The 285,631-nt window shown below is 47.5% G+C and overlaps 5 protein-coding genes, 1 long non-coding RNA gene and 1 other non-coding gene across 52 annotated transcripts in view; 6 read left to right on the top strand and 1 right to left on the bottom strand.

The window, feature by feature from the left end:
• Positions 1-38,613: 38,613 nt before the first annotated feature.
• GRHL3 (grainyhead like transcription factor 3) lies at positions 38,614-74,731 on the top strand. 2 transcript variants are annotated; one of them, XM_021095540.2, is made up of 16 exons: positions 38,614-38,756; positions 51,023-51,209; positions 54,190-54,251; positions 56,262-56,607; positions 56,861-56,934; positions 57,398-57,551; positions 57,773-57,884; positions 59,266-59,360; positions 61,917-62,075; positions 62,796-62,874; positions 63,007-63,140; positions 64,988-65,022; positions 66,264-66,352; positions 67,147-67,232; positions 69,651-69,715; positions 73,828-74,731. In XM_021095540.2, exons 1-16 carry the CDS (start codon positions 38,740-38,742, stop codon positions 73,940-73,942), a joined length of 1,809 nt encoding a protein of 602 aa, XP_020951199.1. In that variant the 5' UTR covers positions 38,614-38,739; the 3' UTR covers positions 73,943-74,731. The 2 variants fall into 2 exon arrangements, with proteins under 2 accessions (XP_020951199.1, XP_003127753.4); XM_003127705.7 differs by lacking the exon at positions 38,614-38,756 and adding an exon at positions 41,249-41,454.
• Positions 74,732-77,184: 2,453 nt separating this feature from the next.
• On the bottom strand, positions 77,185-136,155 carry STPG1 (sperm tail PG-rich repeat containing 1). 32 transcript variants are annotated; one of them, XM_021095548.2, is made up of 10 exons: positions 135,894-136,155; positions 127,542-127,682; positions 116,004-116,122; positions 105,595-105,696; positions 100,163-100,333; positions 96,170-96,229; positions 94,345-94,453; positions 89,470-89,635; positions 80,157-80,347; positions 77,185-78,284 (listed from the first exon to the last, which is right to left on the bottom strand). In XM_021095548.2, exons 2-10 carry the CDS (start codon positions 127,612-127,614, stop codon positions 78,208-78,210), a joined length of 1,068 nt encoding a protein of 355 aa, XP_020951207.2. In that variant the 5' UTR covers positions 127,615-127,682; positions 135,894-136,155; the 3' UTR covers positions 77,185-78,207. The 32 variants fall into 32 exon arrangements, 26 of the variants coding, with proteins under 26 accessions (XP_020951207.2, XP_084819483.1, XP_084819472.1 ...); XM_084963357.1 differs by having other exon boundaries at positions 105,527-105,696; XM_084963346.1 differs by lacking the exon at positions 135,894-136,155 and adding an exon at positions 134,366-134,414.
• Positions 136,156-136,319: 164 nt separating this feature from the next.
• NIPAL3 (NIPA like domain containing 3) lies at positions 136,320-191,062 on the top strand. Of its 8 annotated transcripts, none has more exons than XM_005665096.4 (13): positions 136,320-136,422; positions 139,916-140,246; positions 156,150-156,218; positions 158,006-158,177; positions 162,046-162,105; positions 166,215-166,360; positions 170,493-170,589; positions 172,761-172,896; positions 174,815-174,903; positions 177,972-178,035; positions 181,092-181,186; positions 182,650-182,681; positions 186,583-191,062. In XM_005665096.4, exons 2-12 carry the CDS (start codon positions 140,154-140,156, stop codon positions 182,664-182,666), a joined length of 1,038 nt encoding a protein of 345 aa, XP_005665153.1. In that variant the 5' UTR covers positions 136,320-136,422; positions 139,916-140,153; the 3' UTR covers positions 182,667-182,681; positions 186,583-191,062. The 8 variants fall into 8 exon arrangements, 6 of the variants coding, with proteins under 6 accessions (XP_005665153.1, XP_020951200.1, XP_003127748.3 ...); XM_021095541.2 differs by having other exon boundaries at positions 139,916-140,219; XM_003127700.7 differs by lacking the exon at positions 182,650-182,681.
• On the top strand, positions 145,741-149,297 carry LOC146402605 (uncharacterized). Its single transcript, XR_014807318.1, has 2 exons — positions 145,741-146,517; positions 147,286-149,297. It is a non-coding gene; the product is annotated as an uncharacterized LOC146402605 (long non-coding RNA).
• A 19,970-nt stretch (positions 191,063-211,032) lies between the features above and the next one.
• On the top strand, positions 211,033-251,168 carry RCAN3 (RCAN family member 3). 4 transcript variants are annotated; one of them, XM_021095555.2, is made up of 5 exons: positions 211,033-211,285; positions 220,872-221,123; positions 245,624-245,797; positions 247,408-247,579; positions 249,114-251,168. In XM_021095555.2, the coding sequence occupies exons 2-5, from the start codon at positions 220,875-220,877 to the stop codon at positions 249,296-249,298; spliced, it is 780 nt and encodes a 259-aa protein (XP_020951214.1). In that variant the 5' UTR covers positions 211,033-211,285; positions 220,872-220,874; the 3' UTR covers positions 249,299-251,168. The 4 variants fall into 4 exon arrangements, with proteins under 4 accessions (XP_020951214.1, XP_084819503.1, XP_020951212.1 ...); XM_084963377.1 differs by having other exon boundaries at positions 250,608-251,168; XM_021095553.2 differs by having other exon boundaries at positions 220,875-221,123.
• On the top strand, positions 237,624-237,729 carry LOC146402606 (U6 spliceosomal RNA). The gene has a single exon (XR_014808788.1). It is a non-coding gene; the product is annotated as a U6 spliceosomal RNA (small nuclear RNA).
• A 16,832-nt stretch (positions 251,169-268,000) lies between the features above and the next one.
• The window catches only part of NCMAP (non-compact myelin associated protein), a 40,838-nt gene continuing 23,207 nt past the window's right edge, over positions 268,001-285,631 (top strand). Inside the window, exon 1 of one of the 4 annotated variants that reach the window (XM_005665097.4) lies at positions 268,001-268,061. The gene's annotated coding sequence lies outside the window, so the exon portion shown is untranslated. Of the gene's footprint in view, positions 268,062-282,808; positions 282,955-283,041; positions 283,245-285,631 lie in introns of those variants that run through there. The other 3 variants (XM_003127704.5, XM_013999054.3, XM_084963379.1) reach the window with 3 other exon arrangements.

Consider the following 285,631-nt stretch of genomic DNA (forward strand, 5'->3'; position numbering starts at 1 on the left):
TTCCTCACATCTGCTGGCTGACTTCATAATTAAGTCTAAATCCATCAGGACTCACCGCGCCCATGCCCCCTGGATTCCTGCCCTTGGTTCCTTCACGTCCACACTTGCCCCCCACCTCCCACATCACCTAGTCCTCACCGAGCAGCCACAGTCATTTTTTTTTTCAAATGGCTAAAATCTGATCTCGACACCTAAAATCCAAACCCCTCTCCACGATTTGCAAAATCTGTACCTATCTTTCCACCTGTATCTTCATCTCTCACTTGCCTCCAGCCACACTTGGCTTCTTGCTCTTCTTAAAACAGCCCAAACTTATCCTCACTTCAGGACCTTTGCACTTGCTATTTCCTCTGCTGGATCCAGTCCTAAGCTGGAGCATTCTCCTCACTCAAGCCTCAGTGCAAATGTCACCTTCGTCATGGAAGACTTTTATGGCCACCTTTTCAAATGTTACCCCAACATACTACATTGTTTTCTTTACAGCAGTACCAGAAATGAACTTTTTAATTTATTTTAATTTTGTGGTCTTATGGCCTGATCACTCCAGTGAGAAAGAGACCTTGTCAATTTGTTCATGTCTATATTTTCAGTGCCTAGAAAGCACCTGGAAAATATCGATGGCTCTCATACATATACGGCTGAACAAATCAAGGCATTGTTACTGTGGTCGTTGTTAATATATTCAATATCTGTGGCAGGTCAGAGTAAGAGGTGGGTTTTAAAGCAGTATGTCAGGATTCGCCTTTCTCGAAAATCTCATTTCCCGAAGCTTTACACACACAGGCACAGCTGTACATTTGCAAATGTAAATGTAAGCATCCGCAAAAGGATGCAACACAAAGTTAAATTTTTGTTTATAGTCAAGAAGCACTTATTTTAAAATCAGAAATAACCCATGAGACAATTTCCATTTTGAAAAAAGCAATGTTAAAAAACTCTTTTATTGGAGTTCCCACCATGGCTCAGTGGAAACGAATCTGACTAGTATCCACGAGGACGCAGATTCGATCCCTGGCTTTGCTCAGTGGGTGAAGGATCTGGCGTTGCCGTGAGCTGTGGTGTAGGTCACAGACACAGCTCGGATCTGGTGTTGTTGTGGCTGTGGCATAGGCTGGCGGCTATAGCTCCGATTGGACCCCTAGCCTGGGAACCTCCATATGCCTCGGGTGCAGCCTGAAAAAGAACCCCCCTCCCCCAAAAAACCATTTCTTCCTTTTTTTTTTAACAAAGAGGGCAACCAAGAGGACAATGGGAAGACTGGGAGTTCCCTGGTGGCTCAGTGGGTTAAAGATCTGGCATTGTCACTGGTGTGGCTTGGGGTGCTGCTGTGATGTGGATTTGATCCCTGGCCCGGGTGCTTCTGCATGCCACGGGCACAGACAAACAAAACAGAAAACCTGGGCTTAAAATGTGAACGTCACACTTCATTTCCAAATTTCTGACCACCGAGGGCATGCTGAGCTACCCCGAAACAGCCTGTGTGCTGACCCCTAGAGACCCAGTCTCTCCCGGGGTTCGGCTCTAGGAGGAATAAAACATGGGAATCTTGAGATAAGGGGCATTGTGCAACTTGGTGAATGACATCCTCAGCTTCTCCGGTGATACCAACACAGTCTTTAGTGGCTGTTTGTCACATCCACCCTCTATAAAAACCAAAGCAGACCATCCTATCACAAGATATTTTTGCGTGTAGCAAAGCTAAAGTAACTTGGGTCCATTGCCTAATACGTGGCACTCTCAGACACGCCTCCCATGCTTACGGCAGCATCTTGCCAGGCTGTGTTCCAAGCACTTTATATGCATTAACTGCTTTAATCCTCGTAGTAACACCATGAGGTAGATACTGTTACACAGCTATATCATCCTCACCCCCACTTTACTGAAAAGTTCAGCAACATGCCTAAGCTTGCCCAGCTAGCAAATGGTATAGCTGGAGTTTGAACCCAGATGGGCTGGCTCTGGCTCCCTGTGTTCTGATCACTAAGCAACATCGTGCCCACTCCCCCACGCTAGGGGCTTCTGGAGCAGTTACACCTCCCTTTCAACTCACAGCAATTCCTTCTCTTTTTGTCCACCCAGACATTCTGATGCTCGATGGCTTTAATTGTTCTAGCCAGCTCGATCTCATATGGTGCTGTTCTTTATGGAAGCACGGCTGAAGATGGCTGGTACAGGAGGACGGGATGCTAGGAGTAGGAGTTTGGGGGCGGGGGGCAGACTGTCAAGGGTTTGAACTCTGGTCCTGGCAGTTTGAGCTGGGTAACGGGTTATTTAATGGCTCTGCACCTCAGTTGCCTCATCTAGAGAATGGGAGAACTCACACTTAGCTCTTATTGGCGTTGTGGGGATTCAGGGAGATTATCGGTGTGAAGGAGCTTGTTCTAATACCCAGCTCTATGGCATGAGAGAAGGACTCGTTCGCTGGGAGCCGAGTCCAGCATCCATGCACTTATCCAGCGTTCTCTTCCATGGGCAATAATCATAATGCTGATTTCATGAGTAGTTCTAGTGAGTAAACACAGTAACGGAGACACAGTGCTTCGTGTGCTTCCTGGTACGTCCTCTATACTTTACAAATGTTAAGGTACCCTCCTTGTCATCAGCATGGTGCTAGCCTAACAAGATGGGTAAACGTAGGGGCTCTCCAGAGTCACCCCACCTGGATTCTGGGCCAAATGACATCACATTTCGGAGCTCCTGTCTCATCTGAGAAATGGGATAATAAGAGTAGCAAACTGAGGATGTGTGTAACGCTTTGGCTCGCTGCTGTGCAATTAAGCCCTTAACTACTACACTGTCTAATGTAGGTTTACCCAGTGCCCACTTGGCCCTAAGCACCCGTTCCTTTAGGGCAGGAGTTGGGCTGTTTCTCCATTGGATGGTCTTTGGCTTGTAGACCACCTGGGTGGTGGCTGTCACACACTGCACTACAGAAGGAGCGGCTGTCCCCAGGAAAGCTAGCCTGGCCCCTGGCCGAGGGGGCGGGGGAAGAATCTGGCTTGAAGCTCAGCAATGAGCACATCCTGGTGATCCTGTGCTTGGCAGACGCTGCTGGAAAGCGGAGGCCCACCTTCAGGGCTGGGTCCTGGCCTGAGGCCCAGAGGAAGCCCTTGGTCTTGCCGGCGCCCTGAGTGCACACCGGCTTTATGCCCGAACAGAGCCTCCTTTGTGCAGGGACAGCGGCAGGTAGCTACTCCTGGGTGGCAAGTTATTCACCAAAGGGCAGCTGTGGCTGTAGTAACTGGAGCATCGCTGGGCTGAGCCAGCGGGGCTATAGGGCTAGTCTCTGGGCGCAGGCACCTCAGGGACCTTTACTACATTAAGGGGGGACCCCAGGGCCTTGAAGCTCGGGCTCCTCCACCCCAAGACGTCTGGTCCTCCCACGAAGCCCGAGTAGAGATGAGCCAGAAGCAGCACAGGGTCAGGTTACTGCCATTATCGCCACCGTGGGGTGGGGAAACTTCGAGGCGGGCAAGGTCCTCAGAAACCCCCTGAGGTCCTCAAGCTAGCAAGTCTCTAGTTGATCTAGTTGCCATAGCAACTTGACCAGGCAGGGATTCCTATCTCCCCTTAGATGATGAGGAGATGAGGCTCAGCGAGGTTGAGGTTGAGTGGTCCAAGGTTATCTAGCTGATCCAAAGCCCTTCTTCCCACCCTGCCCAGCGGTGTTGAAAGAAGAGGAAGAGGAAGACTGCCCAAGCCACTGGTTCATTCCACTGAACGTTTGGTGAGCATTTTCTATGTGACAGGTGCTGGGCCAAGAAATGTATGTGCATTGTCTCGCTCGCTCCCAACATCTCCCCTTCTTTGATGGGTATATTATCATGCCTCTAGCAGATGAGAAAACTGAGACTCAAGGGGGTTATTTGTCCCAGGGCACACAGCTAGTAAGTGGCAGAAGCACAATTTGGATGCAAATTACTCTGTCCCCAAAGCTGGGATCTTTCCTTTCCATTTTACTACACTCTCCCATGGGCTATAGCACCTGGGAGGATACATTTCAGAGTCAGGGATGGTGTTTCCCGATGGCCCAGTGGTTAGGGTCTGGCTTTGTCACTGTGGTGGCCCGGGTTCGATCCCTGGACGGGGAACGCCGCATGCTGCAGGCACAACCGAAACAAAAACAAAATGAAGTAAACAAACAAACAGAAAACATTAGTTGAGATGGTGGTAGGGTGGGGGCTGCTGAGGAAGAGGGTAAGAAATAAAGGCCAGAGGAAGCATGATAAATGGTGACTTATTGCTATACGTTGATTGAAGCATCTTGGTAAATTGCAAGTATTTTTTAAAAACCCACTTTGGGCCACTCCTGTGACATGCAGAAGTTCCCAGGCCAGGCATCAAACCCGCACCACAGCAATGACCCCAGTCACAGCAGCTTATGGGAGAAAATGTGAAGAAAAAATGAATCAATATATGCATATGAAAAAATAGAAAGTAAAAGCCTCTCCTCTCCCTCCTTATAATCCCGCTAGTGAAAGACAGTCCCTTTGATGCACAGGCTCCCAGATCTTGTTCCCATATATATAGAGCCATAGTATAAGTTTAGTAACCCAAGGGTCGGAGGGTTCTGGTTCCAGTCCTGACATTGCCATGTAAAACCGTGTGACCATGGGCAAGTGAACTAGCCTTATGGCTCCCTGTTTTAAAAATCTTAGGTAGTTGTTTCTGTAGGACTGTTCAAATGTCTCCTGGACCCTAAAGCTCCTCAGCCCTGCATAGAAAAAGGAGAGTAGGGAGTTTCCGTCGTAGCACAGCAGAAACGAATCCGACTATGAACCATGAGGTTGCAGGTTCGATCCCTGGCCTCGCTCAGTGGGTTAAGGATCTGGCATTGCCATGAACCGTGGTGTAGGTCACAGACGTGGCTTGGATCCCGCGTTGCTGTGGCTGTGGTGTAGGCCAGCATCTGCAATTCCAGTTATGACCCCTAGCCTGGGAACTTCCATATGCCGCATCTGTGGCCCTAAAAAAAAGAAAAGGAAAAGGAAAAGCAAAGTGAATGGAAACCTGTTCTTGAAGCTGGGGAGTGGCCTGAGCCCCTTGAACCAGACTTCCCTGAACTGCTTCCCCCAGATCTTTGCACCAAGGGCGAGGCTGGGGCCCCGAGGACTGTAGCAGGTGGAATGGATTCAGCAGGGCAAATGGGGAACTGCACAGATTGCCTATGCAGATGGGTGGCTCCTGCCAAATCACCCAATTCTCCCCCAGGTGGGTGTGGTTACCTGGGGAAGGTGGGGGCCTGGGCCTCAGGTACCACTTGGAGGCCCCAATCATAGTCACCCTGTCCCCGTGGAGGAGCATGTGGCATGCCACCACTTGGAGCTTCCTCGAAAACAACTCACCTTCTCCAACCTAGGGACTCAAGCTGTGCTTGTCACTGAAGGACAGAGGACAGATCCTTGGACGGTTTTTTGTTTGTTCATTTAAGATTTATTAAGCTATTGTGGATTCACAAGGTTGTATGGACTTTTAAATAAATGTGGTCAGTGAGCAACCCTCCCCTCATTTAGGTCTTTGCCAGGAGTTGCCAAATGTCACCGTCAGTTGACTCTCCCAGGAGCCCGGTCACATTGGTGTGTTCATGACCTCTCCCAGCTGACCTGAATCCACAACACAAGGAAAGTCAATGGTGTACTTAATTAAACTAAAATCACAAGACATGCTCTGTTTTGTCTGGAGACTCTACAGAGCTGCTTCCTCCAGGAAGAGGGAACCGGGCCACCTGTTTGGTTTCGTCACTGTCCTCTCCGCACCTGGCCTACTACTTGCCTTGGGACTCGCTTCAGAATAGGCGGATCAGATAGGCCAGCATCCAAGGACGAAGCAGGCTGGGAAAAGTGTTGGAATCCCAGGATCACCTTCCCGATAACCTTGGAAAGCAGATTCTCCTATTTTTCATTCACAGGATGAGTTTCCTCCCCAGAAACTTCACGAACCCTCAGACTTTCTGAACATTTTGCACAGGCAGATAGGACTGGTCTTTTGGGGGTTGGGGGACTCAGGTGCAGTCTCCAGGAAAAGCCCACACGCTTAGAATGCAGCTAGGAACCCCAGGGAAGGTTGTATAACCTCCTCAGGTCTCAGTTTCCTCATCTGCGAAATAAGTTTCCTCGAGGGGCATTGCAGGGTGGCAGTGACGTGACATGGTGCTCGCTTCTGGCCTTTGCACATGCTGTTCCCTCTCCCTGAGACACAGTTCCCCTCCACCCACCCCAGCCCAATCCCTCCAGCTGACTGACACCAACAATCCTTCTGGCCAGAGCTAAATGTGATTTCTACAGAAAACACCCACAGGCACCTGGCAAAGATTCCCCATAGTTCTTCCGACTTTTCCTCCCCAGCATCATCACAGCTGTGATTTAACAAACTCTGTTGCTTAAGTCACGCCCACCCACCTCCTTCGCCCAGACTGGGTGCCCCACAGAGGAGGGGCGGGTCTGCACGACTCAGTCCCCCTTCCCTGATCCCTTCAGAACCACAGCCTGTAGATCTGAAACCTCCAACACCCGCCTGAGGCCCTTAGGCTTGCACCTTGCAGGATAAAATCTGGGCCAGGGCCAAGGAGACAGAAACCTCCAAGTTCACCCTGGGGTGCCTCGTGGCTCTGAGCTCCCCTAGAACTTGGGGTTCAGTTGGTTCCCTGATCCTGTGGTCAGATGAGGGGTGGGCAGGCCCAGGCAGGCCAGTTCTGAAGCCCAGGCCGCTGGGGCGGGCAAACCCTGGGCCTCGCCCTGTACCCAGCACGCACACAGGCTGCTACACGCCTGCAGTTACACCTCAAGTCCATTTTGAAAGGAAGGGAGCCGCCTGATGGAGAGAGTGGTGCCATCAGGCTCCTGCAAGGAAAATACACAGACTCATGGGGTACCAAGCACACAAGGCGCACACACACTCCACTCAGAGAAAACTCTGGGGCCAGGCCTAGCCCTCTGCCGTGGCTTTTCCTGGGCCCAAATATCTCTCCCTCTTGGGTTATAAGCCAACAAGGGTGGGGATCCGGATTAGCATAATCTAGGTTGCAGGGGCCTGGTTGTCTGTGAGCCCTGGGGAGTCACACTGGGAAAAAGAATAACGCCAGCAGCAGCAGCCCCACGGAAGCTGCCTTTTATCAGAGACTTACTGTGTGCCAGGGGCTGAGCAAGGATCTGCGGACACGGCAATGAACAAAAGAGGTGAGGAGCTCTGTCCTTGTGCAGCTATGGTGGGGAAGACAGCTGATAAATGAAATAAGGAACTCCTATAGCAGGATAGAAGGTGACAGGTGCTCTGGAGGAAAACCAGACAGGAGAGAAATGTGGTGCTGGGCAGGGGACCCTGATTCTAAACAGTGTGATCAGGAAAGGCCTCCATGAGAATATTCCTTTTTTTTTTTTTTTTTTTTTTTTTTTTTTTTTTTTTTTTTTAGGGTCGCATCTATGGCATATAGAAGCTCCCAAGCTACGGGTCCAATGGGAGCTGTAGCTGCCACGCTATGCCATAGGCACAGCAATGCAATATCCGAGCCACATCTGCGACCTCCATCAGAGCTCATGGCCACACCAGATCCATAACCCACTAAGCGAGGCCAGGCATGAACCTGCATCCTCACGGAGAGGAGGTCAGGTTCTTAACACACTGAGCCACAACGGGAATGCCTCATGCAACCTTCTTAACAAGCTCTTGAAATTTATTACAATTGTGTCCTCATTTCATGAATGAGGGAACCGAAGCTCAGACGGAAAAAGGACTTGCTCAGGAGCTCTCAGTCTGTGAGGGCAGAGCTGGGATTGGAACCCAGGCATCCCTGATGTCAAAGGCCTAAGCTGCCCTGAGATCCTGCCTCCCAGTCCCAAGGTCCCAGCCTGCCAGGCCCCTGGGAGTGCAGGCCTGCAGGACCTGGAGCTGTGTTCAAAATTCCTGCTGCCAGGTTACCTGAAGGGGGCCTGGCACTCCTGCCACACATGTGTCTCCAAGTCAGACCTGTTTGGACTGGACAGCCCGGCCCCTGAAAAAGGTCTTTTGTGCTTTCTCAAAGGGCCTCCCAAGAGGGTTAAACGCCCTCACATTAGTGCTAATTTGGGGCTGACTTTCCTATTCAGCCAGTGACAAAGCCCGGTGTTTGCACAAGGGCCTGAGGAATGGGACCACACGCAGGGCCAGGGAGCCAGTTCCAGGCCCGCCAGCTCTCAGCCCTGCCCTCCCAGGCACCTGCTTCTCTCTGGCTCTAGCTCTAGCCCCCATCTGAACAAGGCTTTAGCCCATCACTCCCATGAAAACCCTCTGTGGAGAAAAAGAAGCCCCATCCACAAAAGAGCCCCTTGGACTCTGATTCAGTTCCGAACCCCCATTGGTGTGAACCAAAAATGTTTATAATAATGAAACATGCAAACCACCTAGATGTCCATCAAAGGGGGAAATGGTTAAATAAATGCGAGAACATGCACACGGCAGATGTTTCAGAAGAGTGAGGCGGGTCTGAGTGCACAGAAACACAGAAGATGCCTCACCTGCTATTATGTCAAGAAAGAAAACTGCAGGAGTTCCCGGCATGCTCAGTGGTAATGAATCCAACTAGTACCCAAGAGGATGCCCGTTCAATCCCTGGCTTTGCTCAGTGGGTTCAGGATCCGGCTTTGCTGTGAGCTGTGGTGTAAGTCGCAGGTGTGGCTCAGATCCTGCATTGCTATGGTGGCTGTGGTGTAGGCTGGCAGCTGCAACTCTGATTTGACCCCTAGCCTGAGAACTTCCGTATGCCACAGGTGTGGCCCTAAAAGCAAAAATGAAAGAAAGAAAGAAAGAAAGAAAGAAAGAAAGAAAGAAAGAAAGAAAGAAAGAAAGAAAGAAGGAAAGAAAGAAAGAAAGAAAGAGAGAAAGAAAGAAAGAAAGAAAGAAAGAAAGAAAGAAAGAAAGGAAGGAAGGAAGGAAGGAAGGAAGGAAGGAAGGAAGGAAGGAAGGAAGGGGAAAGGAAGAAAAAAAAAAAGAAAGACTTAGAAAACTGCAAAATAATCTATGTAGTAGGCTCTCATTTAGGCTAATTAAAAAATAGCCCCAAGTAGATACACATGTCTTTTGATATGATTGTAAACACACAGGAGTCTAGTGAAGAAGATTTAAAGATTTCTGACCATTGCATTTTGGTCAGTAAAATAATAAAAATATGCTATAAATGTTTAAAAATAAAGAATGGCTGAAAAGAATCCATCAAACTATGTATGGGGAAAGAACAATTGGCTGGGGAAACAAAAGCAGGCTTTCAATGTTTTGTTGTATTTTCTTCTGAATTATTATGGAAAATTTTAAATAATGGAGATATATATATATATATGTATTTATGCATGGGTGTACTTTTTTTTTTGGTCCTTTTAGGGCTGCGCCTGCGGCATACACAGGTTCCTAGGCTAGGGGTCAAGTCGGAGCAGTAGCCACCAGCCACAGCCACAGCAACAAGGGATCCGAAACGTGTCTGCGACCTACACCACAGCTCACAGCAATATGGAATCCTTAACCCACTGAGTGAGGCCAGGGATCGAACCTTCGTCCTGGAAGCTAGTCAGATAGCTCCTCTGAGAGAAATACTTTTAATGAAGAATTTGCATTTTGCTACACACAGCCAATTCTCATTATTTGTGGTAGTTCCTAGCATATCATCTCAAACCAGCGAATTGAATTGAATGAGCCAATTCTGAATTGCAGATCCTACAGGAAATACAGAGTTAAGTTCCTGCGAGCCTCTGCTCACAACGTTTTCCGCCGCTGATCCATGACTTTGTTTTATGTGTTTCTGTTTAAATGCATCTTACTGAATATAAATTGTTGACTCACTAACATCGACCCCACAGCTCCCAGGCGTGACTCTTGGTGGAGTGGTACTTCTGACACACATGTGCTCTCTGTAAGCCCCGTCATGACCGGATGGCACTTCAACACTTGGGGGCCACTTGAAACACTGAAATCACCAAGAAAAGGGACAAACATGTAAGAAGCATGGCACTAAATAGAGCACGACAAGGACCTGCATTTCCAGCAGAGTCACTGATACGAAGGCAGAGCCTCAGCCGGGAATGTGCTGCTAGGGGACTCAGAGTTTTTGCTGCTCCATGAATGTCCCAGGATGGCCATGAAAGTGCCTTGAGTATTGATTTGGCAAAGAAAACAGCAAGTAGGCAAATTCACAAAAATAGCATCTGGGAATAATGTGGATTGACTATATACTTCAGCCTCCCTCTCACACTCAGGATCATTCTCATCCTGGGTTTTCTTTTTTTTTCCCCTGTGCCCAGAGCATACAGAAGTTCCAGCACAAGGAAGCAAACCTGCACCCCAGCAGTGACCTGAGCCACAGCAGTGATAACAATGCCGGATCCTTAACCCACTAAGCCACCAGGGAACACCCTGGCTTTGAAGGTTCAGTTTGGCTTCCTGCAAACTCCCTGGAACCCACACCAGACCACTGGCAGGCTGTGTGATGGACATCCAAGCTCAGTTCCCTCTCATGTGCAGAGCAGAGAATCTGTACAGCACCTAGCACAGTGCCTGACATGTAGCAGGTGCTTTAAAACCATCGCCATCATCACCATTGCCCCGTGACTTTGCCTCTGGGCATTGGGATTTCTACTGAGGTTTGGGGGAGGGCTCTTTGCACCAGCGCTCCAGGCTGGCATCCTTTTCTCGTACTCTTCTTTTTTTTTTTTTTTTTTTTTTAAAGGGCTGCATGTGTGGCATATGCAAGTTCCTAGGCTAGGGCTGGAATCAGAGCTGCAGCTGCCAGCCTATGCCAGCCACAGCAATGCCAGATCCAGGCTGTGTCTTCAACCCACACCACAGCTCATGGCAACACCAGGTCTTTAACCCACTGAGTGAGGCAAAGGATTGAACCAATGTCCTTGTGGATACTTAGCGGGTTAGCTACCACTAAGCCACAGTAGGAAACCCTTTTTCACATACTCTTTGTCCCATCTTCTCCCTTCCTACAAAAGCAGACCACAATCAGAACACTGGAAAATTGAAGCCAATCAAATTACTTCCTGGAGTTCCCATCATGGCTCAGTGGTTAATGAATCCAACGAGCAACCATGAGGTTGCAGGTTTGATTCCTGGCCGTGCTCAACGGGTTAAGGATCCAGCATTGCTGTGAGCTGTGGTGCAGGTCGCAGACGCAGCTCAGGTCCTGAGTTGCTGTGGCTGTGGTGACGGCCGGCGGCTAGAGCACCTATTAGACCCCTAGTCTGGGAACCTCCATATGCCATGGGAGCGGCCCTAGAAAAAGGCAAAAAGACAAAAAAAAAAAAAAAAGTTACTTCCTAACACCAGGCCGAATAAGAACTTCTCTCCTTTGGAAGGATAGCCCTCTCCTCTCCCCTCCCATCCTCTCAGCTATGGCCCTGGGGCTCTGCTCTCTCCTTGGGATTCCCATGAGTCTGCTTAGCATGGATCCCGCTGGCTTATGGTTAGCAGTCAAAAGAGCCTCAGGCTCGGGGCCAGGATGGCAACTCACCAGAGCTGAGCTGATGCTTACTCATCGATATTCCCCATGCTCAGCACAGGGCCTGGCAGAGATGTGTGCCCAGTGAAGGGCTATCTGTTGAAAAAATACGCTACAGCTCCGATTCGACCCCTAGTCTGGGAACCTCCATGTGCCATAGCTGCGGCCCTAAAAAGACTAAATAAATAAATAAATAAATAAATAAATAAATAAATAAATAAATAAATAAAATTCCAGGACTCCTTAGAGTTCCTTCAATATATTCCATTTTTTTTTTTTTTCCTATTTCTTTGGGCCGCTCCCGAGGCATATGGAGGTTCCCAGACTAGGGGTCGAATCGGAGCTGTAGCCACTGGCCTACGCCAGAGCCATAGCAACGCAGGATCCGCAGGATCCGAGCCGCGTCTGCAACCTACACCACAGCTCAGGGCAACGCCGGATTGTTAACCCACTGAGCAAGGGCAGGGACCAAACCCGCAACCTCATGGTTCCTAGTCGGATTCGTTAACCACTGCACCACGACGGGAACTCCAATATATTCCATTTTTAATCACCTTTTTGCTGTCTCACTATTTGGAATGTTGTTTCCCATCCCAGTCCCTCAGAGAGAAACCACTTCTTGCAAACTTGGTTCAGGGCCCTCCCCTCTAAGAAGCCTCCCCTGACCACTCAGCACCCTCCTTTGCCCGTGAGTGAACCACTTGTTCTTTCGAGGCGTCTCTTTTTCGAGGTGTCTCTTTACACCAGCCTGGGTGGTTATTAAGCTTGCCGCCGTACTGCAATGCATTTGTCTGTGTGTCTGTCACCTGACATCTCTTTGAGGCCAGAAACATGTCATATTATCTCTATGGCCCCAGAACCAAACATGGTAATTTTCAGGCATATTTAAGGCTATCTCTTTCTCCGAAAGAAAATCTATGTGTATCTCAATAGAAAACAGATACAAGGAGGCGTTCCTGTCATGGCTCAACGGTAACAAACCTGAATGGTATCCATGAGGTTATGGGCTCAATCCCTGTCCTCACTCCGTGGGTTAAGTATCCAACGTTGCCATGAGCTGTGGTGTAGGTCACAGACACTGCTCGGACCCTGAGTTGCCATGGCTGTGGCGCAGGCCCACAGCTGCAGCTTCTGTTCAACCCCTAGCCTGGGAACTTCTCTATGCCACGGGTACAGTCCTAAAAAGACCAAAAAAACAAAGACAAAAACCCAGCTACAAGGAAATCCGTTCTTGACAGTACAGGGGGAGGACTGGGGGGGTCGGCCCTGCTTGTGTGGTCATTTCAGACCCCGTCCAAGGCCTCCTTTGGAGGGCTTCGACGGAAGCTGGAAAACTCCTGACTCAGCACAATTCCGGGAAAAATGTTGCTGCTCAAGAAATACTTCTTGAATGATGTGAAGAGCAAACACCTTCCGGACCCCGAAGAGCAAATTCCTTCCAGGGGAATTGCAGACACTTAGACTGGATGCAGGGGACACAGTAGGGCTTCAGGTCAGGAGTCGGGGGTTCGAGGCAGCCTGCTCACTCCTCTCTGGCTGGGCAGGGACCTCACCTCTCTGGACTTCATTTCTCTCATCGATAGACTGAGGAGAATAATAGCACCTCGCCAGGACTGGGCTGTGATTATTCCTGGGGGCGGGGCTTTGTGCTTGTCTCTTCGCCACAAGTTATATCATCTGCATCCACCAGAAAGAAAACCAAATATAAATAGGAGGTAGGCCAGTCTGGAATAATGACGAGAGCTCGGGCTTTGGTGCTGAATCCTGGCTCTGACATTGATTGGCTGTGGATTGTCTCTGAACCTCAGTTTGCTCATCTGTCAAATGGGGGTAAACAGTGATTCACAGGATAGAGAAGCCTCTGGCTAGGTCCAGACTGTGCTGCTTTGAGGTCTGGCTCCCTCACTTTCTAGCCCTGTGACCGCAAGCAGGTTAGGTTATGTAACATCCTTAAGCCTCAGTTTCCCACCTGTAAAAAGGGGGTAACAGTAGAATTTATCTCATATGATTGGAAAAGTTACTACACATGATGTGCCTGGCACGTAGTAACTGCTATAGACATATGAGCGACTGATACCAGCCTAGGGCTGCGACGAGGATTAGATCACACTCCAAAATGTGCCGTGCCCAGCCCAGAGCCTGGCACTTGGTGAGAGGGCACATGACAGAAGCTGTTATTTAGTATGAATTTAGCTCAAAGTCAGCAGATCACATGTGAGTTTTGTTTGTTTGCTGGTTGTTTGTTTTTGGAGAAAAACAAAACAAAACAAAACCCAGGCAGAAACTCGAAGGCTTTCCATTTCACTCTGCCATCTCCTGTGAAAGGGGCTGGGGTGGGTGCCCAGAGGGGCAGTTCTGGGTGTGTCCTGACTCCAAGAAAGGGCCCCCTCCTACCTGTTCCCCACCCCTCTCCCTCAGCACCCTGTGTCTGCCCAGCCAACTGGTGAGCAGACTTGACCTTGGAGAGCACAGAGATGCCATCACTGCCCCAGGGCGGGTGCTGGCAGGAGAGATTATAATTATGGGTTTCATTGAAATTGTGGCTGTGATGAGAGCTGCTTTCTTTGGCTCCTTTAAGGGCTCTGAGGCCCCAACCCCTCCCGCCCGGGTGCCCCCAGAAGCCAGCCCTCCTAGCCTAGCAGCGACTGCTTACTCTGTGTGCTAAGTGCTTTATGTGAAGTACCTCAGTTCATCCTCCTAAAGGGTGTTATTTCCCCCATTTTACAGACAAGGAAACTGAGGCTCAGGGAGACACAGTGACTCACTCTGAGGTAGGCGGCCAAGACAGGCTCCAAGGTCTTTCTGGCCCTAGGGCCTGCGATCTTAACCTCCACCCCCGTAGGCATCCCAAGTGGTACCAAAATCTGGTGACAACAGTGCAGATAAGAAACTGGGCTCTGGAGCCCAGGCGCCTGCGTTTGACTCTTGGCTCTGACCTGTGTGGTCTTGGGCGGTCACATTACTTCTCTGAGCCTGTGTTTCCTCCCAGGTTTATTGTGAGGACTAGCTGAGAACATGTATGGAAGTGTCTGCAAGTGGCTTCTCTGGGACAGATAAGGGTTCAGTAAGGACCAGGTGCTGTTCATTCACTGTTAGGCTGTCACTGAGGAAGAGTCCTAAATCATCACAGACAGACATCAGGGCCTTGGGAAACCTCTTGGGACTGAACGTGCCACCTGCGACATTTTCCAATTTCGTCCACACCCTGAGTCGTGAAAAAGTGGACGGAGTCACAGGGCTTCCATTTTGCTCGTATGAAGCCATCAAGTTGTGGGGCATATGGAAAGAAACAGGATCATGTGGAATGAAACGCGAGTGAAGTGGATCCCCCGATTTGCTGTGCATGTGGCGTCCAGTCGGTGAACGTCTCTGTTCCCGCCTTTCTCTCTAGAGGAATGTGGTGATCCTTTGCCAGGAAGCTCACTATGACACCAGGGTAGAGCTGGAACTTTTGGAGAGAAAGGGGGTTTAGAAGTCTGGGTTGGCCCGTCCTTGTTTCCCTGGTTCCGCTCCCACCCCCACCCCCCACCCGGTGGTTCCGTGATAAAGGCCTGGGAGGTGAAGATGCAAAAGGAAGGAGGAGAGGGAGGGTCTGTTATTTACGGATCCTCCGGGAGCAGCTCTCTGGGGACAAAGCACAGAGTCTCATCGTCTCCTGTGACCCACTTCCCTCTGTGGCCCGGAGCGAGGATCATTCCGGCTTGCCGTGACTGTGCTTCCATCACCTCCCTCCAACTTACTCACCTCTCCTGGTGGTGGCAAGGCAGGAAGGAAACACCACGCCCGGCGTTGGGCAACCTCACGGCCCAGGCAGGGCTCCATTATGCCCAGAACGGAACCCGGGTTCCCGTCGGCCTTGCCCCACCCCCACGGGGCTCGGGCTTCCTCGGTCATTTATGAGCTTCTCCACTTGGCCTGTTCCTCGTATTAATGAGCGGGCTTAGGATAGTCAGGGCTTCCTGAATGAGTGCTTCCTCCTTCCCGATCGTTCTCTCAGGATTTTTATAGGTCATTTACAGCCTTGCAGAGTTTGAACGTTTTTACCAGGCATCTGGGTCTTTCCACTGGGAAGGACCAAGTGCAGGTTGAGGAACAGAGATGCCTGGCCCCTTCCAGTGGACACACAGGAAGCTCCTTCAGCTCAGGCCCAGGTGGCTCCCGAGGGCCACCAGCCCGCCACTTCCTGTCCCTGGAGGGCAAACACACAACTAGCGTGGAACCAGGGAGATTTTGTCCATACGTATTTTTTAAAATTCAGAGATCTAAAACTTGGTCTCCAAAGATGGCAGAGTCAGAGTTCCCGTCATGGCTCAGTGGTTAATGAACCTGCCTGGTATCTGTAAAGACTCGGGTTTGATCCCTGGCCTCGCTCAGTGGGATAAGGTTCCCAAGTTGCTGCGGCTGTGGTGCAGGCTATAGCTCTAATTCGACCCCTAGCCTTGGAACTTCCATATGCCGCAGGTGCGGTCCTAAAAAGACAAAAACAAACAAACAAACAACAACAAAAAAACCAAAGATGGCAGAGTCCTATGTGGTTTGCTGCTCTTTGGAGCATCCTGATGTCTGAGGTCAGCCTGTGGGGCAGCTTTTCACTTTTGAGCCCCTTTTCCTTCAGTTTCTCTTGGGCTGAGGTGGACGGGGGAAGGGTTGGAGGTGAGGGGACACAGTCTCGCTGAACAAAAACGCCTTTCTTTTCACTTTGTGGCGTGGGACACACCGCACGCTTAATAAAACAGGTGGGAGCCAGGGCCAATCCAGGTGCTGATTCAGCAGCGCTACTTTCCTTTCATCCTGGGCCTCGACTGTTTAACAGCAATGCTTAACAAGAAGGGATGGAAGAGTTTATCTCCTTAAAACGGCGCCCTGAAGTTGCGCCCCCCAGGAGGCTGGGGGAGGGGGGGGTGATCATTTCTGGTTATATTAATAATTTACCTGGTCTGCCTAGGTAAAAAATGATATGACCACATGATACGGCTGATAGGGTCATTTTTTTTTTTTTTAATTTGGTATTTTTTTAGCAGGGGAGCAAGTGGAAAAAACACCATACCTGGTGTGCAATTCCATTTTCATGAAAATGACATCTTAGGGACAGAAATACAGTTTGGAAAGTTTCAAAGATTACCATTGATTAGTGGTATTTTTTTAGTTCCTTATGGCTTTTGGCAATTTTGAAAAATTTCTCCAACACACATACATTACATTTGAAATTAAAAAAAAAAAAGTAAACCCCCACACCCCAGGATATCCATGGTTAATCAAAGCCAGACTTAGCTTAAATTCTCTTGGACTGAGACAAAAAAAAAATCTGATGTCAGTACTAATTTCCACTTTTCCGCTTCCTCGCTCAGCTTAGGTCTGTGTGCCCCCAGCCCAGGGAGTTAAAGCTAATGAGAAATTATTGTGTGTCACTTGTCTTTGATTCTGCAGCACATTTTGTCCCTAGACCTGGCTTCTCCCTGTAAGGAGAACTGTCACAGAAATACGCGGGGAAGGGGTGGTCGTCTGTCCACAGCACTAATGTGTTTGGTTCCACCGAGACTCTACTATCTCCTGAAAGGCTGGAGATTAGAACTCCTGGACCCTTCTCAGAGGGGGTTTGTTGATAAAAATTTTCTGTTGAAACTTGGGTGGACGCAATCAGAACCTTGAATGTGGCACCAGCCTTCTCTCTCCCAGGCTTTCCGGGGCTCTGCTCCCTGCAGGAACTGGAATGAGCGTGGCCTCGGAGGGAGGCTTCTATCACTAAACCTCTTTAGATTTCTCCCAGATGGGCTGCCTCCCTCCTCACCTGAAGCTAAGCCTGGAAAGTCTCAGCATCATCCCACTTTAAGAAAGAAAAGGGGCTTATTTAAAAGATCTAGACGATCAAGAAGATGACAACAGGTCATTTAGGAGGAAAACAATATTTTTGGCTGCTGAAGCCTGAAAACTGCTTTTGAAACCCCAGATGGTAGTTCCCATGGGATGGGGAGAAATATCCCAGGCCCCAGGCCGGAGTCAGTTGCTGCTGGTTGTTGCTCCTCTGATGTTTTCCTGGGCTTCTCTTCCACCCACGGTCACCAAGCTCCATGGCCTGGGAGGCGGGACCTACCGAGGGGCCTGGTGCTCCCTTGGGCCCGCAGCCCTGCTGCTGTTTCAGATGAGAGGTTGCAAGCTTCAGAGGGAGGTGGTTCAATAGACGAGTCTTGGAAAGCTATGGTTAAGAATATGAACTTTGGAGTTCCTGCCGTGGTGCAGCAGAAACAAATCTGACTAGGAACCATGAGGTTGCGGGCTCGATCCCTGGCCTCGCTCACTGGGTTAAGGATCCCGCATTGCTGTGAGCTGTGTTGTAGGTCACAGACGTGGCTTGGATCTGGTGTTGCTGTGGCTGTGGCGTAGGCCGGTGGCAACAGCTCTGATTAGACCCCTAGCCTGGGAACCTCCATATGCCTCAGGGTGCGGCCCTAAAAAGACAAAAGACAAAAAAAAAAAAAAAAGAATATGAACTTTGGGAGTTCCCACTGTGGCTCAGTGGGATAAAGACCCAACACAGTCTCCATGAGGATGTGGGTTTGACCCCTGGGTTCGCTCAGTGGGTTAAGGATCCAGTGTTGCTGTGTAGGTCACGGATGCGTTTTGGATCCAGTGTTGCTGTGGCTGTGGTATAGGCTGGCAGCTGCAGCTCCGATTTGACCCCTAGCCTGGGAATCTCCATGTGCCACGGGTGCTGCCATAAAAATAAAAAATTTAAAAAAAGAATGCGAGCTTTGGAGCAGGTGGATCTGGGCTCTCTAAGAGCTAAGTGGCCACAAGCAAAAGAAGCACCGTATGCCCACTACACGGACTATTGAGGGGATTAAGTAGGAAAGCTCTCATGCAGGGCAGAAATGGGAGTGTGACACAGTAACTTGGCAGCAGGAGGGAACTGAGGGCGTTAGAACTGTTCCGTATCTTCATTGCAGTGGAAGACACGCAGCATCATGCATTATCAAAACCCAAGGAAATGTAAACCATGATGAACTATACTTTATGTAAAATTTTAAAAATTGATTATCTCAGAGTTCCCATCGGGGCTCAGCGGTAATGAACCCGACTGGGATCCATGAGGACTTGGGTTCGATCCCGGGCCTCACTCAGTGGGTGAAGGATCCGGCGCTGCCGTGAGCTGTGGTGTAGGTTGCAGATGCGGCTCGGATCTGGCGTTGCTGTGGCTGTGGCTGTGGTGTAGGCTGGCAGCAGCATCTCCAGTTCGATCCCTCGCCTGGCAACTTCCATGCTGCAGGTGAGGCCTTAAAAAGACACACACACACACAATTAAAAATTTAAAAAAAACTGATTATCTTGAAGATTCCTTCCGGTTTTGAAATTCTACGGATTTCCTCAGACTTGTGGCTGGGAAGGAGTAGTAAAATTTTGCATCATGATGGGAAAAAAAGGATTTGTATGCTCTCATAGGTTCATTCATTCACGTCAGTGTCCTGGTGCCCATCTGCCTCTGGTTCCTTTAGGATTTACCCAGGTCAAAGATGGCAGGGCAGGATCTCGTGTGGTCACCTGGGGCAGCGGCACCTCAGGGCCTCCCCGTCTAGTGTGGCAGCCCTCTCACATGGGGCTCTTGAGTCTTGAAATGTGGCTACTACAACTGAGGGAATGAGTTTTACGTTTTATTTAGCTTTAACTAATTTACATTTAAACTTGGACGTTGAAATCAGTGAAGATATTTTCTATTAAAGACAACTTTAAGAGTTCACTGGTGGCTTACCGTTAAGGATCCGGCGTTGTCACTGCCATGCCTTGGGTTCGATCCCTGGCCTGGGAACTTCCAAATGCCATGGGTGTGGCCAAAAACAAAAACAAAATAACAACAACAACAACTTTATTGTTTTGTTTTATTTTTAATATATTGTATAGTAATTTTTAAAATTGAGATACAATTCTATGCCATTACATTCACCATTTTATTTTATTTTTTATTTTTTGTTTTTTTTACCTTTTTCTAGGGCTGCTCCTGCGGCATGTGGAGATTCCCAGGCTAGGGGTCGAATTGGAGCTGTAGCCGCCGGTCTACACCACAGCCATGGCAACGCGGGATCCGAGCTGTATCTGCAACCTACACCACAGCTCACAGCAACGCCGGACCCTTAACCCACTGAGCGAGGCCAGGGATTGAACCCGCAACCTCATGGTTCCTAGTCGGATTCGTTAACCACTAAGCCACGACGGGAACTCCCCTACATGCACCATTTTAAAGTACACAACTCAGGAGCTATGAGTATATTCCCAAGGTTATGTAACCATCACCACTAATTCCAGAACATTTCATTGCCCCCTAAAGAAATTCTGTACCTAGTAGCCGTCATTCCATCCTCACTGCCACCCTCAGCCCCTAGCAACCATAATCCACTGTCTGTACCTATGTATTTGTCCACTCCGGACTTTTCATGTAAACAGAATCATTCAATATATGGTCTTTTGTGTCTAGTTTCTTTTGCTGAGCATTTGTTTTCAAGGTTTCCTCATGTTGCAATTTATTCCTTTTCAAGGTATGAATATAATGCCTTTTGTTTAACCATTTACCAATTGAAGGATATTAAGTTGTTTCCACTCTTTAGTTGCTGGCCCTTGCACACTGAGATGTGTTAAGTGTAAAAATATATACGAGATTTCAAAGCCTTGCACCAAAAAAGAATATAAGATCCCTCATCTTATAGTCAATGTATACACTGACTACACATTGAACTGATATTTTTATATGTTGGGTTAACTAAAATATATCAGTTTTTTTTTTTTTTTTTTAAAAGAGACCCTAAGAGCCAGGCAGGGAGGTGTGAGCTGTTGAATGGGGGCAGAAGCCAATGCCCCCAGCTGTCTCAAGCCCTTCAGCGCCTCGGCCCAGCGGTGAATCTGAAATGTGGAGCAGGGGTGGCTGGCAGCAGGGGCAGCCACTCTTGGAGTCACCTGCCTTGGCACCGAGGGGAGCCACAGAGAGGACAAGTCCAGGCAGGAGGTGGTGGATGATCTCCCCCCTGGGAGGGGACCCAAGACTGGAATTATTGGACAAAAGGAGTCATTGGAGCGGCCAGGCCCCAGAGTTGCTCAAGTCCCCACAAGCTCCTGGGCACCTCTCCTCTCCTGGAAGCGAGGGCAGCAACCAGAGAGGCTCCCTTGCTCTGGGTACCAGGCAACCGGCTCCAGAGCGGCCACTGGGAGGCTGGAGCCCGGGCCCTGCTCTGTCACGACCTGATTGCATGTCCTTGGGCAAGTCCCTGCCACTCTCCGGGGCTTGTCAGATGAGGGAATTGGATTAGAGTTGATCTAGAAGGTGCTTTCCAGCTTTAACATTTTAGGGTTCTGAAAAACGTCTGGAGTTAAGACAGATGTGAGCTCCATCTTGGCTTTATCCTTACCAGCTGCGTAACTGTACTGCTCCTTGTTTCCCTGTCTTTAACGTGGAATAGGAGTTCCTGTTGTGGCTCAGCAGAAACGAATCTGACTGGCATCCATGAGGACCCAGGTTCGATCCCTGGCCTTGCTCAGTGGGTTAAGGATCCCGGGTTGCCGTGAGCTGTGGTGTAGGTGGCAGATGCAGCCCAGTTATGGCGTTGCTGTCGCTGTGGCATAGGCCAGTGGCTACAGCTCCAATTCAACCCCCAGCCTGGGAACTTCCATATGCCGCGGATGAGGCCCTAAAAAGATTTTTAAAAATAATTACCTCACAGTAATACTACATGGTTTAAATCAGTCATTACTGACACTAAATACTCACTATGTACCAAACGCTGTCCTAAGTCCTCTGCACAGAGGAGTTTTTTTCATCTTCCCACCAAACCCTCGAAGGCAGATCTGATTAATCCCATTGCCCAAATTCATGCAGTGAGATTGCTTCAGAGCAAGGGCTCAGAGCCCAGGACGCCTTACTCTGCTGTTATCCACAGGCTGACCTGCTTCTACCATGGACAGGAGGCAAAATAAGTCCTCGAGAAATGCTAGAAGAGAGAGGGAGGCAGAATCCTATGATTTTTAAAATTCCTCTGGTGGAAATACCATCAAGCTCCTGACTCAACAGATGGAGACACCAAGCCCAAAAGGATGAGGCGACCTGTTCTGGGCCCCCGCCAAAATGGTGACAGCTCAAAACCTGAGTATCCTGGTTCAGAGCTGCCCTAAGTATTTGAAACTGGAGTGGATTTCAAGGTACACATGCAATCTGCTGGCAGACAAGCGGCCCCGGCCCAGGCTGATCTGGGAACTTAGCACTTGGCTGATTAATATCTAAATATCAGGGCAGTGCTTCTGGAAGTGCCTTTGCCTTTCTCTGTGCACAGTCTCTGATTTCTTTCAGGTACTGTTCTTGGTTGTTAGGTTTTGCAATGTGAAGAACTGGCTGTTCGGGGCACTTCAAGTCACTCTGTCTTCCGAGATGCGGTTCAGATGTTTCTTGAGTGTTTACTTTGAGTAGCGTGTGTACTAGGCATGGGAGCTACGCATCCAAGGAGCTACCTCCCTGCCTGCCCCTCAGGGAATTCCCAGTTGAATCAGACAGATAGAAGAAATCCCCTGCTCAAGAATAATTGCTTGCAGATGGACAAAAGGATAATAGCCAATGTTGGTGATGGCACAGGCAAGAGTCACCCCTTTTCCTGCTTCTGGGAAAGGACCTTGGGACAGTCTTTTTAGAAGGCAGTTTGGTAACAGGTATCAAAAATCATAAAATTGTGCCTACCTTAAAAACCCCTGCAATTCTATTTTATTTATTTTATTTTATTTATTTATTTATTTATTTTTTAGGGTCGCACCTGTGGCATATGGAAGTTCCCAGGCTAGGGGTCACATCGGAGCACCACAGCCACAGCAATGAGGGATCTGAGCCGTGTCTGCAAGCTATACCATAGCTCACGGAAATGCTGGATCTTTAAACCACTGAGCGAGGCCAGGGATTGAAACCGCATCCTCATGGATACTACTCGGATTTGTTTCCTGCTACGCCACAACAGGAACTCCTGCAGTCCTACTTATTGAAATTGGCCCCAAGGAAAGGATAGCTGGGCACAAAAATTTAGCCATAGTTATATTAGGGCATCATTGTTTATAATAATGAAATAGTGGCTCTAATCTGAATGTCCATCAATGGGGCACTCATAAATGAGGCCAGGTCTTCCATACAAAGGTCCCCATAAAATATACAATGTTGGAGAGAGTCATAGTGTTGGCTGGTGGTGGTGGGGAACAGGTTATAAATGGTGTCTACTGGTGTGATGGCATTTTTTGTTTTTGGTAAGAATATGCATTTGCTATAAGAAGAGTTAATATTGGTTGAGTCGCTTTTAGGCATCATTTCAACCCTATAATATAGATGTTCTCTTTAAAATTAAAAAGAAATTTATATCGTAGATGCTCTTTTTTATTTTAATTTTACAATTGAGGAAACAAGGCTAGCCCACATGTACATAACTAGGGTTAGAGTCCAGTCCTAGAGGCTGCGCATTTAATTGCAGGGCAACGGCCTTAAGCAAAGTAAAGGGTAGGGAAGAACAACAGTGGTTCTTTTGGGTGAAAACTTATCAGTATTAAATTTTTTTCTTCATTATATTTATATCTGTTTTCCCTCCCAAAGGAAAAAGTTGCCTTTTGTGCATGTGTCTTTCTTACGGCCACACTTGCAGCATATGGAAGTTCCCTGGCTAGGGATCTAATCGGAGCTGCAGCTGCTGGCCTACACCACAGCCATAGTGATGCCAGATCCAAGCCACATCTGAGACCTACAGCACAGCTCACGGCAACACTGGGTCCTTAACCCACTGAGCGGCACCAGGGATTGAACCTGCATCCTCATGGACACTAGTCGGGTTTGTTACCGATGAGCCACAACAGGAACTCTGGAAATAGGTTGCTTTCAAAATGAGAAACATCATTATTTTATTTCAAGTAACACTGGCCTGTTGAATTCCACAAATCAAAAGGACCAAAACCCTGACCTGTTGAGAAGGTTTTCCCCTGGCAAGTCCTCTACCTGCCAGAGGGTTGTTTCAGGCCAGGGCCAGGTCTTCCATACAAAGAGCCCCATAAAATATTCAATGTTGAAAAGAGTCACAGTGTTGGCTGGTGGTGGAGGGTGGGGGGAACAGGTTATAAACAGTATCTATGGTGTGATGGCATTTTTTTTGAGGGGGTAAGAATGTGCATTTGCTATAATAAGAGCTAATATTGGCTGGACTTTGGAAGCCCAATGGGGGAAACCTCATCCCCAGACAGCCCCCCCCAGGCAAAATCCCAAGGGGCAAGGTTCCAGCTGGCACGTTCCGGTCTTCCCACCAGCCCCCAAATCCCAAGGCCTGACTCCACCTGAAACTCACAGGTGGGCACCCAGGGCACAGTGGCCCCATTCTTCGTATTGTAAGGCATCCAAACAATCCGTTTCGGGACGAGTTAGGCAAGGAAAAGCCCAAAGCAGGTGGCAAATACTCTTTAAAGACAAAGGAAAGATTCTTTTTTTTTTTTTTTTGGTCCCAAATCAGCTAGGGATCCCCTAGAGCCACCACCCACTGGGGAGTTAGCTGACTTTTTTTTTTTTTTTAACTCCCTAGACTGACTGGCTGTTGTGATGTGTTCATGATGGAATTACCTGTCACAGCTGCTCTTAGAGGACTATATCCTGGGTTTCCACCCTTTCTTCTTGAGAGAAGGCCAAAGAACAGGTGCTGGGGGATGGGGTAGAAGGAGGAGGAGTCAGGGAGTTAGAATTATAGTAAAAGTAGCAAAATGATAATAATAACCTCAACGAATATCTGCTGAGAACTTCCACATGCTAAGGCTTACACGCGTTATCTCACTGAATGAATCCTCCTGCAAAAGCCATGAGATAGGCGCTGTTATTACAGCAGTCTCGATGGTGGGAGAACCCAGGCTGGGTGACATTAAATCACTTGCCCACAGTCATGTCAGGCAGCTGATTAACAGTGAAGTTAGGGTTATAAACCCAAGTCCTCCTCCTGCTAGGCACCCCCTTCCTGGAGCTGTGGGAGCCCCCTGAAGCCTTTACACTTCCCAGAAAACACACCCACACACCCACACTTCACACCCAATTTTTCAGTTTCAGGGCAACTGCTGTTTTCAAGCCTCTTGGCCAGAAAGATCTCACATTTCTCTTGGATTTGGGTGACGCCACTTTGGAGGCAGTCCAGCCTAATTGCGCTGAGATCAGGCAGTCCTGGGTTTGCATCCTATTTCTAGTACTACATGTTTCCGTGACCTCAGGCCTCGGTATTCTCAGGGTAAAACGGAGATTGATGATAATAACATACGCACGCATGTAATTACATAATGTTTGGAAAGTCAGATACTATTAATTTGCCTATATTGTAATATAGCTGCACCATTCATATTTGTTATGCATATTTTTTCTGTTTTCAGACTTAATGGCTAACCTGTATCTCATGGGGGTTATGTGTGTGCATACATATACATACATGTGTAAGCACATCCATGAATATAATTAAATGTATGTGTAAAGAACCTGGCACACAGCTTGACACACAGTAGATGCTTAAGACATGATGGCTGCTGCTGTTGCTCTTTATTTTTATGACTCTGGCCTCAGCTCAGGCATGCAAACATTTGTCAAGTACTAGCTATGTGAGGCCCTCGGGGGAAGCTCACACAGGGGAAGCAAAGAGACATGTACATGAATAATTCTCATGGGAGGCTTCTATGGTTAGTGATGTTCTGTCAGTACAGACAAAGCACTTTGAGAGAATAAAGGACAAAAGAGTGAATTCTTGCCAGGGAGATCTAAATGCTATGGTTTTTATTTTCAGATTAAAAATTCTGTGGAGTTCCTGTCGTAGCACAGTGGTTAACGAATCTGACTAGAAACCATGAGGTTGCGGGTTCGATCCCTGGCCTTGCTCAGTGGGTTAAGGATCCGGCATTGCCTTGAGCTGTGGTGTAGGTTGCAGACGCGGCTTGGATCCCAAGTTGCGGTGGCTCTGGCGCAAGCTGGTGGCTACAGCTCCGACTGGACCCTTAGCCTGGGAATCTCCATATGCCGCGGGAGCAGCCCTAGAAAAGGCAGAAAGACAAAAAAAAAAAAAAAAAAATTGTAATACAGGGAAATTCACAGATCTCAAATGCATAGTTCAATGAATTTTGACAAACATATGCACTCATATAACCACAACTGGAATCAAGATACAAAATATCGCCATACCCCCACAGGCCCCTTCCAAACAAGCCCTACTCCCCAAAGGTGACCACAGCTCCCATGTTTTTTTCCACATAGATTAGTTTTGCCGATTTTTGACCTTCATATAAGTGATCATTCATAATGCCCTCTCTTTGCATCTGGCTTTCATTTAATATGGGTGGTAAGTTGTGACCTGAGACCCAAAGTGGGGGCGGCGGAGGTGGGGGGGGAATCTGAGACAAAAAGACTAGCTTGAGAAAAGGCGGGAAGGGAGAAAGACAAACACGAAGTGTATTTGGGGGTGTGTGTGACTAGAATAAGGGGTGCCCAATGGGGAGTCGGGGGAAAGAAGGATGAAGAGGTAGCCTGGAGTTTTGTTTTGCAGGGTTTTCAATGCCAGGTCGAGGCACGTGAACTTTATCCTGAAGGAAGGAGGGAGTCCCCCAGGATTTCTGGACAGAAAAGTAGACTGATGAGATCTAGGTTCTGAGGTGACATGTATGCAGAAGGTCGCACCCAGTGGGTAGGAGGAGTCCGGAGGCCAGGAAACCAGTTACTTGATCATTCATTCATGCAAGCATTCATTCATTCACAGCCTCCCAACTTTTTAACCAGACTATTCATTCTTTCACTCATTTGCCCCAAAAGTATTTACCTAGTACTGGGGTCTGGACTTTGGTTATTCTCCATTACATTCTATCCCTGGCTTTGGTCCTCGGAACAGGAAGTAAATAAAAGTTTGGTAGGAGTTCCCTTGTGGTCCAGCAGGTTAAGGATCCGGCATTGTCACTGCGGTGGCTAGGGTTTGATCCTGTTGTGGGTGCAGGTTGGATCCCTGGCCCAGGAACATTTGCATGCGGTGGGCATGGCCAAAAAAAAAAAAGAAAGAAAGAAAAAAGAAAGAAAGCTTTGTAAACCCTGTCTGCTGATTGTTTCAATGCTATTCCCCTCCTCCCAAATTCTGAAAGGTCCTTGATTTTTTTCTGAAAGTACCACCTTTATCAAATGTTAAGAAAATCTTTATCTCCATTGGTTATGTCTGTCTTGAAGGCCCCACAGAGCAGACATCACCTGAGATTATTTTATATGTGAGATAAACCCAGAAAAATAGGAAGGTCAACTTTGTACTTTGGTGGTGGGCTGGGGCTAGCATTTCCCTAAGTGTGTTGCACAGTGGATCACTGGTTCCATGGGTTTTACAGGTCTGCAGCGGAGATGGGGGGTAGACAATTTCATGGTCATCTGTTTGGGAAACACTGGGTTGAAAAAAAACCAAAAATAGTCTTTCTAACTGCAGACCTTTTTAGAGACTTGTTACTTGTGCATTGTCAGTTTCTAAGAAGAGGGTCTGGTATGCAGCTTTTCTCAAATGTTTTGCTCCCAGAACCTTATCTGCCTGGAGCATCTTGGGCATGCTTGTGTTTCCCAGAATGCACTTGTGGGATTCCCTGAGATGACTTGAAAGAATTCAGAAATGGTTCAGGTCAGAGTTCCTGCTGTGGTACAGCAGGTTAAGAACCCCACTGCAGTGGCTTGATTCGCTACAGAGGCCCAGGTACAATTCCTGGCCCAGCACAGTGGGTTAGAGGATTCCTTGTAGCTACAGCTGCAGCACAGGTCACAGCTGTGGCTCAGATTCAATTCCTGGCCCAGGGACTTCCATATACCAAGAGTGTGGCCATTAAAAAAAAAAAAAAAAAAAAGTGTTTCAGGTCTACAAACCAGCTCACACACAGAGGAGCCCTGAGCTCTGCTCCCTTTTTGTGCGGCTGGGCCAAGTCACCTCCCCTCACGGTGCTTCAGTTCTCCCAGCTGTCCAAGGCCTAAAAGATGATCAGCTGGGTCTTACAGAAAACGGAGTCTGTGATTGCATAAAAGGTGGGCAAATCTCTGGGCAGAGCTTCACCAACAAGACTTCACTCAAGTCTGCACATGAAGTCATGGCTGCAGCTGATGTCCTGGGATAACACAAGTCCCGGCTCCACCACTTATTCCGAGTAAATCCCTTCCCTTCTCTGGGCCTCTGTTTTCCCACCTGAAAAAGTAAAATCATATTTTTCCCCACAGTGAAACCAATAATTTTTTTAAAGTAAGATAATGGGTATAGGACGTTTGGCACAATGTCATGCACTAAGGGCTTCATAAAAGGTGCCTCTGTTTGTTAGTTACTACCCATAAATTCCTCTAAAGCCCACTGTCTCTGGAAAGGGAAATGGTTAAGTGATGTTTTACTGTAGAGGGTAAAAACTGGTAGAACTAGTTGAAACCAACTGCTTTTCATTTTCTGCAAATCCCACCCATCTCATCCCCTCCGGGTTCAAATTGAGCTTAAGAATAACTCAGTGGGACTCTGCTCAGACGGAGACTCACTGGGGAAGGGCTCTTGTTCTCAGGGATGCTGGCCTCCTCCTCTGCTCCCAGCATGGGGCTCCTGCAGGGGGTGGCCCAGACTGCTGGAGAGGGGGGTGCAGGAAGGGGGGTAGTGTCAGAGGTCACTAGACCAAAAAGAAACCCTTCTATTTCCCTGGCGGGGCCTGTTTTACAACAGATCAGGCTCCAGAGGAAACACCCCTCCCTTGTCATAAACTAATCCATTCTGGTGGGGTGAAGGGTGACTCGCCCAAGGCACCAAAGGGTAAAATCCCGGGTATGATGGGGGCCGGTTCATTGTGATGCAGTTCATTGTGATGCCCTCTCTGCTCCCCCCCACCCCAGGCCTGGCAGTCTTGAGGGCTTTCAAACAGTTCCTTGGGTTGGTCTAGAGGCTGCTGGTTGGGGTGGCTTTTGAAGAGGGCCTCAAGGTCCTGGGATTTGTAAAACTTTTGTAATCTTGGCAGATAAAGGTATCTGGAGATAATTCTTTTTGTTTTGTTTTGTTTGGTTTTGCTTTGCTTTTAGGGCCATGCCTGTGGTATATGGAGGTTCCAAGGTAGGGGCTGAATCGGAGCTACAGGTGCCAGCCTACACTACAGCCACAGCAGGATCTGAGCTGCATCTGCAACCTACACCACAGCTCATAGCAACGCCAAATCCTTAATCCACTGAGCGAGGCCAGGGATCAAACCTGCAACCTCATGGTTCCTAGTCGATTTGTTAACCACCATGCCACTACGGGAACTCCTATTGTTGTTGTTTTTGTTTGAAGGAACTGTCACCTTTGAGGTCAGTTCACAGATCTTAGACAGCTAGGAAGAACTCACGTGATTTTCAAACCCAAACCTTTCATTTCACAGTTGAAGAAAATGTGGCTTAGAGAAGGGAGTTAACTTGCCCAAGGTGGACCCAGCCAATGAGCAGCAGGGCTGGACCTCAAACCCCCATCTCCTGACTCTGGGCGCAGCGTTCCCTCCCACTGCACCCCAAAAGTACTGGTAAAACCCATGTGCCAGGCGCTATTATTAAGTGCCTCACATGCATTTAATCCTCATAACCACCCTATGGAGCAAAGACTATTACCATTCCCATCTTACAGATGAGGAAACAGACTCAGAAAAACAAGTTAAGAAGCTCAGGGTCCCAGCTCACAAAAAGCCGAACCAGGTTTCGAACCTGGGACTAAGAGACCTGGTGCTTGTCAGTACGCCCAAATCGCCTCCCTCAGGGAAGCCTTGGAGACTGAAGAGTGGGAGAGAGTGCCAAGCTTGTCTCATCCAGATGGGACTGTGACTGAGCTGTCACTTAGTCCTATAGTGGGTCATCAGTCAACTCAGATGCCACAAATAGTCTGCAAATACAGCCAAAGCCACTGGCTAGAGAGTCAAGTCACTGCCTATCAAGACTCTTATCACCTTGGAGTTTTCCCTACGCCCCATCACCCCATCGATGGGTAATAAGGTGGATATTTGCACATGACCTAGGAGGGTGCCAATGACTGAGGTTATTGTGAAAGGGGAGTGGGCTGAGGCTGAAGAAAATCTCTCTCTAGGGAAAGCTGTCAGGCATGACTCAGATTTCAAAGGAGCCTGGGCAGAGGGGAACACCAGGCTGAAGAACCTGGTGACTAAGCTCCACCCCCAGGCACATCTGCCCTGGGCTGAGTGTCCTGGGTGCCAGGAGCAAAGGAAGAGACAAGACAGGAACTCACTGTTTCACTGGGAAGGCCAGATAGGCCCATCCCTAATGAGAGCAGCAACAGCTCACATTATCAGGGCTTAGTGTACAAGAGTGGTGTAATGGCTTTGCTTGTGTTACCTCATTTAAAACCCTACAAGGCAGAAAAAAACAAATAAATAAAACCCTACAAGGTAGGACTTTATTTTTTGGCTATGGTGTGCGGCGGCCTGAAATGGGATCTCAGTTCCCAGACCAGGGATTGAACCTGCGCTGCAACAGGGAAAGTGCCAAGTCCTAACCACTCAGCCACCAGGGAACTCCCAGGAGTAACTTTAAGACGAAGAAACAGGATCAGAGAGATCAAAGGACTTTCCCAAGCTCACACATGCAGTAAATGCTAGAGTCAACATTTGAACTCAAGCAGTTTATCTCCAGAATCTAAGCTCTCAACTAGATGTGCTCCAGTGTGTGTGTGTGTGTGTGTGCGCGCGCGCGCGCGCGCGCGCACTCTGCAGTACAGATTCCTGTATCAGCTGGAAGGTGAGAGTAGAGAACTCTCACGGAGTCCTCCACCACGGGTGAATCCATGAAAGTCGATACCAAAATCAATTCCACGAAGCTCCAGTTGTGGACAGAGAAAGGAAGGTTTCCCACAAAGGAGGGATTTGAGGAAGGTTCACCACCAGGTTTCCCTGAGGGCAGAAACAGAGTCTGCAGATGCTTGGCCACAGCGGGTCCTCATTAAGTTTACTGAATGACTGCTTGTTTGGGCAACAGAAAGCAGTGGTTCGGGATTGAGCTTTTGAGCCAAACAGTCAGAGTTCAGACCCTCGTTGGGTCACTCTAGGGCTGCGTGACCTGATGATGTTCCTTAGCTTCTCAGGAAATCCACACCCATGAGCCAGGGGATGACTGCACCTAAACCTTTGGGCGGTTGTAAGGACTGAGGGAAACAGGGCAGGTATGTGCTCAGTGGAGTCGGCATAGGGTTAAGAGAGCTACCATTATAATTTTTAATGACCAATCTCCAGATTCATTGAATGAATGAATGGATAATGCATGAGAAGAGACAGCAAAGTGGAGGAGATTCCAGGGCAATTGGGGAATGGAAGGTGGGGGTGATGGAGCCAAATAAATGAGCTTAGTCTGGGAGGGAAAGCTGGCCACAGCATAGCATGGCATGTGCCCAGGTAGCACGGGCAGCCTGTCCAGAGTACAGACTGAAAGGTGAGCTGGGGCGGGAGAGGCGTGTGAATGGATGGTGATCTTTGAGTGGCTGCCTTCCTAAGGGAAGAGCCCAAGGGGCCTGATCTTGGTGAAAGATAAGCTTCTTAGGCATCTCCAGGCCACAGTTTCTAAACTATTCCCTTTTCCCTTCCCCACTGCTTGATCACCTAACCCCAATCTAGGACCTTAAAAGCCTTCTGGGCAGGCCAGCCACAGATTCAAAAAAACCCTCACCTGAACGTCCAGGGTCCAAGGTCAAGCACATAACCTCTTGACCACACAGTCTCTGCCTTCCCCAGAAGGTATGGAGCCCAGAAGGCCCTAGCAAATCCCTTCCCCTCCTACCACACCCACCTCCAGTGAGATCAGATCTAAACAAACACCAGAGGCAGCCTAGGAAGGAAAACCCTTAAAGAGAGGAAAGGACCTTATGCGTTAATTGTGCCTGCTTGAACCTCCCTGAGCCTGGACAGGCTCAACCGATCCATCCGGCCCTCCACATCCCCCCTTTGCTCTAACCTAGGAAGGCAGCCCTGACCCCAGACACTCTGTCCTTCTGTTCGGCACTTGGTATCAGGACCCTCTTTGTCCAAGCCAGGCCTTGGACATTTTTTCTCTGTAGTTCCTCCAGGAAACCCTCATCTGAATCCCTGAGTCCCGAGTTTGATCCCTTCGGATAGACAAAAAGAAGGGGGAGATAGATTTTTAGCATTGTTTGCCATGGCGGTGGTAGGGATTAATAGGTGTTTTTCAGCAAAGCTCTCTTTTATTTAGAAATAGGCAGTACCTTGTTTCATGGCCCTCTGACCATGTAGGTGGGTGACGGCCCACAACAGCAGGTGGGCTACAGGGGCCTGAGGCCAGGGCCCCGGAAAGAGTGGGCCAGGGCTAAGCCAGCTGGGTTCTGTTCTTTCCAGTGGGTCCTCTCCTTCCAGGAGTGAGGCTAAATTCTTCCTGGCATGCTTCTCTCCAGCTGCCTCCTGTTCAGGCTGGTTCCTGGCAACAGAGAAAGAATCTCCAGACAGCACTCTGGATGCTTCTCCCTTCTCAGCTCAGGGATGAACATTCTCTTATTTGTTACTCTTTAATAACTGTAAATAGGGTTTTTGCTTGTTTGTTTTTCAGCAGAAGAAAAGTGTGGATACATAAGCAAAAAGAATAAACTATAAGTCACCCTGACCTCATTACCCACAATTCTCTCTGGTGGGTATCTTTCCTGTTCTATTCATATAAATGGGTTTTAAAAATAGGAATGGACAAATTTACTAAAGGGAGAGTAAGTGAAAGACTTAAAAGTAGGGAATCAAGTTCAAAACCAGCTCAGAGACTCCCTGGAAATGACCTTAGGGAAGTCATTTCACCTGTAGGCCTCACTTTCCTCATTTGTAAAATAAAGATAATAGTATTTACTTCCTGGGGGTTTTGTGAGGATTAAATGAGATTAAACACTGAGCCCAGTGCCACACATATAAAGACTCCGAAATGCTGACAACTGTGCTGTAGGAGGTAATTGTCCTTGGTGCCAAGAGGTCTTCTGCAGCCTCCTTTTGAGCTGTGATGTGGAATCCAGCTGCATTCAGGTATCTCCATTCACTTCGCTGAGCCTCGGCTGAAGGGTGATTATAGCAATTCTAATTTCTCAGGATTATAAACAATGCTCTGATGCATATCCTTGAAGATAACTCTTTGCACACAAATTACTTGCCTAGGCTAAATTCCTCTGAGTGAAATTGCCAGGCCAGAGGATGAGTTAAAATCTAAAGCCAAAGTCTAGACTGAGTCACACTACCTCCAGCCAGGACACAGCCTGTTTTCCCTCCCCCTTGTCAATACCAGGGGCTAGCATTTTCTTTCATCTTTATCAATTTGATTAAAAAAAAAAAAAAAAAAAAACTTGCTTGTTAGTTTCCACAGTTTTCAGAGACTTTCTCTTGGTTTTAAGAGGCGCTCTCAGGATAACTTTAGATCCTATGATTCCTCAAGTCCCAGGAACCTCTAGGAAGGAGTGTAAGTGGTGTTACGGGCACAACTGTGATAAAAACCTCAGGTACAGAGTGTAAAGGGGCCTGGAGGCTGCCCACTCCTTGTCCTGACTCTTCATGCGCTTGACTTCCAGGTCCTTTCATGCCTTCACACTGGGGCCATATCCTCTATGTCGGGAGTGTGGCCTATCCCTCCACTCAGGTCCAGTGACAGGGGAAAGAGCAGCAGGCTGAAACACAGCCTTAGGAGCAAACGCAGGAGAGTCCTCATGGGACCCGCAGGATCCAGAATGGTATCTTCAGTGATGCTCTATCGCTGCTCTGAAGTCCCATCCAAACTCCTTTGCTTAAGTATGGGTGCTTTTCCTCTAAACCTCAGTTTACTTATCAAACAGGGCCCATTACATATTCTGCCCCCACACTCTGAGGCTTTATCAGAGGAGATAAAGCATAGGGAAACACTTTGTAAAGTGAAAAGAGCTTTATACACAGAATGGGGCTATTTTTAAGGGACGGTGAATGCTGAGCACTATGAACTAAGCTGCGCATTGAAGCTGGAAATGGGTGGTGGCTGGGACCCCTTTCTAAACTGGGTGCTCACCTATGATACCCGCTACCTACTCCTTGCCCTTGACTTTACATTGACATCTTACTTAATCATCAGGTCAACCCTATTGAGGGATGATGGGAAAACTGAAATTTACAGAACGGAGTCACTGGCCCAAAGGTATATGCTAATAAAAAGGGAGGGCGGGGATTCAGAGGTAGGAGGGCTTCCCTAGAGGGGTGGGGATAGAGGGCCACAGCTGTGCAATGGAAATCATGCGCATTCACTCATTTCTCATTTATTCAACAAATACTTATTGAACACTTAGGTGGAGACCTGGGACAGGGGCCATGTGAGATCTGTTTTGCCTTGTATAGTTTCTGCAGTCCAGAAGCTAACAAATCCTTCCTACCTTGCATATGCTATCAACCAACCTATCTACTTTCCTTCCCTCCTTCCCTCTTTCCTTCCTTCCAGTCTGTCTGCCTGCCTTCCATCCATCCATCCATCCTTCCATCCATCCATCCATCCTTCCATCCATCCATCCATCCATCCTTCCATCCTTCCATCCATCCACCCATCCAAGACTTTGTTCCAAAGAGGAGCTCAGGAGGATGAAAGAACTGTTTCCATGGCTTTTTGGCCGGGTAGATCTTGCTTTGATCCTATCTCTGTCACTGAGTAGATAGCCAACTGACCTTAGATGAGTTACCTCACCTCTCTGAGACTGCTCCTCCTTGTCAGATGGGGATAATTATGACGACTAGTTCATGGGACTTAAGAGAATTACACGATAGGCCCATAAAGCACCTAGAACTATGCCTGACACATACGAAGGACACTGTGCTATCTCCTTAATTCTCATAGTGATCACTTCACTGAGAAGGAGACTCAGGTAATGAGGAAGTGAAGTCACTTGTCCAAGGTCTCAGGCAGTTGACTCCAGAGTTACTCCTTTAGCAGCCTAGCCAGTATGCCAGGAGTCAAGTCTGTCTGGGATGGATTATGTGATCCCATTTCACAGGGAGGAATGACATGAAGTTGAGATAAAGTATCTAAAGAAAGTACCACAGAGTAAGTGCTCTATAAATGATAATCACTCTGATGAAGACCTGTTCTGACTCCCGAGCTCACTGCCTAGAGCCTGCAGGTTGGATGGCCCCCGTTTCCCATTCACCCACATCACAGGGGAGCTCTGAGCAAGGACTCTGGATTTTACTACCTTATCCCCACCTTTACTCTGGTCAGCATAGGGACATGATGGCCATTTAGTCAATGGACATTTATTTTGGTTTAACTACATTTAAACTAGAGTTTTATTTAGAATTTCTACTTAGCAAAGCACATTCAATGCAGAAAACTTGGTGGGGGAGGGGAGGAGAGAGCAACAATTAAAATCCTGTCATTGTTGACATTTGAGTTTAGGTCCTTTCAATATTGTTATACAGGTCAACAGATTTTCATTAGGTTTGGGATAACCATGAAGTCTTAACCTGTTAGAAAAGGAAGGGCTGTCAGCAGGGCCCCCGTGTCCAATAGTACAAACCCCCTCCTATAAAGAGCGCTGTGACTGCACTGTGCACAACCTTCACAGACAGACAAGGCAGTCCTGGCTCCCAGCACTTACTAACTCAGTGCTCCTAATCTTGACTCCTCCCCAGCATACTGAGAATGGCACACTCTTTGGGAACAGCAGCTCATGGGCACTCACGGCCCTGGAAAGCAGAGGGAGGAACGAAGGACTGTGCACCCACCAGAGGGGCGGATCGGGGAGGGGGACATTTCTTTTCCAGAAGTGATCTAGAAAAGAAAACCTAGGTGATTTAAATGCAACTCTACCCTTAGAGAGATTCACTAATCTTGTCTTGCAGAGAGGGGAGCTGGGACTCTGAGGAAAGATTTCCCCAGTTGCACAGCTGACAAGCGGCTGGCGTCAGGCAGAATTTGAACCCAAGACAATCCCTAACTTGGTCAATCCCTAACTTAGTGGTTCAAATCTCAACTTTCACTTATTAGCTTTTACAAATCATTGAACCCCTCTCGTAAGTTTCTTCCTCTGTAAAATGAGGTAACAGCTTCCTCAGTGGGTTTAAGTGAGAATTAAATGAGGAAAAAAAAAAGCTTCCCTAACAATTATTGAATTCTATGTGCCAGGCACTGCACAGTGCACTTCACATACATTATCTCATTTAAGCCTCACAATATCCCTATGAGGGGGATTTTTATATCCATTTACAGGTGAGGAAACTGAGGCTCAGAGAGCTTAAGTCATTTGCCCAACATCACACGGCCAGTAAGAGGTGGATCTGGGATTTGAACCCAGGTCTGCCCGTCTCAGAACAATTCTATCAGTTAATACAGGTACCTCTTGGCACTATGCTTGCGACATACAAACATGAAATAAATAGCAGCCATCATTTACTGTTATCATTGTGAATATAATTACCATGTCACATCTGATTGGCTGGTCTCTGTTTTCCATCTCCTCTGCCAAGAAACAAAGAACTGGGCCAATCCAAGAAGGGGAAGAGACGCCAGCCCAGCCTGGCCCTGGGCCATGCCCATACTACACAGGAGTAGGAAAGGGGCAGGAGCGGGAGCAAAGCCTGGGCAGTGTCTCTCTAAAAGCTTGGCATCTCTGAGTCTTTCAACAAAAGCCTAGAACAGGCTGTGCCTCCAGATTAGCTTAGCTCTTGTTGGTGGGGTCTGGTGACCTCATAAACTAGCTCATGGTTCCTTCCTACCTGTCCCAGACCACCAGGCCCTCCATCTCACCTAGGGCACCTTCGAGAGCCTTTCATGTGCAGATAGAAACCTCTGGCCCATGATTTGGGCCTGTGCTGATCTCTGCAGATGGGTGCAGGTGATTAAAGAGGCAAGATCCAGAGGTAAAGGGAGAGGACCCATTTAAAAAGGCCCAGCGAGCACAGACATGCTGCCTGGAATCCCAGCCTCCACCTGGGTCCAGCCAGCATGAGTCACCCCCACAGCCCTTTACCGGTGAGTTGCAACACAGCTGACAGAAACTCCACAGCCTCTCAGGAGGTGAGCAGACAGGTACCCAGACAAGTGTGCCATCCTTTGGGCTGTAGTAAGCTCTGCAGTTACAACTGGCACCAGAGAGCCCTCCTGCCACCAATAACCTCTGTGCAGTGCTTGGGCACCCAGGCTCTGCTCTCAGGTCAGATCCCAGCTCTAGTTCTACCACATCCAGCCTGAGTGACGTATTTAATCACTTTATGCCTCACTTTCTTCATCTCCCAAACAAGGACAATAAAAGTGCCTGTCTCATCGGGTGGTTGTTAGGATTAGACGAGACGATGTATGCAAAGGCTCAGCACAACACCTGACACGGGCGGTCCGCTGGGGACCCCCCAGACATCATGGCAAGCGCTGGGGATTCAACAGTGAACGAGACGGACAAGGTCTCTGCTCCCATGGAGTTTGCATTCTAGAAGAAGGGGAAGTAAACAAACAACACACAAGCAGAAAGACATCCAAAAGTCATAACGGCTTCGCAGAAAACAAAAATGAAGTGTATGATATAGTGACTGAAAGTCTTGCTTGAACAAGCGTGGCTGGCAAAGCCTGCTCTGAGGAGGTGGCTTCATTAGCAATGATTATTATTTCCCATTATTTGTCAGGACCCCTGTGGCTGTCGCCAACACAGCCTCCAGTGAGAAATCAACCTGTGACGATTCTCAGAGCCAGCATCCCCTTCCCATAGACCTGACCATACCCCAAGAAGGCTCCTTTGGGTTCTGACTTTAGCTTGAACACCTCCATCAAATTGGCAGGAGTAGCTGAAACCCCGCCTTTCCCTGAGAGAGGAAGGAGTGGGCCAAGGTGAGGCTCCCGGGAAGACAGAGTAAAGAGATAATTTGCCAAAAGGGAAGGAGCGGGTGGGTGGGGAGGACAGAGAGGAAAAACAAAAGATACCAAGACTGGCTTAGACGTAATTTCAAATTAATCCTGGTGGAAGCTCTAAAAAAAGCTCTACTATTCTCCTGTTTGTGTTTGTGGATCTTCTGGGTTTACCGACCTTGTTCTTTATAGAAGAGAGCTCACGGCAATTACTCCACAATTGCTTACCGTCTAATAGGCATCTGCTTTCTCCTGCGTTTCCAAAGCAAAAGAAACACTTGTTAGAGTATGTGAAACGACTGGCCAGCTAAGGCTCTGCAGGTGACCGACTTCCACTTTTCCATCCCTTCTGTGTTGGCCAGAGGTATGTGCTTTGCTCACATCTCTTTCAGATGTGCATCACACCAAAGAAAAGCCTGCCTCCCACTCTACTCCCTCACTCCCCTGCCACCAACACAGCACTCCTCCCACAGCACTGACCCTGTCTTTTTGGCCTCTGTCCCCTCAGGACCCAGAGTAGGGCCTGGCACACAACAGGTGCTCAATAAATGTCTGCTGCGTTGAGGCCACGGACGTCAGCTCAAAGGGACTGCCAAATTTGGTGTGAGATGCCAGAAGATTCCCATCTGGGCTCTGACACTCACTAGCACGTCCCCCTGGGCGAGTCACGTTACCTCTCCGGCTTCCATTTCCTCCCCTGTCAATTGTGAGTGCTGGGGAGGAAGGGAGGGTGATGATAATATTTATACCGTGATTTACTGTGAGAGTCAAAAGAAATCACTTGAATAACTGTAAAAAGACTATTCAGAAATAACGTATCATTATCTTAAAGGGAAAGCTCTGGGAAAAAAAAAGGAAAGGGAACTTAAACCTATAGACCCCCTGAGGAAGATATGTTCTCTCCTTTGAGAATTGCCCAGTGGCTGTGAAGAAGCTGATGCTGGGCAGAGGAGGGGTCAAAAGAATTTGTGTGTAGGGGGATGGTCTTGGGTATCCAAGATACTAACCAGAAACAGGAATCAGGATTTCCTTCAGCCAAGTATCTGTTTGTCTCTGTACTTTTCCTCTAGCCATCTTCTCTCCCACATTTTTTTTTCTCCTCCCTCCTCTCCACCCCCCACCCCCTCACCAAGGAAGGAATTGGTCAGCTCCACCCCCCCCATGGCTCCGCCCCCAACTCGGCAGGCCAAGAGTTAACAGCTGCACCTGTTGAGGTATACCTGCTGTCGGCAGCACCTGTACCTGCAGCCAATCAGCGCCAGCGCTGCCGGGAACCTACCTGTCAGCAGAATCCCGACACTGAAACCTCAACATAAATCAAACACTTCCCTGGGCAGGGAATGTCTGTGTCAGGCAAGAATTAGAGACGAGCGGTCAGCAGAGCTTCGGTGCCCAGTGCCCATCGACCATTTGAGCCTGGGAGCCTGGGAGCAGGAAGATGTCGAATGAACTTGAGTGAGTAAACATCGGTGGATGCCTGGCGCTGAGTGTGGAGGCTGGATGGGCTTTCTAGAAGGGGAAAGAGCTGGGAGGCTGGCGCCAAGATGCACAGAGCAATTTGTAAGAGTAAATGAATGGGCTGACGATCTCATTCTGGCGTGTTGAGGCAAGCCCCATCTCAAGCGAGGGCTGAGTTTCCCTGGGAAAATCTTTTTTTTTCTCCTTTCTCTCTCTGCTGAGCAGTTTCGAGCCAAGCAGGGGAAACACAGGACTGAAACTGTGAAGGCTTTCGGCACCACTTTCTGATACTGTGAAGGAGCCTTAGAAATCAGAGACGGCTCCAATCCCATCTAGGCTTTCTATCTTCATGCCAAAAGGAACTTCTTTGAGGTGGTTCTAAGAACTGTCGTAGGCAAAGTGTTGGGTTTCTCTAAGGGGACTTGTTTGTTGGGTTGGAACAGTCCCAAGTGGGAAGGTTACAGTGCGCTGGTTAAACATACGCACTCTTTAGTCAGCCTGACCTAGGTTCAAACCAGACCTCCGCTCCTCAAGGGCTGTGCGATCTGGATTTGGACAGGTCATTCAACGGACCTGAGCTTCATTTTCCTCACCTAGGAAATGGGTACAACAACGTTTTGTAGGATTCTTGAGAGAGTTAAGTGTGGTAAAGGCTGTAAAACGCTTAGCACAGAGCCGTGGTCTAAAGATGCGTCCAACAAAACGTCGTTGATTTTACTCAGAGGCAGTTCAAAGACGGAGGAAGGTGAGCGTGGTTTTCAGCGAGGTCATCTCTCTTGCCTGACAGGATGCAGGGGCCTTTCTGCCCACATCTGGGATTTAGAATCCCCATTGGGTGATGCTTTCATCATGGATTTCTGCTTGGGGTCCAGGCCTCAGAGAAGGTGGGATGAGGCTGGGACTCTGGGCTGCTGTAGCCTGGGTTTGGGGAGCTGGCAGAAGCCAGGCTTCTAAAACACAGACTACCCTCTTCCTGCCACCCTCAGAGGTGAGTGGGCAGAGTCAAGGGTTGAACCATCTTTTTTTCTCTAGCTACTCCTTAATAGATTGTTTTAAGAACTTGAAGAACTGACAGTAGAGCAGTTGGGGGGTCCTCACTGCAGACAAGTTTCCCTGATACGAGTCAGCTCTTGGATTCTCTTGGGTTAGCCGACTATGTTCATGGTACGACCACTGGGCATCAGATTTCTCTTGAATGAACTCCCTGGGGTTGACGATGTGTTTACAACTGGAATAAGAGCAGGGGCAGGGGAGCCAACATATGGGTTCAAGTCCCAGCTCTGCCATTAATTAGCTGTGTGACCTTGGCCAAGTCACTTCACCTGAGTGTCAGTTTCCTCACCTGTAAATTGTGGCCATATTGGTACCCACCTCATTGAGGTGTTGGGGTGTCCAATAGCTTTAGGAAAGCAATTGGTTTGAAGCAGTTGGTTTAAAGTGGTTCAAAGCAATCTAAAATTCTCTTGTCACTTCACACAGAAACAACCAATCAGTGAGCATTTTGGAATCCCTTGCTTTCTATTTCTCTATTCTTTGAAACAAAAAAAACCATCTTGTGATGTGTCTCCATCCCACTTAGATCTGTTGGTTAAAACAGCAGAGGCTGTGGACCAAAATGTATTCATTGGTGCCCCTTAGGGGGTAAGTATCCTGAAGCTGGGTTACATGAACAAAGACGTTTCCTGTTCTTCTCCTCCTTTATGACTGGATTTTGAAGTCAGATCTCCTGACAGTTGAGGCTTCTCCTTTTGGGGTGGGGTCAGAGGAACCTGTGCCTGCTGAGTAATTGCAGGCAGACTCTGAAGTCACCCTGAGAGATCACAATGATGGAGTCTCAGTGCCTGGGGGCTCAAGTGACTTTACTGATAAGGGGTTGGGGGTGGGCAGCGAATCAAATGCTTGGCTTGCAAGTTTTGAGCTGCTGCTGCGGTGGCCAGGGATGTTGCTGTTACAGTCCCCCTAAAAGGGCTGAGTTAAGAGAATTGGTCCTAGCGTCCGTTTTGAGCCCCCAAAGAACAACCACGTCTTGCTAGACCCTGGTGTAGTGGAAAAAGCCAGATGTGTACGTGATTCTACCAGTCAGCAACTTAAGGATCCTGGTGAATGTGCTTCTCCTCCCTGGCCGTCTGTTTCCTTCTCTGTCCAATAAGGACTAAAACACCTACCTGGACAGGGAAACAGTGAGCTCCCATATGTGGGCCACCCGGCCTGGAGGAGGAGCTCCATAAACGCGGGCCCGATTACTAGGCCACTTCGAAGGGCAGCTCTCGAGGAGCATGGAGGCCAAGGCGGTGGAGTCAGAAGCCAGCTCTAGGCAGCTGGCAGGTGGAGCGCACGGGCCTTTGATGTGGTTGGGCTGGACGCGGCCTCTGCAAGTGGCCAGGGGCCGCCAGCCCAGGTCGTAGGCGCTGGGGGAACTAGAGCCAGTCGCAAAGGATCCTGGGGCGGTGGGGGATCCCGGAAGTCGCTGCTTGCTGCCTTCCTCTCGCGGGAAAACAGCTCCCCGGGGGGCGCCCGGCCGCAGGAAGGCTGCCCTCTTTAGAGTCCTAAATGGAGTGGTGGCCAAATGGTGGTCGAGGGCCTCCTGGGTGCTCAGCCGGCTTGCGCAGTCCTGTCTCGCCCAACGAGGAAATGAGAGGATCGAGATTAAGTGATCAGCACGCAGTAGGTCTATCAGTGGAGGAGAGAGAAGGAAGTGAGTGCGACCCATTCGGGCTGCGGCAGTTTGCCCTCCCCCGCCCCCCGCTTTTCTGGAAGCAGCTTCCTCCCTGAAACCTTGGAGAGCTCGCTGCAGCCACAGTGGAGGGCGGGAGGGGGCCCAGAACCATCCCTGACTAAGACCTCGGGGCTGGGGGGCGGGGGGCGCCGCTCCACGTGAGCGCCAGGAGCTCTGGGCTCCAGACTGCCTGCAGCACTGAAAGAGTTAACCAGGAACGCCTCCCGCTGTGGTTTTTGTGGTCGAAACCATGATTGCCAGGAGCAAATTTTTGTCGTGCACGAGGTGTGTTATTAAAAGTCAGAGCTACGCTGCTGCTGAATGAAAAGTTAAAAACCCTCATTAAGGCTGGGCTGTAAAACAGGGGAACCGGGCCGAGAGCCCTCGAAGACCCTAACACCCTAGCAGTGGTGGCCACTTCCACGCTGCTGGCTCAGCTTGCCCAGAAGAGCCCTGTCGGTGCCTGGAGCGAAAAGGGTCTCTCAGGGGTCCACGCAGAGGAGGGGGGCGGGGAGGAAGGGCCGCAGGGCCGAAACAAATAGCATACCTGAAGCTCCTTTCGGTTAAAAGAAAAATAATAGCCAAGCCTTTATTTGAGCGCTGATTCCACAGCCGACCCAGGGTCCAGTGCTTGATGCAGACGTCATATCCTTTAATCCTCCCAGCACTCCAGTCAGGGTTGGGAGTGTAAATACAACTTTGCAGATGCGGAGACTTCGGCTTGTCCCCGGCTTCCCAAGATCTCACTGAAGAGCTGGGATCTTGCAGGGGCTAAAAGGATGCTCCACACCAGTGTGCCACCCTGCTTCCCACCAGCAGAGATGTTGCAGAAAGTTGAGATATGCCCAGCTGTTCACAGTGTTTGTCTCTGAGCAGAGGAATGCAGGTGAATTCTAGGCTCTGCTTCCAATTTTTCTATTGGTTCCACATTTTATATATTGTATTTTACAAGTCTGTGTCACTTTTGAAATGAGGAGAGGGAGGAGAGAGAGTCATTATTTTTAAAAGAGAAAATTACTGGTTCACCTAAAAAAAAAATTTTTTTTTTTTTTTCTTCTCAAAAGTGTGGTCCTTGGACCAGCGTCATCGGTGTCATCACCTGGGAACTCCTTAGAAATGCAAATTCTCAGCCCCACCCTAGACCTACTGAATCAGAAACTCTGGGGGTGAGGTTCAGCAATATGTGTTTTAACAGGCCCTCCAGGTGATTCTGATACATGTTCCAGGTGAAGAACCATTGGCCTAGAAGACCTGGCAGAGGATTGGCAGGCAGAAGGCTCCCAGATCCCCTCTGATCTCCACTGTAGTTGCTGAGTCAGCAGGGTGAGAGCTTTGCTGTGGGGTCACACCTGTGTTTGCTCCAGCTCCCCCACATACAGACTTGGTGACTTTTGAATGAGCTCCCTAACCTCTGTGTCAGTTTCTGCATGTGTAGATAACACGCAGCAGCTCACGGGGCATGTATGAGGATGCAAAGGTACACGGCCTGACCTATAAAATAACTTAGTTCCTTCTTCTTTCCCTGTCTTCCCTCCTCTCTGGAACTCAGCTTTTCCATTTGTAAACTAGAGCAGATAATCCTGGCAGCGCCCTCCTTCTCTTCCTTTTGCCTCCTTAAAAAGGTCAGAGCACCTGATGTAGTGAAAGTCTTGAAGGAAAATTCTGTCACCAGAATGAGGTGTTGTTTCTCTGGGCCTTCTTAGGAGGTCAGCAAGAATTGGGACCTTTTGAGGATAGGGACAGCGAAGTATTTACCTTTGTGTCCCAGTCCTCAGCACAGGGCCAATTACAGAATAACCCTCAGTGAGTGTTGAATGAATCAGTGAGTGAATGAATGAAAGGACGTAGTACCCTGAGTCTGGAGGTGGATGGCAACAACTTTCACATCTCAATTGAACAATAGAGGGGGAAAAAAATAGGAAAATTGGACAGGAAACCGAGAGGAGAATAGAGCATGAAAGAAGAATTCCCGTCAAGGGAAGAATTTTCAAAGGGGAGAAAGTGAGTTTCTGGTATAATTAGAAAATGGCACATAATTAACTTACATGCAACTAGAAGCATTGGCTGGAGCCTGGCTGCCCTCAGTTAACTTGCCCACCTGGATCCAGATGATGAAGCTGGCAGTGGCTGCCCCTCTTTATATCTGGGACTCTCCAAGCACCAAGTGTCCTGCCACTAGAAGGAGGAGAAAGTGAGACTGAGTTGTCATACAGTTTGTGGGGGCCATCCCACAAAGTTAGTATTAGTAATAATAGTTCATGTTATTATGTGCTGGCACTATGCTGATCACTTTGCCTCCCTTATCTCATTGCATTTTCCAACAGTACTATCTCACAAGGTTGTTGGAAAAATTAAAACAGTAACTAGCAAATTTGGAGCCAGCATCTGGCACTTGGTAAGCCCTCAATGAACAATGGGTATCATACAACCTGTGAGCTTAGTGCTCTCATTTCCCCCCATTTTTAACAGGTAAGAGAATTGAGGCACAGAGAGGTCAAGTTGCATAAAGTCACACAGCTAGTAACCAGCAGAGTTGAAACTAGAACCCAGGTCTGCATAGCTCTGGGGCCCACCCTGCAGCCGTTAGTTCACACTGCCTCATTCATGGAGTCATTCTAGAGCCATGCCCTAGGCATTGCCATTTCCCCATTGAGGCCCCCAAATGAGCCCCCACCATGTGACAAGGCACATTTCACAACCTGTGCATCCAGAAACCAGATGGGCCACTTGTAAGCACGACAACCCTGGAGCACTCCTGTCATGCCCAGGGAACACCTTGCATGGGGATGACTGAAAAATGATTCCTCCCTGAGCCGTCGTGGCAGGGCCTCCCCGTGGGTAATTAGTGAGTGTGATTGATCACTGCTGATGAGGCTGGGTGGCTCACAGCAGGGTTTGGCAAGTCATTGGGTGTATCTCAGTGTCAACACCCAACTCAGGCAGCCCCTGGAACTCTTCCTCCTCCGGCTGCAGGGAAGTGGGGTACACCCAGATCACTGGATCTCTCCTGTGCCAGGCACCTCCTCCTTTTGTGGGGCTTGAGGCTACTCCCTTGGTGGTGAGTTTTCCTCTCCTCTGTAAAACTGAGTAAGAGGCTTTATTTTTCCACCTCCGAATTATTGAAATGCCTTTGAGATAAGGTAGTGATGGAGCTGAGTACTGGATGGGAAGCTAGGAGACTCGAATCCCAATCCTGTTATGTGCTCTGTGTCCTTTGGCAAGTCACCTGCTCCCAGAGACTGGGTTTCTAAAGTCTCTTTCCACTTTACCTGGAACCTGAAAAGCCTCAACGAATGACTGAGGAACATTGACCTAGTCTCATTGGACGTTTTAAGTGGCTCGGCCAGAAAGCAGTGTGCATTTAGAGTCTGAAAGGACTTGGGAGGAAACCCTACTTCAGTGCTCTAGGCTGCCTCCATCCTGATGCCCAGAAAGATGTATGCTGGGGTCAGGAGGCTGAGTGCAACTGGGCATGGAGCACACCTCTCCCAGGCTGTGGGCCCAGAGTAAACTGCTGGGGAAAAACCCCACCCACACTAGAACCCCTGCCTGGGCGGTTTGCACATCCCCCACAGCCTAGGAAGGAGCCCTCAGGCAGACTCCAGAGCTCTTCTGTCCTGGTCTCCTATTCTCCTCTCTCCCAGATGAAGGAGAAGCCAGACCAGAGAGGCTCTGAGGAGGCAGGCTTATGAAGGTTTTTGAGGCCAGAAGCCAGAAGCCTCTGTTCAAGGCCTGGTGCCATGAGATAGCAGCTGGGTGGCCTTAGGCAAGCCAGTGGCCTTCACTGTGGTGCATTTTCTTCCTGCTATCAAGTAGGGATAGTCATACCTTGCCTCCCCACCTTACAGGGGCATTGCAGGATAAGAGGTGATGACACATGTGTGAGACGCATATTGACAAATATAGCATGCTATGCAAATGCAAGGGATTATCAAATCTCAGGCTTGAGTTTCCTTCTCAGTGGGCTGGCCTTCCCTGAAACTAGGCAACATATGCAAAAAACCTGGCTCACACCAGCCACACAGTAGGCAGACAAGCTCTGGGAGCCATCCTGGGCTTATGCCTTTGACCTTGCCTTTCATCTGGAAGGTCCAAGATCCTTCCCACCTGTCTCCATGCTCCCTCTTCCCTTCCACCTCTCTTCTCAACCAACATCTAGTCACTCCCCCGAGTTTAGCCAGGTCAGAAGGCCTCCTGCTTCTTTTCCTCCATAGTTTTCTTCACCTGATAGTAGCTGTTCATTTGTTTTTGTAGTCATGTCTGTCTGCCTGCCCCTAAAATGCAACCTCTGTGATCTCGTCTGCTTAGGACAAGGCCTGGCATATAGTATAACAAGTATTGATAAATATTTATGAAAATGAGGCATAGATGGTTAGATGGATGGATGCCACCAAGGTTTATTGGTTTGGGGAGTTCCCACTGTGACGCAGTGGAAATGAATCTGACCAGTATCTATGAGGATGCGGGTTTGATCCCTGGCCTAGCTCAGTGGGTTAAGGATCCAGTGTTGCCATGAGCTGTGGTGTAGGTTACAGATGCGGCTTGGATCTAGTGTGGCTGTGGCTGTGGTTGTGGTTGTGGTGTAGGCCTGCAGCTGCAGCTCCAACTCGACCCCTCACCTGGGAACTTCCGTATGCCGTGGGTGTGGCCCTGAAAAGAAAAAGAAAAAAAAAGATTTATTGGCTTTTCCCCCTTTTCTTCTACATCCCTTCTTGGAAACCAGTGGTTGGTGGAAGAGTGATGGTCACAGAGTTAGGTCTCGGGAGACTGGCTTTGTAACTCACTCAGCCAGTGCCCTGTAACAGGTCACCTATAAGTCTCTGTTGTCTATTTCCTGGTCTGTGAAGCAGAGATAATAACACATCCTATGTGTTGGGAGGCTCCACGAGATAATGAATGTGAAAGTCAAGGCAAGGGGTTATTACACTGTCTCTTTTGTTTTTGACATGGACCCTGGTTCACAGACAGGAGGCTTGGGGAGGATGTTAATTTAAGAACCTCGGGCAGAGTCTCCCCTTTACTCTCATTTGGGGGTTCAAAGACGATGATGGTCATGATGATGATAGCGATGACGGCTCTTATTTACTAAGCAATTACTCTCCGGCGGGCTCTAGGCTCAGCACATTTCTTAAGGTTAATGCCCCTAATTCTCCTAACAACCCGTGAGATTATCCCCACTCTGCAGTAGCCAGTCCCGGTGACTCCCTCACACGACTGTGTTCTTGTTTTCTTCACAGCACTCATCACTAACTAAAATTCACTCATTCACCTCCTTGTTTTGGTCTGTCTGCCCCAATTAGACTGTAAGTCCCCTGGAAGCAGAGTCTTATCTGTCTTTTCTTGGTTGATTCCTCAGTGCCTAGAAGAGTCCCTGACTGGCAGACAGAAGACGCCAAATAGGCCCATTTAACAGATGAGCCTTAGAGGGACTAAGTGCCTCACCCACGGTCACACACAGTTACTCAGGTCTGCAAGGCTATGCCCCTGGTGCTGCTTCCTCCCATGGTGCCAGAGGTTGTTCTGGGCTGTGCCCTGGTGAAGAGCTGATGACAGAGGGCTGCCCAGGGCCAAGTCCTCCCCCTGTACCCTCCTCCCCCATTCCCCTTTCATCTTCTGATAGCTGAGGTGTTCTGCCTTGGACAGGGACACCAACAGAGTTTGTGGAGGCCCTCAGGGAAGATGACTGCATAGGCTCGAGTCATCTCGTCTCCCCTCTTGTTCTGGCTTTGTCTCCCATTAGTAGGGCTCACTGCTTCTCAGAACACTTTTCACACCCGGCGCCCCCTGGTCTCTCAGCCCTCAGTTTTAATCTTTAAGGCGTCAGGGAGCCAAAAGGTTTTGGACTTCAGGATTTGGCACGTAAGTCAATGCTGGCTAACCTTATCCATAGCCAAGACGTTCTAGAAGCCAAATGCTTTGTCCTAGAATATGACGTGATCGTTAGCATGAGCAGGCGTGGGAAGCAGGACACCAGCACTCCCAGCATCTGGCCAGAAACTTCCAGTCCTCTTGCTTCTTCCCTAACTACCCCTTGCCTTGTGCAGTGGGAAATCCCTTTCTGTCCTGCAGTGGAAGCTTGGTTCAATGTATTCCAGAGGAGGGGAATTTCCAGAATCAGAAAGGCATTTGAAAGGATACCAACGTGGAGTTAAGAGCTACATCTTGGAGTCCAACAAGTCCAGGTTCAAGTTGAGCCTCTGCCACTTACTAGGCTGAGTGACCTTGAGCACGAAATACCACCTAAATTTCAATTCCCTAGACCCTGTTGTGCAGAGTGGATAAGATGATGCAGAAAGACAGCTGGAAAGGTGTCTGCCTATGGTAAGCACTTGAGGTATGGTAGCTGCTGTGTATCAAGGAATCAGACTTTGGGATCCCGGCAGGATGGATTGGAGACCCTCGTAGGCCAGAAAAGCCCCCCGGAGGAACACCACACGCTGGCCTTTTCTTTGTTTCTAAAGTGACTTTATCATTGTCTTCTAAAATTTAACTTTTGGGTAGGGTAAGGTAGCTGATGGCTCATCGAAGCCAATATGGTCCTTCAACTAGACTCAGCAAATTGGAACTCTAAGCCCAGCTCTGCCAGTGACTTGCAGGGTGACCACATTCTGTACCACTTCTCAAGCCCTTGATGTCTAGCTCCAAGCTGGGCCGAGAGCACAGTTTGCGTGTGTGTGTGTGTGTGTGTGTGTGTGTGTGTGTGTGTGTTACTTCTTTATTAAAAATTATAAATGGAATATTATATCAACACCTGAAGACCAAACTACAGCCAAAGATTCCATAGGCTCAAGATTTTGGGCATTCTAAAGTTTTTTATCAAGTATATCCTTTCCGTGGCATGGCACCATCATTCTTCATATATTAAGCAGTTGTTACGTGCCAGAGACGGTTCTAAGCATTTTTTTGCATGAGGATGCACTCAGGCCTAATAATTATAGGTGCTATTCTTACACTCATTTTACGAACAAGGAACAGTGCTGGGCACTGGGGTTCGCAAAGCACCCGGAGAGTGGGGCTCCCCCAGGCCTTTCCCTGTTTCTCCCATGCCCCCTTGGTGTACGAGTTGTGCTTATGCTGGGACTGGGAGGGGGTGGGGTAGCCCCCTGGGCTTGCTCTGTACGTTCCTCTAACCCCAGGCCCAGGAAGCAGCTGGGAGGGGCCTCTTCTCACCTCTTCATCTTAAGGCCCTTGATTTATAGCATCAGAAACTTGGGGTGTGCCTCCCTCTCTGTGGCCCTGTAGTGGGAAGGTTTCTGTCATTTCTCTTTCCTGTGTGACAGCTCCCTCTTCCTCCCTCCCAGAGCCCAACACCCCACACCCTGGGGCTCAGTGGGATGGGAGGCACTGCCCCCCCCCCCCCCCCCCCCCCCCGCCGTGAAGCCCCTGGGAGACGGCTGCCCTCAGGGGTGTGGGTGTGGCCTGGCTGCTGTTCCCACCCTGTGCCTGAGGATGTAGGCTTAAACTGCCAGGCAGCAGGAGGGCACTTCCTGTGGCACGATTTGTGAGGGTCCTTGCCCACCTGTCAGTCTGCCACAGTGCCTCAGTCCCACACCAAGGCCTTCCTCTGTTGTGGCGCGGTTTCCCCTCTTGGACTACGGCGAAGCAGGGTGGCTTAGAGGAAAGTGTGTGGCTTTGGTACTAGCCAAGCCTCGGTTTAAATCCTGGTTGTGTCATGGACTAGCTGGTTGAATTGGGACATTTTCTTATCTTCTCCCAGTCTCGGGTTTCTCCATCTGGAAAATGGAGCAAATGATCCTTAGCTCGTAGGGTTCTTGGAAGGAACAGAGCTGATGAGTGGAAAGCGTTCATGTATCAGGTTGTAAATGGCGGCTGGCATTGTTCCTGTATCTATAGTGTGCGAGAATGAATGAAACTCACCTAGAAAGCGGGGGTGGCATCTGGTCACTAGGAGACTAATCAGTGCCGCTTCACCTCTGGGGCTCTCTTTTCCCAGCCTGGCTCTCCCCATGCTCTCACCTACCCCTATCCTTCACACACTCTTGGCTCTGAAAGGAACACACCCAGAACGTTCCCACCTCTGTAAAAGCACGTCCGACACCAGTCATTTGCAAAGTGTGGTCCTCAGACTACCAGCATCAGCATTACCAGGGAACTCAGGGGTGGGCCCAGAAATCTCTGTTTTACTAAGCCCTCCATGCCATTCGGATGCAGCAAAAGTTTGAGAACACTATCCGGTCTTACAGGCTCATCCTGCTTGAGCATGAATCCCCTCTGGGCCACTCACTGACCCACTAACAAGGACCTCGGGCAACTCCCTTAACTTCTCTAAGCCTCAGTTTCCTCATGTATAAAATAGGAACAATAATCGTACCTGCCTCACAGGGTTGTTGCGAGAATTGGATGAGATAATCCATGAAAAGTGCTTCGCTCAATGCCTCAAATATGGTCACTGTTCAATAAAGGTTAGATATCATTGTTATCATTATTATTATTACTAGTATTATTATTTTGCTTTTTAGGGCTGCACCTGCAGCATATGGATGTTCCTAGGCTAGGGGTCGAATCAGAGCTGTAGCCACCATCCTACACCATAGCCACAGCAACGGGAGATCCAAGCCGTGTCTTCGACCTACGCTGTAGCTTATGGCAACGCCGGATCCTAACCCACTAAGTGAGGCCAGGGGTTGAACCCACAAGCTCATGGATACTAGCAAGGTTTGTTACCACTGAGCCACAACGGGAACTCCTAGATATTATTTTTATCATCGTCATCATTATTCTGTATTATGTCTCTATTCCTGGCTCCCCCCCGCCCCCGACATAGCTGAGTGATAAATCTCCCATGCTGAGTGTCCCCAACTAAAATGTCTCCTCCTTCAAAAAGTCTTTCTCGATCTCCTGCCTTTGAACCCACCTGGCCTGTCAGAGTTCTCAGTGCAGTGCTCAGGTTCCGCCTGCCTTCGTGTGCCCAGCAGCATTCCACTCCAGTTCCTGGCATCTGGGCACCCTACGATAAAAGTTGGTCTGAAATACCATTTCCCAAGACTAGTTTCTACCCTCAGGACTTTTCACTCTGACTCTCTCTGTCCCTCGCCACCCTCTCTTCTGTGTCTCTCTCTCTCTCTTTCGTCAAAATGATCTCCAGCCTTCTGTGTCTTTCACTGTCTTGAGGAGAACTCCTCATGCTGAGTGACCTGGAAATTTTATCCTTTGCAGCTTGTCATTGTTATTTTCTATCCTTGTTACACTAATTCCCCCGGAATAAGCATCTACTCTGTAGGCAGTTCACTGCCCCTTCTCTGAAGCCTTGTAATAATGGGGTTACAGCCTTCATGTTGCAGATGAGGGAACCAAGGTCCCAGGTCTGCAGCTTCTACCTGGCAACATTTGATAGAGACCCCAAAGCATCTAGCTCCAGAGCTGGGGTACATTCTCCTGCCCAATCTATCCAATGATGACAGAAAAAGGAGTTTCAGGTTTTCAAGGCTGGTAACTCTCTGGATTCCTGGCCGTTGGCCTGGGGCTGATCCTTCACCAACCATCCCCTGGGACAGCCGCAACTTGAGCTCCTTTACTGGTTTTTCAGTTTCAGATCCGTGCGGCTGCTAAAGAATGACCCGGTTAACTTCCAGAAGTTCCCCTACACTACCGAGGATGAGGCCTGGAAGACCTACCTGGAGAACCCCTTGACAGCTGCCACGAAGGCCATGATGAGGGTCAATGGAGACGATGACAGCGTTGCAGCCCTGAGCTTCCTCTACGATTACTACATGGTACCTTCGCCACCCTGGGCGTGCTCCCCCCATCCCCGCCCCCGACTGAATGTGTCTCTGCTTTCAGGCCGCATGGCTCACCAGCCCACCACGACCACCCCTCACCCCTCAGCGTGTTCTTTTTCATCTCTGGGCCTTTGCACATGTTCCTCCTCCTGCCTGGCCTGCTCTCCTTTCCCCTGGCGAAACCCTCGTCTGAGCTTCGGGGCTCAGCTCCAGGGTCACTTCACTCATTCACTGCAGGCGGAGGAGGCCTCCTTTGGGCACCCTTGGCAACCACCGTCATTATCCTTGATGCTCTCTTTAGAAACGTGCCATTTGTACGTTTATTCCTCCAGCTCCCTCATGGCACTGAGCTCCTGGGGGGCAGGAACCATGTCATGATCATTGCCGAGTCCCTAGCACCCCACACTGCCTGCCACATAGTGTTCAATACATTTTGGTTAAATGGATCCATGCCTTGGCCACGCACACTCCATCCCTGCAGGACCTCCCACTTCCCGCTTTCTTTCTGCCCCTGTCCTTTAGGTCACCCTGCCACCCCCACCTGCCTGTTCCATTCCCACCACCTAGATCATGCCTTCTGCTCTTGAATCCATTCCTTTCCCTCAGGGCCCTTCCCAAGGCCCACCTCCTCCTGGAAGCCGTCCTGCCACCCCACCTCTCCCTCTCCTGAGCGTCTCCCTCTCCTTCATACTCTTGCTGCCATTATATGCATAATGGCATATATGCCTTGACAGACTACCTCTTATTGTTCTCTAATTGTTTCTAGGCCTTGGCCTTGACTCTGGGAGATTGTCAACCCTGAGAACAGGACTTGGACCCTCTCATATATGATAAGTGGGCTTAAACCTGTCAGTAGCCACAGTACATAACACACCTGACGTCACTCCCCTTCCAGTGCATGTGCCAGACATTGCTAATGGATTATGACCTGTCTTCTCACTGAGGGTGTATGAGGCCACAAGATCTTTTTCAACCTAGTGTCTGGGCAGCTCCTACCCATCTGTCTGAATTGACATGTGACAGCAAACTGTCTTGCTATTCGTGGTCTGGGTGATTGCTCCAAGAGACGTTCCCTGAGGCTAGGGGGACATGAACAGCTAACTGTTGTGAGCTGAATCTGAGCTTGAAGATTTACAACCACCTTGTAAATAAGCCCTCAAGTTCACTGACCCAGGTTTATCTACTATACAAAGGGAGGCACACTCTCTGTACAAATTCAGAAGCCAAGGGGGAAACTGGTCTCAGACATGAGAAAGCTCCAGTGATCTCTCTGGCTTTGGTTCTCATCCTGGAGATGTATGGTTACTCTGCCTCACCCTCTCCCCAGCAAACATAACATTCTCAGAGCACTTGGCCCAAGCTAATGGGAGAGAAACTTAGATTGACTGCCTCAGCCTCAGGACATGGTAGGAGCCAGCATTCTAGGTCTAGGCTAGACTCCAGCCTGGGATTTACAGTTTGAGGTTGGACTATCAAAAAAAAAAAAAAAAAAAAAGAAAGAAAGCCAGCATCATCTCCCCAGGGCAAGAGACCATTCCCAGAGCCAGAATAGTGGGGACAGGCTCTGAAGGGGACACTTGTAGTGGCTTATTAAAACATGGTGTCCTGGTGAGATATACCTGTACCACTCTCCCCATCCCAGAGCACCTGGATTCAGAGCAGCCCCTGGATTGTCAGGACACAGCCTAATGGAGTGGAAAGAGCACCAGGTGGGAGTTGGAGACCTGTCCCTACTGTAAACTGACAAGGTGGCTTTGGGCAGTATAGGCCTAAAGGTGACCACTTACCATTTCTTACCGAGTGCTGGGCACGGTGCCAGGCACCTTTCCTCATTCTCTCCCACAGGTGTGATTAAGAACCTAGGCGTTGGAGTCACTAGGCTGGGTTGGAGACCTTGTTCTAACTTTATTCGCCTCAAGGAGAAATGACCTGAGTTCTCTAAGTTACAACAATATTATAATGATAATCATGAAAGGTAGCATTTATATCGTGCTCTCCATGTACCAGGTCCTGGTCTAAGCACTTGCAACACTCCCAAGGTTTGGTATTACTGTTACTCCTGTTTTACAGATGAGGACAGTGAGAAAAAGGTGAAGGGACTTGCTCAAGGTCACATGGCCAGAATGTAGCAAATCTAGGAACTGAACACAATAAATCTGGATTCAGAGTCCATGCTTCTAATCTCGGAGCCTCAGTCTCCTCATCCGTATAATGGGGATAACATTAGTAGACATGAGTGGTTGTAGGGATTAAATTAGAGGACAGGGAGTTCCCTTCATGGCGCAGTGGAAACAAATCCGAGTAGGAACCATGAGGTTGCGGGTTCGATCCCTGGCCTCGCTCAGTGGGTTAAGGATCCGGCGTTGCCCTGAGCTGTGGTGTAGGTCGCAGTCGCAACTTGGATCTGGCATTGCTGTGGCTCTGGTGTCGTCCAGCAGCAACAGCCCTGATTCAACCCACTAGCCTGGGAACCTCCATATGCCGAAGGTACAACCCTAAAAAGGACAAAAGATAAATAAATAAATAAAAATTAGAGGATGCAGAGAAGGCACTTAATCAGGGCCGAGTGTTTAGGAAGTACTCCATTAAAAAACAGCGAGCATTATTTTTATTAATAAATCTTCATAATCCCTTTGAAGTAGAGGTTATAATCCCCTACTTGACATATGAAGAAATCGAATCTCAGAAAAGTGCAGGCATTTATCCAGAGTCACACAGCACTTTTAAGTGGTAAATCTAGAATGTAAGCCAGGCCTGCCTGACTCCAATTTCCATGACTGGAGTACTTCTCCCCACTCTCCAACTTGGTGCTCAGACTAAAAGATGGCCTGCCCGCTCTAAGGACTGGAGGGTCTTCCCCCAGTGACCAAGGTAGCTCCCCCTGCCAGGCCAAGCCCTCTGGAGGGGTGGAGGCTCTTACCAGCCAGATCTTGCCTGAGAGGCCCGCATAAATCCTTCCTTCCTCTCTTCTCAGGGCCCCAAGGAGAAGCGGATACTATCCTCTAGCACTGGGGGCCGGAATGACCAAGGAAAGAGGTAAGGCTCGTCCTCGCCACCATCTCTGCCCCTCTGCCCTTCCCAGTGCCCACCCCTGCCTCCACCTCAGGCCCTTTATCCACTGAGCCCAGGAGGCACCCAGTACTCCTAGGGGCCCACAAAAGGATTTTAATCTATTTAAAATCAGAAGAAAGCAAGATAATCCACCTTGGAATATATTTGTATTTATTACCAATGTGATTATAAAAGCTTTTTTAAAATACTTTTTATGGGAGTTCCCTTACAGTGCAGCGGGTTAAGGATCTGGTGTTGTCACTGCAGTGGCTTGGGTCACTGCTGTGGCTGGGGTTTGATCCCTGGCCTGAGATCTTCCACATGCTGCTAGCACAGCCCGAAAGAAAGAAAGAAAGAATATATGGTTTATTTTATGGAAGAAGGGTCTTGTGAAGGCAAAAGAGACTGGGGCCCACAAAGTCACAATGAGACACACACCCACCCCCCACACCCTAGATGCCTGCAGGCCATGTGGGCTGGAGTTTACTGAAAACAAACTTCAAAGCTAGAAAAGTGGTAGAAAAGCCGTGAAGGAAGGTTTTCTGTCCCAGCTCCAAAACCCTCCTCCCTGCAGCCTCAAGGGGCGGGGACACCTGAGTCCCCTGGCTCTCTTGGGCCTCTTCCTGGCATTAGTGCCTCAGGGCACTGATGTTCCTTTTCTTGTAGAAAGCAGCCCAGGCCGTGCTCTAGGCTGGATGGGCACTGGAAGGACCCTGCCCCCTCTTCTTCATTTTTTTCCTCCTCCCCACCCCCACACTGTGCAGGGCCTCTGCTGGGAAACCTTCTGGGTGCCTCCCCACCTTCCAGAAAATCCAGACTGCTAAGGCAGACATTGCAGATCTTATGGTGGCGTAGGGCCCCTCCACTGCTAGAAACAGTGGGGTTTGGTGCATGGGACTTTTCTCAAAACTAATTTCTTAAAATGTAGTTAGCTTTTCTGATTATAAAATAATACCTATTTGTTATAAAATATTCAAACTCTATAAAAATATATAAAATAAATAGGAGTTCCCATTGTGGCATCAGCGGTAATGAATCTGACCAATATCCATGAGGACATGGGTTCCATCCCTGGCCCCGCTCAGTGGGTTAAGGATCCGGCATTGCTGTGAGCTGTGGTGTAGGTCGCAGATGCGGCTTGGATCTGGCGTTGCTGTGGCCGTGGCGTAGGCCAGCAGCTGCAGCTCTGATTCGACCCCTAGCCTGGGAACCTCCATGTGCCTCGGGTGTGGCCCTGAAAAGACAAAAAATAAATAAAATGAGTTACCAAATACTGGGAGTTTGCCACAACCAAATACTGGGAGTTTGCTTGTGGCTCAGTGGGTTAAGGGTCAGCATTGTTGCCATAGTGGCCTGGGTTGCTGCCATGGTGCACATTTGATCCCTGGCCAGGGATCTTCTACGTGCTGCAGACACAGCCAAAAACAACAACAACAAAAAATTTATCAAGTACTGTAATGAACAAAGCAGACATTTGCCCCCTGAGCCTGTACTTGGTTCCATTCTTTTTTTTTTTTTTCTTTTTTTAAAATTTTGCTTTTTAGGGCCACACCCATGGCATATGGAGGTTCCCCAGCTAAGGGTCCAATCAGAGCTACAGCTGCTGGCCTACACCACAGCCACAGCAACACAGGATCCAAGCCATGTCTGTGACCTACACCAAAGTTCCCAGCAGTGCCGGATCCTCAACCCACTGAGTGAGGCCAGGGATTGAACCCGTGTCCTCATGGATCCTAGTCAGGTTCATTAACCGCTGAGCCACAAAGAGGACCCCTTGGTTCCATTCTTGACACCCTCTCCCCTGCTTATCCCTGTGACACATTGGCCTGCCGCAGTGTCTTGCTTCACAAACACTGGGAAGACCTAATAGCACGCTAGACTAGAGAAGGTCGGTGTGTCACTGTGATGGGCCCTCTCTCCAGTCCAGCCAAGGACTGCCCCCCTGCCCCTCAGAGAGAAGAGGTGCTCCCACTCACCCCTCCTCTCTCTCCCCAGGTACTACCATGGCATGGAATGTGAGATGGACCTCACCCCCCTTGAAAGTCCCACGCACCTCATGAAATTCCTGACAGAGAATGTGTCTGGAACCCCAGAGTACCCAGATGTGCTCAAGAAGAGTAGCCTAATGAGCTTGGAGGGGGCTGCGCCCGCCGCGGGCAAGGCAGCTCTCCTCCCCCCAGGCCCCAGCAAGCTGGAAGCCGGTTCTGTGGACAGCTACCTGCTGCCCACCAGTGATGTGTATGATAATGGCTCCCTCAGCTCCTTGTTTGAGAGCATTCACGGCGTGCCTCCCACACAGCGTTGGCAGCCTGACAGCACCTTCAAAGATGACCCACAGGAGGTGAGGACCCACCCCTGTACCCCTCACAGCATCCCTGGATATATGCATTCATGTACAGAGGGAGAGAATGTAGTGAGGAGGTCGGAGCTTTGGAATCCATGGGAGAGAGTCTTTGAGCTGAGACAGGGCTGCCTTGTACTGTTGTCCACATTGTGCACTGTACAGCCTTCACAGTTGTATGCAGTGGTCCTGGGCCAAGGCCCAGCAGAAGTGAATGTGGCCATTTATTTCTCTGGATTGTGTTTCTCTGCAGTCACTGCTCTTCCCAGATATCCTGAAAACGTCCCAGGAACCCCCGTGTCCAGAGGACTATCCCAGCCCCAAGAGGTAACTCAGCCTCTTTGGCCCCTTGGCCACCTGGGTAGTGGGCAGGGAGCTGCAGAAAGAGCATCACACTGTCTCCAGAGCAGACATCGTCCATGAATGAGAAGAGGGGAGTGAAGACACATGAAAGGAAAGCGTGATTTCTGCCTCCCTTTCCTGGGCTGTGACAGGATGCTCAGAGCTCAGCACCCTGTTAGAAAACCCAGGTTCTGCTGTCCTAGTCTTCCCTATAACTTTGTCACCCCTCAGGGGTCTCTGATTTCCATTATACATTATACTGGATTGTGGCTCAGCAAAGCCATTAAATAGAAACCCTGAAAATACAGAAACAGGCCCAGGGAAATAGAGTGACTTACTGAGGTCTCGCAGGAAGTCCGTGGCAGCGCCTCAGGCTTCCTGTCCCACTGCCCTCTGGAATTCTCCTGCCTGGGAGCCCAGCCTCACTCCCCTCCCCTCCTCCCTGCAGTGACTTTGAGTACACTCTGGGCTCCCCCAAAGCCATCCACATCAAATCAGGCGAGTCGCCCATGGCCTACCTCAACAAGGGCCAGTTCTACCCTGTCACCCTGCGGACCCCAGCAGGCGGCAAAGGCCTTGCCCTGTCCTCCAACAAAGTCAAGGTACGTTGGCCTTGAAGCTGCTCAGGAAGTGGGTGGGAGAGTTGCGTTAGCCCTGCCTGCCTGGGACCCCAGGGAGAGGGTGCAGTAAGATAACCGCCCACTGCCGTGGAGCGGGACAAACCAGGCAAAAGGGCAGGGCCCCTGTTCGGGCCCTGGGAAGGGACTGAGACTGCCTGGGCCCCTCCCGAGGCAGCGGGTGGCAGTGACCACTGTGCTTGCAGAGTGTGGTCATGGTGGTCTTTGACAACGAGAAGGTCCCGCTAGAGCAGCTGCGCTTCTGGAAGCACTGGCATTCCCGGCAGCCCACAGCCAAGCAGCGGGTCATCGATGTGGGTAAGAGCCCGCCTACGTCTCCCTCTCTCTGTCTACACACACACACACATACACACATACATGCGCGCGCGTACACGCGTCAGGCCTTTCTTGCTGTGCCACTTTTCCCCAGCCCCCTCTGACCTCTGCAGGACTTCTTTCTGATTCTAGCTGCCTGCCTGGCCCCTTTCTCCAGGTCAGATGCTATGGGGTTTTCAGGGATTTGCATCTGTTGGCTGGAAGCAGTGACCTCTTGTCTGTGTTGCTTTGGGATAAACAGGGCCCTGGGGACCCCAGCAGGGTCAGATAAATAGATTCTTGGAATGCTGGCCTGCTTGTCCCCATCAGGGGGCTTGGGCAGTTGAGATACAAATGCATGAGCTAACAGTGCCGGCAGCAGTGACCTGGCAGGCTGGAACCGCAGCGTAAGGGCAGTTCTGCTCTGGGAGCTATAGGACCTTTGGGCTTTGTCGGCGGGGAGGGCACGGAAGAAGGCCTTCTGGGTACACCATCTTGTTCCTGTCCCGGGCCCTGAGATGGGTGGGAGGCACGGCCCGTCCTCAGATCTCCTGGTTCAGGCTCTGTCACTCTCTTCCTGGCTGTGTGACCTGTGTCACCTCCCCTTCCTGAGGATCCGTGTCTTCAGCTATCAATCGGTAAACGCCAGCTGCCTGCCGGTCTACAGTGCCTTTTCTACCTTGGAGCCACATGTACTGCAGAATGTGATACAAATAGCGACAATTCAGTGACTTATCTGAGAGGCCAGATAGCAAAGTGGTCAGGAGCCTGGGTTCAGAAGCCAGACAAAGCCGAGCTCCAGTCTTTGCTCTACCTTTTATTAACTGTGTGACCCTGGGCAAGTGACCAAACTTCTCTGAGCTCTGTTTTCCTCCCGTGCAAGCTGGATGTTCACGGTGGTGTTGTGAGGACTAACTGAGGGCCTGCTATACTATAAGAGTTCAGCAAATGAAAGCTCTGCTACTATGCGTAATGTTACTAGTTCAGTATTAGCAGTACTGGTACTTCTGCTTTTCCCGTGGCTGTTACTCCCACTTTCACTGTGATACCGCTGCTACTGCTGCCTTCGCTGGGACATCCCTTAGTCACAATCCCAGGGAAAAGCATCACCTCCACCCCAAAAGGATGAGGGCCTTGCCCTAGTTGGCAAGGTTAAGGAGTCACTCTGGGGTTTGGGCAGGTCTGCTTCTCAGGCTGGGCCTCAGCTTTTCCATCCATAACCCAGGATAAAACAACTCGTTTCCTCCTTGGATTGAAGCATGGTTCTTGGTGGAGAGGATACAAGTCCCTGCCAGGAATGAGACCCAGACCCTCAATGACCCCTCCCCACAGCGCCCCCAAATCCCTTCCCTCCTGACTCTCCTGCGGTCTCCTGTGGTTTCAGCGGACTGCAAAGAAAACTTCAACACCGTGCAGCACATTGAAGAGGTGGCCTATAATGCACTGTCCTTTGTGTGGAATGTCAACGAGGAGGCCAAGGTCAGTGCTGGGAGCACGGCCGGGATGGGGCTGGGCTACCAGGAAGTCCCCATCCTGGGCAGAGGGCTCACTTGTACTTTGAATTGTGGTAGTTGCTCCAGCGAGGGCACCTGTGGAGGAGGCCTCATTCGGAGCGGTGGAGAAGCGCAGGCTCTGAAGTCAGGCTCTGTGTCCTTGGACCAGTGCCTTAGCAGGAAGTTGGGGTGTAATCATAGCACCACCTGATAGCTTTGGCCTGAGGATCAGGCGAGATGAATAAAAGGTAGACCACAGCCTGGCACATAAGCAGTGGTCGTTGTTATTAATCCAGTCCAATCCACCCATTTACCAGATAGGAAAGTGAAGCCTTGTGCAAGACCACACAGCAAGCTGCCCCAGCTGCCAGGTTGCCTGACTTGCAGGCCAGTGCGGAGTGTGGCAGAAGTGCTTTGGGGTCTGCGAGATGAGGGCTGTAGAGGAGGGCTGAAATCCGTTGCCTCACTTCTGGAGCCCATAGAGAGGGAAGAATCATCTGCCTCCCCGGGTTGTGGTGAGATCACACATGTCGGAGAGACGGGCACAGTGCCAGGCCCATCAGTCCATCGGGGAGGCCTGAGCAGTGGAGCCTCTGCTGATTTTTTGCCTACCAGTGATTACGCCACTTAATGCTTGAGACCTGCCTGGAACTCACCTGTGCTTCAGGGTCCCACTGTGTCTTGGTTTTCTGTTTGGCATTGTGGAAAGGGCACTAACTAGTCTGAGAGGTGGGGGCTGAGTGACCTTGGACCTGTCCCGTCATCTGGGTCAGACATAGCCCATCAGCTCAAGGTGGGGTCTGGCTCTTGGCAAGGGCAGTTCTAGCCTAGACAAGCAGGGGAGCTAATTCCTGCCATCCTGCTCGTTCCTGGGGTGGTCCAGGCTGCCTGGAGAAAATGGAGGTGAAGGGGCTCTGAAAACAACAAAGAGAGGCACAAAGGCAAGGGATTATTATTATTCAAACCGACACCAGGGACTGGAGGAGGAGCTGGGGCCTCTAGTAGGTGGGGGGGGAGAGTTTCGTGGGAAGGGAGAGGTGGGTTTCGGTTGGGATTTTCTCACAGCCTCTTAAGCCCCCAGGCTTGGGTCTTTCTCAGGTGTGAGCTGGGTGGGGGCTGCATTAGGGCTGAGCTGGCGAGGGGGAGGTATGTCTGGCATGCACCTGGGGGCCTGGCCCCCACAGCCAGGGAAGGAAGGGGGTCTGCTCAGCACCACCCCCACCCCCACCTCTTCCAGCCAGGGTCATTTCCAAGGGAAATTTCCCAGCACATCAGGGCCAGCCTGGAGTGGGGCCTGGCCCTGGTGTCCCATGGAGGAGTCAGCAGTAGGCAATCACTACGCGAGCCTACCAAGAAATGTCCAGCTAAAGCTGACCGCAGGCTGCCATCGGCCTGACCTAGGCTTCGCTTAGGTTGGGACTTCTGCTGTCCCACTCACGACAACAGTTACAAAATATCCAAGCCCCCTGGGTACTCTCCCACCCTTGCAGTCGCAAGAGGTAGGTTTCCTTGTCCCCATTTTTCAGATAAGGAAACTGGGCCTCCTCGAGGTTAAAGGATTTGTCCAAAGCCACATGGCCTAAGTGGCAGAGCCCAGCCTCCCATCCCAGGTCTGGGGGCCCCCACGTCCAGGCTCATCCTGCTCTGCTGCCCTGCCCAACGCCCTGTGGAAACGCTAGCAAGCACCATCCATGCCCAGAGCCTCCATTTTCTCTGCTGTAAAGTGGGGGTGATTGGTTCAGCGATGGCAAGAGCTGGTGGTTGGGGTGTGGAGGGGCAGAGTCTTACCCTCTGAGGTCCGGGACAGCAGGAGAGTGGTCTTCTGAATCTGGCAAGGAGGAGGATTTGACCCTTCTCTACCTCCTTGCTCTGAGTTGCCAAAAAAAAAAAAAAAAAAAAAGGAGGCTGTGGTTGATTTTTTTTGTTTTTTGTTTTTTGTTTTTTTGTCTTTTTGCCTTTTCTAGGGCCGCTTCCCACGGCATATGGAGGTTCCCAGGCCAGGGGTCGAATTGGAGCTGTAGCCGTTGGCCTACTCCAGAGCCACAGCAAAACGGGATCCAAGCCGTGTCTGTGACCTACACCACAGCTTATGGCGACGCCGGATCCTTAACCCACTGAGCAAGGCCAGGGATCGAACCTGCGTCCTCATGGATGCCAGTCAGATTCGTTAACCACTGAGCCACAACGGGAACTCCGGCTCTGGATTTTAACCTTGCAGAGGACCCTTAATCTCCTCTCAGGGCCTGGATCCTTTGGGCTGCCCTTGGCAATCTAGTGGACGCTGAGTTGTCCATGGTAAGGACGTGGGCTCAAACTCCAGCTCCCTTACACACTTCCTTCATCACCTTAGGACAGCTGCCATGCCTCTCTGAGCATCAGTTTCCCCGTCTGCAAAAGGTGGTGATGTTTGCCTTCCAGGGGCCTTGTGAAGTTAAGCTGCCCACCAGGCACACGGTTGGCTCTGTATTATACAGGGTGGTTATGGGACACAGGTCTGCTGAAGCGGATCAGGTGTTTACCCAGCTCCCCCATCCATCACCAGGTGTTCATTGGCGTCAACTGCCTCAGCACAGACTTCTCCTCACAGAAGGGGGTGAAGGGTGTCCCCCTGAACCTGCAGATCGATACCTACGACTGTGGCTCAGGCACCGAGCGCCTGGTTCACCGTGCTGTCTGCCAGATCAAGATCTTTTGTGACAAGGTAGCTGGGGTGGACCTTCTGATGGGCCCTGGGAGTGAGGAGGGCCAGCCCCAACCCATGCATTCTCCCGAGCCATTCAGGGTGTGTTTGTCTCTATTTCTCACTCTCTGTTTTGTTGTTGTTGTTATTGTTGTTTTGGCTGCACCCGAGGCTTGTGGATGTCCCCCCAGCTTGGGATCAAATCCATGCCATAGCGGCGACCAGAGCCAGTGCAGTGATCCTTAGTTCGCTGAGCCACACAGGAACTCCTGTTTCTCACTCTCTGTGTGTTTGTCTATGCGAGCTTGTCATCTGTCTGTCTTTGTCTCCCTCAGTATGTATTTTCCTCTGCTGTCTGCCTTTGTCTCTCTCCTTGTTTCCTCTTTCTGAAGATCTCTTCCTAGATCGCTGTAAGGAGCTCTCCAGGTTTCTTTTTCTCCGTGTCTTTCTCATGTTTCTCTTTCTCCTTTTCTCTCAGAGTCCATTCTCTGTTTCTCTTTCTGTCCTCTCTCCACACCTCTCTGGCTCCCTCAGTCTCTCCTTCCTCTGTCTTTCTGTGTCTCTTTCCATGGCCTACCTGACTACAGACAGGGCTGGGCTGGATGAGGCCTGGTACTTGCCCATTTCTTGGTCTCACTCTGGGAAGAAAGCAGCCCCAGAAGCCCGGCCCGTATGGAAGAGGCGAAGCAGCCAGCCCCCTGTCAAGACCCTTGCTGACCCCCTTCCCCTTGTCCCCCTCAGGGAGCAGAAAGGAAGATGCGGGATGACGAGCGGAAGCAGTTCCGGAGGAAGATCAAATGCCCCGACTCCAGCAACAGTGGTCAGTGGGGGTGGGCCAGGGACGGGGCTCCGTAGGGCTTGGTTGGGGGGACGGGGGTAGGAGATTGGAGGGCAGAGGCTGGTGTCCCGAGTGGAGGGGCCTCAAGGCACAATGCCGTCCTCTTCCTACCAGGCATCAAGGGCTCCCTGCTGTCGGGCTTTAGGGGCAATGAGACCACCTACTTGCGGCCTGAGGCAGACCTGGAAACTCCGCCGGTGCTCTTCATCCCCAACGTGCACTTCTCCGGCCTGCAGCGCTCTGGCGGGGTGAGGCTCCTGGGCTGAGAGAGGGTCTTGGCCCCTGGGTCGGGCTGCCTTAGCACAGACCAGTGGGGAACAGCCTGCCGCTCAGCCAGCACACGGTGGCTTGCTTACTTGCTTACTTATTCATTGTTTTTTGGCCACACCTGCAGCATGTGGAGACAGGGAAGTTCCTAGGCCAGGAACTGAATCTGAGCCCTAGCAGTGACCTGTGCCGCAGCTGTAGCAACACTAGGTCTTTTAACCTGCAGCACCAGGCTGGGGATTAAGCCACTGCAGTCGGATCCTTAACCCACTGCGCCAGGGCAGGAACTCCAGTACAGGCCAATTTAGATGTTGTTGGGTCCTGATTATTATTTTTTTTGTAGCATCAAAATGAAAATATCTTTATTGAATCACAGGGGACTCTATATTTGTCTTCATCTCAGGGGAGATATAGATAGATAGATAGATAGATAGATAGATAGATAGATAGATAAAAAAACTTGAGTGACCTTTTCTACTGAAGAGACGAATGTTAATGAAGAAAGGGATTTCCTGTGTATCGAACTGGTCAAGCCTGGAGCACACGCAGGGGAGGTTCTGTATCTGAGCCCCAAGGTAGACGAAAGCTGCCTCAGAGCTGGGAGGATGTAATCGTCACAACAGCACTTGGGAGCCGGGCGCTGCCCCAGTCCTTTCCACTCCCCTTTAACCCTTGCTACTCCTGCGGCTTCAGAAACAGCGCCTGTGACCACCAGTGCCACCAGCTCTCAAGGAAGGGAGTCGTTTGCCGAGCACCTTGCCTGTGCCTCCAGTGCTGGGCCCAGCCGTGGCTGCCCTGTCTCGTTTCCCCTCACAGCTACCCTTTGAGGTAGCGTCTGTTATGCCCACTTGCCAGACAAGATCAGTGGCAAGAATCAAGGTCCCGGAGCCTGTCTGCTCATTTGCTTCCGTCTTAAACAGTTTGACGATGTCCTTCCGTGGAACTCCCCGCTGCTGAGGTGGGGATGTTTATAAACATGGCCCTTGTGGTACAGACGCATTCAGTGCCTTGACCTTGGGCGGTAAGATAGACCGTGGAGCTGACAGAGCAGCCGGTACCGAAGCCAGCTTGGCAGGCATCCACAGCCCTCTCTATGTCCACCACACCCCCTTAACTCCCCCGAGCTTGTTCTGTGGCCCCCATAGTGCAGAAGGCTGAGTACACCCGCTCTCTCTCCCAACCAGAGGCTTCAAGTGAGGAGGTGGCCCCTTGGGATTCAGACCCTCATGGCGGGGTTGACAGCTCTGCTGTGGGAGGCAGAAGTGGGCCACTGGGAGTCTAAGAGAAGGGGCCTGAGGAGCAGAAATGTACAGAGCCTGCGTTTGCATCCCAGCTCGGCCCCCTGTGGTGTGTCACCCCAGGAGGCTCTGCCCCCTCGGGGTCTGAGTGTCCTAAGTCATAGAACCGGTGATGGCTGCAGCAGATAGCACGGTGCCAGGCACACGAGAGGGTTCGGAAAGCGTGCCTCCCTCCTCCCATGCCTCTCGCCTCAGCTCCGGCAGCCGAGTTCCCAGCTGCAGGACGGTCTGCAGTGCCTGCCCTTCGGGGGGACCGGGCTCAGGCACTTCTTGTTGAGTCTGCTGCAGTTTCCTTAGCACCCCACATGTTCACTGGGTCCCTGGCCTGGCCACCTTGGGCTTGATGCTTCCTTTCAATTCCAGAGCTCAGCTCACTTAAGGGGACTTAGCTGAGCAGTGTGAGTTGGAAAGGCGTTGAAGCTGCATCCTCCCACCTCCCCCCAGACTATTTGTCTCAGAAAGACTGCAGTGACTGACGGCCCCTCTCAGCTTCCTGGCTGTGATGAAACATGTCTTTCTCTTCCTTGCAGGCGGTGCTCTCTGCAGGACACAGCAGCTCCAACAGGTACGGAGAGAAGTAGCCAAGGCCCCCAGCCCCCTCCCTGTCCCCCTTCCCTGCTCGCGGGCTCCCAGCTTGCATTCCTCTGCTTCCCCCCCAAGCCAGAGGCTGGGCCCAGAGGAAGCAGCCTGGAGACTCTGCCCCAGCCCCCAAGCTAGACTCATGCTCCTTTCTCACTGAAACCGCCTGAGTTTTTACGGGTTTGTTTTATGTGAAAAGTTGGCGAATCTCTGGCGAGACACCTGCTTGTAAAATGGGAAAGAAAAAGCCTCTGCGATGGTGGTGCAGATTGGAGAGTAAGGAGGGGGGCCGCTGGCGGGGGGGACTTAGGGGGATCAGCCCCGCTTCCCTCCCCCTCGAGGCCTGGGAGAGGCTGGGGCCCCTCTGCCCTTCAGCCCAGGAAGGGCCCTCACCACCTTCCCTCCATCAGCCACCGTCCCTTCGCCGCTTTCAGCCTCGGCTGGAAATCTGTCGAAAGAGGAGAATGGCCCTGGGAGGATGCGGCACTGGTGAGAGGCCGAGTATAATAGCCAAGAAGGTTGTCAGGGTCGTTGTTGGTATCGGCCTCTTCCTCATCAACAAGAAGTACTTTTCTTTTTAAATGTTTTTGTATCTTTTTTACTGAAGTATAGTGGATTTACAATGTTGTGGGCGAGGTAGTTTTCCGAAGGGGCTTTCACGCTGCCCTATGTCGCTTGCCACCTCACAGCAGCCCCAGTGAGTCCAGCAGGCAGGGGTCATTGCTGTCCTTTGTAGCTGAGGAAACTGAGGCTCAGAGGAGTGAAGTGACTTGCCCAAGGTCCCTCCACTACTAGGTAGCAGAGGCGGGTGGAACCTGAGTCCGTCTTTACTCCAAAGCCAGCAAACCTTCCTCCCATGGACTCACAGCAGCTTGATTCTTTCAAGAAGGAGTAACGTTGATGAACTGCGTAAGGCTGTGTTTATGGAGGCCCCGCTGCATGGCACACGCCGTTCTCTCCTTCAGCCTCGCCACTTTATGAAATATTGTCATTTTTACTTTATTAGCACCCTAGTATAGATGGGGACACTGAGAGGCCCTCACCCAGCTAGTGAGGGGCAGGGCTGGGATTTGAACCCGTATGTAGCCCAGCTCCAGAACCTGGGACTTTAACCTCTGCCCCACTGCTTCGTGCCTACCTTCCCAGTGCCGTCTTCACCTCTGGGGCCCCTTCAGACGCTGGGATGCCCCCGGGTTCCTCACAAGCCTCTCCCTGCCCTCTGCACAGGCTGCCTCTGAAGCGCACCTGCTCGCCCTTCACCGAGGAGTTCGAACCTCTGCCCTCCAAACAGGCCAAGGAAGATGATCTGCAGAGAGGTAGCCTCACTCCCGCCCTGTGTGTTCCCCCAGCTCCCTGTGGGGCCTCCCCCAAAGCCTCAGACTGCTCCCAGCCCGGGCAGCCTGGGCAGCACCCACCCCAGCAGGGAGGGCACGTGGGGCCGCTCTACTCCCTGGAGCTGCAGCCAGGCCAAGATGTGGGGGAGTGGGTGACGGGGGCAGCCAGGGTGCTTGAGAGACAGCACAGAGCTGGAGAGCTGCTGGGCAGGGCATCCTGGGCAGCTGGTAAGGCAGCGGGCTCCTGACGTCTGGCACAGCCTCCCCGCTCCCTCTTATGGGGTAGGAGCAGACTTTCCCTACCTGGCTTGCTGGCCTTGACACTGTAAATCTGTGACTCCCTGGAAGGGGAGTTGCAGCTGACCGTCAAGAAGAAACCAACCAGCAACTAAGACCAAAGGCTTCCAGCCTTGAACTGAGGCTTTCACCCCACCTGATGTTATATCACTACTGCCCACAAGTCTGAAATGGTGGGGGAGCCGCCTTCCTTTTCCTTCTGGCTAAAATGAGGCTCCGTGATGTTAAATGAACTTCTTCAGGCTCACCTTGCGGGCAGGTGGCAGAGCGGGGATTCCAATGCCCCAAAGTCAGCGGAGTCTGAGCCAGCGTGTAGGACCTGCAGCCCTGGGGGTGTTTCCCAGCTGGGTCCAGACCCTCAGCCAGGATTTGCTCTCTCTGCAGAAATCGATCTTAGGTTACAAATAATATTGTTTAAGATTCCCCCACCCCCTGAGGTGGTCCCCTGCACCATGAATAGCCAGCTCTCTGCTTCTCAGTTCTGCTGTACGTGCGGAGGGAGACGGAGGAGGTGTTTGACGCCCTGATGTTGAAGACCCCGGACCTGAAGGGGCTGAGGAACGCGGTAAGAGGCCTGCGGACCCCGCCCTGCCCTGGGCCACCCCTCTCCTGCACGGCTGTCTCTCCCTGCTCTTCACCATGTAGTTCCGATGGCCCACAGCGAGACCCTGGAAGGAATATACTAGAACGTGGGCTTTCTGGTCGCCCACCCATCCCAGCCCCTTCAAGGGCGCCTATGGGGCCGGGCTGGTGGGGCCGTGCCTTGGAGATACTATCTCCCAGCCAGAGCCCTGGCTCCCCCCTGGGAGTTGCACACACCGTAAATCCTCCGTAATCTGATGGCCGCCGTCTGACAGGCCAGAACTTTTTGTTGGCTTTGCAAACCTGTTTCTGTTTTAATGGGAATGAAACCCCAAAAGGCCGGGCCCAGGGATACTCATTTTTCTTTCCCAGAGGGCTTCATTCTTCCAGCTTGTGGTTGCACGGGGGCCGGGGGGCCAGAGGGGTGGGGGTGAGGGTGGGCGCGGCTGGCCGGGCGGCTGAAGGTGGTATCTGGGCAAGGAGACCTTCCCCAACCCCCCAAACCGCCAGAGAGCGGGTGAAACAACCCTGAACAAAACCCCCAGCAGCTTTGTGATTCAGCTAAAACCCGAGCAAACACAGCTTCCCTCAGGGCCAGCTGGGCTTAAAGGTCAGGCCACTCAGAAAAGCCACATGTTTCCAAGATGTCAGGTTGGGGAAGGGATGATGAATCAAATAATAACAGAGCTGCCTTTTATTGAAGACCTACTGTGTGCTGGGCATCTTGTCAAGCATGCTGCATTTACTAGCTCACCAGATTCTCTTGACAACCTGAAAAGTAGGCACCATTATGCTCCCCTCATTTCCCATAGGAAACAGCCTCCCAGAGGTCAGTCAGGTGACTTGCCAAGGTCACTGGACGTGGCAGAGCTGGGGTCCCAACCCAAGCTCCCTCCACTCTCTCTTCCCACATTATCAGCCCTGCTGGGCACCAGCCCCAGGAAGCTGGGCTCACAGGAAGCTATTAGTGTTACTCCACTACACATTTAGAATCTTTGCCTTGGACGGTGCCTTAAAGGGTCGGCTCCCTATCTGGTGCTTGAGCTCCCTCTCCAACAGCTCTTCCGAGTGGGCGCCCACACTTGACTTGCGTACCTCAGGGATGGGGAGCTCACTGCCTTATGGGGCAGCCGTGCCAAGCAGTTGTCTTTGTGCAACATATAGTCAGAAAGTTCCTAAATTCTTGCTTAGCCTGCCTTGAGAACTTCCTGGTAGCTTGCAGCCATGTTGTCTAAGAACTTTCCTTGCCTGGTGAGATCTCTGTCAAGGCAGAGACCACCTGAGGAGCCGGATTGGCCCCTCCTCCTAAAAGGCCCAGAGGGACAACCTCAATCTGAAGCCTGCAGCTCCAAGGCAGCCAGTAATTCTAACCAGCAGGGTTGGCCCGAGTTCTCCCTGGGGACCTAGCCGTGTGGAACCATCTGGGTGACACCCGCTTTACCAATGAGGAAACTGAGGCTCGGCAAAGCAGGGTGCCTCGTTCAGAGTTCTGCAAACCCAAGCGGTGGCGCTGGGACCAGACCGGTGCTTTCTGCCTCACAGGAAACCTCAGGAAGTCTGGGGAGAAGCGGGCTGACTCTGGCTGTGGGAGCTCCACTGGGTCGCTCACAGGCCCCAGGCTGTGGTTTCCTCACCTGTAGCTTCAGCACCCACGTTCTGGGATGTGCCAGAGACAGGAAACCTGGGCTCTCGGCTAGGCCTTGGGCATGAGCCTCATCTCCCTCAAGCTCGGCATCCTTGCCCATCAGATGGGGTTAATAGTTCCCGCCAGAAAGGGTGGATGTTTGGGTTACCTCCCCCCCGCCCCACACACCAGGCAGGAGCGTCCCCATTGCTCCGCTGATAACATAGGCACAGTGACCATTTTTGAGTATTGATTTATTTAGCACACACTGGGAACTGTCCTAAGTGTTTCATGGGAACCAGTTGCTTTAATTCTTCCTGCAGCCCTTCAAGCAAACCCACCAGGGGTTTGCACAGCTGGTCAGCCAGCTGGGGAGTGGGGAGCCCTCCGCACTGGAACAATCCAGATGTCTGGCGACAGGCAAGGGTTGAAGGGAATGGTGGGCGCCCTGTGGGATATTTTATAAGCTCGAAGCCTGCTGTTTGTCCAGAGTTTGTTGCAATGTGGGAGGGCTTGTACGATGACAGCTAAACTATCTATGCGAGATGCACAGACGTCTGTGTACATGTGGCCAAAAGACAGAGGGAATGTGCAGATATTATTCGTGATTCTCTCTGGGAGACGGAATTATGAATGATTGTAGTTTTCTTCATTGTGTTTTTCTACAGTAGGGATCTATTATTTTTAACCCGGAAGTTAAAAGTCATGGTAGAAAAAGACGGGTCTGAATCCGGTTTGGGAGGCCGGCAGTAACCGCCCCCGGTCCTTCTCTTCCAGATCTCTGAGAAGTACGGCTTCCCCGAGGAGAACATTCACAAGGTCTACAAGAAATGCAAGCGAGGGTGAGTGCCCGTAAGCTCCCGCCTGCCCCTCTCCCCTCACGCGTGGGCTCAGGCTGCTCCCGGCGGGTTCGCTCTGCCTGGCAGAGGCCTGCTGCTCAGGGCCGAGCTGTTTGTACTTGGCCCCGTCCGTGGAGAAGTGGCAGCGACGTGGAGCTGGGGTAGAGAGCGGCCAGGCAGGCCAAGGCCGCTGCCGAGACCAGACACCGATCACTCCCTGGAGACAGAGGGAAGGTCCGGTATCCGCCGCCTACTCGGGTGGAGAGGGAAGCACGGGGCCACATGTCAGAAGACCCAGGTTCTGACCCCAGGTCCCCGGGGAACCATCTGATGGTAATGGTAACGACGATAGTGACGGTCGCTTGGTTGACCACCTACTACGTGTCAGGTCCTGGGCTAAGCCTGTCACGTTTAACCCTCGCGGCCACCCCATGAGGTGGATACCGTGACTCACATTTTACAGATGGGGAGACGGAAGCTCAGGAGTGATAAGCAACATTCAGAGGGTCAGCAGCAGTGGAATGAGGGCACAGAGGCGGACGGGCCCAGCCAAGTTGCTGCCGGCTGGGTTGGGGGTTCATGAAGGAAAGAGCTGGCCATGAGCCAGGACAGGGAGACCTGTCCTGACGTCATCTTGAGGGAGCCCAGCCAGGGATGCTCCATGGATACGGGGCAGGAGGGAGTGAAGCTTGGCCTTCTAGGAGGCCAGGCAGTACCTGCCCCCACTGTGAGGGCTCAGGGGATTAGCACCGAGGACCACTGCGGCCTTGGCTATCTGCCCAGGAGATTTCTTTCTCAGCTAGTGGGGGGCACGGGGGGTGGAGCCGCAGGGCCAGGCGATGGCCCCTAGCAGCTGTCCAGCCTGCTCAGGGCCACTGAGCTGGGCCTCTGTGGCCCTTGCTGTCCAGGTCACTTCACCAGCACAGCCTGGGGGCCCCTGGGTGCTGAGGAATTGTCACTAGCTTTTCCTGCCTAGAGGACATAGGACCAGAGCCCTGGGAAACAGCTCCCCAGCCCCCACCCCCAGCTCAGGCCCTGTCCTCCAGCTTGGGACAGTCCAGCTAACTCCAGCTACACTTACTGGCTGTTCCTGGAAGGTGCTCAGGCTTTGCCCCGTGGCTACTGTCTGCCAGCTCTCCTTTCAGTGAGGCATGCATGTTTTGTACTCAGTCTGAGGCCCTATCCAGTCAGGCCCGGGGGGCCACCGCCTTCCTCACAGGCCAGCCTCCCCGCCTCCCTCCCCTGGGCTCCCACCCAGCCTCCTGTAGAAGAGGTAAGATGTGCCGCCCCGCAGCCCCTGGGAAAGAATCCGTTTGGTTTTGGTTGTATGAGTGTCTGGGGTTCTTGTGTGTTTTTTTCCTTCCGAGTTTCGGTTTCAAACTGGGGCCCACATGCTCTCTGGGGCGGAAGCCATCTCCCCGTGGAGGGCAGGCTCTGCTTTGCCCAGACAAGCCCAGCCCCACTTCCCCTTTAGTGCCAGTGTCCACACCCCCTGGCTGCCAACCCCGTGCCACCACCAGCCTCCCTTACAGATCCCACCACAAGCTGTGCTGAGGGGCTGAGAAATGCCTTTGCGGGTGACTCGGGAGGGGAGCATCAAGGACGCCCCACCTCTCAGCCCCACTGGCCGAGCCGCAAGTCTTTCCCTCAGGACCCAGCCAGCTCGTCCATCCACCGTTATGGTAACTCCATTTGTGGAGCACTTCCTACGTGCTCAGTGCTGCGTTCAACAACTCCCTGGCATCATGTCATTAACCCTTCGAATCTGGATGAGGAAAGTGAGGTTCAGCGTAGCCCCAGGGTCGCAGAGTTAGTAGCTGGCAGGAGGGATCCTGGCCCGTCTAAAGCCTGTGCGTGCACCCACTATTTCATCTTGCCTCCTGCTTGTTCCTCTAACCACTAAGCCATGTGCAAATAAAGGCTGTGGCCAGACCAGCCAATTTATTCGCCCAGCCCCATAGCCCAGGGTGTCACCCAGCGGGCCTTCAGAAACACCCACACCCCATACACACCCTACCCATGAAACCTCAGGCCTAGGATTATCTAAGATGCCTAAATGAGAGGAATTCCCCCCAAAAAAACCTGTGGGAGAAGAGAGGCCAGGCTCATTTGCTGCCTCCTTCATTTCAGGAACAGGAAATTGTAATCACTGGCCTGGTTTATTTTCACAGAAACCTCCAGAAAGTCCTCTGGACAAAGGTAGATACAATCAGCTCTGCAAGCACCACTGAGTGCTTGAAAGATTAGCAAGAGCATGGTTTTTGCTGGCAGCTGGCCAGGGGTTCCCTGTGAACCAGGACAGAAGACAGTCAGAAGCTGGCAGGTGACAAGAGGGCCCTATTCTGGGACAGTGGTTCCTGATGAGCCCCTGCCTCTAGGGCCCGGTTGTCATTGGCCTGAGGGGAAGGGGTCTGTGGGCCTGCCTGGGCTTCCTGGGGCGCGGGTCTGCCCTCTGGGCCTGCTGCGAGGCCCTGCCCGGGAGCGGGAGGGAGGCGGACTTCAAGTTAGTGCGCACAGGGCACTTACACATGCCTGGCCCCTAGAAGCATCCAATAAATGCCACTACATGAAACACCAAACCAAAGCCCCAAAGCTGACAGAGTGCTTAGCGCTCTGCCCCAGCCCGGGTCTCCTCTGGTCTGTCCCCTGCCTGCAGCCCCAGACAGAGATCCTCTGTGATATGAAGAAACCGCAAGCAGGACCCGGGAAGCGGGATCTTGTGATTAGATGCTGGCAGTCCGCACCCAGGCCTCGGAGCCTGAGCCCAAACTTCTTCCGGAAAGCAGCAGCAGCTGGATGCTGCCACAGAGACAGCTAGGCCTGGGCAGTAGGCCTCAGCCCTCCGCTCTCTCCATGCCCCTCCTGACCTGGGGGGTCTCGGGGCACAAGGCCACCACCTCTCCTAGGGCCCTCAGAAGAGCAGACAGATGGCTAGCTGGCAGGGGTAGGAATCTGGGATCCTCACCCCCGCTCCCGCCCCACTTAAGTTATCATGTCTCATCTGAACTCTCCCCAGTGCTGGATTTTGCCTTCCTTTGATATGTTACTCCCTAACTCATATTGATAGGGTTTTGTGTTTTGTTTAGTTTTGTTTTTCTAAAAAACGATGCAGTCGAAAGAGAAAAAAGTCTGGATTCCAATTTCAGCTCTGCCCTCTCGTGACTGTGTGGCCCAGAGCAAAGGACTTTGCTACTTTGAACCTCACCTTCCCCGCCTGGGAACTGAGGTGACGCCATAGCAAAGATTCATTCTGCCAGGCACTGCTAGATTCTAAACTCCTAGAGGGCAGGACCTTTGTTTCGGTGTGGAGCAAGGCCGTGTACCTGGAAAGGAGACCTGCAGATGCGGCAGGGCGGCTGGGGGCATGGAGGGAGGCAAGCTCCCACCCGATACGGAAGGGCAGCCGCTGCGCTCAGTCAGTCACAGCCCGGTGGGCCCCTCACTGGGGAGGCGGTTCCTAGAGGGGTGCCCTTGGCTGTGCTATGGCTCCGACCCCCTGCAGAGCTCTGTCCCTCTCAGGTTGACCCAGGTCCTTGCCCGAAGAGTGTGGGGCGCGGGGGTGGGGTGGGGAGAGGGCCAAGCCCCTCAAGTCCATGAAGCCATCCCTGATTTTTAGTTTCCTGGGCTGGGGACTCAGGGGCTTGTGTGGCACCTGCCTCTAGCCAGGCAGGCACACTTGAGTGACAACATGACAGCCTCTCGTTGAACCCAGACCTCCCTGGTCCACCCACCACACCTTCTGCACTTGAACTCACAGTCCGTGTCCAAGTGCTTGGTCAGGCCGGGTGACTAAGGAGCCCTGCGGCTTCCCAGGGCCACGCGTTAGTCCACGCTCGTGTGTGTGTGAGGCGGGGCCACCTGGCGCGGCGGTGGGCAGGGGTGGCCGCCAGCAGGCCCGGGTTTGAGTTGGGCTCCGCCCCTGGGGATCTGTGTCCTCCCCTTGGAGTGGGACAGTGAATGCCCACCTTGCAGGTGTCATGAGGGTCAGAAAGTCCACGAGGTGCCTGAGGTGCTGGGGGCCGCCGATAGGCAGCAGCCCTCACTGTCGGCCTCTCCACACCAAAGCCCGGTGACGGGCCTGCCCCCATCTGACCGGGCCTACCCTTCTCTCCCAGAATCCTGGTCAACATGGACAACAACATCATTCAGCACTATAGCAACCACGTCGCCTTCCTGCTGGACATGGGGGAGCTGGACGGCAAGATCCAGATCATCCTTAAGGAGCTGTGAGGCCTGCGCGCCCCCCTCCCCCCTCGGACCTCTGGGAACGGGCTCCAGGCGGGGAGCCAGCTGGGACGCAGTCCCTCGCCGCACACACCCTCTCCTCCTGCCGAAGGAAGAGGCCCGGGAGTCCCTCCCCCGTGTGTCCAGGCCAGGAAGGGACCTGGGAGGTGTTCTGATCGGAACACCCTTGTCGTGCTTGGATCTGCTCTCTGAACCTCCTGCCACACCTGCCCGGCAGTCAGGCCATCTTGATGACGTGCCCAGCGGACTCCTGCCTCCCAAAGACTCTTCACTGCCACCCATCTCTGGCAGGCTGCATTCCCCGGGGGGATGCGGACCCTATGTCCCCAAGCTCACCCGACGCTTCGCTCCATTCTCGATTCTTCCACCATCTTCAGACCAGTGATTTCTCTTCCTCTGGTCAGTTAGTTACCCTGAAAACACTGGATTTGCCGTGCAAATGCCTTTTAAAAGACACTGTGGTGGAAACACTCCTCAGAGACTCCCTCAACCCAAGAGGGAGAGGAGTCGACCAACTGGAACGAAGGGGCCACTCGCTGTTGTACACATTTCTTATTTACAATTGTCATTTATGTGATATATATAAATATATATATAAGTATATATTGTGTATATATATGCAACATTTTATATTTTTCATGGATACATTTTTATCATTTCAAAAAATGTGTATTTCACATTTCTTGGACTATTTTTTTAGCTGTTATTCAGTTATGCATTTTGTATACTCATATGGTATTTAGTAATAAAATTCTACTTATGTATTACTTCAAATGCTACGCTTGGTCCTTGTGTGAAAGTCTTCCAGAAAGAGAGCGTGGACGTAAACAATGCCTTTCCTTCTCTATCTGTGAGCAGCTTGCCTTGGACTTGATGGCTGGTGGTATGTGCTGGGCCCTGGGGAGGCAGAGGTGCCCACCTGGAAGGCAGCAGAGTCCTGGTGCCCAGTGTGGTCCTGTGTGGTCCAGAGGCTGAACGTCACGACCTCGGGTCCCCTCCTCCAGAGAAGACGTCCTGGGACGCCCTTGCCAAGGGCCTCCCAGCCAGGCTAGCGCACGGAGCCCAGGGCAGGGAGCGTGTCACCGGAGCGCCAGTGCCATTTTCACCCTCATGCTCTCCACCAACTCACTCTTCCTGGAGCCAGCTCCTACCAGCTCACAGAAGCAATTGTGCTCTCTCCCCCCAAGTCCACGGTCATGTCGAGATGTTGGAGGGAGTGTTTACACCAGAGGAATTGACAACTGCCACAGATCAAGGCCTTTATTTCCCCTGAAGGGCAGAGGACAAGTCAGAGTGTCCTGCCCTCCTTCCTTCTGCCTTACCGGCCGCCACCACCTCCGGTCCTCAGCTCCTTGGGCTCTAAAGTGAGGGCCATGGCCTAGCTGGGTCGTCAGGCTGCTCTTACCTCTAGAGGCCCAGGGTTCGCTGGTGGGTCTCAAAATCCCCCCATGAGGTGGGGGTGGGGACAGCAGGTAGGCCGTGACGCCCCAAACTTTGATCATAGAAGCTCTGCTTTTCTTCATTTACGTACCAAGGTCTCTCGTAAACTTTTTTTTTTTTTTTTTTTTGTATTTTTTTGTATTTTTGCCGTTTCTTGGGCTGCTCCCGCGGCATATGGAGGTTCCCAGGCTAGGGGTCGAATCGGAGCTGTAGCTGCCAGCCTACGCCAGAGCCACAGCAACGTGGGATCCGAGCCATGTCTGCAACCTACACCACAGCTCACAGCAACGCCGGATCGTTAACCCACTGAGCAAGGGCAGGGATCGAACCCGCAACCTCATGGTTCCTAGTCGGATTCGTTAACCACTGTGCCACGACGGGAACGCCTCTTGTAAACTTTTGCCTAAACAAAACTTTTTTAAAAAATTTGAAAACTGTAGATGTCTCCAAGGGCCTTCCAGCTCTGAGAGCCAGCCTAGAGTCCTGATTCCTAAAGCCCTGGGACCAGGACTCAGATCAGGCAAGGGAGACCCTAGCGTCTGGTGCAAATTAAGAGGAACCAGAGCTCAGTGATCAAGTCATGCAACGTCTTTTTAAATTAAGGCAAAAATGGAGTCCCCGTCGTGGTGCAGTGGTTAACGAATCTGACTAGGAACCATGGGGACTCAGGTTCGATCCCTGGCCTAGCTCAGTGGGTTGAGGATCCGGCGTTGCCCTGAGCTGTGGTGTAGGTCGCAGATGCAGCTTGGATCCCAAGTTGCTGTGGCTCTGGTGTAGGCTGGTGGCTACACCTCTGATTCGACCCCTAGCCTAGGAACTTCCATGTGCCGCGGGAGCGGCCCTAGAAAAAAGGCAAAAAAAAAAAAAAAATTCAAAGCAAAAAAACCCCACCAAAAAACCCAAACCCATGATGAACAAAATATCAAAACTTCTAAGTGAGGATCAGTATTACTGATGTTTCCTTTGGCCTCAGGCTCCTTCGCGGCTTGCCTGGCACAGGTGGAGGGACCCTGGGAGCACCCCGAACTGCTCTGCCCCCACAGGCCTCGCTGCTGCGGTGACATGACCCTGGATGTCAGAGTAGGTGCCACGTGAGGGTGAAATGGCGGAGTGTATGCAGAGCGTCAGCACATTGCCAGGCACGCCAGGGGCACTCAGCGTCTTTTCATTCCTTCTGGAGCCGCAGGAAGCAGGAAGGCCGTCTTCTCCACGTTGATTGCCCATCAGAATCACCCAGGCAGCTTCTGTCCCCACTGCCCAGACCACACCTTGGAGCAAGTAAATCAGAATTTCTGGGGTTTAGGCCCAGGCCTCAGTAATTTTAAAGCCCCCAGGTACAATGTGCATGAAAATGTCAGCTCCTTGACCCACTGAGCGAGGCCAGGGATTGAACCTGCGTCCTCATGGATACTAGTCAGATGTTTCCACTGAGCCATGACGGGAACTCCAGGAGGTCTCACATTTTAAAATGTCTCCGAATCTGCAGATCCAGCAATAGACAGCTGGCCTTTAGCTGGGCAGCAGCCTCAGCTCCCAGACCCCTGCTGCCTCATCTGTTCTGCTCCCTATCTTGCCCACTCAGCCCTGGAAGTGCTTGGCCTTGAGCCCCCAAATTCTGATCCAACTCCTCACCTCCAGGAGAAGCTAAGGACCTGAGCTGACGGCAGCACAGGGTGTCTGCCTTCAGGTCCAGACCTCGGAAGCTCTTGGTGCTGAGCTCCAGGCCACCTCCCAGGCACCCCAGAGCAGAGTGGCATTTGGAATCCGAGGTTCACAAGGAGGCCAGCTTTGGAGAGAAATGAGAACTCAGTTTAATGGGACACATCATTCACTCCTCTCCTCCCTCTTCCTCGCCCACCCCTCCCCAAAGGGAGAGCCCGTCGGCAGCCAGGTCTGGACTACCATTCCTGGAGGAAGGTCAAGGAGAGAGCCAAGGGGCAGCGGGGCCCCAGGCAGATGCGGCGGGGGGAGAGCATCAGCCGCCTCGGCTCATGAGTGAAAGATGCGTCAATGGTTGGGGAAGGAGGGGATGAGTGGTTAACTCTAGTTCCTCTTGGTTCTTTGAGAATCTTCCTCTTGCTGAGGAGAAATGACTTGGCAGGCAGAAAGGATCCATTAAGGTCATATTGAATTTGAGCGGGAGATGGGAGGGGATGGGACCGGGCCAGGGGAGGCAAAAGTCCAGGTGGAAAAATTGGCAGGTGCCCCTCACACCACCGCGCCCAGGGCTCTGGCCCCAGCAGGTCCCGCCTGTGGCTGTCCATCAAGCACAGGCCAGTAAACGGTGTGGCGGCCTCTCCTGCGGGTGGGTAACCACGTGACGACAGTGACTCGCTGCCATGCTTTTCATGTTCCTGTCACAGTGCCTTTGGCCTTTCCAGCTCCTGGAATTCTGGAGGAGTCCGGAAGTCAAGGCTAGAGGATGGGGAGAGAGCTGGGGCTGAGGCCCTGTGTCATCTATCCTGTGACTCCAGGGCCCTGGCTCAGCATCAGGCTTCTAGATGGGGCATCTGCCACCAGCCTCCTTCTCCTGGAGTTGGAGCTTCAGGGACACCTGAAATCTGAGGGGAGCTGTGCAGAAGCCGGCCCAGATAGCTGCATGGCAAAGTGACCGAGGGAGGCTCTGTCCAGGGGGCAGCTCAAGACAAGGACAAATGCAGCAGCCCGGTTCTAACACCAGGCTGGGGCAGCAGAGCCGTCCCAGAGTCATCAGCTGTCACACATGAAGTGGGTGCTCTCTGAATGAACATCCTGGGACACCCGGATGGACAGCCGGTGGCCAGGGCTCTTCTCGAGCTCAGGCGAGGTGACTACAACACTGGGATCCACTTGTTGTCCTCATTGTAGAGAAAAGACTGTTTTCCAGGCAATTCCGGCTTGTATGTGGCTGTGAGGAGAGAGGGAGACAACATTAAGAGACAAAAGGCCAGTTCTCAAGGCTCTGGCATTCTATATCAGAGCTGGCAAGGCCGGCAGGACCCTGTCCCACCCCTGGACCTTACATGTGGGGAGACAGAGAGGCAGGGACTGGCCCAGGGTCATCTGGCGCCTAACTGGCTGAGGCAGGACCTGAACTCTGGCTTCCCACCTTCTTCAACCATATATATATGTATATATTTATATATGTATATATATATATATTTTTTTTTTGGTCACACCTGTGGAAGTTCCCAAGCCAGCCAGGGATTGAACCCACACTAGAGCAAACTTTAACTTTTTTAATAGAAGAAAATTTACAAAAGAGTTTTGCATGAAATTTGAAAAAAATATAGAGTAGAAAAATACTCTTACAGAAACAAGGTGTCAGCTTTTAGAGGGATGCTGTTTGACTTAGTTTAGAAATTTCCAAAAAACTGAAAAGCATGACAACAGCAGCCAGGACCACTCAAGGGCTTGGGACCCACAACCTGGGGTGACTGAAACCTCTCATGCTAATTTGGTTCACAAGGGCCACACACGACCTCTGGTATTACAAGGAGCCTGGTATAACAGGGAGGTGGCAGCCGTGGCAGTCCAGGTAGGCCTGCATCCACTGGAAGCCAAGGAGGCAGATGTTTGCATGTGCTTATGCCAGGCGGGGGGTGGGGGGAAAGGAAGGGGGAGCTCAAGGAAGCTCACTTGGCCTAGATGATCACAGCATGGCCAGAAAGCTCAGAAAAAAACTCCTGGAGCTCTGGGCCGAACAGGGTCAGACAAGGACCCGGCTGGTCGCCGGGGTCCTGGAGCTCACCACGCACATGGAGCATTTGGACATGTGCTGGCCCAAGCTGAGTTCTGCCTGGACGGACCAGATGACCCCAAGGCCAAACCTCCGGCCCTTGCTGGCTTCCTTATGACTATGTTCCCAAGACCAAAGCCATGAGAATGACGTGCTCCCTGTCCCATCTACCTTACGCTTTACCCATCTGAGTGTGTGGAGGGAAGGTGACACCTCTGGGGACAGGGCCTGGGCCTAAGTCATTCTTACATCCCCAGCAGTGCTCACTGAAAAGCTGAATTTCACAGACCTGCCCACCAGCCCACCCGTCGGTCCCAAGGCCATCTACCCTGGCCGGTGCCGGGGGCGGTCAATAGCTAAGGGCTCCACTGAGAGCCACAAGCAGGCGGGGGGTGGGGAGAGTGCAGAGACCAGCCCCTGGAGGCTATCAGCTCTCAGGCAGATCCTAGGTAACAGAGACCCGCAGCTTGAACCCACCTGCAAAAGGCCGCAGAACTAGATAGCTGCAAAGACCCGCTCTGCTGGAGCCCTGCTGTACTTCACAACAGACACACACAGAAGAGAGGGGTGGGCATGGCCCACAGTGGGACTGTAACACCTCGCTCTCAGGACCTTCCCCATCTGTGAGGTGGCTCCACCACACTAGAGCCATGATTAAACATTTTTAAGAACATGAACCTTTTGGACAAAAACACTGGCTCTCCCCAGCCACCAAAATAACGTCTGCATGCTCCAAATCTGTAGATGATTTCAGGGTGACAAGGCGCCTGCAGCCCATCTTCAGGCCCCTCGAACATTCACAGTCCTCAGTTATAAATCCCTGGCCTAGAGCATCTCTAAGAGCCCTTTCACCTTAAAAAACAAACAAAACCCCTCCACCTTTCATACTCTGAGAGCATGAGCTGAAGAGACTTCTAGATCCACGCTTAACCCCTGTAAACTGTTTGGCAAACAGCCCATAAATCAGTGGCGCTTGATGGCCCAGGAATGACAAACAATTCCAGGTTTGGTTTTTACAGTCATTTGAAGCAGTCCTCTGACCTGGGCCGGGCAGGCCTGGCTGGGCTGGCGCCGCTGTCCACCGGCTGGTGTTGGACACAAAGGACGCACTAGAGATGAAGTGCTTGGGGGGGCCCGTGTAGTCCACGATCTCGTACTGGCCAGGGCCCGGAAGAGGCGGCTTGGGGGGCAGAGGCAAAGGCTGGGCAGAGAAGTTCAGGATGGGGTTTCTCCTTCAGAAAAGACAAAATGGGAAAGATATCACTATTGGGGAGATGGCAGTTTTTTGGTTTGGGGTTTTTGTTTTGTTTTGCTTTGTTTTTTTTTTCTAGGGCTGTGCCCTCTGTACATGGAAGTTCCCAGGCTAGGGGTCCAATTGGAGCTACAGCTACCGGCCTACACCACAGCCACCGCAATGCGGGATCTGAGCCACGTCTGTGACCTACACCACAACTCATGGCAACACCAGATCCCTAACCCACTGAGCGAGGCTAGGGATCAAACCTGCATCCTAATAGATCCTAGTCGGCTTTGTTAACCGCTGAGTCACAAAGGGAACTCCTCGGGGGATGGCAGTTTGTAGACTAGCCAAGGCCAGCTCAGTGCTGAGCCATTGGCAGAGAGGACTGGACATGGCACCGGGAGACCCATCTCTTGCTCCAGCCCCACCGCTAGGGAGCTGGGGGCCCTGGACCTCAGTCTCTGCACCTGCACAAGGGCGGTCAGGCATACCTAGCTGTGGGTTTGCTGTCAGGGTTAAAGGAGACGGTACCCTTAGAACACAGGTGTCAGCACAGGGCCCAACATAAAGTGAGAGCTCAGGACACACTGCTGTGGTGGATGATATTGCTGTGCTAATCAGGTGTGGTGGACAGCATTGCTGCCATGTGCCACCTCTGACTGCTTCCTGGTGCCGGGTTGGGGCTCCCTGTAAAGAACTGAGACTTCAGTTGGGCTCTATGCTAAGAGCATGGGTGAGCCACTTGTGATGTCTGCCATGGCCAGGAAATAGGAAGAGGCATCCTGAATTCCCAGGAGTTGCCACCCCAAGACTAGGAGATCTTTAGAGGCCCTTCCAGCATTGGTGCTTCAGAAACCTATGGAATCTCTCTCTGGCAAGGCAGGAGGCAGGAATGGAAATATCCTGGGGTGGAAATCAAGAGACCTCTGAATAACGATCACCATTTAGATTGCAATTGTCTGTCTGCAGGTCTGTCTCCCCCTCCTTCAGGAAAGGCGTCTTAATTTATGCCTGGTACAAAGAGGATAAATGAAAGTGAAATGGAACCTATGCTCGAGCCTTAGCTCTTGTCACTAACTCACCCTGGGACTCAGTGCCCCCAGCTGTAAAATGAGGGCTTGGACAGACCAGCTCTGAGGTCCCGTCCAGCTGCGACCTCCCATCAGGCCTGGATTCACAGAGGTCCCTGGCGTTGCCCAGGGGTCCTGGGATTGTTAGAGGAATCCCCCTACTCTGCTGCCTGCTTCACCTCCCACCTGAAGCTACTTCAAGGTCTCTCACCAAAAGGAAGAAAAATTTCTCAGAGCCCCGAACAGCCGCAGGAGACTCACCCCAGCTCAAAGCCAACCCATCCAAACAGAGGAGGTGCTAGAACTCTGCTGCCCTTCAGCCAACCCCTTTGGAAGCAAAGGCGTTCTTAAACTTGGACCTAGAGATGTCCTATCTGCCCTCCTTATTTTGCTAAAGAATTTGGTGCCCAGAGAGAGAAAGTCAGTCACCCAAAGTCACAGAGCAATTAATGGTAATGTCAGCCCCGGCCCTTCAGTCTCAGTGCCTCCCTGTTGGGGAGGGCATCATGGTGGGGCGGAGGATTTTTAAGGTTTCGTTTTTTTTTTTATTATTAGGGCTGTACCGTGGCACATTGAAGTTTCAGGGCTAGAGGTCAAATCAGAGCTACAGCTGCCGGCCACAGCCACACCAGATCTGAGCCTCTGCTTCAACCTGTGCCACAGCTCACGGCAGCGCCGGATCCTTAACCCACTGAGCAGAGCCAGGGATCAAACCTGCATCCTCATGGATACTAGGCAGGTTCTTAACCCTATGAGCCACAATGGGAACTCCAAATTTTCAGGTTTTAGGGTCCTATGGACCTGAATCTGAATGCCAATCGGCCAAGTCCCTCGATGTCCCAGAGCAAGGAGCAGCGACCCTCACTCCTCCTACGGAAGGTGATGACTGGAGAAGAGGTATCTCAGGTGCCTAGCAGAGCGCCAGCACACAGTAAGTGCTCAGTAAAAGCACTTGTTATTATCACGATCCCTTGCAGTACCACCACCTACTGCCTGGTCCCCAAGAAGCAGCAGAGCCTTAGGAAAAGGAGACTGGGTCCCTCACCAGTCACACCCTGCAGCAGGACGGACACTCCCACTGCCGGGAAGGCTGTTGGCAGCCACCATAAACCTGCTTGAGGCTCCCCTGGTGGGATGGAGAGACAGCTGCCTTGGATGCTTGTTTAGAACCAAGGTGCCCACAAGAAACGAGAAAACCTGCCTCCTTTCTTCCCCTCTGGTCTGCGTGGAAGACCCAGGGACGGTGTGTGGGGACGGTGTGTGACCCACCCCTCTCCCCTCATAAAGAAAAGCCTCACCCCATTAAATCACCCCCAGAGATCTGATAAGTGTGTGACTGGTGCTGATCCCTGGAAGTTAGAGCTGGAACGAGCCAACCACCGCACAAGGTCACCCCAGGGGTCTGGGTCACCCTGAGACTTTGGGGAGATGGTGAGTTATCTTGTCTCCTGTCTGGGGATAGCCTGCAGGGGCAGGGCAGGCCGGGGCCTCGTCCTGCCAGTATTCTTGCCGAGAGTGGATGAGAGGCCCCCTCTCTCCTCCGTTCACCTGCTCAGAAGAGGCTCAGCCCCACCAGCTCAGCTCCCTGGATCTTTGGAGAATATCAGCCACCTGTAGGAGTTGCCGTCGTGGCTCAGTGGTTAATGAATCTGACTAGGAACAATGAGGTTGCAGGTTCGATCCCTGGCCTTGCTCAGTGGGTTAAGGATCCGGTGTTGCTGTGAGGTGTGGTGTAGGTCGCAGACGTGGCTCTGGATCCCACACTGCTGTGGCTGTGGTGGAGGCCGGCTCTGATTTGACCCCTATCCTGGGAACCTCCATATGCCACGGGAGCGGCCCAAGAAATAGCAAAAAGACAAAAAAAAAAAAAAAAAAAAGAATATCAACCACCTGTGCAGCTCTGTGCCTGGCACTCTGGGGAGTCCAGACCACCTGACAGACCCTGAATGCTCCCGAGGGTTCCACAATCCACTGCTGGAGGCAATCATGACAGGTGACACCTTAAGGCAGTACAGGCGTTGCCCTTAGCCAGACCTGACTTTGACCCTGCACTTCCTCATTCACTAGCTGTGTGTCCTTGGCAAATCTCTTCGCCTCCCAAACTTCAGTTTCTTCGTCTATAAAACAGTGAATAATAATACCTGCCACCCAGGGATTGCTGTGAAGATTAACAAGTGTTTTACTCAAGTATCATTTGAAAAAAACCAAAAATGAAGGAGTTTCCATCATGGCGCAGTGATAACGAACCTGACTAATATCCACGAGGATGCAGGTTCGATCCCTGGCCTTGCTCAGTGGGTTAAGGATCCTGTGTTGCTGTGGTTGTGGTGTAGGCTGGCAGCCACAGCTCTGATTAGACCTCTAGCCTGGAAACCTCCATATGCCGCAGGTGCAGCCCTAAAAAGACAAAAAGAAAAAGAAAAAAGAAACGTTAGGCCAGAGGTCACGAAGACTGACTCCAGCTGGGTGAATCCAGACATCTACCCTAGAAGAGGTAACATTTGCCCTGAAAGGTAAGCAGGAATTCTTCAGGTAGCAAAGGTGGAGAAGGGGATATTTCTCTCTGAGGAAACAGCGGGGGCAAAAACATGGACAAGGGACAAGTAGTAAATCATGGCAGGAATCAGGGCACAAGGCTGAGCCCTTGTGAACCCACGCCTGCAACCCTCCAGCCCCCCACGAACTCCGGGCTGTCAGCGTGGGTTCCTGATCATCCCCCCTTACAGACCCTGATGAGGGGCCAAAGGAAAGCTTCTACCAACGACCTCTGAATGCAGCCCTGACCTCCAGGCCGCTCACCCGGGTCACCTCCCAGAAACGCCCAGCACTGGCGCCATCCGGCAACTCCACACTCCTGCCATGCTGTTCCTCCTGCCGGGAGCACCTCCTTTCCCTGCGAACTCCCTCTTCCTTCTCACCGTCTCCAGGGAAACTTCTCCAGCCACTGCCCTTTCCCTGCCCCATCTCCCTGCTGTGGCCCCGTAGAGGAGCGTGGGTTTTGGAGTCAAATGGACCTGGATTCCACCCTGCTCCACCACTTCAGTGAGTCTGCAGTCATCTGTAAACTCGATGTAACAAGCCTGCCCTGTGGGAGAGCTGGAAGAAGACACTAGATAATGTCCAGGAAAGCCCTGAGTACAGCATAACTGGCCCCTCAATACACTGTGGCCATTCTCCATGTCTCTGCACAAAACACTGGATTTTCTGTCCTTTTTACCTGCTTAGCTACTTAAGGGAGGGGCTGGCGTCTTATCCATTTCTGAGGCCCTGGTCCCTATTCCTGAGACATTTGCCTAACTACAGAGAAAAGCAGAGGGGTTGAAGCAAGCAGGCAGCTGAACCGCACCTGACAGTTTTATCATGGTGCAGGGCTAGTCCTTCCGGGTCACAGTGAGCCTGGGCAAATCACAAAGGCCAGGGCAGCCACAGTGCATTGTGACAGGGGTTTTTATGAGCCTCATCACCCAGTTATAAAAGCCAACCTGGTCCTGCCCTGTGGAAAGAAAACATCTATCAAAGGCTCTGAGTTGGCCGCAACTGGATTAAGTGTGTTTGCAGCTTCCAACGTGAGCTGTTTGCAAATCGCCCAAGAATAATAGACATCTCTGAGCTCTCAGCAGGTCACTTGGGGAGGGCATCTGAGACCCTCGGGACACTCCCAAGCACAGATTCACTCTGCCTCAAGGATTCCCAGGGTTGGGAGGGATAAAGGGGCAATTTTTTCTCATCATTAAAGGGCAGCTGATTGCCTCTGGGGTGGAATGCAGTATCTGTTTAACAGGGTAGCGGGTGACAGATTACAGCCGCTTGGGAAGAAGCATCCCATATCTAATTGAAAATCCCTGGGGAACTTTAGGTGGGTCCGACATAATTACCCAAATTGGAGCGGGGCCAACGGGGCTTGATTCTTCAACTCTGGCCGTGACAGGACAGCGTGTCTGTGCAAACCCAGTGGCTTAAAAACTCCAGGAAGCAGATCAAGGGTTAGAAAGATGTCAATGGGTGTTTCACCTCCTTGCTAGCGTGCATTGGAAGGCAGCGCCTAGGAGGAACTATTTTGATCTCCAAAAGCCCTTACCCTGACTCACCCTGATCCCCTGAGTCATCCACCCCTGCGACAGACTGGAGACCTAAAGAAGTGAAACCTGGGCTGACACCCCTCCTCTAAAGAGCCCCCCCCCAGAAGCTGGTAAATCATCTCAGCTTTTGAGTCAGCAACGTGGCCATAGCAAAGAGGCACTTTGTGACACCTTTCCAGCCCTGAGCACAGCACCTGCCACTCCCGAAACATCAGGTGAGTGTGGAGGACTCGCTCACACACTTCCATAAAGACACAGCTTACACAGATCAAAAGCATACCGTCCGCCAAACCTGGTGAGTTGTGTGGGTTACCTTATTTTCTTCATGCAAGCCCATCGTAAAGTGTTCTTGCCCCAATTCTCCGAGGATGAATTTGAATTCCTGGAGAAGAAAGTGACCCCCTACCACCACTACCATCTCCCCTGCCCAGGGCTGGTGAGACTGGTAGGCAGGAGTTCCAGTGGCCTGACTTCCTGCCTGGGCCATAGAGCCACACAGCCTCTATGGCCCATTCCCAGCTCAGGAGGTCAGCAGAGGTTGGTGACATGGGACCAGCAGCTCCAGAGAGAGTTAACATCTCCCCTGGTTCTTCCTGCATCTTAAAGAAAGCAGGGCCAAAATGTCATTTTTGAAAACTGGAACCCCACCCAAGAACAGGGAGCCATGCACTTCAAACCAAGAGAGATAAGGGGAGGGGCCCACAATCCTGCTGCATGCATGGGAAACCTGGGCTGCCTATGCTTCCAAAAAGGAAGCACGGTGACAGTTCTGATTCTCCACCACTGCCCCACGAAGCCCAGGGGCCTGGAGATGATGGGACAGAAACAGCACAGACCTTCTCCAGAGCCCGATGACCCCAAGACAGGCCCTCGGGTGCCCTGGCCCTGTCCTCCCTCCAGGGTCACAGGAAAGGAAACAGGACTTGACTTTGAGAGACCGGAGTTTAGATGCGCTTTCAATATGACCATCTTTGGCTTGTCTTTCTTTATGTTACATCCCTTTCTCCATCATTCCACATACAAAAGGCTGCTATTTTAGCATAACCAGCAGCACACTTCAGTTTTATCTTTTTGCTTTTCAATGAAATTACAGAGTTCACTTCTTCCTTTCCATGTCAACTCAGTAATATATCTTTTGGACTTCTGTGGGTCCAGCCTCTCCCACCCCCACCCTACCCCCTGTATGCTCTCCTGAGCGACATGGTGAGCAAAGCTGGGGGTCACAGAGTGTCTGAAGTGGAAAGACTTCTCCGCCTCACACATGGAGAAACAAAGACCCAGGGAAGTGCTGAAAGCAGCTTCTGACCACAGAGCCAGTCCACACAAGTGTCCTGCCATCGAAGCCGGGGTGCCATCCACTCACCAGGGTGAACCCAAGTTAAAGAGACACTCAGTTTCACAGGTCCCTTTACTGCAGGTCTTCTCAGAGCCTTTAATAAGTTCATACACACTGCGATGCTCCCAGGGGCAGAGGAACTGCATGCAGTGTGTTTCCTCGGTTTATTAACCAAGGATCCATCATTCATGAAGCATCACAGAGAGCCATGTGCCCTAGAGGCCCCCAGACATGCCAGCACTACTGCACTGACTGGCTGGAAAGAGCCCTTGTGTGTGGCCACGCAAGCTAGGGGCCCATTCGAACCAGCATTTTGTTGCACGGTCCTCTGCCTTGCTCGGGAGTTGGTCCCAGATGAGCCTGACTAAAGATGCGTCCGGTGCTCTATTCACCTGGGCCTTCGGCACAGAACTGGAAACCTTCAGGGCCTGTGGACTGACAGATGCGAATGCCACGAAAGGCGAATGTGTCAAACTGCTGGTCCAAACCTGAACAAAGGCCAAAGGCCAAGGCCCTGGGGAAGGCAGTGAAACACCAAGTGCTGCCCACTCTGCTCGAACCGCTTCCCTTTAGAAGCGACGGAACAGCTGTATCCTATATCCTCATGTATCATCTCGAAGACATAGAACAAGAAGAGCGATGGCTATTTTCCAACAATTTCTCATCTGATCCTCACAGAATCTCTGTGAGATAAGGTCCTTATTGGCACTTAATAATGTGGAAACAGAGGCTCAGGGAGGAGAGGTGTCTGCCAGAAACAGAGCTGTGATTCCACGGGGAGCCTGCCTCCACCCACTCCCTCGGGGGCAGTGTAGGGGAGAGGCTGCAGGCCAACTCCAAGGCAGGAAACACCTAATGTTTGAAGAGAGCCCGTTCCCGACTTTCCCACCCCCACCCTGCAGCCTGTGAAGGGCTAACAAGCAGAAGCCAAGTCGGAAGGGCAGAAGGGACTTAGCTGGTGGGCTCCTTCTGAGGTCACCCTTTCTCTGGGTCTTGAGTTGGACTCAAGTCTTGTTCCTCCCCCTGACTCCGCTCTCCTTGCCCAGGGCTGATGGTCAGAGGGGACCCAGTGTCACCAGCCTCCCTGGGCTGCCCAGCCTTCTGACCCACTGTGGCTGCAGGCCCAGCCAGCTGCCCAGCCTCTCTGAAGGGGGCCCAGCTGGCCATACCCTCAGCCCCATCCTGCTGGTCAGCCCTCCCAATAGCCAATCCTGCCTGGAGTGAGGTCTTAGAAAGTCACAGGACAACTGACCTTGATGGCACTTACTTCTAGAAGTTCTAGACCCATTTGAGGACTATTAAGCCCTGTGAGTTTTTGAGTTTCTGAGGTGAAAGTGACATTAAATATACAGGATATTAAAAATGGTAACACGAATCCCTGTCTTTTAAAATGTGTGCTAAAGTCACCACTGATACTATGTCAAATATATATATATATATATATATATATATATATTTTAATGCAACTTCCAAATGCACTCATCCCCCTTTACGTGTGAGGGCATGGAGGCACAGAGGGGTTAATATAGTGCTGATGGTCACACAGCATGAAAACAGCAGAAGCTGAAGGTAAAATCTAGCAGGTCTGACCAAAGTCTAGGTTTTTAACCTATCAGTACAAAATTGTGCGAGCCTCACTGCTTCTGTATATGCTGCCTCCCCAGTGGATTTTATGTTACAGAAATAATGTCAGCACCAGGGGGTACAGCATCACAGGGAACATCAGGAGACCAGCCAGTCCTGTGCCTGATCCCCAGTAGCACCTGAGGACAGCTGTGTGGACTCAAGCAAACCTCACAGCCTCATGAAAGCCTATCTTCCTCCTCTATGAAGTAATCATTCCTGCAATAGCGTTATGATCGTTGAATAATATGTCCCACTCCTGGCACATAGTAGTTGCTCAATAAAGATTAAGTATTCAGCAAGGATTTATTGGGAGTTCCCATTGTGGCTCAGTGGTAACCAGTCTGACTAGTACCATGAGGATGAGGGTTTGATCCCTGGCCTTGCTCAGTGGGTTAGGGATCTGGCATTGCCATGAGCTGTGATGTAGGTCACAGACGCGACTCGGATACTGTGTTGCTGTGGCTGTGATATAGGCTGGCAGCTACAGCTCTGATACAACCCCTAGCCTAGGAACTTCCATATGCCACATAAGCAGCCCTAAAAAGCAAAAACAAACAAACAAACAAAAAAAAAAAACAAGAATTTTTTTTTTTTTTTTTTGTCTTTTCTTAGGGCCACACCGGTGGCATATGGAGGTTCCCAGGCTAGGGGTCAAATGGGAGCTGTAGCCGCTGGCCTAGCCATAACCACAGCAACATGGGATCCGAGCCTTGTCTGTGACCTATACCACAGCCCTCGGCAACACGGGATCCTTAACCCACTGATCAAGGCCAGGGATTGAACCTGCATCCTCAGGGATACTAGTCAGATTCATTTCCACTGAGCCACCATGGGAACTCCCCCCCCAAGAATTTATTACACACCTGCCAGTTGTCAGCAAGGGCCCCAGGAGAGCAACTCAGCCTGTGTCTGCCAAGTGGTGACACCCTTCCTTTCCTTCCCGTGCTGGAGCCCTTCCCCAGAAAGACCTTTCAGAAGGAAGATCAGAATGATCAGGACTCACGGGATAAGAGTCTTTTTTGGAACTTTGGTGTGATCATTCGGGTTGTAATAACCGGGTCCTGGGCCTGTCGACGTGAGTTTTAATCCACGCCCCGTTTTTGATTTAAAACAAGACATCAATATCTTTGGCGACTGCTTCACAAGGGATTCGTTGACGTTATAATGCCCTGAGTGGAAAAACATTTTAAAACAGAATAAAGGACTTTTCTCAAATAAAGAAAAAAGCAGTACCATGTGCCTAAGAATGCACTGAATGACTATAAGGCAGAATCACTCCAGGAAACGGAGGGGGTCACCAGGAATAACTGACAACCGCACTCACCTTTCAGAGAACGTGTCCATGCAACACACGCTGAGCTCATCTAATCCTCACAGCAGCCCAGCAAGGTGGGAAAACCAAGACGCAGACGTATTCAATAATTGGCCAAGAGACATTCGTCCACCCAAGCCCAGCTTCCTCCCCTATAAACTAAAGATAATGATTCTTCCAATGACTGGGAAGCTATGGCAGTAGCAGAATGTTTTAGTTCTGGCATGCAGTGATGCCATAACTATTATGCCGTTAACAAGTATTTATAGGCGTTTCCGTCGTGGAGAAGTGGTTAACGAATCCGACTAGGAACCATGAGGTTGTGGGTTCAATTCCTGGCCTTGCTCAGTGGGTTAAGGATCCGGCATTGCCGTGAGCTGTGGTGTAGGTCACAAATGCTGCCCAGATCTGGCATTGCTGTGGCCCTGGCGTAGCTGGCGGCAAGAGCTCTGATTAGATGCCTAGCCTGGGAACCTCCACATGCCGTTGGTGTGGGTCCTAAAAGGATGAAAGACCAAAAAAAAAAAAAAAACCAAAGTATTTATTGAGCACCTACAATGCGGTCCCAGGCTCACCTGCCTCCAAGGTCCATGCTTTCCCACTATGCCTTGTCTCAAGAAACTATATCAGAATAAAATTAATTGGACTGTGTGCAAAGCTTTAAGGAAGAAGAGAATGATCTGAGTCAGGGTAAAGAAGGCACAGTATCACCCCTAAGTAGTCAGTGGCCCAGTAAACGGAGGCAGGTGTTTTGGAGTGTAAAGTGACAGTACAGACAAAGGCCTTCAAGATGCCTGCACGTTTTGACCCTGGCTTCCTAATTTACTCAAGAATTAGTAAAATTAGGAGTTCCCTGGGGGCCTAATGGTTAAGGATCCGGCACATCTCTGCTGTGGCTCAGGTCCTGGGAATTTCTGCATGCTGCAGGCATGGCCAAAAAGAAAAAAAAAAAAAAAAAAAAAAAAAAAAAAGGAATAAAGAAAAAGAAATTAGGAAAACTATTCAACATAATGAAAAAGCTTGAAGCCTGAAGATATACACAACAGCAGTAGCTACAGTGTGAGGAATGATCATGAGTCTAAAAGTCCAAGTCAAGGGGGCAGTTATGGGAAAACAGCCCAGTCTGAGGAAGGTAAATACAAAGGCCATAAAGCCACATAGCAATGTTTTTGAAAATAAAAGTGAGGGAAAAAAATAAAGCTTAAAATCTAGGAGTTCCCGTCGTGGCTCAGTGGTTAACGAATCCAACTAGGAACCACGAGGTTTCGGGTTCGATCCCTGGCCTTGCTCAGTGGGTTGAGGATCCGGTGTTGCCGTGGTTTGTGGTGTAGGCCGCAGACGCGGCTTGGATCCCACGTTGCTGTGGCATAGGCCGGAGGCTACAGCTCCGATTAGACCCCTAGCCTGGGAACCTCCATATGCCGTGGGAGTGGCCCAAGAAATGGCAAAAAGACAAAAAAAAAAAAAAAAAAAAAGATCTACACTGTATATATGACAGCATCAATGAACAAATGGGTAGATGTGAATCAAAATAGGTCAGAACCCAGAAAAGTGGGAAAAACTATATCAGTGATGGCACTACGGGTGGGTAAGATCTTTCAAATTTTCTAAATCTTGTAAAGTTGACTGTGTTTTAAATAAAACTGACTTTTCCATTATGAAAGCACTGAGAATGACAATATGGGACATACTAGCAAGACTATATTTAAATGGTAATTAATATTCAGCGAGGGCAAAGGTGAGGGAAAGTAGAGTCTTCAAAGAAGCAGGAGGATAAATTACCTCTGCTGAAGGGCTGTTTGGTCACAAGTATCAAAAACCTTAAATATTTTACATGCATTTTGACTTCGCAATTTCATGTTAGGCAATTTACATAAGGAAATCATCTTGATTGTACACAAGTTATGAGCTATAAGGATGTTTGCTGCCACTCTATTTATATGAGTGATCAGCTTAAAACAACCTAAATCTCCAACAAGAAGGCTTTTGTTCCTTAACTGATGAGACCATCAGACATGCAATACCATGCAACTATTAAAAAAGGCGTTCTAAGAGGATTTTTTTCCCCTGCATCCACGATATGTGGACATTTCCAGGCCAGGAATTGACCCGAACTGCTGCAGTGACACGCTGGATCTTTACCCCGCAGTGCCATAAGGAAACTCCATCTAGGAAGATTTTTAACAACATGAAAATATACACTTAAGTTAAAAACAAAAAAGTTCAGTTAGTAGCATTTATAATACTGATATATACCTCTCAAATTATCTGTTCCTTTTACATGTACATGTATTTAGTTTTTCTTAGTATTTCCTCTACCAAAAATTTTAAGGCAGTGCTTGATTATAAAATGCTAAAAAACAGAAGCAAGAGGGAAAGGCACTCATGCTCCCGTGGTGCAGAGAAGCAGGGTGAACACTCCGCTTCTCTGGACACTGTCTCATGGTGTTGGGCTCAATTCTGTCACATTTTTCTTTCTTTTTTCTTTTTCTTTTTGTCTCTGAGGGCCACACTGGCGGTGGCATATGGAGGTTCCCAGGCGAGGGATCGAATCAGAGCTGTAGCCTCCAGCCTGTACCACAGCCACAGCTCACGGCAACGCCGGATCCTTAACCCATTGAGCGAGGCCAGGAATTGAACCGGTGTCCTCATGGATGCCAGTTGGGTTCATTCACCACTGAGCCACGATAAGAACTCCATGTCACATTTTTCAAGTGACACTTTAACATAGGCATTTCCCCATGTTCCACTGACGTTTGTTTAAGGAGAAATAAAGAGAGAGGAGGACATTGGAGCAGTGGCTGGCCTTGTGCCTGGCACAGACAAACTTTAAAAGACCCAACCAGCCCGTGTGTGCAGGTGGCATTTGCTCAGAATTGAGGGCAGACCAGACTGGGCCTCAGCCCCTGTGGCCGGGCACCCAGAGCACCTGGGACATGGTAGGGAAGCCAGTCACGCTCCACACCTGGCTTTTCCCACAGCGGGAGCAGCATTTTTCCAAGGGCTCAAAGCAGAGGATTTCTCTAGTGGGCAGATTCTCCAGGCTCTGGCAGGTGTGGGGGATGGAGGGAGGTTCTTCAAGGTAGCAGGCTAGGTCTAGGGCACCTGGATTCAAATCCTGGGCTTGGCACTTGCTTTCTAAAAATCATTTTTGCTTGTAAAGTGGGGATATAATAATAATAATAATAACAGCAGCAGCAGCAACAACAACACATGCTCTCTGAGCACATATGTGCCAGACAAAGCTCCATGGGGTTTTGAGAGTATTCGATGAGTGAAAAGCTCCTGGCACACAGTAGGAGTTTAACAGATGCTGGTGGCCACCTCTCCCCCTCCTGCTCCATTACGAGGGGTCAAGGGGCCCTCAGGACCCTCCCGGAGGGAGTGGCTGCCACATCCTGGGACTCACTGCTGGGACCTCTGGCCAAACCCCAGGGATGCCGGCTTTGTTCTCCTGTATAAACAAACCAGGTGGGGTTTCGCCCATGGTGATGCAAGGCAGGGAGCTTTAGCCGGAGACAGCCTCCTAATTAGAGCTGGTTTTGTTCTTCAGCTTCAGACTGATCTTCTCAACTTTAATCTGGATTTGCTGAAATCTCACAGGAGCTGCAATTTTATCCACGCCTCCTCCAAGAAGCGTGATTGCAGAGGCAAGACTTTCCAGCTCCTCCCCTGGGCTCTGGGGCCCCAAGTTCCCTTGGAAAGGTCCCTTCCCATTTGGGGAGGTCTCTTCTAAGCAATGTTCCTGGAGTGTGGCCTGCTGCACCACCAAATTTTTCTGGAAATTTTTCACTAAGGCCGATGTGGGGTGGAGGTCTGAGGGCCCACGACGGGTGCAATATATTTTCCCAGTCCGGCAGGAAGAACATTCGCAGGCAAGCCCTTGTGTGTTCATACATCCTGGTGGCTTCAGAAGTCACACTGGGATGACAGGAGTAAGAGGTTCCTCAGACACCTCTGGGGTCAGGCCTGCTGTTTATTAGCTGTGTGGCGCTGAGCAAGTCACTTCAACTCTCTGGGCCTCCACTTCCTCACCTCAAACACAGGCCTAAGAGTATGGCCCGTGAAGATGGGTGTGTGAGGGCTGCCTGAAAAAACTTATCACAGAGTAGGTGCTCAGTAAACAGAGCTATTTGCCATCGTTTGATGATAGATGGCGAAGTTGCCTCTAGACGCGGGAGAGAAGGAATATGGCAGCCCAGCATCCGAGGACCCAGATCTAACATGTGTCCCCAGCCTCCGGCTCCCCCTCCCTCCCCCCCCAATGCCCGTGGTGGCCCCTCGGGGTGTGCACATGTGCATACTTCTGATGTGAGAAGCCACCCCCACCCCCTCACCCCCATCTGGCGGCCCAGGGCAGGTGTGCCTGGTCTGAAAGGAAGGCCAAAGTGTCAGGCTGCCTTGGGGTCTGTTTCCAAAGCCGTCGTTCTTCCCCTGAATGGGGAGCCAGGCTTCCCCTCTTTGTACAGTGACGGCCTGCACTCCCTCTGCTCTCAAAGCCTAGCTTCTTCCGGTGCCCTGCAGATCGGATCTGGTCCATGACCCTTAGTCAAGGCCAGGGCTTACCTGGGGCAGGTCCTGTTTCCGTAATCATGAAAAGTCCTCTCTGGGTTTTGGACATGAACCCGGCTCGGGCACAGACGTTGTTTGTCTGCTTGCAGCAAGAGACAGAAGTCTGGGGGAGAGAATAAGCACGGTGAGCTCAGGGCCTTCCCTTTCCGTGTCCCTGTCGTCGTGCCTGGACAAGTGGCACACTGGGGTGAAAAATCAGATCTAAACCTGTCCTCAGAAAATGAAAGGACGCAAGCAGAAAAGGTCACACCCCAGCTGGAGTGGACGACGGCTTTGTCATCACCAGCAAGTGTCCAGGGACCCAACACAACACAGAGCCAGCCTGCAGACCCGGCTTTCAAGCTTGCTCCCCGAGCCCAGGGGTGGGGATCCTGCTCACACGGTCTACTTTCTCTGATTTCGAGTTTTCTCATCTGTAAAATGGATCAGGAAATATCTGTTCTACTTGATGCAGAGTGTTTTTTTTTTTTTTGGGGGGGGGTGTTTGTTTGATTTTGTCTTTTTGCCTTTTCTAGGGCCACTTCCCGCAGCATATGGAGGTTCCCAGGCTAGGGGTCCAATTGGAGCTGTAGCCGCCGGCCTACACCACAGCCACAGCAACGCCAGATTCAAGCCCCGTGTGCAACCTACACTACAGCTCACGGCAATGCCAAAACCTTAAACCACAGAGCAAGGCCAGGGATTGAACCCGCAGCCCCATGGTTCCTAGTGGGATTCATTTCCACTTCTCCATGACGGGAACTCCTGTTTTTCTTCTTTAACTTGTACCTGCAACACAGGCAAAAGATTTCCATTATTTTTTCTACAATTTTTATTCTTTTCAGAACACTTAGACCTACCTATCCCCACCCTGATTCCTCACTGCTCAGATAATCCTTCTATACGTGCAGGATTTAGGACATACAAAGAAATCATGTAATTTAAGATGATGATGATCAAGAGTTCCCACTGCGGCCCAGTGGGAATGAACCTGACTAGTGTCCATGAGGATGCGAGTTCAATTCCTGGCCTTGCTCAGTGGGTTAAGGATCCTAAGTTGCCGTGAGCTGTGGTGTAGGTCGCAGACACAGCTTGGATCCTGCGTTGCTGTCGCTGTGGCATAAGCCAGCAACTGTAGCTCTGATTACTTCCATATGCCGCGGGTTGCAGCCCTAAAAAGACCACAAAAAAAAAAAAAAAAAAGTTTATGCTCAGATTTATAAGGACTGTCTTGTCTTGACTTTTCTGGACTGACCAGAAATTAAGACTTTTGGTTGACCCAGGCGATATACAAACATTCAAGAGTGGCTCATGTGTTCAGAACTCTAACAATAATTTTGGAGGAAAAAAAATAACCCTGAGATCATTCTTATGTTACACACAAATCATAAATATTTTAAATGCCAATTTGCAGTCAGTCTCCTACCTTCATTAAATAAAAGGTGCAATAAAAACTGTGCCTGCAATGGCTGGGAGTGTTTACTGAATGAGGGGAACTATTTGCTGGGGCCAGGATGATCTGATTTTCTGTGATATGCCTTTGTCCAAAGAAATGCTTCTTGAGACATGCAGATGGCATTTTGATTTTGTGTTGACAAAGGCAGCGAAATTTAGCTTTTCCCAGGGTCCTAGTGGCCAGACTGCATGTGGAGAGGGCAAACGAAAAGATCAAATGGAACAGGCTAATTGCTGGACACGGGGAGAGGAGCCAGGATGCCGGAGAGGAAGTAAGAACACGGAACCAAGGGGAAGGCTTCCAACAGAGAGGTGGGGGATCAGGAGAGGCACAGCCAGAGCAAGACCTGACGGCCTCAAAGCACCGTGCAGCTAACAGGATTACCGCATTTCTGCTCCTTGCCAGCTGACTCCACCATTGTTCTCCAGGTCTGAAAAAAGCTTCCTGTAGACAAAACACTACTTCAGCTTTATTCCTCACCCAGACAGAAAAGCAACTGAAAAAGGGGGCGTTTTTGTATACACTGAGTGTGTGTCGCTGGAGGATTTCACCACTAGACTAAGAAAATAGTCAGCTCCACTGGCAGGTTAAAAAAAAAAAAGGAATGAAGCAGATTTATTGTACTGCCATGGGGGGAGAAAAAAAAACCCAGCTATCATTAAGTTGAAAATGCACGTCTACCGTGGACAGCCTAATCCCCAAACCGAGAGAAGGACCAGGGGAGAAAGAGAGCGTGAGCACATTTGTCCCTGGTTTTTGTGGGGGGTTTTAGTTTTTTGATTTTTTTTTTCTTTTTCAGCTGCACCTGTAGCACATGGAAATTCCCAGACCAGGGATCGAACCCAGGCCCCCCACAGAGACAATGCCAGAACCTTAACCCACTGCACCACAGCAGGAACTCTTCACCTGGATTTTGATGGTGGTTTGCTTTGTGGAGCAGGATGATAAAGGCCTTCCACTTTCTGGTCTGTGGCTTTCTATGATGCTTATATATATCTTATGATGAGCATGTGTTGTTCAGGGCCACATTAAAACATTAATGAACAAGAAACATGTAAAACTGATCTGTTGGCGGAAGGACAGAGTACCGACTTGAGAGATGTTCAGTTTTGGATTAACAAAGAAAGTCATTCCTTGAAGTCCTAAACATTTATTGCATGCTTACTGCATACCAGGACCTGAGCTGGGCCTTGGAGATAGGAAGCTGAATGAAGGAGCAGCAGGTTGGGGAGGCAGAAGCACAAAGCACTAAGTACAACATCCTTCAGCTTCCACCAGGAGGATGCTCACCTGCAGGCAGTTGGCCTTGTGTTTATCTCCCAAGGAACCTGGCTCTCCCTCAGGAATGGCAAAGGCACGATGGCCCTGCACATTCATTATCACTTTCTTGGGCCAGGCCTCGACTCCGTTAGCATATCAGTCTCCTAACTGGTTTTCCAAAATCCACTCCTAACCCACACTGTAGTCCATTCTCCACACAGCAGCTGGAGGGAGCTTTTTTAAAAAGTATGTGAGATGACATTACTCAATACCTCCTGTTCTCCTCCAGGGCTTCCCAGCACCCAGAAAACAAAATTTGAACTCCCTTCCAAGGTCTTTACGGCTCTGCATGCACTAGCCCCTGCCTATCTGTCCAGACTCTCCTCGTCCCCACCCCTCCTCCTCATGCCACTCGGCCACCTTCTTGTATTCCCCGCCAGCTAAGCTGTTTGATGCCCCAGGACCTTTGCACATGTTATTTCCCCAACTCTGGCTTTCTTCATTCAATCCTTGGGTCCCAGCCTCAGAACTTCTCTGGCCCCCCAGTCTAAAGTACATAGTATTGGGAGTTCTCTTGTAGCACAGTAGGCTAAGGATCCACCGGGTCTGGCATTGTCACTGCAATGGCTTGGGAGGCTACCATGGAGCAGATCTGAGCCCTGCTCCAGGAACTTCCATATGTCACATGTGTGGCCAAAAAAAAAAAAAAAAAGTACATGGTATTGCCCACTCCCCCACACCCCACCCTCGCATATTCTTTTTCTTGGGCTACCCCTCAAAGCACAGTGTGGAATTATTTCGTTTGTCGACTAGTTCTCATCTTGAGTTCCCCACTGGAATCTAAGGTATATCGCTGGTCTGGCTCAGAGCAGCCACAAGACTTACGCAGGGAAGCCCAGCAGCGCCGGAACGTGGGGATTCCAATCCCTCCCCAGCTTTAGACCTCAGGACCCAGCTGTGCTCACTGATGTGCAAATGGTCCCTTCAAGCTGGGTCACTTTGAGTGAGTCCCTTCCCCTCTCTGTGCCTCAGTTTCCTTTTCTGTAAATTGAGAATAAGATAATCCACTTCCTGGGCTCTTGCAAGTATTAAATAAGTGAACACATATTTAATACAGCACATAGACCATGAAAAGTGCTTCATCATTATTATTTTCAGGCTCGGATCAGCCCAGGAAAAGACTATCCAGAGCTACACTATTCCACACAGTAGCCACCGGCCACGTGTAACTACGGAGCACTGGAAATGTGGGGGTACATACTAAGACGTGCTGTGAGTATAAAATGTACATGGGATCTTAAAGACTTAGGATGAGGGAGAAAATGCAAAACATCTCATCGATAATTTTTATATTGATTAGATATTGAAATATCTTGAATATACTGGGTTAAACAGAATATATTATCCAAACTAATTTCACTTGTTCCTTCTTACTCTTAAATGTGGCTGCTGGGAAAACTTAAATGACCTATGTGGCTCCCATTATATTTCCTTTGGACAATGCTGGCCTAGCAGGCACTCATATACTTCGAGCATATTATAAATGATTGGATCCATCATAGAAGGTGGGCAAGATCTTTATAGTCAGGAAAATAAATATTATTTATAAATATTGTAAAAGAAAAAGGCAATTTAAAATGAAGTATTCTGGGGAGTTCCCACTGTGGCTCAGTGGGTTAAGAACCTGACTAGTATTCATGAGGATGCAGGTTGCATCCCTGGCCTTGTTCATTGGGTTAAGGATCCAGCATTGCCGTGAGCTGTGGTGTAGGTTACAGGCTCAGTTCGGATCCTGCGTAGCTGTGGCTGTGGTGTAGGCTGGCAGCTGCAGCTTGGATTTGACCCTAGCCTGGCAACTACCATATGCTACAGGTGTGGCCGTAAAATAAGAAAATAAAATAAAATTAAATTAAGTATTCTAAGACCAAAATATTTTGAAAGGATGGCATAAAAATATCAATACCTTATGTCAATTTATGTCTCAGTTATTTCAGAGTGCTTTCACATTTGTAGTCTCATTTGCTTCATGTAATAAGCCTGTAGGGCAAGTATAATCAATTCCATCTTACAACTGAAACCCAAGAGATAGCGTGACTTCCTCAAAGACAGTTCTACTGATTTCCATCCACTGTGGCGTCCTTGTGCACCAGGTATTGTGCTACATGAGCACTCAGCAAAGACTACCTCATTTCGTATTTGCATTAATCCCATGCAGACATGTAGGCATAAAACCCCACTTTACAGATTAACCAACCAAGTCCTGAAAAGTGAAGAGACCTGCCCAAAGCCACACAGTTTGAAAATGGTAGAGTGGAGATTGAACCTGAGTTCATATCTTAACTATGAACCATACCTTCTGCCTCAGTGACTACAGAGTGATGGGAATTGGCAAAGAGCTGTTTAAAAAAAAAAAACAAAAAACAATTTTCCGGAGTTCCTGTTGTGGCGCAGTGGAAATGAATCCAACTAGGAACCATGAGGTTGCAGGTTCAATCCCTGGCCTCGCTCAGTGGGTTAAGGATCCGGCATTGCCGTGAGCTGTGGCGTAGGTCGCAGACTCCGCTTGGATCCTGAGTTGCTGTGACTGTGGCTGTGGTGTAGGCCGGCGGCTACACTCTGATTCGACCCCTAGCCTGGGAACCTCCATATGCCACGGGAACAGCCCTAGAAAAGGCAAAAAGTCAAAAAAAAAAAAAGGAAAGAAATACCAATTGTCTGATATGTAAAGATAGAAGTTCACTTTCCCTATAAGAATCTAAAAAGGAAATGAATAGTGTCTGCGAACAAGGTGGCAAATAATATACTCATTGTTACAGATGAGAAAACTGTCGCCCCGAAAGGTTATGTGAGAGGAGTCATGACGGTAAGTATTTTCCGGGGCGGTGGTCTTCCCGCTGCTCCATGCTCTCCCCCGTGTTGCCCACGGTTTTCCCTCTGGGTTCTGCAAGTTCCTATGAGAGTGTTGCACAGACTCGTGACACCATTGGATGGTCAACAAAGGCCAACCAACTACCAGGTGCACTAAACACCATTTCCCTAAGCTTCCCTCTTCCCTTCTTCCATTTCAGTAAACGATTCACTCAGTATATATTTAGAAAGCAGGTGCGGTGTTCTTACATTGTAATGGTTTGGTGCGGGAGTTTCAAGTTTGAGAACTTTCCTGAAGCTTGGCAGCTGGAACATGCTGGAACAGGAATTACTGAAGTCTTTCTTCGAAACAAAATGTGATGGGATTGTGTATGCATTAGCTGCAGGGTGTTTAGAAATGATGGTATCCAACCGGGCCCGCTGTGAGGAAAAGCCAAAGAATCCACATCACCACTTATCTTATGGCTCTGAAGGACAGATGTCAAAGAGATGGTGCCTGGCATTTACTCTTTTTTTTTTTTTTTTTTTTTTTTTTAATCTTTTTAGGGCTGCCTCTGCAGCACATGGAGGTTCCCAGGCTAGGGGTTGAATTGGAGCTATAGCCGCTGGCCTACGCCACAGCCACAGCAACACAGGACCTGAGCCATGTTTGCAGTCTACACCACAGCTCACAGCAACGCCAGATCCTTAACACACAGAGCAAGGCCAGGGCTCGAACCTGCGTCCTCATGGATATTAGTCAGATTAATTTGTGCTGAGCCACAACGGAAACTCCTAAAAGCACTTTATGAAAGGTGAAACTCTGGCAGGGAACAATGACAAAATTACCTTGGGCTTTGAGGATTTATTTGCTCTTGGAAAATGCAAGTTCAGGCCTGTGTTTACTTCTGTAAACTAACTCAAATTATTCATCTTATGTTTGGGATTTGGCAAAAGTAATTTTTGCCATAAATGCATTTTCACCCAATCCTGATGCAGGCCGCTTGACTCATCAGCTGCTGGGTGATTTGTACAATGGGAGGTTGTAGTCTTTCTTCTTCCTACCTTGGCTTTCCTTTGAGTCAAACCTCACTTCTCGTTTCTGAGGTTAAATAATCAGAACTTCCTAAATAACCGATTTGTTTCTAAGGCCTCCAAGGTCCAAGGTCCCATGAGGAACCACGCCTGTCCACCCACGCCTCCTCTCCCCCCACGTAATCACTGATTTCATAAAACCCTACGATATTTTTGGTGTTTCAACAGAACAAATCCTACCCCTTCCAGGAAGCTATGATAAACTATTTTCGGTTAAAAAAAAAAAAAGAATCAATGTTTGCCAAATGAAAAGGGACAAAAGCCATAAAAACTCGGCGATAACATCACTTTTCCCTGGGGTAGTATGGCAAGTATTGAAGCCTGATAAAACAAAAAATTTGTTTTGTTATTTCATGGTTAAAAGCTTGAGAACGTTGCCTGGGTCACCTCTGCTGGATAGGGGTCAGCGACTCCCCAAGCACAGAAGGTGGGGGAGGCTGTTTGAAGGCCTCAGGGCCCCACCTGACCTCACGCTGTACTTGGTGGCGGTAACTCTCACCACCTGGTTCAGGCGCCACTGATTAGTGGGCGGATGCGCCATCAGAAGCAGGAGCGTTCTTGTCCAGTCTTAGTTGTGCCGAGTCTAACCTGGGTTCAAGTCCCAGATCTGCCTCCTCCCACGTGGAAGGATGCACGGATGTTCTCAGAAGTAAGGTCACCCCAGCCTGGGAGTCACTTTGCCTTTGCACTTGGGGCAATAGTTAGCTGCATACTTTTCGGGGGCTTTGCACTGAATCCCAATGACAACCCTGTGTAGACGCTGTTATGATTTTACCCCCACTTTGCAGATGAGGAAACTGAACCTCCTCAGCTAGTGAAGTGGTGGAACCAACATCCTCACCCAGACGGTCTGTCTCCACGAGGTGAGCAGCTGATAAATGCCTGTGGGAGGTTTTAATTCAGGAAGAATCACCACTCGAAATCTCCTGTGCCCAGGGGTGGAGGCGCACCCTCTGCTCTTTCCTCTTAACTCCCACAGAAGAAGCGTGTTGAGATCAGACCTTCCTTGGTGCTACCTTTTGCAGTGTGTCTGTCTTGGGTCACCCAGCGGTATAGACAAGTATGTTTTTCTTTTGTTCTTTTTTGTCTTTTTAGGACTGCACCTGCAGCATATGAAAGTTCCCTGGCTAGGAGATGAATTGGAGCTGCAGTGGCCGGCCTACACCACAGCCACAGCAACAAGGGATCTGAGCCACATCTGCGAACTAAGCTGCAGCTTGGGGCAACGCCGGATCCTTAACCCACTGGGCGAGGCCAGGGATCGAACCTGCACCTTATGGATACTAGGCCGGTTTGTTACTGTGGAGCCACAACAGGAACTCCAGCAAGTGTGTTTTCTTAAAGCACTCTTTCCCAAAGTGTGTTCCTTGGCATCCCAGCTCTATAAGATAAGATCCTATTGGTCATAGCAGCAGTAAGGAGAGAGCTCCAGGGTCAAATAAATTTGAGAAGTCTCACGACATGATCCCATTTCAGAGATTCCTAGCACTCATGGGGGTAGTAAATGCTCTGAGAAGAGCCACAGTAAAGAGACCTAACTTGGTTTAAACAGCCCTTTTCAACCTTCCTCCATCATAGGATCTTTTTGGCTTAGAATATCTACCAACATACCCTTTGGGAACGGTTGTTCCGAAAGATGCCTGTTCGAAGCAAAGTTTCATAAAATGTCATAATGGATTTAGCGCCCGAGAACAGCTCAAGTGACACTTGCTCCCCAACCCTCCCTTGATTTTCTTTTCATTGTCAGGCCTACGGTCCCCAATCTGGCCTCATGCTGGCACTTATGAGCCCCCCTCCAGCACATACCAGTTCTTCCAAAGTCACTGCTGCCCCTGGGCAAATACAGAAAGGCTGTGGAAGTCTCCCCAGCTTGCCTCGTTTGACTTCCTAGTCGGCCCTGTGAATAATTCTGGAGCAAAGCTTTGGAATACAGTAGATTATGTGGACTTTGATGACAGGTCCTCTCAAAAGGTTGGGTGCAATTGTTCCAAGAGTCATCAGGAAGTTTCTAAAACGTATTGACCCACAGAGGGTTTTGGTCGGCCTCACCCCAGCGTCACACTCCTTCTACCATACCAGTGTCAATAAGGCAGACCTTTCTCTGACAAGGACTGCGTTTTTTCGTTTTTTTTTTTTTTTTTTTCCTGGCCATGGACATTCTCAGGCCAGGGATCAAGCCCATGCCACAGAAGTGATAAGACCGAATCCTTAATCGCTAGGCCGCCAGGGAACTCCACGAGCAGGACCGCTTCTATTTCTTTTTTCTTTCTTTTTCTGTCTTTTCATTTGTTTGCTTTTTATGGAGGCACATAGAAGTTCCCAGGCGAGGGATGGAATCGGAGCTGCATCTTCAGGCCTAACCACAGCATAGCAACATGGGATCTGAGCCACATCTGCAACCTACAGTGCAGCTTGCTGCAATGCCAGATCCTTAACCCACTGAGCGAGGGCAGGGATCAAAACTGCATCCTCATGGACACTATGTCGGGTTCTTAACCCACTGAGCCACGATGGGAACTTTTTTTTTTTTTTTAGGAGGGCTACTTTTAATCCCTTCAGAGTCTTGGAATCTGGAACCAGGAGGCACTGAACATGACAGTCACCAAAAGAAGGGGCGGAGGAATGAAATTCGTGTCCAGTTCGGAAAGGAACTAGGCAAGATGTGGGGAGGTCCTGACAGAGCTCCTCCAACCACTTAAGGGCCCTGCCCAAGGATGCAGGCACTTGTGTGTTTATCCATGTAAATACAAACCCTCATATCCATCACAGCCGGGAGAGGAAGCCTGAACAGCTCTGCATCTGACTTCTCTGGGGTTGGGTCTGAGTTTTTTAAAGACCTGAAAGGTCTGATGAGATCCTGTCCTGTGCAGATCTTCCCTGGGGCCCCTTCTCCTCCAGACGACCGGGCTGCGTCATCTGGAAAGTTACTGCCCGTAAAGCCCAGCAGGGAAATTGATGGTGTGCTCTGATTCAGTGCCTTCTTTGGCACCAGGCAGGAATGGGCTGTGCCACCATTTGGCAAAGACATTCTCAGGGAGAAAACTCGAGGTGTTGCAGGAAGTATTGTTTGTGACTCAGGCGGTAACAATCACAACATCTAACGTGTTTACGATGCTCTGCAGTTTCAAAGAGAATTTCACTCCCTGCAACGTTAACTTGCCCAGCGCCTCCGGGGCGTCTCTGCTCTATGAGGCAATTGGGACACTGAGGGTGACGTGCTTGAGGTCACATCAAGAACCCACAGCTGAGTCGGGATTAGGTTTAAGTCTTGTCTCCAGCGCCAGGCCATCGTGAGACGGCACATCTTTTGCCCGGTTGCTCTGGAGTCTCTTTGCTTGCAGGGTTTGGGGCAGAAGAAAGAGGCAGAGGCTTGGCTGTTCTGTGAACTCACTGGGGGCATGTGCAGCCTCAACGTCTTTGCTAAAGAAGAGTTAACTCCAGAGTTAGTTTGCTCCCTGGGTCCTCAATTCTGCCAAGTTTGAATTCCAATAAGTGGCTGCATTCAGTGTGTCTTAAATGGTCTCTTTGTGTTGTGTGGTTTTTTGTTTTTTTTTTTTTAAATCAATTCCAATGTCAGGTATCATAATACATTTTTTGCAAGAGATTATTATAACTTTTAAAGGGACAGACGGCATAGGTGTCTTGTTGATGCTGGAGTGTGGGTTTGCTTTCTTTTTCACTTTCCTACCTCAGCTACTCTCACTACCTGCTTTGACCCTTTCTCCTTGTCATATCTATTTTTCTTGCCAACTGAGAAATGTTCAAATAAAGAGTATCCTTGCCCAGTTCCCGTCATGGCTCAGCTGAAACGAATCTGACTAGAATCCATGAGGACACAGGTGCAAGCCCTGGCCTCGCTCAGTGGGGTAAGGATCCAGTGTTGCCATGAGCTGTGGTGTGAACTGTAGTGTAGGTTGCAGACAAGGCTCGGATCTGGCATTGCTGTGGCTGGGGTGTAGGCTGGTGGCTACGGCTCTAATTTGACCCCTAGCCTGGGAAGTTCCATGTGCCACGGGTGTGGCCTTAAAAAGATCAATCAATCAATCAATCAATCAGACTATCCTTGCCCAGATCTGGTCAGAGACATCAGCACTTCGTTTAGCTATTTGGTGGTTTGAGCCTTCCACAAAGATAAAGTCCCCCATCTTACGAAGAAGAGAAATGAAGAAGAGAGGAATGTCACCAAATTCCCGGCCTGCCGCCTGCATTCTTTCTGGTCGCATCCGATTTCTGAATAATATGAATAACCCACATAGACTAAGCCTTGTAAAAAATCCTATTAGGGCAAGATGTATAATAATAACTTTTTGCTGGTTTGCCTGAAACACTCAGGAAGATATTTGCTGGTCTGCTCCCTAAAGACAAAATTGGATTTTGAATGTTCTTCTAGCTTCGCTCCCCACTCTGGTAATGTGTAGCAGTGGAAAAAAATTACTGAAAGGCATGGGCTCCAGTTTCCCTGCATGAACGCTAAGGAGGTGGTTACTCTCCTAAATAGAACCACAGGCCTTTGGAGAGAAGGGGCCGGAGGGCCAATACCTGCTTGTGCAACGAAGGAAGGAAAGCATCCCGCAGATAATGCCCTCGCTCCGAGAAGGGGTTCTCACCATAGAGGGAAACGTGCCCGTCCCTTTCTTAGACAAGGACACACTGTCGAACACAGGGGACTGGTGAATGACGTCGTAGAACCCAGGGCCAGGGATGTCGTCCTGAAAGGGAAGAGAACGCAGTGTCATCAGGATACTTTCAATTCCACGGGGCTTTTCTGCCAGCTTTACATCCATTGACACTAAGCCTTGGTGTAACCCTCCGGGACAGGCGTGGATGCCACTACACGGATGACAGCCCGGCCCCACCATTCCCAGACCTGCCTAGTCACCACCTCACTGAACCAGCTGGAATTCCAACCCGGCCCTGGGACCCCCGAGACCCCTTGCTCTTTCCTCGATGCCCAACTGCATTCCGGAAGAGCGCTCGGTTCGGCGTCCCATCAGAGGAGGGAGCGGGGAATGGGACCTGTGCGAGGTGGATGTGCAGGTCAGCGTGTGTGGACTGGGTGTGCCGAGCCCACGGCCAGGGGAGGGTGACCGATTTCACGTTCACCACACCCCACCTGACTCAGCTTCCTCCTCAGCCTTTCAGAAGAGAAATCAGGGAGTGTTTCTGTTTATGAAGCAAAATGAAACAAAAACAGCCTTCATCCCAAACAAGACCATTTCTTACTCCGCAGACAGAAAGAGGCGGGCTCGTGGGGCTCAAGGGCTAAGGGAGGCTGGTCGGTTAGAGAGGCACAGACAGAAGCGCCATGTCTAAGGTCGTTTCTGCTGTCACAGTCCATTGGGTTGGCCTCTCACTTCCCAGACGCGTTACCAGGGGGACGTGAATGTTGACAGAAGTTGGCCAGGCAAATAGCATGAAATGAGAAGGATGTTCTAGTATCTGGAGAGTTTCCTGGGTGCCAGGAGCTTTTCAAAGATTGTCTCAGTTAGTCCCCCAGTGAGGAAGGGATGCTCCCATTTTACAGATGGGGACGTTGAGGCACTGCGATGAATTCGCCCAGGGTCCCACTGCAGTCCCATGTAATGCTGTACACAAGCCTCTGGGGGTATTTTCAGGTCCATTTTAAGGAAAGTGAGACCCAGAGATGTGGGGACCATAGCTAGTGCATGGTGCAGTGCAGATTTAAACCCAGGCAGCCTGACTCCAGAGCTCGCTGCCGCCAACGTCTGCCACCAAGGCCCCTCCTGTCTCTGCTGTCCCTACTGCCTTCCTCAGAGCAGAAGGAGAGCTTATGGTACCATCAGGGTCTCCAAGGACACTCCGGTCTGGCCCTAGCTGTGTGTGACTATGGTTTAACAGAAGGCATGTGCTCATCAGGGCTGTTAAGAGGTCCTTCTGGGCTGAATGCTAAATTCAGTGAATCCTTTGCTTTGCTCTGCAGCAGGTGGGGACCTGGGAGCCAAGAGCCGATTCCTGCCTTGACGGTGACTATGATCCCTGGTGGATGGGGCGGGGGGCGGGGGGAGGTGGCAGAGCAGACTTCCAGGGAGGGTGTAGCAGGTGCGGGAGACACAGCACAGCCAGAAAAGCCTGGACCTGTGGGTGCTGATTGGAGGGGCCGAAGGAAGAGGAGTGTGAAAAAGGTTCCAGGGGTTCTGTCTGTAGGGCCGGTGTGTTTGCTGATGGTTACTGTTGCCAGGCACTGTTCTGAGTCCTTGACACTCACTAACAAAGCTAATCCCCACTGTAAAGATAAGGAGAAGACAGGGCCTAAAAGGATAAGGACCAGGGTCATGCAGCCAGTATTGTTATATATTGTTATATTGATATAGTGTACTATCAGGGCCAGAATTTGAACCCAGGCAGTCTGAGGACAGAGGCTACTCTCGACCACGAACCCAAATAACTCTCCGATGAGTGTAGGATGAAAGGAAAGACAATCCTGCTAAGTTTTGAATCAGGAATTCTCACATCAAATGAACCTATCTACAAAACAGACTCACAGACATAGAGAACAGACTTGTGGTTGCCAAGGGGGTGGGGGAGTGGGATGGACAGGGAGTTTGGGGTTAGTAGACGCAAACTATTACACTTAGAGTGGATAAGCAATGAGGTCCTGCTGTTTAGCCTAGGGAACGACATCCAATCTCTTGGGATAGACCGTGTTGGAAGATAAAATTAAGAAAAGGACTGTATATATATATATATATATATATGCCTGAGTCACTTTGCTGACAGTGGAAATTGGCACAACATTGTAAATCAACTGTAATTAAAAAATAAATAAATGTACACAAATAGGAACTCTGCTGCTGACTAAGTAACCTTGAACAAGTCGCCTCTTTAGACCTCTTTCCTCATGTGTAAATCAAAGATGTAGCACTAAATGCCTTTGAGCTTCCGGAGTCCCTAAAGCAAGAGAAAGCTGAACAGAAAATGTATCTGTGATTTTTTCCGGGTTTACAGCGTAAACAGGCTAGTGCATCTCTGACCCCTAGTGTGCTGCCACACTCCCAACACCAGCATCAGCTCACCAGAATTTTCTGGGCACTTACACATGTCTGAGGAGCCTAGGCTTGCCAGATAAAACACAAGACCTGAGAGGCTTCCCATCCCGCCCTGTCCAGTTAAATCTGAATTTCAGAGAAACAACAGAAAGCTATTTTAGTGTACGTTATACTAAAATAGTTTGTTATTTCTCTGAAATTCTGAATTAACTAGGAATCCTGCCTTTTCATTTGCTAAATCTGGCAACCCTACTGGACCTTAATCACATTTTAATTCTGCCGCATTGCAAACTGGTTTGCGTCAGGACACACAGGAAGAGAACTGTCACCTCTTAGCCTGGAGGGAAGGCGTGCTGCCTGTTTACTCTTAGTACATGTCCAAGAAGGGCCTTCGGGGCAGCGGAGAGCTAGGGGCTGGCCAGTAGGAGCACAGGAGGGTGGCTGTTAAGTATTCAGAAATGCTGCTGGCAGAGGCTTGAAACGGACCAGAACGAGGATCCTCACACCACAGAGACTGGCAAGTGCTAGAAACCAGGACCTTTCTTGGCGGGGGGAAGAGCGATTTTACCAGCACACCACCACCTACGCTGGACATCATGTGGGTTTCTAAGCCACCGGGAAAGGTCCAGCTGCAGTGAATTCAAGCTTTCTCCTGCAAACCCTAGAGGTGGCGGATGGCTCCAGGGAGCGCAATAAAAACCCAAACTTTCAGCTCTGGGATAATGGTCCAGGTGACTGATACTATGCGACGTTGATGAGTTCAGGCCTCTCCACATATCCCAGGGCAAGAATCCAAGTTGGAATTGGGGTGATCTCAGCCACCCTTTGGCTCCTGAGCTGAGATCACCTCAGGAGGCAAAAAAAAAAATAAACAAACGAAACTAAGTGGGTGCGGGGAGGGAGTTCGGCTGTTGAGTGTCTATGGAGAGCTCTGGGCCGGGGCACCTGTTGTCCCCTGTGCCTGCCCCACAGCGTGCAGATTAAATGAATCAATGTCCCACCGGCGTCATTATCACCAGTCTTTGAGTTGCCACCACAGTATCTGTGAAGCCAGGACTTTCCCCGGGAGGTTAAGACCTACAGGAGGGACTGAGCAAGAGATGACTGGCTGGTGTGCTCCCTGCCCCACACCCGACACACATCTGGGCAGCATTTGGTTGAAAGGCATTTTGAGAGCACTTTCGGGGGATTAAAGTCCCAGATGGGCAGCCTCTGCAGGTGCCAAGGGTAGACACAGACCAACATCTACTTGACCTTGGAATAAGTTTCAAGAGGTAAAGAGGAGGAGGGGGAATCGGGAGTAGGGCGTTTACCTCCTCACCCAGACAGCTCATTGGTTATGGGAGCCAGTCTAGCCTTGCCCAGCAAGGGTCTCCCAGTCCTGATTTCAGAGACTGCCCAACGAATAGATTCAGGTTTGTCCAACCATTTCCAGGTTGGAAAATATGCTCTCTGCTGGATCACTGCCTAAAGCCCACTCTGGAGCTGCCTTTGGAACTTTCAGAGCTGTTCCACCCTGCTTTGGTCTATTTTAGGGGGTGACTGGCCAGAGTTCTCAGGAATGCCAAGGAGAACAAAACCTAGGAGTCTGCTGAAGGCCTAGAGGTATATAACAGAAAAAGCACAGCTTTGGGGTGGAAACAGAGCCCTGTCCTGTGGTTACCCCCCTGGCAAACCCACCTGGGAGCTCGGGATTCCTAAGAGAACAATTCCCTTTCACAAATGCCTCTGGTCTTAGGGTCTCGGGACAAGGCATTCGTCTACCCTATTGACTTCACCAAAGGCCAGAAAGCCTTTTCTCAGGCTGCTGTGGCCAAAGTGGCGAGTCCCCTCACTGGGCCTCAGTCCCCGCCTCTGTGAACCTGCAAAGCGGGGGTGTCAAGATCCACGGTTTTCAACTGCACTCCGGGCCTCCACAACAAATGCGGGGAAAGGAGCCAAGCTGACAGTGGCTTCAAGTAGCAATTTCCCTTTACCTGCACCACTGACGAGCCTCAGCATGAGAGGCTGTCACAGACGGGCCCATCTGCTAAGCTCAGGGTCCCTGAAGCCCTTTGGTTCAAACCGTCTCCCACTCTGAGATGTGCCCCCTGTAAGATGCTCTTCCTCCTTCCTGCTTTCTCCCCCTCCGCAATGCCCCCCCTCAAGTCCGCACGCTCGCGTCTGGCATCAAAGTTTCCACGCCTCTGATCACAGGGAGCACACGTCAACCAAGGAAATGACACTTTCTTATGCAGAGTCAGAGAAGATGTCAGAAATGGAAGTTCCCCGGGAGCCTGGAAGGAAACCAGGATGCCTTCTTGAGCAGATTGGTTCTTAGAGGCCCAGGGGAAGAGCAGGTGTGGGGTAAGCCCGGGGACACTGACCATCTGGGCAGTGAAAATGGGGACCAGGTCTTTGCCCATCACTGGCCTGGATGGGTGGGAGAATCAGTCAGGCAAGAGAAACCAAACCCGCATTTTCAAAGCATCAGTTTACATCAGTAGAGCCTCTGAGCGCCAGGCCCTTCTCTGCAGAGCCCTCTTCTTTCTTAAATCTGGTATCAGCCCATCAGCAGCCCCTTGAAATCCCCTGAGTGGAGTTTGGGCAAAGGCTCAATTCAACAGACACGCACTGAAACCTGCAGTGGGACAGGGCCTGTGCGGACGCGCACGGACACAGGCACAACCTAGAGGAAGCTGGAACATTCTGGGAGGGAGATGGAGAAGACGCAGCAAAACAATGCAAGGTGTTCCCGTGACGCAGTGAGAAAGGCATGGACTAGAGCTGGGGTCATTTATTCAATCCACTTTTGAAGGATTTGGGGTCTGGAAAGGACAATGACCACCACCCTGGGAGTTCCAGGCTGGGGGAGACAAGACGCAGTGCCCATTACCGCCCCGCCAAGAGCAGGTGGTGGGGCGTTCGGGGGGAAGTCGTGATGCTTCCACGCGGGGAGACTCGGGAAACAGGCTGGGAACCAGGAGCCGCTGTCTGGTCGTCCTCACTCTGCCTGACCCTGGCTGTGCAAGTTACCTGGGCCCCTTTTGGTCTCAGGGTCATTATCTGAAAAGTGGGGCTAATGATGAGCCTTCTCACAGGGTGATTATGGGGATTAAACAAGTAAATAAATGCACCATTTTCCAGGGGTGGGGGGTGAGGGGCGCTGGCATGCTGTCTGTGCCTGCCACATGTTTGCTATTTCCACCAGCATGTCCTGCAGACCCCCTGGGGAGGGGGCGCAGGTGACTGATACGGAGAGGTCAGGCTTCCAAGCAGGAAGAGCCTGCTGTGGTTCAGACCTGCACCTGGGAACTTATCCCCTGAACATGGTGGTCTCTGCACACGGATCATTTTTCATTTAAAAATTTCCGATGTGTAAAATATCCCTAATCTGGTACCTTATCAAGGTAAGAAGTGAAGAGTATTCACTTTGTACAGTTTCACCACAAATTAAACACTGGGTTGCTTAGCAGTGAGGTGGGTGGCTTTACTGTCAGACTACGTATGAAACTAACATGTATTTTACAGATTTGCACCTAAAGGATAGGGTGTCCTACCAGTATTCATTCATTTGCACCTAGAATGGATCAGTCAGGTTGAGGATCATGGTGGGTTTTTTTTTTGGCTGCACCTGAGACTTGTAAAAGTTCCTGGGTCAGGGATTGAACCCACACCACAGCTGTAAGCAGAGCCTCAGCAGTGACATACACAAGATCCTTACCTGCTGAGCCACAAGGGAACTCCTAACATCCTTATTTTGAAGATGAGGAAGCAGAGATCCAAAGTCTTTAAGTGGGTTGCTCTCCGTGTCACACAGCTTGGGCAAGAGTAACCCCAATCCAGGGTGACACCGGGACAGAATGGGGGAGGTGGAGGACAAAAGTGTCCCTGGGGTTGATGGGTTATGCTCTGTCCCCGATTAGGCATGTCTCTTCATGTACCCAGAGTCAGCGGCGCATCTGTAAATAATTGTAAAATGTTCAGGGGAGCAGACGTTTCTAGAAGCCAAAACTGCCAGTGCAGACACTGAGCTCAGTGAAGGATTCCTGGGACCCAGCAGTCAGATGCTCAGGGGGAACGTGAGCTGGGCCACGAGGCCCTGAGGTTTCTCCACGAAGTCAGACTGATAAAGTAAGTGCGCTTTTCAGGGCTGCTGGTTCTGTGTTAGGATGCACTAAGTGGGTCAGAGCACGCACGTGAGGACACCACCAAGTTATGAGATCAGGCATAGGGTGTGTGCAGCTAATGTTATAAGAAGGGTGGGGAGACATCCGAGCTTTAAAATCTGCTTTTAATTTGTATTGCCTCACTAAATTATTGGGCGACGTGAAACAGGAGTCTTAACTTCTCAATGCCCATCTCCCTCAGGAAAAATGAGAATAATGAGCATAGAATAAGGCATTTTTCCCCCTGTTTTTATAGCTTGAAAAACCTAAAAAATTGTAATAAGTTAAACTACATTTCAGAGGAAACTGAAACCCAGAAAAATCAGGTGACTCGTCTAAAGGCACATGGCTGGTAAGAGAGAGGGACATGGATGGGGGACCTGGTGTGTGGATCCCACACCCTTTCCACAAAACCCCATCCTTTAAAAAAAAAAAAATATGGCTGCATCCACAGAATATGGAAGTTTCTGGGCCAGGGATTGAATCTGAGCCATAGCTGTGACCTATGCTGCAACCGTGGCAATATCGGATCTTTTAACCCATTGCACCAGGCTGGGGATTGAATCCACACCTCCACAGCGACCCCAGCCACTGCGCTCAGATTCTTTTGCTTGTTTGTTTGTTTTTCTTTTTTAGGGCCACACTCGTGGCATATGGAAGTTCCCAGGCTAGGGGTTGAATTGGAGCTGCAGTTGCCAGACCTATGCTGTAGTTTGCAGCAATGCCGGATCCTTTAACCTACTAAGCAAGGCCAGGGATGGAACCAACATCCTCATGGATGCTAGTCAGGTTCTTAACCTGCTGAACCACAACAGGAACTCATGCAGTCAGGTTCTTAACCCAGTGTGCCATGGTGGGAACTCCAAAATTTCATACTTATTTACAAAAGCTTTCAAATACTCAGACAAACGTTTTTACGTTGTCAAGTCAATGCGACCACGTTTGAAAAGCATGAATCTCGTGAGGACACCACCAAGTTATGAGATCAGGCACAGATAGCGTCAGTGAGAATATGGGGGTTTGATTCCTGGCCTCGCTCAGTGGGTTAAGGCTCTGGCATTGCCACAAGCTGCAGTGTAGGTCACAGATGTGGATCCCATCTGGTGTTGCTGTGGCTGTGGGGCAGACTGGCAGCTGGGGTTCTGATTTGACCCCTAGCCTGGGAACTTCCATATGCTGCAGGTGCGGCCATAAAAAAGAAGAGAGAAGGAAAGAAAAGAAAAGTAGGAATCAAATGTCTGAGCTCTGGAGTTCCCGTCGTGGCGCAGTGGTTAACGAATCCGACTAGGAACCATGAGGTTGCGGGTTCGGTCCCTGCCCTTGCTCGGTGGGTTAACGAGCAGGTGCGGCCATAAAAAAGAAGAGAGAAGGAAAGAAAAGAAAAGTAGGAATCAAATTTCTGAGCTCTTTCTCTTCTATCTGATGCTGCCTGTAGCTTTGGCTGGTTGTCACCTTGTTTTCTCCAGCAGAAAGATTTTTGAAAAGTAATAGTCTAAAATGCAAACTCTAAAAGCCATACCATTCTGTTTCTGGGCTTGAGTCTTCAGGACGCAATCACATGGAGTGGGGCCTACCCTCACCACCTGACATTGTCCCCTGTCTTGAGCTTGGTCTGTGTGGCTGAGGCCTTTTCAGAAACACACTGGCTGATTTTCGCAGGACTTGATGGCTTTTCAGGCCATAGGGGAGGCGTGGTGCCGTGTGTGTGGAAAGAGAATGAGGCTTTGGAGTGAGTTCGGCCTGCGTTTGAGGGCTAATTCTTTCAACACTGATTTAGCAAATACCCATGTCAGGCCTCTTCTATGTCAAACCCTGCATGTGTGACCTTGGGTGGGTCATTTAACTTCCCCTAAGCCTCTCTTTCCTCTTGTGTTAAATTAAGGTACTAAACTCTTCCTTCTAGTATTGTTCTGAGATTAGAAATATGGTCTAAAACTGATTTCACACATAGGGATTGGTAAATGGTGGCTGCCATGATTTTTATTGGAAGCAGGGCTGCAAATATCCCAGAGATGAATAATATGTTACTGTTAAATTGACCAGTGGAAAACTAGACAGAGAGAGACCAACAGACAGTTAAAACATAGAAAAACCAAAGAGAAAAGAGAGAAAACTCCTGAGTAACTATCTTATTTATCACCTTTGGAGAAAACCTACGAGCAATTAAAAATGTGTGTGTGTTTAATAACAAGTAATTTAAAATGTATGTGAATACATACACATACACACTATATTCTTTATTATTTGCTTTCTTGATATACTCCTAAAATACCAGAAGTGGAAGGAACTTAAACATTCTCTGGCTCAGTGCTCTTGTTTACAAAGGAGGAAACAGGGCAAGGGCCACAGGGTCTTGCTGAGGCCTCTCTGCTGCTTCCTGACTCGCCTGCCTTCAGGACCCAGACCTGCCCATTCCCTCTCGCCATTTTGGCCAGGAGATAGGATGAAAAACATTTTTAGAATGCAGCAAAAGGTAACTGAGATGATGACTGCTCCAAAGGAATGTTATTCTAAAGGGCTTAGTTAAACGAATAAAGGCATGAAGAATTTACAAGACTCTGGCATCTGCGGGTTGCTTCGTCCCCCTGCTGGTGAGAGGGGAGAACGTCAGACCTCGGCCGTGAACGGATGAAGTTCCACAGGTTAGGTAAAGACCCCTGAGGAGCCAAGCAGAACTTTCCAGATAGAAGAGGCAAAGAGACACAGATATTTGGGGAAGCGGGTGAGGATGGGGAAGTGCGGAAACAGTGATAACACATTATTAAAGGAAGCTTAAAAAGGGACAGGGAGAGGAAGGTGTCCTTACAAAGGTTTGTTTAAGTTTATTAGACTCTCATTTTTCCACTTACGCTATTTGAAGAAAGTTTTGTTAGTTCCTCTTGTGTTTTGAGTGAGGCTGGGGGGAGGGGAAGGAAAGGATTTTTAGCTTTTACATACACCTGGGATTTTTGCATTTTTAATTTTTATAATAATTTTTAAAAGTACATTTCTTCTTAAAAACTTGTTTGGTTTCAGTATGGCTTCAGGGGCCAGACATGTTGTCTCCCCCTGGAGTTCAGAATTTTCCAGCCCATTCCTACCATCCAATCAGAGCACAGAGCTGGAGAGGGTGCTGCAGCTCCTTGGGTGACACTGCCCTCTAGAGGTCACAAGGACAGATGCGCCAGCCAGACTCACAGGCCTGTCCTGTGAGGCTAAAATCCAGACTTAACAGTCATATGACCCCGCAATCCCACTCTTGGGCATATATCCAGACAAAACTCTACTTAAAAGAGACACATGCACCCGCATGTTCATTGCAGCACTATTCACAATAGCCAGGACATGGAAACCACCTAAATGTCCATCAACAGATGATTGGATTCGGAAGATGTGGTATATATACACAATGGAATACTACTCAGCCATAAAAAAGAATGACATAATGCCATTTGCAGCAACATGGATGGAACTAGAGAATCTCATACTGAGTGAAATGAGCCAGAAAGACAAAGACAAATACCATATGATATCACTTATAACTGGAATCTAATATCCAGCACAAATGAACATCTCCTCAGAAAAGAAAATCATGGACTTGGAAAATAGACTTGTGGCTGCCTGATGGGAGAGGGAGGGAGTGGGAGGGACTGGGAGCTTGGGCTTATCAGACACAACTTAGAATAGATTTACAAGGAGATCCTGCTGAGTAGCATTGAGAACTTTGTCTAGATACTCATGTGGCAGCAGAACAAAGGGTGAGGGGGAAAATGTAATTGTAATGTATACATGTAAGGATAACTTGATCCCCTTGCTGTACAGTGGGAAAATAAAATAAGTAAATAAATAAATAAAAAAGAATCTCTAAGACAATGCCATTACCTTTTTGTGGTAAAATCTCTTGGCTTGACTATTAAATCCTTTTTTTTCTGATTCTGGAATGACTGAAGGCTGATATTTATAAGGAATGGAGGATTGTGTTGGATATGCAGCGGTAAAACCTAGACAACAAAAATTAAAATTAGCCCCAAACAAAGAATTGACAAATGTACAAGTCACAGAGCTATACACTAACATTTTATTTTAAATGCAATAGAAGAGAAACTTGTCTTTGGACAAGACATAAACAGGAAACTAGATTTTTTTTTTAAAGACCCTCTGATCATGTATTGGGTCACCCCCAATCCCTCACCCCTGGCCCCCAACCTCCTGCTTTTAAACTGGTGAGAGCTGGTCACAGCGCTAAAGCTTCCTGCCCCAGGGAAGAGAAAAGCTCCATCGAAAAGGCATTCTTGCCAAGGAGGAAAAGAACATAAAACCGTCTGGAGCAGCCTGGGAAGCAGAGCCAGGCAGGGGGCCGGAGCGAGCATCCTCACTTCTCCTCAGTCCAGAGTCACAGATCAGCAAAGCACTACAGAGACACAGAGAGGACAGAAGTCCCAGAGCTCGGCTCACTCTCACTCTTCGGGACACCGTGCAAGACCAGTGTAAGGTTAGGTTTCTGCTCTGAGCAGATGTGGGGTGAGAAAGCAGAAGGGGATCATTTATAGAAAATCAAATTAAATTTATGTACGTCCAGGTCGTGATGTATAAATGATAACGCCCCCTTTCCTCCCTCCCTCTCCCCACACGTGGGAGAATGTCCACAATCGTGAGGACTCCACAGGCAGGAGTTCCCTGGTGGTCTAGTGGGTTATGGATCCAGTATTGCCACTGCTGTGGCTCAGGTTCGGTCCCTGGCCAGGGAACTGCTACATGCTGTGGGTGAGGGCTCCACAGGCAGCATCTACCAGCATGGCAGGCTGATTACAAACTCTAATCAGTGCGTGTGAAAGAATCTGACTCCGTTTTTCCATTTTGGCTGCTGACAGCTTTTAAGCTGCACCCTGCCTCTTCCCCTTCTGCTCCATAAGTGGGCAAAGTGATGAGAAGGGCTAGATGCTCCCTCCCTCCTTGAACTTGAGCTGCAAGTTCAAACCACAGCAAAGCCCTGCCCTCACTCCAGCCTCACTTCCTAACCACAATAAAACCCCAAGCCAGTCTCCTTTCCCTGTTCTCAAGCCACTTTTGGATCAGATTAGAAGTCTGCTCTGCTGTCCCCAGAAAAACCTCATAATGTGAGCTTTTCACATCCTTTTTTTTTTTCTTTTTTTCTTTTTTCTTTTTTTTTTCTTTTTACAGCCATACCTATGTCATATGGAGGTTCCTAGGGTAGGGGTTAAATTGGAGCTGTAGCTGCCGGCCTACACCACAGCCAGGGCAACACCAGATCCCAGCCACATCTGCGATCTATGCTGCAGCTTGTAGCAACACCAGATCCTTAACCCACTGAATGAGGCCAGGGATCAGACCCGCATCCTCCTGGATACTATGTGGGGTTCTTAGCCCACTGAGGAACTCCTCACATCCTCTTACTGTGTGTGCTGCATGAGCAGTCTTGATATCTAAGCCAAATTTGGGGTGTGGGGAATCCATCCTGATTCAGCAAGATGTCCATAAAAGTGGGCTAACATCTCAATATCAAAATCCTAAGCCTCAGAGAGAAAAATGTGTGCAAAAGTGAAAAAAAAAAAAAAGATAACTAAGAGAAAGAAAAGAAGAGATGTGTTAGGATGGGAGTGAGGTTGCGTGGAAATTTCTTTAAGACCCATTTCTCAGTCTCTGAATTTTGCAAAAACAAAACTGCTTTTCAAAAAGGGAATCCAGGAGTTCCCGTCATGGCTCAGTGGTTAATGAATCCGACTAGGAACCATGAGGTTTCAGGTTAGATCCCTGACCTTGCTCAGTGGGTTAAGGATCGGGTGTTGCCGTGAGCTGTGGTGTAGGTTGCAGAAGTGGCTTGGATCCTGTGTTGCTGTGGCTGTGCATAGGCCAGGGGCTACAGCTCTGATTAGACCCCTAGCCTGGGAATCTCCATATGCTGTGGGAGCGGCCCAAGAAAAGGCAAAAAGTTGAAAAAAAAAGGGGGAGGAATCCAATACCAGAAGATACAATTATGAACCAGCTTTACAGATGAGGAAACTGAGGCTTAGAAGGATTAAGCTACTTGTGCAAATCACAGAACCATTAAATGAAATAGCTGGGATGTAAACAGCTTGTCTACTGAACCCGGGCTCTTAAACTCTAAGCTGTCCTTCCTCTTCCTGGGCCTGGCTCAGACTGAGGACTCAAAAAAAGAATGAATAAAATAATGGGGAGGGTGCAATTTAGCTTAATTTGCCTGGATTGAGGGCAAAGCAAGTAGAAGAAACACAATATACTCGGTTAGAAAACATTTGAAGTTATCAATACATAGTATGTTTATTCTTTTCATCCCTTCTCTCTCCCTCAAACCCTCCCCCTGCCCCCCATTCAAGTAGGTAGATGGCTTTCTCTCTCTCTTTCTTTCTTTCTGGCTGCACCCACGGCATATGGAAGTTCCCACGCCACAGCAGTGACCTGAGCTTCAGCTGTTTCAATGCCAGATCCTTAACCTGCAGGGCCACACAGGAACTCCTGAATTTTTTCTTTAAAGAAGTTAGAGAGCCAAGCAGAAAGCCATAGATACAGGCTTCCTAGCTTTTTTTTTTTTTTTTTTCTTTTTCTAAAAGCCTAAGCTCATAGAAAGAGTTTACACAGGAGACAGGTAAAGAAGGCCGGGGGTTATTTTCAAAAGGTAAAAGGAAACACATTCTCCCAGGGGAAGGAAAGATTCCTCCTTGACTAAAAATGAAGAAACGCTTTGGCTTTTGGTGGTGGTAGAACTGCATATATCAAAGCAAGGCGCTTGTTGAGGTCAACTAGAAAAACAGGATTATTATTAAAATCACGCTGGATAGGAGTTCCTGTCGTGGTGCAGCGGAAACGAACCCGACTAGGAACCATGAGGTTTTGGGTTCAATCCCTGGCCTTTCCTCAGTGGGTTAAGGATCCGGTGTTGCCGTGAGCTGTGGTGTAGGTGGAAGACACGGCTCACATCTGGCATTGCTGTGGTTGTGGCTGTGGCCGGCAGCTGTAGCTCTGATTGGACCCCTAGCCTGGGAACCTCCATATGCCGTGGGTACGGCCCTAAAAAAATAAATAAAACACTCTGGATAATTGAATTTCCATTCCCAAACAAAATGAAACTAAATTTGCCATCCTAGCTAAAAAAAAAAAAAAAAAAAAAAAAAAAAAAAAAAAAGATAAAAATGGACAAAATACATGAAACAGTGGTTTTCAAGACAGATATCAAACAACAAAGGATAGGGACCCTTGGAGATGGGAAACAAATGAGGTAGCGATAAGACTGCACCCCGCTAACTGCCTGGAGAAGGTCTGCAGACACAGCACAGGAAGAAGGGGCCCAGGTGGAGCCTGGTGGTCTCCTAGAGCTGAAGAGATAAATCTGGGAGTCCAGAAAGGCAGGGTGGTGCAGAGAGCCAGAGAAGAGCAAGCTACGTGAAGAAAGAGTTCTGGAAACCTGCACTGGCTTCCCCTCCAGGGGTTTCCTGAGTGGTGGTCAGCACACGCATGTGAGAGACCTACCCAAGGTTGGGGAAAGAATCACCTGAAAAATTAAAGGAAACAACGTCTGACTACTGGGAACAGGAATAGCTCCTGTTCCCACAAGTCAGAGTGGAAAGCCTCATAATTCATGGAATACAAGGAGCAAATGCAGAGGGTTTTGCCTCAGAAATAGGTCAAAATGCTGCTCTGCTTCCAGCTAACCAAGCTTAAAAGCAGGTCTTGAACATGTCCAACTATTTCCATGTAATTGAACTGCATCCTTTGTGCATCCACAAAGCACAAGAACTTATAGGACTAAAAATATACAGTTCCCAACAGGTCAAAATATCTCGCATTCAATAAAAATAAATAAATAATGGACCTGCAAAGAGGAAAAGAAATTCACAATGAGGAGAAAATAAAGAATTGATCAAAAGCAACTCGGAAATGAAACAGATGATAGAATACAAGAACATTACATTATTTATACAAATCACTGCACTTAATATGTTCAAGAAGCTGGAGGAAAGATTGAACTTATTAAGTAGGTATGTGAAAGATATAAAAAAAGATAAAACTTCTGTAGATGAAAACTAAGAAGTCTGAGACTAAAGATACACTAGATGGGACTAATAATAGAGACTAGATCCTGCAGGTGGGGGGAACCTAGTGAACTTGAACACACTGAATTAGAAACTATCCAAAATAAAACACAGAAAAAAAAAAAGGACTGAAAAATACAGACTATCAGTGAGCTATGTGAAAACTTCAAGGAGCCTGATACACATGTAATTAGGCTCTCCAAAGAAGAAGGGTGGCAGAGAGGAAATAGAAAAAAATATTTCAAGAAAAAAGTGGCTAGGAGTTCCTGTCATGATGCAGCAGAAATGAATCTGACTAGGAACCATGAGGTTGCAGGTTCCATCCCTGGCCTTGCTCAGTGGGTTGAGGATCCAGCGCTGCCATGAGCTGTGGTGTAGGTCGAAGATGTGACTCGGATCTGGCATTGCTGTGGTTGTGGCTGTGACCGGCAAGTGTAGCTCCTATTTGACCCCTAGCATGGGAAGCTCCATATGCTGTGAGTGCGGCCCTTTAAAAAAAGCAAAAAAAGCAAAAAAAAAAAAAAAAAAAAAAAGAAAGGAAAAAAGAAAAAAGTGGCTGAAATTTTCCAAATTTGATAAAAAAAAAAAACCCAACCCTTAGACCCAAGAAAGTCAGTGAACCTCAAGCACATGAAATAGGAATATAATTATACCAAGGCACACAGTAAATGCATTGCTTTTTAAAAGCAGCAGAATATTACATACAAAAGAACAAAAATAAAAGTGACAGCAAAGGACTGTTAGACACAATATCTGTAAAGTACTAGAGGGAAAAAACGCTGTCATTCTAGAATCATGTACCCAGTAAAAATATCTCTCCACGACGAAAGCAAAATAAAAACTTTTGAAGACATACAAAAACTGAAAAAAATAAATCCCTGGCAAACTGGAACTATAAGAAAGGTTAAAAGGAGTCCTTCAGGCAAAAGGAAAATGATACCAGTTAGAAATCTGAATCTCTATAAAGGAATGAAGAGCTCTGGAAACAGTAAATATGTGGGTAAATGTGAAACATAGAACAACCAGCACAAAGTGATACATTTAGATATAAGTATAAAATTCAAATCACTTTCAAAATAACTGACTTTTTAAAGCAAAAATAATAACACTGTATCATGGTATTTATAACACATAGAAGTAAACGGTTTAACAACAATAGAGCAAAGGCAAGGAAGGGAAAAATTAAAATACACTGTTGTAAGAAGCTTCTCCGACATACGAAGTATAATAATATCACATGAGAGTAGAATGTGATAAAATTAAAGATGAATGTTATAAGCTCTATACTACAGATCAGCAAACTTTGTCTATAAAGGGACAATAGTAAATATTTATGGCTTTTTAGGCCACATAGTCTCTCCTACAACTATCCAACTCTGCCATTATCAAGTGAAAGAGCCATAGACAACACATAAACAGAGGTAGCTATGTTCCAATAACATTTGATTTATAGAAATAGGCAGCAGGTCAGATTAAGCCTAAGGGATAAAGTTTGCCAACCTTTGCTTTAAAGAAAACACTAAGAAAACACTGCAAAGAGTTATTCCTAAGAAGCCAACAAAGGAGATAAAATAGAAATAAAAAACACTCAATACAAAAGCAGCCAGAAAAAGCAAATAAGAAACAGACAGGACAAGTAGAAAACAAGTAGAAAGATAGTAGGCTTAAACTCACACACCAATAACCACATTAAATTTAAATAATTTTAACATCCCAATTGAAAGACAGAGATAGTGGGGTTGGATACGAAAGAAAGATCTAAATATATGATTTCTACAAGAAATATAAATTTGAACCCAGGAATAGGTTAAAAGTAAAAGTATGGGAAAAGAAACACCATGCTATCAAAAGAAAACTAGGTATTAATAATAGACAAAGCAGATTTCGGAGTCAAAATATTACCTGCAATAAAGAAGGTAATTTCATGATGATAAAGGGGATAACTCTTCAGGAGAATATGACATTTCTAAATGCTGATATATTCAACAACAAGAAATGCAAATTACAGAAAATAAAAACGGATAGAACTGCACAAGAGAAAATTCCGCAATTAATTGTCAGAGATTTCAAAATCTCTCCCTCAATAATTTAAACAAGTACATAAAAGATCGGTAAAGATATACAAGACTTGACCTAATTTGACCTAGCTGACATTTGTAGAATCTCCACCTATCAGTTCTCTATAACCTATCCTGGAAAACTGAAGAGAAAAAGAGATTTCCCAAATCATTCTATGAAGCCAGCATTACCAGGATACCAAAACCAGACAGATTCATTACAGAATGTGAGGGGAAATCACTAAAGATCATGAACCCTCAAGAATACATGCAGAAATTCTTATAAAAATGTTAGCAAATTAAACTCAACAATATATTTTTAAAAAGATAGAGCACCATGATGAAATGAGGTTTATCCCAGTAATTCAACAATAGGGTAACATTTGAAAATCAATGAAATTCACCGTATTGATACACTAAACAAGAAAAACTCCATGATCATCTCAATAGAGACGGAATGGAATCGAATACTATGTACTCTTTTTGGTCTGGCTTCTTTCATGGAGCACGGTTACTTTGAGAGTCATCCGTGCTGTTGAATATCAATACTGCGTTGTTTTTTATTGCTGAGTAGTATTCCCTTGCCTGGAAATGTGACAATTTTTAATCCAGTTGATGGATACTTGAATTATTGCTAAACGGCAAGTGTTACAAATAAAGCTATTACCAACAGTCAAACATTCTTTGAATGGAATAAGTTTTCATTCCTCTTGGGTAAATACCTAGGAGTGGAATGGTCGGATCCTGTTTAACGTTTTAAGAAACTGCCAAGGGAGTTCCCATCCTGGCGGAGTGGTTAACGAATCCGACTAGGAACCATGAGGTTGCGGGTTCGATCCCTGGCCTAGCTCAGTGGGTTAAGGATCTGGCGTTGCCATGATGCTGTGGTGTGGGTCGCTGATGCAGCTCAGATCCCGCGTTGCTGTGGCTCTGGCATAGGCCGGTGGCTATAACTCTGATTTGACCCCTAGCCTGGGAACCTCCATATGCCGCAGGAGCGGCTCAAGAAAAAGGCAAAAAGACAAAAAAAAAAAAAAAAAGAAAGAAAGAAAGAAAGAAAAAAAGAAACTGCCAAACTCTTTCTAAAGTATCTTTGTGCATCTCTGTATTACTGTATGAAAGTTACTTCTACTTCACATCCTCATCAGCAATGGACAGTCTACTTTTTTTTTTTTTTTTCTTTTTAGGGCCACACCTGTGGCATGTGGAAGTTCCCATACTAGGGATCGAATAGGAGCTATAGCTGCCTGCCTACACCACAGCCATAGCAACTCGGGAACCAAGCTGTGTCTGTGACCTACACCGCAGCTCACGGCAACACCAGATCCTTAACCCACTGAGCAATGCCAAGGATTGAACCTGCATCCATGGGTCCTAGTCAGGTTTGTTAACCGCTGAGCCTCAACAGGAACTCCTGGGCAGTCTTTTTAATTTCAGCCACCCCATTAGATGTGTAGTGTATCTCATTGTGGCCTTAATTTGCATATCCCTAATGACTAGTGATGTTGAGCATCTCTTCATACGCATTTGCTCTTTATATTTTTTTCTGTAAAGTGTCCGTTTAGTAGATGGAGAAAGCATTTTGTAAAATTCAATATTCTTTTGTGATTTAAAAAATACTCTAACAAACTAGGAATACAAGCAATTCTCCTTAATCTGATAAAAGGTATTGACAAAAGCCAAATTGCAAACATGATACTGATAATCTTTCTCTTGAGATAGAGAATTAAACTAGTTTGACTGCTATCATACTTCTATTTAACATTGCCCTGAAGGACTCTAAACAGTACTAAGGCCAAGAAAAATAAATGAAAATATATAGGTCAGAGAGGAAGGAAATAAAGTTGTCATTATTCATAGATGACAAGATTGTACATGGAGAAATTTCAAAAGAATCTATAGATAACCTATTAAAGGTAATAACTAAATTTAGCAAGCTCATTCTATAAAAATCAATTTATTTTATTTCTATACCAGCAGCAAACAATTAGAAAATTAAATTAAAATAGTACCATTTACAACAGCATACCATCAAATACCTAGAGCAGATATATATAGAAGATATACAAGGCTTCCACCCAGAAAAATATAAAACATTATTGAGAAAAATTTAAGAAGACTTAAATAAAGGATACACATGGATTGGCGAACTCAATATTGTAAAGATGTAAATCATCCCTAACTTGATTTCTAGGATCAATATGATCCAAATCAAAATGACAGTGGGGATTTTTTTAGGACATCAATGTGCTGATTCTAAAATGTATGTGGAAATGCATTGGGGCCAAGTGGGGTCAAGAGTAGCCAAGATAAACTTAGCACATAGTTGAAGAACTTTTACCACCAGGAAAAAAAAAGAAAAAACTTCTTATAAAGTTATAGTGACTAAGGCTGGTATTTGAACAGAATAAAGAATCCAGACCTCATATACATAGACAGTTTATTTACAACAACGACAGCCCTGCAGCGTGTTAGAAAAAGAATGCTCTTTCCATAAATGATGCTGGGTTGATTGGAAACACATATCGACAAAACAGTAGATTTGGACATCTCCATACCATACACACAAATAATTCCAAGAGAATCATAGGTCTAGATGTGAAAGGTAAAATAATACAGTTACCAGAAATTATTTTGGGGTAGGCAAAGATTTCTTAAACAGGACAGACATGTACACTCACTAAAAGGGAAAAGATTGATTCACTGGGCTATATTAAAATGAAGAGTTTCTATTCATTAGCACACCATCAAGAGAGTGAAAAGGAAAGTCAGAGACAGCGAAGATATTTACGTTACCTATAGCCAATGAATGGACACATTTCTAGAAAGGTTTCAAGAACTCCTAAGAAAAGAAAAACCCAACAGAAGAAATGGGCAAAAAACTTGAAGAGTCAGTTCTCCAAAGAGAATATCCTGAAGGTGGCCCGACATACAAAAAAGTGCTCAATCTGACCAAAGGACAATGCAAATTAAAACTGTTATGAGCTTAAAAAATGTTGGTGAGAATGTGAAGCAACTGGAATTCTCATACATTGCCTGTCAGAAGTAAAATTAGCACAACCACTTTGGAAAACTCTCTGGTAGCATCAATAAGCTGATCATAAACATACGCTATGACCCAGCAATTCTTCTCCTAAATATGGATACAAGGAATATATACATATATGTCCCCAAGGACATGAACAAGAATAGTCATAAAAACTTTTAGTCATAGTAGCTCAAAACTGGAAACAATCCAAATGTCTTTTAACGGTACAATGGATAAACAAATTGTGGTTTATTCGAACCAAGACAAACTTAATAGCGATGAATATGAACTAATTACTGATACACAAAACACGAAGTTAAATCTCTCAGACACGAGATGAGAAGAAAAAAAGCCTGAGAGGAAAGGGTTCATATTGTATGATGCCAGTGTATATAAAGTGCAAAACAAACTAAAGTAATTAATGATATTAGAAGCCAGGATAGCTGTAGTGTTTATATTTGCAGAGAAGGGGGATGATGCCCAGGAAGGGACAAGGTAAGGCCTTATGGGATGCTGTTGATTATCTGTCTCTGGGTCTGAGAAGTGATTCCATTAAGTGGTGGTTGCTTTGGGATAACTCATTAAACTGCATAATTATGATTTGCTTTCTAAATATATAATACGGGAGTTCCTGTCATGATGCAGCGGAAACAAATCCGACTAGGAACCATGAGGTTGCTGGCCTTGCTCAGTGGGTTAAGGATCCGGCATTGTTGTGGCTGTGGTGTAGTCTGGTGGCTGCAGCTCCAATTCGACTCCTAGCCTGGGAACCTCCATATGCTACAGGTGTGGCCCTAAAAGACAAAAAGACAATAAATAAATAAATATGTTTCAATTTTCAAGTAGTAAAGAAAAAGAGCACTAAATCAACAGATGGGAGGAAGAAAGAGAAGTTAGGCTGTGGGTTTGAGAGCAGCAGGGACTCTAGAAACCCACCAGAAGGGTGAAGAAAAAGCGGTGGGGTGAAGGAGGATCTTGGAATGAAGAGTCCAGCCTTAGCACTGACTCCTAAACCTCAGGAGTAGCCAGGATTAGTGCTTACTCACAAAACCAAAGCAGTGTGTGGGCTGAGACAGTGTGCGGACCTGTCTGGAAGGATGACCCATGATCTGAGTACCTCTCCCCTCCCTCGCCCAGCCTCCCCATCAGCACATCACCTATTTCTACTGAGAAAGATCCAAACCTTGAAACAAGGAGGAAAGACATAGGATTTGTGCCAATAAGGACTGGAGTTAAGCTTTCCAACAACCCAGCAGAATGGAGACTTGGGTTAAGTTTTAGGAAATAAAGAGCATAAGATTTCTTCTTCCTTCCACCCCCCCATCCATTCTTCTCACAGTTTCTTCCCAATTATCACACCAGAAGCAGTGGGGGAACGACAGAAGCAATCTATTTGATAATCCTCAAGGATGGTGTTGTGGGTACAATCTAGGATTTACTACATTCCCCTAAAATTTGCTCTTATGTACTAAAATGAACATGTCAGTGGAAACAACATAAATGTCCATCAACAGATGAATAGATTAAGAAGATGTGGTACATATATACAAATGGAATACTACTCAGCTATAAACAAAGAATGAAATCATGCCATTTGAAGCAACATGGATGCAACTAGAGATTATCATACTAAGCAAAATCAGAAAGAGAAAGACAAATACCATATGATATCACTTATATGTGGATTCTAAAATACGGCACAAATGGGAATTCCCACTGTGGCACAATGGGATCAGGAGTGTCCTGGGAATGCTGGGACGCAGGTTCCATCCCCTGACTAGCACAGTTGGTTAAGGATCTGATCTGGCATTGCTGCAGCTGTGGATTAGGTCATAGCTGTGGTATGGCTCAGATGTGATCCCTGGCCCAGGAACTCCATATGCTGCAGGGCAGCCAATGTGTGTGTATATATAAATGAACCTACCCTCAAAGCAGAAACAGACTCACAGACACAGAAAACAGACTTGTGGTTGCCAGTGGGGAGGGAGAGGGATGGACTGGGAGACTGGGGTTTAGTAGATGCGAACTCTTATATTTAAAATGGATAAACGAAGTCGTGCTGTATATCACAGGGAACTATATCCAATCTCCTGGAAAGGCCATGATGAAAAAGAATATTTTAAAATGTACATATATGCATAACTAAATCACTTTGCTGTACAGCAGAAATTGGCCCAACATTGCGAATCAACTATAATTTTAAAAATAAACATGTCAGGAGCTCTATCCTCCCCATCAAAAACCTCCGTTATAAAATTCACCAGACCTTTCTGTACTCTCTTGGCCTTTCTGGAATACTTTTTGCCAGAGTGTTGGTCTTTTTGCGTGGAGTTGTCCATTTCAGCAAAGTTCTGTGCTATATTCCATTTGTTTGATGAAAATCTCAACTACATGTTCTTCTAAGCACCTGAAACAACAAAATACAGCATTTGTTGGAGTTCCCATGGTGGCTCAGTGGAAACGAATCTGACTAGCATCCATGAGGACGCAGGTTCCATCCGTGGCCTCATTCAGTGGGTTAAGGATCTGGCATTGCCATGAGCTGTGGTGTAGGTCTCAGACTTGGCTTGGATCTGCTGTTACTGTGGCTGTGGTGTAGGCCGGCAGCTACAGCTCTGATTCCACCCCTAGCCTGGGAACTTCCATATGCCGCAGGTGTGGCCCTAAAAAAACAAACAAAAAAAGAAAAACAAAATACAGCATTGGTAAGGTTCATTTTGTTGATAAATCTGGTTAGAGGTTTATTGATCTCCTCAAAAGAAGACAACAAGTGGTTTTATTGATTGTTTTATCGGGGGGGGGTAATTTCATTTATTTCTATTATTAATTTTACTATTTCTTTCTTTCTATTTACTTTAGGCTTCATTTGCTTTTTTTATTTCTCCTCACCCATGGCACACTAGGGAAGCTCCTAGGCCAGGGACTGAACCTGCACCACACCAGTGACAATGCCAGGTCCTTAACCACTAGGCCACTGGGAACTCCTCATTTGCTCTTCTTTTTCTAGCTTTTAAAGGTGGAAGCTTAAATCATGGAACCTAGACTTTCTTCTTTCTTAATCTAAGTATTTAATATTATAAATTTTCCTCTAATCACCATTTTAATGGCATCTCACATAAGGTGTAATGTTGTGATGTGCTTGGGTTATAGGATGGAAATCCTGTGAAATTGGATTATTATGATCATTATACAACTACAGATGTGATAAATTCATTTGAGTAATAAAAAAAGAACCCCCCCAAAAATAAATAAAAATCCCATGTAACATTAAAAAATCTGTAATGTTGTGTCTTCATTTTTCCGTTTCAAATAGCTTCTACTTTTTCCTTGTAATATCTTTTGACATATGGTTTACTTGGAAGTCAGCTGTTTAATTTCCAAGCAGCTGGGGGATTTTCCAGATATCTTTCTGTTATTGATTTCAAGTTTTTCTGCTGTTTTTGGATGGAGGTTTTTTAAATGTCCATTAGGTTAAATTGGTTGACAGTGTTGTTCAAGTCTTTTATATCATTTTCTGTTTATTCATACTATCACTCAGGAGAGAAAAGTGTCCCACATTACAGCACTGTGAATTTATTTATTTTTTAAGTTTCGTCAGTTTAGCTTCGTGTATTTTGAAGCACGCACATTTATGATTTTTACCTCTTCTTGATGAACCTTGAAATGCTCTTCTTTATCCCTGGAAATATTCCTTGTTCTGCAGTCTGCTTTTTTTTTGCGGGGGGGGGATGTTAATATACTCACTCCATTTTCTTTTGATTACTGTTAGAAAACTGTATCTTTTTTATCCTTTTACTTTTAACCTATCTATATCTTTATACGTAGAGCGAGTTTCTTAAAGACAGCTTATAGTTGGGTTGGATCTTGGTTTTTTAAAATCTGATCAGAGTTCCCGTCGTGGCTCAGCGGAAACGAATCCAACTAGGAACCATGAGGTTGTGGGTTTAATCCCTGGCTTCACCCAGCGGGTTAAGGATCCAGTGTTGCTGTGAACTGTGGTGTATGTGGCAAATTCGGCTCTGATCCTGGGTTGCTGTGGCTGTGATGTAGGCTGGCAGCTTTAGCGCTGATTGGACCCCTAGCCTGGAAACTTCCATATGCCTCGGGTACGGCCCTAAGAAGCAAAAAAAAAAATTAAATTAAATTAAAAACATAAAAAAATCTGCTCTGGTTATCTCTTTTGGATTGGACTGTTTAGACCTTTTACATTCAATGTAGTAATTTATAGGGCTGGATTTAGACCTACCATTTTCCTACTGTTCCATTTGATCCTCATTCTTTTTTTTTTTTTTTTTTTTTTTGTCTTTTTGCTATTTCTTGGGCCGCTCCCTCGGCATATGGAGATTCCCAGGCTAGGGGTCCAATCGGAGCTGTAGCCACCGGCCTACGCCAGAGCCACAGCAACGCGGGAACAGAGCCGCGTCTGCAACCTACACCACAGCTCACAGCAACGCCGGATCGTTAACCCACTGAGCAAGGGCAGGGACCGAACCCCGCAACCTCATGGTTCCTAGTCGGATTCGTTAACCACTGCGCCACAACGGGAACGCCCCTCATTCTTTTTTTTTTTTCCTTCCTTCTTTTGAATTAAAGGAGTTTATCTTTTTTTAATCTTTTTTTTTTTTTTTTTTTTTTTTTTTTTGCCTTTTCTAGGGCTGCTCCCGCAGCATATGGAGGTTCCTAGGCTAGGGGTCCAATCGGAGCTGTAGCCACTGGCCTACGCCAGAGCCACAGCAACGCGGGATCCGAGCTGCGTCTGCGACCTACACCACAGCTCACGGCAACGCCAGATCCCCAACCCACTGAGCAAGGCCAGGAACGAAACCGCAACCTCATGGTTTCTAGTCGGATTCGTTTCCGATGCGCCACGACCGGAACTCCGAGGAGTTTTTCTTTTGATTCCAATTTACTTGTACTGCTGTTTTATTGGTGACACTTATTTTATTTTTAGCAGCTTCTATGCAGGTCTCTCTTTTCTGGTGTCCTACCTTGTAAATTCCAGCCTCTTTGGTCTCTCTGAACTCTGATTTCTACATCCCCAACTCAGAAAACTGGACTTGCTGTGGGTCTCCCTCTCCCTTGAACTGTGGCCTAGAAACTGCCCCCAAGATGGGGTAACTGTGGGGTTCACAGTTCTGGTCTCCCTAAAAATAGTGTTTCAGGAGTTCCCGTCATGGCACAGAGGAAATGAATCTGACTAGAAACCATGAGGTTGCGAGTTTGATCCCTGGCCTTGCTCAGTAGGTTAAGGATCCGGCGTTGCTGTGAGCTGTGGTGTAGGTCGCAGATGCGGCTCAGATCTGGTGTTGCTGTGGCTCTGGTGTTGGCCTGCAGCAACACCTCCGATTCGACCCCTAGCCTGGGGACCTCCATATGCCATGGGTGCGGCCCTAAAAAAAAAAGACAAAAAAAAAAAATAGTGTTTCATGTATTTGTCTATTTTTTGTTTAACAGCAGGAGCCTGACTTAAATTTCATAGGAGTTAATCTTTAATGAACAGACTTGAGTTTTATTTTGCTCACTTTTTTTTTTCCTGAGGAATTTACACCATTTATAAATACTAACGAAGGAAGGATTGAATAAGTGATGTTATGCTCTACCAATTCTTTGCTCCTTCAATATTTATTCTTCAATCTATTCTGTCACCCTCAGAGCAGCAATTCTCAACTGTTTTAGGTTGACAATATCTATACTAAAAACTTAATATGCAATATAATCATTGACAACACACCCAAAGAAATCAAGAAATTAAAAACAACAGAAACAAGTCATTAGTGATCATGACACAATCACTGCTCCAGTATAAGAATGTCTTTTAGGGTCTATAAAAGCAGCCACTATTCACTCATCACCTTTCAGGGTTGTGTTGTTGTCTTAGAACCATTTACTTTCCTAGCTGCAATAAAGCCGTTTTCTTTTTTTGGGTTTGGGTTTGTGTTTGTTTGTGTTTTATGTCTGCACTCGCAGCATATGGCCGTTCCCAGGCCAGGGACTGAATGGGAGCCACAGCATCATCCTACACCGAAGCTGCAGCAACACCAGATCCTTTAACTCCAGCCAGGGATTGAACCTGCACTTCTGCACAGACCTGAGCCACTCAGCCACTGCAGTCAGATTCTTAACCCACTGCACCACAGCGGGAACTCCAATAAAGCTGTTATTATTATTATTACTATTTTGCTTTTTAGAGCCACACCTGTGGCATATGGAGGTTCCCAGGCTAGGGGTCTAATAGGAGCTGTAGCCACCGGCCTACACCACAGCCACAGCAATGCCAGATCTGAGCCATGTCTGCGACCTACACCACAGCTCATGGCAACACTGGATCCTTAACTCACTGAGCAAGGCCAGGGATCGAAGCTGAAACCTCATGGTTCCTAGTCGGATATGTTTTCACTGCACCACGACAGAAACTCCCCTAAAGCTGTTATTTTTTAAATGCAGTACTATGTTAGAGTTATGGGTGATTAGAAAAAAAATTCAAGCTGCTTCTTATAATGGTAATATGTGCATATTGTCGAATTTGGGAAAAGATAAGAAATCTAAAAGATTTTTTAAAACAACCCATATTCCTACCACCTAATAACAACACTATTAATAATGCCTTCCAGCCTTGTTACTGCATACCTGTGAAGCCAGGATGAGAGAAGGTGCAGCCCAGGAGGGAATGGAGCACTGCCCAGCTGTGCCTCACTGGTGCACTTGCTTGTCTAACTGCTCATGACAGGAGATCATGGGCTTGGAGTCTAAGAAAGAGCAATGAAGATACACCACCTTCCTAATCAACCGCATGTGTTTCAGCTGCTGGCAGGTGGGGGCCAGTGCAGAGATCAAGAGTATCCAGTCCTATATTCAAGGTTAATAGTCCTGGATACTGCTGCTTAATAACTGATTCTGGATGAGTTACTTTTGAACCCATTTCCTCCTCCATAAACTGAGATTGGATAGAGTACCTTCCTCTCAAAATGCTTGCGAGGATTAAATATGGTGATGCACGTGAAGAAGTTGATGCTGCCTGGCCTACTGTAGGCTTTTACTAACATTAGGTTTTAACAAATGCACAGGAGTAATATATTAACAGCTTAAAATAATAACTATCATTTCTTGAGCCCTCACACTCCTAAATGCCTTATATAGAGTACCTCATGCAATTTTTACAATAATCCAGTGGGGTTTTATAGCCATTTTACAGATGAGAAAACAGAAGTTCAGAAAGAGAGGGGGGTTAAGTGACTTACTTAAGGTCACACCAGAATAAGAGGTGGATTCAGGCTTTGAACCCTGGAAGTCTGACTTCTGCTTGCTCTAAACCGTTGTAATTCCCTCCAAGGCAGCACACACTAAATGTTAACACACGCTAAATGTTGACATTTACTACCTTTAAGTGCGTATATTTTTTAAAATTAGGATATTGCATAGAGTTTTCAAAATGCAAGTATTTGAGTCTTTTTTTTTTTTCCTTTTTAGGGCCACACCTATGGCATATGGAAGTTCCCCCACTAGGGGTTTAATCAGAGCTGCAACTACTGGCCTATGCCACAGCCATAGCAACACCGGATCCAAGCCATATTTGTGACCCCCACTGCAGCTTGTGGCAACACCAGATCCTTAACCCACTGAGCAAGGCCAGGGATTGAACCCACATCCTCATGGACACTATGCCGGGTTCTTAACCCATTAAACCACAAAAGGAACTCTCGTATTTTGAAGTTGTCTTGGATTTTCACAGTATTGGGGTTCCCCAGAACGTAGTTTGAAATTTCCTGAGGCAGCCCACTGTTGGATAGTTTGAATTGCTAGAAAGTTCCTGCCTGAATAAGCTCAGAATAAGTCTCACTCCTCTTCCACACTGGTGAATTTCTTTTGTGAAGTTTTTGTTTGTTATGTGCATGTGTGTGTATGCTGAGTCACAATATAAAATGCATTTCTTATCATGGGTCATAGTCATAAAGTTTGAAAGCCACTTTCAAACAAGTAGCTAGATAAATATGTGCAGACTGAATAAATGAAAGAATACTAGGAGTAGACCTATTTTATCAATAATGTGCATAGAGGAGGTCCCAGGTGGCTCAGTGGGTTAAGGATCCAGCATTGTCACTGCTGTGGCTTGGGTCATTGCTGTGTTGCAGGTTCAATCTCTGGCCCAGGAACTTCTGCATGCCTCAAGTGCAGCCAAAGATAATAATAATGTGTATGGATATACTCATAAAACAACTCTTTCCATCAGGAGCTATATTCTATAAAGATTTAACTCGCATGAGCATAACTATAGGCATATTTTCCTTCTACCATGCCTGTGTTTTTTTAAAAAAAATCCTTTATTATTTATCCCATAGTATTATCCCATATTTCATATATTTATACATGTATGTTACTGTACAGTAATCAATATATACTAAACCATGTATACTATTACTCTATGTGGTATTTTTATGGATTTGCATGAGTAGTTTCGACTCTTTGAGATTGTATTGATTCCGTTATAATGCTATGGTGCATCTTGAAGTATTTTACATTTTTCAAAGCCCTCTCAGGTAAATAATCCATTTGATATTTTTCATAAGCTGAGAAAGCCTGTCAGAGATCTGAAAAAAGTTTTAGCAGCCAGCTAGTGACCTCTAGATTCTAATCACATCCTTTTGTTTTATAGATGGTGAACCAAGGCCCTGAGCAGGGAAGACATTTGAAGAAGAACACCCAAGGAGATGAAGTGGATCTAGGATTAGAACTCTTTTTCGTCCACGTGCTGCCCAGCACTGGAGCCCCAAAACTTTGGTGCCCTCGCAGGGGCTGAGGCAGGGGAATCAGATGTCCATGCCCCTCACCGGAGTTCCGTGGGGGAAAGCACGCCATGATTATTATCATTTTTCAGGTGGGGGACTCTGAGGGCACACCTCTGGGAGGGGCACCTCCAACGGTGGTTTCTTCCAGCCCTCAGGGCACCACCTAGCCCGACACCACACCTAGCCCGACACCAGAATTCTGCACGCACCGGGCCGGCGGGGATCTCACTGACCATCCCATGCGGTGCGCCGGTTCCTCCTCCCCAGGACCCCGGGATCCGCGCCCCAACAAGAGACGGTCTCCTACCTCGTTGGGTCCCCAGCGCTGAATCTGGCCTGCCCGCCTCCCTGTCGCTATGGCAACCACAGATCTAACATTCCAGAGTCCACCTTCTGCCCGCCTTCTGATGAACTCTAGCCAATGGCGTCCTCTGTTTCTTTAGTTGCAAAGTTATTGACCAATGATCAGAGGCATTTCAAAAACCGCTGGGCTGCTGCCACAATTTAGGGTTCAGGTTTACTACGTCAGGATAGGTGAAGAAACTTGACATGGACTTATCTAGGCAACCCCTCAAAAATCTTGTGATAGACCAAAAGTCTTAGAATATTGCTCACCCAGAGATCCTACTTCAAGGAATAAACCGAAAAGAACTAACATTCATCCAAACCCTGTTTGTAACAAAGAAAAAAGACTGTTATGGGCCACCATACAAAGGCAGCCAGTGAGTGTTTCACGTGCCCCTCTTCACACACTTCAGAGCAATCACCGTGATCTTCACTCCAGTGACTTCCCTTTAAATTTAGGATGAAATCCAAGAGTTCCCCCTCGTGGCTCAGCGGCAACGAATCCGACTAGGAACCATGAGGTTGCAGGTTCGATCCCTGGCCTTGCTCAGTGGATTAAGGATCCGGCGTTGCCCTGACCTGTGGTGTAGGTGGCAGACGCCGCTCGGAGCTGGCGTTGCTGTGGCTGTGGTGCAGGCCACCACAGCCGGCGGCAACAGCTCCGATTAGACCCCTAGCTTGGGAACCTCCATATGCCGTGGGTGCGGCCCTAAAAGGATAGAAAAGACAAAACAAATAAATAAATAAAATAAATAAATTTAGGATGAAATCCAAACATCTTCATGTAAGCGGTTCCTGGCCAGTCCCTCTGGTAACAACTTCTACCTCACATGCGCCAGAAAAATCTCGCACCAGCTCCCGCAGTCCTTGGAGCAGTTTCAACAGTTATGTCTCCTTCTTCTCTCAGGTGTTCTCAGGTGTTCCCTCTGAGTTCGCTCAGGTCAGGGTCTGAGCCATGACTGGCTCTTTCTCATCATGGAGGTCTCTATCCAAATGTCATGTTTTCATTTGTAAAATGGGCATGAGCCCAGTGTCTCACTTAGGGAGTTGTTGAGAGGATCTCAATTGAAAGGCATGTGAGTGAAAAAGCAGAAACACCATGCACGTATTCAGTATTTTAAAATACATTTTTTTCCCATTTAAATTTAATTTTTAATTGAAGTATAGTTGCTGTACAACATTATGTTACAAGACAGTGATTCACAGTTTTAAAGGTTATGCTCAGTAATAGTTATTATAAAATATGGGCTATATTCCCCATATTGTGCAATATATCCTTCTGGCAATTACAATTATTTCAGTTGTACATTAAGGAAGCATTCACCAAGCGCTAGGCTTATTGAGAACCTTAAGAACTGCTGAGCTGCGGAGGGAGGGCTCGTACAGTCTGCGGCCAACAGGTGTTCTGGGAGGGCACACAAGGAGAAATTTTGGGGGCCCCTCCGTTTTGCGAGGAAAGGGGCCTTGAAAGACGTGTAGGATTTGATTACCTGGTGAGAGCATGGCGTGAGCGAAGAGCAGGAGCAAAGCCCAGGAGGTGACTCTGAGGATAAGGAGGGAGGACACCTGGCAGGCTGCCCATCTGTCGGGCAGGTGGAGTGAGCAGTCACCAGAGCTCTGCAGACAGCCAGAGAAGAGGAGCGAGGTTTTATTCCAACTTCCTTCCTGTGGCCGCTAGAGGGGACTCTCTCCAGGTGAGCGCAAAGCTCCGTCGGGGAGCCGCCTCTGCCTGGCTCCGCGACCCCACGCTTCAAGCAAGCTTTGCGGTGCAGCCAATAATCGCGGAGTGTCCCGCCCACTCCCTCCTCGCAGCCATTCGTTTGCGCAAAATGTCCGCCAGGTTTTGACGGGCAAGCGACCTGACAAATAAAATAGAAGCCTTTGAAAGCAAAACACTGCAGCATTCCGGCAGCTCTGAGTTGAGGAAGGAATTGAAGAGGCTGTGTCGCCGGCTTGCGAGAAGAATCCAAGTCGCTCTGAGAAACGTTTGCTAGGTGGGCCTTGGTGGAAACGCCCCCGGTAAGTAGCGATTAAGACTAAGGAGGAGGAGGGTGGTGGAGACTTGAATTCAGCCTTCGTTTCAGAAAAAGCGACTACATTTGTGATCATCGTACATTTCCTAGTATGAATACCTTCCTTCTTGCAGTCACTAGGCTTGTCACTTTGGGTCTTGTTGCCTCAGAATGCTTTTTCCATTTTCACATCGAGGAGAGGGGGCGTGGGTTTGCTTCAATAAAGGCGATGCCAGGCTTTACCAAGTCAGGAGGTGAAATGAAGTAACTTCGCCAAAATTGCCCCTGTACACGCCAGCTTGAGCTTCCTGGAGATAGGAGATGGTCAAGTTAGCAGGTGGATGAGGGGAGGCATTCTTGATCCGAACCGGCCGCTGGAAGTTGTAGTTTCCAGCATGTTGGGTGGGGACTGAAGAGTGTAACCCTTTAGTGAGCAAAAGCCAGAAAAGGGAGAGCACTCAGCGTGTAATGAACACTCAGCAGCCAGAAGCTGAATTGTCAGGTGATGGGAAAGGGCATGTTTTATTTATTTTTTCAGATAGATAGAACCAAATTCTAATACAGACCCTACTTTTAGCAGCCATGAGCTGTGGTTCTCTCATCTGGGAAACCTGCTCTGAGGGTCGGTGAAGTAATTCATTGAGATGAGGGGTTGGGGGTGAAGTGGAAGCCATCACCTAGTGAATTATCTTTCCTTTTTTTAAGTCAGTGACCCCGTGCTCACTGCTGGCTGTGAGGAGCTCAAAATTAAGGGGTGGCTGGCAACACAGTTGGCTGCTTGCCTCTAGGGCATATGTTAGTCCTGCAGAAGTGCTCTGAAATCAGGAAAAGAGAGTCACTAGGTAAAGAATGTGCACCTTGTAATGGAGGACAACCTGCCAAGGGTTTGGCCAAGGCTTTTAGTCCAAACTCCTACCCAGCTGAGGGAGAGTTTTCTGTCTGCAGGCCATGATGCCTCAGAGGCTTGGAGGTTCCTGAGGCGGAGAGGGAGGCTGCTTTTTAAAAGTGAATTAAGTGAAAGCAACCACAACCTCCACAAAGGAAAGCAAAAAACAGAGACCTCCCTGGGGAAACCAGAGGGCCTGGATTCCCATCACCCCCTTGGCACCTCCCTGTGGTTTCTCTGATGTGCCGTGGGTGGGGCTGGATCTGTCAGTTGTATCTCTGGAGTTTCGGTTGGTTAGGCCTGAGTAAGCCATTCTATTCTTGACTGTGAAGCAGTCACATTGCACCAGGTGCTTCGGAGGCCTCTCTATAGTCTGCTGGTAGGTATGTACGGAGGTCACTGTGCCAAGCTCTGGGCTTGATCTCAGGAAGGAGCAACTGCCCAAGGGATTCAGCAAACAGTTTCCGAGAATTTGTGCTCCAGCGCCCCTTTACCTCCAGGTGGAAAGCCTCTAAGAATATCTCAGAAATCCAGAGAGCCCTGGGCTACTTTTCCTTTCTAAGGCTATGATATTAAAACGTTGCTGTAGGGATACATACATTTAACACAGTAATGCTTTTCACCCATGCATGAAAGTATAGTGAAGAAGAATCATGCTTTTCACAAGATTACAAACTCACATTCATAGGGCTTTACTGTCAGGGAGGCCCAATTATAGGCTATGAGTTATAAAGTTGTCTGATGAATATACTTCCTGTACCTATATACTGACTATATAACCTTATCTGGAGGCAATAGCAATCATTTAAGTTTGAGGCTCTTTGACAAAGTGAGACCTGGGCTAAATAGTCTTCATGCTGCCCCTGTGCTAAGCCCTCCATCTGGTATCTCCTGGATGCTGGACATGATTCGAGTCCTGTAACACATGACTGTGCAGTTCACATCAGGGCTTAAGGCTAGATAACCTAAGGAAATGGAAGCTACAGGAAAGACGAGAGACAGCTTTCTGAAGCCTCGAAGCATGGCAGAAACGTTGCCCGTTTAACAGGCATGTGGTAAGCCCTCAAATATTTGTTGCCTGAATGCATGAAAAAAAGGAAGGAATGTTCATGGGTAAATTAAATAATTAAACCAGTAAGAATAAAGTCAGTACAAATAATAACTGACATTCATTGACAGTTTGCTGTGCACACATTTTATATGCATTATTTCACCACATTTTCACATCATCACATGGGAGTGAATATCCAGATTTCACAGCAGAGGAAACTGGCTAAAAAATTAAATGACGTGGCCAAGGTAAAATGGGTAGCTCATGATGGATCACAAGCAATTTAAGTTTTTTAATTGAAATAAACTTAGGCTTTAAAGTAGACTCCAAATTTGTATGATTTTTTTTTTTTAATATAAGACCTCAAAAAAAAACAAAAAAACCTTTAGCATTTGTTGTAAGGTATTTTGGCCATACTTCCTTCTCTATTTAGTAGAAAAGCTTGAGCCGCCCTGAAAATATTCGTTCAATGAAATTAGTGAGAATGACAGTCATTGATGATTTTACTTTAGGCCACATTATTAGCCCTACTTTACAGATGAGGCAACTGAGATGCCCAGAGGCAAAAAGATCTGGTCTTTTAGGTCCTCCCCCTTCAGCTCCAAGTGTTATGTCACCTGTGCTGGGCTGACCCTCAGGAGCAGGTCGGTTCTCCCATCTTCCATGGAGATAACTCTTCTCCTCCTCCTTTCTTTCCTAAGTCAGAATGCAGGTGGTTCCTTTTTTATGACAGTGGGATTTTTTTTTCTTTCTTTCAAGTCCTGGAGAAGTAGCTATAGGCAGTGTTCTCTGTAGACGAGCCTATGGAAAGATAGGATTTAAGTTAGGAGATGATAGAAGGAAGCCAAGGAGACACATGCTCCCATCTGCAAAACAGAAACAGACCATGCACATGGAGAGCAGACTTGTGGTTGTCAGTGGGGAGAGGGGATGGACGTGGGGAGGAATTTGGGATTGGGAGAGGCAAACTCTTCCATTTAGAATGGATAAGCAATGAAGTCCTGCTGTGTAGCACGGGGAACTACATCCCTTCTCTTGGAATAGAACATGATGGAAGGTAGTATGAGAAAAAGAATATATATATGTCTGACTGGGTCACTGTGCTGTACAGCAGAAATTGACACAACATTGTAAATCGACTATACTCTAATAAAAATAAATAAATAAGTAAAGCAAAAAAAAAAACTGAAAAAAAAAGAAGGCGGCAAAGGAGAAGAGGAAAGGGAATTTTTAAGGGCCAAGAGAAAAGGTTTTGAGATAGATGAACCATATCTTCATTGAGGGGCCAAGGCATGACGTAATTTTTAAAATAGCCTTGCTTCAGGAGTTCCTTCCGTGGCACAGTGGGTTAAGGATCCGGCGTTGTCTCTGCAGCCTCGGGTCGAGGAGGAGGCTCACCTATAATCCCTGTCCCGGGAACTTCCATATGTCGTGGGTGTGGCCAAAAAAAAAAAAAAAAGGCTCACTTTTCATAGCAGTTTGTGCTTTGTCCTAATAGTATTCTCTTCTCAGGCTTGGAGTTTCCTTGTCTGTGCATTTTTAATGTTTTTCCCCACCCCCTAGAACACCGCAAGAATTGGGAACGTATCCCTGTCTGTCTGCCTGGGAAGAGACCTAGACACTGGCCCTTCTGTGAGTGAAGATGAGGAAACAGCTGTAAATCAACCAAAGGAAGCTTGCAGCGCTCTTTTGGCTTGAGAAGCGACGGCCGGTGGAAGGAGGTGAACCCCTGGCGGGAAGGATGGCTTAGCAGCCGCTCCAGCTCCTGAGCAGGCCTGGTGGGATGTGCCCTTAGGCCACTATGGACGGAGCCCACAGCGCAGCCCTGCAGCTGCAGCAGCTCCCACCCACGAGCAGCGCCGACCCCGTGAGTGAGGCTTCCTTCTCCTACAAGGCAAGAGCTTTTATTTGGGGGGTTTGGGCATTTTTTATTTTTCTAACAAGAAAGTAACACTGTGCAGCCTTGGCTAACAGACGTGTCCAGGGTCTGCATGCTTATTGCTGGTAGAGACAAGCAGACCCTCCACACCAACAAGAGTGTGTGTAATAAAAATATTCATCAAAATACATCAAAATAGGGAGATCCCTGGAGTTCCCTGGTGGCCTCGTGGTTAAGGATCCAGTGTTGTCACTGTTATGGCTTGGGTCACAGCTATAGCGCAGGTTCAGTCTTTGGCCTGAGAACTTCCGCATGCACAGGCATGGCCAATAAAATAAATGAAAAATCAAAACTAAAAAATAGGGAATTCTGGAGTTCCCGTCATGGCGCAGTGGTTAACGAATCCGACTAGGAACCATGAGGTTGTGGGTTCGATCCCTGGCCTTGCTCAGTGGGTTAAAGATCCGGCGTTGCCATGAGCTGTGGTGTAGGTTGCAGACGCGGCTCGGATCCCGCGTTGGCTCTGGCTCTGGCATAGGCCGGCGGCTACAGCTCCGATTGGACCCCTAGCCTGGGAACCTCCATATGCCACAGGAGAGGCCCAAGAAATGGCAAAAAGACAATAAATAAATAAATAAATAATAGGGAATTCTGATGGACTAGTGGTTAGGACTCAGCACTTCCGCCTCTGCAGCCCAGGTTCAACCCCTGGTCTGGGAACTGAGATCCCATGTCAAGCCATTTCCCAAAATACATCAAAATAGGAAAGTAGAGATCTTTAACCCACTAACTGGGGCCAGGGATGGAACCCGCATCCTTGTGGATACTAGTTGGGTTCATAAGCCACGGAGCCACAACGGTAACTCCAAAGTAGAGAGATGTTTTCAAAGGAATTCATTTCTACTTAGAAGATTTGATTTTTTTAAAAAATCACCTGCTCCATTACAACATACAGTTGTTCATATTTCAGTGTATTTCCTTCCTAGTCTTTTCCGGTTTTACAAATTTGGGATCAGATTGTACAGAAAGTTTGGTGTCTTGGTTGTTTTACTTAACCTCATTTGTGTACTAGTTCCCCGTGTCATTGAGTAGTGATTGCAAGCGTGCTTTCTGCTTGGTTGCCCAGTAATCCCTTGAGCTGCTGTATCAAAATTTGTTGGACCTTCCTCCCATCGTTGAATGTTTAGGTTGTTTGTAATCTGGGGTGACTGTATAGAGGGCTGCAGTGAACAGCCCAGAATGCATGCCCCTTTGCTGTCTCTAAGAATTGGGTAGCCCCTTCCCATTGTGGTGCAGCAGAAACAAATCTGACTGGTAACCATGAGGTTGCAAGTTTGATCCCTGGCCTTGCTCAGTGGGTTAAGGATCCGGCATTGCTGTGAGCTGTGGAGTAGGTCACAGACATGCTCATATCTGATGTTGCTGTGACTGTGGTGTAGGCCGGCAGCTGTAGCTCCGATTTGACCCCTAGCCTGGAATCTCTGTATGCCACAGGTGCAGCCCTAAAAAGCAAAAAAAAAAAAAAAAAAAAAAAAAAAAAAAAAAAAAAAAAAAACCCACAAAGAATTGGTAGCCCTGTGAGAGGCAGTCTTTCCCCAACCAGTGAGGTCACAGATGCCAGAGCATCAGGAAAATGGAACATATAGTTGGTATAATTGGCCCCGTGGTGAATGCTGCCAAATAGCCAAACACAGAATCTAAGAAAACACAGAACGCTCTCCCTTATGATGTTTCTAATAAGTTTCTATGTTAATCACAGATTTCATTCAGTTACTTATTACAGAAAGATTTTTGTCCCAAAGCAAAGATAAATGAGTTAGACTGACTGTACCAAGAACTTAAGAATTGAGGTGGCAGACAGGCAGCTGAACAAAGGGTGATAAGCTGACAAAGGGAAGAAGACCAGGCCTCAAATCCCTACTCTGCTGCTACCTAGCTAAGTGACCTTGGACCTAGGGCTTGGCTAACCCTCAGAGCTTCTGTTATGGGTCGGATGGTGGTAGTAAGACCTCCTTCCATCCCTTATCCCTCCAGGGATGCGGAGATCTGTGAAAAAGTGCCTAGCCCAGAGCTAGGATGCAGGAGGGGCTTGACTCACTGCTTGACTCAGAAATGTCCCATAGTTACAAACAGGAACAAATGAAGGTACCCAGAGCAGAAAGAAGCCTGGGGGTAGGGGAAGGGGGTTCTATGGGGAAGCTCTCTCCTTCCTCCTTGACTATGTTGTGGCTATTCTGGTTGCACGGAATAAAAATCCATTTCAGGGAAGCTGAAGCAGAAGGGAAAATTATTATAAGGCCACAGGACCCCAGGGTCGGGATGGGCAGTGGTGCCTGAATGGTGCTAGAACTCTTACCCTCACCTGAAAAAGAAGGAGCAGATGATTGGCCCAGCTTAGGTCAGGTGTTGGCATTGGTCCAATCACTGGTGGCTGGGTTGGGGTCCCCCCCCCCACCAACCTCTGCAAAACAGCATGGTTTCTCATCCTCCACACTATGGGCTTGTGGCTGGGCAGGCTGCCCCAAAGTCATCTCTTACCTTTGGGGAAAACCTTAAGAGGCTCCAAGACCAGCTTGGTCAGGGTGCATTTGTTAAGAAATAAGCAGTTTGCTGTGAGTTGCAGCCCTGCCCTCTGCCCTACCCAGCAGGGAAGGGATTCTGGTGTTACAACTTGGGCATCAGAATGTACAAAAACTTTTGTATCTTGGTTGTTGGGGGAGGGTGGTCTGTGAAAGAGAGACAACAGGTTGAACTGCCCGGGAGGCAGCATCCCCACGGGTCCCTGACACTGAAGACTTTGCCTCAGCCTGCAAGCGTCAGGCCTCAGTTCTTCTATTTAGCAAATAGGCATGTCACCTGAGCACCTGCTGTGTCACCTGCCTGTGATGGGTGGGGCAGGAACTGTATGATAATTGAGATATCACCTCCCCGAAGAAATCTGGGAGGGAGGTGAGGAAGCCATTTCCACAAGTGACTATCTTCAGGACAGAATTTGGCTCCAAAAGAGAGATACAGCTGTTAAGAGCACAGCCTTTGGAATCAGAGAGACCTGGCTTCTGCTGCCAGCTCTGTCACTGCGGCGTGATAACTTGGTTTCCCTAATGCACTTCCTCTGCAGGTCAGTATTAAGTCCACCCCATGGGGTGGTCATGAGGATACCTGAATTTACAGATAAGGAAACCGAAGCTGCCAGCACCATCCCCTGTCTTGGGCCTGTGGAAATCCTACCCACCCTTCTAGCTCCAGCTCAGATATCCCCTTTTCCATGAAGCCTTTGTCAGTCTTCCTGGCAGGAAAATATAGGTCCTTTATCCACACTTTTATAGCCAATTCGCAGTTGCTGTGATCATCACCATCATCATCACAGCAGCTAACAGTAGCTGTGTTTATTGCGACAGGGACTGTGTTAATCCTCGCAAAAGCCCCATAAGGTTGGTATTATGCTATCCCCATTTTACAAATGAGGAAACGCACAGAGAGGTTAATTAACTTGCCCAAGGTCACACCGTCAATGGGTAGTAAAACTGGAAGTTGAATCTAGTCTGTGCACTGCCAAAGGCCTTGGTTTTATCCACCCCTCCCTGCTGCCTACCTTGTGCCACCCTGCAGGGCCCCTTCTCTCCCCACACTGGTTAGTAAGTGTTGAAATGGCAGTCATGCAGAAGGTTATGCCTCACCTGATGAGGAAGGTAAACATCAGGGAAGCCAAGCCAGGTTACAGGTGTAGCTGAGCCTGTTAGCCAGCCTGTGGCATCCCTTGCATTTGAATATGCGTAACCCTCAAAGCAAGCCAGAATGCAGTTTATACTTACCTCTTAGTCGTTTTAAGCCCAAGGGACTGTGGAAAGTCAGTTTTAGTAGCAAGCGATGCCAGTTGTGTCACCATAGAATTTAAATAGGGGGCAGTTGTTGGTAGATGTAAAGCAGACAGTGGAGCAGATCTGAGCCAGGCTTTCCCACATCCAAGCAAGGTTTCCTGCCTCTGTGACCTCTGACTGCTTTTCTGAGAACGATTTCTTTTCTCTCAGAGTTGCAGCTAGTGAAAGATCACTTTTTGGGTCAGAGAACATTGGAGCCAGAAGGGTCCTTAGAGCTGTTGCTAATGATGATACAAATGAAAATTAGGGGAGTTCCTGTTGTGGCTCAGGGGGAACGAGCCCAGCTAGTATCCGTGAGGATGTGGGTTTGATGCCTGGCATCACTAAGTAGGTTAAGGATCCAGCATTGCCATGAGCTACAGTATAGGTCACAGATGTGGCTCGGATGTGGTGATGCTGTGGCTGTGGCTGGCAGCTGCAACTCTGATTTAACCCCTATCCTGGGAACTTACATATGCTGCAGGTGCAGCCCTAAAAAGACCAAAAAAAAAAAAAAAAAAAAAAAAGGAAATTATGGAGTTCCCACTGTGGCTCAGTGGGTTGAGAGCCTGACATGGTGTCTGTGAGGATGCAGGTTTGATCCCGGGCCTCATTTACTGGGTTAAGGATACAGCATTGCCGCAAGTTGCCATGTAGATTGCCATGTACATTGCAGATGTGGCTCAGATGCATTGTTGCTGAAGCTGTGGCATAAGATTGCAGCTACAGCTCCGATTTGACCCCTAACCTGGGAACTTCCGTATAACACAGGTACAGCTGTAAAAAGAAAAAGAAAAAAGAAAATTATGAAAGTAATAATAGTAGCAGTTAGAATTGTTTTAATATTTATTACATATCAGGTGATATTTCATGTCAGGTGATATTTCAGCATGTCCCTTATTTCATATAATACGACAATCCTAGGAGGGTTTACAGTCAGCTCCATTTTTCAGAGGGGAAGCTGAGGCTCAGAGAGTTCAGGTAACCCCCTGAAGCCATACAGCAGGGAGTGGCAGAGGTAGGACTGCCAAGTCTATATGGCAAGCTGAAGCAGAGAGGGAAGTGACTTTGGGTTCACTGTCCCCTCCCCTTTGGTGTTTGGGCCCTGCCCTTTGGTGGGAGCACCCGTATTTCCTCCTGCATCTTTTTTTCTCCCATAAAGCAGAGAGTCACTGATCCCAAGGTCAAATCCCTCTTCTGGGTTAGTCGTCCACTTGGACTTAAGAGCACTTAACTTTTTTTTTTTTTTTTTTTTTTTTGCATTTTAGGGCTGCACCTGCGGCATATGGAAGTTCCGGGCCTGGGGTCGAATCGGAGCTGCAACTGCCAGCCTATACGACAGCCACAGCAATGCAGGATCCAAGCTGCGTCTGCAACCTACAGCACAGCTCACGGCAACACCGAATCCTTAACCTACTGAGCAAGGCCAGGGATTGAACCAGCATCCTCATTCGGATACTAGTTGGGTTCGTTATCACTGAGCCACAATGGGAGCTCCAGGAGCACTTAGCACTTTGAATAATGTTGATGAAAACACCAGGGATGGGTCCTCAGTGAAAAGTGGAGCGCGGTGGGATGGGAAAGCTCCCGGGGGTGTCCAGTGGTGGAGGCGCCCAGCGTCCTCCTTCTCCTCCTTCCCTGCCAGCAGACCTGGATGCCACCATCTTAGTTTCCAGTGCTGAGTTTGGAGAAGGAACTTGATGTTAGGAGCTCTTCAGATTGTCACTCAACTCTGAATTGCCCTCCACTGGGCACTTGAGGGGGGCTGGTAGGTGTGTGTTGGAATTGTGTAACCTCTGGGCTGCTGGCAACTTCTATATGTGACTGAATGCTCCTAAAATTGAACCAGTCACCGCTTCACAAGGGTTTGGGGGCATAATTAGTGTTGACGAAGCCCTTTGAAGCCCTTGGATGAAAGGGCATTAAGTTCCATTGTGCTGTGACTCACCGAGTCTGTCTGTAGCCAGTTGTTATGTGTGGGGATTAATATGCTTGTGGAAGTGGCTTTCAAAAGAAACCACCTCGGCTGCCTGTGTCATTATCGGGACTGTCGCCTTTATAAGGTAGGTGTCTCTCTTTCCTAAGTTATGTTGCCACCTTTGAAGGACACGGCAGAGAACATAGTGGGAGACAGTGTGGAGGACTGATTCCCGTGAGGAAACTGGAAGTCAGACCTCTAGTTTCAGGTCCTCCCACCCTCACCTCAGGCAGGTTATTTCACTTCTCTGAGCCTTCCCATGTTCCTCTCTGAACTCCTTCCAATTTGTGTGCTAAACGTAGGACTTATCATAGTACCCACTTCATAGCATTGTTTGCAGCCCAGAGGTGATGCATAGAAAGAGCTTAGCTTAGTTAGCATCAATGTCACACGCAAATATATGTATATATAAAGTGTTCCATAAATCCAGCCTTTGTGTGTGTGTGTGTGTGTGCTTTTTAGGGCTGTACCTGCACCATATGGAAGTTCCCAGGCTATGGGTCAAATCAGAGCTACAGCTGCCAGCCTACACCACAGCCACAGCAACACCAGATCCAAGCCAAGTCTGTGACCTACACCACAGCTCATGGCAACACCAGATCCTTAACCCAATGAGTGAGGCCAGGGATCCAACCCACATCCTCATGGATACTAGTCAGGTTCATTTCCTGACTAGAGACATGACGGGAACACCCCTGATTTCAGAATATCTTAACAAGGGCCAAAGTATCCCATTCTGATATCATGCCTTAACAGGAGTATGTATGAGAGGAGAGAAAATAATTCCTAGAATGGGCAGTTTATCACTAGGGAAATCTATAAAACACTCCACCCAGTTCCCACTGTGGTGCAGTAGGTTAAGAATCCAACTGCAATGGCTCAGGTCACTGTAGAGGCACAGCTTCGATCCCTGACCCAGAGCAATGGGCTAAAAGGATCTGGCATCTCTGCAGCTGTGAAATAGGTCACAGATGTGGCTTGGATTCAGTCCCTGGCCCAGAAACTTCCATATGCTGTGGGTATGGCCATAGAGATAAAATAAAACAAAAAAACTGGAGTTCCCAGCATGGTGCAGCAGAAACAAATTTGACTAGGAACCATGAAGTTGTGGGTTTGATCCCTGGCCTCACACAGTGGGTTGGGGATCCAGCGTTGCTGTGTGCTGTGATACAGGTCACAGATTCAGCACGGATCCCACATTGCTGTGGCTGTGGTGTAGGCTGGCAGTTGTAGCTCTGGGCCTGGGAACCTGCATATGCTGCAGGTTCGGCCTTAAAAAGACACACACACAAAAAAAACCCTCACTCCACCCAAGTATAGTAAAATACAGATTTTTCTCAAATACACATGGAAGTTTCTGGGATAGAGCGTATGTTAGGCTACAAAACAAATGTCACCTGAAAGACTGAGGTAATACAAAGCATGTCCTATGATCACAGTGAGACCAAATGAGAAATCAATAACAAAAGGAGGTTCACAGCAGCAAACAGGGAAATTCACAAATATGTGAAAATTAACCCATGGGTCAATGAAGAAATCACAAAGGAAATTAGAAAATACTTGAGACAGCTAATCCTTAAATTCTGTGGAAATACAAGAGACTCCAAAACAGTTTTGGGAAAAGAAGTATAAAGTTGGAGAATGCATACTTCTTGCTTTCAAAAAATATTACAAAGCTACAGTAATCAAAACAATGTGGTACTGGCATGAGGATAGATGTACACATCTGTGGAATAGAATAGAGATCAAAAATAAACCAATACATCTATGGTCAGTTGATTTTTGACAGAGATGCTAAGGCCACTCAATAGGGAAAGAATATAATGTCTTTTCAGAAGATGCTGCTGCAACAACTGGATCTCCACCTGTAAAAGGATGGAGTTGGACTCCTTCCTCACACCATGTAGGAAAAAAATAATTCAAAATGGGCCAGAGACCTAAATATAAGAGCTGAAACTCCCAGTCTTTGCAGACTGTCTGTGCTAGGTCACTACTCCAATAGATTCCAACACCGGTCTATTTACAGCTCTGCCTTGGCTTTTACTTTCAGCTTCTGCCCAGCCTGAAGTCCACCAAAGGGGAGGGTTTAGCATCTTCTCAAGTTTTTGTGGAGCATAATCCAGCCCTGGGTATATGCACGGCCTTCTTGAGTTCCCAGAATACTGGGGCACCCTTAAAGCCACCTGTCCCCCGCCCCACATACACATATCTTCTTTTCCAGCCCCCTCCTGCCCAGGCTTCTCCTTCTGTCTGTTGCTCATTCCAGTGCTGTCCCTTGCCCCAGGCTGCTGCAGCCAATACTGGTGGCTTTAAATGCTTTTGGCAAAAGCATCTCGGAAGCTGTAACCGACCCTGGTATTGAAGCAATACCAACAAAGGCAAGCCCTTGTATTGTTTCTTCAGGGAGCCACCAGACAGGTCAGAATCCACAACCACAGTTTTTTAAAAATGAGGTCCTTATTGCTCCCTCTGTCCTCATGACTGCCATAGGTCTAGAGTGTAAGCGATGGTTGGCATGCAATTTAAAATGCCACTGTGCTTTCTGACCATCAAGCAACTTCTTTTTTATTCACCAAGCCTTTCCTTCATTGTTATAAGTTTTTAACTAGACTCCAGAGTTCTATAAAAGTTGATTCAGACAGTGTTAGTCAGTTCATTTATTGCTTTACTGGAGGAATGAGTCCCTGGAGTTTTCTGTTCCACCATCTTCAAGGCATCATTTATAACGTTGTGAATATACTGGGGGGGAAAAAAACAAACACTGAATGGTGCACTTTAAAAAGGTCAAAATGCTGACTTTTATGATTTTTTAATTTTGTCTAAATGAAAAAAAAAGGTAATGACAAGTTAAATGAAGATGCTCCAGGTTCATAGACTGGCCTTAAAAGGCATTTAGAGCCAGGCATTAAAATGGGAACATATTAAAATACCTTAACTGAGCAAAAATTCAGGGAGAAACCAAGCAGTTGAGTGATGCATACTCAAATCAGATGGACAGTCAAATCCTCACTAGTAAATATGTGGAATGGTGTCACGTCTTGAGTCCCAGCTAAAAATTGTTGGACCATTAAGCAACCTTGGTGCCCTAAGGAAGCACATCACTTAGGTATTGCTGTGTAACAAACCACCTGAAAATCTAAGTAGCTAAAAACAACAACCATCTTACTACTCACAATTCTGTAGGTCAAGAATCTGGACAGGATCCAAAAGAATTGATATTAAGATCTCAAAGATGAGTTCCCTTCATGGCACAGCAGAAACAAATCCGACTAGGAACCATGAGATTGCAGGTTTGATCCCTGGCCCATGAGATTGCAGGTTTGATCCCTGGCCTCGATCAGTGGATTAAGGATCCGGCGTTGCCTTGAGCTGTGGTGTAGGTCACAGACATGGCTCAGATCTGATGTTGCTGTGGCTGTGATGTAGGCCAGCGGCTATAGCTCCAATTGGACACGTAGCCTGGGATCCTCCATATGCCATGGGTGTGGCCCTAAAAAAAAAAAAAAAGATCTCAAAGAGATACTAGCACTCTCTTATTGATTGCAGCACTATTGACAATAGTCAAGATGTGGAAACCACCTAAATGTTCATTGATAACAGAAGAAAATGAATGTGGTATATATATACAATGGAATATTACCCAGCCTTAAACAAGAAGGAAGTCCTGTAATATGCCACCACAAGGGTAAACCTGGAAGACATTATTCTAAGTGAAATAAGGGATAGACTGAATGTGTTCCCGTCAACTAAATTCGTGTGTCGAAGCCATAATTCCCAATATGATGGTATTTGGAGATGCGTGCTTTGGAAGGTAATTAGGTCATGAGGGTGGAACCCTCATAAATGAGAACAGTGCCGTAATGAGACACAAGGCAGAGCTCTCTTTCTCTACCCTGTGGGGACACAGCAGTAGGGTATCCATCTGCAAACCAGGAAAAGGGCTCGACTAGGAACAGAATCAACCAGCCCCTTGATCTTAGACTTCTCAGCTTCCAGAACTGTGAGAAATAAAAGTCTGTTGAGCCACCCAATCTATAATATTTATTATAGCAACCCAAATTGACTAAGACAATAAGCAGGTACAGAAGGACAGATACTGCGTAATTCTACTTGTATGGAGTATCTTAGGTAATCAAACCCATAGAATTAGAGAATAGAACGGTAGTTGCGGGGGCTGGCAGAGAGGGTGGCAACAGGGAGTTGCTAATCAATGGGCCACAGTTATGCCAAATGAATAAATTCTAAAGATCTGTAGTTCCATATTGGCCCTACAGCTAACAACTCTGTATTTTACACTAAAGATTTGTGAAGAGGATATATCTTATGTTGTGTTTTTACCACAGTAAAATTTTTTCAAAACGAAAGAATTTGAGCCGTCAAATAGCATTGAAGGCTTGTCTTTGCATCTTTGCTCCATCTGGGGGTGTTCAGCTAGGACTGGAGCTGGAGCATCCTAAGGCTCACTTATGTCCAGAACCTCAGCTGGGATGGCTCAATTGGCCAGCAGTTGGCCGAGGTGGCTGTGCCACTCTCTTCTCTTGGTGTTGACTGGTCCCACTCACATGTCTCTGGTCCTCCACATGGCCCTTCTCTCTCTTCTTTGGTGTCAGCCAGACTTCTTTACATGTGTCTGGGTTCCCCTTTGAACAAAAGCAGAACCGATAAGGCCTAAGCTCAGAAATCCCAGAACTTCACTTCTCACTCATTCTGCTGATCAGAGCAAGTCACAGGCCAACCCAGGTTCAAATGGTGGGAAGAAAGCCCCCACTTATTGAGGGGAGTGGTAGCAGGTGCATAGAGGGATTGGAGGAATTGTTGGTAGCCATCATTGCCGTTTACTACCAAAAGGAGCCCCAAGTTTAGGACAATATAATTGTGAAAGCACAGTGGGAAGAGTCCTGCCTCTCCACTAGGCCTCCTCTGATACCACCCCAGTGGAGAGGAAAAGGGGTGCTTGATGACTGCCAGACGGACCAGAAGTCCAGTCTCCACATCATCTCTACTGACACAGGGGACTCTGGCCTCAGGCTCCCTCCTTGGCCTGCCCTGATAGTTCCAGTGGGAGAGTTGGGTGCTTTGTTACAGCCCCCAGAGGGTGGAAATCTAAGCTACTACTGGGCTTATGCTGACAGCGTAGTGTATCAGTTATTGTCTATAAGTTTTCTGTCTGACTTGGCTGTTTATCGCCTAGTTCTCCAACCAGATTGCAGGCTTTTCTTGGGGTCTTTTTTGGTTATACCTGTTGATATTGTCAGGTTTCCAGTTTCTTCAGCTCCAAGTCTAAGATATATGAGGCAAAAAGAAACCCAAGCAACTCCCCACCACGTGGTTCCCCAGGTCCCAGGTCCCTAACCTGTCTGCCTTTTCCTCTTCACCTTTCAGTCTTCTTATGTTTGTTTTATATACAGTGTCCAGGGTTTTTTGTTGTGCGTAGCAGGAAGCATCGGAAAAAGAATGTCTACTCCATCTTGCTGGAAGCAAAAGTCGTTTAAAATTAAAAGTTGTGGAGTTGCCATCATGGCTCAGCGGAAATGAATCTGACTAGTATCCATCCATGAGGATGCAGGTTTGATCTCTGACCTTGCTCAATGGGTTAAGGATCCAGTGTTGCCATGAGCTGTGGTGCAGGTCGCAGACGTGGCTTGGATCTGGTGTTGCTGTGGTTGTGGTGTAGGCCAGTGGCTACAGCTCCAATTCAACCCCTAGCCTGGAAACCTCCATATGCCATGGGTGCAGCCCTAAAAAGGCAAAATAAATAAATAAATAAAATTAAAAGTTGTAAGAGAATTTTAATGTATGTGAACAGCATTGAGGTATTTAAGAGCAGTTAAGATTCCTTATATTCATAAGTGCAGTTTATTAGACCTATAAGAATTACTTTGTTCCCAGTTAAGGTTTTGTTTCCAAAGAACTGGATTCAGGAGTATGTTATTTTTATAATAAATAATAGTTCTTTTAAAAATCACAGTAGGAGTTCCCGTCGTGGCGCAGTGGTTAACGAATCCGACTAGGAACCATGAGGTTGCGGGTTCGATCCCTGCCTTTGCTCAGTGGGTTAACGATCCGGCGTTGCCGTGAGCTGTGGTGTAGGTTGCAGACGCGGCTCGGATCCCGCGTTGCTGTGGCTCCGGCGTAGGCTGGCAGCTACAGCTCCGATTGGACCCCTAGCCTGGGAACCTCCATATGCTGCAGGAGCGGCCCAAAGAAATAGCAAAAAGACAAAAAAAAAAAAAAAAAAAAAAATCACAGTAAATGCGTGTAACCTTTTTTGTCTGTAAAAACTACCCCTGTAAGGAAAGGGGAAGGGAGTTCCCATTGTGGTTCCCATTGGGAGTTCCCAACTAGTATCCATGAAGATGCAGATTCAATCCCTGGCCTCACTCATTGGGTTAAGGATCCAGCATCTCAGTGAGCTGTGGTGTAGGTCACAGACATGGCTTGGATCACATGTTGCTGTGGCTGTGGTGTAGGTTGGCAGCTGCAGCTCCAATTCAATTCCTACCCTGGGAACTTCCATATGCTGTGGGCGTGGCCCTAAAAAGCAAGAAAGAAAAGGAGGGGGAGCCCATATTTACTAGAAGTTGGACTGATAATAATAAACATATTCCCTAGCTGTTTTCCATGAAGGTTTTTTTAAGTTTCATTTTACTTTATTTTATTTTATTTTTGTCTTTTGTCTTTTTAGGGCCGCACCCACGGCATATAGAGGTTCCCAGGCTAGGGGTCTAATCAGAGCTACAACTGCCAGCCTACGCCAGAGCCACAGCCACACCAGATCTGAGCCGTATCTGTGACCTACACCACAGCTCATAGCAATGCCAGATCCTTAACCCACTGAGCGAGGCCAGGGATCCAACCTGCAGCCTCATGGTTCCTAGTCGGATTCGTTTCCACTGCACCACGACGGGAACTAACTCCTCCATGAAATCTTGACTCATGCTCTTTGGTTGCAAGTCACAGAAGCTAGCTCGTAAGCAAACGATAGTGGGACTGGCCCAGAACAGAAGGAAGATCTGGAGAAGCCAGCTTCAGGAAGGACAGCAGCCAGGAAGGCGCCTGGGGTCTGCCGGGGCTAAGCCTTGCCTCAGGCAGGAGTGAGTGAACTGGCCTTTTTCAGCCTTTGTGTTTCTAGTCCAGGATTTGGATCCAAGAGCAAAGAGTTTCTGACCCGTCTGGCTGGAGAAGGGAGCACCTTGAATGACAGTCCCAACAGGGTTGTGGAATGAAGAGTCAAGGGGGAGGGGCAGTCCTCCACAGCAAAATCCGGGTGCTGTGACCAGAAATAAAGCAAAGGGATTAAAACCCCAGGCCAGTGAGAATCACAGATGTTCTGCAGTGGGTGACTCCAAGGGAAGAGTTCTAGAGCCTGAGTGAGACAAGGAGAAGCTGCCTCTGGGCGCCTCCAACAGCCCTGTGGGCCCCCAAGCATTGGACAGAGGATACAGTGTTTCCCAAACTTATTTAACCACGTGATACATGATGCCTTCTGCCTTGGAACCCCGTTGACTCTGGGGACCCAGTTAGGGAAACTGTGGCCTGGTTGATCTCCAGTGACCCTTTTAGCTCTGAGGTTCTGTGACCCTATAGGAAGGATGTGGTTTCTGTTTAATTCTAACAGAGAAGAAACCAAAAAAAAAAAAAAAAAAAAACTTAAAACAACAGAGATGGAGAAGGACTAAGCCACTGCAGCTCAGGCTGAGAGCCATCTCAGGAAGAAGTGGAAGCCAGCTCCTTTGGGTCCCTCAAGATGCTCCCAATAACCCCCCGTTAATGAGTTATTTTGTGTGAAGTGAATTGGTCAGTTTCCTGCCTGGCCTGAGCATCACTTGGTTTCTGGGGGCAATCTGGCTGTGCCCATAAGCTTGGGTCAGGGCCGGAGGGGCCCTTAGCCGTCGTCTGGAACAGCACTTATATCATCCAGAGAGGACACACAAGCCTGAGCAGGGGAAGGGACTTGTCTACGGCTATGCAGTGACGTGGCGGCAGAGCTGGGACCAGAACCCAGGTCTCCTGGCACCCAGCTCGTCATCCTTCCTTTATGCTGCAGCACTACTCTTTGCCAGGGACAGCCAGGGCGGTCTCCATCAGCAGGCCTCCTCCCGCCCTGTCCCACAGTGACTGCCCCTTTTCTGGAAAGGCCCCCTCTGACTTCTGGGCACTCAGCACTCTGGGAGAAGGAAGGGAGGAGTGGGAAGGGGAGGAGGGACAGAGGGCTGGCTCTGTCCCTTAGTCCCTTACTGCTTCCTGATGATCTATCCTTCAGATGGATTAAAGGACTGACTTAGTCTTGATGTTCGCTGCTGATTCACGAGGGCCTAGTCCAGGCCTCGAGGACCAGGCAGATTTCACCGGGGAGGCAATTGATGGGAAGAACCCCTTGAGCAAAGGGGAATCAGAAAGCCCATCCTGGGAAGAGAGGATTCATAGTTGTCTAAAATGAAGCATTCCTTTGGTGTTTCGTGGAGTAATGCTGGAGAGCGTGTTAGGAGTGTAACATACTATTAAATGCTGTTTAAACGCTGGGCCACGTACACTTTGACCCACCAGCCTACTTCTAAGAATTTAGCCCCAGGGAGTAATTCTCATAAATGCACAAAAATGCATGTACTAGGATATTCAATCACAGCATTGTTTTAGAAAGAGGAAATAGTGTACATATCCAGTAACAGAGCAACGATATAAAATATGGACCATACAAACGATGAGTTATTTGACATTTATTAAAAATTATGAATTTGTGGAGTTCCCATCATGAATCAGCAGAAACGAATCTGACTAGCATCCATGAGGATACAGGTTCCATCCCTGGCCTTGCTCAGTGGGTTAAGGATCCAGCATTGCGGTGAGCTGTGGTATAGGTCACAGACACAGCTTGAATCCCACGTTGCTGTGGCTGTGGGGCAGGCCAGCAGCTGCAGCTCCAATTCAACCCCTAGCCTGGAAACCTCCATATGCCACGGGTGAGGCACCCTCCCCCCAAAAAAGACAAAAAAAATATGAATTAGATATGCTGGACAAGGAAGTATATTTCTAATGCCTTAAGTAAAGGAACAGGTTATAAAACAAATTATAATCTTATTTTTATAAAATAAATTAACATTGCCATTGACAGTGTTATTTATGGACAGAAAAAAAATTTATAAAAACCAAAATGTTTTGGAGTTCCCTTTGCGGCTCAGCAGTTAACGAACCGGACTAAGATCCATGAGGATGCAGGTTCAATCCCTGGTCTCGGTCAGTGGGTTAAGGATCCAGCATTTCCATGAGCTGTGGTATAGGTCGCAGATGTGGCTCAGATCCCACGTTGCTGTGGCTGTAGCTGTGGTTTAGGCCGACAGCTGTAGCTCTGATTCGACCCCTAGCCTGGGATCCTCAGGTGTGGCCCTAAAAAGCAAAAAAAAAAAAGTTTACAGTAACTATTTCTGGGTTTTAGAATTATAGGTGGCTTTTTTATCTTCTTGTTCTTTAGGTTTATATTTCCTAATTATTCCACAATGAATATTATGTTTGGTAATCATTGTATAAATTTTTTTTAAAAAATGCCATGCCAAGGAGTCTGAACCTCATTCTTAAGGTGACATAAGTTAAATTTTTATAAATTAAATAATTAAAAGTGCCCTAAGCAACTTGGCCAGTTAAGAGAGTCTCATTGAGACCCCTCTGGGAACAGGAAGTCTTCACTGATAAGGTGGCAAATAATATCTGTCTGTGATTTTCTTGTAAATTCTGGTTTCAGCATGGTGCTTTTCCTTGCAAGTCAGTACGTTGAGGGGAATGGTAGAGCAGATTCAGGCCTTATCAGGCACAAAGGCTGGTGCCTTCTGGTAGAGTCCTGTTCTGGGTGGTGTTTTGTAAAGTGGCCAGGCAGCCAGATTAAGCTCAGGGATAAAAATTCCAATAGAGGATCTGGAGAGGAGATGAGGCAGAGAGGGGTCATGGCTTTGTGATGGTTGTTGATTTTGTGGGTTTGTTTTGGGATGGCAAAAAAACAAACAAACAAAAAAGAACTGTTGGGTTCAAATGTATCCTGGGGCCCCTTGGCTTAGGCTCAGCTCAGTCTGTTCCTGTGAACTTCCCTTACAGGAAAACTTGATCGGCGCACTCTTGGCAATTTTCGGGCACCTTGTGGTCAGCATTGCACTTAACCTTCAGGTAAGTTTCAACTACCAGCCCTACCTGAGTCAGTGGTACAGCTGATCGCTGGGGTATCTTGTGCAGGCCCAGCTGCCTCCTCTCTGTGGCATGTTGCCTGCTCCATCCCTTGGCCGGGACAATACCTTGTCGGTTCTTCCAGAATCTCTCTCGACTCTTTGCCCCCACTTCGTCCCCCCATCCAGCATCCTCAACTATGAAGACAGTGCTCTCTGTTATTTAAAAGTCTCCAGGGGCGCCCTGCAGCCTCTGCTCTGGAAGCCCTGCCCTACTACATCCCTTCAGCCTGGTTGAGCTAGCTCCCAGGCAGCCGTGGTTTGGAGCCAGCTGATGGCACCATGGGAACTGGCTCCACTGGCTGCAGGTGCAGCGGGGAAGCCAGCTGTGTGTGTTGGGTGCTGGTGGTGGTTGTTGAAGCCCCCAGGCAGCCTTCAGCCAGCGGGGGATGGGACTCAATGGATCAATGGCCCAAGCCCCATCCTTGGGTAGGATGGTTCTGAGGGGAGCTCATAGTCTTTCTCAGGGATTCCCCAGTGGGGCTGAGCCCCAGTTGCCCAAAGCACTAACTGGCCCATGAACAGTCTTCATCTGTCCTTCTCCCTTCCTGGTCTCACTTTCCCACCCCTGATTTGTGCTTCCAGGAATCACCTCCCACATCGACTGCCTGCTCCCAGCCCTTGTCTCAGGGACTGCTTCTGGGAAACCCAGGCTTAGACATGACACCCGCTGCCAAGACAAATCCCATGGCAGGCAGGCCAGCCCTTCTCTCCCAGTGCTGCCCAGCTTCCCGAGCTGCTCCCTTTCTCTGACCAGGCACATGGTCCCTCTGCTTCCCTGCACACATGTGTGTATTTCTGGGTGTGTCTGAGGCTGCATGGCCTCTCAGCTACTTCTCGGGTTTACCCTCTTCTCTCTACAGACCAGCACCTCTGCTTTCGCATCTGCTTTTACACAGTCCCCAACATGATCCCCATGTGGCAGCCTTGACCCTCTAGGTCAACATGCCTTTCTAGCTTCCCTTAGTCATGGCTTCAGTGTCTGTGTCCCAAGTTCATATTCCTGAACCAGAAATATTGTCCATGCTTGGACCAGGTATCCGCCCGAGGGAGGGCAGGGTCTACCAACACCTGCAAGTCTGCCCCGCTGTGGGCATTGCTACAGAAAGGATTGCCTCTAGCGGGTGCCTGAACATGGGCACTCCTGGGCATTGTGGTTAGAAGGTCAGACTAAAGAGAGGGTCCTTGGATCGTGGCTCCCACCCCAGATTGTTTATTGCCTGGTATATGCCTCAGAAACGCACATTTTTGGAGTTCCCATTGTGACTCACAGTTAAGAACCCACCATGTGTCCATGAGGATGCAAGTTCAATTCCTGGCTTCACTCAGTGAGTTAAAGATCTGGTGCGTAGGTTGCATGTGCAGCTCGGATCTGGTGTTGCTATGGCTGTGGTATAGGCTAGTAGCTGCAGCTCCAATTTGACTCCTAGCCTGAGAACCTCCATATGCTGCAGGTACGGCTGTAAGAAGAAAAAAGAAAAAAAAAAATGCGTATTTCTGGGCTTCACCTACACCTCCCCTCTGTGGATGAGGCCCAGACACATGTATTTTTTCAAAGCTTCCCAGGGAACTTAAGGCTTCCCAGCCAGTTTGAGAACTACTGTCTCAGAATAGCAATTTAAGATTTAGATCACTACTGCTTTATTCCTCCCTGAGTAACAACTCAAAAAAAAAAAAAAAAATCCTGATGGATCTCCCCAAACTTTTTTTTTTTAACTTTGTTTTTTCTAGAAGTACTGCCACATCCGCCTTGCAGGCTCCAAGGACCCTCGGGCCTATTTCAAGACCAAGACATGGTGGCTGGGCCTGTTTCTGATGCTGCTGGGCGAGCTCGGTGTGTTTGCCTCCTATGCCTTTGCTCCGCTCTCACTGATCGTGCCGCTCAGCGCAGTCTCCGTGATCGGTAAGACCAGCTCCCATCCCACCCCTCCCCTGAGACTGCAACCAGTGTCACTGCCAGGGTCAAAAATGCTCCTTAAACAAACCAACTTTTGCTTCGATAATAACACTTGCAAAGGGTTTCCTACACAGCAGACCCTGCTCTAAGCACTTCCCAGATACTGATTCTTCTAATCCTCCTGGCAGCCTTTTGAGGGAGAGCCTGTTCTTATCCCTATTTTACAGATGAGGCGACTGAGGCACAGAGCAATGAAGTCACTCTCTCCAAATCACACAGCTAATGGGGGGCAGGGCTGGGGTACAAACCAGGCTGGCTGCCTCTGGAATCTCTTTAAGATTTGGAAAGTTAGTCAGAATTGCTTTTCATTTCTACGACAGAAGGAAGATAAACCTTAACCCATTCATCCTAACACTATCAAGATAAACGAAGCTTTCGTAGTTTAGGGAGCTCACACCTCGAAGAGATGCACGTTCGGCTTATTCTCTGACCTTTTTACATTAACTCTACCATTTTTAAAATGTCATTAACTTTCTCATCTGCCATTTTTTCTGCGATTTCTATAATCACTGAACCAGTGTTTCAGATCATTTGAACCAACTAAAAGTCAAAGGTTTAAAGTCCATGAGGTTATCAAAAAATAGAATTAGAAAAAAATTCTTTTTTTTTTTTTGTATTTTTAGTGCCGCACCCACAGCATATGGAGGGTCCCAGGCTAGGGGTCTAATCAGAACTACAGCTGCCGACCCACACCATAGCCACAGCCACGCAGGATCCGAGCCTTGTCTGTGATCTACACCACAGCTCAAGGCAACGCCAGATGCTCAACCCACTAAGAGAGGCCAGGGATCAAACCTGCATCCTCATGGATACTAGCCAAATTTGTTTCTGCTGAGCCAGGAAGGGAGCTCCGAAAAAAATTCTTTTCTTAAGTAAAAGATATTAGTAGATTAATGAACAGTAGCTTTTTATAAATAGGAGCAGGAACAGTGAACTTACTTTGAGTGTTTCCTTCCCTCTTGCTGGCAAGCCTTATATGGCCTAGAAGCTCTTCCCTGCTCTTGAAGGAGAAAATCATATTTCGAGTCTTAATCCTCCTGGAATTAAGAGGGCCTCTTTTTAAGGGATGTCATATGCATAGCAAATATGTGCCCTTCCTGTACTCAAGGCAGACATCACTAATCAATTATAACATTCCTTCCTGGTAAGCCTGGATGGTCCCTCAAAATTCTTAGAGCTTCAGGCAATTGTTACCAGTTACCAGGAGTGGGCAAAGGAGCAGAAACCTATTCGCTTTCCCTGATCTTATTTATTAAAAGCCTCTCCTTCTCTTGGCCAGGGTTGGTAAACTGGCAGCCCACAAGATGACTGAGGTCCTCAAGCATGCAGTGTGCTTTCCCACACAGTATCGTTTCAAAATATAATTTGAGGAGTTCCCATCGTGGCGCAGTGGTTAATGAATCCGACTAGGAACCATGAGGTTGCGGGTTCGGTCCCTGCCCTTGCTCAGTGGGTTAACGATCCGGCGTTGCTGTGAGCTGTGGTGTAGGTTGCAGACGCGGCTCTGATCCCGCGTTGCTGTGGCTCTGGCGTAGGCCGGTGGCTATAGCTCCGATTTGACCCCTAGCCTGGGAATCTCCATATGCCGTGGGAGTGGCCTAAGAAATAGCAAAAAGACAAAAAAATAATAATAATAAATTAAAAAAACAAAAAACATATATAATTTGAAAAAATATATGTAAAAAAAGAATGTATACATGTGTGTAGCTAAGTCACTTTGCTATACAGCAGAAATTGGCACAGCATTGCAAATCAACTGTAATTTAAAAAAAAAAATTTTTTTTTTTAAAGAATAAAAAGGAGCTCCTGCTGTGGCACAGTGAGTTAAGAATCCGACTGCAGGAGCTCCCTTCATGGCTCAGTGGTTAACAAACCCAACTAGGATCCATGCGGACGCGGGTTCGATCCCTGGCCTTGCTTAGTGGGTTAAGGAGCTGTGGTTAGGTCGCAGATGCGGCTCAGATCTGGCATTGCTGTGGCTGTGGTGTAGGCTTGCAGTTGTAGCTCCAATTTGACCCCTAGCCTGGGAACCTTCATATGCCACAGGTGCGGCCCTAATAAGCAAAAAATAAATAAATAAATAAAACACTTAAAAAAAAAAAAAAAAAAAAAAAAGAATCCAGCTGCAGTGGCTTAGTGCTGTGGAGTTGGAGGTTCAGTCCCTAGCCCCTAGCCTGGCGCGATGGGTTAAGGATCCGGTGTTGCTGCAGCTATGGTGAAGGTCGAAACTGCAACTCAGATCCAATCTCCAGCTCAGGAACTTCCATATGCCACAGGTGTGGCCATAAAAAAAAAAGTGTAAAATAAAATATATATGTGTGTGTATGTATGTATATAATTTATTTGCTTTTAGTTGAGGCAAGTTGTCTGCCATGGTCTCAACTTCTCCCTGTTGTCTTCCATCTGGCCCACTTTCTACATCTGTGTTATCACCCAGCCACCGTATGTGTTTAGATTTGTCCTCTGCCCATGGCTGACCTATCCAAAGGGCTCTCAGAACCTTTATTCACAATGAGGAATACGTGACTGAATGACTAAGTGCTTTAAATATTAGTCTCTGAATTGTTATAAAGATCAAATAACCAAATTCTTAAAATTAGGCTGAATTGTAAGGATGGGACTTCAGGTATTAGCCCCTGGCAATTAAGGGGCTCTTAGAAGCTTAAGTCACCCAGTGAAAAATCATGTTAAAAACAAATAAATATTAAAATAATAACCGCCATTTGTTGGGTACCTATTATTGGTCACTGTTGCAGGTACTTTGATAATAATAGCTCAGCTGTAGAGCATGTATGTGATAAATGATTTGCATATATTATTTCATTTAAATTGTCCCTGTAACTCTGAGAAGTAGGTATTTTCCAATGATGTCCTGATAAACTGACTCAGAGAGAAAATGAGAGAAGGAAAAGAAAAGAAAGAAGAGGCAGAGGGAGGGAGAGAAGGAGGAAAGGGACAGAAATGTGGGAAAGAAAAGGAAGACTGGATTTGTGGGGTGGTTGGGGGGCTTGTTTGTTTGTTTGTTTGTTTGTTTTATAGCTGCACCTAAGGCATATGGAAGTTCCTCGGCCAGGAATCCACACCACTGTAATGACCAAACCCAAGCCACTAGCAGATTCTTAACCCACTGCGCCACAGCAGGAACTTCGTTTCTGATCTCAGTGGCGTAAATACCCACACTGTAGCTGATTCTAAGCTACCGATAGTTTCCTGAATAGTAGCACTCAGCAGGCTGGTGCAGGCCGGATGCAGCACACAGACTCATGGACAAGGAGACTGAGGGTCAGGTGAAGTGACCTGGAGGGCAGCCACCAGGATGTTGGAGTCCATCTGCGAACGTGGCAGTCAGGGAGAAAACAGAACCAGGGGGAAAATATCAGAGGGAGGCATTGCCGTGGAAGGAGTGAAAGCCCTGGCCTCCCATAGTCCTGGGTTCAAGCCCAGCCTTTCCTCGCCAGCTCTGTGATCTGAGAGAGATCTTTTCCCTCCCTCAGCCTCAGTGTCCCCATTTTTCAAATGCCATCGTAACCTCACCCACCATAAAGAGTGAACATGCCAGAAGTAACTTCTCTAAGTTGCCTGCCACACAGCAAATACCGAACCCCCAGTGCTCCTGGCCTTGTAGGAAATCCTCAGGGAGTCTCCAAGAGGAGCTTCTGTTTCTAAGAGGGAATCACAAGGGGCTGAGCTCTCGGGAGCCTGAGTGAGAGGTTAGGAAGCACCAAACGCTCCACCACAAGAGAGCCACCCAAAGGGCACGGTGAAGGGACTCCGTTTGACTGATGGCAGCCTCTCTTCTATTCTTTTTTTATAGCCAGCTCCATCATAGGAATCATATTCATCAAAGAAAAATGGAAACCTAAAGACTTTCTGAGTAAGTGCACAGATTTGGATTTAAGCTCCTATTCTTTATTTTATGCTTTTTTTTTTTTTTTGTCTTTTTAGGGCTACAGCCATGACATATGGAAGTTCCCAGGCTAGGGGTCTAATCAGAGCTACAGCTGCCAGCCTTCACCACAGCCACCGCAATGCCAGATCTGTGACCTACACCATAGCTCACGGCAACACCGGATCCCTAACCCACCAAGCAAGGCCAGGGATCGAACCTCAGTCCTTGTAGGTACTAGTTGGGTTCGTTACTGCTGAGCCACGACGGGAACCTCTATGCTTGTGCTTTTTTTCATTATAAGACCAACTTAGAAATCACCTGTCTCCTGCTCCTCGATGTGGTTCTGTGTCCCACCCTCATCAGGCTCCTGAGAGCTGGGTTTTTAAATCAGTGGTTCCCAAACCTGGCTACATATCAGAACCATCTGTGAGACTTTTTTAAATGGGCTTTCATTCATTCCTTTCAGTTGGGTTTTTTTTTTTTTTTTTTTTTTTTGGTCCAGGACCACCACCTGTGGAAGTTCCTGGGCCAGGAATCAAACCCACACCACAGCAACATCCTGAGCCACCACAGTGACAACGCCAGATCCTTAAGCCACTAGGCCACCAGGGAACTCCCATTCAATCAATATTGATTGAACATCTACCGTGGGGATTCTAGGAGGCCCAATAAAATGCACCTCTTTCCTTACTGAGTTCTAAAGCAGTGGGAAACAAGGAAGTCAAACACAGGAGGGCAGCTGTTATGCTTCATTACTAATAAAAACTAGATTAGAACACGCAGCTTAGGTGTGCAGCCAAGTGCACTTGCTTACACTCTGCCCCAATGTGCCCCCACCCCCCGGCTAGACCTTGGGCCGGTCTCCCAAGGAAGTATTTGGGTTTACAGAATGGAACCCTTACCCAGAATCACTGCCTCACAGAGTCTGGGGCAGAGAAGGAAAAAGAACAAAGACTGAGTCTTTAAATTCTTTCCATTGATTAGCTCTACTCAGTCAAGAAACTCAGACCAATGGGGCAAGAAGCAGAAGTGTCAGTCCATTGGAGGCCCTCCACATGGAAACCCAAGCGTGGAGAAAAAGTATTCCCCAAGATACCTACCAAGTGCCACACTCTGTTGTGGTAGGGGGATATAATAGCAGGACAGATAGGATCCCACTGTCATGGAGTTACAGTCGAACATGTGTGTGTGTGTGTTGGAGGGGAGAACATACAGTAAGCAAGGGAACTATATAACTAAATAAACAAAATAATTCTAGATCTTAGGGAGTGCTTCAGAGAAAATAGCATGCTTTTTGGTGGGGCATTGGGGATGGGGGGGGTTACTTTTCCTAGACTGGTCAGGGTTAGACTCTCAGAAAAGGTGGGGCCCAGACCTAAATGATACAGAAGGTCTGTGGGCAGAGTGTTACATGTGGAGGGAGCAGCAGGTGCAAAGGGCCCGAGGCAAGAGTAAGCTTTGTGCGTCTGGTATCAGTAAGGCCAGGGTAGCCCGAAGGGTTGAGTGAAGAAGAAAGGAAGCCAGGAGAACAAGGAGGCACGGAGGCCTGGATGATGTAGGGCCTTACAAGCTACACTAAGGAGTTAAGGGGTGATACAGTGATGGGTCCAGGCTCTGTACCTGGAGATTTTGAACCAGGCCTGGGGCCTGGGCATTTGCATACAGCTCCCCAAGGTGAAGTATATTTGTCTGCAACTTGCTTTGAAATGTATCCCCAAAATAAGCTGACTTGGTAAATGAGTGGAAGGATGAAGAAAATAGATGGATATGTGATAAAGCAAGTCAAATAAAATGTCACTTTAGAATCTAGGTGGTGGGATTATAGGAAGTTGACGTATAATACTTTGAAGTGTGTCTGAAAGTTTTAAAATACAGATTGTCAGGAAAAAAAAGCTCCCAGGATGCCACAGATACACAGCCAGGTTTGGGAACCACTGTTCTGAATCACTGGTGTGGAATAAGAGCAAGATGGGGCCAGGAGGCTGACAAAGAAAAGAATCTTACACTGCAAAAAGCAGAGCTACTGCTCAGCAAACCAATGATGCCAAGATGCAAAATACTCAGAGTGATTTGCTATAATCCCTCTTGGGGGAGGAGTGGGGCTAGGCTGGTTCTGAGACCAGTGTAGAGTGACCAGTGCTTCTAGGGTCACGCTAAGTAGTCCTGGAATGAGAGGCATGCAAGTCCAGGCAGTGCTCTATGTGAGCTGGAAAAAGATATCCCTCTGGGTATCCGTATTTCTGTGGATGCATGCTTTGGTGAGCAGAGCATGGGCTAGATTTTAGCCCTTCTTACCCCTCCAGCTAGGTGCCCTTGTGCAATGAGCAACCTGCACATCTGTATGTGGCTGTCCTGCTTAAAGTTCCATTAAATTCAGCAAACATTCCCCTAATGCTAGACCTGTGCTGGATAACGCAGGCCTGTTGATGAGTAAGACCTGTCCCTGCTTGTGGAAAACTTAGGATAATAGACTTGTACAGCACTTAACATATTAAGGGTAACCATGCGTCATTCATTCATTGAGCAACTGAACAATTGCTCAGTTGTTTTTGAGCACCTTATGAGGCCTAGAATGAAAATTTAAAAAAACATTTAGCACAGTGATACATTCTCTGGAGACAGTGGGATGAAAAGATGTAGTTCTATTGCAGAAAAATCTAGAGGCCTATGGTCACAGTATGTGCAATTCAAAACTCATAACCTTTTTCAGCTTGCTCGGGGCTGGACATAACCTCCAGAGGCTTTTCACCAACTCCACAGGGTTCAACTGGAGTGACAAGACCTGGAAAGAGCCAGGAGACTTTTGTCCTTCACCCAGGAGCACACCTCCTGGGCCACCAACTGTCTCTGCTGGCTCTGTGGACTAGAGTGTTGATAGTATTTACACAGTTCCCATGGGAGCCAAGGGAGAGGATGAAACAATCTTTTTAAAGGTACATGATAGGCTTTGAAGGTTGGCTTTTGAAGGGTTTTGATTTTTCTTATCCTGCCCATCTAGCTTTAGAATGTTCCTTGTAAAATGCACATTAAAACCAGAGTGCAGGAGTTCTCTTGTGGCACAGCAGTTTAAGGATCTGGCATTGTCCCTGCAGTAACTTGGGTCCCTGCTGTGGTATGGGTTCAGTCCCTGGTCTGGGAGCTTCTACAGGCCACAGGCACAGCCAAAACAAAACAGAGTGCAATACCAGAATGGCCAAAATGAAAAAGGAAAAATACGCGGTTTTACTCATATTCTACCGGTGGGAGTGTAAATTGTTCCAACCACTTTGGAAAACCATTTGACAGTAACTACTAAATGAAACATCCACACGTCCTGTTACCCAGGAATTCCACTCCGCATTTTGTACCCAACAGAAGTATATACGTGTTTTCCAAATGACATGCACAAGAATATTCATAGCAACATGATTTGTTATAACCCAAGACAGGAGACTGCTTACATGCCCATCACCAATAGAAATGATCAGTGGTTTCATAATCACACGACTGTACAGCAGTGAGAATGAAGCAACTACCACCCCACAAAAACAGTCTTGCCTGAACACAGCTACAAGAAAACATAATGACACGAATCCATTCATGGAAAGTACAAACCCAGGCACATGGTCTGGCTGGTAGACGTCAAAAGTGTTGCCCTGGGGGTGAGGTCTAGGGATTGGAAGGGGACAAGAGGGGACCTGGGGCCTCTGCTCATGTTCCCTTTCTCAGTCTGGGTGCTGGTTACATGGCTGAGTTCACTTTGTAAGAATTCAAGCACTTTTTTGTATGCATGCTGCACCCCCATTAAACATTTTTTAACATTAAATATTATTTTTTTAAACAACATTCAGGGGAGGTCCCTGATGGCCTACCGTTAAGGATCTAGCATTGTCATTGCAGCAGCTTGAGTTACTGCTATGGCATGGGTTTGATCCCTGGCCCGGAACTTCCATATGCTGCAGGCACAGCAAAGAAAAAAAAAGTGATATTCAGGAAGATACTCTATTGTTTTCAAGTAAAGAAAACCTGCACATTCAAACAATAGCAGGTCCTCGCGTGCTGGCCCGGAGCCTGCACCTGCCGTGAGCCCCGTGACCACCTCCGCCTCCCTGCAGGGCGCTACATTTTATCCTTCGTTGGCTGCGGTCTGGCCATCGTGGGCACCTACTTGCTGGTGACATTCGCACCCAACAGTCACGAGAAGATGACAGGCGAGAACATCACCAGGCACCTTGTGAGCTGGCCTTTTCTCCTGTACATGGTAAGAGATGCCACCTGTCCTTCCACCCGAAATGGTGGGTGGGGAGCGAGTCCTAGAACCGGGAAACCTAAACGCCCCGCCAGGGGGGTGTCACGGGAATCGTGCCTTTCACAGCGCTTGTCAGAGAGCGTGTGGTTCCAAGGAGGTGCTTTTCTTCACTCGTGTCCAGAGTCATTTCTAAAACTTCATGTATAGCATGAAAACTTTATTTTCTAGAGGTATTTGTCGGGCTGCCCATTATCTGTAAAGGACTGGATGGAAATACAGAAGCTGCATCACTGGTTGTCTTTGGGAGATGGAATTAGGAGTGTTATTTCCTCTTCTTTACATATCATCCACAATTTCTACCCTGAGCATTTAAAACTGTTAGGCTAAGGAAAAAAGTAACATTTTAAACAGTTAGGGAATGTTATTTATTTCTTTCTTGCCCAATATCACACAGCAGTGGAAGCCATAGAAACACTGGAGACACTGGAAACTTTGTTTCCTAAACGCTCACCTAGTACCCCTTCCTCTGCCCCAGTTACATCCTGATTAGGTCTACAAATAGGCTGATCATGGAAAACGTCCAAGGTATTTGATAAAGCTACTGGTATATTCCTGCTCCGTGCCCGACACTGTGCTCATCACTTTTTAATGTATTATCTGTCAACAAAAATAACAACAATAATAGGAATAGAAAAGAGTTATATTTGAACTAAACTGAGGACTGTAGCCCAGAAGACAGCCTCTCAGATTACACTGAGGAATTGCTCTGGAGAAATGTGGTTTTCAGTACAGTTTGGGGCGGGGGGGGGGGGGTTGTTTGTTTGTTGCGGGGGGGTTGGTTTTGGTTTTGGTTTTTGGACCAAAGCCCCAGCATGTGGAAGTTCCTGAGCCAGGAATCGAACCCACACCACAGCAGCGACCTGAGCCACTGCAGTGACAGCACTGGATCCTTAACCTGCTAAGACACAAGGTGACTCCTTCAGTTTTTATAGGTTGGCAGAACAAAAAACACTACACATGACAGGAGTACATTCTTTCAAGGTTTAAAAAAAAAAAATGGAAGTTCCCATTGTGACTCAGTGGGTTAAGAACCAGACACAGTGTCCATGAGGATTCGGGTTCAATCCCTGGCCTCGCTCAGTGGGTTAAGTATCAGGCATTGCCACAAACTGCAGCATAGGTTATAGATGTGGCTCAGATCTGGCATTGCTGTGGCTGTGGTGTAGGCTGGCAGCTATAGCTCCAATTCAACCTCTAGCCTGGGAACTTGCATATGCCACAGGTGCAGCCCTAAAAAACGGAAACAAACAAACAACAACAACAACAAAAGCAGGTCAGCATGTACACAGCTAGTCAGTGGCCTTGACATCTGGAAGGAATCGTATCATTTAAGGAGCACTAACACTGGCGTCCCAGGAAGAGAGGTTTTAATCTTTATTTTTAACATGGACATTCTTTAGTTCAATGCTCTTTTCTTAATAATTAAAGCAAATGTACATTGTATGTTTCACGGGCCACAAACAGGGTGTTTTAGTTAGCATAAAATTATTCAAGTCACGTACAAGCCACAATGACTGCCCTAGACCCCAGTATGTGAAAATGTGTTTTATCACATCTCAGATTCTCTCAACAGCCCTGTAACATAGGTGATTTTCTCCCCATTGGATCTCAGGGTTAGCAAACTTGCTCAGAGTCCCGTGAGAGCAGAGATGGACTTAAAGCCTGCCTGCCTGGCCTGACGTGACACCAGGGCCCGCTGGTGAAAGGGCTAACTGTTTTCTCTTGACTCAAGCAGCCTGGGACTGCTGGAGAGGCCCCAAAGTCCCTTCTTCTCGGGTTGCCTGCAAGCCAGAGGATAGATTTCCCCAAGATTGGGACTGTGTCTCCTCCCTACTGCCAGCCAGCCCCAGCATTTATCTGGTGGGTCTGGAAAAGTATGTTCCCAGCACAGCCAAAGACCCACCTGTTCAGGGAGAGCTTTACCCCAGAACACAGGCTCTTCATTCAGGGAGCTCTTGGTTCAGGGCTCCAGTCTGTTACCTACTGTGTAGGCCTAGCCAAGTTGCTTAGCCAGATGCTTTGGCTACTTCTCTGTAAGTTGGCGGACGTCACTGGACCTGGGACAGTGGAAGGCACCCAGCACATGACCAGCACTCAGTCACCAATTCACTTTGTCCTCCTACATCGTGACTGTAAGGCAGTGCTGCCAGCTAGAGAGATTTGGCCAAATCAAAGTCAATAAATATTTATTGAGTGTCCACTATGTGCCACACACTGTGATATAAAAAAAATAAATGAGGGAGTTCCTGTTGTGGTTCAGTGGGTTACGCACCTGACTAGTATCCATGAGGATGCAGGTTCAATCCTGGGCTCTCCCTGGAGCCTGGAGCACCTGGAGGCCGACTGTCCAGGTTCAGATCCTGGCTCTGCCATTAGTTAAGGATCCCGCATTGCCGTGAGCTGTGGTATAGGTTACAGACACGGCTAGGATCTGGCGTTGCTGTGGCTGTGGCATAGGCCGGCAGCTGCAGCTCTGATTCAACCCCTAGCCTGGGAGCCTCCATATGCCGTGGGTGCAGGCCCTAAAAAGCAAAAATAAATAAATAAAGAGAGACATGCTCAAAAAACTCGGGTGCATCAGAAGGCCGCAACACATACACAGCCATCTCTCCATGGAGCGCCAAGTGCTCATCCCAGCATGCATTGAAGCGTCATGAAAAACGGCTGGGAAATTGAATCCCCATCCCCGAACGCATGCACATTGGTTGGGAATGTTGATGAGTAACTGTACATCTGCTGGATGGAGTGTTCTGCAGCAATTAAAGACAGTTATGACAGCTCCATAAAACAAGAAAATTGTTTACGGTAACTAAAAACGTCCCAGAACAAAACTGTGTTTTCACTATAATGACAAGCGGGTAAAATATGTACTCGCTGGGACAAAGGCCGGAAGAAACAGGAAAATGAAAACAGCTGTGTTTGGTGGTCTCTAATTATGAGGAATTTAAAAAAATTTTTTTCTTTTTTAAAATGCCCATTAGTGCCAGTGCCTTGGTTTTTATGATACATAAACTTTGGTAGGAGGTTAGGCAAATGGAGCTGAGCCAGTGTCGAATTTTTCTGCTTTAGTTTTGCTGTGTGCTGGGGCTGGCTTCCTTCCTTGGGAAAATATTGCCAAGTGCCCGGACCCTTCAGGAATAGAAAGGACAAGTTGTCGATGCCAGGGGCAGGGAGCTTCTCAAACTGCCATTGTCTAGTAGTAAGAGTCTACCGCTTGAGCACTTTCGAAACACCAGGCACTGGGCCCCCTGTCTGCAGGCAGTGCAGCTTAGTGGGAAAGCACCTGGGGCCTGGAGGCTGACTGTCCAGGTTCAGATCCTGGCTCTGCCATCAGTGAGCTTGGGACTGTGATAGTACCTACGTTGTAAGAATTTTACTTCGTGCTGATTTAATGAGTTAAGATAAAATGCTTCTGTTAGAGCTTGGCAGATTTATGAGTTCATTAAGTGGAAGCTGTGGTTATGGCCTGGTAAGTTAAGAACTATTATCCCTATTTCACAGTGCGGGGTAACTGAGGTTTAGCAAATGTTAAGTGACTTGCCCAAGGTCACGCAGTTGTTTAGAAGGAGATCCAAGTTCAGAACGGGGCCTCCCTGCTTCCACATGTCGTCGTCTTTCAACCCCACCACGCTGCACACAGCAGGGGCTTAGTTAGGGGACAGGTGGTACATGCGCATATATACCCAACCAAAGATCTCTTCTCCTTGGCCAACAAGCATCTCCTTCCTTGACCAACTCCCACTTTTAATGGGGGTTACCCCTGGAGCAGTGAAGTGGGAAGAAACCAGCTCAGCCTGAGGCATCTTGAGCATCTAAGACAGGGCAGACACGAGGCCAGCACTTCACCCTCAGAGCCCTGCCCCGAGGCGACCGCCTGCTCGGTGTCCTCCAGGGATTAAAGATTCAGCCTTTCCTCCTTTTCTCCAGGGAGATCTGTCAGTGGTATGGGAGATGCTGGGTGTTTCAGTTCCCTTTCATCTCTGAGGGTCTGTGGCTGATGAAAACGGCAGCGAGAACTCAGCCCCCAGGCTCTCCTGGTCTTGCCCATGGCCCCGCCGACCTCCCCGCTTGCTGTTCTCTGTAGCTCGTGGGGATCGTCCTCTTCTGCTCGCTGCTGTACTTCTACAAGGAGAGGAACGCCAACAACGTCGTCGTGATCCTCCTCTTGGTGGCGCTACTCGGTAAGTGAGGGTCCGGGTGACTGGAGTTCTGCCACCGCGGAGTCACACCAGAAGGAAGTGTGGGCTGTGTTTACCGAGCTGTGGCCTCTGGACCCGGGAGCTGCCCAGGCTGGCTCAGGCTGCAGGAGCTGGGTCTCTGCTGATGGGACACAGCTCTGGTTGGTTCTGCAGTGCTGCTAGTGGCATCCTGCATTCTTGCTCCAGTGCCGGGTCTCCTAAGTGCCAGGAACAGTGCTGCAAACTGGCTAGAGCAGCAAACCAGACACCCCTGCCCGCAGCGTGCCGCTATTCTAAAGGGCAAAAGTGACAGATGGCATGAGTTTGGGCAGTGACAATTACCGTGAAGAGGAAGAAAGCAGAGTGGGGGTGTGGGGGTTAGAGATTGTTTCAGAGAAGTCAGGGATGGAGTGGGTTCCAACAACTGAGGCCCTAAGGGTCCATGGAAGACCTAACGGAGGGGAGGACTCAATTCTGGATTCAAGGGCAGGAGTTGATTTGACTTTGCTCTTTCTCCTTTTAGAGGCATGGGTGCAGGGGGGCGGGGGAGGCTCTCGTCCCGCATAGAGTTTGAGTTACTAAATGGAACTGTGCAAAGTACCTATTTTCTCTGGAGAGGAAAGAGTGGGTATAGCCCTGCCGCTGCCTCCTGGGAACTTGCCCTGTGTCAGCCTCGCTGTCCTCTAAAACTGGGCCTAAGAAAACACCCAGATCTCAAGGGGAAGAGGGGATTAAACACAGGGTGCCCAATGTGGGTTATTTCCCTCTGCCCTTCCCACCGCAGGTTCCCACTCCAGCAACAGGCCATAAACTACACAAATGTGTCCTCCCAGGACAAGGTTCCCCCTTTTTTTTTTCTTTTTACAGCCGCACCTGTGGCATATGGAAGTTCCCAGGCTAGGGGTCCAGTCGGAGTTACAGCTGCTGGCCTACAGCACAGCCACAGCAACACCAGATCTGAGCCATGTCTGCAACCTATGTCCCACTTGTGGCAATGCCAGTTCCTTAACCCACTGAGCAAGGCCAGGGATTGAAGCCACATCCTCTTGGACACAATGTTAGGTTCTTAACCCACTGTGCCACAATGAGAACTCCCAAGAAATGTTTTTTAAAACTATGAATGTCAAACATTTTATTTTTTATTTTTATATTTTAAAAAAATTATATATATATATATCTGTATATATAAGTATATATATACAGATATATATTTTGTCTTTTTAGGGCCACACATGTGGCACATGGAAGGTCCCAGGCTAGGGATCGAATCGGAGCTACAGCTCCCCACTGACACCACAGCCACAGCAACTCCAGATCCAAGCCGAGTCTGCAACCTACACCATAGCTCACAGCGACACTGGATCCTTAACCCACTGAGCAAGGCCAGGGATCAAACCCATGTCCTCTGGATACTAGTTGGGTGTATTACTGTTGAGCCACAATGGGAATTCCGAGTCAATCATTTTACTTTTTTTTTTTTTTTTTTTTTTGCCTTTTCTTGAGTCACTCCCGCGACATATGGAGGGTCCCAGGCTAGGGGTCGAATCGGAGCTGTAGGCTCCGGCCCACGCCAGAGCCACAGCAATGTGGGATTCAAGCCACGTCTGCAACCTACACCACAGCTCACGGCAACGCCAGATCCTTAACCCACTGAGCAAGGCCAGGGATCAAACCCACATCCTCATGGATTCTAGTTGAGTTTGTTAACTGCTGAGCCATGACAGGAACTCCAAAAAATAAAATAATTTTTGAAAAAATAAAAATTCCTAAGGTCTTTGCAAGCCACCTTTTTCCTGTGATTGCTGTGAAAATGATACTCAAAAGAAGTCCATCGGTATCGATACAGTCAAAGATCGTTTGGCCCTCGCCTTGTGTTCCAGATGCAGTGCTGCCACTCAGGGGTTCAGAGGGAACTCACTGCCCTTTCTCAGTGGAGTTTAGAAGGGGCACTTGGAAGTAGCTGTCTGGGTTTTGCCTTCCTCTCTGCTTTGACAAGAGAGGCACAGAAGATCCGATGCCGACCGCATCTGCTCACTGTGCGAATCCTGGCTTGGCTCTGCCCGCGTTCCCTCCACCTTTGTCGCTGAGCCCTTTGGGGTTATAAACTGCTTTCAGAGGAGGCTGCCCTGTTCCACGTGTCCAAGGCTCCCACACGTCCTTGTACCCTTCCTCAGGCTCGATGACCGTGGTGACGGTGAAGGCCGTGGCTGGGATGCTCATCCTGTCCATACAGGGGAACCTGCAGCTCGACTACCCCATCTTCTACGTGATGTTCGTGTGCATGGTGGCCACCGCCATCTATCAAGCCGCGTGAGTTGTGGATTCTTTTCCCGCAGGGCATCTCCACGAGGGTCTCTCCCATATTCTGAGCCTGATTCCACTTGTGTCTGAAGCTGTAGGGAGAGCAGAACATTCAAACATAGCCTGTGGCCAGGGTTTGCCCTCCCTGAGGGGGCTTGCTAATTTGCCGAGTTATCACGCGCAGGGGCTCCGTGCCACTTGAAAAGCCGGAGTGGGTGTATTTCTCCCTCTGCCTCAGAATGTGAGAACCACCCTGTCAGAGGCAGCCTCACCCCCACCTGCTCCAAGGCAGGCGTCCGTTTCAGGGACCTCAGAGGAAGCTGTGCCGTCCCCATGAAGCAGCCACTCGTCTGCCAGATGGAAGGCAGAAAGTTGTCCTTTCTTGTCCTCAAGAAATCTTTCCAAGTGGAAGAGAAGGTGGGGAGTTCCCTTGTGGTGCAGTGGGTTAGAGATTCAGCATTGTCACTGCTGTGGCTCAGGTTTGGTCCCTGGCCCAGGAACTCCCACATGCCACAGGCAAGCATGGCCCCCCCCAAAAAGCAGGTAGACCTGGTTCACATCTGAGACCTGGTGCCCACCAGGGGGCCTGGATAGCATGTGACAATCGTGCATGGGGGCGGGAGGGTGGACAGGGCAAGTTTCAGTGTGGTGTTTGGGGCTGGTTCACCCAGGGTGGTCAGGCCCTGGACTCCAGCCCCCAAGGCTCCCTGTCCACCAGCAGCGCCTGCAGGGATCATAGGGGGTCTGCTGCTCCCCAGTGTAAGCTCGACTCTCACTGCCGTCACATGAACTTGAGTTCATTTGATCCCCACAACAATGAATCATCCTCATTTTGCATGTAAGGGACTGTGGCAGAGTGAGGTTAAGAAGCCAGGAAGTGGTGAAGCTGAGATTGGAAGGCAGGCGTCTGGCTTGCACCCCATCCCACGCCTCTCAGCCTCGGCTCTATGCCTCCCGCTCAGCGTCAAGACACAGATTCCTCGTCCGCAGATGAGAATAACAACAGAATCCCATCAGGCCCTTAGTACAATCCCTAGGATAACGTCCAGCAAAGCACAGCTTCTTTTATAATTGTTACTATTATGATGTCCATTGTTAACTATTCTTGGTTGTTCTGCAGTGCCCCTGCCCAGGGCTGTGCCCTCCAGGGGTTACGCAGATGATCAGGTGCCCCACCCGCCCTGGGAGCTTCTTACTCACAGGGTCAGCACACTCTCACTGAGGCCTCTGTGTGCCAGGCCTGTGCAGGGCCTTCTGCATACAGAGCGATAGTCACTGAAGTCAAGGTGCCCACGGCCCTGGTGCAGGGACAGCCAGTAAACAGACGGACAATCACAGTTGGGAGGAAAGTGTGTTACGGTATAAGCAGCTAGACAACAATAACCAAAATGCTGTGCAGAGAATGGGCAAAGAATATATTCTGAAATGATGGGGTGTGTATCCTAGATGGAGAGATTAGAAATGATTCTAATTTTCTCTTTTTCCTGTATGTATTGCAGTGAGTATTGAATTAAGACTTGTTCAAAAAAAATAGTTAAAATAATTACAACACGAAGCACAATGTGCTCTGTGCTATGAGAGTTTCTTGGCGTGTTTAAGGAGCCAGGAATGGCTTTTTAGTGGGTTGAGGATGCAGGGGACACAGAGGTACAGTGAAGGGCATTTCAGGTGGTCAGAGGTGTGAGGCCAGGAAGGCATGGCCCATGTAGGGCAGGAGGATGGGCCACAGGCCACGTCTAGGAGAAGAAAGGGAGCAAAGCATGGACCCCAGCTGGGGAGACACACAAGGCTAGCATCTTTATAAGCCCAGGGGATGTTCCTTCATGCTGCATCTTCATATTTCAAACCAAGCCTGCGGTCATCAGCTTTCACCTCGGCCTTGTAACACCCCCAACAGCCCACTAACCAGAGTGCTTCTGTGTTGAAGGTTTTTAGGTCAGGCCTCGCAGATGTATGACTCCTCTCTGATTGCCAGCGTGGGCTACATTCTGTCCACGACTGTGGCCATCACAGCAGGTAAGGGTGCAGCTGCTAGATTTCTGTCTTCTTCCTCGACAGCAGGGACCTTATGCTGGTGCGGAGGGAGGGGGTGCCGCCTCTGTCAGAAGGCCAGTGCTACTGACTTGTTCTGTCCGTCACAGCTGTAGATGGTTTCATGGGGAAAGTGCAGGATTTAGAGCCAGAGAGACCTGGGTTTGCACCCCAGCACAGACAGGAGCTGTGTGGCTCTGGGAAAATCACTTCACCTCTCTGAGCTTCCGTTCCATATTCATAAAATGGGAATAACAACACCTCCAAGAACTGAAATATGTACAGTCCAAATGCCCCCTACTTGGTACTGCTTGTGGGAGGTTTCTTTAACAAGTTTTGTGGGGGTTTTTGTCTTTTCTAGGGCTGCACTCGCGACATGTGGAGGTTCCCAGGCTAGGGGTCTAATCAGACCTGTAGCTGCCAGCCTACGCCACAGCCACAGCAACACTAGATCCGAGCCACATCTGCGACCTACACCACAGCTCACAGCAACGCTGGATCCTCAACCCACTGAGCGAGGCCAGGGATTGAACCCGAAACCTCACAGTTCCTAGTCAGATTTGTTTCTGCTGCTCCAGGTTGGGAACTCCTTTAACAAGTTTTACCATCACTGGGCTAGCTCCACAGCCTCCACTGGCCAAGTAACCACACATTTTATCTGTATCATTTATTTTATTTATTCATTTATTTTGTCTTTTTGCTTTTTAGGGCCACACCTGTGGTATATGGACGTTTCCAAGCTAGGAGTTGAATCAGAGCTACAGCTGCTGGCCTATACCACAGCCACAGCAACTCTGGATCCAAGCCGAGTCCATGACCTACTCCACAGCTGACAGCAACACCGGATTCTTAACCCACTAAGCAAGGCCAGGGATCATACCTGTATCCCCACGGTTACTAGTTGGAATCGTTTCCACTGAGCCACTGTGGGAACTCCCTATTTTATTCTATTTTTTTGCTTATTATTTTTTTTGTAGGGCTGCACCTGCATATGGTCCCAGGCTAGGGCTAGAATCAGAGCTGCAGCTGCCAGCCTACACCACAACCACAGCAACACCTGATCCAAGCCACTTCTGCAACCTACGTCACAGCTCACGGCAACACCAGATCCTTAACTCACTGAGTGAGGCCAGGGAGCCATCCCACGTCCTCATGGATACTAGTCGGGTTCTTAACCTGCTGAGCCACGGTGGGAACTCCTTGTGTGTATAATTTTTAGAGATCGTGAGAATATGCATAATAGGTGCTCAGTAAGCCAACATCATCCTTACCACATCCCCCTTTTCTTCTGCTTCACCCCTATATATTTTTTTTTCTTTCTGAGGTAGCTGAAGCTACAAGCATATCCGTTTATTTGTTTGTTTTTAAGTGGCAATGGTGACTCACATTTTCAGAGTGAAAAACCAGTAAGAACTAATGTGCCTCCCTTTGTGGAAGGCCTGGCCATTAAGCCATATGCTTTGCACTGCACTTAGGACAAGTGGTGCCCAAACCCTGCTCACAGAGGTTGGAACAAGAGGGCACTCGGCCTGCCAGTGTCTGTGCTGTAAGCGGTACCAGGGGATCATGTGGAGCTTGACACAGAGCACCCAGAAAGCTAACCTCATCCACAGTCAACAACTTTGGTCCAGACAAGGTGGAGGGGAAGAGCAAACCCTGTGGTTGAGTCAGAAGTCAGCCAGGGAATCAGGGACCTGGGGATACACACAGCAGGAAGCCCGTAGGGGCAAAGTGAGTCCAGACAGACACTGGCTGCATGGTAAGGGCAGCAGGCCCGTGGCACTCTCACTCCATAGGGCTTGACAACTGCTGGCTGTGTGAAGTTAGAAAGCTTAAACACCAAGCCTGTTTTCCATCTTAAGAAAGATGGAGGAGTTCCCATCGTGGCGCAGTGGTTAACGAATCCGACTAGGAACCATGAGGTTGCGCGTTCGATCCCTGGCCTTGCTCAGTGGGTTAAGGATCTGGCGTTGCTGTGAGCTGTGGTGTGGGTCGCAGACATGGCTCGGATCCTGCATTGCTGTGGCTCTGGCGTAGGCTGGTGGCTACAGCTCCGATTAGACCCCTAGCCTTGGAACCTCCATATGCCACGGGAGCAGCTCAAGAAAAGGCAAAAAGACAAAACAAAACAAAACAAGATGGAGAGAGGAGTATGTAAAAACTGGTGAAATAAGGTCTATAGTTTTGTTCATAGAGCCTCTTTATGGGGAACTCTGGATAAAGGAGACATGGGAACTGCATGCTATTTTTGTGAGTCTGTTATTATCTCAAAATGAAAAGTTAAGGAAAAAAAGAAATAAGAAGGGCTGAAGTTCCCATTGTGGCTCAGTGGATTAAGAACCAGACTAGTATCCATGAGGATGCAGATTCCATCCCTGGCCCCGCTCAGTGGGTTAGGGGTCCGGTGTTGCTGAAAGCTGTGACGTAGATCCTAGACTCGGCTCTCATCTGGTCTTGCTGTGGCTCTGGTGTAGGCCGGCAGCTATAGTTCTTTTTTTTTTTTTTTTTTTTTGTCTTTTCTAGGGCCACACCTGCGGCATATGGAGATTCCCAGGCTAGGGGTCCCATCGGGACTATAGCTGCTGGCCTACGCCAGAGCCACAGCAACGCGGGATCCGAGCCGCATCTGCGACCTACACCACAGCTCACAGCAACTCCAGATCCTTAACCCATTGAGCAAGGCCAGGGACTGAACCCCACAACCTCATGTTTCCTAGTCAGATTTGTTAGCCACTGCGCCACGACCGGAACTCCCGGCAGCTATAGTTCTGATTTGACCTCTAACCTGGGAACCTCCATGTGCTTCAGGTGTGGCCGTAAAAAGAAAAGAAAAAAGAAAAAAGCGGGGCCTAGGAGGAGGAGAAAGAAAAGACAACTTATTCTCCCAAAGGGCTTTTCTTCCATTCTTCTAATATCCTACTAGGTGCAGTCAGGGTATTTTTGAATGACTTTGGTCTCCTGCAAGGATGAGAGCTTCTCCAAATCCTAGACAGGCTGGCCAGGAGGGGATGCAGAAACAGCTCACCCGTGTTTTCTGTCATTTGCTGCTGCAGGTGCCATCTTCTACCTGGACTTCCTCGGGGAGGACGTGCTGCACGTCTGCATGTTTGCACTGGGGTGAGTCCTTCCTGTTCCCCGGCCCTGAGTTCCAGGCAGGCTGCCCCTCCCCGCACCCTCCCCCCACGCTGCCACCGGCTTCAGCCTCTCAGGCAGAATCCTTTAGAGCCAGAGGAGCAGCTGGCATTGGGAGATTTGTCCCCAGAGGTGAGCATTTCACTCCCCAAGAGCTTTACTTTCCCTTCCTTCTCTTTTGGGCTTTAATCTCCTTGTCATTTCAAAAACATCCCATTTGATCCACAAAAATGCTCTCAATCCCACCTCAGATCAAAGAAATGCATATCGAAGCTACTAGAGAGGCCATCATTTTGCAAAAACTAACAGGCTGGGAGTTCCCGTCGTGGTGCAGTGGTTAACGAATCCAACTAGGAACCATGAGGTTGAGGGTTCAATCCCTGGCCTTGCTCAGTGGGTTAAGGATCTGGTGTTGCCGTGAGCTGTGGTGTAGGTTGCAGACATGGCTTGGATCTGACGTTGCTATGGCTGTGTCGAAGGCCAGTGGCTACAGCTCCGATTGGACCCCTAGCCTGGGAACCTCCATATGCTGCGGGAGCAGGCCTAGAAAAGGCAAAAAGACAAAAAAAAGAAAAAAGAAAAAAAAAGAAACTAATAGGCTGGGTCGTGGCCCATGTCCACAAGAGGCTAAGGAGACAAGCTGTCTGCTGCCGTGTGAGATGTTCCTTCGTGTGGGAGCACAGTTTGGCAATATCAGGAAAACTTTTAGATGAGCATCCTTCTTTGTTTTTGTTTTTAGTCTTTTTTAGGGCTGCACACACGGCATGTGGAAGTTCCCGGGCTAGGGGTCGAATCTGGGCTACAGCTGCGGATCTACACCACAGCCACAGCAATGCAGGATCCGAGCAGCATCTGTGACCTACACCACAGCTCACGGCAATGCCAGATCCTTAACCCACTGAGCGGGGCCGGGGATCAAACCCTCATCCTCATAGGTACTAGTCAGGTTCGTTATGCTGAGCCACAGCTCCTAAATGAGCATGTTTCTTGATGCAGTTTTCCATTTCTAATCATTTGTCTTAGAAAAGTAAATGATAGACATAAAGACATATGTATGAGGGTGTTAATTATTTTTTAAATTAACTGTATAAGCAAATAATTGGAAGTAACCTAAATGCCCATCAGTAAAATGCAGGTAAAATAAATTATACTATCACCATACAATTAAGTACCGTACTGCCATTTTGAAACATTGAGGCTGGTCTATAGGTACTGACATAGAACCGTGGATAGGATACATTTAATGAAAAAATTTACATTTTTAAAATGTACAGTGTGCCTGTGATCCAGCAATTTCACATCTAGATATAGACCCAAAAGAAATGAGTTACATATATTAACAAAATGTCCTGTACGTGCATATTTATAGTAGCTTTACTCATAATATGCCCAAGTTGGGTACATCCTAAATATCTATCAATAAGAGAGTGGGAAGAAAATCGTGATATATTCAAACAGTGGGTTCAACACAACAATTGAAAACAATGAACTTTAAAACAGAAGCTGTCGGGAGTTCCTGTCATGGCGCAGTGGTTAACAAATCCAACTAGGAACCATGAGGTTGCGGGTTCGATCCCTGGCCTTGCTCAGTGGGTTAAGGATCCAGCATTGCCGTGAGCTGTGGTGTAGGTTGAAGACGTGGCTCAGATCCTGCATTGCTGTGGCTCTGGTGTAGGCCAGTGGTTACAGCTCCGATTAGACCCCTAGCCAGGGAACCTCCATATGCCATGGGAGCAGCCCTAGAAAAGGCAAAAAGACAAAATAAATAAATAAATAAACCACAACAACAAAAAAAACAATGAACTACTCCAAGTTCCCTGGTGGCTCTGCAGGTTAAGGATCCAGTGTTGTCACTGCTGTGGTATGGGTTCATTCCCCGGCCCAGGAACTTTCACATGCCATAGGCATGGCCAAAATAATAATAATAATTATGACTTACTAATACATACAATGAAGTGGCTAAATTTTAAGAACATTTATCAGGTGAAAGAAACTAGGCAGAGAAACACACTATATAGTTTAACTTACAAGAAGTTCAAGAACAGGCAAATCAAATCTGTGGAAGTCAGCACAGTGGTTTCCTCCAGGGAAGGGTTATGGCATGAACTGGGGAAGGGACACAGGAAACTTTCTGGGGTGGAAGGGATGGAAGTGACTTCCCTAGTGACCTGGGTGGTGATCACACGAGTGTGCACACAGGTAAGATTGATTCATCGAGCTCCACATTTAGGGACTGTGCATTTTATTGCATGTAAATCATACCTCCATTTTCAAAAAGTGTGTTTTTTTACCTAAGCTCTGGAGAAAAGAAAAAAACAAAAAAAGATTCTGGAAGAATATACATCTATGGGGGGGATGGGGCAGGGCTTGGGGGAGTACAGGGATTTTCCACTTTTCAGTTTCTCTGCTCCTGCATTGATTGAATTTAGGCCATAAAGAACTTTTTTTTTTTTTTCAGGGTCACACCCCCAGCATATGGGTGTTCCTAGGCTAGGGGTTGAATTAGAGCTCTAGCCGCCAGCCTACACCATAGCCACAGCAATGCCAGATCCGAGCTGTGTCTGCAACCTACACCATAACTCATAGCAACACTGGATCCTTAACCCACTGAGTGAGGCCAGGGATTGAACTTGCGTCTTCATGGATGCTACTCAGATTTGTTTCCGCTGAGCCACAATGGGAACTCCAAGAGCTTTTGTAATTAAACAAAACAAAGCAAAACAAAACCCACAAAAACACACATTTTGAAAGGCAAGGTTCTGAAAGGCAGGGTAAGTGGCAGGGAACACGCTGCAGGTTTGGGCCAGGAGAGCCTGACTTGTTCTGATTGAGGCTTGTGTGGGCTGCGGGGGCTGTTGCTATTCACCTCACATCTGCTCCCTGCTGACCCCAGGCCTGGTCACCTCTCAGGCCCGCTCTGTGGTCAGCTCCCCGCAGCAGCCTGTGACCTTCTTTTCCCTTTTTTCTCATTACCTGGACTTGAAAGTACCCCTCCCGACCTCACTCTGACTTTCTCTTCCTCCCTTTCCTGTGTTGGTCAGGTGCCTCATCGCGTTCTTGGGCGTCTTCCTAATCACACGTAACAGGAAGAAGGCCATTCCCTTTGAGCCCTATATTTCCATGGATGCCATGCCAGGTAACGTTCAGATCCCACGTCTCCAGCCAGCCAGTCCATCCGTGTAAAGTGACCGCTACTTCCTGTTTAAAAAGACACAGCCAGCCTCCGGGTTTGGTACAGGGAAAATGTGCTGTGTCATTATGGTGTGACTGTCTCTTTCTCTCTCTCTCTTTTTTTTTTTTTTTTTTTTTGGTTGTTGTTGTTGTTGTTGTTTTTCTTTGTTTTAGTGATGGGGTTGGGGTTTTTATTTGTTTAATCTCAGTTTGCAAAAGAGGAGGCGGTGGCTGGGGCACCTCGATTGGCTTTGAGCGCACCTTGCCAGTTCTCGAGTCTCTCTGGGGATCTTTCAAAGACAATCCTGATTCCTACTGGATAGAATTATAATGTGCAGTGCCAGGCTTCATGCCTACCGAAGGGAAAATCCATTCGTCTCCATGGAAGGGAGATCAGAGATGGGAAGGAAAACAGGAGGCGTGAAATTCAGATACTATAACCTCACTCCTTTGGTGTCACAAGGGAGTGGATTGTTCTGTGAGGCCTAATTTCCCAGGGAGCTGAAGGTTCACACTGGGAAGCACAAGTTCAAATGGCAGAAGCATAGACGTGCAAACCGGCTGAGGGCTGCACGAAAGGGAGTGGTGGGCTTGTGGGGCTAGAGAGTGCCCGTCCAGCCTCAAGGGACTCAGACGAGAAAGCTCTGACCTTGGACCAGCCCCATCTAGGCTTGCTGACCTAAATCCTACAGGATGCCAGCGATCACTAGCTTTAACTCAAACTTAGTTTTTATCTTTTTTTTTTTTTTTTAATGCTTTTTTTTAGGGCCACACTTATGGCATATGGAAGTTCTCAGGCTAGGGGTTGTATTGGAGCTACAGTAGCCGGCCTACACCACAGCCAGAGCAATGCCGGATCCCTGACCCACTGAGCGAGGCCAGGGACTGAACCCTCATCTTCATGGATACTGGTCAGATTTGTTTCCGCTGCACCACAAAGGGAGCTCCCTAATTTTTAGTTTAAATGTATAAAATGGAACTCTCTCCAAAACGTAATCTCCCACCCTTCGTTAAGACAGTTTCGTGAACAAGATACATTTGCAAGTGATGACGCAGAGCCCTGCCTAATAAAGTACTCGAGAGGGAGGTATGTCCTCAGGGCTGACCGAGGTGCCCTACTTCTAACGGCCCCAGAGTTTATGTGTCTACTTTGTCTATTATTTCCTCATCTCTTGCTACAAAGCAGTTGTGTGTCATTCTTGGTGTTACCAGCCTGCCTGCATATCGCAGCTCCCTGTCCATCTTCTCACTTGACCCAAGTTGTTGGAATTGTGTATAAAATAAAAATAAACTCTGAGTTGGGGCCTGAAGGTTCCCCCTAGGAGTTAAGTGCATGAGCTTTAATGCATGGACTTTTGAAACATCTAATCTGGCTGCTCAGATGCCTTTTTTGCTTACTTCCTTGTTTCTCGGCTGTGTTCCGGATAGATGAGGGCGCTGGATAGCTGAATTCCAGATAGGTGAGGTGTCAACTCTGTGTGTGTGCAAGTATGTGTATGTACATGTGTGTGTTTACAAACTATGTACGTGTATGTATCTGTATAAGTATTTGCATCTGCATATATATAGACGTATCTTCTGGTAGAAGATAGAAGGTAACCGAAGGTAATCTTAGTTATCCACGTTCTGTGATCTGTCTGTGGATGTGGCTTTGGCTTCCTCTTTGTGCCTTGTGACTGCTGGGACCTCGGATGTTGGAGAAAGGAGACCCTGCCCGCTTGCCATGGCATGTCAGGACTTCTGAGTAGGCATGGGTTCTGTACTCTAAAGCGGAGCATGGGCTTGGGGTTCAGATGACCTGGATTCAAATCCCAGCTCCACCACCTACCTGCTGAGTGACCTTGGGCGTGTGCCTGGACCTCCCAAGGCCTCTGACCCTCACTTGTAAGTTGGGATTCCCCGGGTAGTGGGATAAGATGTTAAAAGCCCCTGGCACTGTGTCTAGGACCTGGTAGATGCCTGGTTGAATTTGGCTTCACTTCCCTTTTGCTTTAAAAAAAAAAAAGGCTTTGAAAATCTCAATCACTGGCTTGATCTGATGCCAGGCAGAACAGGAAGAGGATATTTAAACAGAATCACTTTTCCAGCTGTTTGGTTTCCCTAGTCAGCATCAGGACTTGCCTTGCTTTTGATCTACCCAGATTGGTATCTTCACAACTGACCAGTAGCCACAGTTCAAAAGGCATTCAAATTCCAAAAATTCACACATCACAGTTGGGAGAGGCTTGAAATGAACCTAGCACCTGAAAGACTTCTAAAAAATGAGAAGGATTGAAAAAACAGTAGTAATAGGGAGTTCCATTCATGGCTCAGCAGTTAACGAACCTGACTAGGATCCATGAGGATACAGGTTCGATCCCTGGCCTCAATCAGTGGGTTAAGGATCTGGCGTTGCTGTGACCTAGGGTGTAGGTCACAGACGTGGCTTGGATCCCAAGTTGCTGTGGCTGTGGTGTAGGCCGACAGCTGCAGCTCCAATTCCACCCCTAGCCTGGGAACTTCCATATGCTGAAGGTATGGCCCTAAAACTCACAACAAATTAAAATTTTTTAAAAATTATAGTAATAAAAAGGGTTTTTTTTAAGAAAATGAGAAAGAGAAAAGCAGCCCCTGACAGCTGGGAGCTGGCCTGGCTCTCACAGCTGAGCCTTGGCATTCCTGGCTGAACATAGACCATTTCACGGAACATGAACATCAGACAAGGTCACCCTGGGACTGTGATGGATCAAGACAGACAGGACCACTCTGTCATCGTGTCCAGACACAGACAGAACATGAACATTGTCCACACCACAGGGAGACCAACCCTCCCCCTCACACACGTGACTGCTGCCTCTTTACTAACCACAGCTTTCGTCCCCAACTCGTCTTTCCCTCTAGGTAACAATCATTAAGATCCCCAATTATATTGGAGTTTCCGACATGGCGCAGCAGAAACGAATCGGACTAGGAACCGTGAGGTTGCGGGTTCAATCCCTGGCTTCACTTAGTGGGTTCAGAATCCAGCGTTGCCATGAGCTGTGGTGTAGGTCGCAGAAGAGGCTTGGATCTGGTGTCGCTGTGGCTCTGGCGTAGGCCAGCAGTAACAGCTCCGATTAGACCCCTAGCCTGGGAACCTCCATATGCAGCGAGTGAGGCCCTAAAAAAAGGACAGAAAGACAAAAAAAAAAAAAAAAAAAAGATCTCCAATTATATAGTATTATCCGCACTTCCTGACCCCAAAAATCCAAAGCAAAGCCCTGATTCCTTAAGCCCTTCCTAAAATCATCTGACACAACCCAAATCCTGTAATGAGTCTCTCTCTTTCTTTTTTGTTCTTGTTGTTGGCCACACCCACAACATGCAGAGGTCCATGGACTGGGGATCAAACCCTGCACCAGAGCAGTGCCCCAAGCCACAACAATGGCATTACCAGATCCTTAACCACTAGGCCACCAGGGAACTCCAATAAGTCCTCTCCAATACCCTCTTCCTGAAACCCTCCCCGCTACCGTGGTGTACATCTCCTTCATTGCAATGAGTCAAGAAACTCAAGTTTATTAGACTATAGGTGTCTTCCTGGCGGGTTTGGGCTAGAGAGCCCTGATGAAGCTAAATGAGGCCAACTCTCTCCCCTGAGCAGTAGGCGTCCCCCCAACTCCTCCCACCTCCCTCCCCAAAATCCAAACCACAGACTCTTAAAAGGTACCCTTCAGACTCCCATCAGCTAAGGCTTGTGCCATGTGGAAGCAAAGGACCTTCCACAGACTGGCTCTTCCCAAGCCATTTGCAGAATGAATAAGAGCACGGGCTTTGGTGTCCAATCCCAGCTCTGTCTCTCATTAGCTGTGTGACGTTGGGCAAGTTACTTCACCTCTCTGAATCTCTGTGTTCTTATCCAGGAATGGAGGATAGTAGCATATTTCTGTCATAAGATTTGGGAGGATTAAGTACAGGCCTATAGAGAGTCCACACAGCATTCCAGTTAACTGTGAGCTTTCAAATTTAAGCCACCCGAGTCTGAACCCGGGCACTGCCCCTTAGAAACGTAGTGACCTCAAGCAAGTTCCTTAACCTCCAACTGCCTCATTTTCCTAATCGATATTTGTGAGAATCGGATGAGATAAAACTTTATAACCTTTGAGAGCTGTGCCTTCCACCAACTAAACATTCAATCCTCATTAGCCATTATCATTATTGCTGTTGTGGTTACTATTACTATTTAAAGCACTTAGCCCAGTGCCTAGGGCATATGAGGCAGTCAGATGTCAGCTGTTATTATCATCGGAGTCTCACGGAAAACACTTTGCGTTCAATTTCTTAGGACTCAGCCAGGGGGCAAGAGAATTTGAAAGGTCTTAATTGCATACCAGGAAAAGGATTGGCCTTAGAGGAGATCAAATCCCACCTGACTTGGGGAACTGTAGAATACAATTTCAAGTTTAAAGGAAGTACCGACTAAAGTCTTTGCCCTCAAATGTAGTGGAAATCCAACATGAGTGTGCACAAAAGTAATGACCAAAATTGCACCTTACCCCATCTGTGGATCGGGATTTTTTTTATTTATTTATTTATTTATTTTGTCTTTTGTCCTTTTAGGGCCACATCTGAGGCATCTGGAGGTTCCCAAGCTAGGGGTCTAAGCAGAGCTGTAGCTGCCGGCCTACACCGCAGCCACAGCAACACAGGATCCAAGCCGCGTCTGCGACCCACACCACAACTCACAGCAACACCAGATCCTTAACCCACTGAGCGAGGCCAGGGATCAAATCCACAACCTTATGGTTCCTAGTCAGATTCGTTTCTGCTGCGCCACGACGGGAACTCCCATTTATTTATTTTAAATGATTGCCATTTTTTCCGTTATAGCTGGTTTATAGTGTTCTGTCGGTTTTCTATGGACCGGGGATTTTAATGTTAAAGGTCAAAACTCTCCCTTTGAGAGTCCTGATAGATGTGTCACCATCACGTATCCTTTACCCTCTTCTCTCAACAGCATAGTAAAGTTTTCTGGATCCTGATTTAATTCAGCAAAAAGTGTTGGCACCTACCACGTTCTAAGCACAGTGCTGATTCCACACCGCTGTGACCCAGACATTCCCGCCTCATTCTAAGTCAACTAGGGGTTTCTGTTGACAATGGCTGGTCTGTGTGCATATTTCCTGAAGGTTCATCCTTTGTTGCTTAGCAACTGTAACATTTCTAGTGTATATTCATGGGTGCTCTCTTTTCAAGCTAAAGCATTCTGGAAATTGACACTACACATGATCAGCTCCTGAGCACTATGATTAGTCTGGGGATCGGCGGGGGGATGGAGGAGCATGTGGTCTAATTTGACCCTCTCCCCATGTAATGATTTGGGGGAAATGGATTTCATTTCAGGTATGCAAAACATGCATGACAAGGGGATGACGGTCCAGCCTGACCTCAAAGCTTCTTTTTCCTACGGGGCCCTGGAAAACAACGACAACATCTCTGAGATCTACGCTCCCGCCACACTGCCCGTCATGCAGGAAGAACACGGCTCTCGAAGCGCCTCTGGGGTTCCCTACCGCGTCCTGGAACACACCAAGAAGGAGTGAGCCCGCCTTGAAGGAGACTCGCCTTCCCTCCATTTACAGCTGCTCCAGCCCTGCAGACCACGGTTCCACTCTAAATCCTCAAACTTGCCTTTCGGGGCGAGTCTTATTTTTTCAATCCAAGAACTTGATGGGTGGGGATCTTGAAAAGCCTTTGTCTCTGTTAAAGAGTAGATTACATAGGTCCTGGAAATTTCAAATGATGAGGGTGGGGGTCGGGGGGATGAACACAGCATTCTAGGTGGGCAGTGCAGCGTTCAGCTTCTGTCTGGTTTAGCCCAACCGAGATTTGGAAAGTCATCCTTGAGGATGGAAACTGATAAATCATCCTTGAGGATGGTAACTGAGCTTCCCCAGTCAGTGACCAAAGGCGACCCCATTCAGAGCTAAAGCAAGGCAGAGATTCTGCCCTTACTTTCCAAATCCCTTGAAAGGCTGGTCTGCCCCCCCGCCCCCCAACATGTGCAGGCCTGATCCCTCCTCACCTCACTCGTGATTCTCTTCTCGTGATAACACTCGTGTCACTTTCACGCAGCATGGCGAGCCAGCCCTGGGTGTACCATTCTGTCACTCGCCTGTAAGAAATGCGCCTCTGCCTTCCGATTGTCTGTGCCTTTCCAACGAAAATGTGCTTGAGGTGTGTGTGTCGGATCCACTTTGAAAACTAATTTCGCTTTAGTTCTGGGAACTACTGGATGACTTTTTTTAATTCCCCTCAAAGGAGCTGAGACGAGAAGGGGAAGAATAAGAAGGACAGGAACAGGGGTGATGAGACTTCAGCCCAGAAAGGAAGAAAACTCCCTTTGCATTTTCCAAGAGGTGATTGCATCCGCTATAAAAGGACAGACAGACAATCTGGCTGTTTTATGTGTATTTTGCCTGCACACCAGTGCCCTCTGGGAACACTGGGGGTGCTTATTCCAGAGACCACCTCACTCACCTCTCCTCCCCCCTTCTCCTTTATAGACCAACAACCCAAGCTCAGGTCATTGGCTAACTTGCCTGGAGTTGAGAGACTCTGTGGCTCCTTGTCCGTCCTGTGCATATACTACTGGGAAAAGCAAGGATTCTCAGCAGGGTTGCTCCTGCCGTCTGGCTGCATATATTCACAATTGTCTTCCCCTAGACTGACTGTATATGTTTGAGAATGACAGGTAAAAGATTTGCAAACTTCAATGAAAATAAGGATGCCCTAGGAAGTTTATTTAAAATGCAGATTCCTATACCCTAGACAAACAAACAAACAAACTCTGATTAAGTGGGACTGGGATTGGGCCCAAGAGTCTGCATTCTCAACTGACAGCACAGGTGATTCTGAGGCAGGTAATCGAAGTATCACATACCTTGAAAGCCTCCTAATCGAGACGTGGTCTGCTGAAACCCGACACACTCCTTCCTGCTGGAAAGTTGGAATTAATGGTTCCTTGTTTCCTCTTGGGGGTTCCTTTGGCAGGCCGAGTAATCCCCATAGGATCCATGGCATTTTTCCATCCAGTAATTACTACTTCTTAGAACCACACTTCCTGCTTCTCTCGGCAGCCTTGAACTAATAAGCCAGATAACAGTGTTAACTAGACCAGTGTTGATAGATCATTAACCTTTATGGATTGTGCTTTGTACTGATTTAGGACCTTGACTTCAAAACCGATGTTGTTGCCTGTGATAACCACTTCTGTATTGTGTCTTAACCACTTCTGTATTGCATCTCACATGCCTGAGAAGGCAACAGATGGAGACTTTTTTTCCTTTAGGAGAGGTGTCAGCTCAATTTAGCAATATTTAGGAGGCACTTACTATGGGTTCAACATTTGGACGGCGAGGACTACAAATAAAAAGACTTGGTTTCTGCCCTCCAAGCCAATGGTGAGAGACACAAAGACCCAGGAAACTATGGCAGGGCAGGCCGAGTGCCATCGCAGACTGCAGCAAATGACAGTTATGGAGGCCCTATTAATGGTCCGGCCCTGAGCCTAGATCTAGGTCTTCAGAATTGGAAATTACTTTGGCTCCACTCATTGGTGGGTGGCAAATCCAGCCAAGATTTGAGCAAAGCACAGAAAGCAGAGTGGTCACCCCCAGGCAGAGGGGCCAGCATTTGCAAAGGCACAGGGATGGGTGGTGAGGGGGGTGGCAACAGAAGAGCCAGGGTCGGTGATAGAAGACAAGCCTGGGAAGATAGGCAGTGGAGGCAGAATCATGGAGGGTCTTGAAGGCCTGGCCGAGGAATTTAGAGTGTATCCTGGAGGGCAAGGGAGTCATCGATGAGGTTCATGAGGTTGACAGTGGTAGGATCAGCACTGATTGGAAAGGAGGCCTTATGCACTGTGGAGAAAGAATCTGAAGGGGTGATAAAAGTCACTTTTCAGGGTCAGGCTGCAGGCCCGCAGAAACAAAACACAGAAGCGGAATTAAAATCCAGATTTGCTGCTATTCAAAAATTTCAAATAATGTTTCTAAAGTGGGCTGGGAGGGAGTATGAGGGCAGAGTGGACAAAAGGAAGGCCATTAAAATGTGTCAAACCCAGGTGATCATTTGGCATTTTACGTGCTTCCAATCTTACTCTGTCCCTTCCCTTTGTTTTGTTGTGGGTCTTTTAACCTAGAGTCAGGCAACAGCAATGAGCAGGTAAAAGTGCATTGTAATCAGTCTTGTGTCCACTGACAGTTAGGGGTTCAGTGCTGCCCAGGAGCTGCTGCTGGGGCCTGGGCAGCTCGCCTGCCATCAGGTTTAGGGTGACAGAATTGTCCGCTGAAGCTGAGCACCAGAAGGCTGTGCAGAGCCTCATGGTGGCTGCCAGAATGGATGCCAAGACGCTGGTGTGGAGCCCCCATCTCCAGAATTCTGACTCTGTCTTGGGATGACACCTTCCAGTCTTTGTCCCCACGTATAAATGCACTATTGCTGGTAACAGATAAGCACTTCCCTGTTAGGACCTGGGAAGGAGGACATCAATTTTCCATGCACGGCAGTGACTCTGTTCCTCACGGCTTTCGCGTCCTCAAGCCTTCTTGAAACTCAGAGTAACACTGCATATCCTTCCCCACAGCCAGTGCCTAAAACAGAGTCACCAGTCTTGGGTTTCACCTCTCCAGTTGTTCTCTGGCTTCCTTTCCCAGCCCCACTCTGTCCCCCTCTTCTAAAGGCTGGGATTCTGGGTGCCCTGATCAGACATTAAAACCAGTTCTTCACAGACAGGTTCCCTGTAGGTGGGGAACAGAGCTGAGCCCCATCCCCCATCCCACCCCACCCCCACCCCCACCCCTCCCATGAAGCTACAGATGGCATCAAGCTTCAGGTCATGGAGGGTTTTGGCGGGATTAACTCAAATGCCGGGTAGGCAGGGAAGGACTCACTTCTCCGTTGCTCTTCTGGTGGAGGCCAGGCAGCTTGATGGCACAGTGTGGAGACAAGATGTCCATCAGGGTAGCATTGGGGAGCCCCCAACCTGCAGCCTTGTGGGTTCCAAATCTGGCCCAATACTGGCCAATGGGTGAAGAATTTTTACTGTGTGTTTTTCTGAGAAGCTGTGTAAGTGAGGTCACCTCAGCATATATTCTACGTGGATGCTTACATTTTGTCAATTTAGACTAATATATGGCATGTCTTATTTTTCCAAAAAATGTGTGTGCTAGGTGCAGATAATATTAGCAAGTATTTGATGTAAAAAATCTATGTTCACTCATTGAGCTTGAGTCTTGTGTTTGGTTAATATTTTCTAGAGCTCTCTAGAACAATGCTGTCCAGTAGAACTTTGCAATGATGGAGATCTGATGTCTCTGCTGCCCAATACAGCAGCCACTGTCCTCACTGGCTATTGAGTATGTTACATGTGATGAATGTGTCCTTGGAATTGGATTTTTAGTTTTATTTAAATGCGATTATCTTAAATTTAAGCATTTACATATAGCTAGTGGCCTCTGTAGTAGCAGTGCAGATCTAGAAACACCTGTGATTGCAGTTAAAGCTAAATTCAGCACTTTTTTTTTCCTGCAGTGGTGAAGAGCGTAGACCCTGTGGCCACACTGCTTAGGTTTGATTCCTGGTTCCACTGCTTATTAGTTGTGTAGCATTGGACAAGCTGCTTAAACGCTCTGTGCCTCATCTGTAAAACCGGGATAGTAACAGTATCGTCCTAAGGGTTATTGTGAGGATCAAGCAAGTTAATAGGTGTAAAGTCAGAACTGTGTCCAGCATCCCATCAAGATGTTGTATTATACTGAAGCAATAGTTTCTCTGTTTACTTATTTATTTACTTATTCACTTTAAAATTATATAATGAGCACTTGCGATTTTTTTTTTCTTTTTACAGCCATACCTGTGGCATATGGAAGTTCTTCAGCCAGGGGTCAAATTGGAGCTGCAGCTGCAGCCTGGATCCTCAGCAACACGATCTAGCCACATCTGTGACCCACGCTGCAGCTTGCAGCAATGCTGGATTCATAACTCACTGAGAAAGGCCAGAGACTGGAGTTCCCATCGTGGCCCAGTGGTTAAAGAATCTGACTAGGAACCATCAGGTTACAGGTTTGATCCCTGGTCTTGCTCAGTGGGTTAAGGATCCAGGATTGCCGTGAGCTGTGGTGTAGGTCGCAGATGTGGCTTGGATCCCATGTTGCTATGGCTGTGGCGTAGGCTGGTGGCTATAGCTCCAATTAGACTCCTAGCCTGGGAACCTCCAAATGCCGAGGGTGCGGCCCTAGAAAAGACAAAAAAAATAAAATAAATAAAAAAGGCCAGGGATTGAACCCACATCCTCATAGACACAGCATCAGGTCCTTAACCTGATGAGCCACAACAGGAACTCCCATGTTTTTTCTTTATTAAGGAATTCTAAGCACAGGTATCTCTCTTCATTCTAGGTTTTCAATCTACAAAGGCAGGTGTGGAATAGTGCCTAAATATTTATTTATTTATACACACAGAATAATTTATATATACTCATACATTTCATAAGCACTTATCATATGCCACACACTATACAAAGACTGCATGTACATCTCAAGTCTCCTTCATAACAATTCCATGAGGTGAGTTTTAATATTATCCCCATTTTGGAGATGAAGAAACTGGGAGTTCCCGTCGTGGCGCAGTGGTTAACGAATCTGACTAGGAACCATGAGGTTGCGGGTTCGGTCCCTGCCCTTGCTCAGTGGGTTAACGATCCGGCATTGCCGTGAGCTGTGGTGTAGCTTGCAGACGCGGCTCGGATCCCGTGTTGCTGTGGCTCTGGCGTAGGCCGGTGGCTGCAGCTCTGATTCAACTGCTAGCCTGGGAGCCTCCATATGCCGCGGGCACGGCCCAAGAAATAGCAAAAAGACAGAAAAAAAAAAAAAAAGAAAGAAAGAAACTGAGGCTCAGGTCATCTAGCTGGTGAATAGCCAAACTAGGCTTTAAGCTCAGAACTGACTCCAAACTTGAACTTGTCACCCCTCTACTTGCTGCCTTTCCTAGTGTGATTGAATTTCCATGGGATAAATTCTGCCAGGCATTATTATTATTTCACATTTATCTGGAAGAGAAAAGAAAAGGTATACCATTTCTAAGAAGGATATAAACTTAAGAGAAGCTCATCAACTGAGTCTCTAAGGACCACATTTGCTATGCCACCAACATCAGGGACACAGGAATAAAATTTATCACAGGGTGTTCCCATTGTGATAACAAGCCTGACTAGTATCCATGAGGATGCAGGTTTGATCCCCGACCTCACTCAGTGGATTAAGGATCTGGCATTGCTGTGAGCTGTGGTGTAGGTTGCAGATGAGGCTCTAATCCCACGTTGCTATGGCTGTGGGGTAGGCCAGCAGCTACAGCTCCGATGCAATCCCTAGTTTGGAAACTTCCATATGCCACCGCAGCAGTCCTAAGAAGACAAAAAAAAAAAAAAAAAAAAAAAAAAAAAGTTTGTCACAGAACTGGGGGGATTTTAGAATTATGAGTCTCAGACTTTTTGATTTCATGGAACAGTACAATTCATTTATTTGTTTATTTATTTATCGGTCTTTTTTTTTTTTTTTTTGTCTTTTTTGCCATTTTCTTGGGCCACTCCCTCTGCATATGGAGGTTCCCAGGCTAGGGGTCGAATCGGAGCTGCAGCTGCCAGTGTACACCACAGCAACAGCAGTGCCAGATCTGAGCCATGTCTGTGACCTATACCACATCTCATGGCAATGCCAGTTCCTTAACCAACTGATCAAGGCCAGGGATTGAACCTGCATCCTCATGGATACTAATCAGGTTTGTTTCCACTGTGCCATGATGAGAATTCCAACAATACAATTTAAAAATAGAGACTGAATGGCCAACAGGCACATGAAAAAATGCTCAACATCCCTGATTATTGGAGAAATGCAAATCAAAACTACCATGAGATACCACCTCACACCAGTCAGAATGGCCATTATTAATAAGTCCACAAATAACAAATGCTTGAGAGGGTATGGAGAAGAGGAAACCCTCCTACACTATTGGTGGGAAGGTAAGCTGGTGCAACCACTATGGAAAACAGTATGGAGGTACTTTAGGAAACTATATGTAGAACTACCATATGGCCCAGCAATCCCACTCTTGGGTGTATGCCTGGACAAAACTTTTCTTGAAAAAGACACATTCACCTGCATGTTCATTGCAGCACTAATCACAATAGCCAAGACATGGAAACAACCTAAATGTCCATCTACAAATGATTAGATTAGGAAGATGTGGTATATATACACAATGGAATACTACTCGGCCATAAAAAATAACAAAATAATGCCATTTGCAGCAACACGGGTGGAACTAGACACTCTCATACTAAGTGAAGTAAGTCAGGAAGAGAAAAACAAATACCATATGATATCACATATCTGGAATCTAATATATGGCACAAATGAAACTTTCCATGGAAAAGAAAATCATGGACATGGAGAACAGACTTGTGGTTGCCAAGGGAAACAGGGAAGTGGGATGGACTGGGAATTTGGGGTTAATAGATGCAAACTATTGCCTTTGGAATGGATAAGCAGTGGAATCCTGCTGTACAGCACTGGGAACTATGTCTGGTCACTTGTGATGGAGCATGATAATGTGAGAAAAAAGAATGTATACATGTGTGTGACTGGGTCACCTTTCCGTGCAGTAGAAAATTGACAGAACACTGTAAACCAGCTATAATGGGAAAAATAAAAATCATTATTTAAAAAATATTGACAAAGGATTTTGTGGTTAATCTTATTCTCTTTAATTTTTTATGTTTTTGTTATTTTTAGTTTTTACTTTTCAGCTTTATGGAATCACAAAATGTATTTATTTATTTATTTGTCATGCCCATGCAGCATATGAAATTTCCTGAGCCAGGGATGAATAAACCCAAGCCACACCAGTGACAACACCAGGTCCTTAACCTGCTGCACCACCAAGGAACTCCTTGAATCACAAAATTTCTAAATAGAGATTAGCAAGGGTTACTAACTCTTCTTGTAGTTAATCATGTCCTTCTTAGTAGTTTTCATTTTCAGTTTTACTACAAAATAAATTCAGCTTGCTTTGTCCAAACAAGCAATAGAAACAAAAAAGACAAGAGAAAACAAAGCCCAAGTCCTGTTTAAGAGAAAGATTGTGTTTGGTATAAAAGCAGCAGTGTTCTTTCACAGTCTTCATAAATATAATAATGCACCAAGCATGAAGGCTGTAGATATAAACAAATGCAAGCCAAAAAAAACAAGTTTTGTTTTGTTTTGTTTTTACTGTGATACTATGAGAGATTTATGTAAGAACACAATTGTGTGAAGACCACCCAGGGGCTATAGACTGAATGTTTATGTTCCCCACCAGTTCATACATTGAAACCTAATCCCTAGGATTAGGATGTGGGGCCTTTAGGAAATGATTAGACCATGAGGGTGGACTCTTCATGAATGAGATCAGTGTACTCATGAATGAAAAAGGAGGAGTATGAATGAAAACCCATTGTGGCTCAGTGGTTAAGAATCCGACTAGTATCCATGAGGATGCAGGTTCAATGCCTGGCCTCTCTCTGTGGGTTAAGGATCCAGTGGTGCCACAAGCTGTGGCATAGTTCACAGATACGGCTCAGATCTGGCATTGCTGTGGCTGTGGTAAAGGCCAGCAACTGCAGCTCGGATCCGACCCCTAGCCTGGGAACTTCCATACACCACAGGTGAGGCTCTAAAAAGAAAAAAAAGATAAAGTGCCCAGAGAGCGCCTGCATCCCCGACATCCAGTGAGGATACAGTAAAAAGACTATGAACTAGGGATTGGATTCTCACCAGACACTGAATCTGCTGGATCCTTGGTCTTGGACTTCCCAGCCTCCAGAACTGTGAGAAGTAATTGCTTGTTATTTAAGCCGCCCAGTCTGTGGCATCTTTGTCAGAGTAAACTGAATGGCTAAGACACCAGGTATAATCAGAGAAAAATCCTGTGGCCAAGAGACTATTTCCTTCTGCCTTCTGTTTACACTGAAATGTGAATCTTCAGCATTGCACCCTAGAAACTTTTATGCATTTAAAAATTTAAGTTTGTTTTGTTTTGTTTTGTCTTTTTGCCTTTTCTAGGGCCGCTCCCACAGTATATGGAGGTTCCCAGGCTAGGGGTCGAATCGGAGCTGTAGCCGCCAGCTTATACCACAGCCACAGCAACTCGGGATCTGAGCCGCATCTACAACCCACACCACAGCTCACGGCAATGCCAGATCCTTAACCCACTGAGCAAGACCAGGGATCGAACCCGCGACCTCATGGTTCCTAGTCAGATTCGTTTCCTCTGCGCCACAACGGGAACTCCTAAAGATTTAAGTTTTTTAAAAAAACATGTTTGTTTGTTTTTTTTTAACAAAACTATATGTTTAAAAAAAAAAAAAACCCACAAAGCCCATCATTAACTCTCCAACAGTCTGTTTGTCCCTAAAGCAATAGTACCAGAAAGGAGTTCCCATTGTGACTTGGTGGTAAAGAACTTGACTAGTATCCATGAGGATGCAGGTTCCATCTCTGGCCTCACTCAGTGGGTTAAGGATCCGGCGTTGCCAGGAGCTGGGTGTAGGTTGCAGACACGGCTCAGATCTAGCGTTGCTGTGGCTGTGGTATATATCAGCAACTGTATCTCTGACTCAACCCCTACCCTGGGAACTTCCATATGCTGTGGGTGTGGCCCTAAAAAAGAATAATAATAATAGTAATAGTACCAGAAGGATAACTATACAGTTGCTCCGATCTTATCAAGCGCAGCATTTCAGGATGATTCAGGAAATTAGATAGCTAGGACATACATCATCATCACTTATCAAAATACTATCTTCTATCAAAATGTTCAAGTCATGAACATTTCTCTTCATGCAGTCTAAGTATCTTTGAGAGTTCCAGTTGTGCAGTGGAAACAAATCTTACTGATATCCATGAGGATGCAGGTGGGATCCCTGGCCTCTCTCAGTTGGTCGGGGATCCGGCTGTGAGCTGTGGTGTAGACTGACAGCTGTAGCTCCAATTCCTCCCCCTAGCCTGGGAACATCCATATGCCATGGGTGTGGCCTTAAAAAGCAAAAATACACACATACATACATACATACAAGCTATATAGGAGTTCCTATTTTGGCACAGCAGAAACAAATCCGACTAGTATCCATGAGGATGTGGGTTCCATCCTTGGCTTCACTCAGTGGGTTGGGGATCCAGAGTGAGCTGTGGTGTAAGTCACAGACGCAGCTCAGATCCTGAGTTGCTGTGGCTGTGGTGTAGGCCGGCAGCTGTGGCTCCGATTTATCCCCTAGCCTGGGAACTTCCATATGCTGCAGGTGGGGCCCCTAAAAAAAAAAAGAGAGCAAAAATAAAAATAAAAAATAAGTATTTTTGCCTGTGTTTACATGTCATTTGTTTCGTTTTCTGTGAATGTCCACATTTTTGCCCATCATTCTATGATTCTGTTGGTCTCATTGATTTTAAGTTGTTCTTTGTATTTTTCATCAATTAACACTTTCTGATATGAACTGCAAGTATGTCCTCAGAGTTTGTTGTTTACTTTTTGATTTTGGTTTAGTTTTTTCGGGTTTCTTTGGTTTTTCGTTTTGTTTTGTTTTGGTCTTTTTAGGGCCACATCCACGGCATATGGAGGTTCCCAGGCTAGGGGGTGGAATCTGAGCTACAGCTGCCAGCCTATGCCACAGCCACAGCAATGCTAGATCCAAGCCACATCTGCAGCCCACACCACAGATCATGACAACACTGAATCCTTAACCCACTGAGCAAGGCCAGGGATCAAACCTGCATCCTCACAGATGCTAGTCAGATTCATTAACCACTGACCCACGACAGGAACTCTGTGAGCTTTTTCTCTCTTTTTATTTTATTTTTTTTTTTTTTTGCCTTAAAAAGAACTTTTTATTAATTTGCTTGGGGTGGAATTCCGTCACGGAGCAGCAGTTTAAGGATCCAGCATTGCCACTGCTGTGGCTCTGGCTACAGCTGTGGCACGGGTTTGAGCTCCAGCCTGGGAACTTCCATATGCCACGGGCACAGTGAAAAAAAAAAAAGAAAAGGAAAGAAAAGAAATAAAGAAAATTTCATCCTTGATATATCGGTAGAAAATACTTTTTTTTAACCTTTAAATTCTCTATCCATTTTTTAGTATAAAAAGAAAGTTTCTCTGAGTCTGACTTCAATCTTCGCAGTTGCCCTGGGCCAAGCCATCTTTCTTTCCCTTGTTACATGTATATTTATATTTATTTTATATTTTAGACAACTATTGTATGAATCAGGGTCCAGTCAGGAGACAGAAACCACACCAGTTTTTAGAACAGAAAATGTAACACAAAGAATTGATAACTAGGAATAAAGTTGTTCACGAGGTGACAGAAAGTGTACAGAGTCCTGGAGGCAACAACTGTAAAAAGCAACTCCCCCCACCCGAGGGCTGGAGGGAAAGAAGGAAGAGGCTGGGTGGTTAAACCTTAGATGCCTGGAGGAGGGGCCCTGTGGAGCTGAAACTCAGAGTTGCTGGAACTGAGGCAGGTGCTCCGTCTCCGAGCTTGGTGGAAGGCCCTGGAAAACTGGGACCCAGGCCAGCAAGCCTCTATATAAGTCCTGGAGAGCACGGATGAAGAAGCCACATTCCCTGAACTTAAGTGGGAGAAAAAATTTTTTTAATCTGTTCACCGTGGAGCCTAAGCACACACATTCACCGCCTTTCCAGCTCAAAGTGGCTTTGGGCTTAGAGTTAGGAGGTACCAAGAAGTGTGCTCTGGGCAGCAATCAGAGAGATTAATCCAAGTCTATTTATAGACCCTATGGGCCCAGAGCAGCATAGGCCCCAGATGGAGCTTGAAGAATTACTCTAAACAGTGGAAGTGAGGCTGTACAGGACCCATGGTAAGGATATTGTGGTAGGGATGGGGGTGAGTCAGAGCTGAAGAAATGAATGGACCTCTGCAATAACCAGGAGAGGAGAAAAGGAAAAACAGCCCTGCACAGATGGGCTAGACACTGAAGCTCTCTATCCCGAGAGTCAGTCAAGTCTTGCTTTTTTTTTTTTTTTTTTTTTTTTTTTTGCAATTTTACCGCTGTAAATCGAAGTTCCCAGGTTAGGGGCTGAATCTGAGCCGCAGCTACCAGTCTATGTCACAGCCACAGCAACACCGGATCCAAGCCACATCTGTGACCTATGTCAGCTTGTGGCAACGCCAGATCCTTAACCCACCAAGCAAAGCCAGGGATTGAACCTGCATCCTCATGGATGCTATGTTGGGTTCTTAACCTGCTGAGCCAAATGGGAACTCCAAGTCTTGCTTATTTTTGCCTGCATTCCCAAGGCAGCCTGCTGGCTTCTTACTCATGCACCTGAAGGGGAAGCTGATGGCGAGACCCTGCTCACTTCTTCAGAGACAAAAATTACCCCTCACCCTCAGGGGACTGAAAGCCTTTGGGTAAACAAATGCACACAACTGCCACAGAAACCCACACATCTGCAAAGGAAACCCGCCCATCTCTATGTACTAAGCAATAAAGCTCTTAGCTCATAAATCAGAGTCATCCACCGAGAATCACAAGGCATTTGAGGAAATCCAATAGCAGGAGAGAAAAAGACTAAAGCTGAGATGAAACGTGAATGGCAGGAGAGGGCCATTGACAAAGGCAATAGTCCACACGGATTCATTCGTCATTATGCTTAAATTTTTCATAATAAAAAGTGGAGAAAAAAGGTGTTTTGAGCACTTGTTCTATGCCAAGTACATACATACAGACATAAAAGAGAAACTCCATACAAAGGAGTCAGAAAATGAAGCAAACGATATAAAGGTTGATGGTTAATATATCTGAAGGAGTGATGCTGACATTTCATGGTATTGTTGCCGGAGGGGGGACCCCAAGAATGGGCTCTTGTCTAACACTCTGAAATGAATTGTCAGAGGCGATACAACTGCTGACAAAGCAAAAGTCTTTTTTGGGAAGCGGTGCCCTGGCGGAGAGCAGCAGAGGGAGGGAACCCGGGAGAACTGCTCTGCCACGTGGCTTGCAGTCTCCGGTTTAACGGGAATGGGAATAGTTTCCATGTTGTCTCTGGCCAATCGACTTGCTCGGCCCTTATTTGGTCTGGCCCTGGGTCCTTCTTGGTGGCACATGCACCTTTTGGCCAGAAGGGATTCCCGCACCCAGGATCCTGGGAGGTTGGTTGTCTCCTTCCTCCTAGGGGCCCCTCCCACATCCTCGCAGTTAGTCTTCAGGGGGACACCAAGTTCCTTACCAGGGCCTCCTGTTGTGAGACGGCTCATGCAAGGAGGTATTATTATTTTTTTTTTTTTCCTGTCTTTTTTTGCCATTTCTTGGGCCGCTCCCGCAGCATATGGAGGTTCCCAGGCTAGGGGTCGAATCGGAGCTGTAGCCACCGGCCTACGCCAGAGCCACAGCAACGCGGGATCCGAGCCGCGTCTGCAACCTACACCGCAGCACTGGATCGTTAACCCACTGAGCAAGGGCAGGGACCGAACCCACAACCTCATGGTTCCTAGTCGGATTCGTTAACCACTGCGCCATGACGGGAACTCCCAAGGAGGTATTATTGTGCCTGGCCAAGGTGGGCAGTTTCAGTCAACGGTCCCCTAACAATGTCAGCACTGAGTAGGAAGCTGTGGACGTGGCCCCAGGTGTGGCAGAGAGTAGGCAGCCTGTCTCTGCCCCAGCGCTTGGGCTCAGCCCAACCCAGAATTCAGGAGAAGGTGGAGACAATTTTTTAATCCAAACTAGGATATCTGCAGAGCCAGCTCAACAACAGCTCCCCCCCCAAAAAAGCGGGAAAAAGTGCCATTCAAGGGACAGTTGTTTTTTTTTTTTTTTTTTACCATTCATTTTATTTCCTTCAATGCCCATTTAAAATACAACCATAAGAGCACTTAACTCATATGGAAATCACTGCTATTATACAGTTCGTATTTCATGGCTTATACCTGAATAGGTATTTTGTTCTTACCTGAACAGTGGAAATCCTGCACAAAACTAAGTCAACTGTTTTTATTTCTTAATGGACACACACTTGGCCAATCGATGTTCTCTGCCTTCAGCTTATGATGAGTAAAGAAATGAAAAGAGGAGGTGGCCTGAGCTTCCCCTTTGTCTCGGTCATCATTTTCAGCAGAAGTGATTGTCTGATAGGCTGATACCCGGAAGTAATGTGATGGAGACTCTTTTCTGTTGCCTTCTTCCTGCATTGGAAAAAAGTTTTGCTAAGAATGGGAAGTGTGGCCTCTCAGAATGCCAGTCCTTCCCCATTCCTAACCCCGCCCCCACTGAATCACAGGCCTAATGTTCCCCTAGGATTTGCCTTGTGCACACCTGATGAGGCATTGGGAAGGCTACGTGCAAAGAATGCTGGACCCAGGTTGCTTTTAACTCCTCTGCTGACATGCATGTGGCACTGTCGCATCAGACCTCGCTTCCAAACAGAAAGATGCTCAGAGATAAAATTATTAAGATTTCAAGATAGCAAACACAGATGCTGCTCCCTGACCAAAGGAAGACCACATGCCCTGCCCAATAACTAAGAGAAATACAGGGCAAGACACAAGGCTGTGCCGGCAGGCTCTGGAGTTTACTTTCTCTGAGACCTCGGGGAAATACATAACCCCTCCAAGCTTCAGTTTCCGCATCTGCAAATTGGGACAATAATACCACCTTAAGGATATAATGTAGAGCAATGCTTGGCACCAAGTGACGTCTCAATAACATTAGCTATTGTTACTATTTTTCTTTATGTTAGGGAGCAGTATAAGTGGAGGCACAGAGCCACAAGGCCAAAGACAAAGAGCTTAGTGCTTATATGTTTGGCTTCCTGCGTTGCATTTGGGGTTTGGTCATCTACAAGGCCTTTTGAACTGATATCTACCTCATCTGCTCGTGAATGGATTTTAACAAGTTTAACCTTGTCTCCAAGTCTGTGGGTATCTTTCTGAAGACCCCCTTGCAGACAGAGTTTCTAAGAGTACGAAGCTAGCCTCTGTCCTACTGAAGGATAAAATCTTCCCGTTGCCAAGGCATGCAGATGCAATGGACTGAAACAAATGTTTGCTTGGCCCCCAAATTCATGCATTGAAACTCTAATCCCAATGTGACAGTATTAGGAAGTGGGGTCTTTGGGACATAATTATGTAATGAGGGTGCAGCCCTCATGCATGGGATTAGTGCCCTTATAAGAAGACTGGAGAGCTGGAATTCCCACTGTGGCACAGTGGTAATGAACCCAACTAGCATCCATGAGGATGTAGGTTCAACCCTGGCCTTGGTCAGTGGGTTAAGGATCTGGCATTGCTGTGAGCTGTGGTATAGGTCACAGATGGTGTGGGCTAGTAGCTACAGCTCCAATTTAACCCCTAGCCTGGGAACTTCCATATGGCACAGGTGCAGCCCTAAGAAGACAATAAATAAATAAACACCTAAATACATACACAAATAAATTGGGTTGGTTTTTTTAATATTAAAAAAAAAGGAAGAAAAAAAAAAAACCAGAGAGGTGGCTCCCTCTCTCCCCACCCTGCAAGGATACACAGGAAGACATCCATAAACCAGGTAGAAGGCACTCCCCAGCACCTGATCATGATCTGGCACAACGATCTCGGACTTCCACCCTCCAGCACTCAGAAATAAATGACTGTTGTTGATAAGGCACCCAGTTTATGGTGTTTTGTTACAGCAGCCCAAGCTGATTAAGACCTTATGTCGTTGGGCTCTTTTCTCTCAGCTCTAAAGACCCACCCTTCCAGGGAATTGCTTTGGGAGGCCAGGGCAGAAACCGCCTTTCTGCTTTGCCAGCTGCTCCCAGAGAGGGAGACTGAGGCTGCAGGAGGAAGAAGGGACTTGCTCTCTCTGTTTCCTGTTCCTGAATACATCACCCAGCATCACTGCTTCACTCCAGCACAGCAGCTGCCGGCATGGGGTTTTGCAGTTCTTTCTAACTCTTGCACAACAAGCTGCATGGCAACCCCTCAGAGACATCAGCACCCTCTCCTCAGAGGTCTGGGGCCCAGGTCTACTGTGCCCGCCCTTTTTTATAGCGGCACCTGGGCATACAGAAGTTCCCAGGCTAGGGGTCAAATTGGGAGCTGCAGCTGCTGGCCTACACCACAGCCACAGCACCATGGGATCTGAGCTGCATCTGCATCCTGCACCACAGCTCTCGGCAATGCCCCATCCTTAACCCATTGAGCAAGGCCAGGGATCAAACCCACATCCTCATGCATGCTAGTCAGGTTTGTTACTGCTGAGCCACGATGGGAACTCCCTACATTTATTTTTAAATAGCTTTATTGGCATAATTCACATACACGTCAAGCATGTGCATTGTACAATTCAGTGGTTTTTAGTATATCCCTGGATATGTGCAACCTTCGCCACCATCGATTTTAGAACATTTTCACCACCTCAGAAAGAAACCCTGAAAAGAAAATAAGTTTTGGAGAGAATGCGGAAAAACTGGAAGCCTTTACACTGCTAGCAGGAAAATGATGCAGCCACGATGGAAAACAGTATTGCAACTTCTCAAAAATTTAAAAATAGAGTTACCATATGATCCAGAAATGCCACTTCGGGGTGTATACAAAAAAGAATTGAAAGCAGGGCCTCAGATCTTTGAATACCTGTGTTCCCAGCAGCATTGTCATAGAAGCCAAAAGAGGGAATCAACTCAAGTGTCCATTAACCAATGGAGAAACAAAATTTGGGGTATACACAACAGAATATGATCCAGCCTTCAAAGGAAGGAAATTCGGACATAGGCTGCAGTATGGTTGAAAGCTGAAACCATTATGCTAAGTGAAAAAAACAGGTACAAGAGGACAAATCCTGGGCCATTCCACTTATATAAGGCACTTAGAGTAGTCAGACTCATAGAGACAGAGGGTACAGAATGCTGGTGCCAGGAGTCAGGAGGAGGGGGAACGGGGAGTTACTGCTTACTGGGCAGAGCATTTCAACTTAGGAAGATGAAAATGTTCTGGAAATGGATGGTGATAGTTGCACATCAGCACAAATGTACTTAATGTCACTAAACTGTATACTTAAAAATGGATAAACTGGTCAATTTTATGTTATGCATACTGTACCACAATTTTTTTTGGCTGCATCCGCTGCATGTGGAAGTTCCCAGGCCAGGGACTGAACCCTTGCCACAGCAGTGACAACATGGGATCCTTGACCTGCTAGGCCATCAGGGAAAAAAAACCATGTGCCCTGGAGCTACCACCCCCCTATACTCCTTATGCCCCCATCCGCGCCCTCCCAGCCACGGGCGACCTCTGTCTTCTGTCTGTCTAGGTTTCCCTGTCTTGGACTCTCACATGAATGGAATCATATAACACGTGGACTAGTGTAACTGGCTTCTTTCACTTAGCGTAATGTTTTCACTGTTCAATGAAAGTTGTAACATGTCCCATCACTTGTGATAGAACACAATCATGGCAGAAGATAATCTTAGAAAAAGAATGTATATATATATATATGACTGGATCATCTTGCTGTACAGCAGAAATTGATAGAACATTGTAAATCAGCTATACTTTAATTAAAAAAAAACCTCGGAGTTCCCGTCGTGGCGCAGTGGTTAACGAATCCGACTAGGAACCATGAGGTGGCGGGTTCAGTCCCTGCACTTGCTCAGTGGGTTGACGATCCAGCATTGCCATGAGCTGTGGTGTAGGTTGCAGACGCGGCTCGGATCCCGAGTTGCTGTGGCTCTGGCGTAGGCCGGTGGCTACAGCTCCGATTCAACCCCTAGCCTGGGAACCTCCATATGCCTCGGGAGCGGCCCAAAGAAATAGCAACAACAACAACAACAACAAAAAGACAAAAAGACAAAAAAAATTAAAAATAAAAAAAATAAAAAATAAAAACCTCACAATTTTAGGAGTTCCCGTTGCGGCTCAGCAGATTAAGACTCCAACTATTATCCCTGAGGATGCAGGTTCAATCCCCGGCCTCACTCAGTGAGTTAAAGGATCTGGCATTTCTGTGAGCTGTGGTGTAGGCTGCAGATGAGGCTCAGGTCCCGAGTTGCTATGGCTGTGGTGTAGGCGGGCAGCTGTAGCTCCAATTCAACCCCTAGCCTGGGAACCTCCATATGCTGCAGGTGCAAGTCTAAAAAGACCAAAATTAAATTAAATTAAAAAAATAAAATTGTGATAGATGCCACGCAAAGTAGTACAGGAATGGTGGGGTCACTCACAAGGTATATCAGTTGGAATCCCATTTGGCTGCAACAGACATCTAGCAGTATAGAGTATTTCTCTCCCAGGTAAATGCAGTCTGGATATAGGCAACCCAGGGCTGGTATGGCAACTCCGGTGTCACAAAGAATCCAGAATCCTCATCTTTCCGATCCCCCATCCTAGCATGTGGCCTCCATCTTCAAGGTTACCTCTTGGTCCAAAATGGCTGCTGGAGCTCCAGCTATCATATTCACACTACAGGCCAGAAGAAAGAGGAACAGTAAAAGAGCACAGGGTACCTCTCCCAGCTCAGTCAGCTTCCTTTTGCTTGTATCTCATTGGGAAATATTAATTCAAACCTAGCTCCAAGGGAGGCAACACATTGCTGCCTTGAATAAAATTTACTTGTAAACGGATTGTAAACCAATTAATATTTACAGAAGGTCTGTGATATGTCTGGCACTTTATTAAACAATCCTGCAATACAGATAGCATTGGTGTCATTTAACAGATGAGAAAAGTGAGGTTCAATTCAGATCACACAACCAGTGAATGGTGGAGCTGACTTCCTGAAGCCTATACATATTCTTTCTACTGCATTTGGCTGCCTTCCCACCAGCAACTGAAAAATGGAGAAGGGGAGTTCCTGTTGTGGCTCAGTGGTTAACAAATCCGACTAGGAACCGGGAGGTTGCGGGTTCCATCCTTGGCCTTGCTCAGTGGGTTAAGGATCCAGCGTTGCCGTGAGCTGTGGTGTAGGTCACAGACACGGCTTGGATCTGGCGTTGCTGTGGCTGAGGTGTAGGCTGGCGGCTACAGCTCCAATTCAACCCCTAGCCTGGGAACCTCCATATGCCGTAGGTGTGGCCCTAGAAAAGACAAAAAAAAAAAAAAAAAGAAAAATGGAGAAAGAAGTTCCTCAGATTTGTCATTGGCTATATTTAAAAAGAAGGCACTTTTTTGTTTCCTATTTAAAATGCATTGATGGGGAGTTCCCCGGTGGTCTAGAGGTTAGGACTGATGCTTTCACCACTGTGCCCAGGTTCAATCCCTGTTCTGGGACGTGAGATCCCACATCGAGCTGCTGCTGCTGTCAAGAAAGCAAATAAATAAAATAAAATGCATCGATGCTCTACAGCAGTGAAAAGAACTGAGGTACATCTGTTTAAAAGCAGAGGCCTGGTCTGTTTTCTTCACCACAAGCTTTTCAATGCACAGAACAGTGCCTGGTAAATAGAAATCCAACAAATATGAATGTCCCCTGAGTGTTGTTTTGGGACCCCTTCCAACCAATCTCTGTCCTTCAGATGCAACCACTATTCTGCTGCTGATCACCATGGATTAGTTTGGCCTTCTCTCGAACTTCATGTCTGCCTTCTTTGGCCCAACAATTTTTTTGAGATTTATTTATGTTGCTATGTGTATCACTAGGTCATTCTTTTTATGGCTGTGTAGTATTCCATTGTTTGAATGGAACTGATTGCTTCATTTGTTTATCCATTCTTCTTTGGATGGACATCTAGAATATTTCAGTTTGGGGATATCATGAATAAAGATGTTAAAAGTATTCTTACACAACCTCCTCTTTGAGCCTTTGCTGACATTTCTCTTGAATGTATATCTAGGAGTGGAATTTCTTTCTTTCTTTTTGTGTGTGTGTGTGTGGGCTTTTTAGGGCCGCACCTGTAGCATATAGAAGTTCCCAGGCTAGGGGTCGAATCAGAGCTGCAGTTGCCAGCCTATGCCAGAGCTACAGCAACTCGGGATCTGAGCCTCATCTGAGACCCACTCCACAGCTCACAGCAACGCTGGATGCTTTACCCACTGAGCAAGGACAGGAATTGTGAACCCACATTCTCACAGACACTATGTTGGGTTCTTAACCCACAGAGCCACAATGGGAACTCCTAAAAGTGGAATTTCTGAATCTCAGGGTTGGGGTACATTTAGCTTGAAAAACTGGCATATAGTTTCCAAAAATTGGTAGCCTCTTTTTACATTCTACCAGCAACACTGGAGTGTAAGATGGAGATCTTTTATCATTTCTACGAATTTCACGGCACAAACCTAACACGGATTTTTCAAAATATCCTTTTAAGACTACTCAAATGAGAATAACAATCTAAAATGAGATCGCCAGTCTGGAAATTCTCCTGCAAAGCAAGAGATGAACGCCTCAGGATCTGAAGCATTATCTGACAGGTCCTACTTAAGTTTTTCAGGACAGCAAAATGCTTATCAACCTGGGCACATGGGTTGAGCCACAGGGATCAGTTTCTCTCTCTTTTTTTTTCTCTGCCTGTAACTCAAATCTCACAATGGTGAGGAGAAGAAGGAGGGAGTGTTAGACACGTGAAACTACAGGAGTTCCCGCTGTGGCGCAACAGGATCAGCAGTGTCTTGGGATCGCTGGGACGCAGGTTCGATCCCTGGCCAGGAACAGTGGGTTAAGGCTCCGCTGTTGCCACAGCCACAGCTTAGGTCGAGGAGTTCCCGTCGTGACGTAGTGGTTGGCGAATCCGACTAGGAACCATGAGGTTGCGGGTTCGGTCCCTGCCCTTGCTCAGTGGGTTGATGATCCGGCGTTGCCGTGAGCTGTGGTGTAGGTTGCAGACGCGGCTCGGATCCTGCGTTGCTGTGGCTGTGGCATAGGCCAGTGGCTACAGCTCCGATTCGACCCCTAGCCTGGGAACCTCTGTATGCCGCAGGAGCGGCCCAAAGAAATAGAAAAAAAAAAAAAAAAAAAAAGACACAGCTTAGGTCGAGACTGCGGCTCAGATCTGATTCCTGGCCCAGAAACTCCATATGCCAAGCGGAGGCCAAAAAGAAAAAAAGAACGAAAGAAATGTGAAATTACAGAAAGTTCATTCATAACAAGCATTTATTACACATGTGGATACAATGATAAGAGGGAAGATGTGGAAGATTCCACTCATGTAGTTCACAACCTCGTTAATGGATACAAGATGACACCTCCTCTTCCGCCCGCGCTATAAAGATTGATGTTATTTAAAAAAAAAAAAAAGATATTCCCTGGTGGCCCAGTGGTTAAGGATTTGGCATTGTCACCGCTGGCTCGGGTTCAATCCCTGGACTGGGAAATTCTGCACACCATGAGCGCAGCCAAAAAAAAAAAAAAAAAAAAAAAGATTGATGTTCTGAATTCTGCCCTCTGCCCTTTTTGTGTTTTTCCCCACATGCTCCTCCTGGGCCATCTCACCTGAGACAGTGATTTCCACCACCCAGCACATCTCCTTCCACAATCACTACGCGTGGTCTGAGCCCACTGCTAGGCTCCAGACCTATTTCTTCCAGCTGCTTCCGTCCCAACTCCTCTCTAAGGCTCATAACTTATGTATAATTCATCAGTAAATTTTGTAAACTTTTCCCTTTAAATATCAGAAACATACTATTTTTTTCACCACTTCCTTCCCTATAACCCTTGTCCGAGCCATGGTCATCTCTAGTCTGCTTTACTGCAACAGCTCTCCCAAACTCCCAAACCAGCATCGCTATCTTATCGATGTAGGCTGCTCTTCATTCATTTCCCTGTCTTTCAGTAACAGAAACTTGAATTATCTTTGGTGACTGTAACCACCAGGATTCCAGCAGAAGATTAATCCAAGGTGAGTTTGGTAAAGGTTATAAACAAATGTGTGGGCAGGGTTGAAGGAAATAAGAAGGAACAATGGTCTTATGTGCTGAGGCTGCCAGCAGGAGGGAGCTATTACCACTTCTAGGCCAAGAGAAGGGAGACTTTACCAGAACCAGGAGATGGACCTGTATGAAGAGGGGCAGTAGAAGCCAACCTGCAGTGACCCAGCAGGGAAAGGGCCTGTGGAGTAATAATAATAATAATACCTTTGTAGTTCCCGCAGTGGCTCAGCAGAAATGAAACTGACTAGCATCCATGAGGACACAGGTTCAATCCCTGGCCTCGATCAGTAGGTTAAGGATCCAGGGTTGCCATGAGCTGTGGTGTAGGTAGCAGACATGGCTCAGACCCAGTGTTGTTGTGGCTGTGGCATAGGCCGGCAGTTGTAGCTCTGATTTGACCCCTAGCCTGGGAACCTCCATATGCCATGGATGTGGCCCTAAAAAGAAAAAAAGGAGGGGGCGCGACCATACCTTAGCTCTAAAGGTTAGCACATGACCCTCAATCTGGGCTGTCAGAATATTCCATACCCCTTCTGAAGAGAGTGGCTTAATGATGCACAAGTAACTCAAGTTAAACTAACAAAATGAAGTCCTGGGACTTTTATGGATAGCATTGAAAAAAAGGAACTGTCTTTCCTTTTTCTCAAAGGATAAGATCTGAGGTTGTAAGCAGTAATTCTGCCATCTCATGGGGAAAGGTAGCCTAAGATTAAATTCAACACATTGGAAAATAGCGTTATGAAATGGAGAACAAAGACTAAATCCTGATGTCATACTTTTAAGCTCCTAGATCAAGCCATGCCTGAAGCCCCCAAATTTTCTGAGTTACAGAAGTCAATGAATTCCAACTGTTGTTTAACCCAGTTCGAGTGATGTACCGCATACAGAAAAAAATATCTTTCAAATAATATTTAATACTTAACCCAAAGACCAATGCAAAGGCATACCTATATATCTCTAAATATGCTTTTTTTCCCCCCTGTGGAATGCCCTTTTCCATATTCTCCACCTAGAAATATCCTTTTAATGTAAAGCCTTCCCTCAGTTTTCCACGCAGAATTGCTCTCTTCTGCTGCCATTTTGTCAGTATTTTGCAAATGCCTCTATTGGTGTATATCCCAAATGGTTTCACAATTAGTGGTTTGCGTAATGTATACATGTAAGGATAACCTGACCCCCTTACTGTACAGTGGGAAAATAAAAAAATTATTAATAATAATAAAAAAAAAACAATTAGTGGTTTGCTTCTCTGTCTTCCCTATCTGTGAGTTCCTAAAGGGGTAGATTTGTGTGGCCCTTACCCTTGCAAGCCCAGTACCCAGCATAAGGCTTAATACCTCAGGGACGTCCTGAGTTAAACAAAGCTAAACCAGTCTTTTAACTTTAGGACGTCCCAGAAGCACTTCTGTGTTAAGATGCACTATGGATCCCAAGCAGGGGTACAGAATGCAGCAGTCTCCAAACTCATTTGACCCAAAAAACTCAATTTTTGCAGAAGTTGCTGTACTCAAGAAATGTAGAGAGGAAAATTTACTGTGGTTCTTAGGATGACCTTAACTCAAGAAGCAGCTCTTAGTAAACATTTGAGTGAAAGGGAGTCCTTGGTGGGGAGCAAAGGGCAACAGAGATGGAAACAGCAGAAACAAGAGAAGCAGTAAACAGGAAGCAAGAGGGGTGATCCACTGGACCTGTCTCTGTGACTGTGCCAGGTCAACTGCTAAAGAGTGACCGTAATGCAACTGCTTCGTTAGTCTAAACCTCACAGACATTAGACGTATTTTACAGACTTTAACCCTTCTTCCTGACCCAGATCCCAGGTACTGAGTGCCTGACAGCACTGACATTGACCTTCAGTTTGCTTCACTTTGCCTCAGAGGGGGCTATGTGTGAGAGATCAGAGCTGATTTTCTTCTAAATGCACACCCTTAAGACAAATTCCTTTCCTGTTCTGTGCCTCTGTTTCCTTGTCCGGGAACTAAGGGGACACAGGCTCCCTTCCAAGCTTGGCTCAGGTACCTTGTAAGAAAAATAATAATAAATTTTCTAAAAAAGAAAAGGAAGCCCCAGTCCTACTACTGTAACTTTGGACAACTCATTGAACAGCTTAGGCCCTTCGTCTTTCTGTTGGTAAAATAGGCATAATTATGCCCTACTGTCTTCCAAGGCTTCTCAGAGAAGCAAGCAAGACCGCCCTGAAACTATTCTGCAAACGGGAAATAAGCATTAGAAATGTAAATATTATTAGCATTGTACAAACGATGAAGAGGAGGGGTGGGTGGAGGCAGCAAAATCCGATAGTGGTTCAGGACCCAGGATAAGGAATAGCACCCACTCCGATGCAACCTACAGCTCAGCCCCCTAACTAGCTGCCTCTCCTCGGGCAATTAAGCACTTGGGCGCCCTGCTCATCTATAAAAGGAGGATAATGACGTTCGGTTCGCTGGTTGCTGTGAGGTTAAACGAGGTAAATCTTGCAAAGCACGCGGTGCAGTGTACATAGTAGCTGGCCCTCAGTAAACGTTCATATTCCTACTCCTTGCGACGACACAATGGGGCCAGGCAGGAAAAGGAGCTAAGCTATTTCTAGTCATGGCGCAAGACAAGAAGATACCCAAAGGTCCCGTCGTCGGGGGCACCTAAAGAATCCGCCCTACGACAACCGCCCAAGCCCCTCACAAGCCTGTAAAGAGAAAACCCCAGGCTGCGTGCCAAGTGCGCGCGCGCGCGCGCGCGAGCGCGGCTAGACCTTCTCCCGCGGCCCCCCCCGCCCCCGCCAGCCCCACGGCGGCACGCGAGAGGCGGGGCCGCTTCCTGCCGGCGTCTGGGCCCCCGCACGCCCCCCGGCGGCCGACCTCGGGCGCCTGCGCTGCGCGGGCTCGCCGGAGGCGGAGGCGGAGGCGGGGCGGAGCCGCGCGGAGCCGGGCGGGCGCGGCGCCGGCCGCTTTTCTTGCCTAGACGCCGCTCGCGCCCCCGCCAAGGCGGCAGCTCCCGCCGGCGTCGAGGGCGTGGCGGCGAGGCTGCTGGCGGCCGGCGCGGCACCGACTCTTACCCCGCTGGCGTCCGCTGCGCCTCCCCAGGACCGGACCTTCGTGGCTCCTTGGACACTTTGCAGCGCGTCCGGCCTCTCCCTGCCTTCCTGCCTTCCTGCGCCCGCCATGCGCGCAGGTGAGTCTCCCCTTCGCAGGGTGGGGCCGGCGCCTGCTTCTCCGAGCAGGCTCAGCAGCCGGCACTGGGGAGGGTGGGGGGCATCGCGTGCAGAAAGTTAAAAAAAAAAAAAAAGGAAAGAAAAAAAAAAAGAAACGGTCCACAGGTGCCCGGGATGGGTGGGCGCTCCTGTGCCCCATACTTCAGAGATGCTGCGCCTTTGCCACCCAGGTTCAGCCCCTCTCGCGTCCAGGGTCTTCTCTGGCAGCTCTGGTGTGGTGTCTTAGAAAACAAACCTAGAAAAATGTTCTCTCTCCCAACACCTGTTTGACTTTTGAAAAGCTGAAGGCCCAACCTGCTCCTGAAAGCAGAAGGGTGCGGTCAGTAAAAAAAAAAACAAAAAACAAAACAAGGGTGGCCAGAAGTTGGAAGCCCTCCTTTTTTTTCTTGCTCTCCTTTCTCCGTGATGCCCAGGTAACCATCGTATGACCTATTCGATAACTTCTTGAAACTTGTCTGTCTGCTCCGTTTACTGCCTGGACCCATGGAGCAAGAGTGGTCTGTTTTCGGGTTGCCTCGTCCCAGCTTCCGTGCAGAATCAGATCGTCTCCTTCAGGGATTAGGAGTCTAGAGTAGGAAGCAGTTCAGATCCGTGTTGCAGATACAGACTGGGATTGTTAAAAGTGATGTTTCGGTGTAGTGCTCAAAGCCAAAAGTATTCGCTTCCTCTTTTTGAAAGTTACCTAGCACACCACGTTTATTTGAACTTTTAATAGAGGTCTCTGCTTTTCCTGCAAGTCTCTGATGTACCATTTGATGGGAGAAGCGATTTACTTATTTGTAGCTCTGATTACATAGGATTTAAAATGATTAATTTTAAGACTGTTCCATTAGCTCCGGTTCAGCATACTAAATTATAAAAACACAGTATTGAGACTCAGAATATAGATGTTTGTGGTATAACACAAGTTCATGCTTTTTGGTGGGGATTTTATATTGCTTTTCTAGACATAGACTTGATGCAGGTGGATGGTGAAAGGCCTGTAAACTCAGAGGCCCGTCTTTAGCCATGCTGTCAGCGTTATGTTTTAGCACTTGGGAAATCTTTTCTTTGAAGAGATTCCAGTGGTTTTCAGAAACCCAAGATTTTTCCCCACAATGGAATTGTCACATTTGTAAAGCTTTTAAACATGCGCCCATTAAGGGTTATGAATCAGTCTAAATTTTGTATGGTACTAGCCGGTATATGTTGGTTGAAAAATTTGGGTGAAACATCATGAAAAACAGTACGATTTGCAAATCCATTAGGCTGAAGCCTGTAAGACAATGGGAGCTCTGAAGTTCAACATCATTTGTTATTTAGACCCAAATGACCACAGAAGGTGGAGGTCAGACAGTGGATCTCCACTTTTCCTCCAGAATGTAGAGATGATAGTGAAGGGCAATGAATTACCTATGGCAAAACAAATAGCGTCAATCTTTATATCTCTACTTCAATTATACTTTTTTTTTTTTTTTTTTTTGTCTTTTTGCTATTTCTTTGGGCCGCTCCCACGGCATATGGAGGTTCCCAGGCTAGGGGTCGAATCGGAGCTGTAGCCACCGGCCTACACCAGAGCCACAGCAACTCGGGATCCGAGCCGCGTCTGCAACCTACACCACAGCTCACGGCAATGCCAGATCATTAACCCACTGAGCAAGGGCAGAGACCGAACCCGCAACCTCATGGTTCCTAGTCGGATTCGTTAACCACTGCGCCACGACGGGAACTCCCCAATTATACTTTAAAACCTATTGTTTTCATGTGTTCTGACAGTTGGTTTTCGTTATTTCTCTCTCTGCTGACAAGTACTTCACTGAACCTCAATAATTATAATAGGACCAATTCTAGATTATCTGTGAAAAGAGGGAATAGGTCATTGAAACATAGGAGATTCAAAAATCTAATTTTTACCTATTTTGCTTTACGCTTGCACCATTTTTTTTTTTTTTTTTTTCTTTTACCACAGCTACTAAAAAGTCTAAGGTTCTGCCTGTAACTGGTGAATGAGGAGGATGGAGAAGAGAGAGAGGCTGGCTTGCTGCCTATTAGGAACCCCCCACATTGAAAATCCTGAGAGTTGTTTTGTTTTTGTTTTTGTTTTTAAAGAGAAACTTAGTCTAAATTTATAATTTAGAGGTTTGGGGGTTGTGGGATGGAAATCCTGTGAAATTGGATTGTGATGATCATTATACAACTACAGATGTGATAAAATAAATAATAAAATAAAAAAGAAGTTTTGGGGGTTTTGTTTTTGTTTTTCTTTTGGCCACACTCTTGACATGCAGAAGTTCCTGGGCCAGGGATCAAACCTGTGCCACAGGCTTAACCAGAGCCACAGCAGTGACAATGCTAGGTCCTTAACCCACTGAACAGTGAGGGAACTCCTGTAATTTAGGAATTTTTAAAAGGAATTTTTTTTCGGCATTCCCATTATTTCATTAGTGAATTAAATTTTTTTTTTTTTACTGATTTACAATGTTAGTTTCTAGTATACAGCAAAGTGTGTCAGTTATACATATATATTCTTTTTCATATTCTTTTCCATTATGGTGTACTATAGGATACTGATTATATAATTCCCTGTGCCATGCAATAGGACCTTGTTTATCCTTAAAAAGGATTTAGTAGTTCAACAGCATCTGTGAGTATTTTCCTTTTTTTTTTTTTTTAAATGTAAGAGAACAAACGTAGTATTAAAAGCCAAATGAGTTTTCCACGGTTATTCAGCAGGACACTTGTAGAACTGGAAATGGGTACTCGTTTGCTTACAGTATTGATCAGTAGCATTTTGAGCACATCAATAAAAATAATAAAGTGCATCTAGCTAAGGTATTTTAAATATTCACCAAGTTGAGAAGCATACTGTTTTGGAATTTTTTTTTTTTAAATCCTGGAGGATGGGAGTTCCCATTGTGGCTCAGCGGTACCAAACCCAACTAGTATCCATGAGGATGCAGGTTTGATTCCTGGCCTCACTCAGTGGGTTAAGGATCTGGTGTTGCCATGAGCTGTGGTGTAGGTTATGGATGAGGCTTGGATCCACCATTGCCATGGCTGTGGTGTAGGCCAGCAGCTTCAGCTCCAATTTGACCCCTCGCCTGGGAACTTCCATAGGTCGCAGGTGAGAGCCTAAAAAGCAAAGGAAAAACACATCCTGGAGGAGTAGGAGGAATTTATCTTCTCCTGATCAGAATTTAAAGTGCAAAGGCAAACCTGCGTGCTTGACAGTTTGTCTTGATGAATTACTTTTGTCACAAGGCTTGTAGCAGAGCAGATGGTCATGCTCCTTGGAGTTTTCCACTCATTTGATGTTTCCATGAAGAAACAATTTGCCAGAAGCCAGCCACAGCCACAGTTGCACTGGAAATGATGCTAAACCCTGATTAACACAGACCTTTGCTTTAGCGAAGCTGCTGGATATTGGTTCAGCCCTCTGCAGCCCTTTCCATTGAACCAGTCAATATTTCCCCGAGTTAATAAACTGAGAGACGTGTAGTCTTAGAGGAGTTGGAGGGAGGCAGAGTTAGCAACAACTCCAGTAATAGCAGCGTAGAAGGGTTGCACTTTTTTTTTCTTTGCCTTACTAAAACCAAACTGCTTTTTAAGTACCAGCTGAGTTACCTTATAAGCCTATTTCTTTACAGATGTGCTAGGATTGTTTTTCCACTTGCTGACTCTGATCATGTCGCTCTATTCAAATCTAGCTGCATTTATGATTTCAGAAAATCATGAAATTGTTGACGATGTTGACTTAAGCTATGTCCCCAAAAAATCTCAGGGCAAGCCTTTAGCATGAAAACCATTATCTGAAAGATAATGTCTCTAATATTGTGTGCGCTGAATCACAGCATAAAATTCTTTGAGGCCCTTAAAAAGTGTACCACGTGCTCTTTCCAGCTAGCTCTGTTTTTAAATCTTTAAGTGATTTCATACTGGAGCCATGTTACTACTGCCAGTGGTTGTTCTGGAGCTGATTTTATTGATAGGTCTGTGACTGAACAGTTTGCTTAAAATGATACAAAGTGTTAGTTTAATTTTTGTATCCTTTTTGTTGCCTGGAATTAGATCATTTGGGTGTGTATTTTTCTCATTTTGTTCTTTTAATATAAACTCCCCCAAGGTTCTGATATCATTGGGATCCTTTAAACCCAACAGTACATTGACATAGATTGTGCCTGTGTAAATGTAATTAGTTACTGAGCACCAGCTATATGCAAGGCATCATTCTGAGCACTTAGTGTGTATTCTCGTTTAATATTTCTCACAGCCTTACTGGATAAGGAGTATTGTTATGCCCATTTTATAGCTGAGGAAACAGAAAAGGAGGCAAAATAATTATATTTACCTAATATAAAGTACTGGGGGTGGGGAGCAGAGTTTAAATCCAAAAAAGTCTGATTATGGAGCCTGAATCTCTCTGAGATAGACTGTTGAAACTTGTTTTTATTTTATTTTATCTTATTTTTTGTCTTTTTGCCTTTTCTGGGGCCGCTCCCTCAGCATATGGAAGTTCCCAGGCTAGGGGTCCAATCAGAGCTGTAGCCGCTGGCCTACGCCAGAGCCACAGCAATGTGGGATCCAAGCTGTGTCTGCAGTCTACACCACAGCTCACGGCAACGCCAGATCCTTAACCCACTGAGCAAGGCCAGGGATCGAACCCTCGACCTCATGGTTCCTAGTCAGATTCGTTAACCACTGAGCCACGATGGGAACTCCTGAAACTTGATTTTAGTTAACTGTGGTATTTCATCAATCCATCCTTTTAAAGCGTATCAAATATATAGTAATGTATAAGTGAAGAAAATGTAGCAATGCTATAAAGATGATTGAGCTATCTTGGGAGAAAAGGCAAATACTTTAGCAATAGTATAAAAAAATCAAAGGGAAAATACCTCTAAAGGTATTATAGGGGATAACTGACAAAATCTGAAAATAGACTGATTTAGATAATAGGATTATATCAATATTGAATTCATTGGTTTTTATATAAGAAAATGATCTTGTTCTTTTTTTTTTTTTTTTAAGGGCTGCACCTGCGGCATATGGAGGTTCCCGGCTAGGGGTTGAATCAGAGCTCTAGCTGCCAGCCTATGCCACAGCTACAGCAACACCAGATCTGAGCCGTGTCTGTGACGTACACCACAGCTCATGGCAACGCCAGATCCTTAACCCATTGAGTGAGGCCAGGGATCGAACCTGCGTCCTCATGGATACTAGTCAGGTTTGTTTCCGCTGAGCCATGATAGGAATTCCCCTGATCTTGTTCTTATTCACCAAAGTATTTGAGAGTAAAGGGGGCATACTTTATCTTAGTCCCAGTGGTTTGGGGGGAAAAATGTATATGTGAAAAAATGAGAGGATGATTTTTAAAATGGGCTAAAATGTAGGTCATTGGTAAGTAACTCCAGGAAGAAGGGATATGGGAATTCCTTGTACTATTCTTCCAACTTTTCTGTTTGAAATTATAGCAGAAGAAAAATTTACCCCAAAATGAAGATCAAAAACAGGAAATGAAGGTGTAACATTCTAAGAATTTTTTTTTAAGTCAGGTAAAAGATTGTTTCCTGTGCTCTGATTTTTTTTTTTTTTTTTTTTTTTTTTTTGTCTTTTATCTTTTGAGGGCCGCACCCGTGGCATATGGAGGTTTCCAAGCTAAGGGTCTAATCGGAGCTGTAGCCACTGGCCTACACCAGAGCAATGCAGGATCCGAGTTGCATCTGCGACCTACTCCACAGCTCACGGCAACACCAGGTCCTTAACCCACTGAGCGAGGCCAGGGATCGAACCCACAACCTTATGGAGGTTTCCAAGCTAAGGGTCTAATCGGAGCTGTAGCCACTGGCCTACACCACAGCAATGCAGGATCCGAGTTGCATCTGTGACCTACTCCACAGCTCACGGCAACACCAGGTCCTTAACCCACTGAGCGAGGCCAGGGATCGAACCCACAACCTTATGGTTCCTAGTCAAATTTGTTTCCTCTATGCCATGATGGGAACTCTTTTTTTTTTTTTTTTTTTAATTCTTTTTAAAGGTTGAAGGAGGGAACTTGAAACAAACAGAAAATCTCATCAAAAATAGCTTGACTTTTCTCACATTTCTCAAATCAAGCCATTCAGAGCTCCCCAACCCTCCAACCAGGCCCAGTGTTTTCCTCACCTCTTTTCAGTGAGAGGAGGGAGGATTGGCGTCTCCAAGAGAAGAGAGATAAAGACAAGAGAAGAGAGATAAAGACAGCCCAGTCTTCGTGATACCGAAGTTAAATTGCATTGGTTTATATCATCATTTCCCTGCCTCAGCCCTTCAGTGCCATGCTGACACTGATCTTTATGTCATAACTCGGTAACCCTGCTTTCCAGGCAGCCTGGCCCATACCTGCCTCTCTCACTTTGTTTCACGGCATCCCCACCAAACACGGTACACAGTACCCTCTGGCCACGCTGGATCCCGTCGTCTTGCGCCTGCTCACCTTCCTGTCTTCCTGCCTCTGTCTGTGAACTGTTGGCTTCGCCTGGAGGAACCCCCATTCTCTTCCTGCTGAAATTCTGTTCCTCCTTTAAGTCCATCCATAACCTCTTTTGGGAAGCTGCCTCTAATCTCTTGCAGAATTAAATTTTCCTTCGTGCTGCCGTGTCAGAGGGGTAAACACAATGCTATCTGCTCCCGTTCAGCAGTCCTCATTACGCGTATCCTGTGAGCTAGAGACTGTGCCAGGGACGGGGGTTCAGAGGCACTCACACTCTGGTAGCTAGGAGGGATCTGTAAACAAATCATCATAAGTGCATAAGAGAGAAATGAACAAAGTGCTCTGAAAGCTAGGGCTCTGCCTGACAGCTCCCTCTTGAAGAAAAGATGACAATGACAGTCGTAATGAGATATCATTTCTCTGCGCCAAGCCCCAAGCCCCTTTCTGATTGGAGGTTTCTAGCGCAATCGTCTACTTAGAGGAATAAGTTTAAAACAACTGGAGTGGGGAGTTCCTGTCGTGGCTCAGTGGTTAATGAACCCAACTAGGAACCATGAGGTTGCGGGTTCGATCCCTGGCCTTGCTCAGTGGGTTGGGGATCCGGCGTTGCCGTGAGCTGTGGTGTAGGTCGCAGATGCAGCTCGGATCCCGTGTTGCTGTGGCTCTGGTGTAGGCCGGTGGCCACAGCTCCGATTCGACCCCTAGCCTGGGACCCTCCATATGCCGAGGGTGTGGCCCTAGAAAAGGCTAAAAATAAATAAAACAACTGGAGTACCCGTGGGCCACCCAGATAGATAGATTCAATGGAAAGCTCAAAACCCAAGTCTAGATCTCAGGCGAGAGAGGCGGAGCCTGGGTGTAAATCACCGCAGTGATTGTTAGTGCACGAATGCCCGAGGGTCCTGGGGGGCAGAGTCTCTCGGTCGGTTGTGTAGTTTCTCAAACCTCCATCCCCTCCAGTGCCCAAGATTCTGCCCTGGCTTCCCCCTCCACCTTGGTGACATCCTTTCTGCCTTATGAATAGTTGTCTGAATCGAGAGACTGTGTTGCTACACATGTGCTGTGTGTGACCCGCAGGGAAGCAGGAAACCAAGCTGAGACACATGGTTGTGAAGCGGGTGCATGCCCGGGTGTGGATAGAACCACCCAGGAAGGGGAAGATGAGGAAGAGGTTGGGGTTAAACCTCAGAGAGACGGAGCCGTGAAGGGTGGGTGGAGAAAGAGCAGCCAGTGACAGGGAAGGATCGTTGGGGAGGGAGGAGAGGCCGGAGGGCAGGGCCCCCGAGAGGCCCGGCAGTGCGGGGGTGGGCGGGGGTCTCAGCTGCAGACACAGGCTGAGGCCCCAGGAAGCTGTCGCTGTCCCACACAGGCAGTTGCAGCCAGGAAGCGGTGGCAGGGGTCCGGCGGCACCGAGTCCAGGAGTTTCTGGACTGAGTGGATTCCTCCTTCCAGGCGGCTGGCAGGAAGCATGCAGCGGAACAGAGAGGTAGCTGGCGGGGCGGGTCAGCTGCAGAGCGAAGGGTTTCTCTGTGCAAGGCTGGCCCCGGTGGGGCGCGGAGCCTCCAAGTGGCGTGTTTGCTGAGGAGAAGGGATGGGTGGAGCCGGAGAAATTTTTTAAAAGTGTAGGAGCGGCTTAATGGCACAAGGTCCTTTTGGAGTGCTTGGCGTTGTTGAGGAGAAGAAACTCTTTGCTTTGGGGGGAACTCCGTGAGGGTAGCAACAGAGTCGGTCATCTCGTAGCTCCCTGCACTTGGCGTGCAGTAGGCATTTGGAAAATGTTTATGAAAACAAGGAGAGATTTTACTTTTATTTATTCATTTTGTCTTTTTAGGGCCACACCTGCTGCATATGGAAGTTCCCAGGCTAGGGGCCAGCCTCCACCACAGCCACAGCAACACGGGGTTCAAGGCTCATCTGCAACCTACACCACAGCTCACGGCAACACCGGATCCTTAACCCACTGAGCAAGGCCAGGGATCGAACCCACATCCTCATGGATCCTAGTCGGGTTTCTTAACCGCTGAGCCACCAAGGGAACGCTGAGGTTTTACTTTTTACATTTAGTGGAAGTGATATAGTAGAATAACGGGGAAAGAAAATCACTGTTTTCCCTGCTTGATAATAGTGGAATAACAGGGGGGAGAAAAATCACTGTTTTCCCATAATTACATTCTGTACTGTATTCTATATAAGGAATATATTTGCAACTTCATGTTCTTTGAAATAAAAGAGAAAAATCACAAATAAGGTAACACTGAGGTAGTAATAATCATACTACCTTAACTTTTCTGTGCCTGATAGATATGGCTTAAAATCCAGCATCTTGAATGTGTCATGTCAGTGTTATGATGGTGCATGTATGGAGTTCATCAGAAGCGACAAAAATGCGCGTAGATGGTCCCATAGGTTAACCATGAGACGCTGACAGCTCCATGCTTTGGGGTTAAAATTCCTGATTTTTACACATTCAGAAAAAAGGAGATCTTTTTAATTGTCTTCTACGTCCGATTTTCCCTATTAGAAATATTTCTGATATTAGCGAAGACCAACTTTATATAGAACTTTTGTTTCTGCGTCGCTTGGTTCTTTGAGAGCATAGTCAAAAGGAACAAAGCGGTGAAAAACGTAAAGTCAGCTCATCACAGACCGTATTTCAGGATGCAGATGGTGAGTGAACGAGCGTGGGTTTTATTCTGCTGTGCGAGTTCCAGTGTTGTAGACCTAACACCCAAACAAACAGGCGAAGGCAGCTCTGGTTCACATTTTTCTTCCTTCTGCTTGGAAACTGATGTGCGTGTTGATAGTATCTCAGGCTGTATCCCCCACCCCCCACCACACCCCATTTCACTAGAACACTTTGGGCTTCTTTTTTTTTTTTTGGTATTATGCCACTGCTGTTGAAATACCTTGCATAAAGTATGCTAAGCAAATCAAATCAGTATATGTAGAATTCATTTGTGAGGACTCTAATGAGTTGATTGATCTTTCCTGAGTAAAATTGTGTCATTTGATGATTGCTGTCTTGAGAATTGATGGGAACATTACTGGGCCTTCAAAGTCTTATCTGTTGTTTTCTTTTTTTTTTTTTTTTTAAACAGTAGATGCCTGGTAGACACCTTAGAACTTTAAAAACGGAAAAGACCTGCTTTGAGGGGACAGTGCTGAGGGACACTATGAAATCTTGGAGTGATAGCCAGTCAGATCTCTGTAGCAGTGACCAAGAGGAAGAAGACATGATTTTTGGTGAAAATGAAGAGGATTTGGAAGAGATGATGGATTTAAGTGACCTGCCTACCTCCCTTTTTGCGTGCAGCGTCCATGAAGCAGTGTTTGAGGTGCAGGAGCAGAAGGTAGGCGTATATCCTCCCGTTCCCTGCCTTTGGTGCTGTGTCGAATGTGGGTGGATTTGGGGAACCAGCAGATGGCTGCCTGTTTGCAAAGTTGGTTCTTGGATCCATGACAGGTGGAGAAGGGTGCACCAAACTTTAGACATTGCTGCAGCCTTTTTAGTGTGTTTTATGAGAACATTAGTCTGCAACAGATAGGAAGTAATTAAATTTAAGTATTTAATATTTCCCTGCAGATAGGGGGAGAGGCACTGGTTTATAGTGAACCCTGCATCAGTTTTTATTGAGTTCATCCATTTATTCCTTCAGTCATTCATTTTCGGAGCCTGTGGTTAAAGAAAAGCTAAGTGATTTTTAACCCTGCTTCCTATTACTTGGAAGTGAATTCACAAAAGAAGGAATTATTTTAAACCTTTTTCTGGGGCTAATTATATAATCAGGACTCTTCATGCTTTCATGTTAACAGAGTTGTTCGTATTTCTTGTTTTACTTTCTACAAGCTGACTGGGGCAAAATGATTGAATTTGTTTTTTTAAAGGTTCATCTTCTTTAGCTCATTTATTATTTACCTGGAAAAAGAGATTGTGTGGTTTGTTTTCTCTTTTCCATCATGACCTCACTAAAGCCTGAGGCTCTTGTGAAAGTAAAATATTTCTGCCATTGGTGTGAACTTTGCATGTGTTCTAAGACTTTTTTTTCAAAATCCCATCATGATCCCTTTTAATTTGCTATCTCTACCCTCGAAGTACTTTCCTTCCAGCGGAAAGGACTCTTGTGGAGCAGAACTCAATATAGCTGGACCCGGTACATACTTGAGTGCCTCTGGTGTGTAAGGCACAACCAAAGTTCCCAGTTGCTTCAGGGGATAGAGCAGGAATTTAAAGGGCTTCTGCTTCAGAGAGCTTCCTGCCCTGCGGTGGAGTTAAGTAAATTATGTTCCATGGAATACTAGTGCCTTTAGAGACGCTTCAAAGTACTGAGGTATCAAAGGAGAGAGGATCACAGCCAGATGGAGAGAGAGATCTTCCAGGGGATGGCATTTCACAAGAGCTCTGTGAGTCAGGAAGGGGTTTAGCAGGAGAGGGAAAGGACATTCCAGCCAAAGGGAACAGAATGAGCAAAAGAGCCAAATCAGGAGAGCATGGACCACTCACTTTGGGGAGTAGCAAGCAGTTCAGTGTGGCAGGAGCAGAAATGAGAGGGAGCCAAAGAGAAATGGGGCTGGAAAAGTGAGGGTGGAGCATCCTGCAGACTCGCCCTTCTGTGGTCAGTAGTCTCTGAGCAAAGGCGTGACGGAGTCACACATCAGGAAGGGCTGAGTGGTGGCAGAAGAGCCAGAAGCAGGGGCCTGCTGGGGTGCTTTTGCGGGAAACCAGCCTAGAGATGCAAAGACCTGGAAGGGGAGCAGGAGAGGGTGGCAGCTCCCGGGTTTGTACCCTTTGGGGTTGTGTTCATGTACAAATGCCATTTACTTTCCCAAGTTCAGTCACAGTGTAGACATTTTGAAGTCGTGCTTCTCAGCGTTTTAAGAGCTCTGAATTTTCATGTAATAAATAATTACATTAACTTTGTTAGCATGAGAAACCACATGTATTATGAGTTTATCTTAAAGTTAGAAGATTTCTTCAAGAAACCTCAGTCTGGAGTTCCCATTGTGGCTCAGCGGGTTAAGAACCCGATATAGTCTCCGTGAGGATGCAGGTTCGATCCCTGGCCTCACTCAGTGGGTTAAGAAACCTGTGTTTTTGTGGCTGTGGTGTAGGCCTGCAGTTGCAGCTCCAATTCAAACCCTAGTCTGGAAACTTCCATATACCTCAGATGTGGCTGTTAAAAAAAAAAGAAGAAAAAAGAAACTTCACAGTCTTATCTATTCCAACTTTTTCTTTTTTATCTATAGCTTAGGGATTCTTTTTTTTAACTTGCCAAAGTAGTGAATTCTTCTTCTTTTTTTAATATGGCCATGTTAAAAATTTCCAGCATATGAAAGTTCCCAGGCCAGGGATTGAATCTGAGCTGCAGCTGTGACCTATGCCATGGCCATGGCAATGCCGGATCCTTTAACCCACTGTGCCAGGCTGGGGAGTGAACACACGCCTCCTCAGTGACGCAAGCCTCAGCAGTCAGATTCTTAACCCACTGCACCACAGTGGGAACTCCCAAAGTGGTGAATTCTTGGCTTTCATTTTTAAAACCATTTGAGGTTACAGCTAACCTTGATTTATATTAGAAATCATATCAGAAATTCTCGTAACAGTTTAGTGGACTTCATGTTATGCACAGTTCTTACTCATAGTAAATTTTATATAAAAGCTTTCATGGTAATATGAATAGCTGCAGAAAACCTGTTTATGTAGCAAATTATATGTAGATCACTAGGTAGAAAGTATGGGGAGAATCAGATCTTTTCCTTTACGGTTTTCTTCTATCAGTGTCTTGTTTTGCTTTAGTTTCTCCTAGAATAACCTGTTTGTGCAGGTCATCCACATGTGTACCAAAAACAAAGCAAAACAAAAACCACTTCTGATGGATTATGGGCAAAATAATCCTGACTGCAATTAAATGCTGTATATTCAAAAGAACTTTAGTTGTCTTCCTGACTTGGAAAGGTTTTTGTCTTCATAACTTTATAATTGTTGGAGTGAACTTTTACCCTCTTCTGAGTGGTAGACGGAATACCACAGGAACTGTTGCCAAGAAAAGGTGAACCTTCATTTTTGATTTTGCTGGATTTGGGCTCTACATTTTCGTCAGTGTTTCCATAACAGACTGGAAGTTGTCCCAGTGTGAATTTTACTGACCTCTCATTTTTAACCCCAGGGTTCCCTTTCTTAAAATAAGGAAAAATGAAGCAGGCTTCTGATTTGAACGTGAGGGTTTTCAGAATACAATTTAGGTTTGTCTAGTGGGAGAAACTGGACTGTTTTTTCTTTGGGGTTGAGGTCTGTGTGTCTGAAGGGACTCGGTACATGTTGATGCAAAGCCGTATTTCCGATAGGACTGACTTTACCAAGAAGTGCATTTGGCTTTTGGATGAGTCTCGTGGCAAAGCAGCTACTCCTTGTACATAAAACTGTTTCTCCTGACTGCCTCACCATACAACATTTGATTCATTTTCCTACTGACCGTAGCTGGAGAGTGTGTGTGTGTGTGTGTGTGTGTGTGTGTGTGTGTGTGTGTATTTTTTTTTTTTCCATTTCTTGGGCCACTCCCGTGGCATATGGAGGTTCCCAGGCTAGGGGTCCAATCGGAGCTGTAGCTACCAGCCTATACCAGAGCCACAGCAACACGGGATCCAAACTGCATCTGCAACCCACACCACAGCTCACGGCAGTGCCAGATCCTTAACCCACTGAGTGAGGCCAGGGATCGAACCCGCAACCTCATGGTTCCTAGTCGGATTCATTAACCACTGAGCCACACCGAGAACTCCCATAGTTGGAGTGTATTAGGACAATTCTCCTTGCTCTCCTGGTTCTGCCTTTTGATTAGTGACACTTAACAGTTAATGCAGGTCCCAGTAGAGAGCAGTGCCTGCTAAGTGTTTGTTGAGTGAGTGGATTCTGTAAGGTGATTATAGAGGATTAGTGATATAGAGCTATGACGAAGAAACAGACCTGTGAGCTGAGTGAGGTTAATTAGTACGTAGGAGATTCAATCTGAAATTGTAATTTCAGACACACTGGCCCACATTCTTCTGGGATCTGTGTTATCATGTGTACGATATAAAACTTTCTGTCGAGCATTTGGCTTCTATATCCTCTGTTTGAAGAAGAATAGAAAATATTACTTAAGTAAACGCTATTTGGGGATTAACTGAAATATGCTGATTCTCAGATCTAATCAATTGTTAAGTGTTCTGATACAAACTTCCAACTGAAGAAATAAATCTTTTTTTTTTTTTTTTTTTTTTGTCTTTTTGCCATTTCTTGGGCCGCTCCCATGGCATATGGAGGTTCCCAGGCTAGGGGTCTAATCGGAGCTGTAGCCACCGGCCTACACCAGAGCCACAGCAATGCGGGACCTGAGCCGAGTCTGCAACCTACACCACAGCTCACGGCAACGCTGGATCCTTAACCCACTGAGCAAGGCCAGGGATCAAACCTGCAACCTCATGGTTCCTGGCCGGATTCATTAACCACTGTGCCACGACGGAAACTCCAGGAAGAAGTAAATCTTTTGAGGAAAGTAATTTGTTTTAATTTTAGGAATTGAAAAAGACGGATCAAAGGGAAGCATGTTTGTTACAGTGAACTGAATTTTTTTGTTTTGTTTTGTTTTTTCTAGGGCCGCACCCACGGCATATAGAGCTTCCCAGGCTAGGGTCTAATCAGAGCTATAGCTACTGGCCTACACCACAGCCACAGCAATGCCAGATCCGAGCTGTATCTGCCACCTACACCACAGCTCATGGTAACGCTGGATCCTTAACCCACTGAGGGAGCCAAGGATCGAACCTGCAACCTCGTGGTTCCTAGTCAGATTCATTAACCACTGAGCCATGACAGGAACTCTGTGAATTGTATTTTTAACATGCCTAGAACATAAAACATTTTTAGTAAATACTTGTTTCATTGAATCTGTAGTGCCATTCTGGCCAGGAATTAGTAAACATTTAGTTAACTTCAAGGCTAGTTTTAAATACTAGAGAATCATAGAAGTTTAGAGCTAGAAGAAATTCTAGTCAAGCCTCTTCTATAGGGTAACAAAGTATTTGAGCTTGCTTAAGAACTCATTTTTGGAGTTCCCGTCGTGGCGCAGTGGTTAACGAATCCGACTAGGAACCATGAGGTTGCGGGTTCGATCCCTGCCCTTGCTCAGTGGGTTAACGATCCGGCGTTGCCGTGAGCTGTGGTGTAGGTTGCAGACTCGGCTCGGATCCCGCGTTGCTGTGGCTCTGGCGTAGACCGGTGGCTACAGCTCTGATTCGACCCCTAGCCTGGGAACCTCCATATGCCACGGGAGCGGCCCAAGAAATAGCAACAACAAAAGACAAAAGACAAAAAAAAAAAAAAAAAAAAAGAACTCATTTTTCACTTGTACACTGAAAGCTATAAAACATTGCTGCTAAGATGTCAGTACTGCCTAAGCAGTCTGCAGATGTGGTGCAGTCTCTCTCAAAATCCAATGATGTTTCCTGCAGAAATAGAAAAACTCACCCTAAAATTCATAGAATCTCAAGAGACCCCCCAAATAGCCAAAACAATTTTGTAAAAGATTGTAAAAGAACAGAGTTGGAGAACTCAGAGTTTCTGACTTCAAAATTGAATACAAAGCTATAGTAATCAAAGTAGTCTGGTACTTACATGTCAATTATATCTCAATTTAAAAAAAAGCAGAGTGGTACTGGCACAAAGATGGACATACTGACCAGCTGACTACAACAGAGAGTCCAGAAATAAATCCTTACGTAACATATATGGTCACATTGCTTTCAACAAGAATATCAAGACCATACAATGAGAAAAGGTCTTTTCAACAAGTAATGCTGGGAAAACTGGATATCTACATGCAAAAGAATGAAGTTAGACCCTTACCTTACACGCTATACAAAAATTAATTCAAAATGGATCAAAAACCTAAATGTAAGAGCTATAAAACTATAAACTCTCAGAAGACATAGTGAGAAGGCTTCTTGACATTGGATTTGGCGTTTATTGTTTGAGTATGACACCAGAAGCACAGGCAACCATAGAAAAAAATAGATAAATCAGATTTCATCAAAATTGAAAATACGGGAGTTCCCACCATGGCACAGTGGTTAACGAATCTGACTAGGAACCATGAGGTTGCGGGTTCGGTCCCTGCCCTTGCTCAGTGGGTTAACGATCTGGCGTTGCCGTGAGCTGTGGTGTAGGTTGCAGACGCGGCTCGGATCCTGCGTTGCTGTGGCTCTGGCATAGGCTGGTGGCTACAGCTCCCATTCAACCCCTAGCCTGGGAACCTCCATATGCCGCGGGAGCGGCCCAAGAAATAGCAAAAAGACAAAAAATAAAATTAAATTTAAAAAAAATTTGAAAGTACGTGCATCAGTTGACAGTATCCACAGAGTAAAAAGAATGGGAGAAAATATTTTCAAATCATGTACCTGATAAGAGATTAATACTCAGAATATATAAAGAACTCCTAAAATTCAACAAAAACCAAGTTGGGTATGTACAACCCATTGAAAAATGGGCAACAATTTGAATAGACACATTTCTCCAAAGGAGATGTCAAAATGGCCAATAAACACATGAAGGGATGCTCAGCATCACTAATAACTAGGGAAATACAGATCAAATTCACAGTGAGATAACTTCATACCCATCGGGTTGGTGGCTATTATTAAAAACAAAACAAACATTGACAAGGATGTGGAGAAACTGGAACCTTTGTGCATTGCTGGTGGGAACATAAGATGGTATGACTGCTTTGGAAAATGGTATGGCAGTTCTTCAAAAAATGAGGCAAAGAATTACTATATGATCCAGCAGTTTTGCTTCAGGGTGTCTATATACACAGCAGAATGGAAAGCAAGGACTCCAGCAGGTATTTGAACACTAATGATCACAGCAGCAGTTATTCATAGTTGCCAAAAAGTGGAAACAACTCAAATGTCCATCGATGGATAAGTTAATAAAATGCAGTGTATACATATAATAGAATATTATTCAGCCTTAAGAACAAATGAAATTCTGATATATACTACGCCATGGAGGAACTCTGAAAGATACTGTGCTAGGACTTCCCGCTGCAGCTCAGCAGGGTAAGGATCTACTGTTGTCTCTACACTGGCCCAGGTTGCTGCCGAGGTACAGGTTCCATCCCTGGCCAGGCACAGTAAGTTAAGGATCTGGTGTGGCCGCAGCTGTGATGGAGATTGCAGCTGCAGCTCAGAGTCTATCCCTGGCCTAGGAGCTTCCATGTGCTATGGATGTGGCCTTAAAAAGAAGAAGAAGAAGAAGAAAGATACTATGTTTAGTGAAATAAGCCAGACCCAAGAGGACAAATATTGTATGATTCTTCTTACATGAGACGGAAAGTAGGATGGTGGTTGCCAGGGCCTGTAGGAAGCGGGGAAGGGGGAGTTACAGTGTAATTGGTCCAGAGTTTCCATTTGGGACAATGAAAACTTTTGCAGATGGATAGTGGTTGTGTATAACAGTGTGAATATACTTAATGCTACACTTAATGCTTATACTTTCATTGTACCCTTAAAAAATGGTGAAAAATGCTCAATTTTGTGTTTTGTATATTTTACCACAATAAAAAAAGCAAAAGCCCCCCATTTTTCTTGAGTTTAGCATTCTTTGTAATATGCTTTTACACACACACATATATAATATATATAAAATACGTACGTGTATGATATGTAGTATTTATGGATGGTAACACTTTGGCCCCTCGTTGCACCCTGTTGGCCCACCTTTTCAGTCCAGCAGTGGCCAGAGCACTCAGCTGTGTGCAGGTGTGTCACCCCGCAGCTGCTGGCCTTCACGACACTGTGAATATCCTGCTTTTTGTCCCAGTGTTTCTCTGCCGCCTCCGCAAAGTTGCTTGGCCATATGGATGCCTGTGCAGACATAGCAGCGTGAGGGAGTTAACTTCTCACGGGGCAGCCCTTGACCAGGAGGGGACTGAAGCCAGTAAGTCCCTCCTCCTCTGACTCCGGCCACTGATTCTGAGGGTCCTAGCTCTACAGAGGGCTCCCAGCGGGATCAAGCCTCAGCCGCCCACAGAGGTGACCAGCTTGGTAACACAACCTGGACGGATGGACGGAGGACCGGCTCTCCCTCCTCCCCTGTTCACTCTCCTGTCCTGGGGGGTCACTTCCCAAATCAGGCTCCCTGTGTGTACCGTTGCCTTGACCCCTGTTTTCCCAAGAAGCTCGGGGAAGACACAGGCAAATAACCTCCACGCTTGGTCATCCCTCCTATGTGAAGGAATCTATCTCAGGCTCTCAGTATAGGGGCAATTTTTAGGTTATGCAAAAAGGACAAAGACTAATATAAAGAAAGCCTATGTGCCCACTGAATTTAGAAAGTAAAATTTTGCTAATACAATGAAGCCTTCTCCCAGAGATAACCATTATCCTAAATTCCATGTTGATCATTTCCCATACAATTTTAACTTTTTATTAAGTTTAACCATGTGAAATTGACGTATTTGTAGGGCAACAAAATGTTCAGATACAGGTTTCCCCCTCTCTCCGAAAGTGCAGTGTTCTTACCAAACCTTTCATGAACCGAAATGGCGCAAAGCGTAGAAACAGTTACTTACGGCACATCTTACTAGCGGACTCACAATAAATCAGGGTAAAGCATAGATGCTCTCAGGCACAGTTCGGGTTCATCGGCCGTTTGATGCTGAGATGCTGAGGGTAGTTTCCTGGGACGGAGCTTTGCAGGGTCAGTCTTGCTGCTCGGGTGCCCTGCCTCTGTGCTGGCCATGGCAGAACAGGGGCTGAATGTGTTTTCACCATTTTTCATAGAAAGGAAAATCCTCTTTGGATTTATTTCACTTCACAAAAACAGATACTAAGGTACATCTTTTGTAAAAAGCAACGTGCTGGTGTAAAGCAAATTTTTAAGTAAGTGAAGATGGAGTTCCCGTCGTGGCACATCGGAAATGAATCCGACTAGGAACCATAAGGTTACGGGTTTGACCCCTGGCCTCGCTCAGTGGGTTAAGGATCCAGCGTTGCCGTGAGCTGTGGTGTAGGTCGCAGACGCAGCTCGGATCTAGTGTTGTTGTGCCTGTAGTGTAGGCCGACACCTGCAGCTCCAGTTCAGCCCCTAGCCTGGGAACTTCCATATTGCATGTGTAGCCCTAAAGAAAAAAAAAAAAAAAAGGGAAGAAAAAAAATGTATAGGATCTGTACAGTGAAAAATGTAAAACACTAATGAAGTGCATAGCATTTTACATTATTTTAAATTTTATAAAAATGGCAGAACTGTGTAAGTTTCTCTTCCAATATTCTATCTGTAAGATTAATCCATGTTGAAATACATATTCAGTTTCCCTTGCTGAATACTATACTGTTTTGCAAATATATACCATCATTGATTTACCTGTTCTTATGCACAAGCGATGTTGTGAATGTTGTGTGTGTGTCCTGTGTGTGTGGAGGTGGGTAGAGGGAGGGTCTCCTCAGGGTATGTGATCAGGAATGGTTTTACTGGCTCGTCAGGGTGCACTTGTTTAAGCAGATCCTGTCAAATAGTCTCTAAAGTTGTACCTGTTTGCATTCCTACCAGCTGGGTGTACAAATTCCCAGGAGTTCCCTGGTGGCCTAGCAGTTAAGGGTCTAGTGTCTTGGCTGTGGCCCAGGTCACTGAGCATTGTGCCAGCCGTGGTTACGAGTGCTAAGAAGCAGTGGTGAACTTGATGACATGCCAGCCCTCGTGGAACATGAAGGAGAGAAAGATATTTAACATACAAACAAGTGAATCAGAAGTTCAGATAATAAATACTATGCTGAAAATGAATAGTAGGGGATAGAGAATGACTTGATGGGTGACAAGTCAGTCAGGGAAGGCCTGTCTGAAAGAAGTGATATTTGAAGTCACTGAATAATGAGGAAGAACCAGTAGAATATTTAAGATGCCTTGGCTTCCTATAAAGTAACTCTGATTTATCCTAACATAATTTAAACAGCTTTTCTCCAATGTGTATATATAGTCAAAACTCCTTGTAATTTTTTTTTTTTTTTGGTCTTTTTAGGGCCACACCCGTGGCATATGGAGGTTCCCAGGCTAGAGAGTGAATTAGAGCTGTAGCTGCCAGCCTACACCACAGCCACAGCAATGTCAGATTGGAGCCGAGTCTGCGACCTACACCACAGTTCGCAGCAACGCTGGAGCCTTAACCCACTGAGTGAGGCCAGGGATTGAACCGCCATCCTAGGCAGATTCGTTTCCACTGAGCCACAACGGGAACTCCTGTAATTTTTTTAAAATCTATCTCAAAGCAAATAAGGGTACCTATGCTGCATTGAAGTGCTTTTTTTAGGGCTGCACCCATGGCATATGGAGGTTCCCAAGTAAGCGTCAAATCAGAGCTACAGCTGCCGGCCTACACCACAGCCACAGCAACGCCAGATCCGTAACCCACTGAGCAAGGTCAGGGATCGAACCCACAACCTCATGGCTTTTAGTTGGATTTGTTTCTGCTGCGCCATGACAGGAACTCCTGCACTGAAGCTTTTTATTCCCCAGTAATTTCAATTTTGGTTGAAACAGATTGGCCACTCCCAGGATCAGGTTAGGATGGAATGCTCTTGGGTTCTAAGAGACCTCTAGATTACCCTGTGTATGTGCTCCAAAGCAGCTGCTCCTCGGGGTGAAGGTTGGGTAATTCAGGAGCTCGAGAGCTCAGGATAGACGTGTGCGTTGCCTTCACACTGCCTGGCACGGAGCCCAGCTTTCGAGCCTTGCTGTTCCTTAAAATATGTGATGAATAAAAAAATGGGAAGCTTATCTACAGGGCAGATAACATTTATGTTAACATTATGTTAAACTCTCCTAAATTAATTTCAATAGCTGTGTATTTTCTATTTAATTTCCTTATCTGACTTATATTTCTATTTTTCTAAGTTTTATAGGTTGTATTATATTGGGATAGCACAACATGTCCATAATACATGTGTGTATATTTTTTAAAAGTAGATAAATAAAATGTATTGGCAGTGCATATTGAAACACTTACACTGGTTTGGATGTACAAAGGACTCTTTTCCCTAAACCCCCTTCTTTTTGGCTGCACCGAGGCATGTGAAAGTTCCCAAGTCAGAGATCAAATCTGTGTCGCTGCAGAAACAATGCCAGATCCTTCATCTGCTGTGCCACCGCGGGAACCCCCCAACCCCTTTTAAGAGTGAGTCGCCTTCAGCAGTGGTGGCCAGCACCTCCAATACTGCAGCATGTATGTCTTGCAAACAAGGGTATTCTAAAAGAAAAATCAAAATTCAGGAAATTAAGATTCATGCGTTACATCCTTCTAATCGTCAGGCCCCATTATATTGGTTCCAACAGTGTCCTTTATAGCAAAAAAAAAAAAAAAAAAAAAAATCCAGCCCCCATCCCACAGCGCATTCAGTTCTCCAATCTCTTTAGTCTCCTTCAGTCTGAAGCAGTCCCTGGTCTTCCCCGCCGTTCGGGATGCTCACACTTTTGGAGACTGCAGGCTAGGTATTTTGTGGCCCGCATCTCAGTTTGGGTTTGTCTGATGTTTCCTCAGGATCAGAGTCAGGTTGTGCATCTTTGGCAGGAACATCACAGAAGTGATGCTGTTCTCTTCGCACATCCATTTTTAATTTGTCCTGTTACCCATGAAATGCACTCTGAGCCCTTAAGACAGTGTCTCTCAGGTTTCTCCACTGTCAGGTCCTTCTTTTTCTCCTTGTAATTAGTAACTGTTTTGTGGGAGGTACTTTGAAACTGTAAATGTCCTGCTTACCCATCAAGTTTTAAATATATTTATTCTTATCAGTGATATTCACAGTTTCCAATTTTATTTGATGGTTATAATCTGTTACTGTCGTGATTTTTATGCTCACATACACACAAAGATCTAGAAGGAGTCCAAAGACAACAGATCTCCATGTTACTGCCAATCACTGAGCACATGGACAAGCCTGAGAGTGAAAGGTTTGCTGGTCTTTTTGTGTAACTGACGTTGACGAAGAGGAGTCCTGTTTTGCGCCTCCACATTTTCCTATAAACTGTGTCAGCCTTCATGTCAGCCTTGTCCACTTGTTTTAAGTGACTTTTCATTCTCTGCAAGCTTCGCATCATGATTACACATGCAGGAAGCAATTTCAGGGCCATCACCAAATGGTTGGCTTGATAAAATAGAAAACAAAACAAAAAGAGAAAAAAAAATTGTAAGTGATCAGCAAGTATTTATTTAGTGAATAAATTCTAGACTTACTGTTGATGCTTGTTCAGTAGTATCATCTCTTGAGTGTCCATAAAGTTTCCATCTTAAAGAAAAGAAGATGGAGATGCAGAAATATACGTAGTACCTGGTATTTTAAGGAAAAAGAGATTTACCCTACAGTGAATGGCCCTATCTTTTTTTTCCCGAAAGGTAAAATTAATAATCCCCCTCAGTGGGTTGGGGATCTGGCGTTGCCGTGAACCGTGACGTAGGTCACAGACATGGCTCGGATCCTGTGTTGGCTGGCAGCCATAGCTCCAGTTCAACCCCTAGCTTGGGAACATCCATATGCTGCATGTTCAGCCCTTAAAAAAAAAAAAAGTAAATAAGCAAGATGGAAAGCCACTGATGCGAAAACAGTATATGTTTTCAATATATACAGTCTGCTATGGCTACAGTTTTTTTAGAAAAAAATCGCTGCACTCTCTTCCTCAATTCAAGTCCATGTTCATAGCAGGCATGCAGAGTCCTCAGTGTCATAACAAAGAAGCAGTGTCCTCTGCTTCAGAGGGTCAGGGTCATAGGTCACCTTCTGAAGAATCCTGGGAAGATGGATTTTAATCAGTGATTCACTGTATCACCCACTGGTTCTAATCAGTGAGTCACTTGTCACCCACTGCACCTGACTCTCCTGGGAGGGCATGTCTCCTAGGTGACTGTTCCATCAGCTCAATGCACCTGAATTCAGCTAAAGGGCTTTTAAGAAGGGCAGTTTCTAACTTTCCATTGGTGACCTCCATAGGACCTGCTGTCAGGTTCATCCTATGTCATCGCTCTGCATTTGTCTCCTTCCTGGGGAATCCGCGGCACCCAATAGAGTGGCTGTTTCTGTGACCACAGAATGGCGAGTGGACTATTGCAAAAGCTCGACCTATTTCTGTTAATGATGGTGATAATGCTCCCTATGTATTGTTGTAAGAGCTTTAAGTATTCTCTCTTGCTATCTTCACCAGTAACCGGGGAAGTGAGTCCTTTTATTATCCTCATTTAATGAATAAGGAAACTGTAGGCACAGTGAAAGTAAGTAACTTGCCCAAGGTCACACAGCTAGTAAACAGAGCCACAAATCAATACCAGGCAAGCTAGCTCCAGACTTCTGTGCTCAGAAGATAAGTGGCTGGTAGAAGCAGCCCTAAGACCTTGCTGCAGTTATCCGTTCAGGGTATGGGTTCCTCCCCGGGTCTTCCTTTTGTGGTCTCATGTATGAAGACACGAACAGTCTCTGTCCCTGGATGCGGAAAGGAGGGTTTTATCCACGCTAAAGGCCAGTGAACAGAGAGCTGCTGGTCCTCAGGAACGGATCATATGTATGCATATCCCCCTCAGATGCAGAGGTGGGTTTGGTACTTTTTCATCAAAGCCAGTGCTCCGTCACCGAGGTCACAGGAAGGAAACCACCATGTTGATGACCTTGTCCCTGACGGGGCCATCAGAGCATCTCCAGGCTGGCATCTGCTATCTTCCCTACTCCAGCAGAAGCCTCAGCCTGGACGTGAAGTTCAAGCTGAACCGGACCTTCCCTGATCTTTCCTACTTCTCGGGCAGGGAGACAAGAAAGAGAGAGTGAAGATTCAGGTGGACGCCTAGGGAAGGGAGTCATGGATTTCCTGGTGCAGCTGGCAGAGATACACAACGCTGACCTTGACAACTGAAGCCTGAGTGCTTGGAACAGCAGTCTGGGCAACTGAAATTGTTTTCCTTCTTCCTGGGAAAATTCACAGAGTTTTCAGAAGAACTCACTTTTGTGGTGTTTCTCACCTCTGATTATTTTATTTATTTATTTATTGTCTTTTTGTCTTTCTAGGGCCACATCCGCGGCATATGGAGGTTCCCAGGTTAGGGATCCAGTTGGAGCTGTAGCCGCTGGCCTACAGCAGAGCCATAGCAACGCAGGATCCCAGCCGCTTCTGCAACCTACACCACAGCTCATGGCAATGCCGGATCCTTAACCCACTGAGCAAGGCCAGGGATTGCCCGCAACCTTATGGTTCCTAGTCAGATTTGTTTCCGCTGTGCCACAACGGGAACTCTTCACCTCTGATATTTTTAGAACAAGCTGTATGTTGGAGCACAAGTGCCTGGATGGGTTTGCAAACCTGAAGTGTTTCGTGGGCCATTTTGAGTCTTTGCTTAGGTAACTGCCCTGTCATCTGACTGCCTCTGCATGATACCCGTCAGCAGCAGAGATGCTTCATGAGGGGCCAGGGGACGGCTAAACAGGAGACAGAATTCTCTGCCTCACCATTTGTCCTGTCTCCCTACTTTTGTTCCGTCTGCTCTTTCCTCCAGGGGACCTGGTAATCTACTGCTCTATCTTCCCTGCTCTTTTCAGTAAACAGCCAAAGAGCTTTTAAGCTAATAAGAAAAAAGACAAAAGCTATTGCCATTGCTGAGGGACTGTCAGCAGCTGGGACCTTGTTAGAAGTTCTCATAGTTAGGGTTTCAAAGACTGTGTTTCTCCAATAGATATTCCCCAGAAAAGCCAGATGAGAAGTGTTTTTGTTTATTGTTGGGCCTAGGGGCTTGAATATCATTGATTGAGTGCATTGCCTTCATAACTTGAAAATGGGATGTGTGTATGTGTGTGTGTGAGTCTGGGTGGAGGAATCCTGGGGGGAAGGGAGAAAGAGCGTGTGTGTGTGTGTGTGTGTGTGTGTGTGTGTGTGTGCGCGTGCATGCACACACTTGTCTGGGTGGAGATTTTTCCTGTGGAGACCCTACATAATCAGCTTAATGGTTAATGTGATTGGGTGGTAGCTGCAGATCTCATTGCCCTCCTGAAGTGGCAGGCTGTGTTCTCTAGGTGTTTTAGAACGAGCAATTAGCCACCAACCCGCTGGAAAATGACTTCTGCATTGTGCACACGTCCTCTGTGCAAGCACAATCACAAACTCTTTTCCAGCTTAGCCATAAAGGAAAAGGCAGAACTGATGGCCTTGCCTCTGATTTCGCTGACCCTGTCTCCTCTGGACTTGAAAGACAGAGAAGGTAAAAATCTCTTGCCTTAGGACCCCAAAGGTAATTTCATATCTGAATGGACTGAAGCATCACTTATCTCAACAGTGAAATTGTTCCTCCTCCAACTTAATGTACAGAAATGTTAGATCCCTCAGGTCTTAGGGATCCAAGGCCAAGGGGTGCAGCAAAATTTTTATCATAGTTTGTTTCTCAGTGAAGTTGATAAACCTCACCTTCTCTGTTTTGGTCTGGGGATCAGAGAGTAGAGCAGATGTATTTCCAGAAAGGTCGGGAAATGTGCACTTAGCTGCCATCCTCCTCTGTTACTCCTGGAAGCCTGGTTTCCTTTGGGACCTTTTCTTTTTTTTTTTTTTTTTTTTTTGCTTTTTGCCTTTTCTAGGGCTGCTCCCACGGCATATGGAGGTTCCCAGGCTAGGGGTTGAATTGGATCTATAGCCACCGTCTTACGCCAGAGCCACAGCAACGCAGGATTCGAGCCGCTTCTGTAACCTACACCACAGCTCATGGCAATGCCGGATCCTTAACCCGCTAAGCAAGGGCAGGGATCAAACCTGCAACCTCATGGTTCCTAGTCGGATTTCGTTAACCACTACACCACGACAGGAAGTCCCCTTTGGGACCTTTTCTTGTTTTCTCTTTCAGTGATTTTAGGTGCCTGTCGGCTAGCTCCACAGTACTTTCCTGAGTTCCCAGGAAAGTTGTTGGTTACGCCTTATCCCTTGCACGTTTTAGGTGCAAGGTATTCATAGGCGTTTTCACTGCTGCCTTGCTGCATGGATGATTTCAGCACGTGAAGGCAGCTCTGGTCTATATTTTGTGGAAAACTTACATAACAGGAGAAGCCTTGTTTTTTAGGCCAAATTATTTGTTATTCCAAAAGATGTTGTACTGCCAGAGGGGACTATGTAGTGACCACTGAAAGCGTGGTCAGTGATGATTTTCATTTTATGGGATCCTTGTTATCTTATCAAAAGTCAGTGTGCAGCCATCTCCCTTTTAACAGGATGATATTACTTTTACATCATTAGAGAAGTCAGAAAACTTAAAAGATGAATTATTTCTAAAACAATTTAGGGAGGCAAGTAATTTGGTTTCTGAATAAATTATGTTTGTCACCAGTCATTTGTCACAAGTCATTTTCAGCCCAAGGTCACAGATTAAGTCCTTACCTGCAGTCTTCTAAATCCCTGGGACAGTCAGGGACAGCCTCAGAAATCCATGAGCTGCTATCTGCGGACTCATGGAAGGGTGGAGCCACCAGCTAAGGGCTCTTCCCTTTTTCCTCAAACAGGAAACAGCAATAGTTTTGTCTCCCTGTCCATTTTTCATGTTTTCTGCACACCTGTAACCTTGAAATCACACATTCCAAAAACCCTGTTTGTGCCACATCCAGGGAAAAATGCATGTGAAAGAGAAGGAAAGAACAAACTAAATGTAGGAAAGGTCTCATCAATTCTTGCATAGCTTCATTTTTGAGGAATTCTTAATTGGTTCATAGATATTAGGATTTAGAAGAGAGACCCATATATTGCTGTCACCTGCCTGTTACATTCAATTACAGTGTATTTGGGAAATGATTTTAAAAATTGCTTTGAATGGAAATAGGTGTTCACTTTAGCAGCACATTTACTAAAATTGGAATAATACATAGGAGATTAGCATGGCCCCGTGCAAGGATGACACACAAATTTGTGAAGCCGTCCATATTTTTGAGACAGAAGACCTGTACTTGGAAAACTATAAGATGCTGATGAAAGTGATCAAAGATGACACAAACAGATGAAAAGATATACCATGCTCTTGGGTTGGAAGAATCAATATTGTCAAAATGACTCTATTACCCATCACAATCTACAGATTCAATGTCATCCCTGTCAAATTACCGATGACAGTGTTCACAGAACTAGAGCAAGATATTTTAAATTTTGTATGGAAACACGAAAGACCTGAAATAGGCAAAGCAGTCTTGAAAAGAAGACTGGGATTTGAGGAATCAGGCTCCCTGACTGCAGACCATACTACAAAGCTACAGTAATCAAATAGTGTGGTACTGGCACAAAAACAGAAATGTAGATCAGTGGAACAGGATAGAAAGCCCAAAAATAAACCCAAACGCCTGTGGTCAATTAATGTATGACAAAGGAGGCAAGAATATGCAATGGAAAAAAGACAGTCTCTTCAATAAGTGGTGCTTGGGGAGTTCCCATTATGGTGCAGCAGAAATGAACCTGACTAGTATTCATGAGGATGCGGGTTCGATCCCTGGCCTTGCTCGGTGGTTTAAGGATCCAGTGTTGTGGTGAGATGTGGTGTTGGTCACAAGCAAGGCTCGGATCTGGAGTAGCTGTGGCTGTGGTGTAGGCTGGCAGCTGCAGCTCCAATTGGACCTCTAGCCTGAGAACTTCCATATGCCACGTGTGCAGCCCTAAAAAGCAAAAAGAAAAAAAAGTGGTGCTGAGGAAAACTGGACAGCCGCATGCAAAAGACCGAAATTAGAACTCTCTAACACCATACACAAAAATAAGCTCAAAAATGGATTAAGGACCTAAACAAAGGCAGATACAATAAAACTTCTAGAGGAGGAAGTTCTTGGTGTGGTACAGTGGGTTAATGATCTGGCATTGTCACAGCTGTGGCATAGGTCACAGCTCTGGCTCAATTTCCATCCCTGGCCTGGGAACTTCTATATCCCACAGGTGCAGCTGAAAAAGAAAGAAAGGGAAAAAAACAAAAAACAAAAAACTCTGAGAAGAAAACTTAGGCAGAACACCCTTTGACATAAATTACAGCAATATCTTGTTTGATCCACCTCCTAGGAGTAATGAAAATAAAAAGAAAAATAAACAAATGGAACCTAATTAAACTTAAAAGCTTTTGCACAGGAAAGGAAACTAAAAAAGAAAAGACAATCCACAGAAAAATCTTGGCAAACAAAGCCACTGCCAAGAGATTAATCTCCAAAATATACAAACATCTCATGCAGCTTTATATCAAAAAAACATACAACTCAATAAAAAAAAAATGGGCAGAAGATCTGAACAGACATTTCTCCAAAGACAGATGGCCAAAAAGCACATGAAAAGATGCTCAACATCACTAATTATTAGAGAAATGCGAGTCAAAACTACCACACGCCAGTAGAATGGCCATCATCAAAACATCTACAAACAGTAAATGCTGGAAAGGGTATGGAGAAAAGGGAACCCTCTTACACTGTTGGTGGGAATGTAAATTGGTATAACAACTATGGAGGACAGTATGGAAGTTCCTTAAAAAAATATAGAGCTACGATACGATCTAGCAGTCCACTCCTGGGCATCTATCTGGAGAAAACCGTAATTCAAAAGGGAACCCTCTCACACTGTTGGCGGGAATGTAAATTGGTATAGGGAGTTCCCGTTGTGGCGCAGTGGTTAACAAATCTAACTAGGAACCATGAGGTTGTGGGTTCGGTCCCTGCCCCTGCTCAGTGGGTTAAGGATCCGGTGTTGCCGTGAGCTGTGGTGTAGGTTGCAGACGCGGCTTGGATCCCGCGTTGCTGTGGCTCTGGCATAGGCCGGTGGCTATGGCTCCGATTCGACCCCTAGCCTGGGAACCTCCATATGCCGCAGGGGCGGTCCAAGAAATAGCAAAAAGACAAAAAAAAAAAATAAAAAAATAAATTGGTATAACACAGTATGGAGGTTCCTTTGAAAAATAGTAAACTACAATATGATCTAACAGTCCACTCCTGGGCATCTATCTGGAGGAAACCATAATTCAAAAAGATGCATGTACCCCAGCGTTCATTGCAGCACTATTTACAACAGCCAAGGCATGGAAGCAACCTAAATGTCCATTGACAAAGAAATGGAAAAAGAAGATATGGTACCTATATACAAAGGAGTATTACTCAGCCATAAAAAAAGAACAAAATAATATCATTTGCAAACATGGAAGGACCTAGAGATTGTCATACTAAGTGAAGTAAGACAGACATCGTATGATATCACTTATATGCGGAATCTAACAAAAATAATACAAAAGAACTTACTTATAAAACAGAAACAAACTCAGATTTCAAAGCTGAACTTATGGTTACCATAGGTGAAACCTTTGGGGGGAGGGAGGTATTTGGAGAGTGGGAATAACATATACATACTGCTATATAAAATAGATAATTAACAGGAACCTACTGTATAGCACAGGGAAGTCTACTAAATAGTTTTAATAGCCTCTGTGGGGAAAAAAGAATGGATATATGTATAGCTGATTCATTTTGCTGTGCGCCTGAAACTAATGCAATATTGTAAGTCAACTATATTCTAATTAAATTTTAAGAAACGAAAGGAAATAGGAAGAAGGATATGATTATCAATAGCTGTTTAGTTTGCAAAATAGCTTGTGTTATTGTTATTATGAAAAAATTAGGAATAAATACATGGTCCTTTCACCCCGAATGTGGAACACTTATTCCATATTACTATACTAATATTTTCTAAGCCATACTTAATTAGTTTTCTTCCTTGGTTTCCATTTCTATTGTGATCAGTGTTGATATTTTTAACTGCCTCCTGTGGGAGTTTTAATGTTTACTTCGTATTCAAAATATGTTTAAAGTAAGCATCTACCAGGAATTAAATGAAATGTGATTCCACAGAGTCTCAATTCTAATTTTTTTAAAAGTGACAAAGCCAAACATCTTTGAAATGGATACTGAGGAAACTGTGAAATATGCCTAGAAGTATTGATAATTACTAGTATTGAATATACTTACATGTTTATATTTCTTTTTAAGACCTGATGTGCTATTTTAAAACGTTTATCTTTTAAAATAGATAGGGAAATGGTGCTTTGTCCCTGTTTCATTAATGTGTAGAAATAATGTAGAAAATAAGAACAGGTTTGATCTTAAAGTTCACCTCCCTCTGTAGTACATTTGGAAGCTATCACTTGGAGTTCCTGTTGTGGCTCAGCAGAAATGAATCTGACTAGTATCCATGAGAACACAGGTTCGATCCCTGGCCTTGCTCAGTGGGTAAAGGATCCAGCGTTGCTGTGGCTGTGGCGTAGGCTGGCAGCTACAGCTCTGATTGGACCTCTAGCCTGGGAACCTACATATGCTGAGAGTGTGGCCCTAACAAGACAAAAAAAGAAAGAAATCCGTCACTTAACACATGGCCTGGCTTGTCGTTGGTTGTTTTATATTTTTTTTTAAGCAAATGAACAAAAAATAATATCTTTAGGATTTAAATGACATTTCCTAAATAATAAGATATTTGAATGTTAGGAGAAAATAAATATTTATGCACAGATCATTCTATGTTTTATCAAATTGGAGAAAAACCACAAAGTGGTAAGTAAATGTTTAGATTGGGAGAAGTTAATAAATGAGGAAATATATAATTTTCACTTCACTATCAACGGTAGTTAAAAGATCTTCACATAGGCCAAAAATAAAGCTACCTTATAGGTTCCTTTTATTGTGTCACTGTTGACAAGCCTAAGGAATATTTCTTTTTTGCTTTGCTTTTTTTTTTTTTTTAAGGGCCACACCCACAGTACATGGAGTTTCCCAGGCTAGAGGTTGAATTGGAGCTACGGCTGCTGGCCTACAGCAGCCACAGCAACACCAGATCCAAGCTGAGTCTGCAACCTACACCACAGCTCATGGCAACACTGGATCCTTAACCCACTGAGCAAAGCCAGCCGTTGAACCCGTGTCCTCATGGTTACTAGTCAGGTTCATTACCACAAAGCCATAGTGGGAACTCTTGGAATATTTCTTAAGATATTGAGATTTTTTTTTTTTTAGTTCTATTTTGTTGCATTTCACTTATTAAACTATTGTATAAAATGACTGGCAAAGAATGTTTAATTTTGCTATTCTTTCGGTAATTAAAGTTAGGGTTTTTTTCCCACTATCCCAATTCATTACAAATGGGAAAAGAGCCATTTTGTTCTCTGCCTCATAGAGTGACTCAAATATTGTTCTCCCTCTTTCCTGCTCTAGTTCATCTCAAATACTTAGGGCGTATTTATCTAATTTTACTTTTTACTAAAAAGTGCTACTGTTGTGGAATTACTCTGAAATGAACCCTGAGAGCAAGATGTGACTTTTTATCTTTGTAGGAGAGGATCCATGGCCATAGGATGTTATACATCTTGGGAAAAGGTGCTAAATGCACATTAACATCTTTCATAGAAATTCCATTCAGAGAAAAAAAATCCATTGAAAAAGAAGGCAAAAAGAGATAAAATGAACATAGAAAATTCGAGGCAAATAGATAAAGAAGGATGGTAGTATCCAAAAATATCAGTAATCCCAACAGTGGGCTGATTTCTCCAACTTAAAGACAATGCTCGTCAAGTTGGATTCATTTACACACACATTCTTTTTAGGATGTGGGTTTTTTTTTTTTTTTTTTGTCTTTTTTTTTTTTTTTTGTCTTTTTGCTATTTCTTGGGCCACTCCCGCAGCATATGGAGGTTCCCAGGCTAGGGGTCGAATTGGAGCTATAGCCACCAGCCTATGCCAGAGCCACAGCAACACAGGATCCGAGCCGCGTCTGTGACCTACACCTCAGCTCACGGCAATGCCAGATCATTAACCCACTGAGCAAGGGCAGGGATTGAACCCGAAACTTCATGGTTCCTAGTCAGATTCGTTAACCACTGCGCCACGACGGGAACTCCAGGATGTGTATTTAAAACATAAGGGTACATAGGAGTTCTCTTTTGCACAGTGGGTTATGGATCCGGCATTGTCACTATAGTGACTTGGGTCTCTGCTGTGACTCAGGTTCGATCCCTGGCCCAGGAACAACTTTATGCCATGGGTGCAGCCAAAAAAAAAAAAAAAAAAAGTCCATCCAAAACCTCTACGTGAATGTTCATAGCAGCCTTATTTGTTATAGTTCAAAACTAGAAATGACCCAAATGTCTATTAACAGGTAAATGGATAACCATCCTTACAGTGGAATTCTGCTCGACAATATAAAGGACCAGGAAAGAGAACACAGTAATATCTCAGAACAATCATGCTCAGTGAAGAAACCCAGACCCCACCCCCACCAAAAGTACATTTATATAAAATGCTAAAAAAATACAATCTAATCTAGAATGACAGAAAAAAAGAGAGAGTGGTTACTGAGGAGGGGTGCTCCTCAGACACATCTGCTTGCTTGCTTTTTTTTTTTTTTTTTTTTGTCTTTTCAGGGCTGCACCCTCGGCATATGGAGATTCCCAGGCTAGGGGTCCAATTGGAGCTACAGCGGCCGGCCTACGCCACAGCCACAGCAACACCAGATCTGAGCCGCATTTGCGACCTACACCACAGCTCACAACAACGCCGGATCCTTAACCTGCTGAGTGAGGCCAGAGATCGAACCTGCAACCTCATGGTTCCTAGTTGGATTTGTTTCCCCTGTGCCACAACGGGTACCCCACATCTGCTTTATATTGACTAAAGAATTGAACATAAGGGAGTTCCCGTCGTGGCTGGGTGGTTAATGAATCCGACTAGGAACCATGAGGTTGCGGGTTCCATCCCTGGCCTTGCTCAGCAGGTTAAGGATCCGATGTTGCCGTGAGCTGTGGCATCTGTCGCAGACTCAGCTCGGATCCCATGTTGCTGCGGCTCTGGTATAGACCAGCGGCTACAGCTCCGATTAGACCCCTAGCCTGGGAACCTTCTATATGCCACCGGAGCAGCCCTAGAAAAGACAAAAAAAAAAAATTGAACATGAAAGGTAAAACCATAAAACTTTGAGAAGGCAATCTAGGAAAACATCATTATGATCTCAAACTGTAGAAAGATTTAAGATACAATGCAAAAGGGAAAGTGGATACATTTAATAATGTTCAAATATAAAACATATTTCTCAAAGAACTACAGTGAAAAGAAGTGGGAAAAATATTTATGGCACAATAATTGACAAAGAGTAAGTATCTCTATGCTGCAGATGCAGCCTTAAAAAAAAAAATTAGGATCTCCATAGGACTCCCATGACACAGTAAAAAAAGACAACCCAAAAACAGACAAAAGGTAGGAACAGATGTAACTCATTAAGAGGAGCACCAAATGGCCAGTAAATGTGAAAAGAGGCTCAGCTTCCTTATTATTCAGAGAAATGTGAATTGTAACCAAGTTTAGAGCCCATTTCATATTCCCTATGTCACATCAATAAAAATATAAAAATCTGTATCATGTTGACATAGATATAATACAACCAGAACATGTATCCATTCTTAGAGAGTAAATTGGTACAAACACTTTGAAGACAATTTGGCGTCATCTATAAAGTTCAAAGATGTAACAACAACAAAAAAAGCAAAAAAAAAAAAAAAAAAAAAAGAGCTCCTATTGTGGCTCAGCATTAGCAAACTTGACTAGTATCCACGAGGATGAGAGTTCGATCCTTGGCCTTGCTCAGTGGGTTAAGAATCCAGCATTGCTAAGAGCTGCAGTATAAGTTGCAGGCATGGCTCAGATCCCAAGTTGCTTTGGCTGTGGTGTAGCCTGACAGCTACAGCTCCAATTCAGCCCCTAGCCTGGGAACTTCCATATGCTGCAGGGGTGGCCCTGAAAAGCAAAAAAAAAAAAAAAGTAAAGTTACAGATGTACCAGTGCTGAGGCTCAGGAATTCCTCTTGCACTATGTACACCAGAGAAACTCATGCATGTGGGTACCACACATGTTCACAGCAGCACTTGTAGGAGCGAAAAACTGGAAGCAGTCTAGATTCCAGCTGTTTTGGAAGAATTGTGGCATATATAGCTCAGCAGTGGAATACTGTATAGTTGTGAAAGGGTAGCTCAGAGTTACAGCAGCAAGGAAGAGTCTTAGGAATAAAATGTAATGGAAAAAAGCAAGTTACAAAAGAATACGCACGGGGTTCCCATTGTGGCGCAGCGGAAATGAATCCGACTAGGAACCATGAGGTTGCGAGTTCCATCCCTGGCCTCGCTCAGTGGGTTAAGGATCCGGCATTGCCGTCAGCTGTGGAATAGGTTGCAGATGCGGCTTGGATCTGGTGTTGCTGTGGCGCTGGCCTAGGCTGGCAGCAACAGCTCCAATTAGACCCCTAGACGGGGAACCTCCATATGCTGCAGTTAAGGCCCTAAAAGGACAAAAAGACCAAAAAAAAAAAAAAAAAAAAAAGAATACACACAATATGATATGGTTAAATCTTTAGGGGTACATATAAATGTAAAACTATAAAGAAAAGCAAGAGAAGCATGAAATTCCAGGAAATGGCTACTTAAAAGCAATAAAGGAATAGGAAAAATTCTGGCACACTGAGGAGTTTAAAACAATAGTAATGTTCTATAACTGGGCATGTTTGTATCATTTTTATACTTAACATTTATTGGTTTTATAACATGAATCTATACAATATTTAATAAAATTAATTACTTTTAACCTCAGCGCAAATTGCAGAATTGAGCATGTGGACTAACAGGATACTTGATCTTGAAAGAAAAGAATGCTTTTGGGGAGATAAAAGGCACATCGTCATGAGTTCCACCCCATCACTTATGTTTAATGATTTAAATTTCTTTTTGGTAAAGGTTTTTCTTTCCCCTCTCCCTGTTTTCTCTGCCCTGCTGCCCTGCATTTATAGGAGAGATTCGAAGCACTTTTCACCATCTATGACGACCAAGTAACGTTTCAGTTGTTTAAAAGCTTTCGAAGAGTCAGAATAAATTTCAGCAAACCTGAAGCAGCAGCAAGGGCTCGAATAGAGCTTCATGAGACAGACTTCAACGGGAAGAAGCTGAAGCTGTATTTCGCACAGGTACTTCATTGTGCAAAAGCCAGTGTTCTCTAAACTTGGTTTCCTTCTTCCAGAAACACTGCCGCTGCTCCATTTTCTATGTTATTATATCAGAGGTCTTTGAAATAAATAATCCCAATCAGCAAGTCATGTAAAAACCTTTTTTCCTTTATTTTACAGATCTATAAATGTATTTATTTCTGAAGCATAGCTACCCTCCTAACTCTGTGTTGCGTATTAGATGATTAGTTAAAGGAATTCATTTTTCTGGCAGGTTTTCTCAACTAGGGTTGAGTGTTAAGGTGTAACCCCTTAAGGTCGCTTTTCTCCTGTGCATCGAGAATGGTGCTTGTGATAGGACATCCTTGGGAGAAATGAGAACGTGATCTCTGAACTCAGTTCTGTGTTCTGTGGTTCACCTAACCACCCCCCTGAAAACGGCTCCCAGCCCAAGGGGCGAGCAGGAAGGAGACGCAGCAGCCTGTGCAGAAAGGCTGTCCTAGACTTTGAAAGTGCAGGGGAATCCTGCAGGTTACCAAGAATTGGCTGTCCTTACTCTAACCCTACCCTGCTACGATTCTGAGAAACCAGTATATTCTCAGAAGAATTAGTGAAATAAAGGCATTATTAGATCATGCGTTAAGAGCACTGTTGTATGGAGTTCCTGTTGTAGTTCAGCGGGTTAAGAACCCGGGATAGTGTCCGTGAGGATGCGGGTTCAGTCTCTGGCCTCACGTGGTGGGTTCAGGATCCAGCATTGCTGTGGCTGTGATGTAGGCCGGCAGCTGCAGCTCCTATTCGACCCCAGCCTGGGAATTACCATATGCCTTAGCTGTGGCCATAAAAAGAAAAAAAGAAACAGCACTTTTATTTTCAGCAAAGTGTTTTTTCCCTTGGTCTTAGCTTTCAAGATTAAAAAAAAAAAAAAAATTTTTTTTTCACAGGGGTTTGTTGTCTCACACTCCAAATGGAAACCTGTTTTGGACATTTTCTTGGTGGAGTTGATGGGGACTGTATATAAGCTAATCTCTTCTAAAATTGGAATTCAGCGCTTAGTAGTATTCACTGTGTTTTCATCTATTCTTTGACTTATTTTTCTATTCAACCCGTATCTATTGAGCACCTCATGCTCTGTGCTATGTGTGCACTAAGTGCTCAGTGGTGAACCGGACAGATCCAGACCCAGCCAGATGTACTGTTTTTTGTTTTGCTGTTGTTGTTGTTTTGGTTTTGTGTGGGTTTTTTGTTGTTGTTGTTGTTGTTTTTGCATTTTAGGGCTGTACCCATAGCATATGGAGGTTCCCAGGCTGGGGGTTGAATCAGAGCTGCAGCTACCAGCCTACACCACAGCTCACAGCAACGCAGGATCTGAGCCACATCTGCAACCTACACCACACACCACAGCTCACAGCAACACCAGATCCTTAACCCACTGAGTACGGCCAGGGGTCGAACCTGCATCCTCTTGGATCCTAGTCGGGCTCGTTCACCGCTGAGCCATGAAGGGCACTCCAAGATGTAGACTGTCGAAGAGAAAATTTTAATTTTCTCCTATGAGATGTTACAGTTCATGTAAGGATGAAGGTGAAAAAGAGCCTAGTCATGAATTTTGAGTCTCTCCTTCCCTGCAGGTGCAGGTGTCCAGTGAAACGCGGGACAGATCGTACCTGCTGCCGCCCCAGCCTGTCAAGCAGTTCCTCATCTCCCCGCCTGCGTCTCCTCCGGTGGGCTGGAAGCAGGGGGAGGACGCGATGCCTGTTATAAATTATGATTTGCTCTGTGCTGTTTCCAAACTGGGACCAGGTAACACACTTCCGTCTTTCCTGTGCGTGTGTTTGCTTTTTTCCCAAGAAGCTTTTGTGTTGAAGGCTGTATTCAGCACTTGTGTTCTAGCCAACTAGTGGCAAAACGTGAGCAGTGTGGAACAGCATCCCACAGACACAGGCCTAGAGTCTATTACTTGCTAACTTTGTGGTCCTAGGCGAGTTACCTAGCTTCATTTTCAGAGCCTCTGTTTTCTCATCTAAACTAGGGATCTGAACAGCTACCTTTCAATGTGGTTATGAGGATTAAATGATATATACATAATACTTAATAGAGCTATCTGCAGTTTTTACCACTATAAATTCTAGTAAATAACAGGTCAAGGTTTTTGTTTTTTCTGTTTGTCTTTTTAAGGGCTTCACCGGCAGCATATGGAAATTCCTGGGCTAGGGGTCAAATCAGAGCTGCAGCTGCCGGCCTACGCCACAGCCGCAGCAACGCCAGATACCAGCCGCATCTGTGACCTACACCGAAGCTTGTGGGCAATGCCCGATCCTTAACCCTCTGAGTGAGGCCAGGGATCAAACCTGCATCTTCATGGATACTAGTTGGGTTCTTAACCTGCTGAGTCATGATGGGAACTCCCATCACAGGTTGTTAATGAGTGTTAGTTGCCATCAAAATAACAGACAACTTGTGCATTGAATAGTATTTCAAGGAATTGGTGGTGATAACCATATCATCTCTTCCATGTTCTCCTCCTGTATTTAAATTTTTTCATTTCTTCTTTTCCTCCTCTTTAACTACTCTCTCTCATCCCTTTATTTATTTTATTTTTTTCGTCTTTTTGTCTTTAGGGTCACACCTGCGGCATATGGAGGTTCCCAGGCTAGGGGTCCATTCGGAGCTGTAGCTGCCGGCCTAAGCCAGCGCCACAGCAATGCCAGATCTGAGCCTTGTCTACGACCTACACCACAGCTCATTGCAATGCCAGATCCCTAACCCACTGAGCAAGGCCAGGGATCAAACCTGCAACCTAGTCAGGTTTGCCTCCGCTGCGCCACTGCAGGAACTCCTCTCATCCATTTAAAGCAGTGTAAAGAACCAGTGCCATTGTTCGTTCACACGTAAAATTAAGTTAGGTCTTTTATAGGGGATCCAAAGGCATCTTGAGGGGAAGTGGCTATTAGTTGTTTTTAGACATCAGAGCTGTATTTTGGTTCTCTAAGATCCTGTACGAAAGAGAATGCCGCTGCTGCCTGGAACCTGACAGGTGTCTCCCAAGGGAAAAGCGGAGACCATTAGGAAGTTAGGCAGATACACCCCGGCTGTTCATAGCACAGTGACTGGCAGTTAATTTTAACACACAAGACCTCAGTACCCCTCCCTGGCTTGTTTCCCAAAATGCCAGAACTTTATAAGAACCTTAAAGCATCACCTCTCTAATGCTGAAGCAAGCTCAAGTCCTCGGACATAGGATTTAAATATTTAAAAACCAATAAACAGCAATGAAAAGAATAGCAGAACAATATGTTTCCAAGGACAGACTCCACCCTGCTGTTTACCTCCACAGGAGAGAAATATGAGCTTCACGCAGGAACAGAGTCAACACCGAGTGTGGTGGTTCATGTCTGTGAAAGTGAGACTGAAGAGGAAGAAGAAACCAGAACCCCTAAACAGAAAATCACCCAGACAAGGCGCCCCGAGCCTCCACCTGCAGCCCTGAGCGAGCCCCGGGCCTTCGATTGTGCGCTGTGAGGCTTTGGTGGCTCGAGGCAGCGGCCCGCGTGGCTGGGCAGCGGGGGCCACACGCCGGAAATGGGGACCGCCTGACACCTGCATAACCTCGGCCAGGCCAGGACGGAGCCGAGCACCTGTGCCGTGGGCCGTGCGGTACAGAACCGTGGCCGGGTTTGCCTGTGCAAAACTTAAACGATGTTCCAAACAGCACCTTAAAGTAAAGAATAGCCCCCCAACCTGTGGCAACTCTTCACCCTTTTTAAACAGTAGCAAATTAGGAAAATGCCCCCCCTCTAGCAACATTAATTTCTCTGATTCTATATAGCATGGGGTACCCAGAAAACCAAAACTAGTCACCAGGTGCAGTACTACTTAAAAATAGTCTTACTCAGGAGTTCCTGTCGTGGCTCAGTGGAAGCAAATCTGACGAGTATCCATGAGGACGCAGGTTCGATCCCTGGCCTCGCTCAATGAGTTAAGGATTTGGCGTGGCTGTGGCATAGGCAAACAGCTACAGCTCTGATTTGACCCCTAGCCTGGGAACCTCCGTATGCCACAGGTGCAGCCCTAAAAAGACCAAAAAAAAAAAAAAAAAAAAACCCAAAATAGTCTTAATCATCTAATGTGGGTATTTTCGTAATGTTGTATTGGCTTCCAACTAAGCTACTGGTCAAAAGTTTATCACTCTTCAATAAACATAGGAATTTTTTTGCACACACAAAAGAAACCTGAAATACAAGTGATTCATAGAAAATCATTAGTCTTAAGCTTTTTTTTTTTATTTTTTTTAATTTAGCTTTGGGGAAGAAATGCCAAATTTGCTCTGACTCTCAGAATCAAGGGGCCCAAATCTACAGGCACATGTTCTTGTTCCTTTACTCACTCGAAGTCAGAGAAAAGGGACACCCAGACCCCAGTTCCAGTGCTGGCCCTCCCGAGACTGAGCTACTGCTTTGGAAGCGGAGGTATCCCCTGTAAGCTGGATAACTGTGACCTCAGGCAGCCACCGCGCTCTGCCGTTTGTGACCAGGTCCTGGCCTGTAGCTAGGACTGTCTTCAGGCACCAGTTGAGTTTGTTATACATATTGGTGTCATTGTCATTCATAGTCTTTAAATTAGAAGTAGTAAGGATAAGATGTTCTGAAGGCCGTTTTTAAATTGTCCATCCAGACATGTTCCAGTTTGCTTTGAAAGAAACGTCACAGACATTCTTTTTGTATGCATTAGGGGAAGATGGGGCCAGGTGGAAATATTTCATGAGTCAGACTTCCTTTGGGGTGACATTTTTTTGACCCTAAAACAGAACTGTTTCCTGCTTGTGTTTCAGAGTGTATCGTTGAACCTGCTAAAGTAGCAGCAGACACCTTTTAACTCTTTGTGGTCTCTTCGGACTTTCAAGTCCCTTTCATAGAAAAGTATCACAACCAAGAAGGCCTTGTTTCCGGTGGGGTGGCTCTGCTGATTCCCTGCTCACGCTGTGGTTTTCTTTGTTTGGCAAGTGCTTCGTGTTCCCTGGTGTATATGTGTTCCCATGTGAGTTTGGACTAATAAACCCATGTGGCTGCCACTACAAAGAAAGAAAAATGCAGAAATGCAGGCCGCGCTGTCTGTACATTTTTGGTAACATGTTTCTGTGGTTTAATTGTTCTTACTGTGGTAGAATTTATTTCTGAGGACTTAAACTTTGTTGCAAAAAAAAAAAAGTTTTCTATATTTTCCTTGCCCTCAAATGCTGAGACGATCACTTCCTCTCTTTGTACGTGTCCACCACTGCTAAGCCTCAGTGTGCATTCACTTGAAATCTGTAATTCCATAAGTGATTTTATTAAATTCATTATTTGGTAGTTTAACTGGAACCCAATAAATAAATTTATTTTGCAGTTCTAAATTCAGCATTTTGCCAGTTTTTAATCTTCACTGGGTACACGGATTTATCATTGCAGAACAGACTCTGTAAGTCAGGAAATTATGTATTTTCAACATTTGAGAATTTTTAAATTTACTTTTAGATAATATTTATTCACTAATATTTTCTAAGTGGTCAAAAGTCATGATGTTTTATTACTTGGCTTGGCTGTCATGCTTTTCCCTCCAATTAAAGAATATTCTATCCCTGGAGTTCCCGTCGGGGCGCAATGGTTAACGAATCTGACTAGGAACCATGAGGTTGCGGGTTCGATCCCTGCCCTTGCTCAGTGGGTTAAGGGATCCGGCATTGCCGTGAGCTGTGGTGTAGGTTGCAGACGTGGCTTGGATCCCTCGTTGCTGTGGCTGTGGTGTAGGCCGGCGGCTACAGCTCCGATTCAACCCCTAGCCTGGGAACCTCCATATGCCCCGGGAGCAGCCCTAGAAAAGGCAAAAAGACAAAAAAAAAAAAAAAATTCTATCCCTAACTAAAATCTTTTTTTAAAGTCAAGCAATGCAAACTACCTGAATTTTCCTTTTTCTCTTTTCTCTTTTTTTGAGTGTTGAATAAATGAAGAAAAACTTAAACTGAAATTACGTATATGTTAAATGGTATATTTTATTTATTATATGTTAAACGTTTCTGAAGGACAGTAATGTTTTCATTTTTCTAGAAGTATATAATATTTCCATAAGAGGGACTCGGAGAGAAAAACTACTGAAAGCCCATTTAATACTGTGAGATCTACCAGGATCTCACCAGGTATCATGATTTCTCTTTTTTTGTTGTTTTTTTGTTTTGTTTTTTTTTTTTGCTATTTTGTATCCAGATCGTGTATCCATCTTGTAAGAGGTGAGTCCCATGCATCTCTCTCTTTTTTTTAAAAAAAAGTTCCTTTTATTTTTTTTTTGGCCACATCCTCGGCTTGGGAAAGTTCCCGGGACAGGGATTGAACCCTCACCACAGCAGTGACGACCCCAGATCTTTAACTGCTGGGCCACCAGGGAGCTCCTCTTCCCTTTAATAAGTTTATCTACATTTTCTTTTTCTTCTTTGAAATCTAGTCATTGCTTAGATTGAACTGACAGTACTGTCACTTTCTATGTTTTCCTTAGAAATCATAACCTCTTCTTGGGTATCAGTTTATTTAGACAGTTGTGAGGAAAGAAGATGATGTCTTTTGGTAGGAAAAACTCTCTATGAAGGATAAGAAAATCACAAGGCTTCATTAAAAAAAAGTCAACAGAGCCTGCCATGCATGGGCTTTTCTGTTCTAGCTTCTCGCAATTCACCCACCTGATGAGCCAGAAGTGAATCCATTTAGTACTTGAGTGAGCATCTACCAGTTTCAGGTGCTAACAGGCAGAAACGATCAGAAAGATGCCAAGGGACAGTGAGGCACAGCACTGCCATTCTTCTAGAATATGGTTGTTTTTGTTTCCCATTCACATTAATTCCATCTTTTAAAAAATGTTGTGATACAAAGTGAAAAGATTCGATTTCCCAGAATCTCAATTACAGAGCTGAAGGTGACTTTGGAGATCATATAGTCCACCCCTTGTGTGACTCAGATTCTAAAACAGGAGATAGGACTTACCATGAAGCCCATGGAAAGGCAGCCCAGGTTCTAGAGTTGGCATTTCCCAATGCCCGGGCTAGGGCTTTCTCTACTTTTTCTTGTATTAGCCTCTTTGAGACACTCAGAGGCAGTGAATCCCAGTTATAAGAAAACAAACAAAAGGGAAAAAATTCTTTTTCCCCTGATAGGATACAGTGAATAAGAAAAACCTTATCTGATGAAGTCAGTGACTTAGTAGTTTTAATGAATGAATTTAATGTTCTGTGTTTTGTGTTTTCCTTGCCTTTGAACCATTGGGTTTGGACTCTACTTACTTAAATAATGTTATCTTGGTAGCCAGCAGGTGCATTGACATTTTACGTGGACTTCCCTAGATGTTCATAGTAAGGAGATGAAAAAATAAATAGTCATGCTTGAGATGTGAATTCTAATGAAGCAGAATGAGACCTATTGTGATTTGGAAAGAGTTTGCATTGGCATGACATGCTCGCTCCATGCTCGTAAGGAGGAGTTCCGTTGAAAATTGAAGGCCACCTGGGCATCATATTTTTATATAGTCTCTCTTTTTTTTTTTTTTTTTTGTCTTTTGTCTTTTTTTTGTCTTTTTTTTTTGTTGTTGCTGTTGTTGCTATTTCTTGGGCCGCTCCTGCGGCATATGGAGGTTCCCAAGCTAGGGGTTGAATCGGAGCTGTAGCCACCGGCCTACACCAGAGCCACAGCAACGCGGGATCCGAGCCGCGTCTGCAACCTACACCACAGCTCACGGCAACGCCGGATCGTTAACCCACTGAGCAAGGGCAGGGACCGAACCCGCAACCTCATGGTTCCTAGTCGGATTCGTTAACCACTGCGCCACGACGGGAACTCCTATATAGTCTCTTTTACATACTGTGGCTTTATTTTTAAAAGGGAAAAAACTCAAACATAATGCAACCATGGAAAATATACAGAATTCTTTGGTGCTCCAGGTTCCCTGTGCTGGGTCTCTCTCTCTTTTCTCCCGAGTTGTGTCCCAGATACCTGGCCTGCAGGTGAGCTTGCTCAGCCTTTCCCTTCTTGGCACATTTGCATTGATATCTTCCTGTACGTTACTTAGCATAAGTGTGACAATATAATGAAACAAAAGACTTGGAGAAATAGTCGCCTCCTAGCCTGGAGGTAAGTCCATGTTGCGGAACCCTGCCTTTTAAAGGTTAAATAAATTTAAAGAATAAGATTTTGAAGCTTGTCCAACAATTTGATAAATACTTGTTTTTTAATCTTTCATTGGAGTGGGGTCAGCCAGAACATCTCCATTGGAAGGCCATTTTTTGGTTGTTGTTTTGTTTTGTTTGTCACCAATCGGGGAGAACGGTTATAATTTGGAGAGTGTTATTATAACCGAAGATACAGTCAACAAAGCAACTGAAATTTGCAACAACTCCTAGGTGCACTGACCTCCCCCCCCCAAAAAAAAATCATAAAAATGATCAAGTCCCAAATAGAAGTTCCCAACCAAGGTTAAGAACTGACCTTGGGCCCAGTCAGTGTCTCTGTCCATTTAAACGAAAGTTTAAAGCTCTTTCACGGAGTTCCCGTTGTGGCACAGTGGAAGTGAATCCGACTAGGAACGATAGGGTTTTGGGTTCGATCCCTGGCCTCACTCAGTGGGTTAAGGATCTGGTGTTGCCGTGAGCTGTGGTGGAGGTCTCAGATGCAAGCTCGGATCTGGTGTTGCTATGGCTCTGGTGTAGGCTGACAGCTACAGCTCCAATTGGACCCCTAGCCTGGGAACCTCCATGTGCTGCAGGTGCGGCCCTCAAAAGACAAAAGACACACACACACACACAAAAGCCCTTTCATGAAATTAGCCCTGTGGTCTAGCTTGTCAACTACATTTTTTTTGAAACAAAACACATCTGCCGCTCTTGGAACTCTGCACAGCTTCGACCAAATGTCCGTTCTTGTCCTAAAGGAAGACTTCTCTCTATGCAGCCAGTATCTGTTTTTCTGTACTGTTTTCTAGTTAGTCCTCAACCTCCCTAACTCACCTCGGGGACCGAGGAGGGAGAAAGGTGGCTGGTGCTGTCCTTGTACCAGAATTCCCCACTGCTGCTCAGCCCGGGGTGGGGCCCAGGGATGTCCTTTCTGCTGTGTTGTGCGCATCCTCCAAGGGAGCTAAGGTTTCTCCACCATTTCACTTCCCTGTTAACTCAAGCCAGGAGCTGGATTTATTATTTTATCTGAACATGTCTGTGATCATGTGTTGCATTTGAGGGCACGTTCTGTATGTGACCTGTGGTGACTATTACAGTACTTCAGAAAGCTAGTCAGTAATTCACACTGTGTATTCCACATTTTGGTGTGCTCGAAGTGGCTGTTTATAATGTGTATTTGTCAACTTTGGCGCTTCCATCTTTTGAGGGCATTTAAAAATATGTTCCTTGTCCTATCAAGGTGACAAAAGCAGGGGAATGTTGGGGGAAATCTCTGTGATTAATTGTAACCAGTTTTGTTTTTCAAGCTAATAAAGTTAGCGTTTTTTTTTTAAAAAAAAAAAAGTCAATTCTTTGTATTAAGTTCTCTGGTGTAGTATTTTCAATACATATCATATTTGGCTGAAAAAATGCAAAAAAGTGAAATACGTTTATTGCTTTAGCTTGATCCCAGCTGAGCATTAGTGCTGTGTTGTGCCCGAGTTAAAGGCACTATGAACCCGACCGGTATCCATGATTTTTAAACAATTATGCATTTTATGATTGAAGTCACCTTGGAAACAAGGCAATACATCTGTATTCTATTATAGAAAGTGACGCACTCTTGGAGTTGCTGTTGTGGCTCAGTGGTAATGAACCTGACTAATATCCATGAGGATGTGGGTTTGATCTCTGGCCTCAGTAGGTTAAGGATCCGGTGTTGCCATGAGCTGTGGTGTAGGTCGGAGGCATGGCTCAGATCCGGCATTGTTGTGGCTGCAGGCCAGCCGCTGCAGCTCCAATTGGACCCCTAGCCTGGGGATGTCTGTGTGCCACAGGTGCAGCCCTAAAAAGGAAGAAAGAGGGAGAGGAATAAGAAGTGGTAGAGGACATTGTCACTCACAGGCAGCTGCAGACAGGCTTCCCCTGGACTGTGCCCAATTCAGTTCACCTTGCAGAGAGGGACAGAGAGAGGGACCTCAACCCGAACAGCTCTCTAATCCGCCCGCCCTGGGAGCAGACCCCCCCCCCCGTCCCCGCCCCTGCCCCAAAGAAACCAGTCTTTCTAGAAAATTCCACAACGTCTACTAGGCCCATGGGCACCCAGGATTCGATGATCTTTAGCACCCTTGGATGACTGGGTCCTTCCCACCTGATTCCTCTGAGAACCTAATAAGTAAATCCCAGGATGATGTCCTCACACCGAGTGTCGCTTTTCTGTCCTTAGGCAGAGCAGTCCAGGCACAACCGAAGCCATCGGCAACTCTCAGGATTGGTCCCTGATGTCTTTTAGCCTTTCCAGCCTTTAGAGGTTTAAGAGAGGCTTCATGGAAGGACATGGGATCCTTTTTCTTTTTTTTTTTTTTTTGGACGTAACATGTGGAAGCTCCTGAGCCCAGGGGTCAGACCCAAGCCACAGTTTTGACCTCCCCTGCAGCTGCAGCCACGCAGATCCCTAACCTGCTGCACCACAGGGGAACCTCCAAGATGTGGGATCTTTAAGGAAGGCCATTCTCGAATGGGAGGCACAGGAGAGCATTTATCTGGAAGGAATGGCTGGCTCTGACCCAGAGCACAGGGCAAGTTTAAAGAGCAGGAGCTGCCCATAGGGCTGAGGAGGAGTCCAGATAAGCCTAAAGGATCTGAGTTCCCATCGTGGCTCAGCGGAAACGCAGCTGACTAGCATCCATGAGGACACAGGTTTGATCCCTGGCCTCACTCACTGGGTTAAGAATCTGGCGTTGCTGTGAGCTGTGGTGTAGGTCACAGATTCGGCTTGGATCTGGCACTGCTGTGGCTGTGGCGTAGGCCGGCAGCTGCTGCTCCAGTTTGACCCCTAGCTGGGAATCTGCGTATGCCGTGGGTGCGGCCCTAAAAAGCCAAAAAGTGAAGGGAGGGAGGAAGGGAGGGAGGGGAGGAAGGAGACTGAAAAGCCCGGCAGATCCAGAGAGTGATGGTCGGTGATGCGAGCAAGAGGCGAAGAAATGGGCAGATCAGGGGCGTTAGTGGAATTGAGGGCCAGAGTCGTCCCTGAAGGCCCAGCATCATCTTCATCACGAGGCTAGACAGGCCCTTTCTGGTTCTCCTCCCACACGGTGCTAACCCCATGGTGAGGAAGCCTGAAAGCCCTGGGCCAGACTCCCTGGATGACCTTGCGCAAATTACATTGACCTGTCCGAGCCTCAATGTGTCAAATGCAATGAATAATAGTAACTACTTCATAGAATTGTCCAGCCAATCACATGACTTATGCATGTCACACCTGCTCCCTAAATGTGACCTATAGTTTTAATTTTTATTCACCCTTGTCTGATGATCCAAGAAAGACTGTATTTCGGAGTTCCCGTCGTGGCGCAGTGGTTAACGAATCCAACTAGGAACCATGAGGTTGCGGGTTCGGTCCCTGCCGTTGCTCAGTGGGTTGACGATCCGGCGTTGCTGTGAGCTGTGGTGTAGGTTGCAGACGCGGCTCGGATCCCACGATCCCGCGTTTCTGTGGCTCTGGCGTAGGCCGGTGGCTACAGCTCCGATTTGACCCCTAGCCTGGGAACCTCCATATGCTTCGGGAACGGCCCAAGAAATAGCAAAAAAAAAAAAAAAAAAAAAAAAGGAAGACCGTATTTCATTTCTTCATTCAGCTTTCTCTGGATGCCCATGATGTGACCGGTTACGAGATGGTGTAAGTTTGCCGGGGCTGCCAGGACAAAGTGCCGCAGGCTGGGTGGCTTATTTCCTCAGAGCTGTGGAAGCTGGAAACCTAAGATGTGGTTCTCTTCCTTCCTCTCTCCCTCCCTCTTCCTACCTTCCTTCCTTTTTTTCTCTCCCTTTTTTTCTCACCCACAGCATAAGGAAGTTCTTGGGCCAGGGATTGAATCCGAGCCACAGCTGCAACCTACACAGCTTTGGCAGTGCCAGATCCTTTAACCCACTATATAGGGCTGGGGATCAAACCTGAGCCTCTGCAGTGTTCTGAGCTGCTGTGGTCAGATTCTTTTGTTTTGTTTTGTTTTTTTAGGGCTGCACCCGAGGCATATGGAGGTTCCCAGGCTGAGGGTCAAATCAGAGCGGTAACTGCCGGCCTACACCACAACCACAGCAACGTAGGATCCAAGCTTCGTCTGCAACCTATACCACAGCTCATGGCAACACTGGATCCTTAACTCTCTGAGTGAGGTCAAGAATTGAACACGTGTCTTCCTGGATACTAGGTGAGTTCATTAACTACTGAGCCGAGATGGGAACTCCTGTAGTCAGATTCTTAACCCACTGCACCACAGCGGGAACTCCTGGGTCTGTTTCTCCTGAGAGCCTCCCTCCTCGGCTTGTAGATGGCTGTCTTCTCCCCGTGTCCTCACAAGGTTTTCCTCTGTGTCTGTGTCCTGATCTCTCCTCTCACACGGACACCGGTCATACTGCATCGGGCCCACTCGTCTGACCTCATTTTACCTGAATTACCTCTTTAAAGGCCCATCTCCACATACAATCACATTCTGAGGTACTGGAGGTTAGGACTGCCAACACATGGATTTGCCGGGGGGACGGAGGAGTGAGCAGGTAACAACGATTCAGTCCATAACAGAAATCCAATTCGGAAGGATCAGCCATGACTGAGAAGTCACACAGTCTCTTAGGCCTCAGTTAGAGAGATGCTCCAGCCTGCACGCAGGTGGGAGGAGAGGCCAAGATGCCATGACAGCCCTGTGGGGCTCCCAGCACAGAGGGGAATGAGGTGTGAACGGCTCACAGTGGCAGCGTGTGTGGGAGAGGGAAGATCTCAGCCCGGGTATCGGCCCTTGGGCAGGTCACCCCCTCTCTATGGTCAAATGCAGCTCTTGACCCTGGTCCATATTAGCATCACCTGGGCAGCTTCTAAAAAACAACATAAGGGGAGTTCCCTTCGTGGCTCAGTGGTTAACGAACCTGACTAGGATCCATGAGGATGCGGGTTCGATCCCTGGCCTCGCTCAGTGGGTTAAGGATCTGGCATTGTTGTGAGCCGTGGTGTAGGCTCAGATCCCACATTGCTATGTCTGTGGCGTAGGTGGGCAGCTGTAGCTCCTATTCGACCCCTAGCCTGGGTACTTCCATATGCCTTGGGTGCAGCCCTAAAAAGCAGAACAAACAAACAAACAAACATGAGTATCTGGCCTTGTCCCCCAGAGACTCTGATTCAAGGGACTCTCCAGTGCAACCTTGATCTCTGCAGTTTTTCAAAGCACCTAGGTGATTCTGAGGGACATCCAGATCCCCAGGCTAAAGGAGATTCAAGCTCCCTTCCAGCCCCAGGGCGTGATTCAGTCTGACTTGGCTTCTCCATCCTTGGATCACCACATTCTCTGGGGCTTTAGGATCCCTGCAAATGCTTTCATTGTACAAAATGTTCATTTATAATATTATAATTGTTCTTCATATTTGCACAGCCCATTACCATTTGAGGAAGTAATTTTATGAGCATCAGCTCCTTCAGTCTCATCACAACCCTTTGGGGGGGCACTGGGTGGACGTCACTATTCCACCTCCTTTTTATTTTTCTCCAGATCACTTTCTACTTTCTGATATGCCATATCTTTGGCTTATTTATCTTTATTGTTTTCCCCTCATATCAGAATGTCAGCTTCATCAGGACAGGGATTGTTGTCTCTTCTGTTTACTGCTGGCACATAGCAAGCACTCAGTGAATATTGTTTGTTTATTTATATTTGTCTTTTTAGAGCAACACCCATGGCATATGGAGGTTCCCAGGCTAGGGGTCCAATCAGAGGTACAGCTGCCAGCCTATGCCATAGCCACAGCCATGGGGGTTCCGGGCTGCATCTGCAACCTACACCACAGCTCATAGCAACACCAGATCCTTAACCCACTGAGCTAGGCCAGGGATCAAACTTGTGTCCTCATGGATACTAGTGATATTCGTTTCCACCGAGCCACGACGGGAACTTCTCAGTAAATATTGTTTAAATGAATGCGTGAATGAATCATAGAGGAGTAAACTCAAGCCCAGAGAGGTTAGGAAATGTGCCTGAGGTCACCCAGCAAGTAAATGGAGGAACTTCTCTGTGTGTGTTCTTTCTACTCCTGCTCTGTGTTTCCTAGGGTGGCTGTGATATTAGGTACCCAGGATGTGCATGGGCAGAGGGCATCCAGCGGCAGAGAGAGCTGCAAGTGTGCTGACTGCTGACAGGAAGTGCTCCTAGAATTTCAGATCAAAGCACAGTTTCCTTTTCAAGGCGAGGAAGGGCAGCTTCTACCGGTGGTCAAAGGGCTTAATTTACAGCCTCTCATTTTCCTTCTGGGAACATGGAGTTCCTAAATGGGTAGCATGAAAATGAGGAGGCTGCCAGGTAATGACCTGGTCTGGCTGTTTAAAGGGACTGGCATGACCTCAGACTCACCACGGAGCTGGAAGAGGCCTCAGAAACCAAACAATCCAAACCGCTATTTTACAGATGAGAAACTAGAGGCTCCGAGAGACCAGGTAGCTTTCTGGGGGTTCCAGCAACCTGGCTCAGCCTTGGCCCCTCTCTCTTTTCTTCACCCTCCATCACCCAGATGCTCCCAGAGCTGAAATGGGAATTAACCCAAATGCAGGGCTGCAGCCGGGGGTGGGGCGGTGGGGGGAGGGCCGCCTCCTCTGATCGCATCCCTGGGTACCACGAGGTCACGCTGGGGAGCACTCACATGGAAAGTGGCACCGTGTGCCCTACCGTTAATTAAGAACCATGGCTTCTGAGGCTTTTGGCCTTTGCGGCACCCTCCATCCCCTTGGCTGAGAGGCAAGGAATTGATTTCAGAATCAATTGGCCTGGTTATGTTTGCTGCTGCTGTTTTTGTGTGCTGGATGAATCGGTGTAGACTAGGAATTCTCTGGGTTCATGATTCTCCGGGCTCCATCTCTCCCTGAAATTGCATTCTAATCCTACATGACATTTGCCTCGTTTCCCCAGCAACCATCTCAAAAGCCATAAATAGCAGATGAAGGCTCCGAGGGCAGAAGTGAGAGACGGCACAGCCCCGGCCAGGAGATAAAAACCCAGGTGCTCAAAGGCTGGTTCCCAACAACACGCTCTGCTAACAAGACAATGAAGAAGAGCTCAGTGCATTCAAGTATTTTCCATGTGGAAAGAGCAGTTTCTTGTTATTTTTAAATCTCCCAGCACCTAAGGCTCCATATGGTACATTTGAAACCGGGGCGGTTTGTTGGGTAATTTTCTAAGCCATTTTCATTGACGTGTAAAACTGTTTTGCATAAACATCACCATCTCGACAGAAGAAAGAACATAGAAAAATCTCCCATTTTATTTACATTCCACCAAATTCCCTCCAAATCTTCATCAGCTAGACAGACATTTTATATAGTCGTTGGAGTCTGCACGTGCATTTTCATTTTCTTTTTACACACGCTTATGTGAAAACATACTATGTCTCCTCTCCTCTCAATATGCTGGCCACCCAGTGTGGGGGGTGGAGCGCGGAGATGTAGGGTGGTTTTCTCAACAGCAAGCAATTCTGTGACACCGGCTGGGTGTGCTAAAACTTAATTCTGACACCGTCCACCTGGAGTTAACATCCAATCCCACGGGTTATGGCTCCCACAGGTAGGGTTAGTCCTACAAGCCTGATACTTTGGATACCAACTAAATGTCCAGGTTCTCACCCGTGCTTCTGATGACCTGGTATGAAGCAGAGGTTCCCGTGACCCCCTCCTTGGACTCCATCAGTCTGCTCACAGAATGCAGGAAAACAGTGTACTTACTAGATTACTGGCTATTACAAAGACATTTTTTTGGGGGGGTGATCTATGCCTGCACCACAAAGTAGTTCCTGGGCCAGGGATTGAATCTGTGCCACCACAGCACCTTGAGCTATAGCAGTGACAGTGCTAGATCCTTAACCCACTGAGCCACCAGGGAACTCCAACAAAGGACATGAAAGGATGTGGATCAACAGCCATATGAAGAGAAACAGACAGTGAAGTCCCTGTGGACTCTGAGGTGAGAGACCCATTGCATTCTTATTTGCCAACTGGGGAGCTCTCTGAACCCTGTCCTTTTGGGGTTTTATGGGGGCTTCATTATACAGGCACAGTTGGTTAAATTTTGGCCATTGGTCATTGAATCAACCTCCACCTCCTCCGGTGTGGGGCGGGTGGCACTAAAATTTCCCAACCCTTGAATCACTTGGCTGGCCTGGCAACTGGCTCTCATCTTTAGGTTCCCTAGAGGCTTTCCAAAAATCACCTCATTAACATAAATTCAGGTGTGGTTGAGAGGGGTTTGTTTTCTGTTTTTGTCTTTTGTCCTTTTAGGGCCACACCCGAGGCATATGGAGGGTCCCAGGCTAGGGGTCTAATCGGAGCTATAGCCGCTGGCCTACACCGGGGCCACAGCAACGTGGGATCCGAACTGTGTCTGTGACCTACACCATAGCTCGTGGCAATGCCAGATCCTTAACCCACTGAGCAAGGCCAGGGATCGAACCCGTAACCTCATGGTTCCTAGTCGGATTCGTTAACCACTGAGCCATGACGGGAACTCCAAACAGGGTTTGTTATGAATCACAGAAGACACTCATTTCACCTTTATCACTCTGAAGCTATTTTAGGAACTGAGGGCAAAAACCAAACATTGTAACCAAAGCTGCCCCTCTTGTGCTAATCACTAAGGAATTACGGGGTTTGGGGAGCTGGGAGCCAGAAACCTTGGATAAAGACATATTTCTTACTAAACATCACAATTTCACATATGCACATTTCTACCCCTAGAAACACCTGGATGTTTGCCTGCTGCCTCTCTGGTGAAGGACAATGGCTGGTCATTCTCTATCACTTAGCATCATGACTGTTGCTAGTTTTTACATGCAGAACATCACTTGATAATCCCTTCGCCCAGTGTGGCACCTTAGATGATCTCTTCCTGGTTTGCGCAAGGAATAAGTCAAGACCAGTGGGTCGGGCAGGTTCTAGACTGGGAACTAGGAGCTCTGCCTTTACTACACATTTCCGCACCTGCTTGGGCTCAGACGGTGGGTGGAAGATCCGGGGCTGACCTGAACTTCTCGGAGCTGCATCCTGCTCAGCAGAGGAAGAGTCTGATTCTGGTCATGGAAGCTTCTGCTGCTCAGGACATGACCGCTCAGCAGCAACCAAACCACGACATGGTCTTCTTTGAATGTTCCTCCCCATCAGCAATTCCTGTCTGCCGGTCCTCCAAAATACATCCCACATCTGACCCTTTCTCTCCTCTGCCTCTGCCGCCACCTTTCCACATCACCTTCCTCCCTGGGCTCCTTTGGTCCATTCTTCTCAACCAGCCAGAGTGGCCTATTAAAAACATAGGTCAGGGGAGTTCCCACTGTGGCTCAGTGGGTTAAGAATAAGACTAGTATCCATGAGAATGTGGGTTCCATCCCTGGCCTCGCTCAGTGGGTTAAGGATCCAGCATTGCCCTGAGCTGTGGTGTAGGTCACAGACGCAAGGCTCAGATCTGGCATGGCTGTGGCTGTGGTGTAGGCTGGCAGCTGCAGCTCTGATTGGACCCCTCGCCTAGGAACTTCCATATCCACAGGTCCAGCCCCCAAAAGCAAAACAAAAACAAAACAAAAAACTAGGTCAGATCAGGCTGTTGCCTTTCTTAAACCCTCTGATGACTTTCCATGGTTCTTGGAATTAAATCTGAACTCCTCACTCTGATTTTTAAGACTTCATGAGATCTGACCTCATCCTGTCCACTCTGCCCTCCAGCCCCGACTCCAGTCAACCACACTCTCCTTATGGGATTTCCCTCCACCCAGCCCCAGCCCCAGCCCCTCTTGCACCTGCCTGCGTATCCTTTAGATCTCAGCCCACCTGTCTTCTCCTTGCAAATGGTCCTCCTTCCCTTTCTGAAGGAGCCCTGCCCCCCCCCACGTGTAATGATCAAAGAGAGCATGTTATTTCCTTCATAGGGCTTTTCACAGACTATCTTCCTCTTGTGTTACAATCTTTTGTGCTTGTGTATCAGCTGTCCCACATCTCCATTGGAAGGTGGAGGGTGGGGAGGGGCCCCCATTGGCTCTGCCCCATCTTGCAGAGTGCCTGGCCTATTGTGAACATTCAGGAGGATGTAATACCTAAATAAATCAAGAGATGAGGATTAGCTGGAGCCTTTTTATGCTTCTGCCTTGATGGGCTTGGCTTGTGTGTTTGACCTTGGTCAAGTCCGTATGGCGGAGTCTGGTGAGAGGGAAGAGTTTTACTAAACCAAACTTGGGTCTGCTCACCTGAGGCCAGCAAAGCCCAGCTACTGATTCTGGGTTGTGGTGAAGAAAATACAGCATTTATTGCAGGGAATCAGGCAAGGAGAATGGACTGCTGGTACTCAAAAGACCTGAACTCCCCTGGTCATCAAGCAAGGGTTTTTAAGGTAACATCAGGGGGAAGGGTGCAGGTACATGATCAGCTCATGAACGTTCTTCTGATTGGTTGGTGATGAGGTGAGAGGGTGATGTTTTTTGAATCTCAATCATCAGTCTTCTGGTTCTAACCAGTCTGGGGTCTACCTGCTTGTGGTCAGCATGTGGTCACCATGCTCACCGGGTTGGGAGGTGGGGATCTTAGTTTCTGCAGGACAACTCAAGGACATGTGTCAGATAGTTATCAATATCCCTTCAGGAGGAACTAGGAATCTTTGACTCTGTTTTCTAATCATTAACAGCTTGAGTCTGCTCTTTGGAACTGGGGAAGGTCAAACAAGAAGTAGGGGGCACAGAGGGGCTTGTATTGGGGAAGGCCCTGCAGGGTCCTGCTTGGTTTCAGTTTCATTCCCAAGAGCCTCAGGGCAGGTGTGTGCAAAGTCATTCTGACAGGGCAGGGTCCTGAGACGTGGTCCTGTGACCTGGTTGGCCTGGGTTAGGGGAGAAAGCAGAAAGGGGAGCAGAGCCCTGGATGACAGAGGGCTGAAGACCACTGAATCCCCAGAGGGGGGCCTACCAGATACTAAGGTCCCCTTTGTGTGGGCAGCCAGCCCCCTACCACTTAGCATAATCATTCTTCCATTTATCTAGCATTTTATAAGCATTATCTTGAGTTTCCTTCATGGCTCAGCAGTTAATGAACCCGATTAGCATCCATGAGGATTTGGGTTCGATCCCCAGCCTCGCTCTCTAGGTTAAGGATCCAGCATGCCATGAGCTGTGATATAGGTCTCAGGTGCAGCTTGGATCCTGCATTGCTATTGCTGTGATGTAGGCTAGTAGCTGTAGCTCTGATTCGACCCCTAGCTTGGGAACTTCTATATGCCATGGGTGCAGCCCTGGAAAAAAAAAAAAAAGCATTATCTCATTTTGGGGGGCTGTACCCATGGTATATAAAAATTCCTGGGCCAGGGATCAAACCCATGCCACAGCAGGGACACACGCCTCAGCAGTAACAATGTCAGATCCTTAACCCACTGTACCACAAGGGAACTCCAGCCTTATTTCATTTTTAATTCTCACAACTATACTGAGGTAAGTATATTATTATTTTTATCTAACTGGAAGAAACTGCATCTCAGCGAGCTTAAAAAAAAACTGTTCAGGAGTTCCCGTTGTGGCTCAGTGGGGATCTCGCTCAGTGGGTAAAGGATCCAGTGTTGCTGTGGCTGTGGTGTAGGCTCACAGCTGCAGGCCCGATTTGACCCTGAGCCTGGGAACTTCCATGTGCCTCAGGTGCAGCCCTAAAAAAAGGAACAAACAAAATAGTTCATATCTTGCAATTAGTAAGCAATGAAGTCAGGATCAGAACCTGAGGCCATCTGATTGCAGAGCCCTTGACCCCATGCCCAACCCAGAAAGAGCTTCTGGAAGCATCTTGAAGTGGCCTTCTAGATCTCAGGTCTCAGGACCAGCCCACCATCTCTCACCAGGAGCTCCTTGCCTTCTGTCTTCCCTCACAGCCCCTGCTTTGTGCACAGATCTGCCTCTCCCACCAGAAAAGCTCTTTGAAGCCAAAGATTGAGTCTCATGTTTTTGGTGAAGAAGTAGAATCACAGAATTACACTTTGCTTAAAAAATTGACGTATAGGAGTTCCCGTCGTGGCGCAGTGGTTAACAAATCTGACTAGGAACCATGAGGTTGCGGGTTCGGTCCCTGCCATTGCTCAGTGGGTTAACGATCCGGCATTGCCATGAGCTGTGGTGTAGGTTGCAGACGCGGCTCGGATCCCGCGTTGCTGTGGCTCTGGCGTAGGCCGGTGGCTACAGCTCCGATTCAACCCCTAGCCTGGGAACCTCCATATGCCGTGGGAGCAGCCCAAGAAATAGCAAAAAGACAAAAAAAAAAATTTACGTATACTTGGGAGTTCTCGTCATGGCTCAGTGGTTAACGAATCTGACTAGCAATCATGAGGACACAAATTTGATCCCTGGGCTCACTCAGTGGGTTACAGATCCGGCGTTGCCTTGAGCTGTGATGTAGCTCACAGGTATGGCTTGGATCCTGAGTTGCTGTGGCTGTGGTATAGGCCAGCAGCTGTAGCTGCAATTGGACCCCTAGCCTGGGAACCTCCATACGTCTCGGGTGCGGCCCTAAAAAGCAAGAAAAAAAAAAATGAAGTATAGTTGATGGTACACTACTATACCTTACAGGTGCATAATATAGAGATTCTCAGAATTTCACTTCTTAATCAATCCTTGTTAATAAATACCACCTGGAGTTCCCATCGTGGTGCAGCAGAAACGAGTCCGACTAGGAACCATGAGATTTTGGCTTCGATCCCTGGCCTCAATCAGTGGGTTAACGATCCAGCGTTGCCTTGAGCTGTGGTGTAGGTTGCAGACGCGGCTCAGATCTTGTGTTGCTGTGGCTGTGGCGTAGGCAGGCAGCAACAGCTCCGATTAGATCCCTAGCCTGGGAATCTCCATATGCCGAGGATGTGGACCTATAAAGACAAAAGACAAAAAAGTAAAATAAAATGAAATAAAACAAAAATAAAATTTAAAAAAAACAATGGCATATGACTTCTGAAAAGAAAAAGAAAAATCTCTAAAAAAAAAAAAAAAAAAAAAAAACCACCTGACCTTCCTATGAAAACACAACAGATCCTTTCTCAGTTCTCAGCCAACTTGGGAGGAAGTTACCAAGGCTTTGACAGCATCTCACAGCACCAGTGGCAAAGCAGCAGGCCCCCAAACCAAACACTTTCTGGAAGTAATTTGAAAACAGAATGAGGAAACCTGGAGTTCCCCTTGTGGCTCAGCAGGTTAAGAACAGGACATAGTGTCCATGAGGATGTGGTTCAGTCCCTGGCCTTCCACTCGGTGGGCTAAGGATTCTGCGATGCTGCAAACTGCTGCATAGGTTGCAGATGCAGCTCTGATCCCGTGCTACTGTGGCTGTGGCTTAGGCCAGCAGCTGCAGCTTCAATTCAGCCCCTCGTCTGGGAGTCCATATGCCACAGGTGCAGAAGTAAAAAGAGAAAAAAAAAAAGAATGAGGAAACCTGGCTGTGTGATTTGGGGCAACTCCTGGGCCTCAGTTTCCCTGTTTGTAAACGGAGAGGGGTTGGGATTCCCCTGAGATCTCTCCCTCTTTCTGTAGATATTGGTTGGAGGCCCATTGCGTGCTCAGGATAGAGTGCTGGGCTCCAGGGATCCATCCATAAGCCAGTCCGATGCAAGAAACAGTCCGATTCTACAGAGCAAGTTATTGACCCTCTCGAGCTGGCAGACCTCCTAGTGTAACATTTTATATGGTTCAGACCCCAACCGCCCCTACCCCAGTCCCTTCAATAGGATTAGCACAACCTGCTTTAAAGGCATCTGCACAAACCCCCCTGCAGCTCCCACAGGCCTGGTGAGTCTGTAAGTTCCCTTCTCCCGTCCGCCCTGGGAGAAGTGGTCTGGAGGGCTGAGCGCCCAAGGCGGAGGGTGGGGTTGCCAGACGTGGAGTCCCAAGAAGGACCCGGGCCGGGAGGGGCGCGAGGACACCACGGGGAGGCGCCGCCACGTCAGTGTCCCAGCCTGGCGCCCCCAGGGCAGCCCCGAGGATCACCTGCGCGGGGCGGGGCCGAGGGCGGGATCACGACGGGGAGAGCCAGGGTGGCTGAGAAGTCGCCGGCGGGAGACCGAGCGGGTGGCGGCCGGGGCGCGGGGCTCCCCGGAGCAGGTAGGAGGTGCAAGACGCCGGGGTCGCCGGGTCTGCGGGGGTCACGGGCGACCCGGCTCTGGCGCGGCGGCTCGCTGTTCACCTGCTGGCCGCACTCGGTGGAGGGGAGCCCGGAGAGGAGCCACGGGGCTTCCCAGCCTCGCACCCACCTTCTTTGGAGGGAGTGCCTGGAGTCTGCGCGCGGGGGCGGTGGGCGATGGTGAGAGGCTGGAGAGGCGAGGTTCGTCTTCTCCGGCTCTGGCCATGCGGATGGGACATGAGTACTGGTGCCAGGAGAGCATTCTCGACGCAGCGCGGACACCCACCCTGAATGCCGGCCTGTTTGGGGGGTTGATATTCTGGGCATCCAGCAGACAGATCGTTTCCTTGTCCCTCCTCCCCTTCAAAGCCTCTGACGGAGAATCCCCGGAAGAAAAGCTAGCAAACTGGCCCGCTGAGAGGTAGAGGGGATTTTGAACCATTCAAGACCTCTGTTGGTTTCACCTGCGAAAGGGGCGTCTTAATGGGTCGGCCCTGTGGGGAGGAAGATCTGCATAAAAACCCACAGCAGGGGGAGGAACCCAGGGTTCTAGCTCTGGATGGGCAAACTCCGCAGCTCCCAGGTGACTCCAAAGGAAAGATGGGAGGACAGGTTCTGTGGCCCGGGTACACTGGCAGGAGGAGGACATGGATGTGTCAAATACTAGAGCTGGCTTAGAGGACCAAGGAAGCCCTCTAGTCCTGGAGGAGAATCTGGAGTGCTCCTTGGAAGACGTGAGATTGAGCGCGGCTGGGAAAGAAAGCCTCGTGCTTTGGAATCAACCTGGGCTTGGAATCCCTGCCTTACCCCTTAGGGGGTGGCTAACTTAGTCTTGGCCAGGACCCTGCATTTCTCTACAGTTCAGTTTGATGTGCTCCTTGAACAAAGCAGATTCTTTGATATTGTCAGATAGTCCATATAAAGTGCTTAGCACTCAATAAATAGAAGCTGTTCATTTCCACTAGACTGGGAGCTTCTGGGGGCAGGGACCGTGTCTATTTGGTTCACCATTTTATGGTGTCTGGTATAGAGTAGATCTCACTACACATTTGTTGAATGAATGAACGATGAGTGAGTATGTAGTACGGCAGTTGCAATGTGGTAAGTCGTCAACAAATAGCAGTGAATTGAGAGATGGCCGATCCTAAGAAGATGCGTGTGATATAGGAGACAGGGTCTAGATGGATGGAGCAGTGTAAACATAAGCCCAGAGGAGCAGATTTGGGGCACCCCCTCTTCTGGGGGGGAGGGAGCAGAGGAGTAACGTGGTAAGCTTAGCCAGAGCACAGAGGGAGGGAGGGAGGGCACACAAAATCATGGAATCCTGAGTCCCAGCAGCCCCATGGCAGGAGATGAAGGAGCTAGAACTCTCCGTAGGCCAGATACCTTTCTCATGTCCTCTAAGTGTCCACCTCCAAGAGACAGCAAAGGACTGTGGGGACCTGATGGGAACGGAAGATAAAAAGGAAAAGGGGCTCCTGTGGCCCCTTTTGTGGGGATAGGAGATTCCTCACCTTGTCCTGCGGTCTCCTGGCTGGTGTTGAGGTGCTGCAGGGGGCAGTGTGGTGCCAGGCAGGACAGCTGCTGGGTGTGTACAGTGAGCAGGGGAACCTGCTGGGTCTCTGGGGAAATCTGCTCTCATGGTGTCAAATCAACAGCTTATCCCCCTGGCTGTTTCCTGCAGCCCTTATCACCCCTGTGCACTGTGGCCACTCCTGCCTCAGGCTGGGAGGGAGCTGTGTCCTCAGGGCGGCGCCACTCAGCAAAGTCAGGGGCCTTCAGCTTGTCTGACATCCTGGCAGGCAGCGTCATTGGGTTCCCATCTCCCTGCAGCGACTAGACATCCATTTGTGAGAAACCACGATCTGAAGTGGAGGTAAGGGAGTTCCTGTAGTGGCTCAGTGGAAATGAATCCGACTAGCATCCATGAGGACGCAGTTCGATCCCTGGCCTCGCTCAGTGGGTTAAGGATCTGGCGTTGCTGTGAGCTGTGGTGTAGGTCACAGACGTGGTTTGGATCCCATGTTGCTGTGGCTGTGGCGTGGGCCGGTGGCTACAGCTCCAATTCAGCCCCTAACCTGGGACTCTCCATATACCGTGGGTGTGGCCCTAAAAAGACAAAAAAAAAAAAAAAAAGAAGTGGTTAGAGATTTGGGACACACATCAAGAAGACATGGGAGGCACCGTGTCCCTCGAAAGAGCCAAGTTCAAAGCTTCTCCTTTTAGCACTTTCTGTAATTTTTCATGATACTGAATACCCGTTTCCCATGGAAACTCTGAGAGCAGAGAGCAAGCCTGCCTCCTTCCTCACCGTATCCCCCTACGACCATGTCCGGCCCGTAGTAGGCAATGAGTGAACGTCTGAGGAATGCACAAACCCAGGCTGGGGATGGGGGCCCTTGGCTCTGAGCGAGGTGGGTTCGGCGCTCCTTGATGAGCATTGATGGCAGGACTGGTGTAGACACTCACAGAAGTTCTTTTTCTCTGTCCCGTCCCCGCTGCCCAACTTGCAGGGCGCATCCCCCATCACACGTTCCGCGCCTCCACCCTCTCTCCCGCCACCATCAGTGTCTTTTCCTCAGAGAAGAGCCCACTGGGAGCAAACATTTACATCTCAGGGAGAGGCCTGGGCTCCATGCCCCTTTTCCCAGCCCTGCTGCCCTTGACCGTCCGTCCCCCCCACCCCAAGACCCTCTGGGGGCTCTGAGAGGAGGAGAGTGAAGTCCAAGCTGATCCCTGTCCTGTTGTTCCTGGGATGCGGGGTCACAGAGTGTGGGCGCTACAGAGCCCCTTAAAGGTAATAGAGGGCTCCCCCATTTCAAGTGACGAGACTGGAGTCCAGAGAGGATGAGATGCGCTCAGTCAGTGGAGAGCTGGGCATGGCCGGGGCAGGGGGAGGTGGGGGGGGGGGACCTGAAATCTCCGAGTCTCAGTGCTTCGTCACTACAGTGGGCCATGAAATTCTCCGGGAACTCTAAGTGTTGCAGCACTTCCCTTTACTTTCCAACTGTCCAAGAAAATGGAGTGGAAATTTAAAAAAAAGAAAGGTAGCTGGGACGCAGGTTTGATCCCTGGCTTAAGGACCCAGCACTGCAGCAGCTCTGGCTTAGTTCACAACTGTGGCTCAGGTCTGATCCCTGGCCCAGGAACTCCATGGGGCGGCAAGAGAAAAGAAAAGAAAAAAAAAAAAAAAGTAAAGTGGATTTTAAGTTGCCCAGTAAACCCTTTTAGTTAAACAAAACAAGGGAGTTCCCGTCGTGGTGCAGTGGTTAACGAATCCGACTAGGAACCATGAGGTTGCGGGTTCGGTCCCTGCCCTTGCTCAGTGGGTTAACGATCCGGCGTTGCCATGAGCTGTGGTGTAGGTTGCAGACGCGGCTCGGATCCCGCGTGGCTGTGGCTCTGGCGTAGGCCGGTGGCTACAGCTCCGATTCAGCCCCTAGCCTGGGAACCCCCATATGCTGTGGGAGCGGCCCAAGAAATAGCAACAACAACAACAAAAAAAAAAAAAACAAAAACAAAAACAAAAAACAAAACCTTGGCGTTCCCGCTGGTCCACAGTGGGTTAAGTATTTGACTGACATGGCTCAGGTCGCAGCTGCTGCTCAGACTCATTCATGCAACACTATATACAATAGCCCACCCCCCCACCCCCCCACCCTGGCCCAGGAACTCCCATATGCTGCAGGTGTGGTCATAAAAGAAAAAGAAAAACAAAACAGCACTTCACAAATGAGGAAAATAAAGACACCAAATTATATATATGCACTTATGTTTGAAAAGATACATGTTTGATACTGAAGAAAAACCTTCCAAAATAGGAAGCTCTCTAACCGAGGCTAAACATTGCTGGCCGGCAGCGCCTGTGTGAGATGCGGCCGGCACGGCTGCCAGGCAGGGCCTCTGCAGGCAGCCCAGGAGCAGCAGCACGTTTGTTTCTCCTAGACAAGCTCCAAGTGCCCAGCATCCTGCCCCTATCGGCGTCTCCATCTCCATCCTTCTGGCCTCCGGATGCAGTCATAGGCATCTGGGCTTCTGGGATCCCATTCTTGGCTTTGGGATCTGGCTGGGTGGATCCCTGTTTGTTTTCTTTCAAAGGAATTCCTTATCCGAAGGCTAGATCCTAGGTGGGCAGGAGGAGGCAGGAAGAGAGGAAGGGGCTGAGCCCAGGCAAGAGCCTGCCAGCGTGTCTCTGCAGAGTCTTGAGCCAGGCTGGGTGTAGGTAAAGCTGAGGGGTAGGGCCAGAGGGTGGCAGCAGGGCTGGAACCTTTCATGTGGTTTGAAACTCCCAGAGGTGGTGGCTGCAGTTTGGCCTAAGGAAGGAAAAGGTGTGCCAGGCTGTAAGACAGAGAGGCTTCCAAGCCTGTCGTGCGGGGCCTCCTGCCTGAGCCAGACACTCCTGAGCTGCTGGGGGCCCTCAGTGGGGCTGCCAGATCTCATGGTACCTGCTTGAGGTTTGAGGAGGCAGAAGAACGTGGCATCTCAGAGATCCTTGCAGACCCTGGCTGGCCAGCAGGCCTAGCTCCATCCAGGGTGGCCTCTGCCAGCAGTGAGGGTAGGACAGAGAGTAGGGATGCAGACCCCCACGTTCATGCCACGGGGTCTAGTTTAAGCCACATCACCCCTCTGAGCCTCACTTTCCTAATGTATTAAAGAGGATACCGTATCCACAGCAGCCCATAAATATCAATTTCCCCTCCCCTTCAGAGAAGCTTGTGTCTTAGGACCTGTTGAGCCAACTTTTAGGGCCCAGAAGCCTCAGGATTCTTCATTTCACTAATCATTCCTTCCTTCACTCACTCAGCCTCCAAAGCTGATGCGTGCCTTGGGGCTGCCCTGTGAATACAGACGGCTCTTTCCACTGCTATTTGTCTGGCTTCTTGTAGCAGCACCCCCTGCCCAGCCCCCACCCCTACCCCGGCACACATGGCCTGGCCTTGAAGGTTCCATCAAGGTGATCTCTTTGGAGTTCCCATTGTGGCTCAGTGGTTAACAAATCCGACTAGGAACCATGAGACTGTGGGTTCGATCCCTGGCCTCGCTCATTGGGTTAAGGATCCGGCGTTGCCGTGAGCTGTGGCGTAGGTTGCAGATGCAACTTGGATCCTACAAGGCTGTGGCTGTGGTGTTGGCCGGCAGCTGTAGCTCTGATTCAACCCCTAGCCTGGGAACCTCCATATACCACAGGTGTGGCCCTAAAAAGCCAAAAAAAAAAAAAAAAAAAAAAAAAAAAAAGAGTCAAGGTGATCTCTTTCAGTGTGTTGTGCAGTAAAAAGCAATTGTGTAACATTCCCAGACTGCTGTCCCTAATCCTGTAACCCTTCTCCGGGTTTCCTATGGTTTTAGCCTGCAGGTCCCGGAGGGAGAGGCACAGTTAATTCCTGTTTGCCCAGAGCTCACTGGTGCCCACACAGCTCAAAATGCTCCACATGCCTCCATCCCTTTAACACCCACAGCGGCCCAGGAAGTGAGACGTGTTATCCCCTCGTTCTGATGGAGGTTCCGAGACCACTTGCTGGTTGTCACCAGAACTAAATGGGGCCGCAATTTTGCCTTCATGAGCCCCTTCCTCCTAAAAAACATGAACAGTTACATTAAGGACCACATCGATATATTAAAACATTTTCTTCAACCTAAAAGTTCCTGTTTTCTTCCGATTTTGAAAGAGATGGGAACACTTTTTAAAAAAATTTTTTATTAGAGTTGATTGACGGTGTACTGTCAATTTCCACTGTACAGTAAAGTGACCCAGTCATACATATATATATTCTTTTTCTCACATTATCCTCCATCATGTTCCAGCACAAGTGACCAGATAGAGTTCCCTGTGCTATACAGCAGGATCTCAGTGCTTATCCACCCCAAATGCATCTACTAACCCCAAACTCCCAGTCCATCCCACTCCCTCCCCCTCAGCAACCACAGTCCATTATCTGCGTCCGTGGGAACATTTCTATGAGCCACACCAAAGTATTTTGAGCCCTGGGCACTTTGTCTCCTAAGCCCAGTAGAGACATAGACATGAGGCTAAGGAGAGACAAGGTGAGATTCAAGCCCACGCAGTAGGAAGTTCTAACCTCCTCTTTCTACTGCCCTTCTCAATTAAAAAACACAACAAAACAAAAAAACACAGGCGTTCCCATCGTGGCTCTGTGGTTAATGAACCTGACTAGTATCCATGAGGACTTGGGTTCGATCCCTGGCCTCGCTCAGTGGGTTAGGGATCCAGCGTTGCTGTGGTGTAGGTCGCAGACACAGCTCTGATCTGGTGTTGCTGTGGCTGTGGTCTAGGCCATCGGCTATAGCTCTGATTCGACCCCTAGCCCGGGAACCTCCATATGCCAAGGGTGTGGCCCCAAAAAGACCAAAAAAAAAAAAAAGAAAACCTGCCCCAAAACAAAAAGCAAACAAAAAAAACAAGCAAGAAACTGTAGGGAGTTCCCTTGTGGTGCAGCGGGTTGAAGCCCAGGAAATTCCACATGCCACAGGCACGGCCAAAAAAAGAAAGAAAGAAAGAAAAACTGCAGAAAAGGGACTAATTATTGGAAATCTTGATGCTGTGGTGGTATTAATAGTTCCCTCTGGAAAATGTAACTTGGTTTGTTTATTCACTTCCCCACCAATTTCCACCCCCTGCCTCGCTACTTTTTGACCGAAACTTTTCTGAGCGCCAAGCCCACTCTGTCCTCTTCCGTGGAAATTCTAGACACCCGACCTTGGCCTTCTCTCCAGGCTCAGACCTTCAGGGGAACTGGTTTGTCCAGAGGTCGAAAGGGGATTCATTTATCCTATAGAAGCAGCTCCAAGTCCCTACCTAATCCCCAGAAACAAGATAACTTGCCACTGTGATAATAGCAAGAGCAACGTGTGTTTTGAGAGCTCTCGGTGTGCTGGGCCTTTGTGGTCCCTTGCCATGTGCTCTCCTGAAGGCCTCAGGAACCTATGGAGAGAAATTATCATCTCTGTTTTGCAGATGAAGAAACCGAGGCTTAGAAAGACTAAGTGAGTTGCCTGAAAGTGTTGCCAGGAGGGGACTGAGCTGAGCTTGCTGGTCTGTTGTCAGATCCTGACCTCCATGGGCACAGACTCTTTCCTCCCCGTTGCCCAGCACAGCGCCTTGGTACAGACACACCCTCAGTGTGGAATGAATGCATGTTGGACTTAACTATCCACTGTCCTGCTCTCTAGGGATGCCTGCCTGCTTTGGCTCCCTGCTGCCTGTCTTGGAATAGTCCCTGCTTCCTGCCCCTGAAGTGCAGAAATTGGCAGCTATCATCCTGGGGCGGGCATGGGGGGATGGGATGGATGTCTGGGGCAACTGAAAGCCCTGGTGGAGTGAGGAATTGATCAAAACCAGGAAGGCGGAGTTCCGATCATGGCGCAGTGGAAACGAATCCAACTAGGAAGCATGAGGTTGCAGGTTCAATCCCTGGCCTCGCTCACTGGGTTAAGGATTTGGTGTTGCCGTGAGCTGTGGTGTAGGTTGCAGATGTGGCTTGGATTCTGCATGGCTGTGGCTGCGACATAGGTTGGCAGCTGCAGCTCCAAGTTGGACCTCTAGCCTGAGAACCTCCATATGCCGTGGGTGCAGCCCTAAAAAGACAAAAGACTAAAAAACCAAAAAAGTCCAGGAAGGCTCGGGCACTCACTCGCCCATCAAGGCCCCTCCAACTCCATCCCCCATCCCAACCTGTGGAATCTCACAGGAGGAGTCTATTGCCTCCCAAGGCTGCTTCCTGGAACTCAAAGATGAAACCTGACAGGCACTCTGGCACAGGGCCAGCTGGAAGGTGGTGGCTGAGGGAGTCTGTGTGGCTCTTCGCCCCAGGGCTCATCTTTTCCTCTTCTAATGCTTTGGCCCTTCCCCAGGATACATTGCTGGGAGCAAGTACCCCCAGGGGAACTTGAATTCACTCAACAAAATAATTTGCCACCTGGGAAGTACAACTATTCTAAAGATAGACAATTAAACTGCATATGCCATCTGAGGCAGAATGATCGAAGCAGATGGAGAAAATTTTTATTATTTATTTGTTGGCTGCACCTGTGGCATGTGAAAAGTTCCCAGGCCAGGGATCAAACCCATGCCACAGCAGTGACCCAAGCCACTGCAGTGACATCACCTGGTCCTTAACCCACTGTGCCACAAGGGAACTCCCGGGACCAAGATTTTAAAGTAAAGCATAATAATTACATTTTAAAAGATAAGAGCCGTTCCCTGGAGGTTTAGTGGTTAGGACTCAATGGTTTCACCACTTCAGCCCAGATTCAATCCCTGGTCTGGGAACTGAGGTCCCACATCAAGCCACTGAATACCATGGCAAATAATAATAATAGTAATAAGGGAAGAAATTCATAAAATAATGCAAAGAACAAGAAGCCGTAGGAGAGAACCAAGTCAAAAGATTAGCTGTGAAATATATAATATTTGAAGTAAAGGACATAGGAATTCCCGCTATGGCGCAATGGGATTGGCAGCATCTTGGGAGCACTGAGACATAGGTTTGATTCTTGTCCTGGCACAGGGGGTTAAGGATCCAGTGTTGCCACAGCTGTGGTCTAAGTCACAACTGTGGCTCGCATCTGATTCCTGGCCCAGGAACTCCATATGCCTCGGGGTGGCCAAAATAAATAAATAAAGTAGGAGATCCCGTTGTGGCTCAGCAGTTAGCGAACCCGAATAGCATCCATGAGGACTCGACAAGAATTAAGAGACCAGGAACCCCGGCCTCAATCAGTGGGTTAAGGATCCGGTGTTGCCATGAGCTGTAGTATAGGTTGCAGACGCAGCTCAGATCCCGAATTGCTGTGGCTATGGTGCAGGCTTGCAGCTTCAAGCTTCAGCTCCGATTGGACCCCTAGCCTGGGAACTTCTATATATGCCTTGGGTGCGGCCCTAAAAAGACAAAAAAAAAAAAAGAAAGAAAGAAAGAAAGAAAAAGGATCTGGCATTGTTCGTTGCTGTGAGCTGTGGTGTAGGCCAGCCGCTGCAGCTCCGATTCAACCCCTGGCCTGGGCACTTCCATATACCGCAGATGCAGCCCTAAAAAGACAAAAAAATTAAATAAATAAATAAAGAAAGAACACAATATGTGGCATAAATATCAGGATGGCTACCACTGAATTAGCAACTAGTAAAGAGGAAAATCAGATTGAAAACTATCCCAGAAGGAAGCAGGAAAAGATAAAGAGATAACAAATGAAAAAGCAGACCTAAGAGAGATGGAGAATAGTAGATATCCCAAAAGAAGAGAAAAAGAAAAATGGAGAAGAGGAAAGACTTGAAGAAATAATGGACATTAAATAATCCAGAATTAAAGGAAAATGAATAAACACCTATTGAGAGGATTCACAGAGTAGCCAACAGTAGAAATAGAGAAAAATGCACACAGAGATATCAGGGTAAAATGGAGAATAGGAAAGACTAACAGAGGAAGGGCAGAGAGAAGTAGCATCCCTTACAAAGGGGCAAGAATCAAGAGGAGTCCCCATCGTGGCTCAGCGGAAACGAATCTGACTAGTACCCATGAGGATGCAAGTTCCATCCCTGGCCCGCATTCAGTGGGTTAAGGATCTGGCATTGCCATGAGCAGTAGTGTAGGTCACAGAGGTGGCTCAGATCCCACGTTGCTGTGGCTCTGGTCTAGGCTGGCAGTGGCAGCTCCAATTCGACCCCTAGCCTGGGACCCTCCATATGCCTCGGATGCAGGCCTAAAAAGAGAAAAACAAAACAAAACAAAAAAAGCAAAAAAACCGAAGTGACAAGAATCAGATTGACATTATTTGCCTCAATAACAACACTTCATAAAGGAGATCAAAGAGTAATGTTACTAAGAATTGAAAGAAAAGAACCCTTTCAGTCCAGAATTTTAAAGCCAGCCAAATTGTCATTCAAACATGAGGTCATACTAAAAATATTCTTAGGCAAATAAAACCTCAGAAGGTGAAATACACAAAGACCCACAGTGAAAATTCTTGTGGAGGAAATACTTAAATAATAAAAGAAACAACCAGAATCTTGGTTGATGAGACAAAGAATTGGGGCTTTATTCTGTAGCCAGCTCGAGGCATTGATGGTCTTGGAATGATGGAGAGACAGTCTGGGGAAAGCCAAGGTCTCTGCAGTTCTAATTCTTTGTCCAAGGGAAGAAGTCTGGCAGCCTCTGTTCCTTTACAGTTGTGTATCACATTGGAGTGAAAAAAAACACACTGCCCCAATCTACTTAACATTTATTGGGCAATTACTGATGCCGTGTGCATGGCTCTGGGAGTTCATTGCGGAACTAAGCCACTGGACTCTCCTGGAAATTCTAGTATTTCTGCATTCTTTCTGTAGCTTCTAGATCACCATTTAAACGTCTCATGGACCCACTTTGCTAGACAAGTGTCCTGGTTTTCGACCAAAAAATTAGGGCACACGTCCAAGTCCAAGCGACATGAGAGCCCAGAGGAGGGTGCAACTTGGCCTTGGCATCTGCATGGAGCTGAGCAAGGGGCTCCGATGGCCATCACCAGAGTTTGGGGAGCCAGAGCCCAGAGAGTTCAGGGTAGGTCCAAAGCCACCCCATCCTAGGGCATCTGCTAAAGCCCATCTCTCCCACGCAGCTTCTATGTGTGCATGAATTTGTTTCTCAAGGAGCTCCTAGAACAGAAAGAAGACAGACCTATCTACCAATTACCGCACTTCCAAGTGATAAGCGCTGTAACCAAGGTACCTATAAGATGCTGTGAAAAGTCTCAGAAGAGACCGACCTACGTGAGTTTGATGGTGAGGCTTTGGGCAGGTCCTGGAGAAGGAAAGCAGCATCTATTAGCACCCAGCATGCATCAGGCACTCATTCTGCTAAAGGGTCTTTGTTTGTTTTGTTTTGTTCTTATGGCTGCACCCAGGGCATATGGACCAAGGATTGAACCTGGACCAAGGATTGAACCTGAGCCACAGCTGTGACCTACACTGGATCCTTTAACCCACAGTGCCAGGCAGGGCTTCAAGCCCATACCTCCACAGCTACCCAAGCAGCTGCAGTTGGATTCTTAATCCACCGTGCCACAGCAGGAACTCCTTTGCTAGAGGTTTGATGTGCGTTGCTAAATGACTTAACGCATGCAAAACTCTCATAGATCCCTGGTTTACGCAGTAAGCCTAAGTAATTGATACTCATTATTAATGATTAGTATCTCGTTTGATTGTTGCAACCAGGAAGGAGGAATCACAAAGTCTATTCACAGCTAAGGAAACAGTCTTAGGGAGGGCATGTCGCAAGCCTAAGGACACTCAAGCCAGAATTCAAGCCCACGTCTTAATTCTAAAACCCACCCCTCTGTCGCTTCCAAAATACTGCCATTTGGAGGGACGAGGAGGACATTCCAGGCGAGGGACAAATCCTATGGGTGGTGGGAGGTGGGGACTCAATAGTCCCAAAGAGCCAAGGTTCAGAGTGTGGGACGGGACAGGAGGCAGGAGAATGGTGGGAAGGGCTTGGAATGCCAAGCCGGGGTGCGAGGAGCAGCCTTTATTCTGTCTGCAAGAACTGAGCCAGAGGGCCACGCCCCACCCCGGCTCACCCTGAAATCTCACCTCCCAGGTCCCTCTCCTATGAAAACATGTCACCTGATGTCCTTGTCCTTCAGGTCAGGGCTGGAACAAGGTCTCCTGACTCCGAGCCCAGAGCTCACTCGTCCTCACGGCCTCCCTTTCAGGCTGTGGTATTTGCTCAGAGCCCAAGGCCTGGGGCAGAGAGCACAACAATATCTATGTCACCCTGCCTCCTGGAGGCCCCCAGGGGCTGTCTCCCAGAGAAGCTCAGTTCTGTAACCCCGAGCTGACACAGCAGGAAGGAGCAGGAAATAAGCTGTAATTATTCTTTCTCCTCAGCCTTGGACAGCTTTTGGATGGCTTGGCTTTGCCTCTCGTCTTCCTCATCTTTTTTTGGTCTTTTTGGGGCCACACATGCCAGGGTTAGGAACTCATTCTAGAAAGAAGCATGAATATGAGCAGAGGCAATTAGTGCTACGGGCTGCGTGTGTGAAGAACACAGGCTCTTTGGTATCTCTAAAGTATAGTTCATAAGCTCCATGTGGGCTCAAATGCCAGACCTACACTGTCTCCTTTTTTTTTTTTTCTTTTTTTTTTGCCTTTTCTAGAGCCACTCCCATGGCATATGGAGGTTCCCAGGCTAGGGGTCTAATCAGAGCTGTAGCCACCAGCCTACGCCAGAGCCACAGCAACGCAGGATCTGAGCCGCGTCTGTAACCTACACCACAGCTCAGGGCAACTCCAGATCCTTAACCCACTGAGCAAGGGCAGGGATCGAACCCGCAACCTCATGGTTCCTAGTCGGATTTGTTAACCACTGCACCACGACGGGAATTCCCCTACACTGTCTCCTTTTTATCTTCAGTGTTTAGCCACATCTCTAGCACATTGTGTGTGATTAATGAATATTTACTAAATGAAGACATGTGAAGAGATGAACAAATGAATGAGCTGTTTAATATAGTGTCGTTTAATATAATATGAGCCACATGTATAATATTAAATGTTCTAGTAACCACATTAAAAACCTAAAAAAAAGAGTTCCCGCTGTGGTGCAAAGGGATCAGCAGTGTCTTGGGAGCGCTGCAACGGAAGTTCAGTCCCCAGCCGGGCACAGTGGGTTAAGGCTCCAGTATTTGCGGCAGCTGTGGCTTTGGTCTCAAGTGCAGCTCTGATCTGATCTCTGGCCCAAGAACTCCATAGCCACGGGGTGGCCAAAAAATACAATTAAAAAAAAAAACTAAAAAGAAACATTAAATTTTGACAATATATTTTATTGAACACATATCCCAAATATTATCCAACATCTAAGCCATATAAAAAAATTGCTGAGATTTTTGTATTCTTTTATTTCGTGCTAAGTCTTTGCCGTCATGTGGGTATGTTACACTTACAACACAGTTCAGACCAGCCACATTTCAAGGACTCCATTGCCACAGACGGCTAGTGGCTGCTATATTGGTGAGCCAGCTTTTTAAATTTTTATTTATTTATTTTTTTGTCTTATGTCTTTTTTTTTTTTTCTTTTTGTCTTTTTGCCTTTTCTAGGGCCGCTTCCTGCTGCATATGGAGGTTCCCGGGCTAGGGGTCTGATCAGAGCTGTAGCCACCGGCCTACACCACAGCCACAGCAACGTGGGATCCGAGCCACATCTGCAACCTACACCACAGCTCACGGCAATGCCGGATCCTTAACCCACTGAGCAAGGCCAGAGATCAAACCTGAAACCTCATGGTTCCTGGTTGGATTCGTTAACCACTGTGCCACAACGGGAACTCCTGTCTTATGTCTTTTTAGGGCCATACTCAAGGCATATGGAGGTTCCCAGGCTAGGGGTCTAATCAGAGCTACCAGCTGCCGGCCTACACCACAACCACAGCAACGCCAAATCTCAGCTTCGTCTGTGACCTACACCACAGCTCACGACAACACCGGATCCTTAACCCACTGACCAAGGCCAGGGATCGAACCCGCAACCTCATGGTTCCTAGTCGGATTTATTTCCACTGCACCATGACTGGAACTCCAGCACAGCTCTTTTTTATTTTATTTTTTGGCCGCACCTGGGGCATGCAGAAGTTCCTGGGCCAGGGATCAAACCCATGTCACAGCAGTGACCCAAGCTATAGTAGTGACAACACCAGATCCTTAACTGCGAGGCCACCAGGGAACTCCTGAGTACAGTTCTAAATGCTGCTGAAAGGTACCTCCCAAACAACAGTGAGTTTAGAGGTGAGAGAGGTGGGATTTGAACCCAGGTCCACCTGAATCCAAACGCTTTTCTCCTCTACACCATGCTGTTTGCAAGTTCATCATGTTATTTGATTGAGTCCTCGCAGCCTAAAGGGTGGGATAAATAGCCCCGTTTTATTTTATTTTATTTTATTTTTATTTTTTGGTCTTTTTAGGGCCACACCCGAGGCATATGGACATTCCCAGGCTAGGGGGCTAATCCTAGCTGTAGCCGCCAGCCTTTGCCACAGCCATAGCAATGCCAGATCCTTAACCCACTGAGCGAGGCCAGGGATCGAACCTGCCACCTCATGGTTCCTAGTCAGATTTGTTTCTGCTGCACCATGACGGGAACTCCTAAACAGTCCCATTTTAAAGCTCAGGAAACTGAGGCCCGGAGGAGAAGGAAGCACCTTGCTCACAAGTCCCTTCCTTGTACTCAGCGTGGGGAAGTAGTCCCACCTCCAGAGCCCCTCCCCACTGCCCCCTGCCCTCTCCAAAGCCACATGCCAGTCTCTATCCTTTGCCTTCAGGATGGCCACCCTGCACACATGGCTCCCCTGCCTTTCTTCCCACCTCCCTGCTTTTGTCTGGTTTCCCAGCGCATGGAGGGGCTGCTCAGGTCTGCACGGTGTCCACATCTCACCTCCTAGCAAAGCTGGGGGCTGGTCCTGCCATCAGAGAGGGAGAGAGAAAAGAACGAGCGAAGGTTTCAATGAACCCTGGGTCCCCCAGACAAATGCCCCTCTGTATCTCGGTGCCTGTTGTGACTGGCTGTGGGCCAGCTCTCACTGCGGGCGGCTTGAATGGCCCGGATTGTTTCCCCACCTCCTGTCCTGTCTGCAGTCCAGCGCCTACCAGGCCCCAGCTTGGGCAGGAAAGGGGAGGGGTGTTCCTTCTGGAATGGAAGGTGTGGGAGGCAGGCAAGTTTCGGGGAGGGTGAGGGCCACGTCCTGAACCAAACCAGGAGGCAAGAGAGTCACAAGATGGAAGGAGCATGAGAGGGAGGGCACCGGGTCCCAGCTGTGCACTTTGCAGGAAAGCAAACTGAAGACCAGGCAGAACGAGTGACTTGCCCAAGGTCACACAGCAGGTGAGTGACAGAGGTAAGACTCGAAACCTGAGCCAGCTTCCAGCCCAGAGTTCTTGCGCCTCACATCAGGCTTTACTGTCGGGCTTTTGGTGGTGACCCTGCCAAACAGGAAAGGTGATAAGTGCCCAGGACGTTGAAGTCACGTGATACAGTTACAGGGTCCTACAGTTCTTTGAATTCCATACTAAAGTGCAGACACTCCAGATAGAGTTCACAGCAACGCCTTCACGACAAAGACCTTGAGATTGGTCAAGCTCTTGGAGGAGACGGAGAGGCAGAGAATCAAAGCGAGACCCCCGAAAGGTCAGCGTTAGGGATGAGCTCAAATCATTGGAAGTTGTTAGGGGCCCTGGGCTCTTAAAAATAATAATAAGAAGAAGGGTAGCCGGGGTGCCACGGGACAGGCACCTGGTTCCCAGGGGGCGTGGGTTTGGGTTTTTCCCCTGCACTCCCACCCCCAGTTTTTCTTCCTCCAGAAATTCACAGTGGCCTGTCCGTGGGGGACACAATTCAGTTACATCGATGTGTTCTTGCTTTAATAGATGCCAGTGAGAAGGAACTTGGAAACCTCAGTTGGTGCATTTTAGAAACGACGCACAGTCCCCACTGCCAGGTGGTGGAGGGCAAAGCTGAGGGGGAGACGCAGGGCGGAGCGGGACCTTTGGTGCTCAGCAGCTGGTTCACTTTGGCTCTTGCTATTGTTGTTACTAATCTTGTCTTGAATGAATCAGACAGGAGTTCTGGAAAATGAACCAAATGAATAACCAATGAACCTTCTTGTCCGCATGCGCCGTGCGCCTAGCCGGCCCTCAGAGTTCCCCATTTGTAAGCAGAGGGCTGTGGACCCGGTGGTTTTCAGACTGGTTTCCAGCAGATGCTCTGAGCACAGGAGTTGACTTCCACGGCTGCCACAGAGGGCGTGGGCAACAGTGAAAGAGACGTTGTGGGGGCAGGAGCAGGAGGGGGGAGTTTGGTTCCTTAAGCCTTTTGGAGGAGCTGAATTTTCCATCCTAGGTTCACCCCTCAAACTCTCTAGCAGAAGAGTGGGTCTCCTTTCCTCCCAGGACACACACCCAGAAAACCTACCAGTTTTTCTTTTTTGGCTGGCGGAATCTGCTTGCACCCCCCTCCTCCCCTGAGTTGGACTGGCTGCCCCCAACCTGCTGTGGGGCCACCCCGGGCACTCACCCCCTGCTCCCTGAGTCCCGTGAGCTGTCTGCCTTGCTCATGCATCCCCAACTAGTGGGGCAAATCCTCCCGGAGTGTCCCAGGAAAAGGTGCATGGGGTAAAGTGGATTTTTTGTGAAGCTTCGTATGCCCCGCAATGTTTTGCGAAGCTTCGAATGCTGCTTTGTAAGATAAAGTGTTCTTCTGCCTCACACTCAGTATTTAGTTTGGCTTGTGGTCCACTTCTAGGCTGGAGCTTATTTTCGCTCAGAATTTTGGAATTATCTCAGAGCTTCAGTGCTGCTGCTGTCAAATCCACTGCCATTCTGCTTTCACCTAAATATAGATCCTTTTATTGGTATTTGACCTTATTTTTTAAATCTGTAGATAGGAGGGAGTTCCTTTCGTGGCGCAGTGGAAATCTGACTAAGAACCATGAGGTTGCAGGTTTGATCCCTGGCCTCGCTCAGTGGGTGAAGGATCCGGCGTTGCTATGAGCTGTGGTGTAGGTCATAGGCGCGGCTCGGATCCTGCATTGCTGTGGCTCTGGCGTAGGCCAGCGGCTACAGCTCCAATTGGACCTCTAGCCTGGGAACCTCCATATGCCACGGGAGCACCCCAATAAATGGCAAAAAAACCAAACAAAACAAAAATCTGTAGATAGGAGTTCTCTTGGGGCAGATTAAGGATCTGGCGTTGTTACTGCAGCGGCTTGGGTGGCTGCTCTGGTGAGGGTTTGATCCTTGGGTTTGATCCATCGCTGGGGAACTTCTGCATGCAGCCAAAAGGAAAAAAAAAAAATCTATAGATGTGTATGGGATATTTTCTTTATTCCCCGTGTTCTAAAAAGTCACAATGGTGAGCCCCATTGTGGGTCTTTTTTATTCATTGTTCTGGGACTCTATGGGTCTTCTCATTCTGAAAATTCTTGTCCTTAATTTCTGGTAAATGTCCAGATATTCTTTGATAATTTCCTCCTCTTGATTTTTTTCTGCTTAATCATTTTGAAATTCATTTTATTAGAATGTTGGATCTCCTGGAGTAATTTGTTGTTGTTGTTGTTGTTTTGGGCCGTGCCTATGGCATATGGAAGTTCCTGGGCTAGGGATAGAACCCATGCCACAGCAGTGACCCAAGCCACAACAGTGACCCAAGCCACAACAGTGACAGCCCTTTCCCTCAACCCGATTTATAGCCAGAGTTTCAAAGTCAAAGGTGCATATGAATTGTCTGGGGATCTGAGTAATAAAGGGCATTTCTCATTCAGCAGTTCTGAATGAAGCCCAAGATTCTGCCTTTTCTTTTCTTTGTCCTTTTTTAAGTTATAATTAAAGTATAGCTGATTTATGGTTCTTCAATTTCTGTTATACAGCAAAGTGACCCAATCACACACGGTCCCCTGTGCTGGACCTTCTTGACAGGGCTGGAGGGTTGCCCATGCTGCTGCCCAAGGCCGCACTCTGGATGGCCAGGGTCTGGAGCAGCGCCCTCCAGTGGAACTTTACGCAGCGGTGGACACACGC

Source organism: Sus scrofa, chromosome 6, assembly GCF_054392235.1.
Source record: "Sus scrofa isolate SSC_HxYL_T2T_F1_AM1 chromosome 6, Sscrofa_HxYL_maternal_Yorkshire_Landrace_v2.0, whole genome shotgun sequence".
Classification (NCBI taxonomy): domain Eukaryota; kingdom Metazoa; phylum Chordata; class Mammalia; order Artiodactyla; family Suidae; genus Sus; species Sus scrofa.

Excerpts from the sequence above, each read along its gene's own strand:
- GRHL3 (XM_021095540.2), top strand. Across the intron at positions 56,608-56,860 it reads TCAAAGATGACCCACAGGAG|TCACTGCTCTTCCCAGATAT; the intron begins GTGAGGACCCAC and ends GTTTCTCTGCAG. Across the intron at positions 59,361-61,916 it reads ATGTCAACGAGGAGGCCAAG|GTGTTCATTGGCGTCAACTG; the intron begins GTCAGTGCTGGG and ends ATCCATCACCAG.
- STPG1 (XM_021095548.2), bottom strand. The coding sequence starts at position 127,614 with ATGGACAACTCCACGCAAAAAGACCAACACTCTGGCAAAAAGTATTCC. Across the intron at positions 100,334-105,594 it reads CGGGCACGTTTCCCTCTATG|CGGGCCCGGTTGGATACCAT; the intron begins GTGAGAACCCCT and ends TTTTCCTCACAG. Across the intron at positions 78,285-80,156 it reads GCCAGGCCTGCCCGGCCCAG|CCACATACAAGCCGGAATTG; the intron begins GTCAGAGGACTG and ends CTCTCCTCACAG.
- NIPAL3 (XM_003127700.7), top strand. The coding sequence starts at position 140,154 with ATGGACGGAGCCCACAGCGCAGCCCTGCAGCTGCAGCAGCTCCCACCC. Across the intron at positions 166,361-170,492 it reads GGCCTTTTCTCCTGTACATG|CTCGTGGGGATCGTCCTCTT; the intron begins GTAAGAGATGCC and ends TGTTCTCTGTAG. Across the intron at positions 172,897-174,814 it reads ACCGCCATCTATCAAGCCGC|GTTTTTAGGTCAGGCCTCGC; the intron begins GTGAGTTGTGGA and ends TCTGTGTTGAAG.
- RCAN3 (XM_021095555.2), top strand. The coding sequence starts at position 220,875 with ATGCCTGGTAGACACCTTAGAACTTTAAAAACGGAAAAGACCTGCTTT. Across the intron at positions 221,124-245,623 it reads TTGAGGTGCAGGAGCAGAAG|GAGAGATTCGAAGCACTTTT; the intron begins GTAGGCGTATAT and ends CTGCATTTATAG. Across the intron at positions 245,798-247,407 it reads TGAAGCTGTATTTCGCACAG|GTGCAGGTGTCCAGTGAAAC; the intron begins GTACTTCATTGT and ends CCTTCCCTGCAG.